The sequence below is a fragment of the Globicephala melas genome, chromosome 4 (genome assembly GCF_963455315.2).
Source record: "Globicephala melas chromosome 4, mGloMel1.2, whole genome shotgun sequence".
Taxonomy (NCBI): Eukaryota; Metazoa; Chordata; class Mammalia; order Artiodactyla; family Delphinidae; genus Globicephala; species Globicephala melas.
In genome coordinates, this window is record NC_083317.1 from 77,679,234 (window position 1) to 77,967,591 (window position 288,358).

General features: G+C 38.2%; 1 protein-coding gene across 5 annotated transcripts; it reads right to left on the bottom strand.

The window, feature by feature from the left end:
• Positions 1-19,825: 19,825 nt before the first annotated feature.
• Positions 19,826-237,771, bottom strand: TP63 (tumor protein p63). 5 transcript variants are annotated; one of them, XM_060297591.1, is made up of 14 exons: positions 237,710-237,771; positions 157,207-157,335; positions 156,310-156,442; positions 97,445-97,699; positions 47,819-48,005; positions 45,731-45,846; positions 44,581-44,690; positions 43,809-43,933; positions 41,809-41,891; positions 38,734-38,870; positions 27,192-27,349; positions 24,859-25,003; positions 23,456-23,549; positions 19,826-20,122 (listed from the first exon to the last, which is right to left on the bottom strand). In XM_060297591.1, the coding sequence occupies exons 1-14, from the start codon at positions 237,769-237,771 to the stop codon at positions 19,826-19,828; spliced, it is 2,031 nt and encodes a 676-aa protein (XP_060153574.1). The 5 variants fall into 5 exon arrangements, with proteins under 5 accessions (XP_060153574.1, XP_060153573.1, XP_060153575.1 ...); XM_060297590.1 differs by having other exon boundaries at positions 43,797-43,933; XM_060297592.1 differs by lacking the exons at positions 23,456-23,549; positions 24,859-25,003 and having other exon boundaries at positions 20,097-20,122; positions 43,797-43,933.
• Positions 237,772-288,358: the final 50,587 nt, after the last annotated feature.

Below are 288,358 nucleotides of genomic sequence, written 5' to 3' on the forward strand. Positions count from 1 at the left end.
GCCTCAGATATCTCCAACCAAAAGTGTTTCTTTTTTTGCTAGATTCTCCTAAGTAGTTCATACCACAATCTCACTCTGAAAATCCTTATAGATATTTGTTTATGCTTCTGTATCTTCCACTACTTCCTCTCCAAACTCTAGACTATATGCAACTAAAGGGCAAGGGGCAGGTCTTATTCACATCTATCCTGCTCCTAAAGACACCTCATAGAGTCTGGAACACATTTAAAATATATGTATTTCCAAGTTCAGTAGCATTGCCACATATTTTATTCAGTCATTTTAGAAGAGGCAGCAAGGTGCAGAGGAAAGAACAGAGATTTTAGAGTACAAAATGCAGTGTTTCAGTCATCGTCTTTCTACTTACTCTCTGCATGGTCTTGGTCAAATTATTTCAAATATTCAAAGCTCTGTTTCCTCGTCTGTAACATGGCAATACCATCACTGACTTTACAGGACTGTATGAGGGTAGAGAATCTGGATGTAAAAATAGACCTCAATAAGTGGTAGCAGCTGATATGATCATGTTTATGATTATTACGTGTCTATGAAATATACATATCTGTACTATGGAAAGTGACATAAAAATTAATTGGATCTAAATTTGTGATACAGAATGTTTTTAGCCCAAGGTAACGGGGGAAGTAACAGAGAAAGATATATAGACCTGCAGATGGAAGATAAAGGGGACTTTAACTTTGTTGGGATGGTTGACATGTACACACACATATACATACATATAGGTTTGTAGTAAATTTGAAAAAATGTTAACAATCATACTTTCTGGGATGTAAGTACGTGAATATGTATCACACTATTTTTTAAACCTGGCTATACAGATCTTCCTTGACTCACAAAAGGGTCACGTCCTAATAAACCCACCATAAGTTGAAAATAGCGTAAGCTGAAAATGCATTCAAAGCAACTAACCGACCTAACATCATAGCTTAGCTTCACCTGCCTTAAACATGCTCAGAACACTTAGCCTGATATGGGCAAAATCATCTAACACATAGCCTACTTTATAATAAAGTGTTGAATACCTCGTAATTTGTTGAATACTGAACTGAAAGTGAAAAGAAGAATGGTTGTGTGGGTACAGAACGGCTGTCAGTGTATGGGGTGTTTGCTCTGTTGATCATGTGGCTGATTGAGAGCTGGGGCTCATTGCTGTGGTCCAGAATCAAGAGAGAGTATTGAACCACATATCACTAGCTTGGGTCAAAGGTCACTATTCAAGTTTCGAAGTATGATTTCTACTGAATGCATATCACTTTCACACCATCAAAAAGTCAAAAAACTGTTAAGTCAAACCATCATTAAATCAGGGACCATCTGTATTTTTTAAAGCACAAATTCTGTGTATACTAAAAACCTCTGTACACATTAAAGGGCTTAAAGTATTCTTTGTTGACACTAAATCATTTTTTTCCTTAATAGGAAGCATGTCTAGCAAATGGGCAGTCAAGGAGAAGCTGGAGTACATGTTAGCGGAGCTTCAGACTCCAGGAGGAAATCCAGGTGAAGATGGAAACAGCAGGTTAGATTTCTAATCCAAGAAGTTGTTTCCCAGCCAGAAATTGAGTCACCCCATTGTCGCAGCTCTTTTCCTTCTATAATAGAAACTGAACCACAGTTAATGCCCATATAGTGTGATTGAAAAGGTAACCTTTAAGGAAAAAGTTATATATGCATATGAAGATAAATTTTAAATATCCTATCTAATATCTCCTTACCATTCTAGTTCCTTACACGGAAAGCCATTCAGAGAAAGCAAAACATATTACCTGCTTTTCTTTCTTGCACAGTGTTTATAACTTAGAAAATAATCTATCAAACTTTTATTAAACACTTCCTATGTTTTAAGCACTTTATTTAGGAGTTGGGATAGAAAATTTAATATTAAATGGCCACTATGCAGGAGGAACTTTCAAGAGATATATGATCATGAAATGGAAAACACAGAGCACACTGTGGTAACATGAATAAAAGAAGAGGATATATACAAACAATTTAATAACCCATACAGAATGAGCACAGACCACTCAGAAGGTACACACTGACCAGAATGGATGCCTATCCTAAAAATTAATGTTTAGGGTTCTAAGGCAAGAATGAGCTTTCTATCTTTCTTGTGTCAAGAAGTACCTGGAGAGGGGGGACCTTAAAGATGGCGGAGGAATAAGATGTGGAGATCACCTTCCTCCCCAGAAATACATCAGAAATACATCTACATGTGGAACAACTCATACAGAACACCTGCTGAATGCTGGCAGAGGACCTCAGACTTCCCAAAAGGCAAGAAACTACCCATGTACCCGGGTAGGGCAAAAGAAAAAACAGAGACAAAAGGATAGGGACAGGACCTGCACCTCGGGAGGGAGCTGTGAAGGAGGAAAAGTTTCCACACACTAGGAAGCCCCTTCACTGGTGGAGACAGGGGGTGGGCGGGGGGGAAGCTTCAGAGCCACGGAGGAGAGAGCAGCAACAGGGGTGCAGAGGGAAAAGCGGAGAGATTCCCACACAGAGGATCGGTGCCGACCAGCACTCACCAGCCTGAGAGGCTTGTCTGCTCACCCGCCAGGGTGGGTTGGGGCTGGGAGCTGAGGCTCGGGCTTCGGAGGTCAGATCCCGGGGAGAGGACTGGGGTTGGCTGCGTGAACATAGCCTGAAGGGGGCTAGTGCACCACAGCTAGCCGGGAGGGAGTCCGGGAAAAGGTCTGGAACTGCCTAAGGGTCAAGAGATCATGTTTTGGGGTGCGTCAGGAGAGGGGATTCAGAGCACTGCCTAAATGAGCTCCAGAGACAGGCGCGAGCCGCAGCTATCAGTGTGGACCCCAGAGATGGGCATGAGACGCTAAGGCTGCTATTGCAGCCACCAAGAAGCCTGTGTGCAAGCGCAGGTCACTATCCACTCCTCCCCTCCCGGGAGCCTGTGCAGCCCGCCACTGCCAGGGTCCCGTGATCCAGGGACAACTTCCCCGGGAGAACACAGGGTGCGCCTCAGGCTGTTGCAATGTCATGTTGGCCTCTGCCGCCGCAGGCTCGCCTCGCATTCCATACCTCTCCCTCCCCACCACACCACGGCCTGAGTGAGCCAGAACCCCCTAATCAGCTGCTGCTTTAACCCCTTCCTGTCTGGGCGACTGAGGGCTAAGTGTTGCCTGAGGGCAACCTACATGCAAAGGCGGGGCCAAAACCAAAGCTGAACCCCTGGAGCTGTGCGAACAAAGAACAGAAAGGGAAGTCTCTCCCAGCAGCCTCAGGAGCAGTGGATTAAATCCCCACAACCAGCTTGATGTATCCTGAATCTGTGGAATACCTGAATAGACAATGAATCATCCCAAAATTGAGGAGGTGGACTTTGGGAGCAACTGTAGACTTGGGGTATGTGACTGACTTGTTTCTGATTTTTTTTTTTTTTTTTTTTTTTTTTTTTGCGGTACACGGACCTCTCACTGTTGTGGCCTCTCCCGTTGCGGAGCACAGGCTCCGGACGCGCAGCTCCAGGCTCACAAGCCCAGCCGCTCCGCGGCATGTGGGATCTTCCCGGACCGGGGCACGAACCTGCATCCCCTGCATCAGCAGGCGGACTCTCAACCACTGCGCCACCAGGGAAGCCCTGTTTCTGATTTTTAAGTTTATCTTAGTATAATTTTTAGCTCTTTTTATTATTGGTGGATTTGTTTATTGGTTTGCTTGCTCTCTTCTTTTTGTTTTAAATTACTTAATTTTTTTAAATTTTAATAATTTTTTAATTTTAATAATTTTATTCTTTTTATTATTTATGTATTTCTTTTTCTCTCCCTTTTCTTCTGAGCCATGTGGCTGACAGTGTCTTGGTGCTCTGGCCTGGTGTCAGGACTGAACTTCTGAGATGGGAGACCCGAGTTCTGGACATTGGACCACCAGAGACATCCCAGCCCCACAGAATATCAGTCGGCAAGAGCTCTCTCAAAGACCTCCATCTCAACACTAAGACCCAGCTCCACTCAACGACCAGCAAGCTCCAGTGCTGGATGCCCCATGCCAAACAACTAGCAAGAGAGGAACATAACCCCACCCATTAGCAGAGAGGCTGACTAAAATAATACTAAGTTCGCAGACACCGCAAAACACACCAGACATGGCCCAGCCCACCACAAAGACAAGATCCAGCCCCACCCACCAGAACACAGGCACCAGTCCCCTCCACCAGGAAGCCTACACAAGCCACTGAACCAACTTTACTGACTGGGGCAGAAACCAAAAACAATAGGAACTACGAACCTGCAGCCTACGAAAAGAGACCCCAAACACAGTAAGTTAAGCAAAATGAGAAGACAGAGAAGTACACAGCAGATGAAGGAACAAGGTAAAAACCCACCAGACCAAGCAAATGAAGAGGAAATAGGCAGTCTACCTGAAAAAGAGTTCAGAGTAATGATAGTAAAGATGATCCAAAATCATGGAAGTAGAATGGAGTTTTCGAAGTTTTAGCCACAGCAATCAGAGAAGAAAAAGAAATAAAAGGAATCCAAAACAGAAAAGAAGAAGTAAAACTGTGACTGTTTGCAGATGACATGATACTATACATAGAGAATCCTAAAGATGCTACCAAAAAACTATTAGAGCTAATCAATGAATTTGGTAAAGTAGCAGAATACAAAATTAATGCAAAGAAATCTCTTGCATTCCTATACACTAAGGATGAAAAATCTGAAAGAGAAATTAAGGAAAAACTCCCATTTACCATTGCAATGAAAAGAATAAATAGGAATAAACCTACCTTAGGAGACCAACGACCTGTATGCAGAAAACTATAAGACCCTGATGAAAGAAGTTAAAGATGATACCAACAGATGGAGAGATATACCATGTCCTTGGATTGGAAGAATCAACATTGTGAAAATGACTCTACTACACAAAACAATCTACAGATTCAATGCAATCCCTATCAAACTACCACTGGCATTTTTCACAGAACTAGAACAAAAAATTTCATAATATTTATGCAAACACAAAAGACCCTGAATAGCCAAAGCAATCTTGAGAAAGAAAAACGGAGCTGGAGGAATCAGGCTCCCTGATGTCAGACTATACTACAAAGCAACAGTAATCAAGACAATAAGGTACTGGCCCAAAACCAGAAATATAGATCAGTGGAACAGTATAGAAAGCCCAGAGATAAACGCACGCACATGTGGTCACCTTATCTTTGACAAAGGAGGCAAGAATATACAATGGAAAAAGACAGCCTCTTCAATAAGTGGTGCTGGGAAAACTGGACAGCTACATGTAAAAGAATGAAATTAGAACACTCCCTAACACCATAGACAAAAATAAACTCAAAATGGATTAAAGACCTAAATGTAAGGCCAGACACTATCAAACTCTTAGAGGAAAACATAGGCAGAACACTCTATGACTTAAATTACAGCAAGATCCTTTTGAAACATGTCCTAGAGAAATGGAAGTAAAAATAAACAAATTGGACCTAATGAAAGTTAAAAGCTTTTGCACAGCAAAGGAAACCATAAACAAGACGAAAAGATAACCCTCAGAATGGGAAAAAATATTTGCAAATGAAGCAACTGACAAAGGATTAATCTCCAAAATTTACAAGCAGCTCATGCAGCTCAATATCAAAAATACCAAAAAATCCTATCTAAAAATGGGCAGAAGACCTAAATAGACATTTCTCCAAAGGAGATACACAGATTGCCAAGAAACACATGAAAGGATGCTTAACATCACTAATCATTAGAGAAATGCAAATCAAAACTCCAATGAGGTATCACCTCACACTGGTCAGAATGGCCATCATCAAAAAATTGATAAATGCTGGGGAGGGTGTGGAGAAAAGGGAACCCTCTTGCACTGTTGGTAGGGATGTAAATTGATACAGCCACTATGGAGAACAGCATGGAGGTTCCTTAAAAAACTAAAAATAGAACTACCATACGACCCAGCAATCCCACTATGCGGCACATACCAAGAGAAAACCATAATTCAAAAAGAGTCATGTACCACAATGTTCATTGCAGCACTATTTACAATAGCCAGGACATGGAAGCAACCTAAGTGTCCATCGACAGATGAATGGATAAAGAAGATGTGACACATATATACAATGGAATATTACTCAGCCATAAAAGGAAACGAAACTGAGTTATTTGGAGTGAAGTGGATGGACCTAGAGTCTGTCATACAGATTGAAGCAAGTCAGAAAGAGGAAAACAAATATTGTATGCTAACACATATGTATGGAATCTAACCAAAAAATGGTTCTCTTGAACCTAAGGGCAGGAAAGGAATAAAGACGCAGACATAGAGAATGGACTTGAGGACACGGGGAGGGGGAAGGGTAGTATGGGATGAAGTGAGAGAGTGGCATGGACATATATGCACTACCAAATGTAGAATAGCTAGCTAGTGGGAAACAGCCGCATAGCACAGGGAGATCAGCTTGGTGCTTTGTGACCACCTAGAGGGGTGGGATAGGTAGTGTGGGAGGGAGATCTAAGAGAGAGGAGATATGGGGATATATGTATACGTATAGCTGATTCACTTTGTTATACAGCAGAAACTAACACACCATTGTAAAGCAATTATAATCCAATAAAAATGTTAAAAAAAATAAAGACATATAAGGCTATTAAAAAAAAAAGTACCTGTTTTTTTTTAAAAGGCATTTTTGACAGATAGGTAGTGTAATTGGAAATATACTCTATTTGCTTTGTTTTCTTTTTTCTTTTCCATTTTTTCTCCCAGAGGATAAGGGAAGTATTGTTTATGTTCTACATCACAACAATTAAAATGCTGTTTTAACGTTCAGAAACAACCCCCGGCCAAAAAAGAAAAATCAAACTGAATAGCAGAAGTCCTCCATACTGTATCATGGACACAGGAATGCAACTAAGTGCTATAGAGTCATTTCCATGATGGATAATCAAGGAAACCTTGTTGGGGAGGTGATGCTTGATTTAATACTTGAAAGATAGTTAGCCCTAGATGTAGGTTGAGATGCGTGAGGGAGGGCTCAAGACATTCTGTTGGAGAGAATAGCATAGCAGTGCACAGAAGTATGAAGATTCAAGGATTGTTTGTTCATTCTACAAAGTTATTGAGTGACTGCTGTATTAGGATTCATCAGTGAACAATGCAAAGAACCCTGCCTAGTGAAGATTACATTCTAGCAGAGAATGTTGGATACTTAAGCTTGGTTGGATGACATCAGACTTAAAGCATAAACCAGTGACAGACTGTAGATGGACTTTATCTGTTGGTAATGGCCAGCAATTGAAGGGTTATCCCTCCAACTGGGGTCTGGGTTCACTGAATATAATCTGTGGATGATAGATTCCGAAACTGCCTGGCATAAGACCACAGGCTTCGGCTTCCTGGATCTGTAGGAGTTAAGCCCAAGGGGGGTGACCCACTGAAAAATTACTTGCTTATTTAGAGATATGGAAAAAAGCTTTGAACTAGGATGGAAAGACTTGGTGTGACCTCTGATTCTACCACAAACTAGCTTTGTGAACCTGGGCGTGTGTATAGCTTCTCAGAAACTCAGCTTTCTCAACCATAAACTATAGCGGATAATATTCGCTCTGCCTATTTTGCAGGACTGTGGAAGTCAAAAGAGATCATTTATATGAAATTTCTTAGAAAAGTTTGTATTAATGTATGTGAAAAATAGAAAGATTTAATACTTATTTTTGCAATGAATCTAAATCATAAGGACTTTTACCAGATTTTCTTTAGCTTTGTTTTTCTTGGTAGTATTTCTGTATGTGTATGAATAATCTAGAACACTTCTATTGCCACTTCTTTTCCCTTTGTTGACCTTGTCTCTTCTATTTCCTGAGAGATTAGAAAAGGGTGCCTCAGCTGCGAAAATCATGGTATGAGGGGTTATTGTCATGGAAAATACCTACAGCTATTGCACAAATCTTTGCTTTTATCCCAGCGATTCCCATTAGCACCTCCCACGGATTTTTCCTAAACAGTATTAATTTTTATGGTCTCTTAATTTTAGCTATGTAATGTCAGGATGTAGTCAAGTCCTCGTTATCTTTCTCAAATGGTGGGTTACCTCATGGAGAACTATATGTGTTTAGAATACTAATGATAGAAGAAAACTTAGAGCTCTCTACTTTCTTAGAGATGGGAATGACTGAGACTGCCGTGTCTTGTCCAAGGATTCCTGTGAGTTCATAGCAGAGGGAGCATCAGAACCCAGGCTCTGGACTCTCCTGTCTGTGTTGTCCCTATTCCTTGTAGTACAGCTCCTCCCATTTCTATCTCTATTATCTCTTCATCATCCCAGACTGGGATTTATGTGATGTCTCTGAACATGAATGGAGGAAAAACGTCTAGTGCTTTCCTTACAAAATGTGGAGGATCTTTCTCAGAGAAAACCCTTTGCCAAACTTAGAAATTCAGATTAGGAGCCTTAACCTGGCAGGTGCTCAGGACTCACCTATGACAGAGCTAGAGACGTTTTCTATTGAAAATATAAAATAAAATTGATACATAGAGACAATTCACCCCACTTAGGCTTTAAAAAAATACTTGGCAGGCATTAACAGAGTAATGAGGGATCACAACTACCCCATTTTACACGTAAGGAAAATCAGGCAGAGAAGTTAAATAATTTTTTCAAGGTCACCAGGTGATGAGTAGTGAAGTCAAGATGAGAATATAGGGGTCAGACTGCAGAGCCTAGCTGTCATTCACCCTTCCATTCAACACATATTCCCTGTACACACTCTTCAGTGCAGAACACTGATTTTTTTATCTATCTATTTATTTATTATTGAACAGGTAATATAGGCACATGGTACAAAATTCTAGAATACAAAGTTATATACAATGAAAAGTATATTTCTCTCCTCCCATGCTCTTTTCCGGCCACTCCACACTCCTTCTCAAAGGCAAACACCATTACCAGTTTCTTTCTTTCTTTTTTTGGCCGTGCCACTTGACCTGCAGGATCTTAGTTTCTCAACTAGGAATTGAACCCAGGTCCGGGGCCCTGGCAGAGGAAGTGCCGAATCTTAAACACTGGACCACCAGAGAATTCCATTATCAGTTTTTTATGGACTCCTTTAATAGTTGTCCGTGAACGTGGGTGTGTGTATACATATACGTGCCTACACGTATATATCTGTGTATACACATATAACATACATACATACATAATATTACACACAATCTTCTATACCTTGCTTTTTTCACATAAGTTATTCTTGTAAATTTTTACACATAGATACATATATATCTGCCTTATTCTTTATCTCCCTAACATTTCTTTTATATATATATATATATATATATATATATATATATATATATATATATAGTTGTTGTTGTTGTTGTTAGTTTCTGCTTTATAATGAAGTGAATCCAGAACACTGATTTCTTGATAGGGTGAGAGATGTTATCCAAAACTGGTCTAGGAGAACCTAGGTTTTCCATTGCTAGATAGGCAATGGAACTGGCTACATATTTTTTCCTTAAAAAGAAATTTTGTGTAAGCAGAAATGTTCATTCTTTATCCAAGCACCACAGTGTGTCTTTGCATTCAAAAACAAATTAAAAAAAAAAAAACAACCCAAAAGAGCCAACGCAGTGGCAGAGGCAGCAAGGCCTGATTTGCATAGCCCTGAGAACATCAGTCATAACTGGTTCTAATACCCCTATTATATGAATTACAGAGAGTGCTTCAGGTCAGGAGTCTTTATGGCTAAACAAAAGCATGGGGGTGGGAAAACAGTAAAGCAAATAGAGAGCTAGAGAAAGATCGACTTGTAAGCAGCATCCAAAATTATTAATTGCCATGTTCTATTGAGAGAGAGAAAAACGAAAAGAATAAGAACAAGAGCAAGGGCCTTGCTGTGGTATGGAAAAGAGACCTTTTTGAAGTAGACACTGGGTTGTGTTGCACTGAAAGTGGGAAGGGAAGGTTCTGCCTTGCTATTGGCTTGTTGGATGCAGCCCTGCTGTGAGATGCTGGACAGTCCTATTTCCTGCCTGGACATCAGTTTCCTACTCCATAAAATGAGGAACTTAGACTAGACGATTCCTAAGTTCTTTTTGGACTCCACTTCCAAGATCATAGTGCTGTGTCCTTCTCAACCATGAATTTCCCACAGTGCCTTGCACAGATCAGAAAGTATCAAGGGAAGCTGAGCAACCCCTTGGACAGGAAGCACAAAGGGAGTCTTCATAGCACCAAAGCCTACATGCTACCTCTGTGCAGATCTTTGTTGAGCTCAGCCTACCTTTTCAGATTCTCACACCTTAACAGAGTTTACTATCTCTGTTTTCTCACCAGGAATGCACCGACCCATTCAACACAAGGAGGAGAGCCTGGTATTGCATAAGAGTACCATGGAAATCATTGGAGCCGGGTTCATAAGAAAATAGTCTTTCAGCCAAGAGACAGGGGAGTGTTTTCCTCAGGGAAGGAAAGAATGCATTACAATCAGGGGAGAGAGGCAGACATTCACACTCCTGCTACCCTCATCCAGGGAGGTCAAAGTGTTACAGAGGCTGTGATGATGAGCAAAGACTGTGGTACTGTACCCCAGAACAAGAAGTAATGAGGCTAAGGAGATGAAAGGTGGAGGGGAGAGGCAGCCAAGCTATGTTCTGTACTCATGGATAGGATATTATAAGAGGGAAGAAGAAGGACAGTATCTAAGAAGACAAAACACCCATTGATTGCCAAATCCTGATTGAATACCAGCCAACCATGGGACACTATGATGCCTTCTGCTGGGCCTGGGTGAGACTACTCTTAGATGTGACTCCTTGCCCTGCATGTGACTCTTGAAGGTATCACAAGTCTGAGGGTGAGGGTCAATAGGAATGAAGTGTCAGGCCACTACCTCCAAGGAATGGCTTGGAACACCTGGCCATGTGCAAATAACCCTGGTGCCCTATCCATTGTAGAGGGAATTACCACTCGCCTAGGAACATCAGGTTTGAGTGGAGAATGGAACACGATATGGGTGTCTCCAGTAGAAAGGAAGAGAGGGGAACAGGCAGGGAAATAGGAATGTTCCAAAAACAACATTCACAGCATTTTGCTGAAAGTTTGTGCCGCTTACAAGTACATCACTTAAGGTAAAACACCTCCAGGTCTCTGAAGAAGCAAAAGGCAAGAAGGGAAAAGGACACTGAGATGCCCCTATCTTAAAAGTAGTAAAAGAAAAAACAAAAAAACATGTGCACTCAAATCCACACACCCACACACCTCTCAGTGGCCTGAGAATAGTATTGAACTTAGAAATCTTTTTCCAAGGGCTTGGTTTCTCCTGCCTAGGCGAGATTCACAAAAATGAATTTCCAAGAACATTCTTTTATAACCTTCCTGTTGGATATTTATGAATACCAAAATTTGCTATAATATACCTTGATGCCACTGTAATTCTAGAACTCTTGAGAGCAAACATTCTGAACATAACCAAAACGTATTTGGCAGGAGGCCCTGTGGAATGATACAGCAGAATTTCTATTCATTTCACAGCCCAGAATCTGGCAATGGGTTGACCTTTGTCTTCTTTCTCCTTAAACTCTCATTTAAAATTCCAGCTTTTCTGTACCCTAGACATAGTGAGTGCTTTCAAGTGCTTTCTCTAATTTTTACTCATTAATGGAGCAGAGTAGTATTATGAAGGTATTGGTAAGTTGAAAAAAAAATTGAATACAGCTAATGCGAACTTAGCTAAAATATGGTAGGGCAGAATGATCAACTTGTAAAATACAGTACCTAGAGTTTAGGAATATAAAACCAATATTCAAAATCACCATAACTTCTTTTACAGATAAAATGGTGGTACTCCCCAAATTATAGAGCAAATGCCAGATGAATTAAACTTCCATAAAATTCTTCATTTACTATATATTGTTCTGTAAGCCAAGCTCTCTTTGCTAGAAATTTCTTCTCATCTTTTGGCCCACTGTATCTAAATTTTACTCGAATTACAAAATGCTGTCCCTCCAAGATCCAAGGCCTAGAATTCTGATCAGAATCACAAAAGAGAAATTTACCTGCCAGTACTTGCCACTCACTTAGCACGTAGGTTCGGGATTAGTGTGAGGAGTTACAAATCTCATAAATTTCAAGCACACACCCAACACTGACTCTAAAGCAGCCAAAAATAAATACATTTTTAAAAAAATAATAAAAATAAAAAATAAGAGCACAACTTTAATGAACCACTATTATCTGAAAATGTATATGTATTATACATATATTATATATATATACATATATTATATATATATATAGATATAGATATATATACCTATACACACATTCGTTGAGTTTTCACACTGTAATTTGTCTTAAAACTACAACCTCATATCTATATTGGCGGAGCTGTTTTATGCCATCCTTCAGCTCTCTCCTAAAGGAAATTACTGAAATAGTTAACAAGTTAGGGGTTCACACTCCTCATTTTACAGATGCTGAAACTGTGGTGCAGAAAATTAAGCATCGGGCCGCAGTCATCAGACTTCGGTCCATTGTTCTCTCCACTCTCTTTGTATTTCCATGAAAATCTATACATGTGCATAACCATTTTTGGAATGAGTCTGAAGCACCAGAAGAAAAAAAAAAGGCTTGAATTCAGAAAAATAATAATAAACTAATAATAAATACTAAGGCCTTTATAGTTACAAAGAGGATGCTGGGAAATCTATACTCAAGGCTAGACGTATCCTATGTTCAGTTTACCTAGTAAGAGGACTGTGGAATATGAAAAGAGAAAGAATTGTTGAAGGGAGAGTGAATACTGTCTCCTGCCAGTCCACGGGTGTCCTGACTCAAGATTCCTGAGTCAGGAAGGCTCCAATGTATACCCCGCCACACACATACAATCATTTCATACTTTTATTTTGCTATCAGCAGTGTCTTGTATACCAACTATAATCCCTGGGTTAACTTCTAGAAACTTTGGACAGGGCACCAAAACACAGAAATATAGTCCCTGGATCTCAGAAGTCCTACGCAAATTTTAGATAATCCAAGCATGTTTAATCAACAGTAAGTCTTTGGTGTTCCGTATTTTTAGTTAAGTTGTTCTAATAACTAACAGTGTAACAGCAAAAAGTCATTGTCCAATATCATCTGCATCTAATTTCTTTTAAAAATATTTTAGTAACTTTATGAAATACAGAAGTGAAGAGTGAAAAACATCATCAGAAATTTTAGTAAGAATTAAACATAGTAAACCTAAAATTGTGTTCTTTGTTTTCATGATATTAGAGGTATGTATACACAAAATGAGAAACATCCTCTGAATGCAATTAACTGCTCACGAACTATCACTGCAACCTGGGAAATAACCATCCTGTATATACTGATTTCAAATACATCTCTGACATGTTCTAGCTTATCATTACTTCTGCTGGTTCATCTTGTATTTGCATCATTATTTGCAATACTTAAAAATAATTATAACATTTGATGGCTTATGGTTTTGTTGAGAGAGGATGGCCATGTTCTTTGCTCCAAAATTGCAAAATATTTTTATTTTTAAATTCATAAACACCAATTAGAATGATCAATTCAGGGAGTTAAATTTCTACATCATCTAGTTTCTTCCAATTTACCAATACCTTCAATACATACCCACCTTCAGTATTTGTCCACTCGTGAAGCATATTGGGTAAATTTTGGTGACAAGAATCATTAGAGCTAAATAATACTATCACATGTCCTTTTAGAAAAATAGAATGGTCAGGCTCTTGTCCCCAAATTTACATGATGAAATTTACCTGTTTAATAATTAACTATATAAGTGTACCATATATCCTTTTTCATCCTTAGAACTATATTGCTCAACCATTGAGCCTTTTGTTTGAGAAAGTTCATCTAAGATATCATCACACAAAGACTCAGTCTGAGATTTAACTTAGACAATTCATTTCACCATCATCGCTAGAGTCCCAGGTGGCACTCTCTATAGTCATCTTCTGATTTAACAATTTGAAACATCTTCCTCTGTCAATTTTAATCTCTTGGACATTATGAGGAGAAAATTTTTTTAAAAATCCGAATTCTTATAAAAAAACTAAAAGCAGACTACAAAGATAAATGTTTCTCATATTATTCTATACGTTCTTGAAAGATGATGCAAAAGTTTTGAGCAACACAGTAGGAAAACTGGATAATTATACAATAGTAAATTCATTTAATCACCCTCCAGTCTTTTTACTGCATCATCTTTCTAAGCCAGTTGTCCAATAAAACTATAATGAAAGCCACTTACATAAATTTAAGTTTTCCAAATTTAAGTAGGCACATACAATATAAAAAGAGGTAAAATTAATTTTAGTAATAGATTTTATTTAACCTGTAACATCTTTTAACACATATCTGCATCAAAATTGTCAGTGAACTATTTTATATTGTTTATTTTTATTCTAAATCGCTGAAATCTCACGTGCAATCTGTACTTATAGCACTTCTCAGTTTTGAATAGCCACATTTTAAGTACTTAGTAGTCCTATATGTCTAGTAGTTACCATATTAGACAGCATAGTTTTGGACAATTCCACCATTCTTCCTTTTTTAAAATTTTAGTCTTTGGGTTCTTTGATCATTGAATTAATTGATAAGTTAGGATAAAGTAATTCCTAGAGTGAGAAAAAGAGACAATGTCTCAAGATATGGGAAAACAAAATAACTAACCCTCCACACTGCACTTTAGATTTATAAAGGCCCTTTGATAATTACAATAGATACATTTTATTCTTTTTTTAAAAAGTAGTTTTGGAATTCTTAAGAACTTTTAAGTGTTCAGAGTTGAGAGAACAGACTGATGAAAAAATCAGCCAAAGACCTTAACAGACATCTCACAAAAGGGATATACGGATGAAGAATATACATATGAAAAGATACTCTACTTAGGTCATTAGGGATGTGCAAATTAAGACATCGAGATACCACTACACACCTTTTAAAATGGCCAAAATCCAGAACACTACCACCACCAAATGCTGGTGAAGATGTGGAACAGCAGGAAGTCTCATTCACTGCTGATAGGAAGGCATAGCAACTCTGGAACACAATTAGGCAGTTCCCTACAAACTTAAACATATTCTTATCATACAATCCAGCAATCACACTCTTTGGTATTTACCCAAAGGAGTAGAAAATTTATGTCCACGTGAGAACTTGCACACAGATGTTTATAGCACCTTCATTCATAATTGTCAAAACTTGGAAGCAACCAAGATGTCTTTCAATAGGAAATGAACAAATAAACTGGTTATGTCCTGAGAATAGAGTATTATTCAGTGCTAAAAAAAAATATATATATATATTAAGCCATAAAGACATAGAGGAAATTTAAATGTATGTGTACTACTAAGTGAAAGAAGTCCACCTGAAAAGACTGTATACTATGATTCTAGCTATATGACATTCTTAAAAAGGCAGAATTATGGAGACAATTTAAAAAAATTGCCAGACAGTAAAAGTTGCTGGCAGGAGTTTTTGGGAGGGAGGGATAAATAGGTGAAACACAGGATTTTTAGGGCAGTGAAACTACTCGTTATGATACCATAATGGCGGACATGTCATTATACGTTTGTCCAAACTCATAAAATGTACAACACAAGAGTGAACCCTAATGTAAACTGTGGACTTTGGGTGATAATGATGTATCAACATAGGTTCCTCAGTTGTAACAAATGTAGCACGCTGGAGGGGGAGGTTTGATAATGAGGGAAGCTAAGCATCTGTGGTCTCTGTACTTTTCTCTCAATTTTGCTATGAAGCCAAAACTTCTCTAAAAAAAAAAGCCTTAAAGTTAAAAAATTTTGTTTCCATGCACTTCAGAAGACCTCTAAGAAAGAATAAAAGTCATGAAGTACCAATCCATACAAATGGTTAGAACTGCTCAAAAAAAAAAAAGAAATGACAATTCAGTCCAAAGTGGGACTTTGAAATGACAATTCAGTCCAAAGTCCCACTTAATTGTAGGAGGGAGGGAGACGCAAGAGGGAAGAGATATGGGAACATATGTATAACTGATTCACTTTGTTATAACGCAGAAACTAACACACCATTGTAAAGCAATTATACTCCAAAAAAGATGTTTAAAAAAGAAAAAGGGCCTTAATAGTATATCAAGGATTAACCATTTTCACTGCTTTTTCTTTTTCTGGCAGCGATTTTATCAACCATGTCATTTTGATGGATCTAACACCTAAATTTTAAGGAATAAGAACTGGAATCTTTTGGTACCCCTAATTTAAGCTGAAACTGCCTTGTCAATAGGAATGCATTTTTTCATCATGTGATTACAACTATTAATAGGAAAACACATTTATATATGTAAATACTATATATATGTTATGCTGTAAAGTTATTTATAAATCTAAGTTACTAAATTGTTTTCATGCCATCTAATGTCAGTCCATAAAAGAACAAACTTACTTCTTTAAAAAAAATCATTAAACTGTTTTGATAGAAGATATTTCATTTGCTGAATCAATATATATAACTGAAAGGTGTTATTTAACACTGAGTTTAAAGGGGAACATGCCATAGCCCACCATCTGCAGTGCTGTTCCCATATAAAATCAGGGTAATCTGCATTCCAGCCTGCAGTCCTGAGGAGGTCATTGCTGAGCTCCATGGGAAGGTCACTAAATTAGACATTAGGAATATCTGCAGTCTAGTCCCTGTTCCAAAGCAAACCCATTCTGACCTCAATCAAATAACATATTAAATCTGCGAGTATCTTGTGTACCAAATGAGGTGTATATTCCTGGTCTTTAGATTGGCTAAAATGAGAAAATAATGATATTTTGTTTCAGGATTAGAAGTATCAATATTTGAATCTCTCTAATGTTTCTTTCAGTATTTTTTCCTCCACCTCAGTAAAAATAAGGCCAAAGGATAGACAGGCAGGCAGGCAGACAGACAGACAAACACACACACACACCCAACACCATTTCTCAATGCATTTTTATTGATTTTTTAATTTTATTGCATGTCCTGGCAAACATAAGTGGCTTGTGGGTTTGCCTCTGGCTCACCAAAAGCCCATTACCCAAAATACCAAAAGACAAGCAACTGAAGCTTTAAAAAAAAAAAAAAAAAAAAAAAAAGCATCACATCTATAAGAAAAACTTTTCAAAAACATTAATAAAGCATATAAAACATTTGGCATTGACTTAATTTTTTACAATTATAAAAATAATAAAAAAAATGCAACCTTTTAACATTCAACATCCTGCATACTATACTTTAGGGGAATATCAAGAAAACGAAAGGTAAATGGATTTAATGAAGTAAGTTCTAGTCTCCATTTCCATTTCTAATCAACTCCAAACAAAAATCTATCCATTCTTCAGCTAACTGTACTGAACTGAGGCCACAAGAACTCCATTAAGCCCATGCCCCCTCTGTCTGTCTTAATATTCTTTCGCCCCTCACGCTAGCTACTCATACACTCAAAAAACGTAAGTCGCCGCCAGGATGTGAGGCCAGTAGTTGTGCCTCACTTTGGCTCATGCCAAACCCATGATATACAGTGAAGGAATTTCTGAGTCCTTAGTGCCACCTGAAGAGTGCTGAAATAGCTCAGAGGATGTCCTAGGTTTATTCAAACACTCATGATAGCCCAGGAAGCCATTTGCCCTCCTAGCATTGCCAAGGCATGGCTTTCATTCTTCCTGTTAATAGGTTTTCAAACCTGCATGCTTGTTCCACGTATTAACAGTGCTTATTACCATTTATGCAAAATAAAACTTTGAAATCAAGGACTCACTCTCTTTAACATACAAAACTAAAAAATAAAAAAACAAAAACAGTTTTTCCCTTCCCCCCATCTTACAGTAATGGCATTTTAAAATTTGACATTGTAGTCTTACTAAATGGTGTTTCCAGGAAAATATAAAAACAATAATAATAACAAAAAAAGTTTCAACTCTGGTTCTGGAAAACCCGGTATCCCAAGAAGAAAAAGACAGTGAAACACAAAGTATGCACGTTCACACGCAAAACATATATACAGTTTTCAGATGAAACTCATATATATTTTTAAGCCACATTAGTCCTTTTGCACTTTAAAATAAAAATGGAAGCTTATGTGCAATGATAGCCCTTTACCAGAAGGCACGGCACGCTTTTAGAGCTCATTAGCATATATACAAAATACTTGTTTTATAGTTTGAAAAAAAGTATTTGCTACAAAGTATGTTTCTAAAAGATGTACAGCAATATCTCCGTTTACACGTTTTTTCAGAGTCTGAAGACAACTCTTTGCTTATGTGGTTAGGCAACATCTCCAATGGAAGGCTTATCCTCTGATCTGTCAGGACATTTTTATGTGTATGCACAGTCCAAAAGACAGGTGGACGGGAAACTGGGTTCTCAAAGTTACTTTCCAACAAAGTGAAACTATTATTGTTCAAAAAGAAAAGTGATATGGTGATACAACTGATGCTTTAGGAAAACTGATCTCATAATTTTATATTTTCCAAATTGCTGCTCCTATTTTAAACCTTGAAGAGAGAGAGGTCAACAAGCCTCTATATGCAGAATTTTATAGAACGTGAGGGTCATTAGAAGAAACATTTACCAAATAATACTATTTATGTTTCACAAAGTCCTCCAAGTATTTCAATTCATGGCTCACTGAGATCTCTTACTGTTTAGTGGAGATTCAATAACTCTGTATGATTCCTGTTTTTCCTGGATATTCTTAATAGACATTAAAGCTTTATTGCAAGAACTAGACAGATGGCATTCATCCCAATCAAATCAACCTTAATTCTAACAAGGGGAGCAAATGTGTAATTGAGTTAATCAATCTAGTAGTGAAATTGGGTTTACAGGCATTTGTAAATGCAGCTAATGCTTTGCCCATAAATACTGAGAGTTAAGGTGTCTGGCATTAAATTTGAGGAGATTGCTGAAATACCCAGACACGTGATACCAGGTGTCAGTTAACTGGCTTCCATGACTTTTTAAGAATTTCAGCCATGACTCACATTCCCCAATCCCAACCAAAAGCAAGACAGAATATTTCCTTTCCTATGGTGAGTGATAGTGTGAACATGAACTTTTTCTTGTACTTGAACTAAATCACCCCAAAGGCAACCACTATCAGTAGTAGGGATATCAGTAACATAAACTATATACCAACATAGAGAATCGTGTACATATGTATGCATACAGTCTCACCCATGTAATAACAAGCAGATCTAACCAAAGGTTTGATGTGGCATGTGTTTAGCATCAAAAGAACTGAAGGCACCTACATGTCACTGTCACTCACATGTCCTATCAAGATCTAGATACCTATTACCATACATGGCTGGCCTTGAGAGACGGGGTATAGATAAGCCATCCAAAAAGTAAAAAAAAAGAAAAAAAAAAGGCAATAAGTGCAACTCAATTTTTTTCCTTTAAATTACATTTTAAACAATACTCAATGCCCCCCACCCAAAAATATATACTGTATATTTATATATTTATATATATAGTCTTAGACTATAAGGGTGAAAATGCTTTATAAAAGTCAAGGAGAGACCTCTGCAGCTTAAGGAGACACCCACTGCTTTTTTGCTCACTTCTACCTAGCCACGGCAATTTCAGTCCTGCAAGCAAGAGATCTGAAGGCTTAAAGCCAGAATCAGAATCAGATGCCAGGTTGTACATTAGGTAAAATGTAGCCTCTTCCTTCTCCTTCCCTTAAGAAACCTGACTGAAAAGAGGAAGGAGAGGAGCTAGGAAGAATGCTTGGCTGGTCAAACAGTGGTGGGGTTAGCGGGTGGGAAGACAGAAAGAGCTCGAACCGCAACGCTCATCTCACTCCCCCTCCTCCTTGATGCGCTGCTGCTTGTTGCGACGAGCATCCATGTCAAAGTTGAAGTCATTCCACTCATCGCGGGGTGGGAAGGAGATGGTCTGGCGGAGGGTGAAGCGCACAGCGTCAATTACACGCTCGCCCCGGGTCTCACTGGAGCCCACACTGACTGTGGAGGTACCACTTGGGGTCCGCAGGAGGTGGGGAGGGGACGAGAAGTCGTGGAGCTGCCGGTGGTCCAGGATGCCTTTCCAGATGGCATGTCGGAATTGCTCAGGGATTTTTAGACTTGCCAAATCCTGTGCAATAGGGAAGCAAACCAGGAAGAATTAAGACAAAGAGACAAACTGACATTTAGTCCACACCATTCTGTCATTCCCCAATGCTGGGCTTTAACTGACCTGCATTTACTGAACTCTAAATTGGAAAATAAAATTAGCTCTTTATTAATCTTTGGCATATTGGTAACCAAGCACAGATATACAGGCTTGAGGTCCCATCTCTTCTTGTAGGTAGCATTTTACTTATTCTCTATTGGTCTCAGTTTCTTCAGTGGTACAACAGAGGTAATATTTAGATTAGAGAACGCAAATCCCCAAACAAAAACATCAGATAAAGGAAACTTCCAACTCTCAAATCTACCTCGCTCTAATCACTGGAAGAAAGATATTAATGGAATGCCACCACTTCTCAAATGAGGAGATGGGAACAAAAGATTACTAACAGATATTGAACACTTTCGACATGCCAGAGGTTGAACTAATTATTTTTTATTCATGATCTCATTTAATGCTAAGATTAGTGGTAGATATTATTCCACCCAGTTTATAGACAGAAAAGCTGAAGGTCAGAGAGGTTGATAATTCTAAAGTTACACAATTAAGTGAATGAACTGTGGATTCAGGACCGCCTCTGAGCCTAAAACTGCCCTAATGGCCAAAAAGGTCTCTTGGTGTTTGGATAAATCAGGGTATCAAGATACAGAGTACGTGTCCATGTTCTGTGGTTGGGGGTAGAAGGCATTACAAAGATGATTGATCTTAACTAACTGTGGTAGCATCTCTGTTTACCTGCACTAGCTCCTCATTAGCTTGTTTTAGTGTTGGCTCGCGTTTTTTATGGAGCAGTATGGTAGGTAGAAAGAACTTTGTGCTTAGAGTCAGAAGACCTCGACAGAAGTTCTTATTCTGTCACTCACTGGCTCTAGACCTTCATTAAGTCACTTATTTTCTACTGGCCTCAGTTTCCTCCTTGGTAAAATGGGAGACAATTCCTTTTTAGGTCAACACATACTGTGGACTCATAGGCAGATGTGGATATGAAAGTATTTTGCAAATTATAAAGCACACTATGTAAATCTTAATCATCTGAATTATTACTATGTTATACCACGATTAACCCATCCTTGCATCTTAGAGGGAATACTTATAACACCTCCAAAATTTAACCATATTCCTTTTCCAGGGAGGTATGTGAAGTAACTGAGACTGGTGTTGAGAGACAAGAAGAAAAGGAGGTGTCTACTTCCAGTGATGAGCAGGAAGAAGCTGAAGTGAGGATGCGGAAATTAGATAGCCTCCCAATATTTCCTCATTTGGAAACGTGTAGTGTGGGTAGTCCAATTTCATGTGCAGTGTGGGTAGTCCAGTTTGTACATACAGTACAAATGGGGCAGAAAGCCTCCCACGGCCCGATCCCTTAGCTATTGCACTTGCTCTCGGCAGGGTCTGGCAGCCAAGCCACCGGGGGCATGAATGACTAAGAAGCCAAGGAAACAAGAAATAAATGGACAATGTTTCCACACTAGTCTATATAAAATAGATAACTAACAAGAACCTACTGTATAGCACAGGGAGCTCTACTCAGTACTCTGTAGTGGGCTATATGGGAAAAGAATAAAAAAAAAAGAGTGGATATATGTATATGTAAAACTGGTTCACTTTTGTTGTATACCCAAAACTAACACAACAGTGTAAATCAACTATACTCCAATAAAAATTTTTTTAAAAAGTATACAGTATAAAGAAGTTATTCCACAAATAGATAAGTGAGCATAGCTCTTTATGCTTCTGAAACTCCCGGTAAGTCCAAAACTCTCTGTACACTAGGCTCCATTAATCTGCATTACTCTCTGGATAGATTTTAACTTATACTGACAGGTGAGAAAGCTGTGGCCCAGAGCCTGGCCCAGGACCTAGCCAACACCAGCAGAGATAGATTTGTGGAGAGCATCAGCAGATCTTAGCAGCCAAAGGGGCACCCTGACATACTCCCCAGTGGGGACAGTGAGCCAGTTGAAGGTAAAACTTTAAAAATATAGGGAAGGGACAAATTTCCTGTTCCATCATGTAAGGCTCTCAGACACAGGGCAACACACTGTCTTGTGTCAAACTGCCTTCAATGGATGGACATCATTGTGAAGTTCTCTGAAACTTGTCAGAACATACTCCTAAAGCTTTCTCTATAGCTTTTACTTATAATTTCTTCCCTCAGGGAGCAGCAGCCAGGGGTGACTGAGGGAGTGGAGAGGGGCGGGCATAGGGACAGCACAGCATATACTTGTCACCAGAGGGCAGAGGTGTTCTCACGCTTGCAGGGACATCTCTAGCATCGGTGCTCAAGGGGGGGTGGGGGGCAAAAAGAGGTCCCAACTACAGAAGCAGCAGCAGAGACAGAGAATATCTTCTTCCACCAGCCCAAAGGGCCCTCTGGAAGCTAGAAAGGAGGATAGTGAACCCCAAAGACAGCAGCATAAAGAGCAGCCTGGGAGGAAAACCAGATTGTTGTAAAACCAGAAAATGAGCTCCCACCCATGTGAACAGTAGTTCAAGAAGTGCTGTAGGAAGCAAGAAAATGTCCCCTCCTATCCAGCTTGCTTCCAGGACTATCAGAGCCAGAAGGCAATGATTTTGAACCTAATTGGATTAACTGAGGCCCAGAGAAGCAAAGTGATAACCCCAAGTTCTCATTACCACTAAGAAGCATAGTTGGGACTCGAACCCATGACCAGTGATCTTTCCCAGTGATCAGGGATGGCTGGGCCCTATTCTGGTAGAATTGACCATGAATGAACACATGGTTCTAATCGAGAGGCACAGCTCAATCCTCTGTGACATCCTATTTTAAGGAAAGGCAGAAAAGGCCAATCAATAGAGTTAAAGACTGGAAGCTTACATCTCAGGGTTCTATTCCTGGTTCTGTCATCAACCCATCATGGCAAATGACCATACTGTCGTCTCTCCATGTTTTAAAGTGAGAATAACATCACCTGATTCCTGCTATCCTCCCTGGGGTCTGACACCAATTAATGAGAATAACCAAAAAGTGCTCTGAATTCTTTAGAGATCATACATTCCTTGAAGGTGGGGATCAGATCTCACTCCCACTCTGCATACAGTATGCACACAACAGACAACTGCTGACTGATCAGAGAAGCTGAGGACCACTGATCCTGAGCTTCTCATATGTAGAGGCGGAGGCCAGGGAATCTTTCTAATATGGTTATGGGTCCCAGCAAAACTGAGGACTGGGGGTAGGACAAAAAACACAGGGGATTCAACTACAAGGTGAATGTCACCAAAGGGAGGAACTTAAGGAATAAAACTCAAGAGAAAAGTCTAACGGTTACTTACATCCATGGAGTAATGCTCAATCTGATAGATGGTAGTCAGCCCCTGGGTCGTGAAATAGTCCAGACATGATGAACAGCCCAACCTCGCTAAGAAACTGCAGAGGGAGGAGGGAAGAGGAAGGAGGAAACAGAAAAAGAAAGTTCACCCCAACTGCATTGGCAAAATAAAGGAAAACCCAACATTTTGCCCTGGGATGCCCTACATAAGAGATTAGGGGCAGATAAAATATATGTGGGGCCTTGGGTTGGAGGTCTGGGGATGATTAGGGACATGAACTTTAGGTCTCTAAAATTAAAATCAACTGTTTAAAGATGCCTGCAGAGCAGAGATTTTCAAATGGTGACTGGTGGAATTCTAGGGGTTCCGTATCAGTGTCTTAGGAGCCATTGCAGGGGGTGAAAGGAAGGAGTCCAGTGCTCAGGTTTCCAGCCCTCTTGCCTCCTAGCTCTTCACTTCAAAAAGAGCACCTCTCCTTCAATTGTTTATATCTGGGGTTTCTGAGAATGGCTTATGTGGCTAAGAAAAAACTGTAAGCCACTCTACTGTGAAGTCACTCATGCTTTTTGCTTGGTGTCCTCATCAAAATACAGACCCGCTCCTTTCCGGCTCTGGTCTCAGATCGGTGATGCCACCACCGTCCCAGAGCCAGATGCTGGATGCTGAGCCATGCACTTTGCCATCTCTCTGACACTGCTAGTACTGTTGCATCCATCACATGGGAACCAACACGTATTATTCCAGCAGCCAAATGAAAAAATCATTCTGCACACGAAGCAGGGCGCTAGGCATGAGATTTGGGCACCAATGCTTGCCTCTGCTGGAAACAGAATTTTCCAGACTTCATGCCTTTCTTTCTTCTGGCTATCTGAACTCCCTTTCCTGGAATGTCCCCAGTTCCCATACGACAAAGCAAAAGAGGCCATCAGGTTCTTGAAAGTCCCTGTCATTTTTACTAACATTCCAACTTTTTTATGGACATCCAACTCCAAAATAATGATCCCATGGTGGCTGAGAGCTGTGAGGCCTAGAGAGCAGGAAAGGGAGCGAGATAGCAAGTTGAGTGCCCATTTGGGAACCCCAGCCCTGAGCACCAATTTGAAGGCCACAGCTTACTGTAAAAATGTGATGGAGGAGGGGGGGAGTAAGTGAAGATGGGGGAAACAGGCATGAAAAATTATATGCCTATCAACTCACATTTTCACTTTTTCCCATGCTGATTGTTGTGGTTTACTTTGATTAAACGCTGCTGATGACTCCATAGATCAGAGATAACAGTGGCTGAACTTCCACCACTGGGCTGCTTTGCTTTCTTTCCAACTGTGCTATTAACTTTGACGGTGTCCACCCTCCACCACCCAGAGATGCTTAGGACAGACCCCCAGGGGCACACGCTGTGGACTCACCTGACAAGGCTGCAATCTGTGGGGTACGGAGGTGGGGGGGTGCAGTGGGAGGTGGATGGCATGGAGAGAGGGGGAGGGAGGGCCTGGGTGGGGCTGAGTCCATTCATGTCTCCAGCCATTGGCATGTGGGTGCCCATCATAGGAACTGAACAGAAGCAGGAGGAACAGAGAGGGTTACTGCCATCATCACATACCAGCATCCCAGTGGTCCACCTCGCCTGGCTTAATGTTACCAAGGGCCTAATCTACCAGCCTTCCTTTGCAGTCTTATCACTACACCCCTTTAAGTACCCTACATCTCAATGAACAGAACAGTCACCAAACTCCAAACTAATTGCCTACTTCTTGACCTTGGTACATTCTCTTAGGACGACCTCTTCCCACTTTGTTCTCTACTTCTAATGCTCTGTCCCAATTGCTTGCTGCTCCTGGTGTTAATACAGTCCTTCTTGTATTTGTCTTCATGGGTTATATTTCTGTCTCCCTCACTAGGCTAGTCTCCTAAAGCATGGAGATTAGACCGTATGCACATCTGGGTCCCCACAGACCCGAGCACAGTGCCTGGCACAGAGCAGATGCTCAGAAAACTTAAGTGAACAAACCTTTGAATGAGAGAGGGACCTTTGGAATATTGGTTTGGGAATGGGAGGATTTATTGCAATATTTGTAGGGAACCAAATGCCTCATAAGGAAAGATGCTGAAAGACCCCAGCTCTTTTTTCTGGTCCATTTCAGGATTATATTTGGGAACACCACCAACTTGGATTGGTTTCTTACTAAACCATAAACTGTAAACATTCACTTATAGAGAAGAAAAGCTCAATACCAATAATATTTATGAAACAAATTTTGTCTTCAGGTAAAAAAAAAAAGAGCGAAATAACGTATCTACAAAAAGATGAATGTAATTTGCCTCTACTTCAGTGAACAGTAGTGTGCCAAAGGGGAAAGGCCTCTGCCACCAGCTACCCAGCTAAAGAGCATAGGCCTAGCATGTCTTATCGGTTTCCCTCTGACTCTCCTGATGCCATTAGAGGAAAATTATGAAGCATAAATAAGAAAAAGTAAGTAAACTGGAACACAAATGTGAAGGATCATTACCACTACCACTGTTTTGTCATCTCAAGAAAAAGCTGAGGACTCTAAGACGTCACCAGAAAGAAAGCAAAAAATAAATGGTTCCTTTTCCTTTTACTGTCGAAGCAGCAGACCTGCCAAAGGGTCAGGTTTAGAGTTTTAGGATGTATTTGTCACGAGTGAGAGAGCAGTCTGGCTCTAATGTCTTCGTTGTCATACCAGGTAACCAAACCTCATATATCTCTTATCTCATTAAAATCTAAACATGTGCTATCAGAACCAGAAAGAGTCATAATCTTAGCCTCCCTTAACTTCTTTAAGAAAAACCCAGTCTCTTCAAGGCAACAGTGAAATGCAAGTGTAAAGCCTTGATCAAAATAATGAACGATTTCTAGGACAAGACTGAGGCACTGTTTTATGAGGGTGATTACAGGATACATGGACAGTATTTAGGCTTTTTCATCCCTTCTGCATTTTTACCATCTTTTTTTCCTTTCAAGTTTGGGTATCCACTCTGCTAGGTTAAGTTCTAGGGGACAAGCTAATTATATTTACAGCAAAGCTATGCACCAATCATCATCCGTGTCGAGGCCCGATTCTCACATTGTCTCTTATAGTTATACTTAGTTGATGTGAGGAATCTGTGTGTGAATAAATAAAAGGGAGACTCCTTTCCCTATGTCAATTCCTTAATAACTGTGTATAGGATGGAACAGATGAGTTGAGAAGCCCAAAAGTGTAGGGCCACAGACGCATAAACTTGTTAACTGTGCAGAGTGATAATTTTATGAATGGAAAACTGAGCATTAGAGCAGAGAGGTGACTCGTCCAGAGTTATGCAGCTAATGCTGCAATAGAGTCCAGACTAGGATCTATTTCTCTAGATTTTAAGTCCACCACACTATGCTACTTCCCACAAGTTGGACATATTTCCTTTTGACTATCTCAAAGAATGTAGAAGGTGGGTTCCCATCCAGGTTGGTAGGAAGTGGACTGTTCTTTTTCACAGAGATCCTTATCCCTACTACAGGAACAGCCTTCTCTGTCTCTACCAGTGTGCTTTGTAATGAACCATACATCTTAAAAGTGAGAAAAAGTTCACCGTGAGAAATTTAAGCCACTCAACTTTGATCTGTCCTGTCTACTGTGCCTCTCCCGTAGCTTCAGAGCAAGCTTTCCCCCCATCCCAGAGCAAAGTCTTCCCCTACACTAGCCCTATGGGTCCTCCAGCTGCAGCTAACGGGAGATGCTCTTACTGTTGGCTCCCATGCCATCGGGGATGGTGGTGGGAGTGAGGGTGTTGCGCTGCTGAGGGTTGATAAGCTGGCTCACGGAAGGCAGCTTGTTCATGCTGTTCATTTTGTTCAGAGGTGGGGAGCTGTTACCGTAGGAAGACTGAGACTGCATCGAGGTCCTGGGAACACAAACACGGGAAGGATGGTGAGCACAGGACGCTGAAGAGTGGGGACTGGTCATTTCCAACAGGTCTCATGTTAAAACATAGCCTTAACTGTACACTTGCCAAAATATTCCTCCAGAACAATGACAGGAACTTATTTGTGCTTCTATCTGAGAATCTCTCCTACCTTGGCAGGGATCACAAGGCTATCATCAGATCGTGTGTTTCCTACATGAGTAGAGGACAAAGCTGAATATCTTCCTAAAGCATCTCCTTTGTGAGATGGGAAATCATTGCATCTTCTTTTTCCCTCTATTGTTTTCTCCATCCCTTTCAACGTGAAAATCAATAAGGGAAAAGAACTGAGTGAAGACCCAAAGGCTTATGAAAGACATGGAGACGCCATGCTAAATTGCAGCTGAGGCGTTTCACCTCTAGCTTCCTAGGCCATTTGGGCATATACAGAAAATAACCACAAAGTCAGTCAAACAGGGCATTTGGTAGCACGACCTGCCATCATGCAGAGGCCTCAACACGGAAACACGCTTTCTCAGCTTAGCTGTTCACGGGCCATGAGGGAACCCATCGGAACGTCAACAGCCTCTCTACACAAGGGGAACCCAGGAGTCCAAACAACTGTTCTGTTAAGTTTCCACAAGTCTCTTGAGAGACAAAGGAAAAAAACAAACAGTTTTCCATTCGGCATTACTTCAGTTTGTAAATTTACTAGAATTGGTTTGTCATACTATGTATTATATTACATACAACATTCCCTATTCAACTGCCATGCCCGACTTTTCCCTTGAATATAGAACTAGTGATATCTAGAACCGGGGAAGGATACAGAGTCAGATAAACAACGTTTAAGTCTCCCTCCAGCATATGTTAGAAAGCTATAGGTCCCTGTGCAAGCCAGTAAATATCCCTCATCAGAAAACTAAAATATATAAAAACTTAAAATATATACACTTACTGCATGAGTTAGATGCTAGAGGTGGGAAAACTAATAAGAAATGGTCCCATCTCGGAGAAGCTCATAGAGTAGTGGATACCTTGGGATAACAATCCAACCTACCTTGTAGGGCTATGGTGAGAACCAAAAAGACAAGATGAGGAAGAACTGTACACACTGTCAGGCATTTACAGTGAGTCATTATTGTGACCAGAGAATGAAGGTTGGGCTGAGCATGTAAAAGGGGAAAACCTCCCCGTTTACACTCCTCAAATAAAAGGTATTATTTTGTTCCTATTTGTCTCCTCCCTGCTGCAGCCATATGTTTATTAGAGAAGAGAAGAAAAATGTTTCTTTGAGTTTTATTTGCTTGTGTGTGTGTATGTGTATCCGATTTAGGAGGCTCTGTAAATGAATCCAAGTTCCAAACAAATATATGGTATAATAATGTTTGAAAAAATAACAAGTGGCTCTAACACCTGAGTGCTACAGTCGTGCTAGGCTTGGACTTCAAAGCTCTGCATTCTCCATAATTACACAAAACAGGGAAGGCTCCATTCCGTATCACTGAAGAGCCACAGCTAGAGGAATTCAAACACTATGCTATATTTGCATAAATGAACATGACAATTAATGTGCAATTGACGATTCAGCTGCATTTTAGAATCACTGTCTTAAAGTAGGAGGGTATTGATTTCTCACTTTAGCCCTTCTCAAGAAGACAGGTTTAGAACCATGTTGTATAAATGGGTGTTTATATAATAAACTCTCCCAACTGTTAGATTCTTCAGGTTACCAAGCTCTCCTTTATCCATTTTCCAAATGAGTCTCACATCTCGTGGAGGAGGACATGGGATGGCAGGGTAGGGATGGGCAGAAATGATTATGCCTGTTGTACAGATGGGTAAATATAAGACTCTGAGAAAAAATGTGCCTAAGTCACACATTGTTACATGATGGGCTGAGAGGTCTCTTGGCTCCTAGTCCAAGAGTTTTTCCTTTCATTCTGTGACACCTTCCCAGAAGTAAGACAGTGGAGTGCAGTAGGTTACATCAAGAAGTGGGTGAAGTAGTAAGAGGAAATAGGAGACCAAGATGGAACAGGGAGCAAGGGATATAGTAAAGGGAGACCGAGCTATCCTCAAACCCACTCCATCCCTGTGTAGAAGCCTTGCATAAGAGTCAGCACATTTGAATACACCTAGGAACCTCTGTAAGTCCATATCAAAGTGCAAGAATGTTCAGGGCAAGGTGATCAAGAGAAGCTTTGCCAGGTGCTTCTTCCTCTACCTTTGCCCACCACAAAGCAACAAAGATGCCAGGTTACCCAGACTCCAGAGGCAGGTTGGTCCTCTGTAACCTAAAGAAATGTCTACATATCTCTCCCATCCTCGCAAATCAGTCAAATGTACAGCAAGAGCTAATGGAAGCGTTGCTTGAACCATTAATGCCCACCACTAGGAAAGTAAAAATGTATTTAAGAGCTATGAATTTTCCCTGGACCCTCAATTATAGTGAACGCCTTCTTCCAAGTCCTGTTACAATTCCTTTCTCCTGTTTTTGGTGGTCTTTATTTTTGACCATTTTGTTAGTTCATTTATTTTAAGCCACTTAAATTATTGTTGAGGAAGGTAGGTCACAAACCATAGAGAAACAAAGAAGGAACATAAATTTTGGAGCCAATCGAAATATTAGAGTTCACATTCTCGATCTGACACAAATCAATTAAGTGACTTTGGGTATTACATAGGTCTCTGGAGTCTCATTTACTTAATCTGTAGAACAGGCATTACACTCACTCCAGAAGACTTGCTATGAAGATTAAATGAGATTATGTAAGTGCCCTGGACATTGTCCTACAATTTGTCCTAGAATTCCACCAAAGGATTCCTTCTTTGGCCTTAAATCTTCCATTGCTAATGAAAAAGCAACTCTCTAGTGGAATTTGGCAATACATCAGGGTGAATCTATTTTACCAAACCACTTTTGCATGGCGGGATCCGAGAAGGGAAAGGGATATTGGGGGTAGAGCAAAACACCGTGGATATGGGGCAGGTCAGAAAAAGGGAAGACATGAACATGAGAAGAGGAATTGTTCCTCCTCGAAATTTTGCCCAGTACCTCCCCACACGTAACTTTTCTCTCTAGCTGAGGAATCTTGCTTCTAAAGACGAAAGGCAGCATTTATTCTCCAGCTAAGTCAACTGTAATTATAAAATATTTTCTATCAGTTCAAATGTATGCATTTATATAAACATCACTATAAACACATTAAAAACTTCCATAAAAATAGGGTGAAAGGGAAAAAAAACTTCCAGAAGAAAAAACAAACATTAAAAAATTAAACATACTAACCGTTTAAGGAATTTGTGAATTCCTTAAAAGGGATTAGAAAGTTTTTAGATTAATTGAAAACGGTGCCAATGTAACAGGATCATCTGATTTTACTATTATACTTTTATCTAAAACATAAACATGTTTTTTCTTAAGTATTTTTCTTGTTTTCCTTAAGTAGTTTTCTAAGTGACTATATTAGTTTTATTTAGAACGGTGGTTTATGAAGTTTTTAAAACTTCTTACTCAAAGATCAGAACGTATTGTAATTTTTTTTAAAACCTGTGCACAACAGGTTCCACTGGATATTTCCTAACACCAGTGTCACAGAAGCCAATTTATTTAATAAACTGGAATTTGATTTAAATTTCTTCTAGTGAACTTGGCAACTGAAGATATAACTCAAGGCTTATTCAGAGATGTGAACAAATGATGCTATAGTGCCTAGCTCTTTATGACGAAGTTAAACATGCACAGGGCTAAAATAAATTTTCAAGTTAGCATGGGCATTGAAATTTACTTTTAGGACTGATGACCTTGATACAGAGTATCTTAAATAAAAACACCAACTATGACAATAGTGTACACAGAACCAAAGTGACCTATTCTTGTTCTTTAGACTTACACATGGTACTTCAGGCACTTAAATGAAAATATTCTAGCATTTAAGGAATTTCAAAAAGCAAAAGAGACAGAAAAGAAAAACTGCGAGATAAACCAAGATGCAAAAGTTTATTGAAAATTAAAATCACACATCCATAAAGCAACAGCCTCAATAACAAGAAATCATTGCTGTGGTGACAAAGAATAAAGAGCTGGTGACCTGGTGTGGGGAGCAGATTTTTTAAGTCTTTATACTATTACTTTAAAATATGATTTAAAATGGAAATAGATTCTCTAAAGTCTTTGAACCAAAAAAGAAAAATTATCTACTCTTCCTGTCTTTAATTCTTAGGCCAGGAGTGTTGATTTAAAAATGTGTCCGCTTGGACATCACTTAAACAAAGCATAAGTGTCCTGGACACGGTAATTTGAACAGTGTCAGTGATATGGCTGATTTTATGGCACTCCAATCAAAGGAGTTAATTATAGATTTTGGTGAGAGGACTTTGAATTCCATGGTGGACACGGAAGAATGATATATGACTGCCTGAAAGAATATTACTGGGGTAGTTTTACCCTCCTCTTAAAATGACAAAAGAGGTTTACCTGCCTTGGGGTCCAAACACAAATTTTGGAGGGTTTCCAAAAGCAAGGAAGACTATCACATCAGATGCTGACATGGGGTGGCAGTGGCAGGACCTGACACAGAATTAATGAGCTTTTTACTACATATGAGGGGAGGATACTGGTAATGCAAGTTCTCAAAAAGAAGAAAAAATCATTCCCCTCAGTGGCTACTCATGGTAGTTATTACGTCTCTGCCCAGCAGTACACTTGACACCTTAGCTTGTTACTATTTGCAGTATCATTGCATGACCAGCATTAAAAGGGCCTGAGTCTCTCAGTCACCTACAGTTTACTTCTGCCTAGACAATAACAACCTTTTTTTCTCCTTTTCTTAAAAAGACATCTTAAGTTTGAGACCTGCTCAAAAGCTTCTTCATGAGTTTTAGAAACACAACAGAAGGTAACAGAAAAGGGTTCCAATAAACATCGTAATGCCCCTCTTCCCAACCTGAGCTCCTCCCTCCCAAGAAACAACACAAAAGCTCACAGACAGACACAGGGGTTCCTGATGGACCAATGCTAGATCTAAGGATACAGAATCTGCAGAAAATGTCCTTTCTTGTACAGTTTTGAGTCCCTTCAAAGATTTTCTTACTAGTGGCTGTGTGCCTTTGAGCAGTTGGGTCTCTGAGCCAAAGTGTCTTCAAGTCCTGGCTACGAGGGCTTGATACACACACACACATACACACACATACACACACACACACACACACACACACGGAAACACAACAAACACATACGCTCAAAATACAGAGATGGGGCTCTATGGGTACACTGATCGGTTTGGGGGGCTGGAATGTCTAAAGAAGACGTCAGATTGCCTCGGGCTTTCTCTCCGGGGCTCCACAAGCTCATTCCTGAAGCAGGCTGAAAGGAGACTGCAGAGAGGAACCAGAGAAAAGAAAAGATGAAGGCTTAGGACTTCATATATTCAAATCAACTGAATACAGAAACACATCCTTCTACCTTCATGATCATAGTACAGTCAGAACAGAATGCCGCACGGCTATTTTTGTTCCTTCCTCTTTACCTTCCTTTAAGATCACTCAGAGATGACTTCCCAAGACTTTTATGAAGAAGAAATGAGAGAAGGCAATGGTAGCTATCTAGAACTATTAGAATCACCTGTGGAACTTTTAAAAAATGCATTTTCCAGGATCCTTTCTGAGACCAGGCTGGGACCCAGGCATACATACACTTTCAAGAAGTTCCACAAGTTACTTAGTTGAGGACTACTGAGACAAGGTAGGTCAAGATGCTTCGCATGGTGCTTGGCATATTGGACTCAATTAATTGCAAAAAGGAATGCAGAGACAAGAAGTAACTTCAATCTTTTGTAAAATGTCATCTTCCCAATTATGATACCTCATTACTGTTCCCGTCTAGCTTAACTCTGAAGTATGAAGAAATATGATCTTATCAGTCTGGGGGCTGTGTCATCATGCCTTTGTAAAGAACTACTAATGAGCATTTTGCATGTGCCCAGATTGTGATGGATAAATATCCTAATCCTTTCAGTCACAAACTTGGCCTAGAAATGCACATATCAAACTCACGAAAGCAACTTTTGCATAATGAAGAAATCAATTATGACACAAGGATGCCAGGAACAAATCCTCTTATTTTCCTAAGGGTTGTGCAACCCCATGAACTGTTTGGGAATTACTGCCCGGATGGCTTTTGAATCACATATGGTTACTCCTTGCAAAGGAACAAAGCAATTTTCACTTGCTCAGTGCTGAGATTTAGTAAGCCATCTCACCAGCAAGAATTGGGATCATCTTAAAGAAGGTGCCAGAATACAAATTAGTAGGGAAGCAATTTATTACCAACTACAGAACAATGGTTTCGACTTCTTGTGTGGATATTACGTCTTGGGGCTTCTCTTGGACCAAGGATTGAATAAGACAACATGCAGAAATCATCCTTCACTTATGAAAAAAATGTCTGGACCAGAGAATTACACACTGAGACTAGAATTGAGACAAGTTCTGCGATGAGATGTGAGAAGTTAGAAAAGTGATTTAATCTATCTGAATTTAATTAATCTGAGGGTGTTTTTCTGCATTGCCAATTCAGAGCTAATAAATCTCTGTCCTGACAACTTCCTAACATTTTCGTGAAGTTCTAAACTAACTGTGTAAACTGTAAAGGCTTGTGCAGTGCCATGACCTATAAGGTTGAACCCCATGAAACTGCCCATATTTACCTTTTTTTTTAATCTATGAAACTGGCAATTTCAAACAAATATTCTGGAAGTGTGGAGAATTTCTAAGTCAGACTTAGAAATATGGTATTAGTCATATCTGTCAGTGAGAGAGAGAAAGATTTGTGTCTTCTGCTTTCTTCTACATTGATAATTCTGAAAATATTACTTGCTTCTTTTTCAGATACATGAATCTGAGGAATAATTATCAACATTCTTGAAGAAAATCGTAGCCAGATGAGCTTAGAGAAATAGGACATTATGCTGAAATCACAAGGGTAAATACCAACTACCTGATACAGGGACAGAAAAATGGGAATGAATGCTTGCTTTGTGTTTTCTTATTATGACTTTCTTAACTAATGAAGCAGCCCAGAATATTGTAAAGAGCTATGTCTTCCAGATCTGATTCTAGTCTCAGATTTATTATGAACTGGCTATGAAATCACAGGTGTAGTTCATTGGGCCTCAGTTTCCCCAGCTATAGCACAATGGGGCTAGAACCATAGTCTTGAAGATCCTGTTCTGCTCCAGTATTCTCTGACCTATATCATGGATACTAATAAGCTACAATCATCAAGTGATCATAAAGGAGAAGGAAACACTAAGAGCTCCTCAGGATGTCATACATTTGTATTAAAATCAAAGTACATCTATCCTGTAGAAACTTAAAAATAATTCTCCAGAAAAAAAAAAAATAATAATTCTCCAGAGTTGGGCTAAGTAAAATTTTAACGAAGTAATGCTGCTCTCAGATCAGATCTTACCCAAGAAGGAGGGTAAATTACAGAAGAAAAAAAATGAACAAGAGATAGTATTGGTCAAAAGTACACATGTCAAAAGATTGCTAAAAAGGTCTCAAGTGGCTGCTGCAAAACTGTCTTAAGAGTTAATGTCCCTTGAAAATATGATGGTAAGGAGTCCAGTGGCAAGAATGGGTCCAATTTGTCCACTCACTAGATGCTGGCTCCTATGGACGTAACTCCCTATGTTTATTCCAATGTGAGCAAATCAACTAAAATCAAATTTCCTTATAAATGGAATAAAGCCTACTTATAGCTATAACAACTTGATTCACAAAAACTCACTTACACTAAGATTTATCCTCCAGAAAGCCTATGATCATGAAGGTAATTGTGAAGGAAGTTTTGAATAAGGAAAACCATGCATAAATGAAAAGCAAGCAGCGAGAAAACATATAGTGAAGAACTAATAGAAGCAATTAAACTGAAAATATTTTATTGCTACCTCGTACAGAGTGTATTCTCTTCCCATTAATTTTCACTCTACTATAAAGAAAAGCATAAACTTGATTCCTTACCAGCATAAAATATTGGTACTAAGTTTTTGCAAAGGAAATCACAGGCTATCATAGGCATTTTCCAAGCTGATGTATTCTTTTCAAATGATTGCCAGGAATTAGATTTCCAGTTTTCTTTGTCTAATCATTCGTGCTCTTTCTTGGAGCTTTGTATAAAAATAAAAAGAGCTGAAAAAAACTGAGCTGAAGAATACAGCAACTGGAGAATTTATATAAATGTATATCAATCATTGGAGGGAGACCCATGTATATATAATGTAACAAAGACATAATTAGACCAAATGTCTATATTTTGCAAAGAGTTCATTTTGCAGTCTGTTATATTTCCATGCACAAGTTATCACAGCTGAAGTTAGCTCTTATACACTGTGAGACAAGCACTCAAAAACATGCAATTATACATATAAATGGACACCACAGGAAACTACGGGGCTACAAATTCCTCGTTATTTATCTGTGACCACCACACATGCAGAACAGTGAAAATATGTCTCTAAAATCTTTTGAGCTTCTTAAAATAATAATTTTAAGATATATTTTCTTCTTTGATGAAATAGATTGTTTTATGGAATATTAATTATAAATAAAACAATTTCCCTTTAGAGCAATGCAAGCCAATTAGGCTAGATAAGTTATAAGCCCTGGATAACTCATCATCCAGGGACATGGGACTATATATCCTCGTGTACTCCATGTAAGCAAACAAATGCACATGTCTCCAACTGAAACAGATCATCTTGCCTTGTAAAGTCTCTAAAACTATGACAAAACTATTCCTTCTACTGTATAATCTATACAAGTTGTTTAAAATTGTCCTATGAACTTACAGGATGCTGAGAATAAACTTCCAGAGATTTCTTAAGATTCAAAAGGTGTTCTGGTTAGGAATTCACCACCAAACCGTAAACTATAGGAAGGCAGGAACCTCATCTACCTCATCTCTATTTTTACTGCTTTCACGTAGCAGATCTTCAGTAAAAAGCTTATTACATGAGTCACGTCAACTATTCCAGTCTTAGCTGATGATGAACCATATTTTGTGTCTAGATGGGCATGTCTTTTTCAGCCAGAAGAAAGACAAGAGAAGCCTCTGCTAAAGACTGCTGTTGTTTTGTTAGATACTGAGATGACACCTTAAAAAACTTCCTAAAATCTTTTAATACCTCTCTACTTTAGAATATATAGATTAGCTTCCAGATACTCCTATCAAAAAATATGAACATCAAGAAGCCATGAAGGAGCCACTCTTTTATCTAGAAGGAGGATTGGCAAACTATAGTGAATGGGCCAAACCTGGCCCATAAACTAAGAATGGTTTTTACATTTTTACACGGTAGGAAAAATTCAAAAGAAGAAGAATCCTTCATGACAAGTGAAAATTATATGAAATTCAAACTTCAGTGTCCATAAAATAAAACTTTAGTGTAACAGCTGCTCTCATTTATTTACATATTGTCTGTGGTTTGCTGCTGTGCTTCTGAACTGGGGAGCTACAAGAGACCATATATATGGACCAGAAAGCCTAAGATATTTACTACTGGTGCTTTACAGAAAAAAAAGTTTGCCAACCCCTGTGCTAGAGGGTCAGACCTTTCAAACCACACCGTTTAATACTGACAGAACTTTTCCTGTTAAAAAAGAGGCAGGAAATCACGGAGCAACGAGTTCAGCATGATCTGCTATGGAGTAGTTCTTCTGAGGTCATTTTCGCTAAGCCAAACATTTCCAGAGTGAACTGGTGACGATCTGAGAGTATGTCTTAATAGCGTGACACGCGTATCTTGGAGAAGGCATTTATCCCCTTTGGGTTTGTAATTGATGCTACAAGTCTATTTCTTTGATTCCTCTTTTATGAGTTTATAAGAACTAAATCAGTTTTGCACTTGAATGTATTAATATATATTTCTATCTGATATCCTAAAGACTATATAGGATTGGCAATGGGAATTCTGTAACCTTGAATTCTAATTCTCCTTTGGAGTACCCTGTGTCCCCAAGGAACCGCCTGATTCAACTTTCCAGTCAGCCTTACTCTAAAACCTTATATTTATGATTTGCAAACTTTCGTGCCAGAAGTGAATGGTGAGATCTCTTCCAGGCAAAAAAGGTCTTAAATGCTCAAAGAGCCTGAAGTCCTTTAAAGAGAGAGCATACTTATTTTCTATTCCCCTGCTGCCCACCCCATACCTGACAGTCAGTAGGTATGGGCTCAGAGGATGCCTTCTGACTATCAGAAATGCAGTCCAACCTTCTCACCTACATTTATTTTGATTTAAAAAAGAAAAGCAATCTCTTTTTATTACACTTTCCATAGGTATCTCTCTAGAGTAGCTAATAATATATGAGAAAAGATCCACTATTTATTGCTCATTTACATTTCTATTGTAAAAGACAATCTTTGACTTCGGCAAGATGGTTTGGGTTTATTTTTTTTTGCCTGAAGAATAAAGTCAAATGCTTGAATTACTAAAATGAGCCCCAAATGTCTATATTTTACATCTATCTGCAGAGCCTCTGGCAATACTTCCAGTACAGACACAATAGTTTTTAAGCTAACAAGTGATTATTCTTAACCACAGAAGGGTAAGTATAAGTGGAGTCTCTTCCTTTTATAAGAGCTATTTTATTCAGGTTAGTCATAAAACAATGAACATAATCAAAGATCCAAGAATCTAGGTAAAAATTAACATGTAAATAGGTTGTATGTATATTCTAATATGGTTGCAAAATCTGGCCTCATTGATGTAAACACGTAACGCTGGAAGAAGACCTAGAATGGGGATGTTAAAACACGGCAATATGATGCCACTTTGCCCTCTGCATCCAGATGTTTGCTAAATGAGCATGCACTGGGACTCTGAATCCTCAACACAGCACTCAAGACACTTATAGTAAAACCTATGTGCTGTCTCTATAACAGTTTTCCCAAAAGCGGATTGTGTGCATCCCAGGAGAGGGACAAGATAGTCTATCGAGATGAGGAAGAGTACATGTTTTTAAACAGACACATTATTACTAGAATAGAGTGTGTACTCAAAGTTCTACTATTGATAGATGTGCTTGGATCAGAGGCGTAGAGAAGAGAACTAATTCTGTTAGTGTGAGTCTTTTTTGTAATTCACTTGAAATGGTTTGTATTCAACTTCAAAATATAGGTGGAACTTCTCAAAGGGAAGGTTATAAGAAACACAGAAGATTGTTGACGTGAAAAAAGGTGTCCCACACCAGCCCATCTGAACCTACCATATTCTGCTCACAACCTCATCTTTTACATCACCCAACCATCACCCTGTTGCTGACCTGAATAAACAGTCATCTTACTCACATCTCCTAAAATGACACAGGGACACACTCACTGTTTCTGAAGTAAATGCTGGTGTTGCTGTTGCTGCTGCTGCCTGTATGTTTCAATCGTGTGCTGAGGAAGGTACTGCATGAGTTCCAGGGATTCTTTGATCTTCAGCAGCATTTCGTAAGTCTCACGGCCCCTCACCTATGTCAAAGAGCAGAAGAAAAGTGAAGAAAAAATGAAGAGCTGTAGAACTATCAGAAGTACAGTCAATGCTCATTATTCGTGGATTCTGCATGGACGAATTCGCCTACTTGTTCACATTTATTTGTAACAGGAAAAACAACACTGGCAGGCTTTGCAGTCATTCACAGACATGCGCAGAGTGATGAAAAGCTGATTCAACCATTGTGCAAGTTCCCAGCTGAGGGGGAAGAAAGTGATGCTCCGCCTTTTTGTTTCAGCTCTCATGCTAGAAACAGGTGTCCTTCTCATGGTCTAGTTAGGGCCACATTTTTCACTTTTTGTGGGTGATTTTTCCATTTAAAATAGTTCCCCAGGGCAGCTGCCATGCTATCTCATGTTCCTAAGTGCAAGAAGGCTGTGATGTGCCTTATGGAGAAAATATGTGTTAGATAAGCTTAGATCAGCCATGAGTTATAGTGCTATGGGCAGTGAGTTCAATGCTAATGAATCAACAGCATATATTAAATAAGAAACACACATGAAACAAGGTAATGCATTGATCAGTTACTAAAAACATGACCAGAGGCTCACAGGAACCTAATCCTGTATTTCCTCTAGGAGCAATGATTCAGTATTTGCGAGTACAGTGTTCACAGTGACTTTATAAAGCATAAGTAACACAAATAACTAGAACTAACTGTAATTACCTCTAGAAGAACACAAGTTTTCAGTGGAGGTAAAATGTGCTTCCTTCTTTAAGAGAGTCTCTTAAAAGCTTTTAAAAGTCTGAGCAGCTATTTACAATAGCCAGGACATGGAAGCAACCTAAGTGTCCATTGACAGATGAATAAAGAAGATGTGGCACATATATACAATGGAATATCACTCAGCCATAGAAAGAAATGAAATTGAGTTATTTGTAGTGAGGTAGATGGACCTAGAGTCTGTCATAGAGTGACATAAGTCAGAAAGAGAAAAACAAATACCGTATGCTAACACATATATATGGAATCTTAAAAAAAAAAAAAGGTTCTGAAGAACCTAGGGGCAGGACAGGAATAAAGACACAGACGTAGAGAATGGACTTGAGGACATGGGGAGGGGGAAGGGTAAGCTGGGACAAAGTGAGAGAGTGGCATGCACATATATACACTACCAAATATAAAATAGATAGCCAGTGGGAAGCAGCCGCATAGCACAGGGAGATCAGCTCGGTGCTTTGTGACCGCCTGGAGGGGTGGGATAGGGAGGGTGGGAGGGAGGGAGACGCAAGAGGGAAGAGATATGGGAACATATGTATATGTATAACTGATTCACTTTGTTATAAAGCAGAAACTAACACACCATTGTAAAGCAATTAGACTCCAATAAAAATGTTTAAAAAAAAAAGTAATCCCAGTCAACAAACAAACAAACAAAAATGTCTGAGCAGGACCAGGACTAGAGACAGGCAAGTGGAGAACAAAGGGCACTTGCCTGACCCCGAGAGTGAGTGTCTGTTTACCCTGTGCACCCTAGCACATCACCTGTCTCCTCCCTGAGCATGAGAGGCAGAGTTTGTCAGAATTCAGAAATGGAAAGATTTTCTCTACCTTTTGTTGGGTTAACTCCTACTAATCCCAGCTCTGGGATCATGCTCTTTGAGAAGCTTTTCCTGACCTCAGTCTTTTAGGCTGATTCTTCCATCCTTCCTATGTGCTCCCACAGTGTCATGTCTAGCTTTGCTGAAGCACTGATTTCATTGCATTATGCCTATTTGTCTCCTCACTAGAAGGCAAGATCTTGGAAGGTAAGAATTGTACCCTACCGATCTCTAAGTGCTCAGGGTCTCGCATTACTGCCACTCAACAAATACCAACCAAATTCATGGTAAATTAAGAGGTTTTCTTTTTTCTTTACACATTTCAGTTTGGCTAATTCTTCACTAAAAGTAAGATGTAACAGAATACAGGGTATCTCCTCCATGAGTACAAACTGAAATTTCATGAGAAAAACAGCTCTTCCAGTGGTTTCTATCTCATCAGCTGAAAACATACTAGATCTTTTGGAATATCTAGTGTAGCAGGAAAATGTTTAACTTAGAGTTCACATGTCAGTTTCCATATGTAGCCTGAGAAACAAGACACTGAGAATCTTAGCTAACTCACTGTCTAATTATTCTGCCAGCAAGCAGTCTAATTCCCTTACCCGACCTTCAGGGCCCGAAGAAGGAAGGGCAGCAAGCACAGCACACCCAAACCTGTGGCTTAGTGTTAATCCCAGTCAGATCTCCTGGCCTAGCTTGTCTGTGTCGCAAGTCAGTGTAGATGGCATCAAGAGATACACTGGTTACCCAAACTCTGCTGCCACTCTAGATAGCAAAGACCTAAGGTAATAAGAATTCGATGAACTACAACCACGGCCTAAAAAGGGGCACCTTGGTGACCTTGAGAGGGCTTATATTCCTTGTAGGAATGAAAAACGCTCCTACACAATAACTGGGCCAAGTCTCTGGCCATTCCCATATAACTGAAGAGTCTGCCTGACTTGGCTTTCTTTATAGCACTCCCTAAGAGAAATCCCAGGCAATTCACCATGTATTATCGACTTTGTGAATGGCTTCTGACAAAAGTTTAGTCCTAAATTGGTATGACCATGCTGTCTAAAATCATCTTATCCCTCTTAAATAATGAAGTACAAATTAATTTTAAATATTGGCATAAGAAAAATTTTATTAGGAAGGTAGCTTTGACTGGGTGAGCCGTAAGCAGAAGAGCCCACACTGTTAATATGTTCCAGAACTGTAGAGGGAAGGAGTAATTTCCTAATTTTGTAAAAAATAAATTCTCTGTTTTATCTCACTAGTCTCCATCACCCTCTTCTCATTGTCACAGATAATCGAAAGATGACCCCAGAGTAAACGCTCATTCAAAGAAGGTGAAAATGAAGCGATCATGAATACCCAAGGGAGACTCACTGGTAAGTATAGCAGTTCATCATCTGGGGACCTTCGTTTCTTGATGGATGTCATCTGGATGCCATGTGTATTTTGACGAAAAGCTGGTGGAGGAAAAATGCAAGTTTCATCCTGGGAACATTTCTGAAGCAATAAATACATTTATTACACAGACAGTAGCATGAGCAACACTTATGAGATTAGAATTTCTAGTTCTAAGCAGCCACTAATTGGTGATGATTGCTTTTACCTTAGGTGTAAACCTAGCAATAATGAAGCGGGGAGGAGGGAAGGTGAGGGAAAACAAATGAAAGAAAACCCCGGGGGAGGTCGGGGAGGCTGGGAGATGGCCTCTGGCTTAAGTAGTGCTGCAGGAATCCTTGTGTCTTCCTGGCATGGGTCTGTGAACAGCTGTTCAGGAAAGGAAGATACATTGGTTTTGTGTTTTATTTTTCAGGTCATTTATCTTCCAAGGAGGTAAATGCATGCTATAGAGGTTGTCTTGCCAGTGCATTCAGCCTTGTGAGTTTACCCTTCCGATGTCAGTATGTACATCGCATAACTTTTGATAAGCAGTCTCTCTTTCCAGGACCTCAGTTTTCTCTTTGGTAAAATGAGTGAATTAATCTCATAAATCCCTAAGGTTTCCACAATGTAGAAACTACACCCAGGATCCAGGGTATAGAGAGGATTCTCCTACCAGAGTTCAAATAATCGTTCTTGCTGAAAATTACTGATTTGTTGGTAACTGAGGTGCTCAGGGAAGTGTATGGAGCTAGGCCAACAGACAGACCCAAGAGGAAAATAAGGGTGGAGATATAATTATGGATATTATAGGTACTATTGATATGGTATATATAATATAAATCCCATACATACGATTTTTTGAGGAATAATTAGGGAGAAAAAGAGACTAACTGGAAAAGCAAATCACACTGAACAGCCAGAAGTTAATGGAGGTCAGTTGTTATAACACTGTTGTCCTGTAAAATGTGACAAAAATGTTTATTTCTTCTGCAGAATAATCAGTAAAAAGACTAAAACCTTTTTCATGATACAATTCATAGTGTGATGTTCTTTACAATACTTGCTGTAGTGATATCAGGCTTATGCAAGACACCTTCTAGAATTATGTGTCACGCTTTAGTAGCTCGTGTGGATCAATGGTTTTCAAACGCTTGTTACCTGAAGAACCTCTGTTACCTGAAGGCCTCTGGGGACGTGTACCTCGTGGGCAAGAGGTGCTGTGAGCGGAGCATGAAACCACAGCCCACCCCGACTCCTGCTTCTTCAGCTACAGCAGCTCTGCTTTGCATTTTGCATTCTTTGAAATATTTCTTTAAGAAAAGCTTTTACTGCTTAAAGAGACCAGTTGGGAAACAACTGACCTAAATCATTAGCCTCACTATAAATGATGTAACTAAAGCCCCAAGTGGGTCCTACACATCAAGATTCAATGAAACCCAGATCTGCATATTTCCCAGACTGTGCTTTATAAAGTGTGTTCTTAAATTTCACTATTCCCCCAGACTCACGAGGAAGGCAGGTGGCATTTTCAACCCGCATGCTCAATAATAGAAAAGTAAATGGATACCAATAGGCTAAGATACTGCTTCTCAAACTTTAATTGGCAACAGAATCACCTGCAGGTCTTACACAACATAGGTTCCTGGATCTCACACCCAGAATTTCTGATTCAGCAAGTCTGGGAACTAAGAATTTGCATTTCTACCCAGTTTCCAGGTGATGCTGACGTTACTGGTTTGGCAGTCATATTTGGAGCGTTGCTGACTAAGAAATCCTCACCGTGATGATTTGCTTTTGAAAAGCTATAGTGTACACCTGGAGTCCATTTCAGCGAGAGCTGCTCCCATCAGCTCTGGGGCCCTGGGTCATACTTGCCTCTAAAGCCCTTAGGTCTTATTCTGCAGCTTCTCAAAGATCACTCCCCAGCCCCCCTCTCTGGAGAAGACTTAACCCTACCCCGTTTGGCCACTACAGCTACTTACGGCGCTTCGTACCATCACCGTTCTTTGTGCTGTCCGAGACTTGCTGCTTTCTGATACTGTCTTCATCTGCCTTCCGATCTCTCCCTGGGCAAGCACAGATCCGGGCCTCAAAACAGCGGCGGCCCAGGACTTGCCCACTAGGAATTAGAGAAGAGGAGAAGAAAGGGTTAAATGAAAAGAATTTGAAAAGACCCCTGCTGGCCATCACCAGTGCACCACCACTACCAGCTCCCTTATGGCTGCTTTGAGGATGGCCCCAAAGCATCTGGCAGAACACAAAAGTGCTTACACGCCATGAGCAATATTAGTAAATAGCATCCATTTGTTCTGCAAAGAACCTCCAAGCCATTAGCTGAACAGCTGTATTTAGCTACATATTTTGAAGGAAACTTGAGTTAAGCCAGTGGATGTCTCCAGATAAAATCCCCACAGGCAGCTCAGACTTATTCAAAGAAACTGTTAAATGCCTTTAGGGGCCACATGAAAACAAACACTGTCTAATCAGAAACTATTCCAGTCAAATGTCAAGAATTCAGGTATGAAGCGACTTGAACACCTTCCCAATTCTTTTTTTTTTTTCTCTTCTACCTTTACCCACCCCGTTCTGTCTCCACCTTCTTAGATCTTTTATGTAAGTGTTTGTAGCAAGGATTTAAAGCACAAAGGACAAAATCAAGGGTAGCTCTCTGCTGCACATGCAAAGGTAATGATAAAGCAAACACAATTTCACTTTGCCCTCTGCCCAGCGTTTCTATAGAATAACAATTCTGCAAATGCCACTTACTCTCTGGTTTCCAGAGTAACGATGATTAAAATTGGACGGCGGTTCATCCCTCCAACACAACTGCTGTTACACATGAAATTGTACAAGACTGTCGTGAATTCAGTGCCAACCTTAACACGGAGAGGGGGAAAAAACAGTCGGTGTTAACCATGGTTTGAACTGACGTTCTGTCTTCTCAGCTCTTCCTTCTTAGTTCTCACTTATTTAAACAACTCCACTTCTGAGGAAGCGATATGCTTTCTTCTACAAAGGCAAACTGTAAAATCCACAGTAGCTTCTTCTTTGCCTTGGATCTTGGGATGCTTAAAGCTAATTTCTGTAACATTGGACCCTACCCAAGATGAGATAGGCTTTTAAAAAATAACGATCTTTGACCCTACATATTCATTTGCAAGCTGATCATATCACCTAATTCAAATAGGGTTCATCACATATACGAAAAGAGAGACATGAAAAAGTTACTAACTATAGCAGTAATGCTCCAGGGATATTTCCCCGAGGTGGATAAAAAACAGTACAACATATATGTGAATGTACACTTGTATAACGTACACTCTGGAGCTTAAAACGTCCTCAGAATTAAATCATCTAGTCCAGAAAATGAATTTATGGGTGAGGCAATCTGAAGCCCAGAGATGGAGAGCTATAAGCTAAAGGTCCACAGAGTGAGTCAGCAAACGAAGAGTCTCTGTTCTCACTACCCCAGTGTTCTTTCTGCCACGCCACTCTGCTTTTCTAACCTGCGAACCTGTACATTCAAACTTCAGCTAAGAGTTCCATCTTAGGGTCTCCCATTTTCAGGCCAGTGTAAAAATACTTGTATCCAGTACTCGTGTACATCCACTACTAGCTGAATTGCCAGTTAAGATCTCTGGATAATAATGCCACGTATAAACTCAACTGTAGATTCAATTATTGTCTGCCTTTAAGATGGGAACATGGGCACAGAGCCACATTACCAAGTACAAATTTAGCACAAATTTAGGAGTTTTGAAGGGGGATAGAGAAGTGGCCTGTGGAGAAGAGGGAGAGAAGAAACACAAAAAGGTTAGTTGTTTTATAACAAGGACTAAAATAGAAATTGATGCTTGAAACACCCCCTATCACCAAAACTAATAATCTCAAGTTTGCCCAACCCTTATCTGTTTACCTGGGGTGGTTCATAAGGTACAAGCACACTCTGCCTTCCTGTGATGGGGTCTTCTACGTACTGGGCATGGCTGTTCCCTTCTACTCGAATCAAATGACTAGGAGGGGCGATCTGTCCTGCAGAACGGAGAAAGAAAAAAAAAATTCTTAGTTCTTCACTCTCAAAACAGAGAAGACAAAATGAAACTGTATGGACAGAACGTTGGTGGCCAAAGAAATGGCTTGTGTAATAGAGGCAATATACATCCTTGAAAAGAGGAATCGATCCTGTTGCCAGAGATCTAACACATGAAAGTATCACCGCCCATAGAGCCACAGAAAGGACAGGAACGTTCATCTGTATTTAAGGGAACAGTCCCATGTTTCTGGTGCTCAAGGTAAACAATTCAAGTGGGAGAGAACTCTATGACTACATCTCTGACCTGATCCATACAGGTGATTTTTCTAGCTTCTCTGGAAAATGGAAGAAAAAGGAGCAAAGTTAATTAAAAAAAAATATTAGCTTGAGAGAAAATACTGCCCCCAAATTGACCATTAAAAACACTCAATAGGAAGATATGGATGGAAAGGATATAACTTTCACTTTGCCTATTCTTTTCATCATGAAGTCTCCATCTTACTTTGGTCATAAAGATGGGAAACTTACTGTTTTTATTGCGCTGCAAGAGCCCCAGGTTAGAGGGTAAGACACGGCAAGCAAGTTTTAAAAGAGTATAGGCACAGTTTCACAAAATGTGATACCTGGTGGAACTCGAAAAGAAAGAAGCTGCTCTAAGAGTTAATGACGTGAAAGTGTTTTTTAACCTTTGGCTGAACGTCCTCATTCTACAAATTGGATATTCAATACAAGTAAAAAGCTAAGTGTATCAAGATGCTCTCTGCTCTCTGAAGCATCATCTTTTATGGCAAAAACTAAAAACAACTATTATGTCAACCAGTGAGAAAAAAATAAGAAATGGTTATGTCACCTTGAGGAATGGAGGGCAATTATGGAAACCTATAATGAAGCCTAGGGAATAACTTTTATAGCATATTGTTAAGTGAAAAGCAAGATGCAAAGGTATGGATAATGAGATCATATAAACAAGGACTAGAAATTAATGTGTAAAAAATAGTTGTATTAAGCTGGGAGGATTTTAACTTTCTCTTTTTAAATGTCTATTTTCTTTCTCCATTACTTTTTTCTCTAGCATCTATTATGTTCTCTACATATACACACTCTGGCTACCTACCAATCTTTCTATTTTTCATATAATTTCTATAAAAAGTATCCTAACTCCCAACCCTCCTGCACCCTCATCACGCTTTGATGAATCTTTTTGCTTTCTTCTGTCCTTCTTTTCTATTTTTGTCTTCTTGACTTAGCCTGCCTTCAAAGAACTTTAGAACAGCAGATGTAAGGGGACCCTTGGAAATAATGACCTCTTCTGTAAAATTGTTACTGGATCTGAGGCTCAGAGGCTGGGGCCTAACTTACCTATGGATACAGCACTTAAAGGTCGCCCCAAGATACCTGCTCTTTGACTCCCAGTCCTTCACTTTACTGTTTCCCGTCCCCAGCTTACGTTCTAGATCTTCTGTTAACTCTTCTTATCCATTATTTGTCTTCATTTCTTTTTCTTAGTTCTTACTTCCTTCTTCTATTTTTTTTTTTTAATATTTCTCATCTTTTATGCTCCTATCTCTTCCCCTTCTAGACCCTAATTGGTCTGGCCTTGACAATCACCCTGGGAGAGGCACTGAAGCCCCTAGCCAGGGCCCAACAGATCAGGGGCCACATGTTCTCCTTAAACCCTCCCATTAAAAAAAAAAAAAAAAAGAAGAAGGAAGGAAGCAGTAGTAGGGAGTAGAGAGGCAAGTCCAGGTCACTGAGCAATTACCAATATTAAAATAAACAGTTCAGTCATTGTGAAAGCCTGAAATTTACTCATCATTATTCTCAGACAGTCTTGTCAGCCAGAAAGGTAGCCTGAGCTGCCATCAGCCAGCAGAGGTTGGAACCAGGTAAGTGGGCACCAAACAAAAGTCTCCACAGGAGCTCCATTTCAAGGAACTTAGTTGAACGGCCACAGATCCCCATTCTCCTTACCCTCGTTGAATTCACGGCTCAGCTCATGGTTGGGGCACCTTTTCACCACTTCAGTGACGTGCTCGGCCTTCTTGTAGACAGGCATGGCACGGATGACGGCGCCCTGAGGGGGTGGGGTCATCACCTTGATTTGGATGGGGCATGTCTTCGCAATCTGGCAGTACAGTTTCTTCAGTTCAGTGGAATACTGCTTAGAGATGAGCCAATGGTGGAGGAAAGAAAAGAAACAATAGGAGACACTGTTCAAAATACCTGTTCAAAATCAGAACAAGGAACATGCATCTACTTTCTGTAAACACACACCTTTATAGCTGCCTGTATGAAACCGAGCAGGACCCTGTGGGGCTCCTGGGTAGAGAAGCCTTTCCAGGTCCCCCATTCCTTGTTTGTAGGGAACAGACTCTAGCCTCCATGACCCTCCCTGAGCCCCAAAGGGAAGTTTCAAACATTTGCTAATCAGGGAAGGGAGAGGATGCAGAGACAAATGAGGAACAGCCAAAAAACAATAGTGCAGCCTTGGGGCAGGTCCTGGCTCTGCCTCAAGGGATCCACAGAACAATATCTTTGAGCTCCTTACAGAACCAAAACCCCCAACAAATGGAGTTAGCATTCTTCATTCCAGAGAAGACCACCTGAGGCCAGATTAAAGCAACCAGAAAAACTCATCAGACTACCTGAGACCAGATTAAAGGAGTGCAGCCTCTGCACACACCCTAATCTTATCATCAACTCTGCCCTTGAACCATCACTATAAAACTCCTCACCAAATCCTCCAGGGTTGGGTCACACAGTTATTGAGGGCAGGAGCCCACTCTGCCCCCCTTTGCCTGGCAAAGCAATAAAGCTATTCTCTTCTACTTCACCCAAAACTCTATCTCTGAGATTAGATTCGGCACTGGGGTACAGAGGCTGAGCTTTTGGCATCACGTTCACCGTTGGCTACTATATGCATGACATCTAGCAATCTTATTCGAGGGGATTACATTCATTGATCAAATTAATCATTTCTTTCCACTTTAAATAAAATCCTATGTCTACAAACTATTTCACATTTTATCAAAACACATTTATGTCATTATTTCCTGTTATCTTCTCTTTAGGATGAAGAAAGATATTCTCAGAAATATTTCAATGATTAACACTATGAACAGCTTTACAGAGTACCAGAAACTAAATGGAAAAACAATGTCCTCATGTACTGAGTATTATTAAACAGACTATAATTAATCCCCCCCTTATAATACTCATAGGAATTAGGGTTTATGGAAAAAAATGTTTTAAGATAGAATATCTGACAGATAGCGAAGACATTTTACCTGAGGTCAACCAACTAGAAAACTGCAAAGCAAAATTTCCCGCAAATGGCTGCACTTATCTTCTAAGGTCATAGCCTAAAAGAATGAGGGATCTGGAAGGGGCCACTTGGTCATACACTCTCATGAAAGAAGGACTGCTCTACTACAACACAGCAAAAAGATTATCTTTTCACTCACAAGTGACTGAAATTTTTCCTCCCCACACTACCTTCTGTAGGGAGAGGAAGTTCAGTGGTTGGTTGACTGTAAAATTAGAAAACAGGGTGGAGAAAGCATGACACCTTGAAGAAAAAGTTCCATCCTTGATGTTTCCTCTTCCCACCTCTGAAACCGTATAGAAAGTCTACATTCTAATCCTTACACCATCTTAAATCTTATCACCCCTGTTCTCTGGGTCAATGCCTCATCACTGCATTCCTCCTCATTCTGATGTTGAGTGAAACCACCCAGGTAGTGGAATTGCTGGCCAAGAGCAGGGTACCTAGTAACACTTACCCAAACAAAGGTAAACAGACACACACAGGTTACAATCCTAAATTGGCAGCAACATCCTTCCAGGGAAAAGACACTGGGGAGCAGGAGCCAGAGTGGCAAAGGGATTCATTATTGCTATGTTCCAACCCAACTCTGAATAGAGGCAAATGTCCCATGGAAAAACACATTTAAAAGGGCTTCCCTGGTGGCGCAGTGGTTGAGAGTCCGCCTGCCGATGCAGGGGACACAGGTTCGTGCCCCGGTCGGGGAGGATCCCACATGCCGCGGAGGATCCCACATGCCGCGGAGGATCCCACATGCCGCGGAGCGGCTGGGCCCGTGAGCCATGGCCACTGAGCCTGCGCGTCCGGCGCCTGTGCTCCGCAACGGGAGAGGCCACAACAGTGAGAGGCCCGCGTACCGCAAAAAAAAAAAAAAAAAAAAAAAAAAATTGCTTTACCTCTTCCTTTTGAAATATAATATTTATTTAAATAATCTTTCTTTTTCTCCCAAGCATTTCATTATATGAAATTTTCAGTTAAAAATTTCCTAATACTAGACCTGTATTACATAATTGTTTCTCCATGCCCACAGGTCAAGGATTAAACACAGCAAAAGGGTTTTATATAGCGTGAAGAAATAGGAAGCATGCCATAAATCAACCACAGAAAAAAAATTCTACTTGGGAAACACTGAATGAAATCTAGGTAGATATTTTTCCTCTAGTGTTTTTAACCAATGACTTTACAAATAAAGACAACGTCTTAAAGCATGTTATGAACTCATTTTTATTGAGAACTCTCAGAAAATAAGCATATCTGTTTGTGTTTTAACTAAACTAGGAGATGTATAATCTGAACATGAGTTTCATAAAATGCACCTCAGGAAAGATGATTGCAAAAAAAGTTTGTCAACTGACACCTAAAGGCAAATAAGGCACCCATCCAAGCGTGTAAAGATTGCAAGAAAAGAAGGATAAGTAGGACAGTTAAGAAAAACGTTCTGTTTCAATAGCTGATATACTGTAAATCACACTTGACCGACTAAAACGTGAAAGTACTAAGAACAATCTTAGGCATCATCAGGTTAAATCTTCACTCATCCTTAAGAGGTGGGAGGGGGAATCTAATTTCTGTGTTTCAGTAATGATATTCAATAATAACTTCACCATTTTCTGAGCTCTGGAGTAAGAAATTTAACCTTCACAGAAGCCTAATAGGAAGGTACTACGGATCTACAATCTCTTATCTGAAACCCCTGGGGCCAGATGTTTCAGAATCCAGAATTGTTTAGATTTTAGAAAGGGAGTAGAGTTCATATAGCGTATGTTATAAACACCTCCAGGAGGATTTAGTGGGCCACCCTATAATCAAATCTTAATATTTCTGCAGAATCCATGAAGATTCACACGAAGTAGGAAATGACCATAAAATCTCAATGTTCAGGCCAGGTTTCACCACCACCTGAGTTTGCCACGAACTTATGAAATTAAAACAAAACCAAAGCAACTTTTGTTTTTCAGAGTTCTTTGAATTTCAGAATTTCAGATAACAGATAATGGATCAGTATTATTATCCCCATTTTATAGATAAGAAGAAGGCAGAGGACTTGCCTGAGGTCACAGAGAAGATCTGGTTAACCACCAGGATACAGGAATCACCCATAGTCCTGGAACAGCAGTTCCTCATCTCGCATTCTCTTGGCTCTGCAGTGCATATTTCTGTACTTTTACTTTTTTTCTAATTCTCAAACGTGTGGCTATTCGCCGAATCAACCTAAGAGGTACACAATCTTCTCTAACATTAAAATGGAGCTCAGAAATGATCTACTTACCATCAATAATTCCTCTTTATGTCTCAGTATAATAATGTTTGCTCATTTCAGTGCAGGGAGAAGCAGCAAGTGATAGAAGGGAAACAATCCTGGACTAGGAGGAAGCCGACCTAGAGTCTAGGACCAGCTGTCTGTCAGTAATTCTATTACGGCTCTGGGGAATTCATGAAAGAGGTCCTGCTCTTTCGCATGGTGTATGAAGGCCCTTTGTGTTCTGGCTTCATCTTTCTCTCATTCCCTCCCCCCACCCCCCAAACACACACACTTCCCACTCCCATGTTCTACCCATGCAAACCTCAACATGCCTCAAACGCACCATACATTCATCACCCACAATTCAAACATATTTTCCTTCTGTTCTCCACACCGTGCCAGGAAAATTTAGATATTACTCTTAAGCTAGGGCTGCATCTGGGGCTGTAAACCATATTTTCCAATTTTAGTGATGAGGTTTTACTACTGACTAAATCTAAATGTCTGACCAGGGCCAGGATACGTTCCAGTTGTTGCTTCCAGTTAAACCTCCAGAACTGCTGTTCAGTAATCAGAGGGGCTGAAGTGGTCTGGCATGGTTCCTTCTTGACAAAGCCAAGTTTCTGCTACTCTATTTCCTTCATTATTTGCAAATTGGTTCTGTGATGACATTTAATATTTTTCCAGTACTAAATTCAGTCTCCCTGGCCTACAGTGTATTCATAATTCCTTCGACTTGCCCACTTCCCCCACCCAATAGCCACTATCATCTTCACCAATTTTCCATGCTTCTACAAGATCACTAAAAACGGGAATCTAAAATTTATGCCAAGATTTTAAAATACCCTGGTGATTCAAGTCAGCAGAGACTACAAATTGGAATACATCTGGATTCTTTGAATGTCTCTCTTCCTCTCTGGGGCTTTGAAAATTGACCTCTAAAATGCTCCCAAACATTGACCTGAGATTCTGTAAACCTAAAGACCAATTTCTTCTTTTGGGTATGTATGCCTTGTTTTCCTTTAATCAGCTTTGAAGTGTAATCTACTATAAAATACACCAATTTTTAAGCGTTCATGTTGGTGACTTTTGACACGTGTACGCTCTAATGTAACCACTATCATGAGTAAGATACACACTATTTCCATCCCCTCCCCAGCCTTCCCTGAGTCCCCACCCCTCATCAAAATTATCTTTTTCCCCTTTGCAGTTAATCTTCACCCCAACCCATTCTCAGGCAATCTGTACCTGCTTTCTCTTGTTACACTTTTGCCTTTCTAAATTTTTATAGAAATGGAATAATACTGTCCATTATGTGCCTGGATTCTCTCACTTAGCATAACGCTTCCGAGATTCACCGATGTTTTTGCATGTATCAGCATTCTATTTTATTATTGAATGGAATTCTATTATTTATCAAGTCACCAATTATTTCCAGTTTTTATTTACTAGGAATAAAACTACAGTTGGTTTCCGTATCTGTGGGTTCCACATCCACAGATTCAACCAAGCATGGATTGAAAATATATGGAGGAAAAATTTTCCACAAAGTTCAAGAAAGCAAAACTTAGATTTGCCATGCCAGCAACTATCTACATAGCATTCCCATTGTATTAAGCATTATAAGAAATCTAGAGATGATTTAAAGTATAAAAGAGGATGTATGTGGGTTAAATGTAAATGCTACACCATTTTATATAAGGGACTTGAGCATCTGTGGATTTTGGTATTCACTGGGGGTCCTGGAACCAACCTCCCATGGATATGGAGGGACAACTGCATTATGAACATTTATATACAAATCTTAGGACATATATTTACATTATTTTGGATAAGTACTGCAAGCGTGATTGCTGATTAAGTGTATGCTTAACTTTATAAGAAACTTCCAAACTGTTTTACAAAGAAGTTGTGCCATTTTACATCACCACCAGCAGCGTATGAGGGCTTCATATCCTTGCCAGCACTTGGTATTGTCAATTTCAACGCCATCTTAGCAGGTATGTAGTGGTTCTCACTGTGGTTTAAATTAGCATCTCCCTGATGTTTAATGATCTTGAGTATCTTTTCATATACATATATACTTCATTTATATTTATATTTTATATAATGAAAAGTTTAAAATATATTTATATTCACTTTATATTATTTTTATATACTTATTTGCTATTCTTTTCTGAAGTGTGTTCAAATCTTTTATACTTTTTAAATTTTCATTTTTTAATTGGGTTGCTTGTGTTCATAATTTGAGTGAAAAGAGTTCTTTATGTATTCTGGATACAAGTCCTTTATGTAATATAAGTTAAAAAATTATATATTTTCTCCCAGGTTATAGATTGCCTTTTTTACCCCACCTTCTGTGCTTTTCCAAAACAGTTAATTTTAAGAAATTATCAGTATTTTGCCTTTAAGGCTCATGCATTTTGTGTCCTAAGGAATTTTGGTCTAATTCAATGTTAGAAGGATTTTCTATGTTTTCCTGTAGAAGTTTTATAATCTTAGCTCCTGCATTTAGTCCTATATCTACTTTCAGTCTCCTCTTTCTCTCCCTTCTCTTCCTCTTTCTCTTCTTCTTTTTAATGGATATTCAATTGTTCCAGCACAGTTTGTTGAAAAGATTATATTTTCCTCCTATTGAATACCCTTGGCAACTTTTGTGAAAATTAATTGACCGTATGTGTTCAGGTCTTTATCTGGACACTGCCTTCTTTCCTATTGATCTATTCATACATCAGTATCACATTGTCTGGATTACTCTAACTTTATAGCAAGTCTTAAAATCAGGTAATCTAATTCTTCCAATTTTGTTCTTCTCTTCCAAAATTGTTTTAGCTATTCTAGGTCCTTTGAATTTCCATATAATATTTACAAGAAATTTGTCAATTCCCACAAAAATGTCTGGTAGAATTTTGGATGAGACTGTGTTGAATATATAGGTCATCTTGAAGACAATATCTTAGCAATATTGTATCTTCTAATCCATGAACATGGTATATATTTCCATTTAATTAGAACATGTTTACTTTCTCTCAGGAATATTTTATAGTCTTCATTGTGCAAATCTTGCACAAATTTGTTAGATTACTTTTTTAATACTTTTTTTTTTGCGGTATGCGGCCCTCTCACTGCTGTGGCCTCTCCCGTCGCGGAGCACAGGCTCTGGACGCGCAGGCTCAGCGGCCATGGCTCACGGGCCCAGCCGCTCCATGGCACGCGGGATCCTCCCGGACTGGGGCACGAACCCGCGTCCCCTGCACCGGCAGGCGGACTCTCAACCACTGCGCCACCAGGGAAGCCCTCTTTAATACTTTTTAATTGTAAATAATACTTTAAAAATTTACATTTCTAATTGTATTTTTCTAGTACATAAAATATAATTGATTTTTGTATATTGACCATATATCCTGTCAATATACAAAATCTTTCTAAACTTATTAGTTCTAGTAGTTTTTTGTAGGTACAATTTTCTACATAGATGATGATGTCAACTGCAAGTAAAGCCAGTTTCATTTCTTCTTTTCTAACATGCATGACTTTTAATTTTTTATTCTTGTCTAACTACATTAATTGAACTATCATTCAATTTGCTATTGTTTTTTCTTCTTTAAATTGGTATCTTAGATCACTGATTTTAGACTTTCATATTTTCCTAATATAAGCATTTAATTCTACAAAGTTCACTTTAAGCACTCCTTTAGCTATATCTACAACATTCTGATGTATCTAATTTTTAACATTGAGGAACACATGAAGCATTTCTTTTTGGGGGGTTGGGTTCTATTATACTTCGTATCCAATGTAATAAGGGACTATACAACATTCTTGAGAGAAATAATTCTTTCTCTAGGTTTTTGGTTTGTTTCATGGATTCTACTTCTAGTTTGAACTTATTTCCCCTTTGCACATTTTCTTACCATTCTAAACAGATTTTTTTTTCATTGTTCTTCCAAGGTTATATTTATCTCTAGCTAGGTTTTTCCTACTGACAGGTATCAAATCAAGAACCCAACTGATTTTATACCTGAAAAAAGAATCTACTATAACTTAAGAATTTCTTTGGTGATCCAAGTCCACTGCATTGAATTTCCAGCAGCTTTTTGGGTGGATATTAAACATTCCAAACTTTATGTTTGAAATTATAAAGTTTCTCTCCCTGTAGTGCTGTTGCTATTAGAAGCAGTTATAGAGATTAAAAACTTATCCACTTCTTTTTTTTTTTTTATAAATATCTCTGTTTTCATAGTTATAACAGCATGTATACATAAAAAAATTATGGAAAAAAGAAAATATATGACATATTCCCCCTACCCAGAGATACATACCCCTAACATTTTAGACTTTTTCCTATACGTGCGCGCGCACACACACACACACACACACACACACGCACGCACACATATACACAAACTGGGGCATATCATAAAAATTTTGGTATCTTTTTTTATTTAACATATCATGAGCCTGTTCTAGTTTTAAAATATAATTTTATGTGGTTATGTTTATAGTTTTAAAAAGGGATATACTATGATTTATTTAAGCATGTTTTCTTTTATAGTATAAATTACTCCATTGTAAAAATATTAAAAATAACACTGAAGAGCTGAAGAGCACATTTTAGTATACAAATCTTTAGTACATAAATTAATTTTAACTGAATCTCTTGAAACTGGATAATTGAGTCAATGTATATTTTAGCATCGTAGAAGTCTGAGGTCAATTTGAATTTTTTTCCTTTAAATTAAGCAAGCTGCTTATTTCTCCCTAGATATTTTCAGGATTTTGTTTCCTTCTTTATTCTGTTTTTGTTTTTGTTTTAAGTGAGAATGTTTCTAAATATATCCTTTTTTTTCTCGAAATAACTTGGAAATTGGTGAGCTCTTTCAACTTACATGCTTGAACTCAAATCAGTAAATTTCTTAGTTTTTCCTTTTTTTTACTTGTGTTTTTGTTCCTTCTGCTCTTATTAGTTTCTAGAAACATATAAGTCTTACTCTGGATATCCCTCTCTATCCACCATACATTTTATATACTCAAACACTAATTGTTGACATCTTTTTATTTTATTTGCATTCTGGGAAAGTTTCTCAAATTTGTTTTCTCTACCATAAGTATGGCTTTCTAGAGTTAATTCTGTTCTATTCTACTACAAAGAATTGAAATTCTTCTATTGCATTTCAATTGAACTTGCTTATCTCATTTATCTCCCTTTTTACCTTATCCAGTCATCTTTTCATCAGAACTTGCTATTCTAGGTTTATTATTTTCTTCTCCAACTTTACAGTGCTTATGTTTTATTACTTTGTACTGAAGCAACATTTTAAACCTTATTTTTTCAGTTTTTTCGATACTTTTGCTTTCTTTGGTTCATTAAAATCATGTTCCCTTATGCTTATTTTTTTTTAAATACAGGCCCTTAATTTGCTTTTGTAGTTTTCCATGAATATAGCAAGCTATAGCAAGAGCTAGTATGGGCATCCTTTGACATTTTTCAATTCAGTTCCATACTTTTTAAGTAATAAATTTGCTACAGGAGACTGTCAATAGCTTGAGTGTCTAATTTAGTTAGGCATTTTTCTGGAATTCATAATATTTTAGTGGAAAATAAAATGTTGACTACCTTAGAATCTGCTAAGCAGTTGCCATTGCAAACTAGAAATCAAATCTATTTATCTCCCCTTTTGCACATCATTCAATAACTATGGAACAAACATTTACTTGAGCACATACTATATGATGCCAGGTACTCTATTCTGTACTAGGAACAGACAGAAATAAGACTTAAAAACCCTCAAATGGAGAAACTTATGTATCCTCACTGTGTAGGATAGTCTTTAAAATGTAAAATAAATTGGAAGAAAAAATTACTTAGTCCTTACCCTCAGGTTGCTCACAGTTTAGAAGTAGAGTGAAATACAAACAATGCTATAGGTATGTAAAGTGTTATGGAATTACAGAGGATAGAGCAATTAACTACTAATTAATAAATTTGATATTTATTGAGAAAGTACTATATTCAAGAGTCTGTTTTAGGTTTGGAAATTCAGAAGTGAACAAAAGCAAAGGCTCTAAAGGTGCTCACATTCTAGAATAAACAAGTGAATACTATGTCAGATAGTGGATAAAGAAAATCAGAGTAAATTTAAAGGCAGTAGAGAGTCAAGAGCCAGGAGTTAGAGACCATTATATGAGGAGGATATTATTTTATCTAGAGTTGTCAGAGAAGAATACTTTGGTAAGTTGATATTTAAAGAAAGATCTGAAGGAAGCATTGGAGTGAGCCATTCATACTCCTAGGGAAATTATGTTCCAATTACTGAAGACAGCAAGTGCTAAGGTTCTGGGGTGGGTATGTCTGTCATGAAGGCCAGTGTCACTGGAGAGCAGTGAACAAAGGATACAGTGATAGGGGATATGATCAGAATTTAGAGAGAAGTTGGGGCCCAGATCATGCAAGGTTTTTGGCCAGAGTAAGGACTTCAGTTTTCCTTGATGTGAGATAGGAAGCCACTGGAGAGGTTTGAGAAGGTGACATGATCTGATTTGCATTTTAATAAGATTCTGGCTGTTATGTGAAGAATAAACTCTGTTGACCAAAGATGGAAGTAGAGAGACCAGCAAGGAAGCTACTGCAAATAATCCAAGTGAAAAATATGAGAGTGGCTTAGACCAGCAGGGGAGCTGGTGAAGAGCATCTGGTTTCCAGATATATTTTAACCAGATTCACTGATGGATTGGTTGGAATAAGAGAGAAAGAGAAAAGTAAATATATTCCACTAAAGCAGAGAAGAAAGGTTTTATAGAGGTAGTGATATTTAAACTAGGCCTTAAAAAAGACAAGTTATTCACCAACTAGACGGTACACCAAAAAACAGGAGGAAGGAAGAGTCAAGAGGCAGAGGGCAGGCTCTCTATGAAGAAAGAACATCATGAGTACAAGCAAAGAGATGTCAATGTGGTTGAAATAGAGATGCGCTGGGGGAAGAAGGAGGAGAGGCAGAGCAGAAAGCAATGAGGCTAAGCGAAGAAGGCAGCTACCAGATTCAGAGGAGACTTGGATGTCACAAGAAACAGGTGGACTCTACCAGCAGGCAAAGGAGAGTCACTGATGATTGCAAAGCAGGGGAAAGACCTAATCAGTGTCTATGTAGTAAGTAAAACAAAGCTGATAGGAGCAAGACTGAGGCAAAGTAGGGAGAAGGGAGACTTATTAGGACCCATTCAGATAAGAAGTGAGGGGAGCCTAAACTAGAGCACTACAAATGAAGAAAAAGGTGAAGAGATGGAAGAAATGTTTTGGAATTACTAAAACTCAGTCTTCTAGCTTTCATCGTGAAAGATACGCATGGAAGTACCAAAACAGGCCAAGAACTATTATTCATTAGAATTAAAGATGCTTGCAAAAATAATATGTCATTTTCTTATCTCTTTTCTAAAGTCAAAGTAGAATGAATGAGAGTTAGTTTTAACACAGGACTCCTGACATTCAGGAGCAAAATGAGACAGGACTTAGTCATTGGACTCATCAACACATAGAGAAAAGAAAAAATAATTTGTTCTAATTCCAGACAAGGAAAATAAAATACCATGAGGTAACACTGGAATTAACAGGCCAATTTTGTTGTAGAAGAGGAAAGGGCTTAATTCTTAAAACCAAAAGCTTTGGAAAAGGACTCTTATCCAAAACCAATAATGGGAAGCAATATTTACTGGACTAGGGGTCAAAAGACAAGATTTAAACTCTGCCTCTTCTATTTATTCCCTGAGTCTTTATGCAGTTACTTCACCTCTCACAAACATAAAATAGAAAAAAATTATAATATGCAATATACATCTCTTAGAGTGGAGGAAAAAAAATCACAGATATGAGAAGCCTTAGTCAACGGCAAAGACCAACATAAAAGGCATGTATGCATTATGATTATTACTGAAGCCTCCTATTTCTAAGATCGTCCACATAAAGTGCTTAGTGTAGCTTAAGTAATCTTGGGAACACTGTGGAAACATGATTATTTCAACCTTTCAGGAACTGGTTGTTGCCAGATAATAAAAGTCTGCTAAAGTTTGAAGATTAACCATTTGCAATGAATCACACAGTTCATATTTATCTGCTAGTAATCACTGGGTTCTAAACTGGATTCAAGTTACTAGATTCATTTGTGTAAAAAACTAATGGATTTTGTTGATCTGCTTCCACACATTTGTAAAATATGCATGCATATATCCATAAGTACATGTAATATAATTTTATGTGAACTTAATATTTACTTACACTACACTGCTCAAAATTTAATCTCAGTGGTCTGGCATTTCTATTTCTCATGTTTTTAAGACTTATTCATGTTCTTACATACAGATGTATTTCCTTCATCTTAATTGTTGGAAGGAAAGAAGGGATTGAAGTGGAATGGAGGGAGATCTTTTGCTTTATCTGCCATATTTTATTTAAAGAAAAGATTTGAAGCAATATGGAAACATTTTGGTAGATATTAAGATGTCTAACTTTACTTATTGTTTTTTATATGCTTGAAATATTTCCTAATTAAAATTTTTCTTAAATGAATTTAGCATGGGCAGCACCAACCTGTAAAATCATTGCAGACTTATGATTTTAGAAGACACAGAATATAGAAATAAGATATTAGAAGCCAGAAGAAACATTACAGCACATCTTGTCTAAACCTGCTTCTCTTGATTTTCAGATACAAAAGTTAGGTTTAGAGAGGTGAAGTTAGGTCATTAATTCAACAAGTATTTATTAAGCACCTGCTTCATGACAGGCTCTGTCCTAGGTTCCAGGGAACTAGCAGTATTCCTTACCCTAAGGGAGTTGGTTTAAAGGAAGCACTGACATTAAATAAATAATTTCTAAAATTGTGACATATGTTCTGAAAAAGCAGAGGGAAACAGGATAAAACATGGGGCTCTACTTAGTCCCGAGGGTTAGGAGGGCATCCCTGAAAAAATGATTTCTACTGGTTGCTCAACTAAATCTAGGCAACATGGGAATAAACTCAGATTTTCCTACTTCTGAAAAGCGCATATTTTTTACAACTTTAACATACTCTAATGATTGAGTTTCCACACAAAAAAAAAAATTGACATTTTAAACCAAGGATTTGGTTCTATGCTTCTTTTATTGACTCACCTGTTTCAAGGAATTTTTAGTGTAAGACACATTTGCTAAGCTTTTCTTAGGTTAGATCAGGAAAAGCTTAGAAATCCTTTGGTCCAGACACTACATTTACAGAGGAGGAGCCCAAGAGGAATTGATTCCAGAGAGGAAATGAGACTTGCTTAAATCCATGCAGCAATAAGGACCGTCTTGACATAAAGACCAGTGTTCCTCGCCATGCATCATGCCGTTGGTGCTCATTGTATGGGGCCAAAAGGGAACTGGTGTATTTGGTAGCAGAGTGAATTTATATAAATGCAATATGATTAGAAAAACAGATACAAAGCTCAGAGGTCATCTAAAAAATAAAATATGACCACCAATTTCCTACAGGAGTACAATATTCCATAGTGCTTTTTCGACCCAATATCACATTCTTTTTAGTTTAGTAAACATGTTTCTCTAGAAATTGAGATCTTTCTTCCCTATTTTGTAACTATATTCTCAGAATGGGATCTTGAACAAAAGAATAACAGTTTCTTTAAGAACCAATTCTACTCCAGCTGATCCTAGGTTTGATAAGTCAGCAGCGGACTGTACTAATCTTTGTACCTAGTTAGGTAAGACTGCACGTGAGCTTGTGGCTGCTTAAATTATGCAAATCTTAATGTGAAATTAGAAGATGAAATACTGTGATGAGAAGAAACAAGAAAAGAAAGCACATGTGAAAGAATTTTCTTCCAAAGATAGAAGTATCTGATCTCTCCAAAGAAGTCATGGACTTCTGACACTCACTCACTGAGGAATTTCAGGCAAGGTATAGGATCTCCCTGAACCCTGAGCCAATAATCCACAGGGCGAGAATGAGGAAGCTCTGTTAGATGATCTATAATGTTTCTTCTATTTTGAATATTTTATGATCTGGTACAAATCTGTTACAGACACCAGTTACCAGGTTCACACTGGCAAGGTAACTCTTCATAAAGAGTGTGGAAAACAAAGTATTGATCATCTTTCTGATTCCAGATCGAAAATATATAAAAGAGTAGGAGTCAATGTATGTACTTACGTGTATGTATGCACATTCGAGAGTGTGTTTATTCCCAGGAAGTACTAGCCTACAAGCAAGAATGAAGAGGCAAATTTGGGGGTGGGCCTCAACCAAATTTCCTCTTACACAGTCTTGAACATCCGCAGGAGCAAAGTATTTCTACAGTGGTATGGAACAGAGGTGCCTCAAAACTAACACATGAAATAAACTCTTTGTTGCTATACACTATCCCTGACAAAATGCAAAAGCAAGCTTTGCCTAAGTTTTGTTTTGGAAGGGAAGGGGAGGGAAGAGGTTTGGTGTATTGAGGAGTGAGCTGCTCAAAGCCAAATATCATGTTCAAATAAAATAACTCCGGGGATTTTGGAAAACAAGAGTAAATTCAGCTCCTTTACTAATAACATGTTGCAAACAGAAGGGGGAAAAAAGCATTCCACTAACTATGTCCCACCGTCACCACCTGCCTCAGTCGACATACTATATTACATGCTCTTGGCTGCCAGACTGGTAATTCAGTATCACAATGCATAGAGATGCCAGCTAATATCAGCACACACCTGCGTAATTTTTTAACAGCTCTCTTTCCTAAAGGTGGAACAAAGACCCTTCCTCCCCACTCCATCAAACAAAACAAAAAACAACTTTACTCTTTCAACCTGTTCCAGAAGAAATGCCACACTATATGAAAATCCCAACTGTGAGGCTGCCTTGACCCACAATTCTCCAAGAATATGGATAGTATAAACAAATCAATAATTATATAATCCACCTTACTACTCAAGGGAAGCAATTGTGTAGGGTAGCATCAATTCCATCCTGATGCTACAGTGCCAGCTTCCAGATAAATCCACATCTGGCATGCTGTCATGCTAGCAGAAAATGTTTTAAATTTTTTCTCATGTAATACTATGTACATTATGACCTACTACTGGCCATTAGCCCACAGAACTAACCTTAGCATATAAAACCAGACGCAGGTGAGGTCCATTAAGACTTAGGGCCAATTACCTACTCTGAAGATGGCTGGGTCGTAAAAGGAGAGTTAAACCTAAGCTAATGCTTAAAAACATCAGTGACATTTCTGGCCTTCTGCAAGAATTTGGGTTGATTAAAATTAACAGAATAAATAATGAGACTTACAGATAATCTAAAAGACAACTACCATTCACTAACAGGAAATGCTAGGTGCACTTCTAGTTTTTAATTCTTTTTTTCAGAGAGTTCAAAGAATACAAGAGGTGAAACGTGTGGGTCTGTACTACCTTAAATAACATAAAATATTTGGCAGGGGGCAAAAAAAAAAAAGGCAAGCTCAAACGCTGTCACGACAGCGTTCATCCACGCTCAGCGATCATTAAGTACGAAGCCTGCCTTAATTTAGACAGAGCAATCCTAAAACATTCAGTGACTTAAATTTTTTTTCTTTTCTAAACTGTACTCTTGGGAAATGCCAAATTTAAAAGGCCCTTTTATAAGGGTAAGAGGGTGATGAAATCAATAATTGGAATAGTCAGGAAAGAAAATCATACAAAGCAGACGGGGTATTCAGAGAGGACACAATTAAGTTATGGCAATTGCTTTGGCAGGGGAAAGATTAATAAGGGGGAGAGATGAGATACTTGAAAATAAAAATATAAGGGTCAAAACCTAATTTTTGATCAAGAGGCTTTGGAAAATTAATGATAAATAATCAATTCACTAAAATGGAAGAAGAGTCTTAGCTAGAAAGAAATAGACACAGCTTCAGTATGAGCTGCTTGAAATATACCGAATAACCTTATATAATTGCATACATACTGTATATATATTGAATAACCTTATATAACTGTATGAGATAATTATAGGCTATATTCCGGATTTGTTCTCTACAAATAAACTCACTTGAGAAACTTTATAAACCTCACATCTAGGAAGAGAGGCTTTAAAAAAAAATTAATAATTAAAAAGTAGCCACTTCAAAGGTTTTAGTGAAGTAAATACACTCTAAACAAATATCAGTCTAATGGTCTATGATGGATGGCAAACCGAAACACCAAAAATGAAAAGAGGGAGTGAATGAGGGTATATGGTTTGGGGCTGGGTTGGGGGTGTCCTCTTGAAAAGCCAACTTTAAAAGGTTCGGTGGAAAACCAAAATAGCATTCAAGAGCCAACTAATTACCCTCCTGTGACTAGACCACAATTTTATCACCTCATTTCTGAACTGCATGTGTATACTGGGGCAGTAAATATTGCCTAGAGAGCTGTGGACAGGAAGTCAAGAGGACAGGGCTCTGGTCCTCCACCTGCACCATGATTTCCTGCAGCGTCTGAGGCAAATCATTTCCCCTCTCGGGCTTCAATTTCTTCATTAGCAACTAAGGTATTCCACTTCGGGCTACATCTACTTCAAAGGAAGGGAACTCTGCAAAGTGAGCTTGCAAACAGGACGCGGGCCACCATATCCTACTGGATTTATCCTACTGATCAGGCAGGTGGAGATCCCCAAATTGGCCCCAGAGTCGTCTGGCATGGTATTCACTTCTTCTCCACGTCTCCCTTCCTGCCACAGTCGTCTAGCTGCCAGACATGTACGATTTGTGCTCTTAATAGTTTAAGAGAAAAGAATCCTTCCTCCAAGCACTTTTCTTGATGGCCCCAGCCAAAGGGCCGCCTGTTGCCACCTGTCAGTTGTGGGGATTAATTACCTGAGCCGAGGCTGGGAGAGGCACATTCTTCCTGGGGCCGCGCCCACAGATGTTGACATCAAGCAGGTGGGCTGTCTACTACCCGCTTACCGTGAAGACCAGCCGGGAGCCCACGGGGCCTGGCAGGTGGGGCTGAGGGGGGACACTCAGACTGCACCACAAAGCAGCTATATCTTGGCAGAGAGGAACATGCCCTGGGACCTCTCCAGGAGGCCACAGGCAGCTCTGTGGCCAGCCCTGGACACCAGCCTGGCCCAAAGGAGGCAGCTGCAGCCTCCCTGCTGGAGGGCAGCATTTTGGCACCGTCCTTGGAAAGGGGTGGGGTTGGAGCCTGCCAGCCTCATCCTAGCTGCCTGAGGGTGTGACTTTGGACAGCCAGTTGAAAAAGATTTGACAGTCCTGATTGGTAATTTTGCAACTTTATCTCCCCAGGAGGGTAAACTCACCTTTCATTTAGTGTCTCTTGTCAGTGCCACCCCCTTGCCAACCCTGACTAGTAATCCCATTCACAGTGACCTTCACGAAGCAGACACTGGAAGGCATTTGTCAGAGTGACTGGTATACAGCAGGTGCTCAATAAATGTCAGCTGATCTTTAGTGTTCCCTGAAGTCACAACCACCATAAGGAGACGCCTGTAGTGAGAATGTTCTCCTTTTTCACATGTGTAGAAACTGGGGCTCAAATATTTAAAGTGACACTCCAATAAATGACAGAGCTGAGGATGAACTTCAGGGATTTTGTCCTCTTCTCAGTGCGATTAAACACCTGCAAACAAGTCTCCTGACTCCCTGTCATACTCCATGTCCCTCAATAAAACAAACCTGGACGTCCCCCAGTGATACAGGAAGATACAATTATCTGGGAAGTGAAAATGCTTCTAGCAACAACTATGGTGGGCAGAGAATTTTTACCCCTCGCCCCACTGGACAAACCTAGTTTAATTCTCCAACAGATGAGAGAACAGACTCAGAGGAAAGGTCACACCAGAAGTCAGCAATGGGACAGAATTAGAGGCTGTGACTCCTAACTTCCAACGCTGTGATCTTTTCACTGTAAACCATTCATTCCTATACCTCTTCTCTCTAAGAAGGTGTGATCCAGGCTCATTGGAGAGCCTTCTGGGCACACACACACTGTAGGCGAGAGATGATAATGCCAACCACGGCTTCCCTTCCACTGCCGCAGTGGCATGCCTGGCTGACCACGCCACCCTCCAGGGCAGAGCTCTGAGTTTCAGCCATCACTTACCCTTAAGGGAGAGAAAGTGTCTTCCTTCCCCCTCAGGGTGACTCATTGTTCCCAATAGCCTGCAAAGCCCTGGGCTTCTACATCTGTCACTCCTCTTCCCTTGGGGCACAAACCTGATGCCCCCACTCCTTCCTCAGCTCCCACCTTGGCATATCAACAAGGCAGCCTCTGGGTTGTGAAGGCACCAGTCCTGCCCAGAGCTCGGGCCACTGCCCAGCAGGAATGTGTGCCAGTCCCTGGTCCAGGACACTGCCTCACACTGTGGATCCCAAACTAGCAGGAGTTCCTCCTCAGTGGCTGTCCTTCTTCAACCCCTGGACACTAGGGTTGAAGTGTCCTGTACATCCACATGCATGGTCTGGTGTTCTCTGTTAAAAAGACTCACAGTGCACAGTTCCTAAACCTCTATTCCCTGCTGAAGGCTGTGTCTTTGCAGAGAACAGAAACACGTTTAGAACCCATTGACTGCTAGAGGCACTTAGAGTCCTACCCTACATCATGGCCCAGGCATCCTTTGCAAGATGATACCCATCATATCTGGTCTGTTGTTAGACTCATTGCTCATTTTGGAGTCTCACTTGCAAATTAACCCTAAAAGTGAGCCCTCTATTCCAATCATTTTAATGTGTTTGGATCTGTGAGAGACTCTTTTTACTGGAAGGCTAGAGGAACCAGTCTTATGAGAAGACATGGGAGAATATATCCAGAGAGTATGGAGGGTGATAGCATCTACTGATTTCCAAAAATGACACCATTGCTCACCCATTCATGGAGTCCTTCAGAGTTTATAGAACATTTTCATAAATGCTATTCATTTAATTCTCAGCTAACTCTGAGAAAATCACCTTTATCCCCTTTCTGTCGGAAGAAAGAGGCTCAAGTAGGTAAACTAGTTTGCTCACAACAAAACAAGGGTAGAAGAGAGAGTCAAGCCTCTAGTCTAGGTTTTACCGTCAAATCCAGGGCACCTACTGTACTTGTACACACATCATATGGTGCACTGAATGATGCCTCCCTGTGCATTTACAGAACCCTTGCTACGTTCAAGTCACTGTACTATATGCAAGGACAGGAGGAGGGGGGCGAGTCCCTACCCTCCAGAAACTTACCACTTGGGAAAGATATATGTATCTTTATATCTATATCTATATCTATATCTATCTATCTATATATATACATACATAGCTGGCACAAAAAGAATATAAACTTAAACATTATTTTGTGAAATAAATAATGAAACAAAAAATATGAAAATAATGAAACAACAAAATAATGAAACAACAAAAATAATGAAACAACAAAAATACCAAAGCGCTTTCTGGCTTCAAAATCCCAGGTTAGGGCTTCCCTGGTGGCACAGTGGTTGAGAGTCCGCCTGCCAGTGCAGGGGACACGGGTTCATGCCCTGGTCCCGGAAGATCCCACATGCCGCGGAGTGGCTGGGCCCGTGAGCCATGGCCGCTGAGGCTGCGCGTCCGGAGCCTTTGCTCCACAATGGGAGAGGCCACAACAGTGAGAGGCCCGCGTACCGCAAAAAAAAAAAAAAAAAAAAAAAAAAAAATCCCAGGTTATTGGGATGTAGGCTGATGAAAATTGCAACAAATACCCTCTAAACCCTTACTGTATGTGCTTACCCTCCCCCATTTCTCCCTCGCTTCTCTTTCACACACACACACACACACACACACACACACACACACACACACACACAGCTAAACTGCTTTTAGAACATCAAGAGTTTAACAGATTTTTATTTTGAGAAGAAAAGATAAACAACTCAATCCATTCCTAAAACGATGGTACAGCTTCCAATTTCAGGTTTCAATTAGTAGACTGAATTATGACTAAATATCTACAGTTTTGAGGATTACTACACGGAAAAGAAAATTTTAAGATCTGTATCTTTCAATGAACCACAACATTCGCCATCCTAATGCTAAAATGTTCTGAGTCCTGAGCACTGGTGATATAGCTGCAGGAACAGGACCCACATTTGATGTCTGTTAAAAAACAAACTAACACTTACTGACATTAAGTCTAGGCACTTCGCTAAGTTTCTTATGTCTGATATCATCTTCACGGTAACCTGTGAAGTAGATATTATTGCTCTCACTTGCCAGATAAGTGAATCGAGACTCAAAACGGTTAAATAATTTGCCCAATCTTTCAGAGCTACTAAGTGGCAGGGCCAGGTTCAATTCCAGGGCCCCCTGATGGCAGCGCCCTCGCTCTTAACCTGTACAGCGACAGCTCGGGGTACTAGGGAAGCAACAGTCTGACCCCCTGCAAACCCCTGTGTGGTCAGCCGAGTGGTGCAACCTGCCCGAGCCTCTGGCTCCTCCTCTCTAAAACAGAGATGATGCCACCACCCACCATAAGCTTGTTGTGAGGGTTAAATGGGGGAAACCCTGCAATGTCTACAGCCCAGTGCTGGGTCCCGGGCAAATGCTTGACGAATAGCAGCCCTCAGCAGTTATTTCCACTGTGCAGCTCTATTGCTAGATCAGCGACCAGCAAAATTATTTTAGTGACACAAAGACTTCAAAACATACTTCTAAAGACTAATCTTTGACTCAAGTCCTAGCTAATGTATGGGAAGATATGTTTCTGGGGTGAATCAGGAAATAAAGAAAGTAGAGGCGGAAAGACAAAAAATTGGAAGGCGGCTTTATCACTGTAACTGAAATCAATGAAACTGGATTCTTCATTCTATTTCTGAGGTTCCTAATAGTGCATCATGTTTTATTATTGCTTCTGTGTGGTGGCAGCAGCGTCTCTTCTTGTGCTTCTATCTACGATATTTAAACTGTAATCCTACTGTCCCGTCCTTCTGATAGGAACTAAGTCAGATTAGCAAAGAGTGTTAAATCACTCCATGAAACAGGACCAACAATAATTGTTGAGAATCATTGTTACTCTGATATTTTATATCCTTCATTCCTTTCATCTCAGAGAAATGGATGCCCAGGTGTAAATATAATAGGATTTAAAAATGAGGGAAATGAGTAGCAAACGGATTTCAAAACAGACACCATGCTTGCTGATCTCCTTCGACTTTCTGTATTTTTATTACAACTTTTAAGTGTGCTACAATGAACTTGAGAAAAGTTTAAGACACTTTAGGGTTCCTTCAACTACAGCTGTCCCTAAGGTTCCAACAATAAGATGAATTTCATTCAAGGCTACACCATCTTATAGACAAATTGCTGAGTTTCTTTATTCTACATAAATACAGGAAGTCAGCATTCTGAAATACTGAGATCCTAGGAGTATTGTTAAGATACTGCCAAAAAGGCAAGACGAAACTTAATAAATTAGATCAGATTTGCCCTTGAATACCTTTAGTTCAAGTCTTAAACTTTTGCTCTCCTCCCCCTTTTTAAATAAATCCATAAGAACTAAAATAATTTTGAGATGTCTATTTCCATGCTGGATAATTAGGGACTGCGGGAGCCACGAATATGTTTGTGTGTGTGTGTTTGCCCGGGGTGGGGATAGGAGGTGGTGAGTGGGGAGAGATTTAAACAAACCTTTACCTCTACTTGCAAGACCTCTTAAAAGCTTATCATGATGTTACTTCCTATTTCTTTAGAGTTCATTTGCTGAAGATGGAAACATGTATCATCTTGCTCACTTTTTCTTCATTCTTCATAAACTTAATATTCTCGTTCGCCCCAATGGGGAAAAGAATGCAACCTAACTGTCTTAGTTACGCCTTGGATTTACCGAGTGTATCTATTAAAATGTTTTAGAAATAGCAGGAAAAATAATAAAACAAACCTGTTAAGAGCAGCTGCCCTTGCCAACAAATTTGAAACATGACCAGGAAGGAAAAGAGAGGAAGGAAACAGATACGACACTTACAAAGAGAAAAGAAGGAAGAAAGGAAGGCAGGAAAGAAGGAAAAAATGGAGGGAGGATGGAGAGAGGAAAGGAGGCCCAAGAGGCTATGGAGGACAGTGTGATAGCTTAGTTTAAAACTGATGTGCAAACTTTTGTCACGCCACTAATGCTGAACTCAGTATAGTAAGAGGGATGAAAACCTCACTTCTGCTTAAAGAGTTGTCGTTTGAGCTGGGAACAGGATTGCCAGATACAATCCATCACACCCAGTTAAAATTTAATTTCAAAACCAATAAATCATTTTTTTTTTTAGCGTAAGTACATCCCAAATATGGCATGGAGTGCACTCATGCCAAAAAAAATTTTATCTGAAATTCATATTTAACTGGACATCTTGGATTTTGTTTGTTTTGTTTTTATTAAATCTGGCAACCCTAGCTGGCATTAATCTACAGAAGTTTTAAGTTTTTATTATTGAAATTTTCAAATTTATTGAACCCCATTATCCATCACCTATCTTCCACAGTTATTAACATTTTGCCAATCTTATTTTAGGATGGAGGGAATTTTGACAGGCAGGAATGAGGGAAGAAAGAGAGGAATATCTTGGACAGAAGGAACAGCAGGAGAACAGGCATGGGGGTCAGAAAACAAAACAAAAATCATCTTCTGATGCCTGACTGTGGGTCAGAGTGTAGATTTGGAATCACAGCATACTGTGGGGAACACAATCCTCACAGAGGCAGAAGGCTTGGTCTCCTGTGTACAGATTAGTGTGTAATCTCAAGAAAAGTTACATAACTCTTCGGTTGAGAAGTGAGGATAATACCTGCCAACTTGACAGGTTTGTTATAAGGATTAAATGTGATAATATATATGTGTGTGTGTTGAAAAACATAAAGCATTTTACAAACAGAAAGGGATTATTGTTATTAGTGGTAGATTGGGCCAAAAAGGAACACTTTGATCAGAGCATGACATGCTTAGAGGTCAGTGTGAAGTCACCAACAATGGGCCATCCACAATCTTTGATCTGAGCTGTGTGTTGGAAAGATCCCTCTGCTGACCCTGAAGACGAAGAGTTGGGAGGAGCAGAGTTGGGGCCAAGTGCACTAGCTGAACCAGAGGCCTACGGGCTTGCTGCAGGATAGAGACATTGTGAATAGGTATGAGAGATACTGCCAAAACCATTATCAGCAAGACGTCATTGACTCTATGACTCTAGGGGAAGTGAGATGAGAAATGGTGGCATACACTGGCTACTTGATGTCATTATTTCTACAGGTCACAGTGCAAAACATTTTGGTTTGTCCAACTCAATACTTTCCAATCACCTACTATCCCCAGTGCTAAAAGGTGTTTTCTGAACAAGTCCATCTCCCTTGGGTGAAATTGCCATTAATAAACGCTGATGACTCTTGCAAACCTCTAACACTTTGCGCACATTCAGTTTCATATTATACGCCAACTTAAATCAGAAAATCTACTCTCCAAAGAGGGGTTCCTGACATTCTAAGTTGCTCACATACATTTGATTTATCTCTTCAGGAGAACCAAATTTAAAAAAAAAATCTCTTCTTCCACAATTGACATTTTCTTGAATGTGGAATGTGGAAAGAACCAAGAGTGAAATCTGTTGAAAACAGCAAATACTCATGGAAATAAATCACTATCCAATCAATCAAAGAAGTGTGCATTCTGAGTACTTCCTTCAAAGACAGCTCTGCTGACGGTAACATCTGACGAGTAAGCCAAATCTTTCCTAACCCACTTCTATGAAACATCTTACAAGCAAATAGCTGCTAACAGAATGGGGACTAAGCATGTAGTAAGAACGTGTTGCAATGCTTTCGTTATACTCATTATATCTGAGACACCAGGTGGCTGGTATACACACACTACAGTCAATATTTCCACTCATTTTATCTTATTGGCCACCTGATTCATTTCCAGTTGGGACTTAGACAAAAAAAAAAAAAAAAAATGCTCAAGGGATTTCCAATCAGAGGACTAAGGGGAGAGAGTAGGCAAAGATTGCTTGTTTTAAGCCTTCATAACCTACAATTTATTCTTCCCTCTTTTAGTCTGTTAGCATTAGGAGTTGAAGTTTATCAAATTTAACCATCCATCTGTATTCTGTCAAACTATACAAGTCATAGCTTCCTAAACTATGCAGAATCTGAGCTCAAAGGAATTTAATTAGTAAACCCTATAACTCTATGTGTGTGGGATCCCAATCTGGGCACAAGACTGGACTCCACCAAGGTCACAGTGAATCAGGGACATATCAGACTAAGAACTCAGGTTTTCTTTGTCATGGGACTCCTTTCATGGGACCAGACCACCCATCTCTATCCCAATCAAGGTGAAAATATTTTAAAATGCGTGATTCAGTTCTCAAAGTTGAAAGCTGTGTATCCTTTAACAAGTTTAGCAAAAAAAGAAAGGAAAAGCAAATATAAGAAGTCAACATCTAATTATCATGTTTGAACAAAATATCAAAATACACATGATATTTTTTTCCAAAAAGATGACCCATCCTAAGCAGAGAATTATGTTTCCAATGAAAGAAAGGGTGTGCTTGCTCTGTCTGGTGCACCAAACCAGTTGGATTATGGTCTTAATCACTATCGTAAATGAAAGCAACCTACAAGTTCAGGAACCCGCAGCCCAAGTGCTAGGAAGAATCTCTTCTGTGGCAACAACAACGGTATAGTCGGGGAGACACATGCACGGAATGTACACAGAATGAATGGTCTTTTATTTTTGTTGCTTTTCAGTAGAAATCTCTAATGAACAACTCCTGATTTAGACTAAGGAGCCCGAGCAATCCCATGAACGTGAACGGCACAAAGCCCACTCCCCCAGCCTTCACAGGACTAAGCGGGTAAACTTAAGAATCTGTTTTCCAAATGGAATATGAATAAAGTCCCCCCAAGTCACTACTCTCCAAAACTTAAAAAAAAAAAAGGAATCTGTCAGACTATCAAAGCATTGTCAGTGCCAGTAAAACACATCATTAAGGTGAGTAATTTTCCTGTTTACTTCAAACACTTTTTTTCCCAAACTCAAACCTGGGCAGGTCTGATCAGGTAAGGCTTTGGAACGAGTAAAAGCGTCCCCAGTTTCTACATAAATGCCGCAGGCCATGGGCAAGAACAAGTCTCAACTGAGCACTCCACAGTAGTCGAGCTTCCCGGCGCCTCCGGTCTTGTCTCCCTCATTCCTTACAAGTATCGTCATGTCTCCTAACCTTCAAAATCTGTTTTATCTGCAACACACATGTACACATGCGCACACACATCCCACCTGTTTTCTCCCTTTTACCTGCATTAATATATTTGTACATTCTGAACAAAACATCTTCGGGATGATTCTTTATTTCCCGTGCATCTTTCAAAATAAAATATTTTCCACTTGAATTCATGGGTTCTTCATGTGAAGACAAACGGCAGAGTGCAAAAGGACAATTCTTTTCCAACTGCTAAAACTACTCTGATTTCGAAATCCAGTGGAGCAGAGACCTTTTTTTTTTTTTTTTTTTTGTGGTACGCGGGCCTCTCACTGTTGTGGCCTCCCCCGTTGCGGAGCACAGGTTCCGGACGCGCAGGCTCAGCGGCCATGGCTCACGGGCCCAGCCGCTCCGCGGCATGTGGGATCTTCCCGGACCGGGGCACGAACCTGTGTCCCCTGAATTGGCAGGCGGACTCTCAACCACTGCACCACCAGGGAAGCCCCAGAGACCTAATTTTCTGATTTTTTTTTTTTTTTTTTTTTTAGGAAAACAGGTACTATTATCTTAAACAAAGGTTTTCAAGATCTACCTTCTATGCAAATGTATCTACTATGTAGTTTGTGTTTTCCTTCTTAAAAAAGAAAAAGAAATTGGAGAAAATTGCTATCTTTGAGGTGAGATTAATACTCTAGATTGGTTTATATCTGAGACAGGAAGTTAGAGTTACAATTTAGTCCTAGATCTATTTTGTCGATATGGACAGATCAGTAGATCTTGAGTTGACTTCCCAGTCTATAAAATAGATCATTAAAAAAAAATGTCTCTAGATCACAGGGGTATTGTGAGTTCTACTGTTTGCAAAGCACTTTGCATTCTTTGGGTGAGAGGTGTTGGGCTTGTTATGAAGACACTGTACTTACATAATCCTAAACACGCTCACAAATTGGGGAGGTAGTTTTCAAGCCAAAGGCACAATGTTTTCTTATACTTAGAGATGAACTTATTTGCATACTGGTCTGAAGTTCTTATTCGCTCCTGTTCATTCACCCTGTTTTCTTCTGGATGTCATCACTGTCATCACTCCTGCTTTCTCCCACCATACTTTCTTTGATTTAGGTACAACAGGGAAATGGGAAGGAAATTAAATAATGATACAGGGCTTAAATTGAGTGGAAGTTCCTATTATTTCCCTACCCCAGGGGCAGGGAGATGGGAGCAAAGTAAAGGAACCAGGAATGGAGGAGGGAGGGCTTTAGCAAATCTAATCCCATTTACTGTTTACCAATAGGGAATAAGGGAAGATCCAGCCTGCCTTTGCCCTTGCTCTCTCTATCTCATTAGGAGTGTTTAAATTTGGGTAGGCAAAAGATAGCTATAAGATAGTAACAGACATAAGATAGTGAAAGCCAAGATAATAACAGGAAGGACACTTCATTCAAGGGTCATTCATTCCTTGGGACTTCCCTGGCGGTCCAGTGGTTAAGACTTTGCCTTCCAATGCAGGGGGTGTGGGCCCGATCCCTCGTCGGGGAACTAAGATCCCACATGCCTCACGGCCAGAAAAAACAAAACGCAAAACAGAAGCAATGTTGCAACAAATTCAATAGAGACTTTAAAAATGGTCCACATCAAAGAAAAAAAGAAAAGGATCATTCATCCCTGGATTGATAGGATCTCCATCGCTTTGCTATTTATTTGCTAGATGACTTTAGACATGAAAGGTATGTAACTCTGCATCTGTGAAATGTGAATATTACTCACTTACCTTGCAGAATTCTTGTATAAATTGGTTACCATAATGTTAAGTATCTCATGGAGGTCTTGGCCTGATGCTCAGTAAATGGTAACCAGCAATTTCATCTCCACCACCTACATTTTGGAGCTGGCCATCAATTGCCAACTCCTGACACCATAACACCATATTCAGGAGAACAAGCATAACTCACTATCCTGCTAGAGGTAAAATTTGAAGTCAGATAGTATGTTTTATTAGAAAAGGATAGAAGAAGCAAACAGGTTTTTATTTGACCCTCCCTTGCTAGGTCACTACTGTAACTTTTGGTTTTGGCTGGTAAGCTGTCTCTAGCTCCAGCTGTTGTATCTGAGCCACTGTATCTGAGCTATCTACTCAGGACAGTTGGTCCTGAGCAGCCTCCTTGGATTCAGGACACTGGGTCTAACAGCTGCCCATGTGCCAGTCCCTGGGGCTGACTATAAGAAGAACAGTAAGGCCCATCAAGCCCTGTGCAGAGAATACAAAGCTAACTTTCATATTTCCCATTTGCCAGTCACTTAGTAAAACCCACTGAGAAAAAGCAATTAGAATGATCACACGGTCTGAAGATTCATTTCTTCTAATGAGAACATGACAGATTTCATGGCACACCAAGTTCCACGCCAAAAATTAAAATGCAAGCCCTTGTACACACACGTACACACTGCTATATTTAAAATAAATAACCGACAAGGACCTACTGTATAGCACGAGGAACTCTGCTCAATATGCTGTAATAACCTAAATGGGAAAAGAATTTGAAAAAGAATAGGAAAAAAATAAACGTCATTTGATCATGTTGGATTTTAAAAAAGTAATTAAAAAAAATAAAACGCAAGCGCTATGGATTGTGAATTTAAAATGACTACTTATCAGCCGAATGCCCACTTCTTTAATTATAGTGCTCCTGTAACAGAGGAATAAAATTAGGAAGGGGGAGGGGGCCCAAACAGGGCAGATGAGGAACGGACTTGCACCACTTCGGTAACAGGAGCTCATGACCAGAAAACAGAGTCCTACCTCCACCATCTAGCAGCCTAGAGAACTCAGGCCCCTCACTTCACTTGTGAGCTTCTGTGTCCTCCTCCTACACAGAAAGATGAGGATAACACACTGAACGTGGAGTGCTGTTGTGAAGCTCACATCGTGGGAGTGAAAATCATCTGTACGAAGGGCTTCCCTGGTGGCGCAGTGGTTGAGAGTCTGCCTGCCGATGCAAAGGACACGGGTTCGTGTCCCGGTCCGGGAGGATCCCACATGCCGCGGAGCGGCTGGGCCCGTGAGCCATAGCCGCTGAGCCTGCGCGTCCGGAGCCTGTGCTCCGCAACGGGAGAGGCCACAACAGTGAGAGGCCCGCGTACCGCAAAAAAAAAAAAAAAAAAAGAGAACTGCAAAATTTTCTGCCTACTTAAACTATGCTCTGCAACAGATTGATAGTTAAGCCAGTCCACTGGCTGGAAAACTAATAATACAGATAACTAATCAATTCAAGTAGAAATATTGAATAGGCACAGAAAGACTAGGCTAAGAAACCTCAAGTAGATAAATAACTATCTTCCGCATCAAATTACAAGGATTTCTGTTGCTGTTGTCAGAGATAGAACACCTCACTAGACTCTGAACCCCTATCAGTTTTCCTTTCAGGGGAAGTTGGCAGCATTGGCCCTGGAAAGAGAAACCACGCAGACAACAGAAGGCCAGGCTGTTCCTCTGAGTTAGCACTTCGGGACTACCTCATCCAGAAAAAGCTGGTACAGGACCTTTGGGGTTTGTCTTTCCCATTTCCCTAGTACTGTATTACAACAATTTTACACAATAGTTTAAATCTTACAGTCTTACACAATTCTGTGTTTCAATTGCTCCAGACCTTATAAGTAATGTTCACTCCACTTTTGCACATTCATTCCTTTATTCCAATAATATTTACTGAACGTGCTCTCTTACTCCTTCAATGCCCAGAAAAACTTTATTTTTTTCTTGCGACACATATTAATTTGGTTCTTTTATTATAATTATAGATCTTCAATTGTCTTCCGAGCCAAATTCTAGATGGAGGCTTTACCTTATCCATCTTTCACTCAAGTGGCAAACATAATAAAACAAGAATAATCTTGCATGCTTTGTAAAGGGAAACGACACTGATACAAAGCAGGCAAATGAAAAATATATTTGAGATTAAGAAATATATCATTGAAGTCTGTGATACAAACTCAGCATTAGGAAAGAAAAGATGCTAATGAGTTCAACTCCTGTCACTAAACTAGAAGTTTCTCACTCCAATAAAATTAATGTTCATATACAATTTCCAGATAGTTTCAGAATTTTTTTTTAATTTGATAAAATGAACTTTATCCTTAACCTTTGCCATGAAAATGGGAGTTACAATAAATCAAATTGAAAGGTAGATTTTAAAAAAATATTTAGTTTTGTTTTTCAAACCCACGAATTATCTATCCTTTGTATCAGGAACTATGATAGACTGATAAAAGGGTAACTCGTAACTACAATTTATAAAGGTCTAGCTTTATCCACCAATTAGAGTCTCTTTGTCAGATTTAAAATCTGAACTCCAGATACGCTGAACTGTCTTTGTGTCAACAGTTTAATGCTCTCTTACCAAAGCCCTTTTCCCCCATCCTATTCTAATCCCAGCAAATGGCCACTGGCCATTCTTTCCTAAGTCCAAGAAAATGAAGACTGACAGTGTAGCTAATATTTAATCAATATTAATACTTCCCAAATTGTATAAAGAGAGATTTTTATATATCAGGTGAGATGTGCCTGTGTAGTGAGCACAAATTTACCCCAGAAAAATAGTTTATCTTGGTTGAAAAAAGTTAAGGCTACATTTTAGTTTGCTAATGAAAGAATTAAAAGGGCGAATATTTGAAGAAAACTGTCAGAAAAGTATAGAGATCATTGACACTGAATTTAGTTATGAAAGGCAATGAACTAATTTTCAAAGAAGTTGTTCCAAACACTGTCTAGTTATAATTTTAAAATAACACATGCACTCTTCTTTAGCTCTTCCATTCGCTCCCTTAATATCTGGGTCAAAAAATTAGGTAAAGGAGAAGGGGACTTGGATTCTCTAAAAACTGACAGTCAGCTTCTAACTTGTTTGCATGGATCTAGCTTTCAGAATGCTTCAAGCTCTTAATCATATTATATTTAGTACCAATTAGCACACTCCCTGTATTGTACTTCTCAGAACAGTATGTTCCAGGTACTAAAGCAGGAAGAAACATTGATTTCCTGATTCCTCTTTTCAGATGCTTGGATCTCTAGGCAGGTGATTTACAAAGTCTTCCCTCTTGGTCTAATTCCTACAGCTAGGTTTAGAAATATGGTATCTGTCAAGAAAATGTTGAATCTTTCTTTGGGTACAGGTAAAAATTAAAGTAGTTTTTGTTTGTTTGTGTTTTACCAGTTAATATCCTTTGTAACAAATTCACCTCTAACATTCAGCAAAAAGGAATGGAGAGATTTTATAATTCAATTTACTGAACTGAATTGAGGGCCAGCCCTGGGTCAAAGCGTATTTGTCCAGTTACTGATTTCTGTAAACTAGCATTGTTATTTTTTTTTCATAGCATTCCTGTTTTTCTTCTGCATTATACCCAAAACTGAAGTGAAAGACACTTCCATTTTCTGTGAGCTACTGTTAGATACATTATTTTTAATCCAGTGAAAGTCCATAAGTGTTCATTCTTATATTTAGGATAAGAAATCGGAAGAAGGATTAATGATCTCCTTCAATATGTTTTCTTCATAGATAAGGAAACTGAAGTCCAAAGCAGCAAAAGGACCTGGGCCGAAGCCATCAAACCAGTCACTGGCTCCCTGGCCAGGGCTCTTCCTTCTTCAATCAATAAAACTTCCTTTCAGACCCTTTCCATGCAAGGCAGAACCAGAAAGAACAGAAGGTGTTTCTTGATCTGGCCAACTACAGACATGTGTGTCCTCTCATAGACAAAGCAGTAGGATACACAAGCAAGACGAATCCTAAGAGAAGAAAGTAAAAGCATAACACCAGAAACTCCCCCAACACTTGAGGAATATATTCTTTGACTTGTTTATGACTGCAGTCCTGATGAGAAGGAGCTCTAAAACAACTGTGCAGGAAATGCTACAATGTTAGGAGTCAAAACAACCCCAATTATGGGAAGTGGGTTTCCATCTCTGAAATGCACACTGCAAATCCGCTCCCAACCCCACACTCACCTTCGTTTCCCCTTGCCTGATCTAGTGTCTGAATTATTGCAATAGCCTCCCTGCCTTTAGTCTCCCCACCTCCACCCTGCTGCCAGTTATTTTCCTCCGATAGAATACGATGTCGTCCCCCCTACTCAAAGCCCTTCCGTGTCTCCTCAATGCCTTCAAGACTGAAGCCAAACTCCTTAGGAGGATGCACAGGCCCTCTCCTTCTGGCTCTGTGAACTTCTCTCCAGCCTCACTTCCTGCTCCTCTCCAATTCGTCCAAACATCGCACAGTCCGGGTATGCCAGACTCTTTCCTACTCCTAGACTTACACAACATGGCTACGTCTCCATGCCTTCACTTACCTGGATCCTCAACTTGGAATGTCCTTTCTCTTCTTCCCCATTGCAAGACCCTGCTCATCTTTGGAGAGCCAACTGTAAACGTGAAGTCCTCTGTGAAGCTGAACAAATCAGTTTGTTTTCTGTGCTGCATCACGCTTTGTTCAGACAAGGATACCATCTGACAAATATTTGTTGAGACCCATTATATGTGCCAGCACTAAGACACAGAAATGAAAAGACAAAGCTACTGCCTCTGAGTTCACACGGTAATGGAGAGACAGACAGGCGGTGCACCGTGCTTCTGAATATATGTACAAAGTGTCATGAACGTAAGAAAAGGAACTCCTGAGTGAGTGGTGGCAAGGGAAGGCTTCATCTACAATTAAGGCTTTCAGTGAGTTTTAAAGGCTGAATAGGAGTCTGCCTGGCAGACAAGGAAGGTGGTGGGTAGGGGGACATTCCAGACAGATTATAGCACCTGTCACACTGAATTATGGCGAGGTTTATCAGTTTGCCCTGACGGATTGTGAGCTTTTTGAAGAAGGGCTAACTTACCTATGAACAGGATTACCCTAAAGCATCGAGCTCTAATAGTAACTAGCATGATTTAGGAAGGGACTGCTCAGTGGCCAGCATTGGACTGAAGGCTTCCACGCTGCATTCTCAACGACCTGCAAGGGAGATTCTTTACACCTTAAAGAGGAGGAAATTGAGTCTCAGAGGGGTCTGGTCCCTTGCTTACGCGTAAACTGTGGAGTTAACGTGTGTTTTTCTCCAAAGTGCACCTTCTGGTGCTCCAGAAATGCACTTTGAAACTAAAGGTGTGTTTCAGCGAAGTGTAACAACTGAGACTTAATGAACGGGGTCATCAACCTGGCTTCAACAAAGGCACCTGGGGACATGTGTGCATATGCATATGATACAAAACATATAAAGCACCAAATGGGGAAATTCTATGACAGCTATGATAAGTGTATACTTGGTCATACCTGTTTGGGTGGGTAGTAATTCTGAAGCTTCAGAGAAGGTAAAACTTTAAATATTCCAAGAAAAAAATTTAACAAAAGGGAAATTAAGCTTCTGAATGTGAAATAATGCCTTTTCTAAGAAACCGATCAAATAAAATCAACGCAGATTCACTTTAAGTGACAAAATATTTCTGAATTTTCTAAGATAGAGAACAACGCTTGTCCTTGCCACACACAATACTCACAGAAGCCTCAGAAAGTCTGAAAAGATTTGGTTTTATGGAGAAGAAAACTTTCATTATACTAACTTCACTTTTAGAAGCTCAAAGGATTCATTCTACTAAAAAGAGCCACTAAACGTTAAGTTTTGGAAGTTTCCTTCCTATTTTTCTTACCATTTCCTATCCTTTTTTTTGCTTTCTTTGCCCTTTTCACCACTGTAACTCATGTCTTTGACAGAATGAAAAAAAAGAATGGGAAGGAGAAGGGAAAACAGGAGGGGCTGCAGAAGTAGTGGGGTATTTAGCAATCCATCTTGTGGACTCTGAATATTTGTTATAAATTACAGCACATACCCTCAACCTTCTTCCCCAAAGGGTGTCAAGGATGAGATCACGGCCATAAAACCCTACTACTTCTTAAAGTACACAGATTTAAGAAGGTACACATGTAATATCTACTAAAACAACAAAACAAGTAGGCTTCTCACTATTCCACGGGATACTTTTCATTACACATAATTATATATATATATATATATATAATTATATATATGATCTACATATGATAAAGGATGGAGAGGGGTCAAGACAATTAAAAATACTGTTGTTTAATTGATATTGATAGTATTTAAGCTTATTCCCCCCATCACTGATTTCTTCCCCCTTTCTGTTATTTTCTTTTTGATCAAGTTTTGAGCAATATCTCTGAGTATTTGGGAACAAATATGCAGGTGCTCCTCTCACGCGTCTTTGCACAAAATCTCTACCACGAAGAGTAAAAAAACTGGAAACCATAATTTCTTTCTGCCTACTGGATTAATAGGTAGCTTTATGAACTATTCCTGACAGTCCTAATATGTTTTACATCTACTTCATATTGACAACTATTTTTATAACACTTAGCTCAATGTTAGCACTGTCCACATACCATGAGGGTATATATTTTAACCACCAGGCTATTAACACATATACTTGCTATATGAAGGAATAACATTTTAAGAGGAATCCTCTAAAAAGTTTATAAATCTTTGAAAAATTAGACATGTTTGAACAGGCAATAAAACACAAACAAGTCCTGGCCCTGTCGCATGCAGAATGGGTTGGTTACAGATGCTTTCCTGCAAGCTACGTCTTGCCTATTACAAGAACATTCATCTCCCAAGCACATCATTTCACCTACCTTGCCTGAAGCAAAACAAAGCGCACACACAAAATCACAGGATTTGTAAAAATATTACTGCTAACGCTTAAAGAAACTTACACTTATCTGACATCCTTACAGAGGAGAAGAACCAAACACCTGATTTCCAAAGTACCACTTTCTGACGACTGCTCAGTTTGCTTTCCCCCTATGCAAGCTAATGACGGGAGGGGAGTCTAACCTGTGTCTTCATTTTTCTTGCCTACAACACTGAGGCTGGGCCAGCACTGACTCACAAAGCTGGAGACATTAGCTCATGGCAATGATTCAGTCATGACAATTCTGACAGACAAGGGCCTCTCCCCTCACTGGTGCTTCAAGGGGGAAATCAGTCCCTGGAAGGGATGGCTTGTGACCTAGGCATGGATGTTACTGCATCTGTTATCAAGCACTGAGGGAAACGGGCAGTGCTGTCTGTGACAGCAGCCAACTTAATAGACAATAACCGTCTCCATAGGGAGGCCTCTGCAGTACACCCAGTTAGAAGAGCCTTGCAAAAAGGTCCTTATCTCCTGCAACCAGCCCTTTCGATCAGTCCAGGAGAAGAGTGTGGATTCTAGTCTATAGACTACTTGCGTTTCTGCTCAGGGAGAGAAGAAAGGCAGAAGGGCCAAGTGTTCGGGAGCTAACAGGCTTTCAGCTTTTATTACTGGGGGTGAGAGAGAACATCCAGGAAGTTTTGAAATAGGCTGGATAAGAATCATCTCATTCAGCCAATACCTTTAGCTTAGAGCTCAGGGTGAAAAAATGCGAATGTTCGTTCATTTTGCAAGACAGGAAGCTGCAAGCCTTTCCTGCCGCCTCTATCCCAAGGCAGCAGAAGCAGTTTGCATGAGGACAGACTTCTGAGTTTACAAACCACTTTCACTTCGTTATCTCCTTGGATCCTCACAACAACCCTGGAGAGCAGGTGTCATTAGCCTTGTTTCAGAGATAAGAGACACCACGGAGGTTAAGAGATTTGCAAAGGCCCCAGCTAGAAAATGGCAGCCTTTAGATCTCCGTTAGTAAGAGAGTTAATCACTTCAGCTCCTTGCCTGGCTCTCCATTCCTCCTCCCTGCCTTCCTGTGTAGCCTCTGGAAGCAACAACTTCAGCAGCTGCCTCTGGCCCTCTCTCATTTCTGTCCTCCCCACATCAGTGCACCGTGTCACTGAGGGAGCGAGCCCACCATCTTGTATCTGCAGTACAGTGGCATGTTCCAAATTGCTTCCCTTCCCCCAGGCCCCCTCCAACCAACCTCCATACATTGCTGGATTAATGGGTTTTATCTACAGTCCGGAGCATAACGATTCCTGTGCTCAAGAAGTATTCAGTGTCAGCCCACTGCCCGTGGGATATAGTCCAAATGCCTTAACCTACGTAGGCTGGCCCCATCCTACCTTTCGAGCCTTGACTTCTGCTGTTTCCTATCCGTGACCACAGCTTCAGGCAGAATAGCAGAGTCCTGTCTCCAGGCGAGCAAAGCAGGCTGGCCTCTGTGTTTTTGCTTCAGCTGTTCCCACTGCCTCTCTGGAAAGTGTACTCTTTTCCCCACTTAACCAACCGCTGGGTCAACTGCTGTCCTCTTCTTTCTTTCCGGACACAAAAGCCTTCTCTTCTGGGTGCACAGAAGTTTCCATTCAAAGGGAACTTCAGAGGCCACTTGATCCATTCTCTCCCCTAAAACTTGAGCCAAGGGTCTCATTTCTATCTTGACTTGCTCCAGGGGCTGAGCGCTCACTATCACTGGAGGTAGCGCATTCCAGCCCTGTAGAACCCTGGCCATTCTTCCTTCTGAGCTGGAATCTGCCACCCAGGGACTTCCTCCCTTTTGTGCTAATTGTGCCCTCTGGGGCCATCGCAACAAGTCTAGAATGTGGCTGGTTTCAGAAAAGCTAGCACTAAAAAAGGAGCTCTGGTCACTGATTAACAATAGCACCCTTTCGGAGCATGCGTCCTTGTTCCTTTGGGGTTGAAGCTGCAAAAATAACTAACCTCCAGGGCTCTGTCTCAGAGCAAATCAATGTGTCTCAAAATTGTGCCGCTTAAATGGTTAAGGTACTTGTACGTCAGAAATATAAATGGCAGTGTGCCTGAGTGTAACTCAAACTCACAAGATAAATATTACTCATCTTCCTGGAATTTTAATTTTAACGATGCTTTTTAAAAGAGGGAGATAAATATATTTAAATGTATATTTGTATTAAAATGCAAAATTGAAACAAGTTTTACAAAAAAATAAACAAATTATATTTTTTCTATGGAACCCTTCAGATTATAGCCTCAGGATGCCCGAGGCAGACATTCATTTTGCCCTGCTCCTAATTGGGGTAAAAGTTTTAAAGGACTGTTCTAATATATCACCTCTTCCACATCGTGGAAGGCATCAGAAGCTAGAGGTACTCCATAGATTGGATTCCCTACTGCAGTTCCTGATGCATCTGTGAGAAGGGCAGGTTTAGTCCAAATTCGAATCCTAAATTCATGATTCATCCTAATAAAAATCACCATTTACCAGGCACTGTTATGCACTGTACATTCATTATGTCTAATCCTATCAATAACTCTGCTACCTAAAGATGTATTATCCCCATTTTAGGGTTGAAGAAACTGCCCTGGAGACAGTGTCCTGCCCAAGGCAACGTAGATAGAAAGAGGTGGAATTCAACCCCAGGTCTATCTGACCACCAATCCTGAATTCTTTCCACTCACCACTCTGCCTCCTTAGGCACTTTTGCTTGTTCTTTAGTACAAGAACCACAATCCCTTCTTTCAGAAAAAGGCAAAGCTTTGTTGGATGGGTAAGCGCTAAGATAGGTCACAATATTTGTAACTTTCAGTCTTGCAAGGTAACTAAAACAGATACACTTGTAAGTATCTCTCATATTTTACAGGGTTATATATTTTATATCACATCTCATTGTAATTTAGCAGTTGAAATAATATTTTCATTTTAAATCAGGAATTTATGGAAAAAAGATCATTCCCTCTTCTGCTTAAATGTTTCAAAGTATTATTATTATTTTTGGTTTCTGCTAAATTCTAATGCCAAACAAATTAAGAAAGCAATACGTTAAGAGCTGATCTATGCCCCACAAGCATATGCCCAAGTGACAACTTCAAAACAAATTTTCTAACCAATTAAAAAAAGAAAAATCCCTTGCTTCTAATTAACTTGTCTTGAAGCGTTCTCCATGTGCTGAGCATGGCTGACGCTTTTATTGAGACCAGCGACAAAAGATATCCAAGTAGCTCTGGTCATTTCTATATATGTGGATACCTACTAGGAATCCTCAAAGGCAAACAGGATGAATGTCAGAATCCAACCTAAGTTCTTTGAAGTTAGGCTGTGTTCTGAGTTAGTTGGAAGGAAAACTTATATTCAAAAGTAACTGTAATAAAAGAATACTTCTAACAGGTAGAAAGAATGTATAAAATTTAAAAATGCTTCTACATGAAGATACGGTTTCAATTATTACATTGTGGCACCAACTAACGAGTTAAACCTCACATCTGTCAAAATAAAACCATCATTACTATCCTGGGAAAAGGGCCTTAAAATTTTATTGCTTAATTTTATTTTACTAAAACACAAGCAGATAATTACAGAGATTTTCTTTCCAGGAAATTTCAAAGCATTTTAGAAAAGTATATAGAATTATATTTACTTACCGTATATTTATTGACTAAGACCATCTAGTATTGTGTAAATTTTAAAGTAAGTGCCCAGTTCTCAAAAAGAAATAAGACTTGCTAGGTAAAAGAAAGTAAGAAGTCCCCATTCCTCTCCTTTTCTGACATAGCTTAGTCAGCGCTCCTAAAAAGACAACTAAAGTAAATAAGAGGTATTTTCTTATACGTCAAAGAAAAACATCCAGTAGACTATCGAATGCAGTAATCAATGAAGTGAAGATTTTAGACTGAATTTGAACATTCCATTTGAATTGGTTTGGCTCTTTTCCTCAAAGTAGAAGTCCATATCATGAAAATACACTATCAGGACTACAAAAGTGTCTTAGAAAACATTGAACTTACAAATTCAAAGTGTACACATTTTCCTTTAAAGAAGGATCCACTCACTACTTTCTTAGAAACCATTTCACTTCCTCTCTCTCCTGTTCTTTCTTTTGAGTATCCTCTCTCTATTCCCACTCTTAATCCCAAAGTATCTAAGAGGATAATTACACTTGGGTGAAGGCTGAGAGAAGATTCCATGAAAACTTAACAAAAAGACTGTTCCCAGCACAATTCTTACACCTTGTAACACCTATGTCTAAATTTTTTATGCAAAGAAAAGCATTATAGCTAAGAACTGTGGAGTGCTAGGCAAGAAATCAATTCTGAAATATGAATACATTATAGAAACTTATACAAATAGCTAATATTTAATTGTTTCATGAGTAGGAAACTAGACAGGAAGAAGTCTATATTTTCTTCTGGTTCTGCTGCTGAATGAGACATCTTTTCTTCCCTAGATCTCAAGTTCCTCATCACTTGTCATTCCAACTTTTGCACCAAAATGTTCATGAATGAGTTACTATTTGTTAAATTATATGATGATTCTCAGACATAAAATATAAATACCTGCAAGATATGCCTTTGTTACAATTATATACAAAAGTGTAAGCTGTAGTCTTTGAAGATAAACATAAAACATAATCCATTACCAGTGAATATTATGAAAGGACAATATAAGCCTAAAGAATGAGTTATCCATGGTAACTTTTAGAGGCTGATGATTTTCTCTTGAAAGGCTAATTAAAATAGTTATTTGCCAAGTGTCTTCCTAAACTCAAAGGGAATAAAGTTAGACTAAAGCATTTAAAAGGAGTGTGCATTTATTTATACATGCATAACTTCAACATATGCTAGGCGTGAGAATAAGTAAAGGAAAAAGAGGTTACTTATCTATGTGGATTAGTTCAGAAAAGGAATTATTAATTATCACAACAGGAGACATTTCCTATGCATCGGAAGTACAAAAAAGTTATTCCAAATTTCTATTATGAAAATGTTTTGTATTTTACATGTTGGGCAATCTGCTTTATCTAATTACCAACTAAACACCATTTCCCAAAGGCCTTCCCCACTAATTCCATTGTTTCATACAGAAAGGTTGGAAGAGTGAGGGTAGGTAATAAACTTGAATTGATAGTGTTTAGAGGGAAACACCAAACCCTGGGTCTAATACACAATTTGTGTCCTCTAACACCTCCACTATCAATCACTAATGCAAAGGAATAGAACTCTCTCCAGTAGCACTCCTAGCCTTTCTCATAACCAGCTGCTTTGGGGGAAACTTTTCCTCTCAAGACCATTCCACTCTGGAGAGTGCGGTGGCAGGCAGGGATAGTAAACACACACCAAAACTCTATTTTCAAATTCAAAAGGATCCAGTTTTTCTTTTCTTTTCTTAAGTGCAAAATTGGTAATAATATCTTTTAAAATTGATTCACTGTCTTAAAATAAATAATGGTCTATACTACAGAAATTTTTTGAATATAATTCTTAGCAAAAGGAATACATTTTGTAACTATTCATTCTAATTCCCCTATTTTGAGAAACATAGGCTTCTCAAATCGTTACCAAATGCATCAAAATTCTGGTCTGTCAAATGTTAATTTAAATGTTTATTACAATAGCATATCAGTGTTAGATAAGTCAAGTTTATAAAAAGAACTGTTAGGATTTTATAAGTAAACTTAACACACACTTAACACACATATGTCAAGGCATACAAGACATTTAAGCAAATTTTATAGAACTATGAGAATCATTTTGCTGTTTTAAACAATTACCGTAGCTTATAGAACTTTGCTTTTATGACATACAGTTAATCACATCTATGACTTACTTGATGACAATTTCTTGTTCAGAAACGTAATCTATAATTATAACATTGTTCTTATGGGAAAATGAAATTTGCTTTTCCAAGAATACAAAGTAGTAAAAAAAAAAAAAAAGAGAGAGATAGGCAATTTATAATGTTTAATGTTAGGGTTCTAGATTCATAAAATCTCAAATTAACAGATAGAGTAGAAGGAAAAAAGTAAGCAAAGGGGGAGAGAGAAAGAAGGAATAGCTTTGAAGCCCAAATTATAGTAAATTAACTCCTTTGTTACTCAACAAGCGTAAAATATTTGTATTTATATAAATACATGTACGTATTTTTGCATTTTTAATAAAAAGTAAATTTTTCTCCTAATGACCTAGTCAAAATGATCACAATTTAAAACTCTGTTACTGGTTTGCTGAAATATTACCAATAAAGCACTGAGACTCTAAGAAAAAAATTATCTGATTAACAATTACAGGATCTAATTAAACATGTTTTAAGAAGAAATTATTTTACATTAGAAAAAAAAGTACACACATATGCAAACATATATATTTACCCTACATTTATTTCTAGGGACTTATAGATCTATACTGTTTCATTTCATGTCTGCTTATAAATGGAAAACCTCGAAAAACTGCCTGAATTGTAAGCATGGATATGATGTACTATTCATGCAGGTAAATCTAAAAACAAAAATGCAGGATCCTAAGATAATAACATACTGTGTTTTTAGAGTTTCACCTCTCAGGCTCCCGAAGTACTTTGTAAATTTTAATTAAGCCTCACAGCAATCCTACCAAGTAAATATTACAATACCCATTTAACAGATGAGCACAAACAGAGTCACTTGCCCCAGATCACAGAGTTTTTTAGAGCCCACAAGTTGTCCTTCTGAGTTCTGTGCTCTACTTAATGAGCCACACTCTTCAGGAGCCTGTCAGATGACTTCTCAAATTCAAATGAGGATCCTTAAGTAAGCAATCATTATTGTTTTGAATTAATACAACTTGGAAACCACTCCAAGTAAAAGAAGAGTCTTTTGAAATGGTGTCCTCATCTTATTTGTTGTATTTTCTACAAGATTTAGTGCAGCATAAAACAGCATAAAGAGGAAAACAAAAATGCAAACTAAATGAGTAACCCACAAAAGAACACCTGTTTGATGAACTTGAAGACACAGAATTAACTCTGCATAAAACAATTAGAAATTACATTCCAATTCTTCAGACCCTTCTCATAAAATAACAAGGTGGCAAATTATACTGTTTTATTTTTTTAACCAAGAAATCATGAGTCTTCATTATTAGATTCAAAGTGAAATGAGAAGGCTGATTCTATTTATAAAGTGAGAATCCCTCCCTAATTCACCTCACAGTAAATTAGACCTAGGGTCTCTGGCTACTCTCAATTTCCTTTAAATTTCAGCTGAGGGCAGCCTGATGATGGGGTCATAATCTTTATTAAAAACCACAGGAGAGATGGCTGCTAAGATCAGTACCTTTAGGCCCCTGTGTGCCTAATTACAGGACCCCTTGTTCTAAAAACCATTCCACGTCTACAAAACATCTGCAGGGCTTCAAAGAGTCTAAGATTTTCCTTTCTGTTCTACAATAAACTTTAATTTCAAAAAATTAGAAGCTGTTGAACAGAAAGCTATGTTATCTCATGCCTCCTTCAGGCTCCAGTGACCTAACAGACATACTAATTGCTGCTGCTATAAAACCATGAGGATTTATTTCATATGTAGTTGCTTTTACCCATGACATGACAGCTGATTGCTAAATACCTCTCATGAGAAAAATACATATTCCCTTCTCCACCAGAGGGGGTGGGGACAGTTACAAGACTTGATCACACTATGGAAATGGTTAACATCAGGGAATGCAAACAGGAGAAGGTGTAAAGCTCACATATGGGAAGACACTGAGAGCAATAAATGACACCCATCATTCAGGGCTGACTTGAAGAAATCTCTGTCAAACTGAATGATATATAGTATTTTTTTAATGGCTCAAGAAAAATACAATGACATTATTCTCTGTCTATACCTCAATTTTCTGGTGATTTTTGTTCTGCCACACCCTCTACGTGCTAATTACAAATGAGCCACTGGTTAGTGAGCTGAGAAAACTGATTCGAAGCACTTTCAATCTCACTGCCTTTTCTGGGTACAGCTTTGGCCAATTTTAGTTAAGTTATGGAGTTTCATAAATTCTCTAAGTATTAATTCTCTAAGTATTAAAACAAAACAGGGTTTCCTTGGTGGCAGTGTTAGAATCCGCCTGCCAATGCAGAGGAAGCGGTTCGAGCCCTGGTCCGCGAAGATCCCACATGCGGTGGGGCAACTAAGCCCATGCGCCACGACTACTAAGCCTGTGCTCTAGAGCCCATGAGCCACAACGACTGAGCCCGTGCACCACAACTATTGAAGCCTGCGTGCCTAGACCCTGTGCTCTGCAACAAGAGAATCCACCGTAAGGAGAAGCCTGCGCATCGCAACGAAGAGTAGCCCCTGTTTGCCCCAACTAGAGAAAGCCCGCACACAGCAACGAAGACCCAATGCAGCCAAAAATAAATAAATAAGTAAATAAATAAATAAAAATTTTAAAAATAAAAAAATAAATAAAACAAAACAAAGAAGATTCTTTCCTTATGCCAAGGATCCAACGCGCAGATCGTTATATTTTATAAAATAAATTTTATAGGAATATGAAGGTAGGAAGGTCATTAACTGCATGAAAACAAACTGAGAAAGATCTACTTTGATAATGTATTGCTTAGTTTATTGCAGGGGGTGGGAGGGTGCAGTCAATCTATAGGACTTTTGAAAGGAACAGAGAATTATTATTTCCAAATGGAATATATTTATTCATAACTTTCCCCTTAGATGCTTGCTCTAGTTTCCAGTTATTTTATTTAAATTTTAAGGAACTGTCCCTTGTCACTGTTAAATATACTGCAAAGACAGCCTTCAGTCTGACTATTGTTTTGTTTGGTCTGTGGGTTTTACAACTTTTTTTTTTTTAAATGAATATATCACTTAAAGATCTGGAGATATTACATGCAAATCCAGGTTTCCAGATGCTCTTGAAAAATTCATCTTTTAACTCCAGCCCTACCTTCCCCCATGACACCAGGGTGGAGTTGCAGAGCAGATTCCCTTGCAGAGAAGGTGTGTAAGCTCATTTTGCCACTGTCCCCATCCCCACCATTTGACTCATTTACACTACCCCCTAGCGCCACAGATATTTGGGTTTGCCACCTTCAAGGCAGTCCATTATTAGTGGAAGTGATTTTTTAGGGAAATGGGCCTGATGATCAGATCCCTGCTCTTGATGGAAATTTCCATGGTAATTTATTTATACCACAATCCTCCTCATAATAATCCACCCTTCTGGGAAACCAAAGCCACAGTGGAAAAACAAAATACCAAGTGGCTGGTAATATCTACAAAATGAAACTGACTACTATGAAAAATAATATAAGTGAAAGAGAAGGAACAGAAAGGCGAGTTTAGTTAAATTTGCTATTTATTTCTTCTTAATCAGTGGTCAGTTCTCGTAACATTACATGCAATAAATAAATAAATATAAATTTTTTTTCCTTTAAATGGAAACTCTACCATGGATTCAGGAAATCACTGAGCACAGTCTGGGAGGGCCCTAAACATCGGATTAGGTGAAACCGCCTTATCACGAATACATTAACCTAGAGTTAATTTAAACAAGTTAGGGCAAACTTGCTAAGTTATTCTGCTCTGGATGTGGGGACAACACCCCTACAGCATGGCTTACAATTGAAATTCACTTTAAAGTCCAAAACCTAGAGTTAAATAAGTAACATGAACCGTCCCCAAGAATCTCCAAACCCTTTATTTAGGGCATTCTTCCTCAATACTCTCGTCAACTAAGAAATAGCTTGGATAACAGGTGACAATGCTCAATGTTATTATTTTCTTGATCATGGGAGGAGCACAAAAAGACACTTCTTTATGTATCTCTGGAGATTTAGAGGATAGCTCTGGCAAGAAGTGAAAATAACCTTATTATGATTAACAAATGTACCACTGGCAAGAGATAAGTCTACTGACTTCTGTCCCTCAGCAATGAAACCTAACAGCCACTCAGTTAAGACCAGCCCCAGTAAAGGCTCAAGCGTTGGTGAGAGAAGCGTTTCCTTTGTGCAAGGAAGCTGATAAATCATATTCACCATGGAAAAGTTTGTCTGTACATCATGTCCTTTGATGGGCTATTCTTAAGAGTCCCCAAATTCCAGAGGGCCACGCAATGGGCTGGCTTGCATTAGATTTCTGCAGAGCTGGCAGCCTTCTTCTGGAAGTCTTACATTACAGGTAACCTGATGACAGGGAGGGTGGGCCACAGGCAGGCATCTCAGCTCGCCTGTGGAAGAGCCAAGGGGAGCGAGCTTGCAAGACCCGATATGCTGGGATCAATGAAACTCTCCGGAGAACTGGCTGTTCCCCTTTCAAATGCCACCTCCCTAATCTCCACTTGCTCAAGTCAGAATCTTCAAAGCTCTGAACACGACATGAGGCTGGCATGATTAGGAAAGGCAAAGAGGGCTCTCTAAATCACGGGTGGAGGCAAATGGCATCGAATTAATGGACAGTTAACAGTCAAGGTCAGAATGGAGGGATACTGCTTGGGACTGCAATTATTTCCTTTGGCCACGAGGAGAAAAATAAGTTTTTTCATATTTACTAAGGGCCTATTATAAGCTGGACATGGCTCTGAGCACTAGGTCCAGGTGCCTGCACTACAAGACCTTGACATCTATGAAGGGAAAAAAATCACAAGAGCAAAAAGGGATGTATGTCCAAAGTCCAGGGTCATTATCTCAGACGGAGAGCACAACAGAAAAACACTAACCTGAGGATTTTCCCAGTATTTGCACACAGATTATACTGTGTGTCCTGGGTTGTGGAGAAAACAGCTCTCAAACTGTCAAAGGTGTGTGACACTGACAATCAAGACGGATTGATCTATATTCACACACAAAAAAAGCCTTGTCCCTGGAGTCCAGCAAAAGAAAGTACTTTGCCCGCAGAAGTAGTGTCCTTACCAGTCCTCTCAAAGCTCAAGTAGGTGCCGTAGAAGGCTTATCTCATCCTCAGCAGCAACTCCAAAAGCATTCCAGATCGGTACCTATGATTCTTCGGAATGGCCATCGAGTATTCTGTCATGTGGATATGCCACAATTTATGGAACCAGTTCCCAACTGGCGAGTGTGTAGGTTGCCTCCGGTACTTTTGCCACCACAAAACCACTGCTATTCTTTATTTAACACGGAGAATTAAAAAAAAAAAAAAAAAAAAGGACATCCCCATAAATGAGAAATAAATGCTGGAATTCAACAGGTTCTTAAAGCTGGAAAAGACCTTTCCTAGTGCCAGCAAGGAGAGCCTATATCTGCTTGGACAGACTTAGGAAAGCAGCCTGGCCAACCTGCAGAAGTCTGCATATGGGAGGGCCTGATATCATCCTATGCCAACTATTCACATATTTGAGTAGTGGATAATATCACAGTCCTGTGGGGCTGGAGTATGCATGCTAATAGCCCAAAAGCACTAAGAAAAAACAAAAGTAGAAGACATTTTGTTTTGCATTCTCTCAAATTATTACTTGCGGCGTAACTGAACCCTCAACAAAACTATAATAAGCTCGTGAAGCAAAGGGATTCAAATTCAGACTCAGTAAACACATGTATGCCTATGACTAGCCAGGTGCTGATACGTGCACCTACATGTGGCATGTAATCCTCACGATAAAGAAAGTATGAACATCCCTATTTGTAGGCGGAAAACGTCAAGTTCAAAGAGATTGAACTCTCTGAGCAGGTCCCAGATGCTGCTAGTAAATTTCAGGGTTGAAATCTGCACCTAAGTTTCTTGCCATTTCCAAAGTACCATACTGTCAACTAGCCTGTGGCTGATGAGTTCCAGCTATAATGCTAGACCAGCACTTTATTATAGTAAATGTTAGGCCTCTATCAGTAAGTAACAATTACACTGTGGAAATAAGAAGAAAATCTGAAACCCAAGCCCTAAATTCCGTGTTAGGTTGGGTGTGACTGTGTGTGTGTGTGTGTGTGTGTGTGTGTGTGTGTGTGTGAAAGAGAGACTATGGAAGAATGTCATTGCTCTTCACTTTATTTCATTGGAAGAATTTTAAAATAGATACCATATTTTTATGGAACTGGGAACACACATTCATTATTGGAAACAGAGAAAACAAAGGAAATATGTGTATATACTTTAAATATATTAATTATATTTTCGCAGTGACTCTTAGTAAAACCAGAAATTAAAAGAGCAAACGACACAAAAGGATGACAAGTGATAAAATGGTACTAACAAAATTTTTACTAAAGAATTACCAGAAGAATATGAGGTACATGTGACCCTTCCTAATGACAGCTGCTTTTGCTGCTTCCAGTTTGTGGGCAGTTTTTAAAATATAGTGTTTTTATTTTGAAAAATTGCTTTAAAATGCACAGATGCCTAAGAAATAGGTGTTGTATAATGTAGCATAAAAACTATCCTTTGGGGCTTCCCTGGTGGCGCAGTGGTTGAGAGTCTGCCTGCCAGTGCAGGGGACGCGGGTTCACACCCCGGTCCGGGAGGATCCCACGTGCTGCGGAGCGGCTGGGCCCGTGAGCCATGGCTGCTGAGCCTGCGCATCCGGAGCCTGTGAGGCCACAACAGTGAGAGGCCCGCGTACCGCAAAAGAAAAAAAAAACAAAAAAAATCTGTCCTTTGTCAGGTGGCTTCACTCCATACTACACAGGGCCTGCGAGTGTCTGTATCGCCTTCTGTCAATCACGAGAAAGACAGTCTAGATAAGATGGTGGAGAGACTTGACCTGGGAAGGAGGGAGGCCTGGGTTCCTCTATTTCCTTGGCTGGTAATCAGCCATGTAACCTTTACTTCTCGAAGTTTCCTCATTTCTAAAACGGGGTAACAGCCTCGGTTCTGAGGCTCCAAGTCGCACGGGAGAACACTTAAAAATGTGAGGTCTGTGTATAAGTGTGAGGATATATAATTTGCCTCGAAGAGCTAGGTGCTGCTATGTATAAGACACTGGTGTCCATGGTTAAGAATTTACATATTTTTAGGTGATCTCAGGAGTTACTCAAACAAGGGTTCAAATGTGCTGGATTTAGATGAAATGTAGCTGGGCCTAAAATAAGTCTAATTGCGAACAAGAAAGAACATGAATAAAAATATAAATACCATGTGATACGCTAGTAGGATGGAATGGACATCTAATTCAATCATTTTATTCTGTAATATCTATAGCATACACCGTAGACAACTGAACAGAAACCCAAGAAAGGCAAACCAGCTTAACCAAGGTCACTTATTAATGGCAGGCAAATGAACTGATTAGAAGCTAAGTTCTTCTAAAAACTATGTTGATTAATAATACTATCTCATCTTAAGGAAAAGAAGAAGTAGTTTTCACCCCATTCATCCTCATCAGAGGCACAGACTGAATTCTAGAAAGATGAAGTAACTTGGCTCAGGTCACGAGGATGATCACAATGAGAATCCAGATTTTCTGGCTCTCAAGAGATGCTCTTTCCCATCACCACAGTGCCCACCCCTTTTTCAGGGTCCTGATACCACTGCTGCCACGTGTAAGGAAATTTTACTAGGGTACTCTACAAAACGTTTTCTTTACTTTTTATTTTATTTTTTTTTTGTGATATGCGGGCCTCTCACTGTTGTGGCCTCTCCAGTTGAGGAGCACAGGCTCCGGACGCGCAGGCTCAGCAGCCATGGCTCACGGGTCCAGCCGCTCCGCGGCATGTGGGATCTTCCCGGACTGGGGCACGAACCCGTGTCCCCTGCATCGGCAGGCGGACTCTCAACCACTGCGCCACCAGGGAAGCCCCTCTTTACTTTTTTTTATTAATTAATTTGTTTATTTATTTATTTATTTTTGGCTGCATTGGGTCTTTGTTGCTTCGTGCTGGCTTTCTGTAGTTGTGGCAAGCGGGGGCTACTCTTCGTTGCGGTGCACGGGCTTCTCATTTCAGTGGCTTCTCTTGTTGTGGAGGATGGGCTCTAGGCGCGGGCTTCAGTAGTTGTGGCATACAGGCTCAGCAGTTGTGGCTCACAGGCTCAGTAGTTGTGGCTTGCAGGCCCTAGAGCACAGGCTCAGTAGTTGTGGCACACGGGCTCAGTTGCCCTGCGGCACGTGGGATCTTCCTGGACCAGGGCTTGAACCCGTGTCCCCTGCACTGGCAGGCGGATTCCTAACCACTGCACCACCAGGGAAGCCCCATTTTCTTTACATTTAACCTACCACTTATGTAGGTATCCCCAACCGTTTTTTTTTTTTTTTGAGACAGTGTACCTCTCTGAGAGAGGGGATTTGATGGAAGATGGTTCAGAACTGCACTAAAACTGAAAAAAAGCGTTAAGACTTCTGTATGAGGAGGTGGGGAGGGAGGGGGGAGGAAGAAAGATTGATGTTCCATCATGCTCCATCCCCAAGGTTCTTAAGCCATTTTAGGAGGGCAGTGATTCTTCATTTAGTGGCCCCAACATGCCCATTATCCCTCAGATGTGCTCACTCTTAATATAGTAGAGCTCTGCAAATGTCAGATGAAAAACTGTTAGCTTTGAAGTTCAGTGATTGTAAACATCCAGTTGGTGTGACTCCTATTCAAAAACACATCAGTGATCCATTTATAAAATGGTTATTTTAGTGCTTCTTCAGCAAGATATTACTTGGATCAATCAACCAATATATCTTTAAGTTTACTCTAAGTTTACTCACCTGGAGTGTCCACCTCCACAATTATTAATATAAAAGAGACTAAATAGTATGACACAATTGACTAAAAAAAGCACATGGAAGAGAGATCAAGTTTTAAGCTAACACTTCTACTTTATGGTTGAAATACGAACCATGACAGAACCGCTTCTCAAACTATGGAAGAAACGCGCTAAGATAAATTTTTAGACAATTATGGGACATCCTGACGTGAAATGGTGAAAAGAAAAAGAAAGGACATAAACTAGTGGGAGGAGGGTGGCAGAATCAGAAATAGGACCAGCTACACAAAAGTCTCTGTAACTTTAGGGGTGCCACCGAATCCCCATGTTTTTCAGCTTTCCTCACTAGTAAAATGGGAGTTGTGAAATGTGCCCTACCTAGCTCACAAAAAAAGTGAGGTCAAAATGAGGGGACACGTGTGAAATTATGTTGGAATTTAGTGTTACTAATGCAGATTATTTTATAAACTGTACAACTGGAGAAAAGCCTGGATACTGTAACATACAAACAGAAATGATTTCCAAAGAAACCTATTTGCCAAAGAGGGAAAAATCTGTTAAAACAATTTGAAAGCTACTTCTCAACAAGACGATGACGTTTGGAAGCATTTCTATAATCTCAGCAAACATTAAATTCTTTGACAAAATGTGTGTCACTTTGGTCTTGGGCATTCTTTGATCAACCAGTTAAAACCAGTCTTATAGGTTTCCTCCCTTATATTTAAGCTTTATTCATGTTATAATAAAATAAACTCTGAAATAGAATCAACATTCTTGTAGCTTTTTTAATTTTTAAAAGTATTTCCATGTTTTCTTAGAAAAGTTATACATAAGATTTTTTTCAACATTTTTCATCAGAATCTCTTTGAAGCTAATTTAGGCCCCTAATGTGTAGTTTAGGAGGATTTTGGGAGGGAAACTTGCTTCTACAGGTAATAGATATATATGTATCAATAAATTATGGTTCATGTTATAGAACCCACATGCACAAATTTAACCCTTCCTTAATAGATGAGATCTTAATTTCTTTTTACACTGTGTTTGTGATTTTATTCTTTTTTTTTTTTAAATCGCACCTTACTGGGTCATTTACTTTTTCAAAATAATGAGACTGGTAACGCCTACATTCTGCAGACTGCAAACACATATCCTATGATTACGGTATTTTCCATTGGCGTAATGCTTTACGTTTTTCCAAAAAAAATCCTTCACACAAAGGACCTCCCAACAGTGTGAGGCAGGCTAGAACGCATCAACTGAAATTGTTAGGAGCCAGCCAGAACGCAGTTTGGTTCCCAGATCAGGGCTGTTCCTACTAAATGGCACCTTCTCTGTCTCTGGGTCAGTGTTGAATATTTCAAACCAAAATGTCCTTAGAGGACTGGGAGAAATTTTGCACCATTCAATATGGAGCTCTAAGCTTTGATGGGGGAGAGAGCCGGGGTGGGGGAGGGGTGATGGAGAAGACCCTTGTACTTGGGGATCAGGTTCAAGGACACATGGGTGCCCGGTGCTCTTACCGTCCAGGTGGCGGACTTGGCGGTGCTGGACTGCTGGAAGGACACATCAAAGCTGTGTGGGCCCGGGTAGTCGGTGTTGGAGGGGATGGCGGGCGAAGGCGAGAGGGCGTCGAAGGTGGAGCTGGGCTGTGCGTAGGGCGAGGGCGCCGTGACGCTATTCTGGGCGTGGTCTGTGTTGTAGGGACTGGTGGACGAGGAGCCGTTCTGGATCTGCTGGTCCATGCTGTTCAGGAGCCCCAGGTTCGTGTACTGTGGCTGCGGGACACCCAGAAACCCCCCACGTTAGCCATTTAAGCTGCAGATCCTTGCTGCCAAAAAGGCATCATTTGGTGAGTGCCTTCTACAGAGTTCCACCTCACGTCTGCAACACTTCACGCTCAAGGGAAAATGACCGATTTGTCATGCATAGTTCGAAACTCCAAGAGAAACCCCAGGTGTGTGTATGTTTTGTAATGACCTGCACAGTTCACACAGCTTCACGGGCAACCTTTGGAGACTGCGGTCTCCCCGAGAGCATTTGAAAGTGGATTATGTGCTCATTCGCAAACTGGGCAAGAGTGCCAGTGCTCTGTAGCTGCTTATGAATTCTTTAAAATAAATGAATACTGACTGCTACTCTTTTTTTCTTCTTCTTCATCTGTCCTGGTATTCAGAATGAAAAAGACCACTAGATAGATACGTTCTAGAGGAGACTTAAGCATCAAATTGTTGTTTACTGAGAAAAATCAGTTGTCCTCTAAATTTCCCTTTAGTCATCATTCTAAATTCTGTCTCAGGGTACCGATTTGCCCCCAGGGACTGGGTTCATGAAGACTGGAGGGAAATGAGTAGCAGGGATAGGGAGAGGCAACTATATATTTTAAAAGGTTGCATGCTAGCAGACCATCCAAACAGCCTAATTTTTCATCTGTTTTTTCATTTTCTTTGTAGCAGTTTACTATTTTCTAAAGTAGAACATGTGTAAGAGAAATATCATCTAGTTATGATTAAGATTCTATGTTTGAAATAATTCAGAAGTACATTAATTCATATAGCTTCTCTGCCAGGTGTTTTATTTCTTCTAGGAAAACCGGCACCAAGTAGGTATTCAATAAGATGTTTATGGGAAGAATGATTTAACTTCTCATTTCATCGGCAAAAAATCTTTACTGTATTACTATCAGAGAGGGGAAGTGATTTGCTCAAGCATCGGCTAATAAGCAAAGAGTAGGGATTTTGAAACCAAATCTTCCGATTCCAAGTCCAGGGCCCTGCCAACACCATCACACCTGTCAGCCTGATAAGATAATTCAAGTCATTCCTGAGTCAAATTGGACACATTTCCAGAAGGGGCCACCAGCCTGTGTACCATTTTCCCTTTGTGAAATCTTCTGACACGTGGAAACCTCACTGTTTCTTCAAGTTAGCAACAGGAAAACAAATGAAAAGCAAAAAGAAGGCAGTCCTGTGGGTACATATTTTATAAAGGAAACGAGAAGTCTGGCTCTTCAACTGAAACATAACAGAGTCCCAGATTAAGTCAAACTACAGAGAAGAGCAAACTCACAAAGAAATGGATGCTTGAAAACAATTTTAATTCAACTTTAAGCATAAGAAAATGATTTTACTAAACTTTAAGTATTTCACATGGGGAGGAGAAAGGACTCTGCCATTCCATTCAGTCCAGAGAGCATCTGTCTAAATGTTAACGGTTGCATGCCCATTCCATTACATGTATGCATTCACATTCCACTGCCGAATGCCATGTCCCCATTTGCTCTTCAAATAACTATTAATCTCTTTACACTTATCCCCCTGCTGACAAGAGCAGCTGTTAGTCTCGCCTTCTCTCCCCTCTGACTTCCACAGCTCCTAGGCCTGTCCTCCATCTTTAGCTTCCCCTCTTGACAGGTGAGGCAAACTGCAGGTGAGACAGCTGTGAGAGACAAAACTAAAACCTGAGGCCCGGACGAAGGCGTCCACACCCCTGGCTGAATGAAAGCTCTTAGGTGTCCAAGCCTGCGGCAACAGCCTAGAAAGGGGATTGAAATTATTATTTGTGTTCAAGTTAAGGGTCAGTATACAAAGCACTCCTGAGCGTCCTGTAGGAATCAGATAATGCTCCCAGAGGCACGTGCTTCCCTAGAGCAGTACAATTAGGGAGGCAGCCGCCCCTGACAAAGGGGACAAAGAAATTCGCCAGGCACTTTCTCACAGGCAGTAAAAAGCCTGTTGGGCCAACCCTTTCCTCCTCCTTCTAGCTACACAGAATGGAACTTCAGCTAATTGTGCGCTTGGAGGAGAACAAAGAAACATGGCCCTTTGAATTTTTTTTTCCAATAAATGTAAAGAGAAAAGTTTGGGGACCCAGCTTTAAAAGCCAGTGAGTAAACACTCAGTGCTGCTCGAAGGACATAAGAGAAATGGAAACTCCATTTACCTCAGGGGTACAAAGACGACGTCCCTGGGACAGCAGTGAGACTGAACATACGGGGTGGCACCAAAGAAGCAGAAACTGTATTTCAAGCCATTAATAGGTGTTGATGGCTATGCTTTTTAATTTTTAATTAAATTTTTAAATTTTTAATCCCAAAAAGTTCGGCTGAAATATTTTCTTCCCAATAGAATTTGCTTCCAGGGCTGACGCCTCAATTTATATAATGTAAAATTAGATTTCTCAGGTTTGGGCAAAGAGCTGCTGACTATTCAAGATAAAAATGGAAAAACATATTTCATTTTAAGCTTTCCTCAAATTTTACTTTAAAGAAACAAAAGCTAAGTAGTATACTCAATTGGCTTTAAAAAAAAACGCATAAAAACAACACTAACTTTGAATTAACTAGCCTGAAACACACAGCGACAAACCCACCAAAGTAAGAATTGTATGATTAGAAATCTTCTTGCAGACTTTCCATGGCCTTATTAAAAATTTATATCATAAACCTGCCATAGGAATTCGTACATTTGAAGTTAATTTTAAAAGCATTTAGTGGACAACGACCAAAAAAGTTTCTTATTTGCTTATTTCTTTGATTTGAAGACAGTGGACGTGTTGACAAAGTACAATTAGAGGCAGAGGGCAGACCAGCATAGCCAAGAAGGACAAGTGTTAGGTAGGTAGGACCAGCAAAATAATTCACAGCGCCCATCGCAAAATGAAAACACAGGGCCTCTTGTTCATAAATTATTAAGAGTTTCATAAGGGTGGCAGCAGAACATTAAACAAAGCACAGGGCCCTTTCATGACTGCGAACTCTGCAGCCTATGAAGGTAGCTCTGTGCCAGGTTAATGTGAATAATATTTATTTCTTCTTTTCCACCAAAGTGAAGCTGGCGGGATGAAGGAAGCAGTACCTGTACCCTTTGTTTACTTCATAAACAGAGAAGGGAGAAATTTGTGTTTTGCTGGGATGCTAATGAGATGCATATTTATGACGACAAGTAAAATAGCCTCCAAAGTTAAAACATGACACTCGTATGAGTACCAAAAAGTGCCCTGAGAAGAACTCTGTGGGGTCCTCTGTGTCTCATGTGTTTCTTATGCAACAAAAGCTATTAGAACATTTGAAATGGAATAGGAAGTAGATTGTCCCTTTCCAACAATAAGGTATCTTGATGTTCGAATAACCTTAACATACTCTATAGGGACTCAGTGAATGAATGAACAGTGTTATATATCTACCCTATCATGTCTGAAAGAGGAGACAGTCTTTTCTCCACAACATATAAAAGGTGAAAATGAACACGATTTGCCTGATATCTATTATAAGCCTGATAAAGTAAAACAGTGGATTTCCTTTGAATTCGAACAGATGCTTCATTTCCTACAAAATAACTTTGAAATAGAAGACACTGCCTGGATCCTAGAAAATTACCAACATCTGTAGCTGAAATGTACTCAACTTCATCACAAACTAGCTGATCTGCCCACAGAAAAGATAAAACACACCTTGGTCACAGAAACTTCATATACTCCGGGTAATCACAGAACACTCTGGGGGGTGTTCTAAAACATGGAGCTGGTATGGTAAGTGTAGGGATACCAGGGGCTGAATGTCAAACTGCCTGCTTTCACCATTAGGAAAAAGCAAGTATAACTACCATTCCCAAATATAGAAAGAGGGTTTCCTTGTTGTTTGTTTTTCTCCCCCCGTAAGTTCTTTCGCATACCCATAGTCATCTACAGACTGATTTATTTCTTCAGTTTTGATGATTAGTATTAAAATGGCAATAAAGAATAGGGATTTCTCCTGACTGGTTGTTGTTTTAAAAGCATACTATATAAATGCAGTTCCTTTAGTTTCATTTTATTTTTCCTTCCTGGGTTACATTGTTAAATGATCTTAAATTCTGAATATATTGTGGGCCTGAATTTTCTTCTCATCAGCTCAGCAATAGTGTATATCAGTATATATCACTGTAAACAAAACTTAACATTGAATTAATATTGAATATAAACCTGGGTTTATACCTACTTAAAGTTGACTCTGTAATTACTTTCCTGTAAAATAATTTAACATCAAAAAAGAATTCCAATCAAGTCATATGACCAGTGCAATGAAACAGGAACATAGATATAATTTGCATTTCTGAAAATCTCTCTCCTCCAATGTATCTGTGTAAGAGAAATTTTATAAGTTCTTTTTCTCGCCTTTCTTAGATATTACTATCTGTAATAGCTAATTTATGGCAACGATAGTCAATAATATATGGCAAGAGATTAATAAAAAATGGGAATGCAGACCCCATCAGGCATAGGAGAGGTTACTTTGGAAACATATAATCAATTTATTTACCTCAATTCAAATGGATCCTTGTCACAGGAAACAATAACTTGCCCAAATTTCATTTGAAGAAAATTATATTTATAATCCTTGACTGACTGTTAGAGGAGGCTAGGGAATTAAACATTCTTCAGTGCTCCTTCGATTCGTGAATGGATTCTAGTAATGCAGAAGAACTCTGAACTTAGACTTGGGTAACATGGGGTTTAAGGCCCAACACTGCCACTAATTTGCCATCTACCCCTGGGCAACGTACTTAAACAACCTGGACCTTAGTTTGCTATAAAGTAAAATCTGTATAACATTGAGGAGATTGAATCTGATGATCAAACGTAAATGGTGCACCAGTTCTAACATTTTTCTAGGGATGACCATTCTCATCTACAATACTATGTAAAAATAATGCCATGAGATTGCTTTCAAAAAAATGAGATAACTGGTTTTTTTTTGGTTTTTTTTTCTTCATACAGATTTGCCAGACCAAACCTACAAATCCAAATTATTTCAGGCAGCATATATAGTTTCCTCAGCTAATATAACCTTTCACCTCAGGCTTCATGGAAGAGCTTTCTGAACGCTCTAAAGCCCCTCCTGGGAAAAGAAAACAGCTTTCTTCATGACCCTGGCTTTGCAAAGCATCCATTGGATTATGCTCCAGCAGACAGTACTACATTTTTATCCCCAAATATTGGCAGAATAGTGACTTTTAAACAAGCACTGCCTGAGGGAGAAATGCTTGTCATTTTTTAGTCTTCTACCACCTGCCTCACCTCAAAGAATGATGGTTTGTTTTATGCTAGAATTAAACACAATTGATTGAATGGGCTCCATTTGAGGTCAAGAAGATATTTGGATTCTAATGTTAAATTAAAGCACCATCTTTTCACCTTAAGAATGTATTCAGCATCACATTTTTCTCAAAACCAGGTTTTGTTAGATATAAAATAGTTCACTTCTTTTGTCTTCCAAATGATCCTAGAAAGTGAGTGGAGGTAACATATACTCATACCTTATAATGAACAAAATGTAAAAATAAAGCATTAAAACCCACAACCTAGAAAGACAGCCTGCAAAGAGTTTACTAGAATGTGTTATGCTCTGACACAAAGTGTCAAGATTCCTCTGAGGTCCAAGATTCCATAACTTAGGAGAGAGCTCCCTAAAAGCGCCAGCCAAGGCTGACAAGGGCAGGCGAGACAAATAAATACAAAGTTGGCTAATCAGGTAGACAACAGTGTCAACAAATATTAGCCACAGTACTTGAAAAGCTAGGAAGTGTGAAACGTAGAGAAGCTAGAACTCAATCCAAATTTAGCTAAATTACACTGTGTAGAGCTCAATTAAGGAAAAATAAACTTTAAATTCTATGATTTCATTAAGTACTCCCTTTGAGTAATAATGACAAATAAATAAAATTATAATCAAGAGCATCTCAATTCTAAGAAAACCTGACCTCACCATTACATACCAAGGAAGCATTGGGCTTAGCAGAAAGGTATAATTTTAATATTCAGTAATTCTTGATCCAAATAATAGGGAAAAGTATACAGAGTTTCAGTTAATTTAAAGTGAACCAGGAGTTATTTATTAAAGTTGGGTCAAAACTGTGTTTGAGGAAAGTTTCAATCTATAACAATCCCTGTCTTAATAGTTTTTTAAGCAGACATGGTAATGCTAAGAGAAGAAAGTGCCCAGTAATGGAGATCTTTAGTGATGGGTTTTACCATCTATATGGAAAGCATACCACGGTAACTTTAGAAGATTCATCAATAATGCTTTGCTGGTTTTTAAAGTGAGTTTAAAATATATAAAAATAACTTTGATAATGTATCTGTCTAAACCATATCAGAAATTACGACTTAAAACACTGAGGTGATTAAATGTGATTAATGTTTTATCACAGGAGGCAGTTTTGCTCACCGTGATATGAAACTGAAGACATATCAATTTCAATAAAATAATGGTGACCATCAAGATTAAAAAAGTCTGAACCCTATTTAGCATCCATATTTTAATCCTCTGGGAGAAGAATCTTAGCTGTTACTACTACTACTATCACTCTTCCTCCTCTGCTACTACCACTAAGTTCTCTCTGAGTCTTACTACGTTCCTCAGAGTGTTTAAGTGTTTTGCACATATTTTCTCATGAGTTAGTGGAATTATTATCCCATGTTTTACACATATTTTACAGATGAGGAAACTGAAGCTCCACAAGGTGAAGTGCTCAGGGTAGTAAGTGACAGAGCTCTCAGATGTGAAACCAGTCAATCTGTCTTGGGATTTACCCACTTTCTTAAGTATCCTTCACTCGGAGTCACTCAGATTTCTGCTTGGAATATTTATGTAAGAGTTACAGTCCCAGAGATAAACCCACGCACGTATGGTCAACTAATCTATGACAAAGGAGGCAAGGATATACAATGGAGAAAAGACAGCCTCTTCAATAACTGGTGCTGGGAAACTGGACAGCTACATGGAAAAGAATGAAATTACAACACTCCCAAACACCATACACCAAAATAAACTCAAAATGGATTAAAGACCTAAATGTAAGACGGGATGCTATAAAACTCTTAGAGGAAAACATAGGAAGAACTCTCTTTGACATAAATCACGGCAAGATCTTTTTTGACCCACCTCCTAGAGTAGTGGAAATGAAAATAAAAATAAGCAAATGGGACCTAATGAAACTTAAAAGCTTTTGCACAGCAAAGGAAACCATAAACAAGACGAAAAGACAACCCTCAGAATGGGAGAAAATATTTGCAAATGAATCAACAGACAAAGGATTAATCTCCAAAATATATAAACAGCTCATGCAGCTCAACAGCAAAGAAACAAACAACCAAATCAAAAAATGGGCAGAAGACCTCAATAGACATTTCTCCAAAGAGGACACACAGATGGCCAAGAGGCACATGAAAAGCTGCTCAACATCACTAATTATTAAAGAAATGCAAATCAAAACTACAATGAGGTATCACCTCACACCTGTCAGAATGGCCATCATCAAAAAGTCTACAAACAATAAATGCTGGAGAGAGTGTGGAGAAAAGGGAACCCTCTTGCACTGTTGGTGGGAATGTAAATCGATACAGCCACTATGGAGAACAGTATGGAGGTTCCTTAAAAGACTAAAACTAGAATCACCATATGACCCAGCAATCCCACTACTGGGCATATACCCAGAGAAAACCATAATTCAAAAAACACATGCACCCCAATGTTCATTGTGGCACTTTTACTATAGCCGGGACATGAAAGCAACCTAAGTGTCCATCGACAGACGAATGAATAAAGAAGATGTGGTACGTATATACAATGGAATATTACTTAGCCATAAAAAGGAATGAAATTGGGTCATTTGTAGAGACATGGATGGACCTAGAGACTGTCATACAGAGTGAAGTAATTCAGAAAGAGAAAAACAAATATCGTATATTAACGCGTATATGTGGAATCTAGAGAAATGGTACAGATGAACTGGTGTGCAAGGTAGAAATAGAGACATAGATGTAGAGAACAAATGTATGGACACCAAGGGGAGAAAGCGGGTGGGGGCAGTGGTGTGTGGTGGTGGTGGTGGTGTGATGAATTGGGAGTGTGGGATTGACATATATACACTAATATGTATAAAATGGATAACTAACAAGAACTTGCTGTATTAAAAAAATAAAATAAAATTCAAAAGAAAAAGATAAATAAGAGTTACACTCTATGAAAGCATACTTATTTTATATCTAAAGAAAATATTTTCCACTCATTAAAGACAGGATATAAAACTTCAGCCATTCTTTTGGAGACCTAGCTCCTTGGACCTAGCACCAGAAACTCCCTGAAGATCTGATCATGCCACCCTCATGCTTGAACACATTGAGCAGGTTTCTAATCTCTTAGAACACAAGCCTCAAATCTCTAAACTGCCCTACACCGTACTATTTGAAACCGTCCTCTTTGCTCACTAAAGAATGGCATTCCTTCAGTTTTTCAAAGGCAAACTTCTTCAGTCCTCAAGCCTTTTGCACCTGCAGGCTGTTTCCCAACTCATCTTTCAGTTTTAGCTTCAATGTCAAAGCCTTCCTGGAGGGCCCAGATAGGTATTCTTTGTTTCACATGGTCAGGGCACAGTAACTTTCCCCTTCGTATCACATAATTATAATTGAAAATTAATTATCTGTATAAGTACTTTTTTTTTTTTTTTTTTTTGCGGTACGCGGGCCTCTCACTGTTGTGGCCTCTCCCGTTGCGGAGCACAGGCTCCGGACGTGCAGGCCCAGCGGCCATGGCTCACGGGCCCAGCCGCTCCGCGGCATGTGGGATCTTCCCGGACCGGGGCACAAACCCGTGTTCCCTGCATCGGCAGGGGGACTCTCAACCACTGTGCCACCAGGGAAGCCCCTGTATAAGTACTTTTTAATGTTGCTCTTCTCTGCTAAACAATTATAAGGGATGATATCTGTTTAGTGCTGAGTATAATATCTGGAACCATGCCTGGGACATAGTAGGTGTTCAGCAAATATTAAAGAATAAATGCAAAACATTTCAAAATAAAAATCACCTTCAGAAAATATATTTTATTCTAATTCAACTACAACCCAAACAAGTATTGCTTTTTTACTCTGAAGTAAGTCTGTCTCCAAATCAGAGTCACCTCTTTACATACTACTGCCCTTGAATGTTACAGTGCATCTCCAAAGAATCTCAGTGACCTTTACTTTGTGTTTTGATTTGTTCTGGTAGGTGGGAATTGTGCTTTTAGCTTCAGCTGTTATGGGAACTAGTAGCAGAATAGCCAGTCCTGTCACTCACAAGGCCATGAGTAATACTTCGTAGTTCACACCTAGCTGGGAAGTTTATTAATGAGCTTCTACTTCCTTGAAATAAACACATACACAGTTTTGTGCCAAGGCAGTGTTTCTTACCTGATGGTCTAGATTTTGTTTCTCATGCATCTAGGTCAGCAATAAGAATAAAAATCTTTGTGGTCATATAATGATTTACTTCCTGCAGACAGAGAAACCACCCAGACACAAGCCTCGAGTAAGATGTTAGTTTCTGAGAGAGAGGCCACAAAATTGGTCCCTCCCTCTCTAATTTCCATGATTTTCTGCCCAGTTAGCTAGAATTCAGTTTAGAAGAATGCCATAATTAAGGGCTTACAAAAGTATGTTTTGAGGAACTGAGATTGTAGTTTATCAGACTTACAAAGCATTTCTTGTAAATGGTCTAAATTCATGACTTCATTTCCCAGACTATATAACACACACACACACACACACACACACACACACACACACAGCCTTTATTTGCAAATGGAAAACTAAAACATGAAATAAGGACTATACTACTCAATCTGTACATATTCAAATGAGGAACACTGTTTTTAAAGTTCTAATTTGCTTTTGCTTGTCAAGTTCTTTGCTGATTGCTACACTTTTCATTTTATTTGAGATAAAGTTTTCAGTGACTTACTATGCTTTGTAATTAGACATGGTGACTTATGTAACATTGAAGTGTTCCTTTAAGATTCACTTTTAACTGCAAAATAAAACCAAAGTTTCCAGCTATGCCAAAGACGTGCCTTACTTTGAAAAGACACTCATCTATTCATTTCATTCTATTTACCCCATTATGAAAGTAACAATCAATCAATCAGTTTAATAATTACAACAGCTCATTAGTGTCTTATTTGGACAGAAAAAAAAAAAAACCTGGGGCACCACGTTTAAGAACAAAATGACTTAAAGTTTTCTCAGACATCCTTTAGTAATAACACCATAGAAAATAAAATGTGAAAGTGTTTGCAAATCATCAAGCTTATTCACCCAGAGCAAACCACCCACATCCCTGGTGATGATTGAGAGACATCAGGAGACGAAATGAATGAAGGGAATGGTGTGGAAGCAAGTAAACACATTTAAAAAGTGAAGCTGAAACTAACACATCATTGTAAAGCAATTATACTCCAATAAAGATGTTAAAAAAAAAAAAATGAGTGCAAAGCGAGATAAAAATCTAATCGGTTCCGTTTTGTAGAAAAATCAAACACATTCCCTGCCCTCCCGAGTAATCAATGAAGTGAAAGCAGTACATTTTACACTGTTTACCTCTGTTAGAGAACAAGTCATTCCTTACTCAGGAAACTTCCCTGTGTTTCAAAAACTTTCTTGCCACTTGAAATAGAATGGAAATAAATATCTGGACTCATTAAAAAAAAAAAAAAAGTCTTACAAGATGTCAGAGAAAACCATATGACTCAGAACATCCAGGCGGAGACCAGGCTCGTACAGGGTGTGCAATTGCTTTGCTTTCTGTACAGATCAGTTACAAACAGCCATTTCTGTAGGTATTTATGCCACATTTTTATCTGAAGATAGCCCTCCGAGCAGCAGCAACAGACGCATGCTTCCGTCACATTCAGGAACATTATTTGGTGACCCCAGGGAGGATACAGAGATAAGTACCACATATCCTCTACCCTCCAACAGTTTCCAGTCCAGAGACCGGGAGAGCAATGAGGGAGGAACAGAGAAGTACAAAGAGTTCAGAGGAAGTCGGGTGATTCTGAATGGGGGTGGGGGGGGGCGGTGGAATCTGAGACATTTTTAAGAGTGAAGCAGGCCCCTAGCAAGGCTTTAAAAACTGGAAAGGATCTGACCTGAAGGTAAATATTTGAGGGGTAGAGTTGGCGTATAGAAAGAAGGCAGGAAAAGTAACTTCTCTGAATTCTCACTATTCTGATTTTCAGGCTTTCAAGCACTTTGGGATTATCTACTGAAATAATTTCCCAGGCCTAAGGCTTATTATGGGCTTTCTCCTTTATCCAGTGTTACCGTTTCTCTCTGTGTAGATCTTGTGGAGTCCTCAACGTTAGTCTGGTGACAGAGTCTCAAATGGTCTATTTAAAAGTAATCAAGCCATTCCCAAAACATCTGATGTTGCCCTTTGAGAGAGTAATGGTTTTCCTTTTAATTCTGATTCCATCAATAGAGTGACACTAATCCAGACTGATTTGAGTAAACAGGGCATATTCCCCATTGTCTCTGTGATCTGAGAAAGAATGAACTTGAGAAAGATCGCTGCCTGGATTGGAAATGGCCCCTTTGGGTGTTTTGCGCAAGCTTAAAAGGAAAAAGAAAATGCCTGTACAGAGTTCCTTCCAAGGCAAGCTCACTTTGGGGGTGGTAATGCTCATAGGGGTATTATACTAAACTGCACCTATTAGTGGCTTTAGCAGCAATAAGAAAGTCGAACTATTTCTTTTGTAGTGTTTCCAGAAGAGCTGACGAGAGTGTTTCATAAATTTCCGCCCCTGGCAACACACCACAGCTTGACTCAAAATTCCCTCTTTCAGCTTTTATAAGGAAATCTTTTTTTTTTTTTTTGGGTCCCATTTAAGAAACACAGACAAGATGCAATTCAGATCACAAGTTTTGCATAAGATATCAGTTTACACTCTACACACATCCACTGACATTCCAAAAATGTTTTATTGTTGCCAGTCATTCCCTCAGCTAGAATCAACATGTGCTTTATCTTAACACTAGTTACTGAATGTTACATTGACAGGTAAGTACTATCTGGGGAAGCTATCTCAGAATTTACAGGACGGTTCAATTTTACTATGTCTTTGGAAAAGAGACTGAAACAGAATAAAGTTAGTCATTATTTCAAACACGAGATAAATTTAGAAAGAAGAACTTTCTAAGCCTTTTTTTCCGCAGAAAATGGAAAGGAATGCTTTGGGGATAGGATAGGGGTGCTACAATGTCAGACCAAATAAAAAAGTCAAATGTGGGGAAGCACAAAGTACTGTTTCTGAAAAGACTTTACAGACATTTTAGGTAACTAATTTTTTCTGCAAAGGAGGTTGAATAGCAACAGGGTCATCTGTGGAACTTCACTGCTTCCCCTAATCTTTGCAGAGTTAAAGGCAGAACAAAACACATTTCAACAAAATTCACTTCGTGTTAGAAGAGGATTAAGCTTGGTAAGGACGAGAAAGGAATGAGATACAATCTTGGACATCCCCCCATTTTCATAGAGCATCATTCTCCCTCCTACCCATTCCCTTTGCCTTTAAATCAAGTGACTGAGTTACCTTCCCCAAGAACCTACCCTTGCCTACCCCACCATTATCTTTTAAATTGCCTACATTTTCTTCCTGGGTGAAATGGAAGTGATGAAGGAGATTGTGGGAGGCGATGATATGAAGAGAAGTAAAGACATGCCTTCCCCCCAATATTTCTGTTCAAATCTTAAATGAAAATGTATATCCTTGTCCAAAGTGAGATTTGACAAATTTATGGCAAAGATTTTGAAATTTGTGATACCAAGATCTTGATTTTGTATTGCTATTGTTTTGGGGTAAATTGGAGGGGTTGTTTCTTAAATGATACATTCATATTTAGGTCTGTTCTATTATTTCCCAATCGGGATTCTCATCTTGAACAAAAGTCATACTTGGCATATTGTGCCACACTTAGCTCCAGGATCACTATCTTCTTTTAGAGCAGTGATCAGGGAAGAGATTTTTCTCATCCTGATTCTAAGATGACTATTTAATAAGTAAAGTTAATCCTAATTAACATAGAAAATCAGTCTAGAGTTTGTTCCTAGCTTTGATTACTTTAAGTATGTAATTACCAAGTCCCTGTAAGAGTGAGACACCTTATCTATCTCTATAGAGGTCTAAGGAATGGGAACAGGAAACAATTAACTTTGCCCAGACCAAGCAATCATTTGGACTAATTTTTCTCCCTCCTTGCAGGATGACACTTGTCACTCCTAGAGCATGTAGAAAAAGTTTTGAATCTCGAATTCTGGACACTGCCCATGCTTTCAGAATATTCATGGGTTCTAGCTCTTAGTGAGATAAAAGCCCTTGCCATGTTTTCTTGCTGTTTCTTATAAAAGCTTTCCATTTTGACATACATATTACATATAGATCAGTGTTTAAATCAACATTCTCTTTTCAAGTCAATATAGCATGCTCTTTCATTTGGTCCTGTGCAGTTATTCTTTGTATTTTTATTAATTTTCTACCTTCTACCCAGAATGACCTTCCTTCCTCTCCCTGTGGCTAAATTCTAGTTCTCAAACTATGTGAAATATTACCTTCGTCATGAGCAGGTTTGACCCATTTCACTGTCTTTGAGAGCCTTTGGTGTCTCTTACCACATTCTGTTTTAAACTGGAGTCACTTATGAATACCTTACGTACACACTAGGATTGTGAATTTTCAGAGGCCAGTGGCTTGCAACTTACTTATTTCTGCTTTCCTTCCAGTGTCTGGCACAAGCACCGTGACTGCACTTAACTAGCTCTCAGTAAGTGTTGAGTTGTAAGGAAATGCTCCTTTTCGTAAGGGAAATAATCGAAATGATTTGTGGCTGGGATATCAAAGACACTGTATCTAGTTTATAACCAAATATATACTACTTTTTTTATTTTGGGGTGGGGAGTGGGGAGAAATAATAAAATAAATAGTGGATATTTACTTACAGCATGACCATACATTTTATCTTCTAAGTGGAACACTTTTGGAAAATAAAAGGGGTGCTATTAAGAATTACACTTAAATAGCAAGAGTAAATAGGGACAAACCAAGACCAATAGTTCCCAACTTCTCTATGGCAGGAACCATAGCTATTAAAGAGAGCTATGGGCAGGGAAAACACAAGTTTCATGAGACTTTAGAAACAATCCATTTCTACCCTTTCAAAAGGTTCCAGAGAAGTGATGGATATTCTTACAAAACGAGCACCCAATGTGCAATTCAGAGAAATGCATTTTTATACTTCTAGGCAGCCTTGAACAAAGCCATTTATCCCCCGCAAGTGCACCTTAGTGCAGCCCCAATTACACCATTCCTCTGTTTAAAACCTTTCCATGGTTTATCATTGCCACTATATTAAATGTGTTATGGTGCTCCGTGAGCCACTCTACCTTGCAATTCTCCCTTTACTTTCTAATTCTTTCATCCTTTCAGTTCCATCAGAACTATCTGACATTTCTGAGTACCCCAGTATTCACCCTACTTCTGTGCCTCTGCTGATGCCTGTTTCTTCACCTGAAATCCCCCTTCCCTCTTTTATTTCTAAAACTTTAGAAAGTTCTACTTGTCCTTCCAAGTGAATCTGCATCACACATAGACATGTAGACTTTTGTGATCCTCCTGCTTTGAGATACTCTCTTTCTCTTTGATCCTTTATATTCTCTCGCTCACATTTCTAATACGACACTTAAGATCTCTCCTGTATTAATTATAACTGTATGTATTCATTCCCCCTATGAACTGTAACTTATCAGTGTAGGAACTGTTTCTTACTCATTTTTGTATCCTATGTACCATCTTATACGTAACTGATGTTCAGTAAACATTTCTTTACAAACATTTCTTTACAAAGTCTATAGTCCTTTTTCTAACCTACGTTTCTCTTCCTCAATACTACTCCTCATGAATATTAACAAATTTCAACTTAATTAAAAGTTATAAGTGAGAATTATAAAATGTTTATAGAGATAACACATTAATAAGCCACAGGTCCGTATTTTCTTGTGCCTCCAAATTGTGTCCTTAAGAGAAGATCTGGAATAAGATTTAAGCTTAACTCTTGTATCAACTGTTTTACCTTGACATTTCAATCCATTCTCTTCCAGAACCAAAATCCACTACCCTACTGGATATCCTTCACAGGCAACTCATTCCCTAAACTGACACTGAACAATAACGCTGTATCAGTCGTCTGACTTTTTGCTTAGCATATATTTAAAAGAAAATTCTGAGTCCATTGGACTTGGAAAATCTTTCATTTTCAAGACAGTAAGACATTTATGGAAATAACCAAGTCATTTTTCACTGAGGTGTCTTTTGGGTATCTGTGTTTGCTCGTCCTTATTTACTGACATAAAACAATTAGAAGTTTAAAATGTATTCAACAGAGGAAAAGTTTAATTTCACACTGTTACTGTGAAGGGAGGATTTTTACCTGTTCCTCTCTATCTCACAAGCACAAGTCCCTCCCAATGCAATTACATGCACCTCAAAGAAAGCTTGGGTACACTGTGGTAACATAGTTCTCAACTGTTTGACCCATATCTTTCCTTGATAAACATAAAATCTCATGACCTCAAATATATACTCCCTCCCTTAATAGGAAGAATATAGAATCTAAATTCTGTAATTGGAGTAGTGGTGGTGGTGGTGGTGGGATGAACTGGGAGACTGGGATTGAAATATATACATGAATATGTATAAAATAGATAACTAATAAGAACCTGCTGTATAAAAAAATACAATAAATTCAAAAAAAATTTTCAAAGTGGAAAAAAAAATACATGAAACAATTGATAATATAAAAAGAAACCAAATTCTGTATATGCTTATTGTCTAAGAAAATTTTAACAAACTTTGTATTCAGAAAATATATGTGGTGTGATGAAAGAACAACCAATATTTTTTTGATTGCTATAGTTAACCAGCCATTCATTCATACTTCCTACTGTACACTCCACACCCCCGTTGAGGATCACTGCTCTTCTAGAAAACAAAACAAACCAAACATGCTTTTTCCTTATCTAGGTAAAGGATAAGTGATTTATTATCACCACTCATTTTTCCAATAGCAGTGAAGGAAAGTATGATCTATGATCTGTGATCTAAGATCTCTTTCTCCCAGTCCCCTCTGGGCTTGAGGGCAACCAATTGTAAAACAAGTAGTGCAATCTAAGACCACAGCATGGAGTGAGGAGCGTAGCCTGGCTGACACCCGAATCAAGTCTGCTGCTTCTGCTTCTTACCTACTGTGATTTTACCTATGGTGCTAAATATCTCAGAGGTGAAACTTGGGAAAGCTACAAAGAATACATTTATTAACTATAAAGAGAAAAACCACTCCCATGGGAAAAAATGTGAGTCAGCCTTTGGAAACAGTATTGGAACATGAAAGACTATTTTCCTTGCCAATGCAGGCCCAGAGGTCAATTAATTGGCAATGATCTGAACACTTAGAGTTTATACTGCTGCCTCAGCACTTTGCTTCTTACTCTCAACTAGATTTGCATACCAGTTCTTTACGGAAACTTCTTTTTGAAGCACTTACCATGAATCACAGTGGCCCTTTTTAGAGTGTATTTCTGTCTAAAGAGAAAAAGTTAAGTAAACAGGGACTCATTTTTATATCTATAGCTCTCTCAACTACAAAAAGAGAAATCATTAACCTTGATTTGTAAAATGAGGTGATTCATTATATGAGTTGAAGTCCTGAATGTTGTAACCCATTCACCAAAGTACCTTTCCATCTTCATACTGAAGCCCAGATGGGGATTTTTAATAAAATGTCATTCTTCTAAGGAGGAGTTTGAGGGCTCTCAAACACTCTCTCCCTCTCTCTCTCTCTCTCTCTCTCTCTCTCTGTCTGTCTCTTTGTCTGTCTGTCTGTCACACACACACACACACACACACACACACACACACACACACACACACACACAGAGCCCAGGTTTTCTGGCAAGAAAATGGAACTAAAATTTAATCTATGAACAATTTCCTTTCTTTAGTGCCTCGCTCTCCAAGTATGAGACCAATCCCAGAGGCTGTATCATTCCACCCTGGCGCATTGGAAAGGTGCTTGCTTGAGGCCTCCTCATTGCAACCCAAGGGTGGAAACTTAAGCCCTGCCTGTTATATCCTGCTCGCCTTCCCCTCCCTTCCGGACCCTTTCCTGTTCAGTAACAGCTTTCCCAAATCCAGCTCTGCTTGGGGGGGAAGAACTGGAAAATTGTGGAAAAGGGGAAAGGGGAGGAACAGTGTTCTTATATCGTTTTTGAGTTACCAATCCAAAGAATTTGCTAGCAAATTAAATTCAAAAATTATTTGAAGTCAGAGAACAGGTTATGGTTTTCAAGTAATTTTCACTGTTACGGGGAGTGACATGTCTTTTTATTCTTAATCTGACCATTTTTTAACAATTCTTATGTGATAATCATAAATGGCTGATTCCATATTGACAGTTATTAATAAATGTTACCAGAAGGTGAATGCTAAAGCATTATAACTTGTGTATGAAATTTCTGGATTCTCAGGGCCCTGTGGTCCCAGGCTTTTCATATACCTACATGTAGAACTGCATTTCTACAAAGGGCTAGTTATTAAAAGATAACCCTATGCAGAAAAGAAAACTGGTCTAAGCAATAGAATGGAAATGAAGCCATGAAGATAACGCATATTACACACATTAGCAGACAGATATAAAAATCATGATAGAAATACACGAAATGACACAGTAGGGTAGAGAAATGCCGCCATGTTTCTTCATCAGTAGCCTCTATGTACATTAGCAGCATTTCAAGAGAAAACAGACAGCTGCTGCCTCTTGATCACATATCCCTTAAAGTTTTGAAAAACGCAGACTCATGTAAAGGTATTTTCTTTCACTGTCAGTATGCCGTACTCTCACATACAGCATGACACTTTTACCTCCATAAAAGGCAGTCATTACTACAAATACCTTTTCATCACAGTATTCAAGCAATTTTTTTCCTTTTATGTGAAATAATCATTTCTTTCCACTTTACAACAACTTCATACTTTTCTTACAGTTACTTCTAAATCAACTTTTGCTTCTACCTTTTTTTACTTACACACACAGAGATCCCAGCCTGTTTATAAATGACTGCGCGTGAAATATCTCATGAACACAAAGTCAGATATGATATGACCGACAGATCTTTTTTTTAATGATCAAAACTGGACGACATTGGATCAAATAGAAACAAGATCATCATACAAGTTGCCTCCATTTTTTAAAAAAAAATATTGCTTAGTAACATTTTAAGCTAACTTTCAATATTAAAGCAGAAACAAGAAACTCAAGTTTCTCCACTGAGGACAAGCAAGCCTACTTGAATGTTTTAAAGGAAAATAGGCACTTCCTTTTCCTTCTTTAGATAACTCGATATTTCCCCTGCTATATTTACATAGTTCAGGTGTCTAGACAATAGTGTGGTCAATATGTGATAGCGCTGGCCTTGCTTTGTTGTCTGTTGGGGACGCTTCCTTGTGCTGTCTGTCCGAGTACTATACACTTTGTTTTGATTTTTAAGGAGCTCTATTTGAGTACTACAGTCTACTTTTCCAAGCATTCACCTGCAAGCATTTTCATCTGAAACACTGAACTAGCTCTCTCCACACTGCATTCTCCCCCTCATCTGATTAGTGTCAACACAGCTGCCCTATTCTGAGGAATGTAAACTAATATTGTTGTTAGACCTCCCTCAATCTTAGGAAACTTCCTCAAAGCCTTACAGTCTCGTTAGGATTTTTTTTCTTATCCCTTCAGAGATTTAAATCCCTGTGACAAACGTGTTGAGGAGAGATCAGGGAGGCAAACATCAATTCCATAAATAAAATCCTATATGCTATAATATACATTTACATGTATGCATGTATAAATATTTAATAATGCATTGCTCCAAAATAACTCTGTCATCATACAGTGAAAGTCGAAGTCAATCACCAGACAATAGGGACTTGAAGTCCCCTCAGGATTTAAGTGGGTCTCTGGATTGACAGAATTCAAAATGAAGATGGCTTAAAAAAATCTCACCTGATTACTTTAAAAAAAAAAAGCATCATTTGCTTTTAGGATGAAGTTTGAAGATAGAACTGAGAACTTAACTGAGTTGAGACACAATCAACTAACTTGTCTTAGTGATACATGAATACCCAACAGAGGAGTCAGTTCAGTGTATCTGGCAGAATGTGATCTGCTCTCTCAGTCTGTTCTTACACAAAGTGATTTTATAAACTCCTGAATATTGGGCTTCCTCAAATACATAACATCACCCAGAAATTTTTCTTTTCCCTTTTCTCCTACTGTTTCATCTTTTACTTAAAGAAGAATCTTACAGTCTCCACAGAAAATATTAACCAAGAAAAGAGATTCCTATACACAGTTTGCAAAAACATTACATTGGGTGACCAAGAACCACCAATATGTAAGCTCTTATTTAAAAAATAGAAATGAAATAGCATCTCTAAATGGAGTGCTAAAATCTAAAAGCCTTACCTCACTAAATTGAGCCTGGGCATTGTTTTCCAGGTACAACATGTTAGCTGTAAGATTGATCAATGCCGCTGTCCTCTCTTCTGGCTCCAGGATTTTGCCAACCCCCCACCCCCTCTGAGACCCTTACAGTAGGAATCTACTAAGAAGATAACAGACCTCAAGTCCCTCTCTGTCTTTCTCTCTCTGTACATAATTCTAGGTTCCCTAATATATACCCAACTATAGGCATGAGGGGGCGGGACTCTTCTCTTTACCTGTCCAATCCATCAACTTCCACCTGGACTCCTCCACTCCAATGGAGTGAGGCCTCTCCCATCTCATTAAGTAGTTAGAATTCCTTATCACCAATCTTTAAAAGAAAAAGAAAGAGAGGGGAGAAAAAAAAAAAAAAAACAGGAGAGAGACAGGTAAAACTTTCCCTTGTCTCTTTCATAAGAAAGTACACTCTTTCCTGAAAACAAAATCTCCCCAAACAAACCACAAACCGTACCACCACCAGGACTTACACAAGGCACTTCAGAAAGTTGTTTTACACTCTGCATCTGAAAAGTAAAACTTCAGGGAAAGCTTTTGAAAGTTTTGTTTCGCTGTTTTCGCTTTTTAAACCTAGATGTGGAGTTTCAAGAATGATTACACAGTTAGAAATTTGGGGAAACCATGCTTATATGTCCTTAATATAAAAATTAAAATCCACTGCCTGACAGGCGAAGGGTTTTCAACTTCTTCTCCCAAGAGAAACGCCAGTGGTTTCATGCAAAGCTATGCTAACATAAGCCACTTGATCGTCCAGAGCATGTTTCTCAATAACAATTTAAACCATTGGTCCCGTTAACTTGTGAAAACAAACAAACATCCACATTATGTACAGGAAATAGAAATCCTGGGGAAAGTGCCCATTTTTTTAAAGCCCTTTAAAAAAAAAACCTGTTTCTTTCTATCATATTTCTTGAAACATGGAATCAATACAATAGCTAATCTATTTGAATATTTATTTTCTCTACCATATCTAGTTTTTATTAATGCTCAAAGATAATATTTTTATAAACAGGTAATTACTAATAAAAAGAATAAATCTTAAAGTCTGAAAGACCAATTAGCTTTTGCCTTAAAAATATATTTACATAAATACACGACAACATTCATGTAGAATCTGGCCTTGCTTACCATGATTTAGTGAAGATGAAATGCACACTGATGGTTATTGTGCGATCTACTAAAATATGCTCATTGCTGTCGAGTATTCTACATAATTCAGTTAGATTTATATCTAAACGTCACTCCTCTCCCCACGCTTGGGAAGCCAAATTCCCTGTCCTGCGTGAAAGTTATAACTGGACAAGATATCTGTACAGTAAGTTAATATTTAGATTGATTCTAAAATTTAGATGAAAAGTAGAAGCCAGACTAGGTTAGTATATAAACTTTAAAAATAAAGTGTGCAAATGCATTCATGACCTTGGATTTGCCTCCTCTTTTTGCATCCATAAAATGCATGCACATAAGGGATAATATGATCATGGGGTGATATTTACTTTTTAAGCCCCTAAGTTACTGGTAAGAATGTTTCTTTTTCTGCAAAAATTTTTCAGTAATATCATCTGATCTCAAGTGTCCAAGAATATGACAACACTAACGCTACAAATTTATATCAGACAAAATGTTCATTTCTTCACTGAAATATTGGAAAGATGATCTCTTACTACCTGTAATTAACCAAATAAGCTGTAGCTACGAGGCAAAAAAAAAAAGAAGAGAGAGGGAATGAAAGTAAAAAAGAAATGACTTGAAAAATGCAATTTCATTATTTATACCATGAATTTAAATTATACACCCACTGCCAGCTTCTGGGTCAACAGTAGAAAGCAGTTAGCTATTTCCTTAAAGCTGTGCTTAGTTAAGTGGTTCAAAAACTTGGATGACCCTGAGAATCATCCAGGGTGCTTTTTAAAAACAGATTTCTTGACCTGGCCCCATATCTACTGCATAAGACTCTCCAGGTACACAACCCGTACATCTGTATCTTCGACAGCTCAGTAGGAAGTTCTGAATGAGTCAGGTTTGGAAATTAATCTGGAGTAAATACCATTAGCACAACTGCCCAGAAAGTCATTATTGAATTCTTTTTTACATGAATAGAGTAGTGTAACCACTTGAATCCCTAAATCTAAGGTCCACAGTTTCAGATGTTGATGATATTCTATCAAATGTAAACAAATTTCATCTTTCGCAGAGTCAAAAGATTCCCAGCAGAATGGGATGGATTAAAAAGATCAAATTCCTTCTATCTACCACCTTAGCCTTCAGCACATGCCAGTCAGACTATGATCTCTATCTACATAGCTACCAAAATCTAAAATGCGTGTATCTTACATGTAAGATATGATACATCTGCTGAGGCTACTTGTGTGTTTTGGGTACATGAGGGGAAGGAGTACTGGACTGGGGGTTACAGGAGTAACTAGGAGGTACAGGAACTATTACCAATTCTGTGCCCTTGGGGCAGGTTACTTAACCACTCTGGATTCAGGTTCCTCGTTTGTGAAATGAGAGGCAGAACTAAATGATTTCTAAAGACCATTATAAAGATAAGAGTCTCTGTCCAGAATTCATGGAAGTGATTTAGAGGATTATTTACATTTCTCTTATTTTGCTGGGATATTTGTACCTCAGTGTGCTCATCTTGGAACTGTACAATGAAGCAGTTGAGTTGCACAGATACTAAGATGCTTAAATGACATAAAGAAAAAGGTACAATGTACTAGGGGGAAAATCCATGCTTTTTGCTCTAGGATATCCTCATATTAAATTCATTAATAGCTACTAATCCATTTAAATTTGAATTTAGCACAAACATTTTCATAAAAGAGTGAATCAAAGTACATCTGATAACTTTTGATTTCAGAATTAGTGTGAATACCTGATGTAAACATCAGGCATTTACTTAAGCAAAAGGTTACAGAGAAGCAACCATTCTCTGTATTCGCTATGCAACAATGCTTATCTTGGATCTCAAAGGTTTATTAATATGCATTAATTTTCCTAATAACCTAACGATGTAGGTATTACTATCCCCATTTTACAGGTAAATAAACTCAAAGATTGTAAGTAGGTTTCCCAAGTCCTCAGGAGTCAGAACAACTTTATTTAACTTTACTCACAACTCATAGATTTTCATTCCCAGCCATTTCCCTCAAATTCCTCAAAGCTTCATGGCCTCAGAATCAGGCATCAGCACTATCCCTTGAATGAAAATGCCACTGCTGTAAATCTAGTGCATTGGAAGGAGAAGTCATTCAAGATGTAAGATTAACATGTATGTTTTCCTGAAATAATACTGTTAAAATTTTGTTGACTATCCTTCTTAACAGATACTCATGTAAGAGCTCTTTGTATATTAAAGATATTAACCCTTATCATAAGTGCTGCAAATATTTTTCCACTGTGTGTATTCCTGTGTGTGTGTTTCTGGTGTTTCAACTCGTATATGGATTTATGGTTTGCTTTTTGGTGTAGAAGAGTTTTATTTTTTCCATAACTGAATTTATCATATCATTTTTCTCTTATAATTTATTACTTTTCAAAAATAGTTTGAAAGGCCTTTGCCAGCCCAACATTATAAAATCCTTCAGCCGTATTATCATTTCATATTATTATCGGTTTTTGAATTGTTTCATATGCAAATCTTTTCACTCTCTAGAATTTGTATTGGTATGAGAAATAAATGAAGATACACTTCCACTCAAAATATATAACTTATCTTCATCATTTTATTGAATAATTTTCTCTCTAATTTGACATGTAATCTTTATAATATACCAAATATCAATGTCTCCATTTTATATCTCTATGTGAGAAAGTTAAGCAAGTATATAAATTCTTCAGCACACAGAAAATACTTGTCTGAAGTTCTTAATCCACACAATGTAAGTTTGGGTAGGGAAAAACAGGGTACCTATAAAATTCTAGGAAGTAAAAAGTGGAAGCAATTTTGTCTTTCAGATCTATGCCTGCCCCCTGTGGCTTGGGGTAAGTATAGAGAACAAGGAAATGTTTAGGTTTCATGAAGCCATAAAAATGGAGATAAGTGTTTTAGTGGGTTCGTCTCATGAAGACTCTAGTTCTATTGAATTGAGAGAACAGAGAAGTTAGAAGAGGCTTAGTTAGTCATTTATTAAAGTAAACAAAGACTGGTGACTTGTTTTTATATTAGCAGTTGAGATTCCAAGAAAGAATATGTGCCTGGTTCTAAATTTATCAACCCTCTATGCTTTCACCAAAAATTTACCTGAATAAGATAGGAAAATGAATATCTAGCAATATCTCTACATTCTCCCCTCCCTCTAGAGGCCCCTCACCATCACTTCATCTTTCCTAAAGAACAACTACGATCATGTTACTCCACAGGATGAGTCCATGCCATTGGGACAAAACCAATTATTTTTGTAGGCACTCAAGATCCTTCTTCACAGGCTGGTCCCAAGCTACCCTCTCAGCCTCATCATCCCTATTTTCCACTCTGCTTGCTACATGCTGGCCCCAGCTGACCATTTCTGCCCCTCTGCTCAATCTGGTCCCTCAGTTTGAAATGTCTTCATTCTCTTTACCTGATAAATTGAAACATTTTCAAATTCTTCCAATGAATCTGAGTTCTCCAATTCCCTAGTTGAAGTTCAGTCTTCTCTTATTTTATATGAATGTGTATAAAATAATAATAAAATGCTACCTTACAATGAAAAAATGTGTATAATTGTCTGTCTCCCCTATGAGGCTATGAATTTTGAGGTCAGAGTACACTTCTGGTCATCATATCACATTTCATGTCTAAAAGCCTGATGAATATAAGTCCAGTTGAACAATTTAACTCTGTAAGAAAAAACCAGAAAGTTGAAAATGGATTCTTTACCCAAAGTATTTATTATGACATGGATGCCTTTCCTATAGGAATCAATAAACAGCATCTAATTACAATAGAAGAGAGAGAAAAATGATGCTTTCAACCCAAGGATAGTATGTCAAATCTTCAATAATTATTTGTCAAGAAGGCAAATTGTCAGCATGATAAACCAGCAACAGGCAAAAAATATTGGGGTTTTATAGAGCTTGTGTGAAAGCTAAGAAATGTTGGGACTTTCCAAGCTGCCCCAGAACAAAATCAATCAGATCATTTTAATACCACCCACCATAAAGTCAAAGGATGATCAGCAAGACACAGCGAGTAACTTTCACAGCTCTAATCTTTCTCAAGTTAAGTGATTTCCTTCCTTTCCTGCTCCAGACAGGTAAGAAGAATTCGCATTTGTAGACGCTATTGAAGGCCACTAAATTAATTCACCAAATCAATTTTCTCTTAAGTCTAAAGCTAAATTCCAAAGCAAGATAAAAAATCACATCCATTTTAGGGTCCCTAGAGGCTCTGAAAGATGAGTAAGCCTCATAGGTACAGAACGGGAGATAAGTTCTGTCCTAAATCTTATAGATGTACTCAAGCTATATATATAGTTGTTGTTGTTGCTTGGTTGTTTGTTTTTTCTGTAAACCTTCAAGTAGAAGGTAACATAGCAGACAGGGTTTAGTTTCTCTCTTTGTATATTTTGTGGATCAGATACTCTTCAGAGCACTTTATATATATCAAACTCATTTAATTCTCATAGAAGTTTGTGATGTATGTACTGTTATTATTCCTGTCTTACAGATGAAAATGAAAATACTGATATGCAAATAAATACTAAATGGTGAAATCGAGATTTGAAGGGATCCAAAACAGTCCAAGTAAATAGGTGTCCATATGCAAAGAGATAAGATCATCTCTCATACTGTCTTTCATTTGCACTTAAAAGTTTTAGATTATAAAAATAATGTGATATTTAGAGCCCAAAACTGAAAACTAAAAATAAAAAATAGATGCTATCTATAAGCATAACACTCATAGAGAACTATTGCTAAAAGTTTCCTTGGTCTTTTCTCTATGTTTATATATATATTCTGTAAGCAAAATTGGATTATATTCAACATATTATTATTATTTTCTTTTTAGTTATTATGGTATTATGAGCATTTTCCCATGTTAAGTATTCCTACATCTAAAAGTACTGGGTCAAAGTTTACGAACGTAAGTCACTTGATAGGTACAGAATCAAGTTATTTTCCAAAGGGCTGAATCAAATTGCATTTGTATGAGGTTAAGAACCACAGTATTAGAATGATCTTTTCCAACTATACAAATGAAAACAAACATTTTCTTATTTTAATATGAATCCCCTTGATTGTGAGCAAAGTTAAATGTATTTCAATATGTTTCTTAGCCCTTTGCATTCCTTCTTTAGATGATCTAGTAATGTCCTTTGCTTTCCCCTCCAATCCCTACCTCACTGGTATCTTTATTAATAAAGATATTAACTCTGACATATTTGTCATATATTTTCCAAGTTTCTTTGCTGTTTAGTATTAAATATATTGAAATAGAAATTCTGATTACTTTATTACATAAAAATGACTTCTTAGCCATTTATCCCAGAACCTAGAGGTAACCATTGTTAAAATTTTGGTATTTTCTCTTCCAAAGATATATATTCCATATAATTCTGTGTGCTTTACAAACTGAACATATGATAGAACATATTAAAGATATATTTTGTTAAAAGTACATATATGTGTCTGTATAAATGTATGCATATATTTATTTTAAAAATTAACCTGTTAATATGATTGCATACTCAGGTCATTACTCAGGTATTTTAATTAAACCCTATGTTTTTAAATTGCTATATAGGGCTATTGAATTAATTTAGCCATTTCCCACTCATTGGACATTCGATTTGTTTCTATTTTTCTTTAACACTATAATCTTAAAGCAAAACTGTACTACGCGGGCTTCTCTGGTGGCGCAGTGGTTGAGAGTCCGTCTACCGATGCAGGGGATGCGGGTTCGTGCCCCGGTCCAGGAAGATCCCACATGCCGCGGAGCGGCTAGGCCCGTGAGCTATGGCCGCTGAGCCTGTGCTCCGCAACGGGAGAGGCCACAACACTGAGAGGCCCGCGTACCGCAAAAAAAAAAAAAGAAAAAAACTGTACTAAGCTATTAATTAAAATACATTATTAGAAGCTGCATTATTTGATTATAAGATATTTAAATATTTTAAAGGCCAATAGATACTACTAAATTGATTTCCGGATATTATACCAGTTTCTCTTTAAACCGTCAATATAAAACACAGCTCACCCTGCCACAACATCATTAGCAACTATAATTATTTTCTATATTTTTAATATTTTAGAGTAAAAATGAACAAACAAAATTAACTTTCTCCTACTGCTATTATACATTATTTATTAAAATGAACATACTGATCTCCATCTCCATTAGTTGGTCACCTTTGGAAAGTGCAGATCTTTAAGTTACACCGACGTGTATTTGAATATTGGTATGTTTACTTATCTTCTTTGAACTTTCATCTATAAAATCAAAATATCACCCTATAACATTTAACTTCCTAACCAACCTATAGGAGTGATTAGTTTATAATAGGTTCTAAATGGATTTCAGAACCCTTTTATCCTTTTATTTATTCATATCTGTAGTCTGGACATGCTACTAAATACCTCCAAAAATTCTTTTTTTTTTTTTGTATCTTTTTTTTTTTTTTTTTCCTGGCTGCGTTGGGTCTTCCTTGCTATAAGCGGGCTCTCTCTAGTTGCGGTGAGTGGGGGCTACCCTTCGTTGCGGTGCGCGGGCTTCTCATTGCGGTGGCTTCTCTTGTTGCGGAGCACGGCCTCTAGGCACATGGGCTTCAGTAGTTGTGGCTCGCAGGCTCTAGAGCGCAGGCTCAGTAGTTGTGGCCCACGGGCTTAGTTGTTCCACGGCATGTGGGATCTTCCCGGGCCAGGGCTCGAACCCGTGTCCCCTGCATTGGCAGGCAGATTCTAATCACTGCACCACCAGGGAAGCCCAAAAATTCTTATTTTTTAAACACTAGATTTTCTAGTATTTCAATAGATACTCTGATTAAAACTATATTTCACTCCTTTCCTTTCTGCTTACTGCCATATCCTCCAAATAGCTGCTGCTGCAGTTAAGTGGTCATAGACAATTCAGTCAATTGCCAACTTGGAGGAGCGGAAAGAGCACTGGAATCAACAGCAGAAACCTGGGGTCCAGGTCTCAACTCTCATTTAGAGTTAGTCCTTTTCATTAAGTGGATGGATAATCAACAAATATTCACTCAAGCTAAATGCATAACACATCACCTTTCCTTGTTTCCATACTGGGATATATTTCAATATGATAATAGGTTTTAAATAATTTACCCTACCTAATAACTATAGAGAAATCAACCCATCTTGTCTTTAAGGATCATGCATGAAAGGATATTGTTCCAAGAGTCATGGACTTTGGGTTAAGTTCTGGCTCTGTCAGTAAATTGATTATATTACTGGAAACAGGACATTTCCCCACCTATCTTGCAGTTTTCTAATCTGTTAATTGGATTTAGGTTTGTTACATATTTCTCATCCTATATTACTGTCATTCTAGTCTCCTTGGTGTTCACGTTTTTCTGTTTAACCATCTTCTAAATTTTACTATTGATGAAGACAGACAACTTCTCTATCAACTTTATATCTCACATCTTTTCCTTGCAGTATTTCCTTTTTAAAGAGCTGGTGAAAGCAGTTGATTTTATAGACCAGTTGATTTCTATCAAGCTTTGAATCTTTCTATCAAGCTGGAGATTTTAGGCTTCACTTTTAGTTCCTCATTTTTTCTCTCCTCAGCAGGAATATAGGTTGGGCAGGGGATGCCTCATTCTTCCTGGAGGCTGTATTTTGAGGCAACTCAGCTTTCTTTCTTACATAAGTCCTCTCCACCCTTTCCAGGAAAAAAAAAAAAAAAATCCATAGGCAAAATAAAAAGGAGGTGCATTTACTCTGGAGTCCTGGACGAACTCCAGGGAAATATTACATTTTGTCTCTTTTAATTCAGACTCTCAGAGAAAGTGAGTTCTAATGTCTTTCTTTTATTTCTGCACTCATCTTCAGTTATAGGAAATGTCTCTCACTGTTAAACACAGTATAGCACCAGGCAACAGAATGGAGAAGTCACTGGTTTGTAACTTTGGGAAAACTTCAATGATCTCATCTGTGAATCTCCCCAGTGTGCACGCTACCTTTGTATCAGGGACCATGGGGGTTGAACTGAGCCATTCTTGGAGCCCTGTTTTCACTCATCCTGTCTGCTGCACTATTCACACTTGCACTACATCTAGATCCTAAGTATGAAAAAGTGGTGTACGTGAACATGGTGTGTGTGTATAAAATATATGTAAATATATATATATTTTTTAAGTTCCACTTTATGCACCCTGTGACTTGCTATCTGACCTTGAAGTAGTTATCTAGCCTCTGTGTTTCTTAGCCCCCTACAGGTACAGCAAAGGGTTGGCCAATTCCTATGGGATTTCTAAAGTCCTATCTCAGCCTGACAGTCTCAGATTTTCCATACACTTTTTTTTAATTGAATAAAAAATTCTTTAGATTCTATAGTGCTTCACAATTTTCAAAAGTTTCACACACATGACTCCATATAATCCCATAATAACCCTTTTTCTCCCCCTACCCCTATATTGCCCCTTTCCCCTTCTGTCTCCCCACTGGTAACCACTAATTTGTATTTCTATATCTATGAGTCTGCTTCTTTTGTGTTTTATTCACTACTTTGTTGTATTTTTAAAATTCTACATAGAAGTGATATCATACATTATTTGTCTTTCTCTGACTTATTTCACTTAGCATAATGCCCTCCAAGTCCATCCATGTTGCTGCAAATGGCAAAATTTTATTATTATTTATGGCTGAGTAATATTCCACTGTATGTGTGTGTGTGTGTGTGTGTGTGTGTGTATATATATGTGTGTGTGTGTGTGTAATATATCTCACATCTTTATCCATTCTTCTGTCAATGCAATCCCTATCAAAATATCAATGGCACTTTTCACAGAACTAGAACAAATAATTTTAAAATTTGTATGGAAACACAAAAGACCCCAAATAGCCAAAGAAGAAGATCATGCGCCCTGACTTCAGACTATACTACAAAGCTATAGTAATCAAAACAGTATGGTACTGGCACAAAAACACATGCATAGCTCAATGCAACAAGATAGAGAGCCCAGAAATAAACCCACACACTTATGGTCTCCATAAGGGATACTAACTATACTCTTACCATGCAACTGTTGTGATAATGTCTGTTTGGGCAGAAAAATGCTACATAAAATAAGGAAAGTTACACTTTAAAAAGAAGTCAAAATGATCAGGAAAACAAGAAAGACTGAAGCCCTAGCTGGACCCAGTATAAATGATGTCCCTAACTACCTTCAGCAGAGGGGTAAAAGTAATTTAGGAATGACAAACTGTGGTGTTTTCTCAGAACTGGGAAAGCAGCATGCACTGGCTGCTCTTTCAGACAGAGATGTCACCAGGCTGCTGTAATCTTCACTCTGTGACAGCAGGCCATGAGAGTAAAAGTACCACTCACTCTAAGTGTGGGGTACAATAAGCCTTGGTCCAAAAAAATAATAAAAACATAAAAAAAAGTGGCTTCTTGGGGTTGTTTTTGTCCCAGAGACTCTGAACACAGAAGAAAGTAAAGCATACATGGAATTAGAAGTCTCATAGGTAAGGTTTGGAGGTAAACCCTGGGGATTGCTTATCAAAAAGGAAAACCAAATCTAACATCAAGAGTACATACATGACAATGTGGCGGTATGGATCCCATGATCAATTCTAGCTTTAAAGTAGTCTATGTTTCTGTCTAGGAGTGCCTCTATTTAAAAAGTCCTATTAATGGACAAAGAAGGATGCAGAAGTTTAGGGGATTTATAGTAAGAGCCTTAGGATGTATATCATACATTGCAGTTTAAGAGCAAATAGATCTTATATTTCCCAATGCTGCAGCTTTGTACACCCTGGCTCCTCCATCCTCTCAGACAGGCAAACCCAAATGCATTTTTCAACTCGCATATAACATGTTTCCTCTATTTTACTCAACATTTGAGTGTCTGTTATGTACCCAGCATGGTGCTAGCACCTCTGGATCATTCCCTGTCTTCTCTAAGCAGCCAGTTACTTTGGCCTCTTAATTTTTACCCAATTCTATGGATACCTATATTATTATAGATCTCATCTCATTGCTTTTTAATTCTGTTTTCATGAGTCCCACACTAAAATATGAGGACAAAGGTGATGCCAGATTTAGTTCTGCACTTCTGCAGCTTGGGAAGTGTACAGAATAGGCACTCAAATTCTGTTTACCAGATGACTATTCTGGTTTGATCCATCAGACACATCTGCAAAGCAGGCCTGGAATTATTACTCCCACTTCTCAGATAAGGAAATCAGGTTACAGAGGGGTTAAATGTTACATTCAAATTCACATATAAACTATGCTTAAGGTTGCATGTGCTCCTGTGCCGTACAAGTTGCCTCTCACAGAAGAGATTACCCTGTCACACACAGGCCTTAACAATGCGGATGAATTCAGCCTCAGAGTAAATCAATCTGTTTGCATGCTAGGCAGGAAAAATGAGCGGTCCTGTTGCCACAAATGACTCCCAAAGATATTCTTTCCCCTTTAGCAGCTTTTTCCCCTTCATTTTGATCTCCTGAGCTTCCTACTGTTACAGACACAATGAACTGACTTAATTTCAGCTTCCCAAGCTTGATTCACTGCTTGATTAAAAAGGGGTGCAACTAAGTAGGTGTGCCTCCGTGACCTGAGCGGTTAAGCCAGATCTTCTGGCCTGAGGAGGCCACTGGTTTGATTTTGTAAGAAAACATTATCTGCATTGATCATTAACTGGACAATTCTGCAACAGCTATCTCAAAGAGATTAAAGAAAAAAAAAAAAAGACTCGAGGAGAGCTGCATCTAAAAACTCTAGGTAATTTCCAACAAAGACTGACACTGACTTCAGGATTCAACTATACGTTGCTTAAAAGTAAAGAGAAACTCAGCATAATAGCTTCCTAATAATAAAGAAATCATTTCTTCAAATGGAACCCAGTGCAGTTGTTGTGTTCAAATCACAGAAAGAAACGTGCAAAGTCAGACGTCATTATACATAATCTGAAAACACACACACACACACATACACATACACACACACACACACACACACACACACACGCTATGGAGTAGATGGAGCAGCTGCCCCAATAAAATGAAAATAAAACTGAGGCATTACTTGTAATTCAGTTGCTCAGTGAATGAAATGCATATATACTACTCCCATCTTAATCAACTACTTATGCTCCTCTTTTAAAATTATTCCTTTTTATGCACTAGATTTTGTAATTCAGATAGATTCTCTGCGAGGTAAGGAGTTTAAGTAACATTGTCAAAGGGCTAAGTCAATGACAGTATAAGTGGTGTGTCCTGAATCTGTGAGTAGGATTATGACCGAACCAGGATACCGATACTTCAGTCTGAGCATCTCTTTAAAAGATAACATTCATCTTCTTCTCTCCCAACTCATTCCTCAAATGGTTCATATTCTTACAATTTTTATTCAGCAACCATAATACATTTTAGTCATGGTCAATAGCTAGAAGACTATTTAGGTAAACTAAAACTCATGCATGATCCTCAAATGGCAGATCACCTCCCCTTTTATCTCCACTGTTACTCTAGAGAGGAATAGGTCAAACATTCATGTTGGTACACCTCACTGAGAAAATGGTCAGATTTGAGTATTACTTCCTCTCCCTTTCTACATAGGCAATCTAGATAGAAAAACAAAAGTCAAGGCTAACATAGATAGTAGCTGCTTAAAAATTTGTTGATTTGTTATTATCTTAAGGTGAAATAATAGATCCATTGGGGGTACACTAATGCTAGAAGGGATATTTGAGACCATAGTTTAGAGACCATATTATTTCTTTCACACAAACACACATATACTTTTCATGTCTAATATTAACCGAATCCTTTATTGTGCATGGTCTTGCAATAAGACTCAAAAAAGAATAAGATTATCTGTCCTCAGACTTCCTGATCCAGTGGAAAAGACATATGTAAAAAAATTAATATGTTTACAAATGTATGTAAACTAGTAACTAAAATAAATACTAAAGTGATAAGTTACAAGCAGCAGTTCTATGGAAACACAGGAGGACTCATTAATTCCCCATTTGAAGATAAGGAGTTGAGTCTTTAAGGTTGAGAAGGATTTGGGAGGAAGAGAAAGGAGACATTTCTGAATGAAAACAAAAGCATGGGCCAAAAGACAAAAACATGAAATTATGTATTCAGAAGAATAAGATGGAGTTAGGTGAGCTTGGCGGGATATGGGAGATGGGAGGTAATATATGAGAGATACGTTCGAATACGATTGTGGTGGACTCCAGTTATCTTTATCTTTCTCATACTTAAGGGAACTAAGCCTTTATGATTTATGAGTTGATTTATGAGTTTATGTCCCTGAAATTACAGTTCAATTTGGCTTTTAAATTAAATTAAAAAAAAGGAACAGTTACAGAGGTGTATACATTTGTCAAGATTCATTCACATACTTGGATATCTTTTTGTACATAAATTACGTTCAATAAATTTGGCTTTTACATTTAAAAAGCAAAAACAAAGAAGCAAAAATCTTCCCTGAAGATAAAGGTTTGGGCTAGATCATCTCTTATTTCCTGTGACTCTATCTCTCTAATTCCTTGGATTAAAAATGGAAAATCTCCACATGAATTGAAAGGATATCAAAGAGACTCTAGAGTTTAAGGGACAGTCTTCTGCCACTGCTATCACCGAAGATCAACATCAATTATTCTTCCCTCTCTCATCCCCTCCAGAGAAGTGTGCCTGCCAAGTTCACCCAACTGTCACAACAGCATTTGCCCTCTGACCTTCAGCAAACAATGCACAGAATGCCATTTTAAACTACTAGATGCTGTACCTTTACTTCTTTAGAGACTGACCTGCAAGGCTAATTAGAGAGTTCAGTGCTCTGCCTATCTGGGGCTAACACTTACATTTAGAACTGTAAAGCAAAACCAGTCCTCCAACAGATCCACAGGCTTGGAGGACTCTAACCCAGCTGGGGCTGGCCTAGGAAGGATATTCGAGTTTGTTCTCAAGATGGTTTAGGGATTCAAACACAAGGACCCATTTCTTCATATGGGTCTCAGTAGTTAGCAAGCAATTAAGAATTTGCTCATAATTCCTTTTCCCATTATTTCCTAGGACTATAGGTAGACACACTTTCTCTTCTCTTGCCCCATCAAGAAGAGCAGGCAAAGGACAAAGGGTCCCGTCACTTTCTCTGGAGAGAAATGTGGTATTCTAAAGATAAGGGATGAAAGACAATGCCTGACTTTTAGTGTTGGCAACAGGAGCAGTGATTCTAAGCACTGGTAAAAAGAGAACTAAAAAATATTACATCATTAAGAAACTTTAGAAATCATATAGCCCAAAGTTTTCATTTTAGAGACAGACGATATAAAACCCAAAGATGGAAAATAAGCTTCCCAAGCTTTGCAACTACTTTGTGAATATGAAGTGGCACTCCTCATTCTTAGTATTGCATCATTTGAAAGAATTACATTACCCATTGCATTTAACTAAGAGAAATATGTGTTTACATATGTTGCCATGGCTTGCATTCTAAGGGTACCAGAATTGCATCTCATGGACTCCATTCAGCTGCCTCAAGTTCTGCTTTGAAATCTGTTAACTTTTGGTCACTATGATGGGTTTTCTAATAAACATATGAAGGTATTAGTAAATGTTAATCTCCATTAATCTCTGTTTCTCTCTGGTGAAAAGTTTTTCAGTTTTAAGTCTGAGCCTCCTAAAAGGTAAAAGAAATATGAATTAAGTGAAAAAGGCAAGTTCGATATCTGTAAAAACTGATGACATGATGCTTCAGATACTCCAAGAAGTATAATGGGTACTCATGTATATTGAAAAGTTACCTCACAAAAGCTTGGAAGAAAAGAGCACGCTCAAGCAAATAGAAAGACAAAACTAAGAGGAAACAAGGAGAGGAAAAAGTGACATCAGGGAGTTGTGTAGAAGGTAGTTTTCACTTTACACTGAAAGGACAAAACCTGGCATCTAGCAAGAGGAGCAGTATCCCCTGGGTTTGGGCTGAAAAATAAAAAAGGAAGTAAGACTGACTTGAGGGAGAAGAGAGTTTGGGGTTATGAAGAGCTTATCTACCTATTAAGCTAAAGCAAGTGAATTCAGCTCATGGCAAATGACTTATTTATACATAGGTTTAAACTCTATTTCCTTTCTGTAGAAAGACTTGCACCCAAAAGGCCAATTGAGGACATGGGTCTTGAGGATATATTTGATGACAGTATTTACTAATATTTGTACAGCCCTTCATATTAACAGACTGATGTGCTACGTCGTTGTTCCTTGGTATCTGCAGGGGATTGATTCCAGGAACCCAAGGGATACCAAAACCCCAGATGCTCAAGTCCCTTATACATAATGGCACAGCATTTGCATATAAGCTATGCACTTCGTCCCATATACATTAAATCATCTCTAGGTTACTTATAACAGCTAATACAATGTAACCACTGTGTACATAGCTGCTGCTGTGGCAAATTCAAGTTTTGCTTTTTGGAAGTTTCTGGAATTTTTTTTTCCTGAATATTTTTGATCCCTGGCTGGAAGAGCAGCAGCTCTAAGTCAAAAGGCCTGCCTTAAAGTCCTGGTCCTGATACTTGCTAAATCTGTGGGCTTGGCAGAGACCTGAAACTCCATTTTCACATTTATTAATGGGGATACCACCACATACATCACCTCAGTTACAAGGTAACAGTGAGAACTGTCAAATGAGACAATGTGTTTTACAAACTTTAAAGTGGGAGGGAAAAGGAAAAGAGATGAGAATAACCAACAGTAGATTGAGATTGCCAAATAAGTGATACATGCAATCATCTGTGGGGTCTCCTCATCACACTCTTTCCCCCAAACACCCAGATGAATACAACTGCTTTCACATTTTCTCTTTCATTGTCTCAACCCATGAGCTCACAGAAGAATTTGGCCACAATGAAAGATGTCTGTAGAGGCACTAATGAATATATAGTTATTTTTTATCTTCTGCCAAGTATGAATTTTTTTTTTTTTTCTGCGGTACGTGGGCCTCTCACTGCTGTGGCCTCTCCCGTTGCGGAGCACAGGCTCTGGACGCACAGGTTCAGCGGCCATAGCTCACGGGCCCAGCCGCTCCGCGGCACGTGGGATCCTCCCGGACCGGGGCACGAACCCGCGTCCTCTGCATCGGCAGGCGGACTCTCAATCACTGTGCCACCAGGGAAGCCCTGAAATTTGTTTTAAAGGAAATGCTGTTTGTTAAAAGAAAACAAATTTGTCTTTAGACAAAACATGAAACATCTAGCCACGAATTAAGTGGTTGTTTTTGTTTGTTTGTTTTGTTGTTTGTTTTCCATATCAAGTGATATTTTTCTGATCTTCAGGGGACACAGACTGGATGAATCTGTGTCCTCCTTTCCACCTAAAATTAGGCCAGTTACTTTCATACTGTAATTATGGAGCTAAAGTCCAGACTACTTTCGTGGTTAGATGTATGATAACTTTTGAGACATTCACTCACCCTGAGTTTTCTATAATTAAAGAAAAACAACAACAATCTCCTTTTCACACAACATAGTCAACTAGCAAACAAAACAGAAAAAAGAAGAACAAAAAAAAAATAAGATGGAGAAGATGATTCAACAGTATTTTCAATGTCTCTTAGTATATATGCATGGTGGTTTAACATCTTGAAAATTATTCTAATCTCTACTTAATAAGGAACAAAGTTACCTAACTTACAAAAAACATGTGGCAGTCAGTATTTTTCTTCAGCTCTCCTAAGGACTGGCTTCTGAATTTTGAGTCATGGTCTGCTAAAAGGAAACAATTTTGGTTGGCAGCTCACCCTCTTTGTCTGAATTAACAAGATGTGTACAAAATTAATGAAGGCATACTCAAAGAGATCTGAGTCCATCCACCTTATTAAACACAGCTTCACTTCACAATGGTTTCTTGGAGACATAATGGCTTGAAGCTGTCTGAAAGATTTATGATATAAGGACTTAGACCTAAAATAAGATTCACAAGGGAAATTTCTCAGGAGTAAAACAAATGCAAGAATGAGACTCAAAGGGGGTGTAGTCTGACATGATCAGAAGGGATTAAAAAATACAGTAAATGTCTTAGTTGATACAGTAGAAGTTTCTTTTTTCAGATACAAACATTGTAGGGGAAAGTGCATACAGAACATTGCACCAAGATCAAGATAACATTTAGAGTGATTGCTTCATATCCTGGTGACTTAGCTTCCCAGAGAAAGAAAAAAAAAATTACCACTGGTCTTCCTTTGGAAATCTTTTCACTGATTTATTGATCGTGGAGGCGCCCGCTGAGTAAACGGAGAGACCCTATTCTCTCTTTACACTGAGGGGCCTTGATGTTTGAAGATACAGCTGCCTTCAGATGCTCAGATAAAAGACACTAAGTGCAAAGTAGTAGTATTATCTACTTATTACCCCCACTTATCTGCTTATTCCTTCCTTGAAGTCCTACTTCTGTCTGCAATATCAATCACTTCTCCGGCAGCTTGTCTCACTACAAAGGGAGGATTTGATCCCCCGCTTAGCCCTCCAGAAGCAGCAGACTCGTGCAAGACGAATTCATTACACCACCAAGGCTGCAGGACGGGATTATCTGGGGACTGGGGGTGGCATGCTCTTAGAGCACAGTTCCTGACAATGAGGCAGAAATTCAATCTACCTTTCCATCAAACATGACGGTCTAGGCACTAAACTTGACACTGAGTGAACACCAAACACATGAGAGGAAAAGTCTCAATACTTTCTCCAAGTAAATATGAGTTGCAGTTAGGCAAAATTGACAATGTGAGAGCAACTGTTTAACATTATCCAAAAAAAGTTTGATAGTCTCAAGTTGGTACATATTAATTGGTGAAATACAAAGTTAGGTTCAAGATATATTATATATAATTAAAACATTAAAGGCAAGCACCATAGTGTGGTGGGAACAATCAGAAAACATGGATTCTAGGCTGGCTCCTTCACCAACTGGCTGTGTAATCCAGGGCTTGTCACTTCACTTTTCTGAGCTTCGGTTTTCTTATTGGTTAAAAAAAAAAAAAAAAAAAAAAAAGCATTAACTAATAGATGATCTCGAAAGCCAGTTCTAGCACTGACATTCTAAGTGAGTGATAGACAATCTGGTTTTCCATTAAATTCAAAATAGGTGTTCCTCTTGGGAAGAGATACATAAAAGTTTGGGCCAGGTACAAGAAGCAAATTAGCAGAGTGTGTCTGTATGAACTCCTAGATTCATTAGAAAGGTTTGTTTATTTAACTGTCTTCATTAACTGCTCTTAGTACATCAAAGGAGTGTTTCCAAACCCTTACAATTAGTCATGTAAACAAAAGCACAATTTATCACTTCACTATGCTCAACAAACAAGGTTTTCAATACACTATCAAATCTTACTGAGGAAAATATCCCGACTAAAACCATTAGGTTGGGCATACAAATACTAAACTGGGTCTTGTACAGAGAAAATTTTCAACATATTTTAAGTGAATCAATGAATTTGCTGAACGTTGATGAGAACTGACCTATTGATTGACATGAAAAGATGTTGCCCAGACGTTTTCTGAGTTAGTTGAATTACACCCAAGATCTCACTCTCTGATAACCAGCAATCAACGAAGCAAACCCTTATTCATTCTTAAGTAGTACTGATACAATTGAGTATGCCCGAATATTTAACTCAGGAGGTCTAAGAGAGAGTTTGTAATATTATCGAAAAGAAGGCAATCATGAGTAATAAAGTGATGGTTTCTTCAGGACCAATAGGTGGTCAGTGCTGAAAATATCTTTCATGGTTATATTATATATATTATAACATATAATATTATAAATGTCACCTGCAGGTAGACTATGAAACAACGTTAAAGAAAATGTGTCTTTGAGATCCTATTCTTTTTAACTTGGAGCTCCAGAACAAGAGCCATAGTTTCACTTGTTTAACAATATAAAATATTATGGATGCCTTTTATTTAGTCATACATACTAACCTGTATATTAATGAAGTTAAATGGCTTTTAATAACACTTAATTACACCCAAATCCGAAGAGTTAATGTACTTAGAATGGCACTAGATACACATTTCACGCAGTTGTGAAGATCAAGAGTGATAATGGTGTGAAATAACTTTTTTAAATTGCATAAGGTTATTCAAACATAAGATATTTTATTTATTTGTTTGTTTTTGATGAATATGTATCATTTTCTAAATCCTTACTGCAATTAGTTTTGATTCATTCAAACTAAAACCTCCGGCATAGAACATAACTTATGCAGTGGAAGTGACTGATTAATTTCAAGAGAAAACTTGCAACATTAAATGTTTTGTCCTGCCTAATAATCTTTAGCGATGACTTGGATTAGACTCTTCAAATTTGCATGAAGTCAGAGAAAAATGTTGTTCAAAGAAAAAAAGAACAGCCTTCTAGGCACAAAACTTTTTGACAATTGCCCAAATGCCCAAACTTCTGTTGCTTAAATCTATTGCGAACCATTTAATAGATGTCAAAGAAGCATTTTAAATTAATATGTACACGTTCCAGATGAACAAAAAAAGCCATAGAAAACATAGGGGGATGGCAAACTTCCAAAAAGGATAGACAAGAAATGGTTAGAGGGATTGTATCTAGTTTTCAAAAGTTACATCAAGACAATGAGAAAGCAGGACTGACCTGATTTTAAATTAACAGATTAAGGGTCACTTAGTATAGCGCCTTCATCAGGTTCTGTGTGGCACACAGAAGACTCAGATCATATAACTAACTTCCTTAAGGCGCTCACAAGTTAAAGAGGTGAGCCCGCTGCATCTCCAAACCATTCAAAAAACATTGGCCCAAAACTAAATGGTGCCAGGCTTTGTAATGTTTTTAAAGAAAAGAAAGTAATGGTTCCTGCTTTTATGGAACTTTGAGCCTGGTGAACAATCTGTTGTCATTTATGGATCAGTTTGTGACTCATTATTGGAATGTAATCAGTGGTGACAAATTTCCAGCCTTTAAAAAAGTGAACCAAAAATGGATTCAGCACTGACAAATTTAGTGTATAAAATGAGTGATCAAATTGGATAAGATGATTCTAATTCAGAAAAAATGTTAGCATTAGAATAAGGACACATTTTCTTATGCTCCTGCTAAGCTTTCATTGAAGATGAGTGACAAAGGAGATGGTCCAGGAACAGAATTGCCCAAGGTGGCCACTTTGAAGTGGAGCATGTTTGAATGTCTAAATGGGTACAGTCTTTTTAAAAAAGTTTTATTTCTCTTTTGATGCATCTCAGAGAGGGTACATCAACTATCTATAGTATATATTTATTATCATCACATTTTTACTCAGAGACCATATTATTTTATCTATTGGATTAAAACTAAACAAATGATTATGCTTCAAATGAATACCAACTAAGTGGGAGAACACCAAGGAAGGATCAAACATAGCTCTTGCATCCACTGGGCACATAATCTCTAATCCAAATAGATGGAAGAGCTGGTTTCTCAGACATGAATTGCAACAAAAATACACACATATATAACAACATCCATAACTTTGTTTTATGCCCAGTATTCTCAAAGGGACTGACTATAGATAACATTTAATGAAATAAAATTTTACTTTTCTTTTTACCCAGAATAAATTTCTATTCTGCTTTTTAACTTTATCATTACATAGAATCAAAATTTTAGAGAATGATATGGATAGATACATACCTACATATATAGATCTTTCAGGATTTTGGAGCAATTTGATGAACAGTTATCCAGAGATTGTAAAGGGAGTTTAAAATAATAATTTGCAACTACTTATTATCTTTGGGATTCAATATTTTTTTAAAAAAGAATTACACAATAATAACACCTATACCAAAATAAAAAAATGGATCTTGAGGCTGGTAAAGCACTATAATTTCTATACAAAACTACCCCTTAAATTGTGCTTATTTAAAACAATCCTTTGTGTTCCATGACTGACCTAATAAAAAGTAAATATTTTAAAAAGCCAACATTTATTGAGCAATGTTGTTGCAATGATCTCTTTATATTTACTATCTCACTGTTTTCACAGTAGTCATATTAATCCCATATTACAAAAGAAAACAAAAAATAACAACAGCAAAAACCCTAAAGCTTAGAGAGGGTTAGTTATTCACATGCCCAGGATATTTGAACCCAGAGCCCAAAGTATGTAGCCCTTGACATAAATCTCTAATAATAAAATATTACTTGATTTGTTGCATGTGATAGCATGAGAGTTCAGTTTTATGGGTTATTCTAAGAAACCCTTGATATCTAAATCTAGATATCAACTTATCTAGATTTGAATATTAGTTATCTAGATTATTTGTAAGTGAAGAAACTGAAACTAGAGAGGGTTAGTGACATGTGTCAGATCACTCAGCTAAATAGTATAGAATTCATGACCAGAATTTAGGTTTCCAAACTTCTAAGGCAGCATCCTCTTCTCTGTACAATAGTCTTTTTTTTGTATAGACTGCACAGTCTACAGGGATATTTGAACCAAGAGTCTCTTTCTTCTTATAATTCAGTCATAAGATAACGGCTTGTTTCTATTGTCTATCAGATAATTTAGCACCCTACACTCTTCATGGTAAAAACTGAGACTCGTGGTTTTCCAACCATGAGCTACTCTTTAGATGAACTTCTTGATAGACGAATAGGATAGTTTCATTACATTGTTACAGGAGAGGAACTAGAAATCAAAACTACACTTCAAATTTGCCAAACCTCAAATGATTCTGAGAATTCCTTCAAAAATAAATGCAACAAAGAAAATGCCTGTTTTATCCTTCACCCTTCAGACTTTCATCAGATACGGCAAGAAATTCAATTTCTAGGACACTATGAATAGCATCCTATTTTCACTACACAAATTGATAGATTGGCACACTTTTACTTTTTTTTTTTTTTTTTCATGAATTCAAGTTACAAACCATCCCTATTTAGTTAGGAACTGTACACAATCAGAATAAGAAAATGTTATGTGACTCCTTCCCACTCAGGGTTTTTTGGTAGAACTAGATAGGCAGTTGGATCAGGAAAAAAAAAAAAAGGAAAACAAAATTCACTGACACCTTGGTTATTGCCTAAGATGCTATTATACAAAGAAGAAAAGTTTTGCAGTACGTACTCAGTAATTATTAAATTTCTCTCCTAGATTAAGACCTTTTATATGCATATGAAGGCAAAACTTGTTATAAGGCAAGATTTGTGTTCATCCATAGTTTATAAGTTTTGCTTCAAATTTTACTGTTTGTTAATTAAAAAATGCCAGCGAAGATAACATGAGTTAATATTTTCATAAAATCACCCTTAGGCTGCAGGATGAGGGATCACGAGGCATGCATGTGATAAAGAGGAAAGACTGCATCAAAAGAGCTTAATTCCTGTCACCCCAAAGAACAAATGCAACCAAGAAAAAAGTCTTCTCTTTAAAAAGAGTAAGGTGACTATCGTCCTAAATGCTTTTGCTTTTGCTATTTCAAGGAGGGGTAGGTAGGTGGATTTGTGCATTTTTTAAAACCAAAGGAGAGATTTTGTGTGCAACATTTACCACTTTTTTTTTTAATGTGATTTATGCTTTTAGAGAGGTTCATTTTCAGAAGAAATCTGAATGAGGAGACAGTCGGCAGAAAGACATTCCAATGAACTGGTTAGGCGGGTAGTTGTTTGGAAGGAACACTGCCTCCGGGACTTGTGAGGAAGACAGAGGTAGCACATTAGAGGGAGTGAGAGAATAACAGAAGGAGTGAGTTACTTCTCCTTTCACCAGCTCCAGACAGTATTCACATTTATGACTAATCTTATGAGTGCAATCCCTCACCGCCCACCTCGCCTCCACAAAAAAACAATGATTAGGAAGTATTCATTTTCTCAGATATAAAAGTGTTGCTTTTGTGTTCTGTTTTTTACCAAATCCCCCCAACCTCCTTGCCCTTAGAGAACCAAAAGAAAAGAAAGATCGTAACAAAGTCTTTAGATTCCATGCAGCAGAGCTACTGTGTAGGACAGGTTTTGTTCCACGTTTCAAACAGAACACACTGGTTTACAGGTCCTTTCAGGAATGGTTCTGGAAAATGTGCTTGCTTGTGCTATGTAACCACATTAAGACCCAAGAGGAGTCCTAGCAAAGCTGGATTCAGAAGCAAGGGATTGATGATTTATCTATTACAGAGGATGAAAGGGTTGAGTAAGCAGTTAGCCTGGTTCCATGTTTTTACACATAAGAAAACTAAGACCCAAGAAGGGGAAGTTATTTGTCCATCAACAGAAAGCCAGTTAGGGACAGCAGTGCGAGGCAGCAGCCAAGGCTCCCGACTCTCAGGCCACTGTTTTGTCACTAAAACTCATGACTGCTATACGTCTGAGTGCCTTTCAACATACAAAGAATAGTAAATTTTTAAAGCCCCATATTTAAAACCCTAAATTTCCTTCCTATGCCGAAGGTCCTCCAGAGAGCTTAATTTTACCTGTGATGTGTTAATTCTTAAACCTCAAGAAAAAGAGACAACATTTTGGAATATATTTGTTTCCCAGTATTGATTATTCACAAAACAGATTTTGTTTTTCTCCTTCTATATCCTCCCTAGTTTTTCTTCTATCTGATCAATTTCCCACAGCTGAGCTGTCTCTTTTTCTAACAGACCCTTACTGAAAGTCAAATAAAATATCTCTGGGCCACATCTATTTAATTCAATGGCAGAGATGGTGTGTGCTGATTCCCTTCATCTAGAGAAGCTGACATCACTAAATCCGTAAGGCTCCACTATAAAGTTGAGGTTATAGAAGAATCATCTTGATACTCTACCTAACCACTGAAGAGAGGGCTATTTTTAAAAGCCATATTTTATAGAAACATCTAGCTCTCATTTGAAAGAAAGCAGATAGTAATGTCCATCAAAACAAACCATACCCTATTCCAAGACAAATCATATGGGTTTTATTTCTAAATTAGTTTCTGATTCACCACCCTGTGCTATCGAGGTGGTAAAAATACTTGCTCTTTTTCTACCTCTTTAAGAGGGTGTGGTGGGAAATGGCTTAAATAATATTCATAAGAGCTCTCAGCTTCTTGGGAGGATGATAAGTAAACACAATGAAGTAACTGTTCTTTTAATCTATAGGTGAATTATATGTCTTTCCTAAACACAAAGAATAACTTGGATAGACAAAAGGGACCAAAAGTAAGCTCACATCACTGCAGACAATATACTTCTGATAGGCACCCCACTCAGCTAACCTATATCCACAAAGGAAGTGTGAGGGTCATACTGCACAAAATAAGAGTCTCTCTCTCTCTTTTTCTCTCTCTGTCTCTGTCTCTCTCTCTCTCTCTCTCTCTCTCTCTCACACACACACACACACACACACACACACACACACACACACACACACTTCTTACATTTTACCTTTTACCACAGGAAAAGTCCGATAATCTTTCTAATTCGAAATAATTAATTCAGGTAAGGTTTTATCAGCCTTGTTTTATATCTCTAGTCCAACATTTTGTCAACATGGTTCTTGTTTTCTAATTAGTGGGATATGCACCTTTATCTCCCATTGGGCTGTAAAGTGAAGGGACTCACTATTCCTACTCCAAGAACTGGCCCTTGATATATTCTGAATAAATGTTGGGGAAGAAAAACTAGACAGTGAACAAGTCCTTATCTGAAAAGAACAGTCATCCAGAGAGACTTAATCATAGTCCCAACACACTCACTTCTCTTGACAATGAGCACACGGCATGGCAGGGTCTGACATCACGTGAGCGCGCGGGCACCTCGACGCCTCCAACCACCCATCCTCTAGTCACCCACATTCTGTACCCTATAATCAGTTCAGCAAGGCCACCAGGTTAGAATGTACTACTGTTTTCCTTGAAGTGAACCCAACTCAACTCTTTGCCTATTCCCATACTCCTCTTGCTTGTTGGGTTTTAGCCAAACCAAACTGACCCTCCTCCCATGCTACAATTTACCAAATTCATGTCTACACTTAAGTCAAGGGGGCTCAAACTGAGAGTGGATACATATGTTCTGTGGGTCCAGGAAATTTTAAAAAATAATAATTTGCATTACTCCAAGTGAGGCAAGTATTCTCTCTAAGCATCACAATTTCCTGTTTTCTTCCACTGAATGTTTCACACGCTTAAGCCTTTAACCTAACTAACTTGAATGGTTCTCTTTGCCTAGAATAATTTCTTTCCCTGCTCTTTCACATGGCCAATATATTTCCTGAGCTTTGAAATAGAAATGATCAACAGAATTCCTCCTGAAGTTTATCTATACTCTCCTCCGGTACTTATTTTCTATCTTGATAATATTTGTTTGTATGTGTCTCCTGTCCCATAATAAACTGGGAGGTTTGTGGGATAAGAATGTGCTCTTTGTTTATTTGTTAATTCCCCAGATTATCTCAAGTATAGCAAGCATCAAATGTTAACTAGATGGCAGAACTCATAAAGAGCATGATGTGAATACTGCCACTGAACTTATACAGCGCAGCAATCATTGCTGATGACTAAACTCTGGCCTGGTGTTCAATATCTTTTCTATTTATCCCTCAGTAGGTATGATCAGTTAGATCATTTATAATCTAGTTCATTAATTTCATATCTGTCTCCCCCACCAACTCTATATTATAGGTAGTGATATACTCAGCTCTTTTTTTTAGCTCTTTTATTAAACATGTACCCATAGCAGAATATCTTGAACTTAGTAAATAATCAGTAATTTCTTGTTGAATTGACAAGAATACAAACTTGACATTTTTGTCATTTCGCCAGGGAAAAGATTCTTATGAACGACCTTCACAATTAAAAAACAAACCAGGTGTGCGATCTTGTTTAACAACATCTTACTGATAAAGACATGTAGCCAACCATGTAGCCAATATGTTTAATTACTTCTTCTAAAGTGTTACAGTCTACCTTTTTATTTTTGAAATGACATAACCCAGCAGAGCTTTCTACATGTTTTAAGATGAATCACAGCTAGAAATATCTATTTTAAAGTAGACACTGACCTAGAAGTTTTTTCTCTGTCATTATGGCTGTGTCCCCTTGGGCAAGTCACTCTCCACTCAGAGCCTAACTTTCCCCACCTATTAAAATAGGTATATTAAAACAATGGATTGCACCAGTGTTTCTCAAATAGGAGAATCAACTGGAGGGCTTATTGAAAGATTGTTGCCCTCTCTCTCCTAGTTTCTGATTTAGCACATCTGGAGTGGAACCCAAGAATTTGCATTTCTTAACAAGTTCTTAAGTAATGTTGATGCTGCTGGCCCGAGACCACACTGAGAACCACTGAATTAACATGTCTGGGAACCCCTGCAGCTCTGACCTCATTATCACACTAACATTTAAACCCAGGTATACCCAAAGTGTGTGCTTTTAACTAGTAGACTGGAAAAGGTAATATTTTACCATTTTAAGATTACTGAATGACAGCCAAATAACTGAAAAACTAATAATATTTAATAATTAAAGTGAAAACGTTTTCTTTGAATTCTATGAGCAGTTTTTAAAAGAAATATGCTTCAAAATTCTACTTTAACTTGAAGAAAACTCAACTCTAGTTTCAAATGGGAAAGGATGGGCTAGACAGATTCTTACAGCATGCTAGCATATCTTCAAATATTACTTTTTTTTTATGGAAATACAAAAATACAAATCTAAGCAAATTTGATTTTTTTCCTTCATCAGGAATTGCTCTACTTAAGATGAATAATTTCTGGTTTCCAGATTATCACGTTCTAAACAGTAACAGCAACAACCATCACCATTGAAAACTGACCACATGCAATGTATTGTGCTGACTGCTGTACATGTCTTCTCTCAATTCTCTAAACAGCTTTTCTATGGTATGTCACCAACAGCATCATCTTCATTTTGCAGGTGGGGAAATCGAGGCTCAGAAACATACCAAGATCATCCAAATAGTGAATGACAGAACTGGATTCAAATGCAGGTAGCCATCTACCTCCAGAGGTTGAGCTCTTCACGTATCTCTAATAGTAGATAGAGGCAGGTTTAGAAAACCCAGAAAACTGAGTCATCCCTGACTCTCTCCCACAAACTTTACTGGAAATGTTGGAGGAGCCAGCAGTAATCAACTTGGATCTTAGTTTTCCTATCTATTAATGGAAGGCTGGACCAGGACTAGATCATGTCTATAGTTCCTCAGTCTAATATTCTAGATTGTTTCATGTTTTATAGATTAAAACTATATTAAATAAACTGGTGACCAAAGGAAGGACAGGTGACTAATAGTATGAGTATTATTTCAAACAAATCAGATTCTCTTTAAGCCAGCATGCTAGGATTTCAACCTGATTGGTTTTTAAGAGGATGCAAGGTCAGAATCAGCTCCAGTGTTTCTGCTGAAATCCCTTTTTGTTTATCTGCCCTCTTCAACTTTGTCATTCTGAATGCAGACACACTGAGCACAGTGTCTTAAGTAACATTGCTGAGGTTACACCAAAGACAGGTGTTAGGGGAACTATTTCCCCCCCGGCTATCATTTCCAACTCTCCCTCCTCCAAAACCAAGGGAGGGGATAGCAGGAAAAGGGTTTCTTTTCAGATTAAACACAGTGACTGCAAACACCTTCCCCTAGGCAATAAATTCTCTGCCAGTGCGTGCTGCAGTTTACCCAAACACCAAAGCAAAAAGCAAACAGCCCCTTTTGTAAGGGAGGAGTTGTCACCTGTCAAGTGATGTTTGTGAATTTCTAGAGAAGAGAGAAAAAGAAAACCCTTTCCCTTATTTTATTAAGCAGACTGTTTGTTCAAGGTTTGAAATGCATACTTGGGTTTAAGGTAAAGTCCCTGGCTTGGCACTCTTGAACAAAGTGGTGCCTTCCGATTGGTTACACTGTACAAAGGAGGGAACAGAAAAACAGTCTGCTCTTCTGGTGACACCTGAACTTAATCTAAATGGAGTGGATTCTGAGTCACCTCATAAGCAACATAAGTAACTGCAAACCCATCTTCCAAAAATTAGAGTGCTTTTGCTCTACAGAATATATGTTCTTGTTTGTTTCATTTGTGTCCATAGAACTAATACGTAAGAGCTTATACGGCACAAATTATGGTTGATGATTGTTTAATGGTACTAGCCAAGGGGTAAGAATGCTAGGGATACTAAAAGCAAGGGTTAAGAAGTGCTGGATGGCAAAGGAGAAAATACGCCCAGTCCCGTGTTCTGCGCTAATCCTAAGGTAAAGCTTGGAAATATACTTTGCATATCCCCCTTTTACCATCTCTTTCCTCACATGTTTTGTATTCTGATTAGGTCTCCACACCCCACTCATAGATGCTCTATTCTCTAAGATGTCTTACTCATCTCCAGGCAAAACTACCATCCCTTTTGCACTTAAAAATGTATCAAGAGGGATTATTTCATCTTCATTTGCAAATGACTGGAAACTCCTTTAGTCATGTAGACATATTTGCATTATTTAGAGAAGAGATTGTATAACCAAAATTGATTTCCACTTTATAGGCACTTTTGCACAGTTGGTGTGAGCGTAAATTGGAAAAATATAAAAACTCATGAAAAGAAATTTGATAATATGTATCCATAACACTGGTGTTCATACATTTTACTTAATAATTATACTTCTAAGCAGCTAGCACAATAGGGTTCTGTATGTACATATTCTTCTTTAGGTTTGACATAAATACACTATTATGTATAAAATAGATAGCTAGTGGGAACCTGCTGTACAGCACAGGGAGCTCAGCTCAGCACTCTGTGATGACCTAGATGGGTGGGATTGGGCGGGGCGTCCAAGAGGCAGGGAATGTATGTGGCTGGTTCCCTTTGTTGTGCAGCAGAGGCTAACACAACACTGTAGAGCAATTATACACCAAAAAAACCACTATGAGTAGAAAAACAGATAAATAAATCATTACATACCTATGTAATACCTATGTAGTGATATATAATAGTGATTAATGTTGTTTTGAAGATTAGTGAATAAGAGAAAAATGTTCACCATAGAATGAAAAGAAAAAGCAGGTTACAAAATTTATATACGACATGATCCAAATATGTCTTATAAAATCTATTTCTTTTAGGAAAACAACTGGAAAAAACCTAAAATTTTCATAATTATTATCATTAGGTAGGAATTCTATACACTTTTGATACTTCTAAAATTCTTTTTAATAAGCGTGCATTGCTTTAATAATCAGAGCTATCTTTTAATTTGTATTTTATTATAAAATGTAATGCGTATTCACCTATCTCACAAGAGTTGTTATGAAAATCAGCATAGGCAAGTAATAAAAAGATGATAATTTTCAATTGACTGTATATTTATACACCAGGAACTCTGAATGAAAACAAATCAGGTAATGAAAAAAAATTCACAGTTCTCAAGGTTGATGATAGATATTATGTCCATCCATACAAAAGAGGAAGGAGAGACTCATAGAGATTATCAAGTTCACACAGCTAAAATTGGTAAAAACAGAATTCCAACTCTAGTATGTCTGACTATAAATCTCATGCTGTAATTCTAAAGTAAGTAATAAATTGTAAAGCCCTATATTAAATAGCAGGTAGTCAGTCATCAAAGTGAAAAAAAAAGTTGATCAAATCTGCCTGCACTAAACTCTAGTGGTTTTCTGGAAGACCAGAAAAGGGGGAGGTGGAGATGGGAAGAAGCAAGACACTTGGAAAGGAGCAAGGGAATGTATAGAAGTAACAAAAGGAGGACAGTAGGGGTGGTGAGGGTGGCTCTGGAAGCCTAAAGGAGATCAAAGTAGGAAGTGAATAGAAGGAAAATGGAGAGCTTGATGTGAGCTCTTCATATTAGTGTCAGACTTAGAGTTGGGTAACATCGTGCGTTTCTGGTGCCTAAGAGACCAAGACACATAGAAAATTATTGCTACTTGTATGAAATAGCCTTTCCACTTTTTGAGCCAAGAGAAGACATGCAGGAAGGAAGATTTAGAATGTTTGCGTGACTCAGGTAGCAATGCTGTTACCCAGTCCCTTGCAACTTGACTGGAGTGACTTACTTAAAAACACTTTTTTCACAGAGTATGTGTCATATATATACATATATATACATAATTCTATAATGTTAGAAAATATCTAGATGTTCAAATTGAGTTATATGTGAGTCAATGTGTGTGCATGTGTACACGTGTGTGTGCATGTGTGTGCGTGCACATGTGTGCATGTGCATGTGTGTGTGTAGAGACAGGGAAAGAGGAAAGAATGAGGGAGGCATGGAGGGAATGTTTATAACCTTTTGATCAATAAAAATTCAGCAAATTAAAGCTTTGACGTGGTTTATGGTCCTGCTTAGAAAATACAAGCATCTCTTTTTCTTTGAAAAAAATTCATTCTGATGAACAAAAGGATATTTGGAATTCCCTATTTTTTTCTGATAATATCCAGTCAGAACTGTAACTTTGTTACAAAGGAAGAACAATATCAATGATAAATATCATGTTCAATAAAACAGACTCTTCTCTTGAGTCCTTTAAAATGCTTTTGACAGTTGAAAGTAAAAATTTTACCACTGTCTGAGGTAGCATTCAATGTACATAGATGTAATATATATGACAACTAAAACATCATGGGAAGGGTTATAATATCAATATTGTGGTAAGTTTTCTGTATTCCGTTTGAAGTGGTAAAATATTAATTCTCAATAGACTGTGAAAAATTATGAATATTTCAGTCTCTAGAGCAATCACTAAAAACTGTTTAAAGAGATATAGCCAGAACCAAAATAGAACAATTAAAATCAAATGCTAAAAATAGGTCAAATAATCTAAATGGCAGCAAAAAAAGGGAAACAGAAGAACAAAGGACAAAATAAGCTAAAAAATAAATGTTAGGTCAAAAAACTCCATATCAATAATTACATTAAATGTAGATGATGTAAATAAACCAATTGAAAGAGATTGTCAGAATGGATAAAAAATGATACAACTATCTACTGTTTAGAAGAAACTCAGTTCAAATATAATGATAAATACAGGTTAAAAGTAAAAGGATAGAGAAAAAAATTTACCACGCAAACATTAATCAAAAGAAAATTAAAATGGCTATATTAATATAAATAAACACAAAGTAGACTTCAGAGTAAAGCACACTACCAAGAATAAAGACAAATATTATACAATGATAGAAAGAAGATGTAACAAACTTAAATATGATGCACCTAAAAACAAAACTTTCAAAAACATGAAGCAATAACTGACAGATTTGAAAGGAGAGACAAATCCATAAGTAGAGTTGAAGACTTCAACACTCTTCTCTCAATAGAGAGAAGTAATTGAGTGCTAGTAATCAATAGAATTAGTAGACAGAAAATAAGCAAGAATATAGAAGAACTGCATAACATCATAAACCAACTGGGTATAATCGACATTTATAGAACATTGCACCCAGCGAAAACAGAATACACAGTCTTCTCAAGTGCCCATGGAACATTCACCAAAATAAACGATATTTTGTCTCATGAAACAAAGCATAACAAATTAAAAAAATTTGAAATTATGTTTTCTAATCATAATGAAATTAAAGTAGAAGTCAGTAATGGAGAGATAACAAAATATCTAAGCACTTGGATACTAAACAACATGCTTGTAAATACACATAGGTCAAAGAAAAAAATCTTAAGGGAAATTAGAAAATATTTTAAAGTGAACAAAAGTGAAACTGCAACATATCAAAGTTTATGGGATGCAGCTAAAGCAGTGTTTAATGGAAATTTTATAAATATAAATACTAACATTAGAAGAGAAGAAAGATCTCAACTCAGTAATATAAACACTCAATTGAAACAACTTAAAAAAGAAGAGCAAAATAAACCCAAAGAAGCAGAAGAAAGGAAATAAAATAAGACCAGAAATAATGAAGATAAAAACAGAAAGACAATACAAAATAACTGTAAAATTCAAAAGCTGAACTGCTTCTTTGAAAGATCGATGCAACTGATAAATCTCTAGCAAGACCGACCGAGAAACAGAGGACACAAGTTACCAATATTAGAAGTGAAACAGGAGGATATTACAGATCCCACAGACATTAAAAGGGTAATAAGGGACTACACCAAACAATTCGACATACATAAATTCAAAAACTTTGATAAATTTAACCAGTTCCCCAAAACCCACAATTTATGAAAACTTACCCAAGATTGAAGAGATCATCTCAATAGTCCTGTAACTATTAAAGACACTAAATTTATAATTAAAGAACTCCCCAGAAAGAAATATTCAGGCCCAGATGGTTTCACTAGCCAAAGTCGACCAAACATTTAACAAGAAATAATGTCAATTCTACATAATCTTTATCAGAATATAAAGGATGCCTCACATAAAGCACAAATACAGAAATCACACTGAGGTTCATGAACAATAGCATTGCCGAGATGAAAAAGACTACACATCATAATTACTAACACCATCTCTCAATGGTGGGCTTAACCTTCATTTGCTTTAAACTGTAGTTTCCTCTCTATCACAGTCCAGAAACTTATTTTGACCATGCTGCACAGCATGTGGGATATTAGTTCTCTGACCAGGGATTGAACTCAAGACCCCAGCAGTGGAAGTGAGGAGTCTTAACCATTGGACCACCAGAGAAGTCCCCCCAAACTTTAAAGTCTATAGAATTCTATCTGGTCATATCATTTTGGATATTATTAACAATGCTGCAATGAAGCCTTCATTTCTGTATATGTTTGTGTGTTCGTACATATACTTATTTATATATTTTGGTTTTGTGGAAAAGACTTCTAAGAAGGGCACTTATAGACCAAAGGGTAAGTACATTTAACATTAAATAAATGAGAATGGGCAAACTGCCCACCAAATATACCAATTTATACTCCTACCAGAAGTAAAAAGGTTGACCGTTTCCCAACACTCTCACCAGTACTGGATATTATCAATAATTTAAACCTTTGCTGATCAAATAGATGATAAATAATCTTATTGTTTCAATTCACAATTTTTTATTATTAGAGAAGTTGAACATTTTATATATGTTAAACATCTGTGAATTACTTATACTCTTTGCCAAAGGGGGAGATTCATCTTTCTCTTATTATTTTATTTTATTTTTTTTGGCTGGGCTGAGCAGCTTGCAGGATCTTAGTTCCCTGACGAGGAATTGAACCCACGCCCCCTGCAGTGGAAACATGGAGTCCTAACCACTGGATTGCCAGGGAATTCCCAGTTTTTAAGTGTTTAGTTTATTTGGGCAATTAAACCTTTGTCATGCGTTATAATTTTTTAAATTTATATTCTGTCTTTCTTTTCTATATACATTTCCCCTTACCCAAAATTTTCAGTCTTATCTTTTAAAACTTGTGAGCTTCACGTTATAGTTTTTTAAATAAATTACTTTCATAATGGTTACCTAAACTTGAACTACTCTTTGCTTTCCTCTTTTTGATCAATTTGACTCATATTTCAAAGCCTAAATGAAAAGCACCTCCTCTGTAACATATTGCCAGTTTTACTCAGGCACAACAAACCATTTCTTTTTTATGTGTCTTAAAAAAATACATACATTTGAGTACTTTTCAAAAGTAATTTTATACACACTTGACTTTCTGCTATATTATGGTCTTCTCAAGGCTAGAGACCATGATTTGTTCATCTGTATCACAAAGAACATAGCATACAGGAAAGTAAATTCTAAAGAAATGCCTGTGGCTAGATCTCGTCTATACAGTCTACTTCAAATCTTATATAATCTTGGGTCATAGAAGATACAGGGTATTATCCTAGATGCTGTGACCTAAGTCTTTCCAAATACAAAAACACTGTTTTTTGGTAGGTACAGGTGAAGACCCTTCATTTATAACTGGATGCTACAATAATAATTTACAAAAATGGATGGTTTTAGATAATTACCACGAAAATCCCTAGGGAAAAACCCAATTCAACTAAATAGGGTTTCCTTCAAAGTACAAAGAATAAAGAAATACAAAAGTAAGCGTTATATAGTTTCCATCCATCATTCCAGGAAAACATTTAAGTGTTAATATCATCGTCCGACCCTTAAGGACATGACAGGCATGCTTAGACAGCTTATAAATAAGGCAAAGCTGAGATATAAAGTAATACATTAGACCGCAGAATCAAGAAACAGTAAGGATCTTGGAAACATAGCCTAAATTGTAACATTTTTTGAGAAATCTTGTTCACCTCCATTTGCTAATCCAATGTAGTTTATTCTTCAGTGACACTAAAATCATCCTAATGATGGGGGCACACACATTCCTTGCAATTCATACTCCCTGTGTTCATAATCAGAGCAAAACATTAGGACTCCACTTCATGACTAGTTCTTAAGGTAAAGGTTGTTTCAAAAATCAATAAAAATGGGATGACATTCTCAATTTTAAGATTTTTGTCCTTAATAATCTGACAAGTCATTTCAAGTCCACAGATTCATATTTCTTGCATAGTGAAAGAATGCTTGGCAGGGATCCCAATTTTTTTTTATTATATGCAAGAGGAAGGTAATTTATGTGCAGAGATTTGGAACTATTTAGCTATTAACCTATACACAGAAAAGTGAAAATATGCTACCAAGTAATGGAAGAAAAGAGCCCCATACCAGTTGCAGCAGCTCTCAGTTTAGAAGGACTTAGGAATCTCAGAGGTTCCTAGTTCTTATTTTCCAAACCAGAACACCAGTTATTACACCCTGAGCTAGTCGACTGTTTTGCCATTCCTGTTGCTTAGGACTATCATTGTTATCTAGTCTCACCCATGTGGCCTCCTCACATGGACATCTATGAGGATGTTGGAATGGTCCTAAGACAAGGGAAACCCCAGGATTCATATAGAACTATACTTTAACAGCAATGTCTCAGTTTTATGGCAATGAAAACAGACCAGCCACAGACAGGCAAGTTTATTTTTTAAGTTCAGTCTCACTCCACTTGTACACTCCTTTCAATGCAGTTGTTCCCAAGTGATGTATTTTGTTTCCCCTACTGGCAAAACCCCATTTCATTTTGTTTTCCAGCTTTTCCTGAATCACTTCAATCCCTTGCTCCTTGCAAATATTTCTATCCTGCTCTTATTTCCTGATTTCTTGTTACCCTCGATCTGACATACAATTTCAAGTTCCAAGTTGCTAGTAAGTGATGGTAGAACTCTGTTCCATCATTCCTAGTTAGCAGTGGTGTCCTGTGCCTCTCCAGAGGAGGGAAAGGTGTGGTGACTCTCTCATGACGGAGGCACGGAGGTTTACCCACACAGATAAACCTCTGTGTTTTTCATAGAAAAAGAGGTACTCAAGAAGAAATAGAGGTCAAGTTCCTCTCAAATACAATACCTTAGAGAAAGATTGAGAAGAGAAAAGATTGTGCCCAGTAAGGTGGACAAAATACTGACACTGCTGCTGACTACACATGTCATCCTAGAAAAGTTTTTTAACCCCTTTTTAAATTTATTAATTTATAAAAAAAGGATAATAAGTGCTACCTCACAAAGTTCCGGGAAAGATTAAATAAAATATCAGACGCGTTAATCAACATCCAATAATGAAGCCTAAGAAAGCCGTAGCTTCGAAAATTTGTAATTCAGACATCCGAGAGGAAAATTTAGATCAATTTCAAATTGAATACTCTCAGTTTCAATCAGGCCACTGCTCTTATGAGCATAAGTAAAAATCAATTCCAAAAGAATCAACATCAAGTGTATATATTCATAGCTGATGCTCAGGAAAAATTTTGAATACCTATGAATAATCGTCTTAAATATTTCTTAAATAATAATAACCTAAAAAACCACAAGGCAGTGCATTCTTAGCTAACCAAGATACTTATCACAAGAGCAATTATATCTATGAATTTTCTTGGCTTTCTCTCCTTCATTCTTACCCTCTTCTAAGATCATTGTATAACTTAGCTGACACTTTCTCAGATACTCCACTAGGTTTTCTCCAAAGATTCCTTTAGCTATTTTGTAAAAGAACCAAAATGAACTTTAAATGACTGAAGTTTTAGAACTCAAATGGCAAATCAGGGTACTTTCAAGCAGAACCGGGGAAACAATGGAGGTAAAGAAAAAGCATAACACTTTTTATACGGACCCACTATAATCAAAAGGGAAGGAATACATGAGGAGGACAGGACAGGAAGTTTTGCTGCTGTGAATGTTGAAGCAGAGAATGGTCCCCTGATTGGTGATATCCTAGAGCTGTGCTACCCAATAAACTACCAACTAGCCACATGAAACAATGTAAATTTAAATTAACTAAAGTTACAGTTAAGTCCCTCATTTGCACTAGCCACATTTCAGATGTCCAAAGGAGCCATGTGGCTAGTGGCTACTGTGTTGAACAATAGGAATATAGGACATTTCCACTGTTGAAAAAAAAATTCTTTTGAATAGGACTGTTTTAAAGAGAACATTTTGACTTTTTAGACAAGTCTCATTCTTATGACTTCAAATTCCTGGACTTCCTTGGTGGTCCAGTGGTTAAGACTTTGCGTTCCCAATACAGGGGGTCTGGGTTCAGTCCCTGGTCAGGGAACTAAGATCCCACATACCACAACTAAGCCTGTGCGCTGCAACTACTGAGCCCATGTGTTCTAGAGCCCATGTGCCACAACTAGAAAAGCCTGTGAGCCACAATGAAGAGCCCGCAAGCTGCAACGAAGACCCAGTGCAGCCAAAATAAATAAATAAATAAATAATTAATTAATTTTAAAAAATTCCTGAGGTCCTACTATGGGCCAAACATGGTAACAAATACTGGGCATGACAAAATATGGTCCCTATCCCCTTTAGAGACAGAGAAAGAAACAACTATAATATTGTGACATAAGTAATATGATTAAAAATATACCTAGGTTTCTTCAGAGGAATAGTCTCTAATTTAGACTGGTAGAGAACAGTGATATGGAATCTTTTTCTAGAGAAGGTAAGGCAAGCTTGGTGTTGAGGGATGGATAGGGATTGGCTAGATAGGAGAAAAAAAATGAGATGTTCTCAAGGAGAAAATGTCTAATAAAACAAAGAAGAAACAACATGGAACATTAAGAAACCACATGTTTCAGTATGTGAAAAGATAATAAGAAGAACTGTAAATAAAAAGTCTTGATTCTGCATTTTAAACTAAATAACTTGGTTTGCTTTTATGAGAAACAGAAAGTCCCTGCTTGGAGAGAATATAAAAAGATAGGTAGCACCAGCCTAGGAAAACCTGTTAGCTTAGGAGGTGATATTATTAAATGAATTGGGGATATCTTAATTTCTAAGTCACTGTCAAATCAGAATTTATATATTTATAAATATTTATATTTAATTATCACACATTCCAAGGGCTTGCATTACCTGCCCCTTGGATTTATCTGTCAGTTTCCTTCTACTAGCTCAAGGATAATTGAGACTCGTATCCATATTAAGATGGAAGGGGCCAATGAAGAAATGTATTTTTCACTTATCAATTTGGTGACAAAATATCAGTGTATTTGAAAAGTTGCAATTTCTATTTTTGGTTGTGTCCTGTCCTCTTCCCCCACTTCCCCTTCTCCCAGTATTAAAAAGTACAATCTATATTAAAGAGTATATAGTGAGAATTCCAGGAAAATCTTACATCAGACCAGAGAGGCAAGGCACACCAAAACATCTTTCATCTGTACCATCTTTCAAATAATTTGGTGACCACCCCCTCCCCCCACAAAAGAAAGTCATACCACTTTATAAAGTGCTCTCTTTAATCACATCAGCAGACACTCTGACACCCCACCCTCTTTCTAGCTCCTTTCGTTTCTATTTTTCTACAAATTTTTGTATTTTTATAGAAAACGCAGGAGGGCTTGTGTGGTGAATGAATGATTAAAAAAAAGAAAAGAAAACCCACCGGTTAGCATGATGGACTGCTCAAATACAAGAAATTTCATCTAAACGCCTCAGAAAAATGTTTTACTATCCTTAACCCGTACACTCCTTAGCTGCCTGGGAGGTGTATGCATGTAAGATTTTGCCACTTTATAGAGGAAAAACTGAGGTCTAAGGTCATGAGGGACTCAGTGGTAAAGTCAGAAAAAAAGCCTATTTTATATATTAGTTAGCTTCTTTCCTCTTACTCCATTACTTGAATCTGTGTGTTTGCGTACAATTTACCTCATCCCCTGTCATTAAAGAAGGATAATTCTATGAGAGAGTCAGTTTGCCATAGTGGAAAGTACTTTGTATACAATTCAGATCTTGGCTTTGGTTCTGACTGTCTCCACCCACTGTAAAACATTGGGCTGGCACCATCTGCTCTAAGTTGGGATAGACATGAAGAGCAATTTAGATAAAGAATGCAAGGAGGGCTTCCCTGGTGGCGCAGTGGTTGAGGATCTGCCTGCCGATGCAGGGGACACGGGTTCAAGCCCTGGTCTTGGAAGATCCCACATGCCGCGGAGCAACTGGGCTCGTGAGCCACAACTACTGAGCCTGCGCGTCTGGAGCCTGTGCTCCGCAACAAGAGAGGCCACGATAGTGAGAGGCCCGTGCACCGCGATGAAGAGTGGTCCCCGCTTGCCACAACTGGAGAAAGCCCTCGCACAGAAACAAAGACCCAACACAGCCAAAAATAAATAAATAAACCAATGAACCGACGTTAAAAAAAAAAAAAAAAAGAATGCAAGGAATTATCTCCAACCCCCTTCCCCATACCAGTGGAAACGTATGCATCATGAAAAGTTGAAGCAGACCCAGATCCCACAGCTCCTAATTATTTTTCTGCTAACCACATTGACTAGCTTTCCAATGGCCTTGCCCATTCAGAGCCACCTGCCTTTTCATGTGCCATGAAAGAGACAGGTATAACAGAGATGTGGATCGCATGGCCCACAGATTTAAAGGGGAAGCCCATGCCACTCACCCACATGGGGTCACTGAGGTCTGAGTCCTGCATGCGAATACAGTCCATGCTAATCTCGATCTTGTTTGTTGCACCATTTTCTGATGGTTCATCCACAAAGTTCAAGTCAATGGGCTGAACTGAACAGATGGGCCTACCATAAAGGAAAACAAAAGTGTGTTAAGTGTGGAAAGGGACTAAAACACACTCATTCAGTCGGTAACAATGAGCTCTATTTGCTTTAAAGTTGGCAAGGCTTGTTGACTGGAGTCAAAAACCCTAGGATTGAATCCTGGCTCAACCGATTACCAGATGTAAAATCTCTGGCATTCCAAATCGAAGCCCTATTTGTAAAATGGGAGTCATGATCCTTGCCCTCATCAAAGAACTGCTAGGTGGAACACAGAATAGAAGGAAAGTATCAGGGACATACCCTAACCTTGTGGGTCCCCAATGCTCTGATATTGTTTCATCTTTCCCTTAATTTACTCACATCTCCAAACCTGATCTGAAGAAGGAGATCTTTTCCTAGCAAGGCATACAGACCAACAAAATTTAGTGTTTTATTTTCTCAGAGGGTATTTGCAACGTAACAGTAAATGAGAGTCTTTAAGCCAAAGGAACAAATTTGAGTATCAGAGAGTCATTGGGGAAGTTATTTTGGGTTAGGTAGGAGAGGCTTCTGATCCTCCACAATTATACCACCTTAGAACAATAATGATCTTTTGGTGCTGGAAATTGAATAAATCTCCACTGAATTTTGAGCACAGAGATACTATTGCAGGGAATATTTTTTTTCCCAACAACATTAACTGATTTTTATTGATTCTAGAAACATGCCCTAGTAAGCAATACTTCGACCATCCACAGTTACCTGTTTATAATAGTTCAACAGTTTTTTGCTTATCTGATACTTACTGTTCCAGAAAATCCCAGATGTGCTGGAAAACCTCTGGACTGAGGAATTCACTTGTCTGTGTGCTCTGGGACATAGTGGATCGGTAATAACTTTCTTTCCAAGAGAAATGGGCTGGGGTTTCTACGAACCTTAAAAGGACAAAAATGAAACTAGGATTATAGTTTCTGTACTTAGGATACTGGATATTAAAATTAAAGTATAGTCAATCAAAAAAATCAAGTGAATCTTCAAAATCATGCAGGGATACACAGTAAATTTTACAAGTTACACGACCAGTGTTTCTTTAGGCAGTGGCAAGGATCCCATTTTGCCATAAAATCAGGCAATCAAGTCTTCTATCAAAGCTCTTCATTCTTAAATAATAATGTTGTTGCTACACTCTGCACCTCCACTATCCATCTATGTTCTGCCGATTTCAAAAAGAAAATAAACATTCCCTCATTAAGTCTGACAGCGAGTCTGACCTATTATTAAACCCGTTTCATAAATGTCCCAACTGATTATCTGCCCATTCAGCCTCCAGCAGGTAAAAAGTAAAATCAGAAAATGAAAATGAGTTCAGAAAACTTAAATTTCACCCTCAGATACAGAAGAGATATAATGTATATAAACTTAGTTTGTAAACTGCAAAAGGGTTGTGTAGATAATGGTGTTGTTATCACTATTAACAATATTAATGTGTGAATAATAACAAAAAACAAGATAAAAAAAAAATTTCACCCTCAGCATAATCACCCCCCTCATAACTACCATCTTAGCATCAGGCCCAGGGACAATAAACTCAAACCTCTAGATCCAGTTTTTTTTAATCACCTGTTACGTATCTTAATGTGTGTGGGGGTGGTTTTTAACCGGAGTATACAGTTCAAAACTTTCACGTCAGACCAAGGGATAAGCGAACATCTGAATAGATTGCAAATGAAAGGTATTTCTGTTTGTTTCATTTTGTTGTAGGATCCTCAAGTTTGCCTTTACTTAAAATAAAAAATTAAACTTGCTCCCTGTACCTGTGAAAGAAAACACGAGCTTTCTCAGGAGACGCCTTCTCCAAATCTGCATTTTATGTGCATATCTCATCTTAGGATGTGATTCATTGTGATTATCAGTAGACTAATTTTACTCCAGGATGAAATTAGCTAAGCTCTTAATCATTACTGTTATTATTATAGAGAGTTAAATAAATAGTGTAATAGGACAGTCAATCACCTTAAATTTGCAAATGAATGATCTGGTCTAGTTACATAATAGAAGATAATAGCATTGGATTTATTGTTGATGATTTTTAAGCTATATGGAGATGCACATTCATTTACTAAAGTCAGATATATAGAGAACATCTATTATTTGCCAAGAAGATAATGGGCACTGGAGATAAAAAGTGAATAAGACTATGTCACCTTCTAGAAGGTCCTGGTAGAGAAGGTAAAGCAGGAAAACAAATCCCTAATAAATGTATTAAAAGTGTGCATAATATTATAAAAGCACAATGATGAAATATATCACCTCATCTGATGGATCATGGAAAGAGCCCTAAATGATGAGAAGAAATCAGTCAGGCCAGATAAGGACTAATGGTGCAGAGTGATCAGTCTATGGCACTGTTAGCACAGTGTAAAAATTTGGTGCAGAGAATGCCAGGAGATAAAGCTGGAGAGGGAAGTAGAAATTTATGTGATATGTTTTTTAAAAAGCTTAAATATTTCAATACGCCTAGTGAGTATTGAAGAATTTTTTGTAAGATATTTTAAATGAACTTTCTATTTAGAAATAATTGTAGATTCACATGCAGTTGTAATAAAAAATATAGAGATTATCCATGTCCCAGTTATCCAGTTTTCCCCGATGGGAAGTAACATCTTGCAAAACTACCATATAATAGCTTGCAAAACTATCATATAATATCAGAACCAGAATATTAACATTGATATAATCTATTGATCTTTTTCAGAAATTCCCAGTTTTATTGTACTTTACTATGTGTGTGTCTATGTGTGTGTGTATTTATTTGTATATAATTTTTTATCACATATGTAGGTTAGTGTATCCATCCTTACAGTATTAAAGGATTTGAAGCATTAGATTGAAATAGGATATGTCTTACATTGATAAATCCAGAAGTTGTATAGAGGAAGGATTTATAGCTTATTGGTTTATGGGCAAAGTTATTTAGGAGGTTGTTGCACAAGTCCAGGTAAGACAATAGGATGATAGAAGTGGGGATGGAAAAGATGGAGAAAATTTTAATTATTAGTGAAAAGGTTGTCAGATATTGTTTATGTTACTGACAGAAGAAGAAGGAAGAGTAGAGTCAAGGATGACTTCAAGTTTCCAGCTTTCTTAGACTGAGTGGTTGATGATTCCACTAACTAAATCAGTAAACACAGTTGGAAGATCCAGCTTGGAAAGAAAGGAGCGATGATGAGATCCATCTTAGCATGTTAAGTTTGAAGGACCAATGGGATATACAAAAAGTGAAGCAGACAGTTGAATAAACTTTAAACTCTGGGGAGAGAAATGGGCTAGAAGTTTAGAAACAGAAATCTTCATCATAGGGTGAAAATAAATCCATGAGAGTGAATACAATGACCTTTGCAGAGCAGGTGCAATGAGGAATGAGAAAGTTTGCCTTGTAGAATTGGAAACAAGAGTGGCTATCAGAGTTTATGATGTCCCTGATGGGCACATCTAGAAAATCTGTCTATAATTAGGAAAGCATCTGAAAATCCAATATCTTTAAATTGAAAGGGTAAATTAATTTTCTTTGTTTCTTTTTTTGGAGTTGGAACCCAGACTTGGTTTATACACTCCCAACTAGTGAGTAGAAAGGAAATAAAATTTAATAGATCTAATACTGACTGACAGTTAAGAAGATTTCTCCCATAGATGGTACTTTTGAATATGTTTGATTTACATTAAAATTTTTCTTCAAATAAAATAGGAGAAGGAAGTGGGGAGAATAAAAGTAAAAACAATTCCTAACCAGTGACAAAAATGGAGGTGAACAAATCTATGAATTATTCAAACTCCAAAAATAAACAAACTGTCATATGGATTGTCATGTACATGGACCCATAAGCATGTCCCTAATATCCAAAGACCTTAACACTATGACTGGTAGCCTGACAGCCAGGTGAGCACTAGAAGGTGAACTCAGCAACATGAAGTAGATTCTCAGTAACAGTGATGTTCAGTATGTGACATTCAATATAAAAAAGGAGAATTTTTTCTTAAAGTTGGCAGAAACATAGGTGTAGTTTCAAAGAGACTGACAGTTAACATAACCTAGATCTTAAGTAACAGGCAGTATGGGGCTGATTCAAAAAGAAAGAAGGATCTTAGATGGAAGTAGACACTGTCACTTTCCTCTAAAGCAAAAGAGAGAAAAATACTGTTGGCTCCATAGTCACTTAGTGTTTCTACTTCTTTCACTATTTCTACATGGAAGTTCTGGTTTCTTTTTGTGCTTACTCTGCTATTTCTTTGTTTCATATTTTCCCTCTAGTTTCTCTTTGACTTCTAAAAGACCTTCCCTGTATCTCTGATGTCACCATTAACCAGCTCCAACACCTTGGAAATGCCCCTCAGATCTGTGAGCTTCAGTTTCCTTGAATGTGACATAAGGATCATCATCTCTACTCCACTGCCTTTCAAATGCCTACCCAATCCTCAGTGCTCTCCTGCTCACAACGTATTTCCTGGTTGCTTATTTGAAATATAATCTTGTTTCTTTAAATTTTCTTGGCCTCTTGTTGGATCTAGGCAATGCTAGCTTTTTTGCTTGTGTTACAATTACTATAGAGGATTTTAAGTAATTCAGGGCTAAGCCTATATCTCCCATCTTTGCATTTCTTGCAGTTTGATAGTTCCTTGAGGTTAGAGTGGAAGGAACATGGGTTTTGGAGTGAGACAGACTTGGATTCAAATCTCAGGTTACCGTTGGCATTCTATGAGGCCATTCCCAAGTTATTTAATGTTTTTGTACCTTACTTTTTTCAACTATGCTTCCTTCACAGGGTGGTTGAAAGCCTTACTTGAAAGGTTTACTTAAAGAAAATGTATTATACATTTTCACATTTACACAATCAGTACATTGGTTCTATTAGGTCAAATACTATATAATTTGTATCCAGGCAATACTTAACTGAATTGAGCTAATTAAATAGTGTATTTGAAAAGTCTGCAAAAAAAAAGTTGCAAAAGTGTCACACAGAAGTAATTACATTAAACCAGAATTATCCCTCATTTCAATCCAGTTCAAACCTTTCATCCTGTTATCTGTGTCCTTGGACCAAAACAATGCCCCCATCACCTCTCAGTTTCTCCTAGATCACCTTTGTCTCAGGCTTGCTACATTAAACTGGGCAACTTCCTGCCCCAGAGCCTCAGGCATCAAGAGGGCTTTATAACAAAAGATAGGGGTGGGCTGTGGGATAGGTTGGTGGTTATCAAGTTGTGTTTCATGAAACCCTAGGTGCCTCAGTGTATTCACCAGATGTAAAGACATGGCCATACTGGTAGATCTCCTCTCTCCTTAACACCATGAAGTCTGTCTTTTGCCTGTCTAAGGTGTATTAGGGCTCTGAGCAAGATTTCATTTGAAGAAAGGGTTCTGTTAAAAAAAACAAATCAGTGGTCTAGGCTTGAGGATCTTCAAGGTCTCTTCTTTGCAAACCCATTATTGATTTCCATTTCTGAATAAATATGTAAATGATTTTTGAGAGAAAGGAAGGAAAGTGATCCGTTGGTGTCATAGGGCAGGAAGAATGAGGTAAAGTCCTACCTATCTTCCAACATTTTGCCTTTGGGTGAATCTCAGTATCAATTCACTCATAGACCAATCACTGTTCAAGTGGTTTCATTAAACCAGCCGCATAGCACAGGGAGATCAGCTAGGTGCTCTGTGACCACCTAGAGGGGTGGGATAGGGAGGGTGGGAGGGAGATGCAAGAGGGAGGAGATATGGGGATATATGTATATGTATAGCTGATTCACTTTGTTATAAAGCAGAAACTAACACACCATTGTAAAGCAATTATACTCCAATAAAGATGTTAAAAAAAAAAAAGTCACACCCAAAGACAGCAAGCCTTAAGTCTTTTTTTTTTCTTTTCAGCTTGTTTTTCCTGGAAAATAAAGAGGAAGGAAGGAATGAAGGAAGGAAGGAAGAAAGAAAGAAAGGTCCTACTGTGTAGAAATGACCTGAAAACACCAAGGGGTATCCGATAACAGCCTGTATTCCCTCTCACTTCTCCTGTTCTTTCCTAAAAGTCATCACTGGAGTCTGTCTAACATTTAGGTTCTTTCAGCTCTCCTGAAAAGTCTCCAAATCTCTAAAATTTCAAAGTTCAAAACAACCTTAGTGTTATAGATGGATTTTAGAATGAATAGATCTCAAAGACCATCCAGCGCAGTTTTTCATATATATATGAAAATACATATATATATAATAAATACATCATATATTATATGTATATATATAATATATGGAAAAGCTGAAATCTGAAAAGAAATCAGTTCATTCTGCTATGTTATACTCAACATCGGTCTTTATTCACAGTCCAGTAAGAATAAATTTATGTATCAGATGTTAATTCTCATCATGAATTACCCAACTCAGCTTCTTGCAGCAGTTCCCATTAGTTTTTCTGAATATTTAAAGCCTCCTTAGTTCCCTTTAGATCATCCAAACTTAAAGTTATAAAACTAGGAAATATACTGGATTCTAGACAAACATCCCCTAATTCACTTAATGAAATAAAACAGCAGTTAGTAGCGATGCAGATGAGAAGAACATGGGCTGTTCCTAGATTTCCTGACTCAAAGGTCCCCTTGACTGGGTGTCAGCTGTTCTGCTAGAGAGAGAATCTGGCACCAGAAATCTCCATGAGAACAGACCTGGAGGGGCCGCCTCACCAACTGCTCTCACAGGTGGGAAGATGGGGTCACACATGAGTTTAAATCTTCGAGGACCTCATAGAATGTCAATGTTGGCTGTGATCTCAGAGTCTGTCTAGTCTTGCTCCCTTATTTCATAAGGAAACTGAGGTCTAGACCTGAAGAACTTACCCTAGGATCCACTGTTGTGCTGGAGTACTGGCTAATGAAAGCAGACTGCTAAATTTTCTGGAATTTTCCTAGCTAGTTGTTAAACACAATTATTATTATTATTTATTATAAAATATTAAACTTAAATAATTTAGAAAAACAAAGATAACAAATACTCAAAACTGATCACTTCCTAATTATTTTACCATTATCTCTGTTCCTGAAATACATTTAAAAAAATAATGTAGTGAAATTGCTCAGATTTTTAAAAAATAATAAAATTTTCTGTAAAATTTGTTGCTGCCCTTCTTTAATACTGTATCTCAAGTAAAGGTTTATGTGCAAATGATTCAACAATATATATATTGAGTATCTATTACGTAGGGAATGAATGAGACGTTACTTTTTTGAAAGTTTTTCATAGTTTAGTGTTGGAAATAAAACACCTTCAATGTTTGTCTAATTTTTACCTTTTGTGCTCCAACTCCTAATTTCCCACTGGACTACGGCCTTCCCAAGGACAGGAAAGCCAGACTAGGTCATTCATTTTGGCTTGTGCTCTACTTGCTTGGTGACTAGCAGGAAAGAACTACCATTGGTTGTGCCAGGATTTCACTTCATAGGCCCTGCTTTTCCAGTTTACATATGACCATCTTTAGGCTCAGAGAAGATAAGGAAGTTGTTCAAGGTTTCTCAGCTAGTGATAGAGCTGGAATTTAAATTTAGGATTGTATAACTTCAAAGCTCATTCTTAAATAAATTACATATATGACTTCTAATTTTCATTCACAATATGAAGGTTTCTTCACAGTTAGAATGTTTCTTTTCTATAAGAGAACAAAATAGCCTACTAATTCTGTTTCATCACAATAATTATCCTTGGCACTCAAAATAAGTAAGAAATGGTGTGGGAAAAGTAGTACTAATCCGTGAGTGATATTAAAGAATATCCGGCCTTTCTGCAGATTTTCCATCTTGCCAGGAGTAGCTGACAAATGTAGTGTAAGAAAAGACAGCTGAGGTCTCTGTTGCCCACCATCGGGACTAGAGTACTCAGATACTCTGGGAATGTCCCCAGTTCTCAGATAAATGTTGTTAAAAACTCTGAACATGGGGAAAAGGGGAGGAGGGATACATTGGGAGATTGGGATTGACATATACACACTACTATATATAAAATAGATAACTAATAAGAACCTACTGTATAGCACAGGAAACTCTACTCCATACTCTGTAATGACCTATATGGCAAAAGAATCTAAAAAAGAGTGGAGATATATCTATGTATAACTGATTCACTCTGCTGTACAGCAGAAGCTAACACAACATTGTAAATCAACTATACTCCAATAAAAATTAATTTAAAAAAACCTCTGAACATGGCTTCTCATTCTTTCTTCCAACCTTACTTCCATCCATCCATCCAATCGATCAACCCATCAAATTATGTCTTAAGTTTGTATTACCAACCTCTCTGGATCTTTTCCAGAGCAAGTCTTCTGGTTGGCCTCAACAGCATTCTAAATCACACAATTTCTTTTATATTTTTCGTTCAGAAACATTCCCATAGTTTCAGTTTACTCTGCTATTATCATCATTATCATTATTAATTGTCATGCTTAATTTTAAGGATGCTGAAGAACACCCAGATGTCTTTTAGTAAACTGCCTCTTTATTGTACCCAGCAGTGCCCAAGAGCCCTGGAGGAGTAAATTTATTCAAATACTTGAGATGAATCCACCTTCAGGAAGTCACTCACATAATCTAAATCAGGCCCATTAAGAATTTTTTTTTGTTGGGTGGAAATCTTTTCTTTTCAGCTTCATGTTGAAAAATGATTGGTCTCTTCCTTATCTATTCACCCCAAAGTCAAACCTATATCCCAGCTTCACTTTTGGCAAACAAAATTTAAATGAGTAAGGAGAAAGTGGGGAGGGGAGTAATTTAGGAGCTTGGGATTAACATATACACACTACTAAATATAAAACAGATAACCAACAAGGACCTCCTGTATAGCACAGAGAACTCTACTCAATATCTTGGATTATTCTGTAAGTGAAAAGACTCTGAAAAAGAATATACTATATATATATCTGAATCATTTTGCAGTACACCTGAAACACAATATTGTAGATCAATTAAGAAAAAAAGGAAAAAAACCTAACAAAAAAAATTCAATGGGTAAATTGCTTTTAGAGCATATCTTATGCCTTAACATTTTTGATTTGTCACAATTTAAACAACAAAGTAACATAACCAAGGAATTCCTTTTTATATCATATTACTGAACTGATAAACTTAATTCTTAAGAAACTCTCTTTTGTATTTTTCAACATTCATTTCTTCTCCTTTCTACCATAGTTAATTAACCACCCTTTCATCTTCAGAAGACTTTTCTCTTCTCATCGCTACCTGTCTGAAGACCTGATTGCCCACAGCTCGTTTTTCTTATAATTCTTTACTGAGCACCCCAGGCCCCAAATTCTCTCATCAAAGTCTGTATATCTAGTGTCAATCACCAGTTTTTAATTCTGAGGTGAATTCTTCCTCTCTTAAGAACCATATCCTCTAAGATTCATATTTTGTGCCCCACTCTTTGTCCTACGCATTTGCAGCCTTAAAGGTAAGATTTCTCTGACTTATAGCCCCCTTCTCTCACACTCCCAATTCCCACTGAATCTTCTTCCTGCCTTCATTTCTTTTGTCAGAATTCTCTCCTAACCTATGTATGATCATCTGTCTAGACCAACAGCATTTTCATCAGGTTACATTTCCCTAACTCAGAATTTACAGTCTCTCATCTTTGTGCCCTGAACAAAACCCAATCAGACCTTGCCCCTCATATCCTTTATTCCTTTGGGCTGAACCCCTTTGGCAAATCATTCATCCAGCTGTATCCTACATGTTAGTTTTCAGCCAGGAGCCTTTTCAGATTACAACCTCTTATACTCCACTATATTCCCCCAAGCTTTATTATTTACATTTGCCAACACCCAGTACCAAACTCAGCTCAGAAGGGCTACTGAAATAGACTGAATGTCTGTGTCCATCCCAAAATTCATATGTTGAAACTTAATCCCCAATGTGATTGTATTTGGAGGTGGGGTCATTGAGAGGTGATTAGGTAATGATGGTAGAGTCATCATGAATGGGATGAGTATTCTTATAAAAGGGGCTCCAAGAGACTTCTCCTGCCCCTTTCACCATGTTAATTTTCAGAGGCATGACAGCCATCTATGATCTAGGAAGTGAGACCTCATCAGACACTGAATCTGCTGGTGCCTTGATCTTGGACTTCCCAGCTTCCAGAACTGTGAGGAATAAATTTCTGTTGTTGATAAGACACCCAGTTGGTGGTATTTTGTTATAGCAGCCCAAATGGATTCATAGAACTACAATTTTTTGTTGTTTTTTGTTTGAGTTCATTTCCTCAATTTGGCGCGCTTCAAGTATTTTTGTCCTTAGTCCATTCTATTGTAATTTACTCATGTTGAAATGGTATTGCCCCAACTAACAAGTGAGGAAGTGGAAGTCAAGAACGATATTTTTGATCTCCTGGTTCTTACAACAACAACAACAACAGAATAGGAAAGGACTTTACTTCTCAGCATGTATACTTTATAACTGAGGACTCATGGGGATTTTATTGATAGTCCCACAGGAAGTCCATAGGGCCTTAGTGCTAAGCCCCAGCCTTCCTGGATCCCACTGCAATGCTCTGCAGAAAGAAAGTGTACATTTAAAATTTTTCACCAGCTGAGCTGTCTCTCTAAATCCATGAACTTAAAAAAATGTTATTGTCACGCATCACTCTCCTATAATAAATTTATCACTTAATACTCTGATCAACTCAACCTGAAATCTGGCATCTGGTAGAAGATCATGATAAGGGAGACTTGAGTCCACCTTACTTATAATATCATTTTTAACATTATAGCATGCAAATATAGACACATGCATGCTTACACACAGGCATTTACCTATAAACCACCCCCAAATTAGAATTTAGGAGATATTTGAATAGATGCAATAACCATGACATCAGGTTTTGGATATGTTATGGTTTTGCACTAATGTGAAGTCCAGATGGGAAGTTCATGTAACATCCATGGCTCAGACATATGAGCACAGAGTTCTGGAAGGACTATGGGGAAATGGAAATCAGAGGCGTTTTCTTAGGATTGAGGAATGTACTGGATTGAATTTAGACAAATAAATGAACCCAAGAAAATGCTTCATTCTCTACACACTTCTTCTATATATTTTTTAGATCACTTATCTGCAATTGTATTATGTATTTATTGGACTATTGTCAGTCCTCCATCAGAATGCAAAGTCAGTGGGAGCAGATTGCCTTGTTCACTGCTGCATCCCAGGACCTAGCACTGTACCTGGAAATACAGGTTTCCCCTGCTTTCTGAAAGTACCTCATCCCTATGAAATCTTTCATAAGTCGAACTGGCATAAAGCAAAGAGCATCCCCTGCTTTCTGAAAGTTCCTGTTATGTCGCTTCCCTCTCACTAAAGAACTACATTAGTGTCTGTTTTCATGAACTGAAAGAAATCTGAAGAAGATTTTTGCTTTTAAGAAAAAAGCCATTACCGTACTAATATAGGTATTTTGTACCCCTCTCCTACCACACCCCCAAATTCCTGACATTTCAATATTGGCTATTGCCTTAGCTCTATTTGAGAGATGTGAGGAAATTATAGTTATAAATGGTTAAGAAACTTCCACATTATAGCCTCTCAAGAGCAAAAACTTACATGAATATATCTTTGTATCCCTATAAATAACAATTCCTGACATAATAGGGCATTTATAAACATTTGATGAATGAATGAATGGCCTTAGTTCATGCAGACAAGCATGGTTAGTATACAAATACCGGTTGGATTAACTCTGAAGTTTTATTCTTTCTGATAGATCACAATAACCTCTGTAAGGAAGGAATTGGATGTTTTGTAACAATAAAAGAGAAAAAAATTTAAAACCAAAAGCAGGAACAAAGAGACAGGTACACCCCAGAAGCCCCTGAGGACTTTGGTGTGATGATACAACCCAATGAATGAAGTTTCCAATGGTACCCTTGAGCCATCAACAGTTTTCATGGTACACACTATTCTTGGTTTAGAAGGACAGCAAAGTAAGTATGTCTTATTTTCAGAAATATCTATATTCCAGTATAAAAAGAAAAAGAAAATGCTCTTTAAAGGATTTATCTAAAAAACTCACCCACTCAGAATGACATATTTTCTAAGAGAGCCTGGTAGATAAGCTTTGGTTTTGCTAAATCATTACAGCACTTCATAGTTTCTTTCTGATCAGGGTCACATCTTTTCTTACAGTATAGTCTCTTATTTACAGTTTCTACTGAGTGGTTGGTTCTTCGAGATAGGAATCTCATTTATTTCAGTTTCTGGCTTTTGTGGCTTCACAGTCTAGCAGAGTATCTGGTACCAAGGGGGTGTCAAGCAAATGCTTATTGAAGGAAATATTTGGGAAGTTGGAGTAAAAATAACAATGCCAACATCTATAGCAGAAATAACAGTTAATATTTGATTGTTTCTATGGGCAAGGTACTCTGCAACGTGCCTGGCGTGCATTCATTTTTCACAACATCTGTGATGTAGATACCAGTATTACCTCATTTTATAGATAAGAAAACTGAAGCCTAGTGGTACTTTACTTCCTCAAGATCACATGATAACTGGGAAGATGACAATTCTGGGGTCTTAAGATCTGGCCTCAGAGTCTCTAGTCTGTTATTTACAAAGTCAGTCACTTTAGGCAAGTTATTCAGCCTCCCTGAGCCTCAATTTCCATATCTGTCACAGTGAAAAGAGAATAGCACCTATCTCTCATGGAGAGGGAAGGCCTTGGATCCTGACCATAGGAGGTTATTCCACTTCCCCAGCAAGGGGCAGTAGGTGTCACACTTTAACATTCAAAAGAATCACCTGGTCCACATTTGGAAAATACAGAGTTCCTGTCCCTGCCTCCAAGAGATTCTGTTTCAGATGGCCTGGAATGAGGCCCAGGAATCTGCACTTTAACAAAACCGCACATGAGAACACACAGCTTTGGAATTCACCTGAAATCTATCCCTTTGGAGTTGTTAACAAAAATAGAATACCTTGAGAAATCTGCATTTTCTCCAAATCTGTATCCTTGAATAGGCAAGGTATTATCACAGTCTTGTTCACTAAGATGGCTTTTTATCACTTGAGTAAAACAGTACAGTGTAACAATTATAATTACTATCATAGAACACAGACTACATGCTATGCATTGTTCTAAATGCTCTAAATTTATGGATATCAACTCTTATTATCCATCCAACAACCTATGATAAAGTAGACTCTCATAACCCTCATTTTTATAGATAAGGGAACTGAGGTACAAAGAGCACAAGTAACTTCCCCAAAGATACACACTTGGTGAGGGCAGCAAACCCAGCAGGCTGTGCTATTAACCATTACACTGTGCTGACTCTACCAGAACAGACAGAGGTCAGAGCCCCGGCTTCCTGGTGATCTTAGGCAAGTCCCTGACCCTCTCTGGGATTCCAGTGCCTCCCCTGTGAAGTGACAAGGCTGGCTCTGATGATCTCCAAGGCCCTTTGGTCCCAAGATTCTATTATTCATTTTACAGGAGACGTTTGAACTTGTTATCTGATGGACAAAGGCCTTAGAATTTCTGACAGTAAAACACACTCCCACTTCTAGAACTGCCCCATTATTATCTTTTCTTTACCTGCCAATTCAGAAAACTTCCTTCTGAGTCATCTGTCCTTTGCCGTTCCTTCTTGCTGAGGAAACCAAATATACTTCAGCTCAGAGCCGGTAGATCTGTCCTCACAGTTTCCTTGGAAGCCCTGACGTCTTTGTTTAATCAGGCTTGCAGAGTGCTTCCACCTGAGTCTATATGACCCTCATTACTCTCCCAAATAGGCCTCCCAGCCTGTTGCCCTGCTTTCCTCCTCTCCTCTTGAGCAATGGCCCTCTTCTGGTCTAATTCATCCTCAGTAACATCTCTCCAAACTGCTATTCTTACCCCTCCACTTGTGTGCTATTATCCCAACCCAGGCCAAAACGTTCAGGCTTCTTTTGGTCTCCTATTTCTCAAACCTGGCTACATATTAGGAGACATGGGATGCTTAAAATATAGATGGATGGGCACTACTGCAAAACAATTAAATAAGAGTTTTGAAGAGTAGAATCTGGGCAGGAGTATTATTGAAAAATTCAGAAGTTCCACAAGAGCTGCTAATGTGTGGCATGGTTAAGAACCAATGGCGTCTAGCTCTGGTGATTCTCAAGTGGGGAAAATAAGCAAATCAGAATCACCTGGGTTGCTGGCTGATCCCTACTCCCAGAGAGAGAAGTCTGTGCATGTGAAGCAAACATGGAGACATCTTCCAGGAGGTTTGGAGAAACCCCTTTATGAAACAAAGTTCTAGCTGAACTTCTAAAGCAAGATGGCTCACTACCCTTTCCTGTTAACCCATCTTCACAGAATAACTCAAGGATCCTATTGCATTCCACACCAAGTTAATATTTCTAATCATGAAGAGCAATCCGGAGGAAAACACACTTGATGGTAAGATCCATATTCTTTTTCTCTGTGCAGACTAACTGGGTAGGTAACTTTGGGGGAAATCCCTTTTCCTCTCAAGGCTTGATTTCCCCCTACGTGTAAAAGAAGGTTATTGGATTACTAGATGATCACTAAGCTTCCTTCCCATTTTGCTATTCTCCTATTTTAAGGCCCCAAACCTCTTGACCCTCAACTATTAACACAATCGGCCCCAGTTTTGCTGCATTCAGCTGACACCAGACAATGCATCTACACAAAGCTATTCCTGACCCCTGGGGAAGACTGCCCATTGCAAGCCAACACCACGGCTGCAAAGACTTCTTTCTTAAAATTTCCTACCTATAGAAAGAACTACCGCTGCCCCAACTTCAGTTCAGGCCTCCGCATCTCCACAAGGATCTTCCCTCTCGATGCACTCTTATAGCCACCCCATCTGATGGTAGTTGCCTCCTTCGCTTCTGGGCATCCCACCTCCTGCAGGCAGCCTCCCTTTATGAACATTGCTTGGAGAGAGCCAACTTGCCTATGGACAGGCTCTTGGCCTTACCCGCTCCAGCTGTCCAATGATGCTCAGAAGGTGGCTACAGAGTGGTGGCAGTGTGGTCCTGTGAGCCTTTTGTGTTTGTTTGCCTGCTTTGTCTTAGCGTGAGATGGCCAAGTCTTCCAGAAGGTGCTGGCCGGTGAATGTGTAGCAGAGAAGTGGTAGCTGGAGTCTCTCCCTTTCCCCTCCCTGCCAGCTTCCAGTCTTTAATGAAGAGATGCACTCTCTAAAGGGGTTGAAGGTAGAATGGCTTCTGAGGCTGCTTACCATGATACTCTTTCTGGGTACTGTGTGTAAGTGTGTGTGTTTTACAAGTAATTGAAATATATTGATACTTAAGCTAATAATGATCATGAAAATCATAAAGGTAATATTTGACAGGATAAAAAACAATCAGGAATGTTCACGGGTTTTGACCTGGCCTCCAGTAGCCTAGATTCTCCCTCTTTGCCCTAGTTCTTTGACTTCTGAATGGAGGAAGGAGAAAAAGGGAAGAACAAAGAGGTGATAGAGTAAAAAATGAAAATTTTGTGGGTTGAGCTTGGGGGTGGGGGGATTTGGGATAGGTTTTGGTGGAGAAGAGATGAATAGAGTGTAATGTATATGAAAATGGGGGAAGAGTAAAGAAGAAAGGAACTTATCACTCAAAGTTATGGATTGGGTCTTTTTTAATATCCTTCCAGAGAAAAAGAATAAATGAGAATTTTTTAAAAATGAAATGAAATGAAAGAAAATTCTTTTAAGTTCGATTTGATGGCTCTGTGCTTCTTAAATGGCAACCCACTTAGAGAACAAACCCAGGTTGGTCATAGATTCCAAGGTATATGAAAAATGATCATATTAAAGACATTTATCTACATTTCAGGAAAAGATATTTCAAAAACAGTAAGAAAAGGAGAGGCCATAATTCCATAGAAAAAGACTCTCAAAGGAAATTTTACTCAAGAAAAATAGAAGATTCTCATCTACCAGAGAGGTCTATAAACTACTATCCACAAAAACTACCATCGACTGTTTCTGTGAATGAAGGTTTTTGGAGCACAGCCCTGCTTAGGCGCCATCTATGGACAATGTCACACCACAGTGCCAGAGCTGAGAAGCTGTGACAGAGGCCATGAGGCCTGCGAGGCTGCAGATGTTTACTACCTGACCTTTTACAAGAAAAATTTGCTGACCCTGACCTACAAAATAAAATTTTAACTGCATAATCCTCAATACTTCAAGTTAGAAAGGAGAGACTGGGTAAGTGAGTCAGTCAGATGGAATGTTTATAAAAATGATATGAGGGGAATAACAGGATTTCTGATCAATTAGATGTGAAAGGGCACATATGAATGTGTGAAGTATGGACATGTAATCAAGGGAGAACAGATGAGCCTGATGGGGTCTCCACAAACAGATTAGGAAGCTGAGGACTCAGAACAAGATAAGTCCCCCCCACCCAAAAGCTACGGATTCATTTTAAATTAGAAGATGGAAGAGCACATATAAAAGAAAGTTATGGTTACCAGAGGGAGCATAGCTTCCCTAGGAACAAGTCCCCTCATTGCCACCAAACCAACTCAGAACACTGTTTTATTTTATTTACATATTTATTATTTTTAAAATTTTTTCAATAACCATTTTTTGAAATATAAATTACAATGTTATGTTAGCTTCCAGTGTAAAGCAAAGTGATTCAGTTTTATATATACATATATGTGTATATATATATACACATACATACATATATATTCTTTTTCTGATTCTTTTCCATTATAGCTTATTACAAGACATTGAATATAGTTCCCTGTGCTATACAGTAGGTCTTTGTTGTTCATCTGTTTTATACATGGTAATCTGTATATGTTAATCATCGAAACACTGTTCTCTATGGACTGTTTTCTCCCTCTTGCATCTACGGGTTTTGTCTTTGCCACTGTTTTCTCCTGACCATCCTCTTCGATTGTGGCAATTGTGTAATCTTCCTCTTCTCACTCAGTCATGTCTGTGGCCGAGAGACATCCAAGTTCCTCACATGGAACATTTAAACAAGAGACATCTGTTCATCTAAATCCTCCCTATATTCCTATTTATGTTAAATATGCCCCTTTCCCAGGGGTTTGCAACAGCTGCTTTTTTTTCCCCCTAAGGTAAGTGATTCAAGGTAAATTTCAAAAGCATTTCCACATTCAGTCTCACATTCATAGATTCTCTGTCCCCATGGAAAACCAAATCACTGTTAGTTGGCTAACTTCAAAATGTTATGTGTTTCTTTAACCATATGATTATCTTCTCTAGTAATCGTTAGATTTCTAAATAATATAGCAAGGGTCTTCATTCTTAGCCTGTTTAATGTCATTTATGCAGTATTCTCAGGTTAATTTTTCCCTGTAAACATTTTATTCCAAAATAAACATAAAATCACTCCTATTCCAGGAGTTTGTGTCTTCTTCAATCTTGGCTCTCTGGTCACTGCAAAGCTGTCTCTGGGAATTCCCTCCAGACACTTGGAAATCAATGTGGGTGTTTTTTTTGTTTTTTTGTTTTTTGTTTTGGTACGCGGGTCTCTCATTGTTGTGGCCTCTCCCGTTGCGGAGCACAGGCTCCGGACGCGCAAGCTCAGCGGCCATGGCTCACGGGCCCAGCCGCTCCGCAGCATGTGGGATCTTCCCGGACCAGGGAACGAACCCATATCCCCTGCATCGGCAGGCGGACTCTCAACCACTGCGCCACCAGGGAAGCCCCGAAATCAATGTTTTTGAAGTCCATTTCTAGACCTGCTCACGACAGATTCTTGTAGTTTATTCATTACAGATTAGCACTGTTTTTCCAACATGCGTGCCCTGTCTATCGGATGATCCCCTTGTGTTGTTATCTGCCTTTAACAATTTTTGATTTTAGCTTCCTGGAGCCTGAGGGAAACAGCAGATGACAAAGAGCTTTCTCCTTTTCCACATTAACTCATTCTTTAATTCTATCCCTTGCGTATAACCTGTTGGCTTTTGCTACTAATTCTGTCTTCCCTTTCCAAGCTTAGGGCAAAACTGACTTTTGGAGGCTGGATCCAATTTCAAGTTAACAGGAAAACAAGAACAGAAACAGAGAAAACTGCTCTAAAGGAAGGTGCTTATCCAGTGCAGAACATGTATATCCTCAGGCCTAATTCCCAGATTTTATGGAAGCAATAAACAGCTTTAGGGATTGGACAAGCATGATTACTTTAGATTAATGAGACCAACCTCATTTAAACAGGATATCTGTCACCCTAATTTCAGATATTCTCTATGACCTGTAGGCTTGTGAGGTCATGTTATTAGTGTATTGAGCTTAGGAAAATTTTAATTCAGCATATTTGTATTTAAAAAACTACAACTACAGCCGTATGAAAGCAGTGTATCTGTTTTCAATTCCCATTTCATCCAGATCCTTCTAGGAGCAGTCAACTGCTATCTGTAGTTATGTTCTCCACATCTTTGTTTTCAAAAAACTTCATTTATTTATTTTTCAAAGTTACTACCTAGTCACAAGTATTACATGACACCCTGTCTCAAATGAATACATGATTTGATCCATGTGAAAGATAATATTTAGTACATTGTTTATTATGAGATGACCTATAATTGGTCCAAATAATAGTAGGTATTTGTGTGTTAGGAAGGTTATCGAATAGTAGTAGCAACTATTTAATTTCAGAGATGCTGAAACATAGGAGCAGCTTTAGGGCAGAAAAAGCTACTGCTTTTTGTGTGTGTGTATACACATCTGTTGGTTTGTACAAGTGTGAGATCATGTTTCAGAGGTTATTGCAATCCACGGTTTGAATTACATCTAACGATACTTGGAGATTCTGGCAAATGTTTTCAGGAGGAGACAAGTGGAATGATAGGTAAAAATTTTTCAAAAAAATTAGTGCCACAATGGGAAAAGAATGTGAATGAGATAATTGTTATTTTATTTTGGGTCATTTTCAAAGGTTTCTCTGCAAAATTCAGGTTATCATAGCATTACTCAGTCTAGTCACAATAAGAGCCATAGATTTCTTGCATCTCCACTGTGTTTAGTGATGTGAAAGCTGAAAAGTTCCTTTTCTAATAGGACCATTCCAATGTTGGCATTGAATGAAAAAAAAAAAAAAGCAGTAAATTCTATCTTTTTGAAAGGGAAGTGATCAAGAGTAACATTTCCATGATCTTTCGAGTTTCAAATTCAAAACAATTTAAGGAGAACATAAAATGTGCAAATGATCACACTGTTTCCATGATGTATCCGAAGTCCAGTGACTGAGAATCTGAGAAAACTTTTACAGTGTAAACTCATGACAACAAATATTCATTGCAGCACTATTTACAATAGCCAAGACATGGAAGCAACCTAAATGTCCATCAACAGATGAATGGATCAATAAGATGTGGTATATACATACAATGGGATATTACTCAGCCATAAAAAGAATGAAATAATGTCATTTGCAGCAACATGGATGGACCTAGAGATTATCATACTAAGCAAAGCAAGTCAGACAGAGAAAGATAAATATCTAACGATATCACTTATATGTGGAATCTAAAAAATGATACAAATGAACTTACTTACAAAACAGAAACAGATCTACAGACATAGAAAAGAAACTTATGGTTACCAAAGGTGGGTGGAGGATAAATTAGGAGTTTGGGATTAACATACACACTACTATATATAAAATAGTTAACCAACAAGGACCTACTGTATAGCACAGTGAACTATACTCAATATTTTGTAATAACCTATAAGGGAAAAGAATCTGAAAAAGAATAGATATATAAACATGTATAACTGAATCACTTTGCTGTACATCTGAAACTAACACAACATTGTAAATCAATTATACTTCAAAAATAAAATAAAATAAAAGTGACAAAAAATATATTCATGAGAGGGAGCATTATATATAAAAGGGAGGTATCGAATACAATTAAAGATAATCTAAAGGTCCATAGGTCCATAACGGGAGCCTGGGCACTAGTAGAAACAGGAATTTTGGAATTCTGGTTTTGCCACACTACAGACGGTTGACCTTGAGCAAGTTCCTTATGCTCCCTAAACCTCAGTTTCCTCATTTGGGGAACAGAAATACAAACACCTAATGTGTTATGTTGCTGTAAGAGTAAAGTGTTTAGTACAGTACCTGGCAGGTACTCAATAAAAGGGAGGTAATGGTTATCCCTGTTCTATACTGTGGTCTAAAGTTAAATCCTCATCCCCTTGAGAATGATGAGTCACAGGGGTTATACTGAGGGGCATGGTTCAGTTCACAGGAGCCTCAGTATTCACGGAGACACAGAGTTATTTCTCAGACAATTTTATGGTCTCTTGATTTTTTTAACAAAAGAAAAACAAACAAACCAAATCACTGCACAGAAATTTATACAGTGATAAATCTTTACTATCCTGCATTAAGGTTCACTGTGGTTTAGGTACAGAACCCAAATTCTTCACATGGCTAACTGCTCTAATTTTAGTGCCAGATTTATATACCATGGTGGCTGGACCCCAAACCACCACAGGGATGGTGTCAGACTCAGTACTTGTGACCTTATTAAAAGTATAGAGTCATTTACCATCAATGGCAGTAGGAAATTGTAATTATCTTCTGCTGACTGTACATATTTAGCAGGTCTTCATGTTGATCAAGGCATATTCCCTAGAAGAACAAAAGTAGCACATTCATAGAAAGATCAAATATATTCTCCCGGAGAACTTCATCTTTTGGCTGACCGGAACATACTCTGCATGATCCTTGTTTTAGAGTAAAAGCTAACTACAGTGAAAATTAAATGCCATAGTCTCAAAACAAATGACACAATCAAAGTTTAGTTCTCACTACACAGTCTTAGGAGGATATTTCCTTTCAGGCTACTCTCCTGTGCAGTTTTCCTACAAGTTCTAGACAGAGATCTTGAATTCTTCCATCTAGTAGCCAGGCTATCCTCTAGGGCTCAAAAACTTCCTCTGAGTCCTACCTATCCAACCTGGAAGTGAAGAGAGGAGGAGAAGGGAGAAAAATGAAAGGGAGGGGAGGGGAGGGAAGGAGAGGGGAGGCGAGGGGAAGATAGAGAGCAAGCAAAGGCTCTTTTTTAAAAAATTTTTTTCATTTTCACCATCTATTTATTTATTTACTTATTTTTTTTAACATCTTTATTGGGGTATAATTGCTTTACAATGGTGTGTGAGTTTCTGCTTTATAACAAAGTGAATCGGTTATACATATACATATGTTCCCATATCTCTTCCCTCTTGCATCTTCCTCCCTCCCACCCTCCCTATCCCACCCCTCCAGGCGGTCACAAAGCACTGAGCTGATCTCCCTGTGCTATGCGGCTGCTTCCCACTAGCTATCTACCTTACGTTTGGTAGTGTACCAAAGCGAGAGAGAGGCATAGGCAAGCAAAGGATCTTCTTGTAACCTTAGGAAGTCTGGAAGTAGCATGCAGCACTCCTGCTCATACTGTACTGGTTAGAAACAAGTCACATGGCCACATCTAAGTTTAAGGGAAGCTGGAACATATATTTAACTATGCCCAAAAGGAAAATAAAACGGTTTGGTGAACACACACCAAAAAAATCTTTCTTGGATTTATTTTATTTTATTTTTTTGGTTTTGGTTTTTAGGCAGCACTTTATTCTTTTTTAATTTAATTTAATTTTATTTTTATACAGCAGGTTCTTATTAGTTATCTATTTTATACATATTAGTATATATATATATGTCAATATAGACAGCACTTTAAAAAATGCCTTTTATATAAATGGAAGAGTGTGTGTGTGTGTGTGTGTGTAAAATTGACTCATTAATTCTGAGAATCATATGCTGAAGGAAATCTTTGGCATCTCTTTACTCCTTTCTCTCATACTCTCTCCTAAGAAACCAGTGACCTCTCATTTTTGAGAGTACTTTGGAAAGGTGTAAGGATGATCCCCAAGCAACGGGAATCTACCAAAGACTGTGGTGTACACCAAGGAGAGAGAAAGTCTTAAAAGAGAAGTCTCTAAGACACAGAAGAAATCATTTAAACAGCATTAAAGTATATAGAATTTCCAGGCACTTGACTGTAAATGCACACTTTATCAAACCTCTGCCAAAGCAAGATGTTTTTCTATACTCATCCTTTGATTGTTGATATATCTACATTATTCTCTGATATATTCTATGGCTTGAGCAATGAGCCTACACTATTTGAAGGGACCAGAGCTGAGTCCTAATCTCTTTGCATGTCTTTGCAAGCTTTCAGGACAAGCAGAGCACCAGGGTTAGGAGAGAATGCTGGAAACATGACCATCTTTCACAGTGGCATGGCAGGGAAGAGATGAGCCCAGAAATTGAAGGGAGAACACTTAAAAATGTAATAGTGCCTCTTCCACATTCCAACTGATGAGGGTCTGGTCCTGTGTTGTCATGCATCTCTCTCTCTCTCTCCTTTTCTCTCTCTCTCTCACACACACACACGCACACACACAGACAATTTCATTTACATGGTGTCTTTAATATGCCTCTAGATAACAACAATGTATCACTGAGTATCAGGGAATGCCCCATATAAACTGGAGAGTTGGAAACCAAACTTTGCCCAAATTGCTTTTTGATTTCAGATGTGTCAAGCAAAAATGGGAAATATTAAAAACATACTTTGTAGAGAACAAAGACTAGACTTTAACCACTCTTTCCATAGTGGACAAAAACTCTTCACTGATCAAATATTTCCTAATTAGTGATTTGTAATATCTCTTAAAAGACTTAAAAATTGATTTGCACTTATTATAATATTATTGACTTGTTTATTAATATAATATACAATTATAAATGTTATGAAAAGGAGTATAAAAATTTTCCAGGTAATATATACCTAATATAATATTAAGAATTTAATAATTATCTCAGAAAATTTGTTCTAGGTAGGAAATTATAATTTATCTGTTCAACCTTGGTATTTATAAGATAGTATTTTTTTGGAAAAATTTTAGTTGTTTTATGGCAGCCTTCAAACTCTGATCCTTTCAAAATTCAAAGAGGAAATAAACTGGGGAGATGTGAAGCTTGACTTTCTGAAGCTGCAACTGGATCAGTCCATTGGGGGTAAAGCACAGTGAAGAGTGTTCCCTAATGATTTCAAACGAAGGAGACTCACCTCAGGAAATGAGTGATTTACCCAAGTACTCAAGGACAAAAGGAAAAGAATCAAAGGCTAGTCTTCTGTCCTGCTCAGTACCAGATGCTCATGTACAGATTGTTTACTCAGGCTCTGATCACCAGACTCTCCCTCACGTGTTAAAAGAAATCAGTAGTTTGTTCATTCAGCAAACATTTATTGAGTACTTATTACTTACCAGGCAGTGTGTTAAGTAATAGAAATAGGAGAGAATAAATAAAATGCTATAAGAGCCCACAGAAGCAGGTGGGGTTGGAGAAGGAGTGGCCATCAAACCCATATTAAGAGCTAAGCTTGCGCATCTCAATATATATCTGACCCTTAAGCCAAATAATCAATAATTACAGTCCAGTCCTATCTCCCTAGGCTATGGTTGTCTGGGGAACTCTCAGACAAGCCTAGCTCTTTCTTAGAGCTATAAGCTATGGCAATAATGGAGCCCCCCAACACCCCTGAGTTTATACATAGACCTGACTGCTTCACTTCACCTCTCAGATATCTTCAATGATCAAGTTTTAAGTCCAAACTCAATGGAATGGCTTTGAAGACACTTGATGATCTGACCCTAATCTCATCTCATAAGAAAATATAATTCATATCCTAGTCTTAATTCTGAAATAGTACTTGCATTTTATGGCCTACTCTTTCTTTCAATCAAAAATACCTTTCCACATTTGTTTAATAATCAACAACCCAGCTAATCTTTACATCTCACCTCAAATATAATTCTTCTTAAATGTTTCTTATCACTCCCCAGTCAAAATAAATGTCTTCCTCCATACTTTCATGGCAAACTGCTAGCACTTACTGAATTCTATCTTGTGCAATAGTTGCTTACATGTCTGTCTCTGTTTCTTGTAGTTGGAGACAGGACAATATACTACCGTATCTCAATATCCATGCTGTATCTATTGTAGTGTTTGTGTAAGTATGTGCTCAACAAATGCAATTAACTTGAATTACTCTGTTTTCGTTGTCTGGATTGGGTACTGAAATTCTCCAGATGAAGGTAGACTTAAATTCTGCCTAACAGCTAGCTACTAATTTTCTTCCAGGGACCTCCAGACCCTTCACTTTGATCCTTCACATTCCTGTTCATCCTCTGTCCATCCATCAACAACCATACAAATATCCTCCCATTACAGAAGGTCCATCAATCTGCCTATTTCTCTCATGTTCTTTATTCAAGTCCCAAGGGTCACAAATTTAAATGCCTATACGTGCAATGAACATAACATAAATACAAGAATACACCTGGTGTAAGATAAGATGCAGATGGGCCTGACTGGAGACAAAAATGCCCACATGAAGACAACTACGTTATTTTTTAATTGCCAGACAAACAATACTGATTGTACTATGATGCAGTTAAATAATGCTACTACTTAACACAAGGCAACAGACCATTCTAATAATCCACTAAACTCCACTCTCTGTACCTTTGTTTATACTTTTTTTTCCCATCTTTATCTATCCTTCAAAGTCTTGAGCCAGTGTTACCTCTCCCTTGAAATTTTCCAATCCATCCAAGTGAAATTTGCATTTTCCCCCCATATGTCCATTGTGCCTTTTTAAAAACTCCAGCATACCACTCATCAGAGCTTCCCTCACACTAGCCCTATTAGTGTATATTAGTCCATTCCTACTTACGTTGTCATCCTCTGCTTCAGTCATGACAGTGCCTTGCACACATCCACTTTCAATATACACTGTTGAATTAAGTCATATCCCTTTATCCCTCCCCTGAGCAGTAGCAACAGGGTTCTTAGCCCTAAATCCCATAAGGCAGGTTTCTGACAAGCACTACACCCAAACTGTGAATGGGAAAATCTGTTTCAAATGATTAGGTAATGGTCCCTGACTCAACTGGAAGACTAATGGCAACATCGAGGTCAAAAGTCTTATATCTGGCAATGCAAGACCCATACCATGTTGCGTTAGACGTCGGCACATTTACCAATGTATCTACGAGATGTTTCAAACTCTCCAAGAGAACAGAGAGGCACTATCGTTGGTGAATATACTCGATATTGAACCTATCTCTAGTTTTTGGAGGGGAGGGAAGCAGTTTGGTGAGTGTGCTGTTAAAACTCTAGGAACTTGGCAGCAGCCAGTGTACAGGAATTCCCCCTGCTCTGCATTTTAACCCTGCTGTGATTTGTAGGCATCTCTATTTAATGAAGCACACAGCTGTGCAAGAAGAGTAGGAGGTAGAGTTTGGTATTAAAGGGCCAGCAGGAAATCTGGCAATCCCTGTCATCTGGAATTTCCCTATCTCCGTCAAGCCTCCCCTCCTTTCATCAATCTCCAGTCCCTCTCTGAAATGACCATGTTAATTACATAAATAACCAAGCAGAGAAATTGCAGTATAAGTCCTGCCCTTTCCCTCATGTTTAGCAAGTATATTTTTGTAAGCCCAGGAACTAGAGTCGGGCAAACCAGCAAGATAAAATAAGAAATGATCCACATCTTCAGCTACAACTGTCACGGAAACATTGAGAGAAGCTAAAAAAGAAATTGCTTTGTGTAATATTATAAATTATTTCTTTTAATTAAATTAGCCCTGCCCTTTCCTATTTTAGCTGTAAACAGAAGTTTCCAGAGCAGCAATTTGAAAGTTGAGAAACCTCGTGGTGTCCTGTAGAGCTGAGTTTTATAGTTGGGTTCAAATTGTAGCTTAGGAACTCATCAATCGGGAGACATGGGCATGTTATTTGCTCTCGTTGAGCTATATGTTCCTCCTGTACAACATGGGGGTAATAGTGTATACCCAGCAGGGTTGTTAGGAGAATTACCTGAGAAAGTATATTTACAAGGTCTGGCACATAAGGACAAGTTAGTGCATTTTCTCTTTTTCTTTCCTCCTTCATCAGTTCCCCCCAACACATACACAGATCTCCATGACTTAATAGTACAGTGTAAGTCCAGTGAAAAATAGACACTTTTAAAAACATAATAGATTTAAATAAGTATTTGATATCCAGGTGTTTCACAACACATTCTTCTTGCTATTACTAAATAAATGATGTGTCCTTATTTCAAGATTTTGAAGCACTTATTGACATATATATTTATTCATTTCCAAATATTTCTATGAAGTATAAGCAAGGTCACAGGTCTCCATTATGTGGATAAAAAAGATGGGAATAAAGGTTAAGTTGTATGGCCCAACTCTTTAAAGAAGAACCACAATCCCTTTGTTTTATAATTGCTTACTATAGCTTTCCCCTTATTACATTGTCTCAAAGTATCCTCTTTTAGGTTATAAATCGAAGACAAGGCCAATGATCTACAGAAATATTTAGTAAAGATATCGTAAATAAAAAAGCCACTGTAATTCTTAAATAAAGCAACAACAACAAAAATCTGCAACTGTAATTCTTAAAAAAAGCACCACCAACAACAAAAATCAATGTTCTCTTTACTACGTTTTCCATTGAGTTAATAAAATAAAGCTATATTAAGGACTAATTTAACATAAAGACAAAGTTTTAACATTATACGTCAGTTTTAGATTTTGTCCCTATGATGGAAAAAGAACAGAAAAAAATTAAGACAAAATGATGAAATGTTTAGAGAGAAATATAATCTTGATGTTTGCTAAAGTCTTTTGAAGCAAAGCTATAACTAATTTATGAATTCAATTCTTTTGGAATAAAAAAAGGCTATTTAGTTTAAAAGTAGGAAAATATCATAACAATTTGTTATAAAAGCAAATTTAAATCCTACCAACAGGGGGCAAGTAGTATTTTATTTAATATTGTATCTTCCTTGCTTTCAATAAAGCCAGATAGTAATTACTAACTTAATCATGTGGGGAAAAAAATCTATATTTCAGCTGAATTTTAAATTTAAATGATGTACAAGATAAATAGTGTACTATATTATAATGTATTAAAAATGACATAAAGGAAAAAAGAAAAAACAGGGCTGAACACTAAATAACTACATGGGGACATGTAACTACATGGCGGAATGTAATAAGACATACTATAATAACTTACATTCTGCATACATGAGATGATTGCATTTTGTAGGAACATGGGAAAAAATTAACTGGCACTCTACAATTTCTTGAACAACGGAAAGGTTCATAACTACTCTTCTGTCCATATCTTTAAGCTACAGAGCAATTTGTGGGTAAAAAGAAGTCTATTAGCAGTAATTATATTTTTAAATATTCTAATAAGTGAATGTTATCCCTTGCATGTTATGCTACTTTCTAGCAGTTTAAGCAATGTTCATTGTAGTCTAATAAAATAGAGGATAATGAAAGAATCAATGACTAAATCTCTGAGTACCAGGTGGTCTTGGGGATTTAAGCCCCCGGCCAGCCTACTCTAAATATTCCTGCATACACTCTCTTTTATAATCTGTCCATTTGTAGTCAGCAGACACGTTTTAAAGGTCTTCTTTATGTCAGACATTACTAGCTACTTTGGCATACCGTAGCTCAGTAAGCACATGCCACTTGAGTTTTTCCTCAGATTTATTCATGCCAGAGAAGAAATTAAGCAACCAAACTGAATGCTGTTACATGCCATGAGTCAGAGTTTAGATTTTGGTATAAAATGTACAAGCAACAGAAATAAAAGTCAGATTCTAGCTAATGAATGAAAGAGGAAACAGAAAGATAGATTGTGGTTTCTTTTATACTTTTGTTCACAGAACAAGTTGGTTTCCTTTACTGAATATATTTCTTATGACTGCTACCACTGGTGAGGGATTATTTGTTGGTGCCAAATTTGAAGTTAAAAGATAGTACATATAGGGCTTCCCTGGTGGCGCAGTGGTTGAGAGTTCGCCTGCCGATGCAGGGAACACGGGTTCGTGCCCCGGTCCGGGAAGATCCCACATGCCGCAGAGTGGCTGGGCCTGTGAGCCATGGCCGCTGGGCTTGCACGTCCGGAGCCTGTGCTCCACAGCGGAAGAGGCCACAGCAGTGAGAGGCCCGCGTACCGCAAAAAAAAAAAAAAAAAAAAAAAAAAAGATAGTACATATAGATATTTGAATTCAATGTTAGTAAGTCATTTTTAAGTTCTACATATTGCATATTGGCAAAGCTGCTTCCAAAGAGTATTTATTAGTCTACTGATCAAGATCATGAAATAAATTTGGTGGGCTGCAGCTAGCTTAAGGAAAGAAATGGGGGGGAAGAGAGAGGGAGAATGAGAGCATGCAATAGATGACTCTGGAATGAAATAAATCACAATGGAACAAATGGAATGTATCAGATCCCACTGCATGTAGTATGGGTAAGTATTGTTTTATGAAATTTTGTGGTGCACCTTATAGATATTTATGTGTTTGTGTGTGTGTGCACAGTGTACATATGCTACCTAAACAGCATGTTTTTATTATGGCTACTGATCAAAAATATTGGAAAGCCACTCTAAAGAATAGTTAAGATCCATTTTTAATTAGCAATAAATTTCTTGTTATATAAGTACAGTACAATTTTTGAAAGTTTTTATTTATTTATTATTATTATTATTTTTTTTTTTTTGCAGTACACGGGCCTCTCACTGTTGTGGCCTCTCCTGTTGCAGAGCACAGGCTCCGGACATGCAGGCTCAGCGGCCATGGCTCATGGGCCTAGCCGCTCTGTGGCATGTGGGATCTTCCCGGACCGGGGCACGAACCTGTGTCCCTTGCATCGTCAGGTGGACTGTCAACCACTGTGCCACCAGGGAAGCCCTTTATTTATTTTTTAATTTTTAAAATTAAAAATATTTTTACTTTGAATTAATTATAGATTCACATGCAGTTTTAAGAAATAATACAGAAAGGATCCCATATATACTTTATCCAGTTACAGGCTTTAAATTTGCTTTACTGATTTTTTTTCAATTTAATTTTTGATTGAGATATAATTGGCATACAAGATTAATTAGTTTCAGGTGTAAAACAATACTTTGATACTTGTATATGTTGTAAAATGATCACCACAATAGTTCTAGTTATCATCCATCACCACACATAGTAATGGAATTATTTTTGCATGTGAAAAGAACTTTTAAGATGTACTCTGTCAGCAGCTTTCAAATATATGATACAATATTATTAACTATAGTTGCCAAGATATATATTACAACCCCATGACCTACTTATTTATTGTATAACTCTTTATTTTGTAACTGAAAGTTTGTACAGTTTGACTGCCTTCACCCAAATCTGTTCTATGTATCTGAGAGCTTGTTTTTATTTGTTTGTCTGTTTGCATGTTTTAGATCATACAGTATTTGTATTTCTCTGTCTGACTTATTTCACTTAGCATAATGTGCTCAAGGTCCATCCATATTGTCACAAATAGCAAGGTTCCACTCTTTTTTATGGTTGAGTAACATTCCATTTTGTGTGTGTGTGTTCTTTATACATCCATCCATCCATCCACCAATGGACACTTCAATTATTTCCGTATCTTGGCTATTTTAAATAATACTGCAATGAACATGGGAGTGATGCATCTTTGCAAGTTAGTGTCTTCATTTTCTTTGAATAAATATACAGAAGTAGAATTGTTGGATCATAGGTTAGCTCTATTTTTAGTTTTTGAGGAGTGTCCATACTGTTTTCCATACGGCTGTACCAATTTACATTTCCACCAACAGTGCACAAGGGTTCCCTTTTTTCCACAGGCTCACTAATACTTGTTGCCTGGTATCTTTCTGATAATAGCCATTCTAACAGGTGTGAGGTAATATCTCATGGTTTTGATTTGCATTTTGAATTTATAATATTAGTAATTATACTATTATGATATATTCATATTTATAATATTATTTTGTCTTTTAAAGAATAACCTTCCAGGGTAATCATCTAAATTTCAAATTAGTGGCATTCTGCCTTAATAAGGTTTTACTATGAAATATGTAAAAGAGCAAAAATTTGCATATGCTCTAACCATAAATACATCCTTACCCTCTGACACAACAAACCTACACCTGAAGCTATTTCCAAAAAATAATTTTCAGAACAAAGAAAATACATGAACGTATATAGAAGATGACTACAGAATTGTTAATAATAGCAAAACATATACAACTCACCTAAAATCAACATAACAGACTGGTTTTTAGCGTATGCTGGCAAATCTACACGGCACAATGATATGCGGTCCTTAAAATGATCACTCTGAGGCAGATTCAGAAAAATGCATACATGATACATTTAAGTAATACAATTTTGTCTGTGCTGTGATTACAGCTATTCAAATATTATGCAAGCATCTAGCTAGATATTGGAAGGGAACAGGAAAATAAAAATGTTTAATTTGCTGGAGTGATAAAACACAGAGGCGTTTTTTAAAATTCTGTTTTTAGCTGATGTTATAAAACTGTGCTATTAAAAATTATCATAGCATGGTTCTAAAATGCAATCAGTGTTGACAACAATTATCAACAAAGCTGAAATGCTTCATCCACATATATATTGCTAAAATCTAATGAAAGCAAGCTAGCAGGAGAGTGCTTTCAAGGAACCAAAAGGAAACCAAATGAAATGAGACTTATTACATACAGTTGGAAGATCTTTTTGTGGGTAGAAGAGATTATGCAGTATGTGGAGGGTTATTCCTTCTGGGTTTGGGTGGCCTATTTGGGTTTTCCATTTTAGCAGCAGGGCTCTGGGGTCAGAACTGCTACTGCTTTAGGCAATGTTTCAAGCCCTCTCTCGGGTCCTACCTTACCTATTAATCAAAGCTGGTGATAACCTATGTTCCATGGTCTTAGAGAGCTTTACCTTTCACCTGGCTGATATGTAGGATCTAGGTAATCCTGGATGTGATTTATAGGTGTTGGATGGGTGAGAAGTATACCAGCAGCAGGTGTATGGCTGGATGTCACAGAAGCTGAGGGCTCACAGGCAGAAGATAGGAGGAGTCTCTGGGGCAAAAACCAGAATTAAGGATTAAGGTCATAGTGGCAAACTGATCTATTTTCTTGCCGAGATGTTTGCCATAGTTGTCATCTTGTGTGTGAAGGGGGAGGGTGGAGATGATATTGGGGGCAATTGCGACATATTACAATGTGATAGAGAGATTTTCTCCATATTTAAAAAGCGCATTTCAGAACAAGGTGCGAGCAGTCCATGTCTGGTAGACATGGTGTCCGAATGGGCAATATGGAATTAATCACTTCTTCTTTAGCTCTGCAAGTCAGTCGATCTTGCCTTCTTTTCAGATCTCCCAGGCCCAGCAGTGTCACAGCTACTGTGAAAGGGCTGTTGGCATGGTTAATCCACCGCAGACTGATACGTTCTCCAGAATATAAGCAACTTAAAGTGGCAAATGATCTTCTTCCAGGTCTAAACCAGTGTTCCTTTACACCTTTTGACATACAAAAAATCTTTCACACACCTGGAGGATCCAGTGTACCCTCAAGAGGATCTTCCGTTACCCAACATCTTGAAAGCAATAGGTTCCTTTTCAATTTTCCAAATATGGAATTCTATATTATATTAAATCTGTTTCATGAACTCAACATGCTCTCCAGGCCCGCTAGAGGTTCTGATTTAACTTGAGGGTGGAAGGCATCATCCCTCCAGGTGAGAACGGCAGTTCTGTGCTAAGGTGAAACTCCAGTTATAATAATGATATGCGTTAGGTAACACCAACAGCAAGCTAAGAATGAAGAACAGAGCCAGAATGCTGAAGTGAAAAAATACATATATATTTATATAAATATATGTATATAAAATATGTATTTATTATAATACATATTATAAATATGTATTTATTATATATATAAATAAATAGCTGTTTCTCCACTCGCATCAAGAACAGCAGTTCAGCTTGCATTCGTTTAAGTTGTCTTTGTTTTCTAGTAAAATTTCATTTGAAAAAATATAAGTTCAGAAGTAAGGAGGAAGGAAGAGTAAAAAAAACCTAGACCAACTAACCCTCTCTTTCCATCAACAATGAAACGGAGACCCCACAGAGGGACACTTCCTTGCTCAAGTTTGCAGTGATCTAGGTAAGAGCAAATCCATAGTTTCTTTATTCCCAGGGCATAGGGTTTTTTCTACTCCCCAGCAGTGCCTTGCTGTAACTCCTCTGCCTCAGTGGAAATACGCAGAAATTCATAAATCCAATTACCTAGAAATGATGATACCACTCTTGTGGCATTGATATTCCTATTACAAATTAAGATGTCACCATATGGAATCATTTTATGGATGATTCATTTTTGATGTAATATTGATTATTTGAGGACATATATATTGTACACTTATTGAGACATGTAACTTACATGTTTTTGATTCCATGGTCCCCTCTTTTCTGGCCTCATAGTCCTAAAAACAATAGTTACTCAAATTCTTTTAAATAATAAAAATTCTATTATTGGGAGAACATTTTTTGAGAAACTGAGATAGCTAGATACCTTTTATTTTTTAGCTTAAACTTGTTCGCTGAACTTATTACTATATGTTAGACACTGTGCATTATTAACCCTTATTACCGTTTAACCCTTATACCAAACCCATGAGATGGGTGCTATCATTACCATCCCTATTTTACGTATGAGGAAACTGAGGTTCAGAGTGCTTAGACAATTTTCCTGAAGAGCACACCCAGAAAGTGGCAGAGCTGAGACCATAACGCATTGTTTTTTTTTTTTTTTTTTTTTGCGGTATGCGGGCCTCTCACTGTTGTGGCCTCTCCCGTTGCGGAGCACAGGCTCCGGACGCGCAGGCTCAGCGGCTATGGCTCACGGGCCCAGCCGCTCCGCGGCATGTGGGATCTTCCCAGACCGGGGCACAAACCCGCGTCCCCTGCATCGGCAGGCGGACTCTCAACCACTGCACCACCAGGGAAGCCCCATAACACATTCTTTACACCAAAGTCCAAGCCCTTGAGCCTTTACTATATACCCTCCCAGACAACTTGGGGATAGAAAAACCTGGGCTGTCAATCACAAAATCAGATTTTTAATGACCTTATGTTATATATAAAAGGTATACCATAAGGTATAACATATACCTTATGTTATATATAAAAACATGATACTGATGTGGACACTTGAGGGAAGTCATACAGCTGGATAAATGTAAATCTAAAAATCATAACAATTTACAAATATTTGGGACACTAGATTTCTGTGATTTTTATATTTTTCCTCTCAGAGGAAAACGTCACTCCTAGGAATTTTTGTAGCTGCCTGGATTTACCGAAATTTACAAAACTTCCATGGGGGAGGGATTTTAACCAATTTTATCCATTTTACTCTTTCAAAAATGTTTTAAAAACCTTTTTTTAGCATTTTCTAAGTGTCAACACTGTGCTAACCCTAAGGAAACAAAATTCAATGGTAGTGCCAGAAATGTGAACGTTATATACAATGCAAAGGGACACAAACTACTCATTCAGTCAAGGAATATTTATTGAGTGATTCCATGCTGAGCACTATACTAGGTCCTGAGGAATTAGAGCTCTGGACCCAAGAGACCTGTCCCTCCTTAAACTTAGAGTCTAGTGAGGGAGATAGACATCAATCAATCTAGTAACACTCATAGAACTCTGACAAGTGCATGAAGAAAGTAATAGAGGGCACAGAAAATACATGTATTAGGGGTGCATGAGCCTAATATCAAGGCATTTCCCTGAGACGGGGACAATCAAACTGGGATCTGAACACTGGGGAGATGTTATATAAATGTTGGGCTGTCTAGAAAGCCGAAAAAACTACTTTACGAATTGTGGGTAGCTTCACGTGGGAAGTAATGGGAACTGGGGTTTAAAAAGTTAATTCAATATTGCCACATAGAGAACCAGAAAATGTATATTCTGGAAAGAAAAAGAGCATGAGTCCACATGACCTCACCACTTAACCTTTTAAGTCAGAGCAGGACAGAAACCCACACACATGCATCCACACATCACATACCCTCCTGCATCCTTCCTACTTTCCTGCCCCCACTGTAGCTCTTCTCTCTTCCAGCCTATTGCACAGGACTAGCCTAACCTATAAGTAAAATCTGGGTGGTAAGTAGAAAAAGGACATGTGGCTTGGTTGCCTAAATATGAACCCAGAGAAATGTTCTCTGGGACAGGTAACAACAAGGTGCCTTTAATTCACACTAAAGTGTGAGTGATAGCTAGCAGGTTCCTATCAGTGCTGGGGATCTTGATGCTATCTCATTAATTGTGGTTCCTTCTTTAGAGGCCTGAATGAAGGCGCACAAGGTGCGGTAAACTGTTCTCCCAACTGACTTACCTCACTCTGGATAAGTCCTGATCACTTTCTGAGCCTCTGTTTCTTTTTCTTTTGAGAAAGAAATACAAGTAGCAGAGCTCTAAATTCTCCTATGGATCACTGATGACTGTGTGACCAACATAGAGAGCATTGAGGCACTTCCTGGTTCTTCTCTGCTTAGGATTTAAGGAACTGGATTTTGAAAACTACTTTTATTTAAAACCCTAAACAACCCTGCTCTCTACCACTTCTTTCAATCCCATCACATGCAAACCCTACGCAGAGAGCCACGTGCCTATTCTTTTCCTTTTCATACAGACAGAACTTTGAATTGGGCCCCATGTAAATAGAAGCAGTGAAAGGGGCTTATTAGTATGAGACAGGCTTTGGAGTCAGTCCTGGTTCCAGTTCTGGCAACATCACTCACCAGCTGGTTGGAAAAAAGTTACTGAAACTCACCAATTCTGGTGTTTCTCATCTGCCAAGTAAAAATGACAATGACACTTACTTTGCAGATTTCAAGCGGCTGAAATGTGAAAATACATATGGAGCACATAGACGGTGCCTGGCACACATTGTCTGAGTCAGTGCTCGACACCTGTTGTTAATGATTTGATTTGTTAATTTCCTACTATTCTTTATACATATGTTATTTCTAATAATATCAGTAACACTTCAAGATAGAAATTATTCAGTGCACTTTATAGAAGAGGAAAAGGAACATGAAAGTTTATTGAGTTTCCCAAAATCACATTTCCAGTGACAAAGATTCAAATTCAAGTCTGTGCTTTTTGCTCTACTCTATCCTGATTCTGTACTTAGTTAAAAACAGAGTAGCAGGCGTAGCAACCCCCAGCATCACTCAACCTCATCTTTCTCCTTTTGTTCTTTCCCTGTGGCATCTGCCCTGCTCCTTATACCCTTGGCATGGCTCAGGCTGGTTACCTTGGGATCCAGGCAGGGGAGAAAGCTTTGTGGAATGTATTGTTGGAGTCCTACTTATCTTCTGAATGAGTAAAGAATTTCAGGCCCTAGGGAAGAGGCGACTTACCAATCAAATCTCCCCCTCAACAAGTCAAGAAACAATGGAGAGATAATCTATGACAGCAGGTAAAAAGCTCCCTAATTCTCTAAAGTCCGGGAGAGGCCCCTGGAGCGTTTCAAATCTGAATCATTTTGAATAAGAAGGAAGTTGGTTTCAAATGAACTTTTGGAAAGTTGAGATTCATTGTCAATAAATCTTTCCTACAGTTTCTGTCTGATGTTTCACATTCAGTTAAAACCTTTAATTCTTCCAGGGAAGCTACTAAAACAACAAGCGGTCCATTGGCAGCTTAGTAACTAACCCACTAATGTAGCTTCAGATTCAAGGAACCCCCAAAGGCCAATTCAGCAGGACTAATTCTCAAGCACAGGTGCCCCAGGGCTAATTCGAGGAGAGTTCTGTGGCCAACCCTATACTAGGAGGGATGCCCCGTAAAATAATGCATCACAATCAGGAATTGCAAACCTGCAGAGAAGTTACCCACTTACTCAGTTTATTAAGGGTAAATCCTGAATGTGGTGTGGATCTGGGAAAAGAAGAAGAAAAAGGAAAAAAAAATACCTAGTACCAAATCAAGAGAGGTAGTTCAGACTCAAAGAATGCGTTCAACTAACATTACTGAAAATGACTCTATGCCAGGCATTATCACCCCTGCTTTGCAAAACAGGAAAATAATTGTAGACACCCTGAGCAACCCAACCAAGTTCATTATCTAGTAAGTGACAGAAAAGGGATTGGGCTCCCTATCGGCAAACTCAGGTCCAGGCTTTTTTTTCCTCTGAGCCTTGTGAACTTGTGAATCTTTTTTTTTTTTTTTCATTTTTATTCTCCATAGGAGTAATTATTATCCAAATAATTACTGTTTTGTATTTCTCCCACACTCCCTGCTCAGCTTAAAAATCATACATATCCTCATGTTACTGCAAGTCTGTTCCCATACACCCTTATCTCTGACTTCCTGAAAGATGGTTTTCCGTGATCAGTAGGACTTCCCTGATCTCTCATTCATGTTGGGTCTGCCTCACTTAAATTTCTGTTTTATCATTGATTGTGATTTTTAGAAATGTCAAGAGAGGAATTTTCATAGCTTCATCTCCTCACAGAAATAGACAAATTCTTAATTCTGTTTTGACACATATAACCCTTAGGAGCAATTACTAGAGTCATCTCCCTGTAATACAAGGGTTTTTTTGAAGTACAATACAATACTAATACTACCACTTATAAGTAATATTTACTGAGACTTATTCTGTGCTAGTCTCTAAACACTTTTATATACATTTGCTCATTGAATCTTCACACTAACCATCGAAGACAGGTACAATTTATTTTATCTTTTTTTACAATCAAAGAAACTGAGTCCTGGAGTAATACCTTACTCTAAGCAGCTAATAAGCTAACAGCAGGAGGTAGCGAGTCGTTTTAAACTAGACTTATCTCTAGAGTCTTATTTAATCCACTTTATCATAAGCCATGGAAAGATAATAACCCCATATATCATCTTCCCATTATTCGTAAACCTAGTTCCAATCTCTAATTTCAAACTCTATTGCTCTTTTTAGACACTTGGAAACCAAGATTAACTATGCTTTATGGAAGTCACGAATCACAGATTCTCTGATTTGGATGGACCTTGGTAATCTGCCTAACCACAATTTATAACATCACTTCTGTACTATATTAACTGTCAAAAAGATTTGGAATGAGTTAATATGACCCAAGCCTTCTTAGGCTCCTAGAATGGAATAATGTGATTATTATCATCACCATAATCATTATCCCTGAAAGATTTAGAGGGTGTAAAAGAACTCACTATCTTAACTTCAAGAAGTGAAGAAGTCAGTGCTACTAGAGGGTCCTGTTCTCTGTGTGTCAACTCCTTTCATTAGCACGCATCAGCCTAAAGATGAAAATGGAAGTTTTACCCTGACCACCTCAAGGCCCATAAGACATGTTATTTTGTCATAGCTGCCCAGTCAGTGATTCCTAAGAACCTCTGATCCCGAATGGTGATACCTATCTAACTATATATCCCATACTGGAGTTTCTGCATTTGCAAGTAGAAAATTGCCATGTCATTTATTGGTCTTCACCACGTGGGGCTTCCATTTTTTATCTGTCATTTGGAAATAATAATAATGCTTAAGCAGCAACACTGTAGGGAGAACCAAATGAAACAGTGTAGGGGAGCACCAAACACTGAGCCCAGCCCAGAGTAAGGTGTTCAGTAAGTGCTTATTGAAACAGAATCTGTGAATGATGGTACCATTTTTTCATGAAGACTCTATTACTTAAAATGGAGACATATCAGAAAACCATCCTGCTAGTTTTCACTCACCACAGTGCTGCTCCTACAGCTACTGTTTAACAACCTCAATTAGAAAAATCAAAAGAATCATCTTTAGAAGCCTCTGGGCAGGCATTTAACCTCAAGTTACTGCACAACCTGTTGATCCGCCTTTTATCAGGTCTCACTCCAGACACTTCAAATGTCCATGCAGATTAAGCTACTAAGTCTTCTGAAAGGTACAAGGGGATTTATCTTCTCAGCACTGCAATCAGACAAGTGTTCCCTAGTCACCAAACAGCATCAGCACACATAACTCTTCTGTATCTAAAATCAGATACTGCCTAAACTGGGATGACTTAAAACACATTCCTTTAGTAGCTAGAATCCAAATTGGTAAACATTTGTGTAAGGTATCATAACTCAAGCTTAATTAACCCACTTAACATCAAAATTTTAAATGTGAAGACTAGTTTCCTTTTCCCTTTTTCTTTCAGGCCAAGGAAAGAAATTAAAATTCTCCCTGTAATAACAGAGGCGACTTTCAACAAAATCAATGTTATTATGCATAAAGCTATGTCAAAATACCTAGATTTATATTTTTGCAAACTCTAGAATTTTTCATATATATAATAATCCTTTTTTTTAAACTCAAAGATCAAATCTATGTTGATTAAGTATAGCTGTGTTCTACTTAGCCAACATTTGGTCATTCTGGAATTTTTATATCATTGCCTTGAAAAAAACAACAGACAACTGGATAATTAACTGATGGTACTTGCATTCAAACTCAGTGTTTTAGAGTCACTGAAATGCAGCCTCCAGCTTTCTTTCCCATCCCAACACAAAATAGGAAAAATATGTCCAAACTTTCAAAAGTATTTTATATTTGTTGAAGCGAATGCCAAGTCCCTAAAGAAACAAATTAAAAAAAAACAAACTCATAGAAAAAGAGGCCAGATTCGTGGTTGTCAGAGATGAAGGGTAGGGGTGAGGAACTGGGTGAAGGTGGTCAAAAGAAACAAACATCCAGTTATAAGGTAAATAAATTCTGGGGATGTAATGTACAACATGATGACTATAGCTAACAGTACTGTTTTGCATATTTGAAAGTCGCTAAGAGAGAAGATCTTAAAATTTCTCACCACAAGGAAAAAATTTTTTCTAATTATGTGAGCTGATGAATGTTAACTTATTGTGGTAATCATTTAACAATATATACTTATATCAAATCATATTGTACACCTTGAACTAATACAACGTTATATGCCAATTATATCTTAATAAAGCTGGAAAAAAGATAATACTAGTGTAGAGATGAACTCAGTAATTTGTTAAATAGTCAGTTCAGTATCAAATTGTAGCTGGTGTTTATCAATGAAATAATAGAGATGTAAAAATAACACCCTTATGGTAAGATTAAAGATGCTTCTGAAGATGACAATCCAAAACCATAAAAAAAAAATTGAATTATGGCAGAAAGAAAGGGTAAGAAAGCTGTGTTCCAGTCCTGGCATTAACAAACTTGACCTTGAGCAGCTCACTTTCTATCCCTGGTCTTGATTTTCACACTCAAACATGAGTGTCTTGGGCAAGATGATCTACTTAAGTGGTTCTAGCTCTGTAGTTCTGCATTTCTGTTAGCCACCCAATTACAACAAAACTGGGTTGTTTATATAGTAAATAACAATAGAAACCCAAGGGATGATAGAAGGAGAACAAGAGAACATTTGGTGCTGTAGACTCCAGAGGACAGTGATATAGACTCTTAGACTCCTTGAATGGGAGGCTGCTTTCCTTTTACAGTTGGGAACCCTGAAGCTTAAACAGAGAAAGGGATCATTTAAAGCAATGGTACTTAACCAGGGGTGATTTTGTCCCACAGGGAATATTTGGAAATGTCTGGAGACATTTTTGGTTGTTACAGCTTTGGGAATAGACATACTATTGGCATCTAGTGCAAGGAGGCCAAGGATGTTGCTAAACATCCTTTAATTCACAGAAGAGGTCCCCACAATAAAGAACTATCTAGCCCCAAATGGCAATAGTGTGAAGGTTGAGAGACCCAGAGTTCCAACACACAGCTAGTTGCCTTTTTATGTGTCAGAGGTTATATTAATAAATATACTGTGAATAATTTAAATCACTTTGTATTTTGCTTGTCATGATGGACCAGAGACTGAAAATTCATGATAGTGCCAACTCCAGTTAGCTTTCTATTATATAACACACTGGGTTCAAGAGTCTGGTCAAACAAACATTATCAGGACAAACTTCAAACACGTGGAAATGTGTTTCAACTCTAGTTGAAAGTACAAGAGATCATACAGAAGAATTAAATATGCCTCTAAAAATAGTTCTGTAATTATCAGAAACTACATTAATAGAGGGATTCTATAAAAATGGATAATACAATGAGTTGGTCTAGACCTAGGCAAAGAAGAATATAATAGAACAGTTAAGGATGGCAGTAACAGTCCTAAGGCCTCATTCCTCACCTCACCCCCCCTTATTCCAGCCAGGTTTGGGTTCCTTCTTGAAGAACTTAGTTCTTGGATTCTGAGGGTATCACCCAAAATCAATTCAAAGAAAGGTGTCTGTAGGAAGTTATACGAGGTGTGGCTGTGGGGAAATCATGGAATGACAATAATTTTCACAGATCCAACGAGACTTCATTGACAGCTGGGGAGACCACAGAATGTTAGAGCTAGAAATAAAGGAGAGATTATTTGTTTTAATGACCCTAATTTTCAGACAAGGAAACAGAGGTCCTGAGATGGGGGATGGAGGAGAGTGACTGGTCCAATGATAAACAACAAGTTATGGCAGAGCTAGAATCCTGTTCTCATGGATAACCTGACCTTCATTAGATGGATGGTAGATGTGCAGATTAAGTTAATAGGTATTCTACCTACTCTACACAGTCTTCATTGGGTTTTGTATCTGTATTTCATTTTACCCACATAGTAGAAAGCATCTGACTTCATTTGACTGAAAGGTTTTCCAGGAGATTGGAAGTCTGAAAAGAAAAACAAGTTTCCCAAGGTCACAGAACTATCAAGTGGCAGAGCCTGAATTTGAAACCCATGTCGTCTCATTCCAAGTGCAAGATATTTAACTGGTTGGGTGACTCATTGTGGCAGCGGGAGTGGCAAGGTAGAGGAAAGAAGGCAAGGATTACCATTACCAGATGAAAAAACCAAGGACTTTCCCTGACAAAAATATAAAGACACAATACATGAGTTTAGAAAAGAAACCAGCCTTACCTGTTTTCGATATCCACCATATTCTCCTTCAATTCCTCGTCCCATAAAGTAGCTGATAATGTCTCAAGTGGACCTTTCAGTATAAATATCACTTTAACAAGGAGATAAACTACTGGAAAGAGTTTTCCAAAAATTCAAGACAGAAACTCTTTCTTATGTATGGCCGTAAGACATTTTTAAAAAACCTTAACTGCCACGAAAAGTGGGTAATCTAGGACATATTTATCCTTTCTGGGGTCATGACCCTTTTGAAAATCTGATGAAATTTATCAGTGTTCTCAGAAAAACACATACATTTGCACACAGTTGTGACACACTTTCACATACGAACAGTCCATGGAATCCCTAGAAGCCCATCAATGGACTTAAAATTTTTAGGTAAAGAATTTTTAAGAACAAGCTCTGCCATTTGGTAGATGTATGACCTTGAACAAGTTAAATGTACTTCAGTGTCTCAGTTTCTCCACCTATAAGAAGGAAGATATACATGTTGGCCAATCTGTCATTCTATGTCGCTGACGGATGCAGCAGAGTACAGTGGAAGGTATTCTAGGAGTCAGGAAACCCCATTTGCCATGGCAGATGTGTGATTCAAGGAGGTTTATTTTCCCTCTCTGGGGCTTAGTCTCTGCCAATTTTAGAGTGAGGAATTAATACATGATGACCTGGAAGGTACTTTTCAGCTCTAATGTTTTGAGATTCTTAATTCGAGACGGAGAAATGTGGGGCTGGAAACAGCTTTATCTCTCTAATAAGCATTTAGAGCTAGATTCACCTGCTCTAAACAGAAACCCTGCTGGACCTCTCAAGTCACCACTTACATAGACAACACATCGTGTTTGCTCCTGGCTAGGTCCTAGGGTGTGACAGTTGAGTAGGGTTGCTAGTAGTGGATATCAGTTTTTTGATCACCTCCCTTGCCAAGCTTTGGGGCCATAAACCCCTAGAGGATTGAACCCTGTCAGCAGTCATATCTTCATTTGTTAAAGAGCACAGTGATAAGGACTCAGTTGGGTTTAGGGAGAGAATGGGTCAGGAAATAACTTCAGAACAAGAGGAAACCAAACAGCTGTTTCTTGGACGTAGGGGTGCTATAGTCGATCCTTTCAGTGTCGGAAACGAATGTAAACTCCATCTTCTTAAGCAACTGAGTGTTTGCAATCAAGGAGCCTTCCCCAGGCACAAAAGCTTCAGAATAAATCTTTCTTATCTTGGGAAAGATCACACCCTATACTCACATTCACTGGTAACATTTCGAAATATTTGAGACCTGGAGATCTGAAGACTTGAGTTAAATTACATCTCTTTCTAGTTCTCAAGTTACTCATCTCTACAATGGCAGGGGGCAGGAGGGTGGGGGACATGGGGAGGATAGACAAGACTACCTCTAAGGCACTTTACAGTGTATTTCTCTCAAAATGAAAATATTTCTTTAAACTTAATACCCCCAACCCCCAATTCCTTGTAAGGAACCAGACACTGGATCATATTTTTGGACTTTTTGATCTAATCATTGCTTCATTTTGCCTCTAATAAAATTGCAGAGACCACAGAGCATTGAAAGTTTCTCTGAAATGAAAAGAAAATAAAGAGCAATAACATACTCTAATACTGATAGATATCCTTCCAAAGAGATCTCCAATCGTCTGCTCCACAGTTTACGTGTTCACTCAATTATTTAACAGACATTTTTTTGGACACCTGCTACATTCCAGAGCATTGTGAATAAGACACCATTTCTACATTCAACATACTCATGGTAGCGAAGCATCCCATACGCATGGGATAATGGAAATACAATGCTCACAGTCCCTCTAATACAGAGTTTAAGAATTTGAAGGCACCTTAAAGGGCATCTAGTAAACCACACATGTAAAGTTTAATATTTCTTTATAGTGACCCTGCCATTGTTTTGTTATCCCGTGGGCAACTCAGATCACTGACAGTCTCACTATTTCTTGTAGTAGCCCACTTCATTTTCATGCCTAATTCCAAATTCCTTTGAAATTATAAAAGAAGAGCACAAACGAGGTTCCCAGTTTTCAAAGGAAGTAAAGACGTCAATGAAGAAAGAGCTGGGAAGGGGCCTTCAAAATTCTGCAGCAGGCTGCCATTCAGGGTAAAAGACAAAGGGACTCCTGACACAGAGATAAGCCCCTTCAAACCCGGCAAGTGCTTCCCCATCTCTTGTCTTGGTTTTCCCAACTCTAGACTGAAGGGGTTGGATTTTGTAAAAGGAAAGCTTTGCATTTACATGAACATTAGTTTAGGAAGTATCAAAACAGTTCTATTTCATCACAACTAATTCAAACCCAGTGAGCCAGTAAGGGACCATGGACTTTGAGTGATCCTGCTTCTCCAGACTCTATTAAACCTGACTGAAGACTCTTTCCTGACCAATGAATGATGAGGCTTATTTCGCCCAACCGTGTACAGACCTATAGACTACTTCTCCCTTACCCAGAGAGCAAATTTTCACTCTTTCAGTAGCCCAATCACCATGAAACTTCTCTTTCTAGCACTTAAAAATCATGAATTCCCCTTTAATAACTTTTCAGTGATGTTTTTTCAGTAGCAGTATGCTCCCTTGCCTGGAAAGTTAGTGAAATTTGTAATTATTTTTCAGTTCTTTAGTGTTTTTTTGATTTATTTTCAATCAGGTGGACTCTAAAATCCTACTTAGCTCTAGTGGTCCATGAATCTATTCCGGAGGGAGCCACAGTGAAAGCCATCTGCCAATCACTCTCTGAAAGCTGAGATGTGAGGGTCTATGGTCCCAAAGAGTCGAGAACATTCTGCTACACCTCGTCTCAGTTTCTTTGCCAAGCATTACCACCCTGCCTCTGAGAGAGTTCCCTTTCCAGTCAGTCTTGTTTAGATTACTTCTTACTCACTCACTCTCTTCCATTCCCAGCCTATGTTGAGGAGAAGAAGCTGCAAATACTGCTTCAAGGGGAAAACTCAGAAATCAGTGCCTGGAGTGGACCTGGACCTGGACACTCAAGCACACATTCCTACTTGACTTATTTTCCTCTCCTGGAAGGACTAGTCACAGCTTTGCACCCTCCCTCCCTGTCCTTCTACCACAAAGATCAAACAGTTTAGAGCCTCAATAGTCAAACTCATTTTACAGGGGAAAAATTGTGACTCAGAAATGTGAAGTGCAATATTCTAGGCTGCAGAGCTATTTGGTACAAGGTCAAGGCTAAAATATGGAGTTCCCAATTCCCAAAACAAGACTCTTCTCACTGCTCCCTTCTCCTTCTCCCTGTTCATTTGTTTTTTAGCTACTCTCATCTTTTTTGAGATCATATTGTCTCACGGTGGTTGTTCTTTGAAGAAGAAATATATGACTTCTCATTCACCCCTCAACCCTTTCAAGGTAAGACCACTAGGAAGAGAAAAATGCATTCAATAAGCATTGTTATCACAATTCTAATTCTATAGAAAAAGCAGCTGAGAGAGGAAGAGCTTTCTTTCCTCTTTCCTATCCTTCTCTCTTTCTTCCACTGAACACAAACTTACTGAAGATCAACTATGAACCAGTCCTAGAAATAAGCTCCATGTTGGTTGTTATCTAAGACTTTTATGCTTTTATGAAGCATATAGGAAGCCATGTACTACCAGAGAAGTTCAACAAAGGTGCTACAGTTATTCAGAGGAAGAAGACCTAAAAGAAGTGGGCTCTAGAAAACTTCACCTGCTTGGGCCTTAGAGCATAGAAGAAGCCAGGTGAGAAGAACAAAGGCAGGAGAAGTGAAAAGGGAGTAGCACTGAAGACCAAGAAAGAAACTGCTGGAAGTATTCAAAACCAAGGGAGCCAGAGGAAGGAACACATGCAGGGGACAAAAGCAGGGAAGTAAGTGAAAGAAGGGACAAAAACACAACATCTCCAGTCCATTTGGTGTTTGGTCTTTACAAACATACTCATGCAAGTCCCTAAACACCCTCTTCATGCCCTTTTCTCCTTCCCCACTACCCAGCCCCCCACCACGCAATCTCCTGCCCTTGCTGAGGTCTCTTCTGTGCTGTGGCAACCTATTCACTGGTTCCTGTCTTTGGCTATATTGAAAATAATCTCATAGATTTTTAGGAAAGTCTTATTTTCTCCACGTTCTGTTCGGCTCTCCTTATTTCTAGGTTCCTTAGGGCCTATCATACTTATGGTCTTCTTTGTTCTCTTCCTTTTTTTCTCTGTATTTATTTGTTTTATTGACTTCATTACAGACATAATACATTAGTACATGCTTACCATGGAAGTTAAAAAAATATAGATTATAGAATAAGACATGAGAGACTCCCATTAACTCACTACCATTCCTCTCCTCACAGCACATTATTAACTAACAGCTTTCCATTTTTACTTCTACTCTGCATTTCTTTATACTTCCATTTCTTGAGAGTAAATAATTACGTAATGCCCTATGGATACACAGATTAAGTCTAAGCTCGTTAATATTACCCAGAAGATGGCATATTTCCTTTCTCCCCTATTCCCATTTCCTGCCATCAGCCTTGGACACAATAAACTACCCACAATCTTCAAAATACAGCCATATTCTCACTTTTATGTCGACTTACATGCAGTTCCCGCTTTCTGAAATTCCCTTTTCCACAATTCTGACTTTCTAAAGGAGAATTGTTCACTCTGTCCGTATTACCTTCAAAGCCTCTTGTCTAGCTGTCCACCACAGCATTTATAATGTGTAGGGCAATTGTTTGATTAACTCTCTCTCTTCCCTATAGGATGTTAGGTTTTTGAAGACACCGTGTATCTTTCTCAGCTTTGTATTCCTGACACCTAGCAAAGTACCTGGCACATCATAGGTACAAAATAAATGTTGAATTCCTAAATGGAAGATAATGAAAGAATTTGGGGGGGGGCAATATCGCTGTATTGTCTTGAGGTTGTCACATTTCTAGAGGAAGACCACGTCGTTCTATGGGTTCTCTTTCACCCATTCACACCGCGTACTGCAGTCAGAATATTTCACCAACTGCTGTCCTGCAGTTGTTGAAACTGCAGATGTCTAGGATGTAATCAAATCTTGTTAGTCCCTAAAACTTTGAATGTAAAACCTTAGTGAACCTATTTTTTATCCTAGGTGACATGTCTGAATTCTGCAGATTTCCTTCTGATGAGAACATTGGGCACTTTAACACTTTGAGAGCAGGTGCTGAGATGTTGCTATTCCAGGTCATGCAAAACAGAGATTCTACAAATTCAGAAGTAGTGAGATGGGGGTACGACTGGCGGGCTACTGCGATGACTTCATGTTCAAGTATAAAGAGGAGACCATGTTCCCAGTGAAGGAACAGAAGATGAAGTCATCATTTTTGGCTGTGTTTGGGAACTGAAGTTGTCCGACTATATGGTGGGATATTCAATATGCTAAATATGATAGGGAATGGAACTGATTCACCAGATGCTAAGGAAGAAATATAGCCCTTCATGTTTCAGAAGTGGCATTTCTCATGGTTCCTACTGTGTTTGCTGCCCTGACATTTTATATTTCAGCAACTGGGTCTTCAAAGAAAGATTTGTCTCTAAAGGAAGCGAATGAGTTGACCATGTGCTATAAATTGTTATCAAAGCATCATACAAATGGTAAGAACTTTACAAGACAGCAAAGGGTAATGGATGCCGCTTCATTCTAGCTCTGTCACTCATTAGCTCGGGCCTTGGGCAACTTATATAATTGTTCTATGCCCCATTTCTCATCTGTGAAATGGGTATAATGGTAATACCTATCCCGTGAAGTTGTTAAGCTTAAATGAATAGATACATATAAAGCACTTAATATATGGAACGTGGTTATCTATTATAAGTTAGATACTATTATTCTTTTAGGTAATGTCTTTATAATCATTAAGATTTAGAGCTGTGGATTACGATCAACCTAGGCTTGTATCTCAACTTTACCACTTAATAGCTACATGGACTTGGTAAATTAATTAATTGATAATCCTGAATGTTCTCATCTGTACAATGGAAATGATAAAAGCACCTAAAGGATAAGATTTTTATGAAAATTAAATGAAATAGCATATGGAAGTGCCTGGCATGATTCCCAGTGCTCATTAGTAACATTTATAATACTCTCTATGTATCATTCAGTAACTGAGCCTCCATGGATAAAAAGACCCATCGTCTCTAAGAATCCCAGTCTAGTGTGGGAAGTGGGAGGATGGTTTTGGTGCAGCAGGGTAAGTGGAACCCTCGCAGTATGTAAGGAACACCATAAGTTCACAGAGGCAGGACTGATGCCTGTGTTACTTCTGAGTAGGAATTTTCAGAGAAGAACAAGGGCGAAAGGCTTCCTAGGCAAAATCAATTAGCTAAAGCCATAGAGGACATTTCGGTATTGATTTTCTTTGGGTTGTTTTCTGCTATTATAAATAATACTTCAATTAACAACCTTGTACACAGTCTATATCTGTTTTTTTCCCCTTATGAGCAATTCCCAGAAATGAAACTCGTAGGTCAAACGGTGAACATTCTTAAGGCTTTGGCAAATATTATCGTATTTTCCCCCATGATGTTGTAACATCTTTAGCAATATAGGAAGGTACCCACTTCCTAAGAACCTCTATGACAGTATTAAATTTAGAAAAGAAAAGAAAAGGGCCAACTTATTCAGCAAAAATGGCAGCTCATCCTTAATTTGCCATTCTTCCCATAGTCTCTTCCTGAGCTTGGTAAGCTCAGCTCTTAGCCAGAGAATTGACAGAAGCACCCATACAATTTCTGGGATCCCCACTCAGCTCAACTCCTCCCTCCCTGGTGCCCTCTCCTACAGATTCCAACTGCTGCAGCAACTCTTAATTCTGATTTCTGCTCTAACTTCAGTTGGACCCCTGAAGTCTGCTTAGGCTTCAGCTCCCTCTGTCACAGTTAAGGAAATCGTTCCCTGGTAGAGAGCCAGGACAGTCATGGAACACACTTCATAAGTTTTCCTTCTTTCAAGAATTGCAGGCTTGCACTATTTGTTGTCCAATATCTAAAAAGAGTTTTCTCATGTTTTGTCCAATGTTAAAGTGTTGTATATGGCCACAAGCATAAGTTCCTCTACTGTCACTTTAAAATACCAAATATATTGTTTTTGCAAAAGCATATGACTGAATAAACACATGAAAACATTTTATCTTTTAATAGACCTGGAGCCAGTTAGAAGATTATACTCAAGCTATGTTATTAGAGAACTACCCATATAGGATAAACCTGAATTTAGGGTATTACATCATTCTACTCTTCTCCTTAGAAGCTGCAAAGAATTTCTTCAGCTGCCCTCCAGATCCTTGACATCCCACAGGGTAAATCAAATAGTATATTAACCTATATTGTATCATCTATTATTACTTTACTCTGTTTACCTGTTCCAAATCATTTATTAATATTCATCTCTCTCTCTCTTCCTCTAGTTCCCTCTTTTTCTCCCTTCACTGCAGTATTGGAATTCAGACTGCAGGTTTACTTTGAACATTTCCAATTTTAATTGTTTTTGGTAGAATATGCAGCATCATGCTTATCATAGAAATTTATTTCTCTATACTCTGTCTCTCCACTGCATAGAAAGAATGACCTCCTGTAATCAGTCTTTTCATACTAGTTGGTTTTACTTTTGTGTAACACTCCTCTGGGGTTTTTGGGTTATAGTAAAGTGCTTACTTCTTCTTTATTCAACCAAAATGGACTTTATCTGTTATAGGGTCACATTTTTCATAGTATAAAATTGGATCACTAGATGTTGTTTCTATAACTATTAGAATTTCCAAGGAACTGAAAAAATGATGTTTAATTAGGTGCTACTCATCAGTTTATAACTGGATTCATGCTTACTGATAACTTTTTCAATAAGTATATTACAGCTATAAACAACCTCCAAAAATGAGAAAGGCTTAGTAAATCTTGGAATAACTGGCTTCTGCTGTTACTTTCTTTGCTAAGGAAAATTAGTTTAAGTTGGATATCAGATACTCATCATAGTCATTAGTTGACTACTACTAATTATATAAACATATATATATACATATATAAACATATATAAGCATATATTTGGAGTGTTCATACTTTTAAAGGTTTCCTTCTGGTTACATTTCACATAAAGAACCTAGGTTCAAACAACACTTTCATATACTGGAGGCTATAATTAAGTCAAGGTTGTACTTAAAATTAAAAAACCAAGCCTTTAAAATAGAAGTGCTAATAAGACCTTAAGTGAACTTTCCTAACTGTTTCGTCTGTAGAAATTAGCTGACTTTTATCTATAAAAAGGGTAATTGGTACATCAGTTAGATTACACTCTGCTACAAGTAATAGACACCCCAATCAACAGTGGCTTTAAAATAATATATTTTTCACATAACAAGATGTCTGAAGTGTGATTCTAGAATTAATTGATTCAGTGAGTCAATAACATTATCAAGGACTGGAGTTCTTCCCTTCTTCCTGCTTTGCTGCCCTCAACGCATTGGCTTATGCCCTTAGACATGTCCCCTCACAGTTTGAAGATGCAATGGCAGCAAGTATCACATTTACCTCATCCTCAAGTTGCTTAGACTCCAACCTATTTGGGATTTTTACACAGAACATACCAAACTGGGACCTGATCCAGTACCAAAACAGTTTAATAGGTATAAACGCAAGATTATAATACCAGACTAGGCTTGACTTTGTGGCTAGCAGTCGTTGATCAGCATTTGTGATATTCCCCTATTCCCAGTGGCATGCTGATACATGGCTATCAACTGAATCTCTGGGGAAAAATACCCCTGAACTGTAGCATATGTCAATTTCCATAGTGTAAGTACTCCCATTGTGGCCAGTTTTAAGCTATAAAAATGATGCCATTGAATGCAGAGTTGAGAAGAGATGGGTAGTAACACACTCTTAAAAGGGAGTAGTTTCACCACACAAATGCAATTAATATAAACATAAAAAACATAGATAATAGTAAAATGTAGTAAAATAATTTAAAAATAATGAGTTTTGATTATTAATTGCCTTTATTTTTAATATTATTTACAAAATTCATTACTTCTTAATTATTTTACTACATTTTACTATTATCTATGTTCTTGCAGTAAAATAATTAAAAAGTAATGAGTTTTGATTATTAATTGCCTTTATTTTTAATATTATTTACTTAGTTATAAGTTAATAGGCTTTATTTTTAAATAATGGCTGTGTTTAACAACTGATTTACAAAATTCCTGAAAATTTAATAACCAGCTCTTCTGAACAGGTATGAGCTAGCTCCAGCATGCCACTGTCTCCCCATCAGCCATCTCCTTTCTGCCTTTGTTAAAATTATAGCCTTCTACCACATGCACACATAAAAGGGTAAGGATTTTATTAAAATTATACAGAAAGAAATATTACTATTTCATTCATTATGAAAGTAGATGAAACTTTATTATATTTACTATCCAAGGCAGAAAAATGCATTGACAGGGGACCCCGGTTCAATCCCTGGTCCGGGAAGATCCCACATGCCACAGAGCAACTAAGCCCATGCACCACAACTACTGAGCCTGTGCTCTAGAGCCCACGAGCCACAACTACTGAGCCCGTGTGCCATAACTACTGAAGCCCGCACACCACGACTACTGAAGCCTGCACGCCTAGAGCCCATGCTCCACAACAAGAGAAGCCACCGCAGTGAGAAGCCCGCGCACCTCAATGAAGAGTAGCCCCTGCTTGCCGCAACTAGAGAAAGTCCGCGTGCAGCAACGAAGACCCAATGCAACCAAAAATAAATTAATTAATTTAAAAAAAGAAAAGAAAAGAAAAGAAAACTGAAAAATGACATCTTGAATAAACTTTAGAGCTAGAAATCTTGAATTCTGAGTCAATATTCCTCAAACTACCTCTGATTCTTGTGTGTTCTGGTCAAGACATATTTCACTGCAGGAACAGGTTTTTCTCAGAAAATAGGGAAGCGACAACAGGTAAAGTGGAAGGTCTCACCTAGTTTTAAACTTTGCCACTGCGATTTAAAAAAAAAAAATCTTTCTGTATGCCTTTGAGTATAGCTCTTTTGAACTTCCTATTTCTAGCTTACAAAAAAGATGTGAGTAATGAGATAGGCCCTCAATAAATGATTTGTTGAATTTATGTTAAGGAATTTTGCTAGATAGTATGCTACTGTTGTTGCTGACATGTATATTATTGTTTTATGTGTCTATTTCCTCCCACCCAAAACTTTAAGTTTGTTAAGTGCAGATTTTAAGAGAGAGAGACAGGAAAGGTGAAAGAATATACTCTTAGAGGGGCAGTCAGATCTGAGTTTGAAGGCCAAATCTGTAACATACCATCTCTTTAGCCTTGGACAACTAATGTGCAAGTAATGTCTCTTAGTCTCCATGATGTTAGGTCTTTAAAATGTTTTGAGAATTAAGTGAGCTAAAGCATTTTAGTAGGTATTCAAGAAATGGTATATATATACACCAAATGGTATAATACACACACACACACATATATATATATATATATATATATTTTTTTTTCCCCCTGTATCCAAAGCATGTAAAATTGTGCTTGGCCCATATTAGAAACTTGCTGTTTGCTAAATGCATAAGTGAATGAAACAATGAATGAAATGAAATATTCAAACTATGAATTAGATAGTTCATCTTGCCTAGAACTGGCCCTTACATCCTTTTAGATCTGTAGCTGCTCATCTCTGTGGACTGTGAAGAATAGGGTAGAAGCTTTAAGGTGAGATCCTTTGGTATTTCTGTAAATCCATTCTTCTGAATCTAAACTTCCTCCACTGATGTAACAGGACTTAAAAGACCTGGATTCTATGGTGCTTGCCAACTCTGAAGTCCTTCCATACTCTATTCTATACTTTTAACTATAGTCACTATTGTAAAGAACTCAAATTGTATTTTAAAAATCATTTTGGTACCTACTGACATTTGTAAACATTAGTCAAGAATACCATCTTCCAGGTTTCCACAGAATGAATGTTCAAGCTACAGAAATCAGCAGGGTCAGAGAGCTTTAGCCATTTTATGAGTAACAGACACATAGTGATTTGGTCAAAACCATAAATTTACACCCTAGAAAAATGTCCATTTTATGATAGCTCAATCTGCAATTTCAGAGGACATACAGAAGCCACAGATTAGGGTAAAATCACTCAATTTCACATGGGAAAAAAATGAGTCCCAGAAATCCCTTGGTAGTCAAATTTAGATTCCAACTATGTTTCCTCATTTTCAGTACTATTCTCTTTAAACTATATCCTAAATCCACATATGTTTAAAAAACTGAAGTAAAGAACCATCCTAACCTCCCCCCAAAAAAAGACAAGTTGAAATGGAAAGTAAGACATTTGCTTAAAAATAATTCTTTCCTTTTTCTTTCAATGTCAGAATAAGATAACTTATCTAACAAGTTTGTTTTGTTTCTTTAGATTCTACATATAAGTAAAAACATACAGTATTTGTCTTTATCTTAATATAATACCCTCCTAGATCCATCCATGTTGTTGCAAATGGCAACATTTCATTCTTTTTTATGGCTGGGTAATATTCCATTGTCTAAGCACACTACATCTTCATCCATTCACTTCTTCATCCGTTTGATGTATACTTAGATTGCTTTCATATTTTGTCTATAGTAAATAATGTTATAATGAACACTGGGGTGCATATATCTTTTCAAACAAGTGTTTTTATTTTCTTCAGATAAATACTCAATATTGGGATTACTGGATCATATGGTAGTTCTATTTTTAATTTCTTTAGGAAACTCTATACTTTTTTTTATGTAGTAGTTGTATCAATTTACATTGCCAGCAACAGTGTACCCTCTACATCCTCGCCAACACTTGTTATTTCTTGTCTTTTTGATAACAGTCATTCTGACTGTCATAAGGTGATATCGCTTTGTGGTTTTGATTTGCATTTTCCTGCTGGTTATTGATGAGCGTCTTTTCATTGCCCATTGGCCATCTGTATGTCTTCTTTAGAAAAATGTCAATTCAGGCTCTTCTGCCCGTTTTTTTTTTTTTTTTTGCGGTACATGGGCCTTTCACTGTCGTGGCCTCTCCCATTGCGGAGCACAGGCTCCGGATGCGCAGGCTCAGCGGCCATGGCTCACGGGCCCAGCCGCTCCGCGGCATGTGGGATCTTCCCGGACCGGGGCATGAACCCGTGTCCTCTGAATCAGCAGGCGGACTCACAACCACGGCGCCACCAGGGAAGCCCCTTCTGCCCATTTTTTAATTGGATTGTTTTTGGATATTAACCCCTTATCAGACATATCAATTGCAAATATCTGCTCCCATTCAGTAGATTGCCTTTTCATTTTGCTCTTGGTTTCTTTCCCTGTGCAAAAGCTTTTTAGTATGATGTAGTCCTATTTGTGTATTTTTGGTTTTATTTCCCTTGCTTAAGGAAACAAACCCAAAAATATATTGCTAAAACCTTTGTCAAACATCTTACTGCCTATGTTTTCTTTTGGGTTTTATGGTTTCAGGTCTTACATTTAAGTCTTTAATTCATTTGGGGTTTATTTGTGTATACAGTATAAGAAAAATGCACTAGTTTCATTCTTTTGTATGTCATTGTCCAGTTTTCCCAACATCATTTATTGAAGAGATTGTCTTTTCCCCATTGTATATTTTTCCTTCTTAGTCATACATTGATAGAGCATATGCATGTGGATTTATTTCTGGGTTCTCTATTCTGTCCCACTGATCTATTTGTCTGTTTTTGCACCAATACCATACTGTCTTGATTACTATAGCTTTGCAGTATAACTTGAAGTCAGGTAGCATGATACCTCCAGCTTTGTTCTTCTTTGTCAAGATTGCTTTCGATTTCCCACATCTTGTGTTACTCAAATTGTTCCAGCTTTGGACATTGGAAGCTTCTCAGTTAGTGCTTTTGTCCCTTTGGAAAAGCCCATCCCTATGTTCTGTGGTTCATTTTGTTTTTATTTTAAGCAAATCTTTACTTTCTAGAACTACAAAATGCTCCAGGTTTATCTTGTATATTTTTTGCCCCAGTTCAAGAATCAGCCATTTTTCCAAGAAACATTAGTATTAGAATTAGGTATTAGAAACAAAGTCCTGAGTACTAGGTGTGCTCATTGCTACTGCAGTGCTCTTGCTTCTATGCCCAGTCCTAGAATTAAGGAGTGTGTCCATTGCTACTGAGATATTATTGCTTCTTGTTTCTCAGCTGATAGAGCAAGGAGATGTATAGGTTTGTGCTAACCCTTGAATATACACATGTCCATAAATATTTCTATATGTGACCATCTGTGTCTATATTGACCTGAATATACATGAATTCATACCAATGTCTCCAACTTGAATGATTACATGGATAATTTTAGTTTCCTCCCACTGCTATCCATAACCTCCACTACATTGTTGGGAAATCTGTTTCTACTATCCACCATCCATTAATTTGATTATTCAATTCCAGTATACATATATAGTGATTTCAGAATTGTTAACCTATATCTTCACAGGAAACAACTTTGTCAACTAGAGCACAGTTTTTATGTTCAGTTCATTTTCCTTTCATCTTACAGACTCATTTCTAAAGTTACTTAGATCAGCACCTTTCCTCTATCCTCTTCAAAGAGAAGTTCTATACAAGTCTAATATGGGTTTGTCACATTCCACATTCCATTGGAAGATTCTTGATCTCCTAAATGATTTTTTTTAATTTGTATATATTAAGGTTAATTCTTTGTCCTATAAAGTTCTGCAGCTTTTGACAAATGCATCATTATCATGTATCCACCATTTCAGTAGCACGGGGAATAGTTTCTACTGCCCAAAAGAATCCTCTATGCTTCACCTATTCAGTAATCTCCTCCTTAACCCAAATCCCTGGCAACCACTAATCCTTTTTTTTGTTTCTATAGTTTTGCCTTTGCCAGAATGTTGTTTAATTGCAATCATACACTATATAGCCTTTTCAGATTGGCTTCTTCAACCTAGCAATATGAATTTAAGATTAATCTATGTCATTTTTTCATGCTTCCACAATTCTTTTTTTTTTGTTTGTTTGGCTGACTAGCATTCCATTATATAGATATACTGCAGTTTATTTATTTAACCATTCACCTATTGAATAAAATCTTGGTTGCTTCAAGTTTCTGGTATTGAAGTTTACAACTATAATAGTGGATTCATCTATTTCACCTTTTAATTCTATTACTTTTTGCCACTTGCATTTTGATGATCTATTATCAAGTATATACACATTTAGTAATATTATGTCTTCTTGGAGAACTGAATCTATTATTACTATGTAACACCTGTCAGACTTCCTTGGCTTTGTCTCTTATGAATATAAATGTACCAGCTTCTTTTCCTTCCTTCCTTTTTTTATTTTTTATTTTTTTGATTAGTGTTAGCATGGTATATTATTTCCATCCCCTTACCTTTAACCTATCTGAGTCTTTATATTTAAAGTGGGTTACTTGGGACTTCCCTGGCAGTCCAGTGGTTAAGATTCCACCTTCCAATGCTGGGGGGGGTGTAGGTTCCATCCCTGGTCGGGAGCTAAGATCCCACACGCCTCGTGGCCAAAAGGCCAAAATATAAAACAGAAGCAATATTGTAACAAATTCAATAAAGACTTTAAAAATGGTCCACATCAAACAAAAAAAATCTTTAAGAAAAATAAAGTGGGTTGGGTTTCTTGTAGATGACATACATTTGGATATTGGTTTTTGTCATTCCACGCTGACAATCTCTGTCTTTTAAATGGTATGTTTAGACCATTCACATTAACATGATTATTGGTTTAGGTGGGTTAATAGTGACCATGTTTGTAACTGTTTTTATTTATTGTGTTTGTTATTTGACCCTCCCAACCACCCCTATTTTATCTCCTCTATTTGTGTATCAATTATAATTTAACATTCTTTTAGTGGTTACCCTGGAGTTCACATTACGTTTTTTCAACTAATCTAAATCTGCCTTCAAATAACAATATACTACTTCATGTAGTAGGTGCCTTACAACCAAAAATTCTCAATTCCCTTTTTCTCATCTCTTGGGATACTGCTATCACTCATTTTACTTAGCTATATGTTTTAATCACACAGTACATTGTAGCTATAACTGTTTTAAACTATCTTCCCTAGACCAATAAAGAATAAGAAAAATATTTTATTTTACCTTCCTTTATTCTTTCCCCAACCCTCTTCCTTTCTTCATATAAGAAAGATACTTTTACTTAAGCATCTTACCTATATTATTTTTCTTCTGCTTTGAGAACTTCTTTTAACATTTCTTATAGGCAGGCTGATGGCAATGAATTCCCTTAGTTTTTATATGTCTGAAAAAGCCTTTTCTTTCACTTTTGAAGGATAATTTCACTAGATGTAGAATTCTAGGTTTGTATTTTTTTCAACACTTTCAGTATTTCACTCTACTTCTTGCTTGAACGATTTCTGAGAAGTGTACTGCAATTCTTATCCTTGCTCTTTACAGGTAAGAGTCCCTCTGTGCCCCCTGCCCCCTCAGCTTCTTTCAAGATTTTCTATCTTTGGTTTTCTACAATTTAAATATGATATTCCTGCGGAGGCGGTGTGTGTTGTGTGTGTGTTCGGTTTTGGGCATTTATCCTGCTTCTTGTTCACTGAACTTCCGAGATCTGCAGTTCTTTGTTCCATTGATTTGGGAATGTTCTCAGCCATTATTGCTTTAAATATTTTTTTCTGCTCAGTTCTCTCTTCTTCTGGTGTTCTAATTACAAATACGTTACATGTTTTGACATTGTCTCACAGTTCTTGGATGATGTTATTTTTTTTTCCTTTGTTTTTTTTCTCTCCATGAATTTCAGTTTGAGAAGATTCTACTGACATCTTCCAGTTCACTGCTTCTTCCCCTGGCTGTGGGCTGCTGATGAGTCTTCGGATGAACCCATAAAAGGTAATCTTCATTCTTGTTATACTGTTTTTTTGTTTGTTTTCAAGACTTTATTTTTTAAAGCAGTTTTGGATACACAGCAAATGTAAGCAGAAAGTACAGAAGTTTTCCATATATTACCTATTCCTATATATGCCTAGTCTCCCCCATCATCAACCAGAGTGGAACATTTGTGACACGATGAACTTAACTTGGCAAATTATCACTCAAAGTCCATAGTTTATATTAGGGTTCACTTTTGGTGTTGTACATCCTATAGCTTTGAGCAAATATATAATGATAAGTATCCACAATTATAGAACCATACAGAATACTCTCATTCCTCTAAAAATCCTCTGTGCTCTGCCTCTTCAACCCTCGGTCTTCAAAAATCCTGGTCACCACTGATCCTTTTCATATTTCCATAGTTTCGCCATTTCCAGAATGTCCTATAGTTGAAATCATACATTATGCCACCTTTTCAGATTGGCTAATTTCACTTGGTAATATACATTTAAGGTTTTTTCATGTCTTTTAATGTCTTGATAGCTCATTTCTCTTTAGCATTTAATAATATTCCATTGCCTGGATGTACCACAGTTTATCAATTCACTTACTGAAGGACATCTTGGTTGTTTTCAGCTTTTGACAATTATGAATAAGACTGATATAAAACTGCTATAAACATCCATATGCAGGTTTTTGTGTGCATATACATTTTCAACTCATTTGGGAAAATATAAATGAGCACAATTGCTGGATTGCGTTTTAAGAGTATGTTTAGTTTTGTAAGAAACTGACAAACTGTCTTCCAAAGAGGCTGTGCCGTTTTTTATTTCCATCAGCAATGAAGGAGAGTTCATGCTGCTCCACATTTTTGCCAGCATTTGGTGTTGTGTTTTGCTTTTTGGCCATTCTAGTACATGTGCAGTGGTATCTCATTGTTTTAATTTGCAACTCCATAGACATATAATGCTGAGCAACTTCTCATACGTTTATTTGCCATCTGTATATCTTCTTTGGTAAGGTGTCTGTTCAGGTTTTTCACCCACTTTTTAATCAGGTTATTCATTTTATTATTGAGCTTTAAGAGTCATTCGTACATATTAGGTAACAGTCCTTTATCAGATGTGTCTTCTGCAAATATTTTCTCCCAGTCTGTGGCATGTCTTCTCATTTTTTTTGACATTGTCTTTCACAGAGTGGAAGTTATAATTTTAATGGAGTCCAGCTTATCAATTATTTCATGGATCACACCTTTGGTGTTATATCTAAGAATTCATTGCCATACCAAGGTCATCTAGATTTTCTCCTGTTTTTTTTAGGAGTTTTACAGTTTTAAGTTTTACATTTAGGTCTATGATGCATTTTGAGTTAATTTTTATGAAGGGTATAAGGTCTGTGTCTAGAATTTTTTTTTTCTTGTGTATGTGGATGTCTGCTTATTTTAGCACCATTTGTTGAAAGACTATCTTTACTCCATTGTAGATACCTTGCTCCTTTGTCAAAGATCAGTTGACTATATTTAGGTGGGTCTATTTCTGGGCTATTTTGTTCCACTGATTTATCTATTGTTTCACCAAATACCACAGTGTCTTGATTACTTTAAGTCTTAAGCTTGGGTAATGTAAGTTCTCCAACTTTGTTCTTCAATAATATGTTTACTCTTCTGGGTCTTTTGCCTCTCCATATAATATTTAGAATCAGTTTGTCAATACCAACAAGGTAACTTCCTGGGAATTTGATATGGATTGCATTGAATATACAGTTGACTCTTGAACAACAAAGGTTTGAACTGCTTGGGTCCACTTATGTGCAGATTTTTTTTCAATAAATAAGTAGTATGATACATGATCCATAGTTTGTTTAATTAATCTACAGATGCAGAACCACTGATATGGAGGACCAACTGTAAAGTTACACACGGATTTTTGACTGTGTGGAGGGTTGGAGTCCCTAACCCTTGCATTGTTCAAGGATCAAATGTATAGATCAGGTTGGGAAGGACACAATATTAAATATTTCTGTGAACATGGGTTATCTCTCCATTTATAAAAATTTCTTTCATCCATGTTTTATAGATTTTCTTATATAGATATTGTACTTATTTTGATGGATTTATACCTAAGTATTTTTTTTTTATGTCCTAATGTCAATAGCATTGTTTTTCATTTCAAATTCCACTTGTTCACTGCTGGTATACAGGAAAGCAATTTACTTTTGTATATTAAACTTATATCCTGCAACCTTCCTTATAACTGCCTAGGAGTTCCAAGAGGGATTTTTGGGTTTTTTTTTTTTGTTTTTGGTTGATTCTTTTGGATTTCCTACATAGATAATTATATCATCTGCACACAAAGTGTTTTATTTCTTCCTTCCCAATTTGTATGCTTTTATTTCCTTTTTTTCTTTTTTTTGACTTACTGTATTAGTTAGGACTTCAAATATTATATTGAAAGCAATGGTGAAAGGGAACATCCTTGCCTGTTCCTGATCTTAGCAGGAAGGCTTTTAGTTTCTCACCATTGAGTATGATGTTAGCTGTAGGTTGTTTGCATAGATACATACAAAAAATATCTATAAAATATATTTTTTATCAACTTGAGGAAGTTCCATTAATTCACTGTTTGCTGAGAGTTTTAAATCATGAATACATGTTGGATTTCATCAAATATTTTTTCTGCATCTATTGATATAATCATGTGATTTTTCTTGTTTAGCCTGTTAATGTGACTGATTACATAAACTGATTTTTTTTTTTTTTTTTTTTTTTTTTGCAGTACGCAGGCCTCTCACTGTTGTGGCCTCTCCCGTTGCGGACCACAGGCTCCAGACGCGCAGGCTCAGCGGCCATGGCTCACGGGCCCAGCCGCTCCGCGGCATGTGGGATCTTCCCGGACTAGGGCACGAACCCGTGTCTCCTGCATCGGCAGGCAGACTCTCAGCCACTGCACCACCAGTGAAGCCCCATAAACTGATTTTTGAATGTTGAACCAGACTCGTATACCTGGAATAAATCATAATGTTACATTATTTTGATTTCTATCATTTCCTTTTGATTCTTAAATTTTCCATTTCCCTTATATTATTCATCTGCTCTTGCATGTTTTTGACTTTTTCCCTTAGAGCCCTTAACACATTAATCTCCTCTTGGATAATTTCAACACCTGTGACATATCTGAGGTTATGATTGTTTTGTTCTTCAAACTGTGACTTTCCTACCTTTTACATGCTTTGAAATTTTTGTCAAAAGCTGGACATGTAAAAGTAAATTTTCCTTTACTTTAATGATTTATGTTAATATTGCTAGAAGTCAGACCGTGATTAAACTTTCCGTAGGTATAGGTGTCAGAGGCTTCAAATTTCTCCAGCGTCCCTATTTTTAGCTCTTGCTTCGATTTGGGGCATTCCTTTGTGAAAGTCTCTTACTCACAGATCTTTCAGGTGTAATCTACTGATGTTATACTGGAGTCCATTTGGTATAGTGATAAGGTGTTGGGGAGGAAAAAGGTTCTATTCGATTCTAATTAAACCTCAGTCTTTTAGTGGATCTGTACCACAGGGATGTGATCTTCACAAGTGTTTCTCCACTAGAATAGCTTTATTACTCCTGACCTCTATTCCCTTTTCTGACTCCAGTATTCCCAATCTATTTTCTTGAAAGCCTGGCCCCTCTCAATGATGTTATTTTTCCTCCTTACGAAGATATTAAAGGTGGATGGGACCTGAGAGGGAAGATTACCAACTGATGAGCCTCTGGTAGTCTTTCCCTCTAGATAATAGTCCTTTTGTGAAGTTATAGAGAACACTTTATTTCACATTGGCTTCTCTTTCCTTTCCCTTCCATGGGGGATCTTACTCAGATCCTCATAGTAAGAACCTGGTGGGGTTCCCAGTAGACGCCCAGGAAAGTGTGGGTCTCTTCCAAGACTGCAGTTCAAAGGGTCTCTTGCTTTAAGCTAGTGGACACAACCTCCAGCAATTAATCAGTTAAATGATCCCACCACTTTATGGCTTCTGCTGCAGCTAGCCAGATCTCTACTGTCTTTCTCTCTGCATGAACCTATCTCTTCAGATTTTATGGTGGCTATTTGTCTTGCAACCTCACTTTTCTAATAGGTACAAGAAAAGTTGTTGATTTTTCAGTCCAGCTTTTTCTTGTTGTAAGAGAAGTTACAGTCTGTGAGATCCTTGCATATTGGAGTTAAATTAAACCATAAGTCTCTCTAATTTTTAAAGATTTTACAGAAGCAGATATCTCAACTTCCATTTAATTTTGTTCCAGTAGACTAAAGAGAGCTTTAAAAATTATGACAAATGTTCCTTTCACTTCCACAAATTCTGTGAGTCTATGAGAAGGTTAGCTATGGCATTTCTTGCTAACTGATGATCAAGGCTTGATATTACTATAAAATTCATTGCAGGGTGCTACATTTCAAGAACTGTCCCATGACCTTCCCATTCAGGTGTTCTCAGTGGAATGCAAAAGCAAAAATTTGGCTTCTCTCCACTAACTCAATTAAGATCCCTTCTAGCTCATCAAGCTGAACAAAAAAGTACGTTGAGGGCATGTGACCGTGGAAAATAAGAGGACATGACACAAAAGACTTGGGCCAGGAAATTTTATGTTGAAATCTGCGTGTGAGGTATCTCAGTACATGAAATTTCTAAATACGCAGGTCATTAATGCAAATATGAAAGGGCTTTATGATTTCTAGATTTTCCAACTTATGCTATTGATCGTTTCTTTAGGATTTTTTTTTTTAGATAGATGTTTTTGGAAAAAAGCCATTACAACATTGGCATATCTGAGAACTCTAGTCTCTTTCAAGGTAAGCATTAGTAATATATCTCTCCCACAAAGATTCAGCTGAAAAATACTTCTTAAAATTACTTTATTCAAAAATAATTATATATATACCAACAATTTGTACACGTTTTACCCTTTAGTAAATGTCGTAAAGGATATGAGTATCAAGTAACCTCAGATACTTTTATGTTCTAATATTAAAGCCAGTAAACAAAATAATCATGTTTTGATTTTAAGATTAAAATGATTTTGTCCTATAGCATGTAAAGGAAAATATAACTCATCTTCTTTAATATACATTTCCATTTTAATAATCTATATTTTCACGTTGTCATGAACAATCCCTTGTCATTTGCTTCTTTAGAATGGTTATAAATTTAAAAATTCAAAACCTTCATGTTAACAACACTCTTTTACTTAAGTAACTATTTCATATGTTTAGTGGGATACTTCAACTGGTTTTTTACTGTAAGACACACTGCTAGCAAATGGGTCTTACCTTGCCCAGGTTTAAGTAATAAGCACAAATATGTCTCACAAATAAATGGGAGATTAGGTATATAGAATGTTCTATGAATAACAAACACGCATAAAGAGAGGATCTAATCATCATTTGATTATTTAATCTCTTCAGCCCTAAGGGAGGGTGGGCTGAAATTTAACCATTTCTCCCCCAAGTACAAAGAACCACATGAAAGACTTGAGATGCTTCTAACATACTCTTTTGGGTTTAAAATAACAAAGATTAGGGCTTCCCTGGTGGCGCAGTGGTTGAGAGTCCGCCTGCCGATGCAGGGGACACAGGTTCGTGTCCTGGTCCGAGAAGATCCCACATGCCGCGAAGCGGCTGGGCCCGTGAGCCATGGCCGCTGAGCCTGCACGTCCGGAGCCTGTGCTCCGCAATGGGAGAGGCCACAACAGTGAGAGGCCCGCGTACCGCAAAAAAAAAAAAATAAAAAAATAACAAAGACTAAGAATCTGTTTATATTTAATCATTAAATATATAAAGGTTATAGACAAGCATCTTATTATAAATAAAACATGGTTTAGGGCAAAAGCTTTAAGAAAATTAAAGGAATTTTTGCTTAATAATTACATCTCATAAAAACTATCATACCATAGATCCAAAAAGGTCTAGTTTTAGGTAGACTGAACTGAGACATCTGGAAATTAGGTTATTTTACTATTATAATAGGAACACCACCACCACAACAACCAGCAGGTACCATGATTTGAAAAGAAAACTGTATTTGTTTTGATTCAATTGGTCTAAATTTAGCAGATAATTATTGAGCAGAGTTTTAGGAGAATTATATAAGATAGTTTATAATAGTAACCAATAATGGGGACAACTCAGAAACTGAGAAATAAGATTAATTGCCTTTTGTGAGCAAAACAAAAATATACTGGATCTCATTGGCAAAGTCAAGAGACAGAAATGATCTTAGGCCAAAAATAGAGTGAAATCTGATCAAATATACTAACATATCTAAAGGAAAAATGTGTAGTCAAGGATAGAGGATTTGTTGGTTATTGTCAGGGCTGAGGAACAAGAAGAGAGGTACATTTTCTTGGGTCTCCAGCTTTGTCCTGACACATGTATATTCTGGCTCAAGAACATGAGTACCTACATGGCTCTCTCAGTGTGTATATCTTTATGGAGTTAGCTGTATGGAGATGGATTTATCAGGCTATGAAGTTATCCATTGACCTCCATTTTTCTGCCATGTCATATTCATCTAGCAACATCCTGAATCTAATTTGCTGTCCCCTACAATATGTCTACAAGAAAAGAATATGCTTATCAGCCGAAGGAAGCTTATTCAAGATGGCCATATTTCCCATTGTAAGAGATGATACACTGGCTTTCTCATTTTCATATATCAGTCTGAGTGTTAACAAAGAAGTGATCTTGTGCTGAAGCATCAGACCTCTAAGCTTTCAAGTTTTGAGAGTTAGCTTTGCATTGACGCATTCACTGAGGTAATACCATGCTGTGGAAACTAGATGCTCTCTACGGATGACACCCAAGCCCCAAATAAGGTCCTTCTCTATAAGCTTCAACAATTCTATTGGTCAGCTTTTGAAATGTATCCTTGATACTACCACTCTGTATCACCTTAGTACAAAGAATCATCAATTCTCATCTAGAGCAATAGCCCCTAGATCTGGTCTCTACAGTCTGTTTCCCACATAGCACACAGCCAAAGTAATTCTTTAAAATGTAAGACAATAAAATTCTTATGAGAGAAAAGTCAACCCCTTTTTACATCTAGACGCTGCAGCCCTGCTCCCTAACAACTGATCTCATCTCATCTCTCCATTCTTGCCCACGCTGTTTCAGCCACTCCAATCTCCTCGCATCCTGGAATTCTCTCTTCCCCAGATTTCTTCCTTATTCTCTTCAGATCTCTATTCAAAGGTCGCCTCATCTGAGAGGACTTATTAGATGACATCCCATTTCATATAGGATTCCTTCCAAACCTGTCATTCTCTCTACATAGCCCTTATCCTGCCTCGCTTTTATGCAGAGACTTAGCACTACCCAGCACATCATGTGTTTATTTGTGAACTGAAGGTATCAGTTCCATGACAGCGGGGATGAGTTTTCGCTCACTAGTGCCTGGAATAGGGCTTGATGCATAGATGGTACCCAGTACATTTGTTAAATCAACAGTGCAAGAGAAATGTGTAATAACAAAGGCTATTAGATTAGCTTCCAGGAATCTAGTCCTGCCTTTGCCCTCAATTAGACTTCTGTGTGATATTTGACAAGTCACTGGCTCCCTATCTTCAGCTTCTTTATCTATAAAATGCAACTAATAATAGCTCTGTGGGTCAAATACTACATGTGAAAGGGTTTTACATAATAAAACCCTGAAAAATTATGAGAGATTTGGACAAACAAGATATCCAGGCTTACAAACAGGATAAGCGGCAAAGTTTAGTGAGAAGCACACTGAATCCTGAGTGTGAAATGCTGACTAAGTCCCAGCTCTCCCACTGACCAGCTCTGTGACTTTGGGTCGCCACCCTTTTAAACCTCATATCCCTGATGAAAGAAAAAACTCCTTTTCTCAATCAGATTTTTTCAGTCATTTTAAAGAAGTTGTACCTTAGTCATCAGGGAAAGCATCAGTGACTAAGGATTTTTTAATTAACTGCTTCTCCGTAATTTTTCAATCAACAAGTTATTCACTGAGCATCCACACGTGCCAGGCTCTTTCCTAGGCATTTGGGATAAATCAGGGTATAAATCAGACACATATCCTCATGGAGCTTACCTTCCACTGTGGAGAGACAGGTAAGAAACAATAAACATAAGTAAATGAAGTAGTATTTTGGAAGGTGATGTGTATTATACGGACAAAATAGCATAGTAAGGAACTGGGGATTGGAAATGTGGAAGGGGAAGGGGATGAGTTTGCAATTAAATAAGAGGCCATGACATCTGAGCACGCACTGCCATTGAAAGACTTTCTCTCCTCCTCCTTCCGCTTTTATTTTTTTTGCTCAAAAATTTGATACTATAAATATATTTTGCTTAAAATTATAGAAAATATGTACTCCCACTGAAGTAGCAGGTTATAATAATAAACCTTTGAAGAAATATTATTGTAAAAACCTTTGAAATTAATCTTTCCATGCAGAAATCTGTAAGCTTCTTACAAAATGCAGTTGATCTCATAAGGTTTCTTAATACTGATTTCTTTAAAAGAAGCAAAATTCTCATTGCAAATGAAATAAATAGTAATATCTTTAAAACTCATACATATTCTTTAGTCCACTTATTTTGAAACTCATGAATTTTAGTGTTAACTTTTCTATTCTGGAAACTGCTAAAGCAAGGTGGTGAGTGGAGGAAAGGTAGAAAGGCAGAGCCTTTTTTTATGTATGTAAGACAATGTCCCATCATTTGGCTTTTGCCTTCCTAGGAAGGCTGCGTGCACAATGACCAGGCAACCATGCCTCGTAGGATCAGGAAAATGGCAAAAGGGATGTTAGGCTTCCAGAGAACAACCATGTAGAGTCTGAAATGGCTTTCTAGGCAAACGCAATCAATTGATCCCCTCCATCAGCCCTCTGGATTGTAGTGTGTGACTAGAAAAGCCACCAGAGGAAGACCTGTTGAAGTGGGTACTCTAAGAGGGAGAGAGTTGGAATTAGTTTATGGGTTATATTTAATGACCTTGGTGAACTGCTCATCACAGAACTGAGACATACGAAGCAGTCATTGTTTTAGCACAGATACTCACTATGTTAGAAATTTTTAATGCCCCAATAAAGACCTAAATTTTAGGGCATGACTAATAAAGAAAAAGTCCAAAATGACAGAATAGTCATTTTTAGCCTAAAATCTTAAACTGAAGAACCACATCATTATTTGGGTTCCTATCTGGTTACAGCAGCTCTCCTCCCTGAGTATAAAAAACCTGTATATCCACCTGCAACCTGGCATAGAACATTGGTGTCTATTTGTCAGTGCTTCTGGAGTTCTTGGAAGTGACAAAATGTGACACAAATGCTATTATTTATAGTCTGTCCCTGTTCAATGAAAAGAATCCATGGGCTGCTGTTGCCAAGAGCAGCATTAGTTACCCAGCCTGACAATTTCATTTCAGGGTTCTCATTGGTTGAGACTGAACAGAGTTCTTTAGGCAATGAAAATCATAGACCTCTCTTATGACTAGCGAAGCTTCTTTCAGACCCAAGTTGCCTCTGGTTTCTAGTAGTGTTTGCACTGCACACATTCTCACAGGGTTTGACATGACAACCAAAGCCATTCTGTCAGGGAATAGATTATAGGTGTGGCCAGCCACCACCTCTAGTCTCAAACCCAATTCATTTGCCTTTTTCATTTCTATCAACTTTTTTTTCCCCTAAGATTTATTTCTGTTGTTATATGGATATGAATTCCAATAGGTCAGGTCCCTGCCTGCCTTGTGTCTCCTATTTGGTCCTTTACTTGATCTGAAACAATGTATCAAGTAAGGGAAAGGTAGATAAGGAGTGAGGGAGAGAGAACAAAAATATAAAAATGTAGAACAAAAACATTCTAACTGAATTAAACAATTATTGAATACCTACTATGTTCAGGACTCAATATTAGACATGGTATATATTCATAAATAATTAAGAGCTTAGTTTTTTTAAGTAAATACATATAAATACCTTTACAGAAATATAAATAAAGTTCTATGGCATATGAGAAAAGAAATATAACACATTATTTGCAATGATAAGCAAAAGCATTATTCACTCAGCCATTCACTTCTTCGTTTATTTTGCATTTGTAAAGCACCTTCTATATACACTCAAGGAATATCAAAATAAACAAGACAGTCCCACCACTTGAAAGTTGTATAAGTAGCTTCTCAAAATTCAGTGTGATCAGAATCCCCTAAAGAGTGTGTTAAAATACAGATTGCTGGGTCACAGCTCCAGGTATTTTTTTGATTCAGTAGGGCTCAGATTGGGCCTGAGAGTCAGCATTTCTACCTTGTTCTTGGGTGCTGCTATTACTGTGATCTCAGGATTATACCTGGAGAACTACGAGGCTAGAGCAGTGCTTCTCAAATTTAGTGTCCATGAATCCCCTTGAGTTCTTGTTAAGAACATTTAGTAGGACTGATGCAGGGCCCCAGATTCTGTAATATTCCATGTACTTCACTTTGAGTAGTGAGGGTTTAGTAGGTGGACAGAAACTTGTAAGGAAATACGCACAGAAGACATTATGAAATAAACAGTAATTAAGACAAACCTTGAAGAAGGGATGGGGTTTTTGCAGGGGGCCTGTGAGAGTGTGCAGACAGAACAGGTTCAGGGCAGGCTGGGGGTGTGAGAGAGGGAAAGGGACAATAGATTTTGATCAGAAATGGAAGTGTGAGGTGGTATGATTTGGGACTGGAATAACTTCCAGTAATGAGGAAGTCCAGGACATGGTTATATGGGTCAGTAACTGGAACAGAGCAGAAATGGGAGCTCCTTGAGTTAAGGAAGCCAAGGAAATGTGAGACTACATTATAGGAAGGACATCAAAAGGATACTGAAGTTCCCAAAGAGTTGGCAGAAGTAAAGAAGAAAATGGAGCCAAGTTACCGAGGAGAAGCTCCTAAAGTCAGTGCATTGTCATGAAGTTCAGTAAATCACTTTGATGGAAGAGGTTTCAGAAGACATGAAATTAATGAGTGATGGTGGGTAAACAATGATCTGAAAACAGCAGTGTTGAACGTGAAATATGTTAGGTCCATCCCTTGGCCCTCTGAATAAAAAGACTTTGCTTCTACTGAAGAACAATGGGTAATATGGGTATTTGCAGAGAAAGAACAGCTTTCAGTTGAGACGAGCTAGCAGAGGAGTACAAGGAACAAAAGGTCAAGGTGGTGGCAAGTCAAAATACCACACTGGAAAAAATGTCACATGGGTAGTGGAAATGGGAAAAAAGGCTGAATTAATTTGGATAGAGTTGAGAGAATGTGGAAGAGGATTCTATTTATGTCACCAAATTTCATAACAGAAATTAGGGAATGAGGGATTTGTGAATTATTAACAGCAATGGGGGAGCAAAAGTAGTGATTCAAAATAAACAACAACAGTTAGAAAACAATTAAACTAAGGACAAAAGTCATCCCTACATAGAATCTACTGAGAGTTAATTAAGGTATGACCATAAAAAAATAATGTTATAGAAATCAAGATCCTACTCATCTCCACCAGTGTCCAGCTATTTTAACCTGGGCAGATTACACAGCCTCTCTGTGCCTCAATGTCTTCATCTGTAGAATAAGGATAAGAGCTATCGCCTATACAACACTTACTATGTGCCAGTTGCTGTCTTTAAGTCCTTTGTACAACTAACTCATTTAATTCTCAAAGCCACTCACTCAGGTAGGTGGTCTATCAATCATGCATGAGAAAACAGACACAGAGATTAAGTTAGGAGATCTAACAACTGGCAGAGAATTTGAACCAAGGCACCCTGGTCACAAAAACCAGTCTCTTAAACATTATACTACTGTCTCTTGGTTAGTAATAGATAATACTAGTAAATACCTCTTAAAGTGATTTGAGAATTAAATGTGTAAAGTGCCTAGAACAGTTTCTGACACATAATAAGAATTCAAAAAATACTAGATATTTAGTGGCTTATGTCTCATCCTCATTTTCTAAAAATACAGGATCAGAAGTTGAGATCCTAGAAAATTAGTAATCGTGGTTTCTGTAGTTATCCTAGTTAATAATAAAAAAGTGCTAATTAAAACCATATGTCATCTACTAAATTAGCAAAATTTAAAAATAATATCTAAAACTGGAACTCTTAGGCAAAATTTATTGGCATACCCTTTTAATGAACAATGTTTTCCAGAAACTTGAAAAAGTATATACACTTTTATTTGCTAACCCTCTTACTTCTTAGCTGGCAGCATATTCTGGGGGAAACAGAAAAGACTTTAGATCAGGTCGTCCTGGTTTCAAATTCTGACTCAGGTAAAAATGAAAATACAGAGTTCCTTCCACATACTAGTTAAGTCATCTTGGTTCAGCTAGTCATTTCTCTGAGCATCATTTTCTCATCTGCAAACTGGGCATATTACATAGCTAAGAAAAAACAGATTACATGAGATAACAAGGGTAAATTACAGAGCAATTTGTATAGATTGAACATGTATTAGTTGCTTTCCTTAAATATTTGGTTCATGAAATGAACCCAAGAAAATAACTCAAAAAAAGTGGCTATATACTATTTTTAACTTATAATAACCAATCTAAATATTCAATAAGGGAAATAAATGTATTAATTTGCATTGATATGATGAAATCCTTATGCAGTTATCATAAATACAAAATATATGACAAATGGAAAGGTCTTATGTAATTTATGTAATAGAATATTGAAATTATTTTATGATTACAATTTATATATAAAAATTATGGAGCCAGAAGATGACATGGAAAACAACTGTTTTACTAGATTTGTTTTTTTGGCTTCTACTATTGTTGAGAACACGTCATTTCTCTAATAATTTTTGATATCATTAATATCAAGTCACAAATGCTTTTATCTGAATATTTCATCTGAGAATGAATATTTCATCTAAAGTGCTCTGACATTTATGTTTCGACCTGAGCTTCAAAGATCTTTCTTTAACTTGCACTTAATTCATATGGTGCTAGAAGATCTGATATAGCAAAAACCAGTACTTAAAAACTTTGAATTTTTAAACTTCTTATCATATATTCATTTAATAAATATTTACTGAACATTATTGAATAATTTTGTAGTTTCCAATAAGCTTGGACTATTTAAGCCTTTGTCATTTCCTTTTTTCTATTCCTCCTTGTCACCCCAACAAACAATATCTATCAGTTTATTTAAATATTTGCTAACTTACAAAACTCCTTTAAAATCTGCTTAGCAACTCAGATAAACTAGATAGCAATACTAAGACGTATTTTTAAATAAAATCCAGAAGTTATATATTTTGTCAGTTCTTAATTTTTGATATGTGGCTGTCATAATTTCTCTCACAAAATGCCCCAATTTTACTTTTGCAGAGCAAAGCTTGAACTAGTTTTTAAAAAACTGTTTTGTGACATTTTTAGCTTTTTCAGGAATATTCTATATTCCCAAGAAGCAAAGATACACAGAGCTTCTATGAAAGACAGAAGGAAGAAAGGGGGGAGAAAAGTAGACAGGGAAAATATTCAAGATTTAGAGGTAAAACTGTATATACATTTTATGTAGGAAGATAAGGTGGGTCCTCAGATGTCAGATAGAAGGGCAAGTAGTGCTTTCATAGACAAGCCTTTCACTCAGTGAAGACATGATTCAACATAAGAATCTATAAAGTGTGCCACGTTCACACCAGTGCTAATGTGAAGAGAAGTCATCCAGTGAGATCTCTTCACTAAGCTTGAAATATTCATTAAAACCACATCAGCCTCTACAGGATACTAAAAAATAGCTTATGCAGGTGCATAGATATATCACATTAGATTGAGATGCTGACTTTTGATTGCTCATAATTTAGTTGGAAAATCCTGTCAAGAAGAAAGTTTTCCATTCATTGCCTGAGATAAAATTGTTCACAAGAAAAATAAAATGGAAACATACATCTTATTAGCACTTTTTACTTAGGGGAGGTTGCAATGAAAAAAGTTGGAAGAAAGTGAGTTTTCCCATGGAAATCTTCAATAAATTATTTAGGTAGTTAAGAAGTAAATGACACTACTAAGTTCAAGCACAGAAATGGAAACACTGAGTCAGAAAAGGAAAAGAAAAGCTAATGCTGAATTTCAAATAAAATATCTAAAGCCTGATATTTTTAAGGAAGCTCTAAAAATTGACCACCTTGATGAAATGTCAGGATATGACTGGGGGATAAGTTAAATACAATCAACATGGGGGATAAGTTAAATACAATCAACAATCTTAAGACATGACACACTTAACTTTAGAGGCAAAAGTCTCTATTGCAGTGTTACCCCTATCATAAATTTGTACGTATTCTATTATTTATTTCAATCTATATCACCATCTGTAAAAAAAGCTTACATTAAAAATCTACTCTAGGGCTTCCCTGGTGGCGCAGTGGTTGAGAGTCCACCTGCCAACGCAGGAGACACGGGTTCAAGCCCTGGTCCGGGAAGATGCCATATGCCGCCGAGCAACTAAGCCCGTGTGCCACAACTACTGAGCCTGTGCTCTAGAGCCCGCAAGCCACAACTACTGAGCCCGCATGCCACAACTACTGAAGTCCGTGCGCCTAGGGCCTATGCTCTTCAGCAAGAGAAGCCACCGCAATGAGAAGCCCGTGAACCACAACGAAGAGTAGCCCCCACTCGCCACAACTAGAGAAAGCCCGTGTGCAGCAATGAAGACCCAATGCAGCCGAAAGTATATAAATTTTTTAAAAAAATCTACTCTAGGTAACCATGTGGCTGATTAAATTATCACACTAGCTTCCAATTTCGTACTTCTTTTTCTTTTTAAATTTATATATTTATTTATTTTTGACTGTGTTGGGTCTTCATTGTTGTGTGCGGGCTTTCTCTAGTTGTGGCGAGTGGGGGGCTACTCTTCGTTGGTGTGCGCAGGCTTCTCATTGTGGTGGCTTCTCCTGTTGCGGAGCATGGGTTCCAGGCATGCGGGCACCAGTAGTTGTGGCTCACGGGCTCAGCAGCCGTGGCTAGCGGGCTCCAGCGTGCAGCCTCAGCAGCTGTGGCACGCAAGCCTAGCTGCTCCGTGGCATGTGGGATCCTCCCGGACCAGGGCTTGAATCCGTGTCCCCTGCATTGGCAGGCGGACTCCCAGTCAATGTGCCACCAAGGAAGTCCCCAATTTTGTACTTCTTGACTCAAAATGCTTTATCAGTCCTATTATTATAATGCTGGTATTGTCCTCAATTATGAGACAGCTGCACGAGTTCATGGAAAGTGCGAATGGGTGCTGTTCAACTTGAGAAATTAAGTTTGCTCATTTGAAACAAAAGAAAAAGATGCGAGAAGTTTAAAAGTGGCAAGGAGATTTTCAGCCCTCATAATTCTTCTTCTAAGCTTAATTATTTCACTCTGAACTTGAAAGAGTCTAATTCATAATAAAAAGAGTCAAATGTAAGTGAAGATTGGAAGGCAAACGATAAGAATAGAGTGACAACTCTCTCCGTCTAAATTATCCCCCAAATATTATGGCTTAAGGTAAAACAGAAATGTTAATAACTGTCATTTCCCAAAACCTGACAAACCAAAAAGTACACACCACCCCATGTCCATGTCTCATCCTATTTTAAATGGAACAAAGTGACTTTCAGAGGCTGGGAAGTGCATAATTACATAGGCTGGAGTCTTTGGACTTTGATCATAATTATAGTGCTTTATCCATCCATCACTTGTTGCTTGAGGAGTATTCCTTGGTGAGTTCTTTAAAGGAGATAGAAACCCTGTCAGGACAAATTTGAGCTACAAAACAGCTAATCAAAAACTTGGCTCTCTTGACTTGAAACAGATTGAAAATTGCCACTTTAATCTCACAATCCACTTGGCTTTTAAGTAAAGTGAGAACATGAAGTCTGTCTTTGGAAAGGCATGTGGTCTCTGCTGTTCATACCACTGGGGGTACCTTTTTACGAGCTTCAACTGGGACATTGGGTCCAAGTTTGTCTCACTCTCTCAAAATTGGGTGTGCATACAAACCAATCATCTGGTGTGCTTGATAAAAATGCTGCTTTTGCATTCCTTGCCCTCACCCTCAATTTCTCAGAGGGAGGCATCAGTGTAATTTAAACCTAAAATTAACTGGGAAACTTATACCACCAGAAGGCCTGCAGCTGTTTTTTCCCAGGAGTGGTCTGAGACGTTCATGAATCAAAATTGTTTGTTTTTGTTAACAATGCAATTCCGAAGCTCCACCTGGACTTACCAAGTCATAGTCTCAGGGTATCGATGTAACAGCTCTCTGAATTCCTGACAGCATCAGAAGTGAACGTGTATACTACTATATTTTCCTGAATCTGAATTTGGGCATCACAGTTTCAGTTACCTCCTAAGAGTCAAATGTATTTCACTATGAAGCATTTTGAGAAACCTTAACAGATGCTACTAACCAAAGTCACCCTTCAAACTTGCTGCCTTCAGAGGGGTGCTTTGTACTTGCAGTCCCCAGCCTGCACGGCCAGGGACTTCTACCCTTCCTTGCACCTCACTGTAGTATTTCTTCTTTTTTTTTTTTAACATCTTTATTGGAGTATAATTGCTTTACAATGGTGTGTTAGTTTCTGCTTTATAACAAAGCGAATCAGTTATACATATACATATATCCCCATATCTCTTCCCTCTTGCGTCCCCCTCCCACCCTCCCTATCCCACCCCTCTAGGTGGTCACAAAGCACCTAGCTGATCTCCCTGTGCTATGCAGCTGCTTCCCACTAGCTATCTAGTTTACATTTGGTAGTGTATATATGTCCATGCCACTCTCTCACGTTGTCCCAGCTTACCCTTCCCCCTCCCCGTGTCCTCAAGTGCATTCTATAGTAGGACTGCATCTTTATTCCCGTCTTGCCTCTAGGTCCTGCATGACCATTTTTTTTTTTGATTCCATATATATGTTTTAGCATATGATATTTGTTTCTCTCTTTCTGACTTACTTCACTCTGTATGACAGACTCTAGGTCCATCCACTTCACTACAAATTACTCAGTTTCATTTCTTTTTATGGCTAAGTAATATTCCATTGTATATATGTGTCACATCTTCTTTACCCATTCATCTGTCGATGGACACTTAGGTTGCTTCCATGTCCTGGCTCTTGTAAATAGACTTGCAATGAACATCGTGGTACATGACTCTTTTTGAATTATGGTTTTCTCAGGGTATATGCCCAGTAGTGGGATTACTGGGTCATATGGTGCTTCTATTTTTAGTTTTTTAAGGAACCTCCATCATGTTCTCCACAGCGGCTGTATCAATTTACATTCCCACCAACAGTGCAAGAGGGTTCCTTTTTCTCCACACCCTCTCCAGCATTTATTGTTTGTAGACTTTTTGATGATGGCCATTCTGACTGGTGTGAGGAGATATCTCATTGTAGTTTTTGTTTGTTTGTTTGTTTGTTCTTTTGCGGTACGCAGGCCTCTCACTGTTGTGGCCTCTCCCGTTGCAGAGCACACGCTCCGGATGCACAGGCTCAGCGGCCATGGCTCACAGGCCCAGCCACTCCACAGCATGTGGGATCTTCCCGGACTGGGGCACGAACCCACGTCCCCTGCACTGGCAGGTGGATTCCCAACCACTGTGCCACCAGGGAAGCCCCCTCATTGTAGTTTTGATTTGCATTTTTCTAATAATTATTTTTCTTTAACATCTTTATTGGAGTATAATTGCAGGTGGATTCCCAACCACTGTGCCACCAAGGAAGCCCCCTCATTGTAGTTTTGATTTGCATTTTTCTAATAATTATTATTTCTAATAATTATTTTTCTAATAATTAATGTGTTTGTTGGCAATCTATACCTAGGAATAAGCTAAGGAGACAAAAGACCTGTATGCAGAAAATTATAAGACACTGATGAAAGAAGTTAAAGATGATACAAATAGATGGAGAGATATACCATGTTCTTGGATTGGAAGGATCAACATTGCGAAAATGACTCTACTACCCAAAGCAATCTACAGATTCAATGCAATCCCTATCAAACTACCACTGGCATTTTTCACAGAACTAGAACAAAAAATTTCACAGTGTGTATGGAAACACAAAAGACCCCGAATAGCCAAAGCCATCTTGAGAAAGAAAAAGGGAGCTGGAGGAATCAGGCTCCCTGACTTCAGACCATACTACAAAGCTACAGTAATCAAGAAAGTATGGTACTGGCACAAAAACAGAAATATAGATCAATGGAACAGGATAGAAAGCCCAGAGATAAACCCACGCACATATGGTCACATTTTCTTTGATAAAGGAGGCAAGAATGTACAATGGAGAAAAGACAGCCTCTTTAATAAGTGGTGCTGGGAAAACTGGACAGCTACATGTAAAAGAATGAAATTAGAACACTCTCTAACACCACACACAAAAATAAACTCAAAATGGATTAAAGACCTAAATGTAAGGCCAGACACTATCAAACTCTTAGAGGAAAACATAGAACACTCTATGACATAAATTATAGCAAGATCCTTTTTGACCCACTTCCTAGAGAAATGAAAATAAAAACAAAAATAAACAAATGGGACCTAATGAAACTTAAAAGCTTTTGCACAGCAAAGGAAACCATAAACAAGATGAAAAGACAACCCTCAGAATGGGAGAAAATATTTGCAAATGAAGCTACTGACAAAGGATTAATCTCCAAAATTTACAAACAGCTGGTGCAGCTCCATAACAAAAAAAACAAACAACCCAATCCAAAAATGTGCAGAAGACCTAAATAGACATTTCACTGTAGTATTTCTATGTGTGAAGTTCTTCTTTGGATTCCCTAAGGTCTAGGATGGTATCTTACTCATACCTTCTATCTTCCCCACTCAGCACCAAGAAAATAAATAAGCTCCTGGAATACTTTAGTTAAACAAACAAATCAAAACAAAGTTTTAGTTTCCATACCTACAATTTGAGGATAAAAATCCGTTACGTGGTGAATTCATTTCCTATTGCTGCTGTAACGAGTTACCACAAACTTGTGGCTTAGACCAACCCAGATGTATCATCTCACAGTTCTATAGGTTGGAAGCCTGATACAGATCTCACCGGGCTGAAATCAGGGTGTTGGCAGGACTGTGTTCCTCCTGGTGGCTGTAAAGGAAAATGTGCTTCCTTGCCTTTTCCACCTTCGAGAGACAGCCAGCCTTCCTTGGATCCTGATTCTCTTCTATGTTCAAAATCTGTTGAATCTTTTCTCACCTCACATCACTTTTATTCTTTCTCTACCTCCCACTTCCACTTGAGGACTCTTGCGATTACATTGGGCTCCACATGGACAGTCCAAGATAATCTACCTATTTTAAGGTTGGGTGATTAGCAGCTTTAATTCCATCTGCAACCTAATACCCCTTTGCTGTGTAAGTTAACATATTCACAGGTTTTGAGCATTAGGACGTGGCTATCTCTGGAGGCCATTATTTTGCTTACCATACCTGCCACAGTGGATCAGCTACGTAATGTGTTGAATAGCACTTTGTTAATCATAAAGTTCTATACAGATCTAATAAAATGTTATGTTCTATGGTAGAAATAGCACTGAACAGGGAAGAGACTTGAATTCTAGACTTGGTTCTGCTACTATTTTTGTGTGTGTGATTTTGGGCTAATCACTTAACCTCTCTAAGGTTTTAGATTTCTCAATTCTAAAGCAGAAGAATTGGGACAAGTCAAGATCATGTCAAGACTCATAATCATCTTTGTGCTTAATTGAAAGATGATATAGAGCAAAATGGAACTTCAGGTTTGCCTCCATGAGGACACAATTGTCGCTGGGAAGGAATCTCCAGTTCACTGTTGTGCCATACCCACAAGAGTAGAGCTGAGCAATACCCTAAGGGGATGCATTTCAGACTCTGGTTGGGTTAATATTTAATTCTCAATGTCTTAGCTGTGAACAGTTGGCCAGAAGTTGTTATCCCTACTTATCTCATGAAGAAACTTTGATTTAGATAGCTTAAGTGATTTTATGAAGGTCACATAATCAATGAGTGGTGGAGTTAAGACTATTGGATAATAGTCTTTTGACAAGTCCTATGTGCCCTCAGCTGACACACTTCCCTGCCTCTCTGCCATTTAAATGCACTCACAGCTCAGGGGCAGCATACAGAATTATAATACGTCATACTTTTGGCTAACTACAGTGGGTCATGAAGGTCTTTTGACATGTATTCTTGTGGAAATTATAAGGGTTGGAGGCAGATTTTTCGTGGCTACATTAGTCCCTGCTGATAAACTGTACCTTTGTATTTCTTTATGAACCAGCTCTTCCTGTCCTCTGCCTTGCTTCATTTCAAGTACTGACATAACAACCTACACAGACTGCAGCATGTCAGCTCATTCCTTTCAGTCAGACAAAGAAACTTAGTGATTCTGGAGCTAGCTAAAATTAATGGATTAGCCTTATTAAAAACTGGCCTGCTCACTGAAATGGATGGATACATCCTTAATTGGCATCAGCAATTATATTATTAAATGTTATATCAATTTTTGAAGTTTCCGTGTGCACATAAACAACACTATGGGCACATTTTTCATGTGTTTTTCTACTGGGTATGACCTTGGGAGGAAAAAGAGCATTTGAAAAAAAAGCAGTTGGAGATAGTTTAATAAAGGAACTATTGATCAAGGGAGAAGAGATATGGTATGGCTTTTTGGAGTTAGCAGTGGCTAGAAATGCTCGAAGGAAGCACCACTCCTATGCTCGAAGGAAAAGGAGAGAGCAGTTACTCAAACTCAAGACGTCCGGAACTGTGGTTGAGAGCCCCTACAGGACCTGCAGCCTTTAGTAGAAAACGTAGCAGAACAGCAGGGAAACATATACCCCAAATTCACTCTCCTCCTGCCCTTCGATCTCCTACTAGAGGTGCCCACTGGTTGAACCCAAGAGGAAACCAGAGGAGAAAGGAACTGTCAATGCAATCTTCATAAGTCAGCTTCCTGGGATTCAGAACAAGAAGGATGTAGGGTGGATGTGGAGAAGCAAGTGGAAGACACTCAACACAGGACTACATCTGTCTTTATGCGATTGCATTTGACAAACAAAATGATCCATTGTAAGTTCGCTGTCACCCACTCCCCTCCTCCTCCTTTTGGGATATATTTAGAAAATACAGTTAATAAAGTTGACCTTTAAGCTAGTAAAGCATAAAATTCACAATCAATATGTAATTTACACAGGAAATACTTCTTACTCATCCATACAGTACTTTAACAGTTCAAGCTTCTTTTGAGTAGAGGGTGACTGAAAAAAATAACTCAAAATCATTTTACAAGTGGTTCAAATAGTAATATGTTTTACTTTCTCTTATTTTTAGTCCTCAGCTATCACAGTGTTTCAAAATTTAATCTGGATTCCTTTTTATCATTTTAGCTGGTTTATTTTCAAAATGATATCTGGAGGAATTTAATCTGTCTTTTAGAATTACTTGGTTAAAGAGATTTATGTTAAAAACTAGGTGGCAATTCTAAAAACTAAAGGGTGCAAGAAGACCCAAATTATAACCCAAACCATAAATTAACAAAAGTTTAACTTGTAAAATGCTAAATTTTAGATTCATTTTGAATATTTACTAATAAAAAGTAAACAGAACTCACTGTATATGGTTTTAATTTATAAGGAAACTGTATCTTACCCTTTGGCTCTTATTTATTGATTTTGCATAATTTCATCTATTTTTGTTAAAATTAAGTTAGCAATAAAATGACAAAACTTGTGATTTGTCCACCTTCTCTTCTTCTTGTAATGGTCAATAGCATCGAAGGGGAAATCTAAGCTCTATAGCTTAAGTACTGTTTTGATTTTCAGAAAAGTTTTTGTAAAGACTAGAGTAAATTAGCATCCACATCAGAGCACAACTAAATACATAATGTGTCAATATGTTCAGGTGCAAAGGAAAAAGTAACAGAGGGTGAAATCTCAATTTTAACTGAGAGAATGATTACCATCATACTTTGAAATGTATATTAAAATTGGCTTTTGAGGAATGGCATTAACATTTAGCAGTAAATGATAATAACAGCTCTCATTTATTCTATTTTCTGATAAAAAGAAATTTATGCATTAAGGTAGCTTAGAGTTAAAAATAACAAGAAATCCTGTTCTTTCCTTTTTTGAAAATTCTCTTTTATAATTTCTTTCTAAAGACAAGGTCAGGAAAAAGACAAATTTAACTATGTAGATGACTATGATTATGGAATGATTAAATTTGGTCTTACTTAAAATAGATTTTGTAAACTGAGAACTGCAAGGGTTGTCTGCTTAGAAAAAACAGCTCAAACTCATTCACTCCTTAGGTATCAAAGAGAATATTGTTTGATTCTTGCTTCGACAATATATATTATTATAGATTTCTTATAGTGATATCCCACTTATTCATTCATTCATTCACTAAGTAGTCTAGAAATATCTGACAAAGCAGTTAAAATATATGAGGCAAATATATGTTATTAAATATATAAGTACTATAAAGTTAAATAAATAAGCATTACAGCTATATCTTACTCATTTTTGTATTTCCAGTGCCTTGCACAGAGTAGATGCTCGGCAGCAAATATTTTTCTTTCGTTTACTTGCGGATTAAGTTTTTATTACAAATGGAAAGTACATAATCTTGCCTAAAACAATTTACTTGGCAAATAAATATTCCCTGACCACCCTGCAACACCATCTCACAGCTCCCCAACATGCCCCCCCTTCCCCCAAAGTGACACTCACCATGATTAAAGTTCAGGGATTCAGCAACATTTAAAATATTTTTAAAGTACTATTATTATTTTAAATTTTACAATCTGACAAAAACTGAGGTGATATTTGCTCCATGAATTAGCCGGTTTCCGGGACACTCCGAAAAGCAATTTCCTCATGTATCTATATTTACAGGCTTCCCTCATCAATCACTAGAAATACCTCTGGACAGAGGTGTACATGATTGACATGTGGGTTGCTAGTCAATAGAAAAAAACTTCTGCCAGAGCTGAGATAGATCCACGTACCTACTTTAAAAAAGATGCCATCAAGGGAAGCGTTATACAGCAAATGTTTCACCACAATTACCCTCTTAGAAATAGTATTTCAAAGATTTTATTGAAGTAGGAAATTTTGAGGCTGGAAAAAATTTCGAGAACTAGAAAATCTTTAGTGTTTTGCTTTTTATCCACCCACTCCCCAACACCAATGAAATCTTATGTAAGAACGTGAACTCCAGAGCCATTCATTTTTGCTACTATTGTTCATGGCACACAGCAAGGCAGGAATCAAATCACCATTCACATTTCCCGTTTCAACCTGGAGGACCACAAACTTGCTTCCTCTCTCTCTTTCCTTTTTCTTCCTTTCTTTTCTTACTCTGTCAACCATTCCATTTACATTTCTCTCTTACTTTTCCTCTTCTGCTGTCTCACACAGCCCACCAAAAATCTCCCAGGAAAAGAAGCTACGTCTACATAGTCCACATTCATGTTTACAAGGTAACAAATCTTATTAATGAAAAAAGATCACACAGTTTCCTTAACTGCCTGAGCAATGTGACCGTGAGTCCTGGCCAGAGAGCCCACTGGACTGCTGGGATGAGGCTCTAATAGGCACCATGGTGAATGACAAGTTAACCCCTTTGGAACCACACCATTTTCAGCAATCAGAGGACCTCCCTCATTAGTCTCAGAAAGTAAAGTATGAAATTCCAACATCAAATCTCATACTGTTAAATTAACAACATCACACTGCTACATACGACTTGAATATCTCCCATAACTTTATGACTGGAAAAACACTGTTCAGATTTCATTTACCAGTTTAAAAATAGCAAACTCTAATTTGAAACACACACACACACACACACACACACACACACACACACATCATGCATGCTCACTAATATTCCCTCTTAGTGCTAGGCAAACGTTCCTTCCGATAAACAGAAATAAAATTGAGTATAATTGTTAAGTTTTAAAAGTCAGATTTGTCAAAAGATGCTGTTTGTTATGAAACAAATCAAGAAGAAAATATGCCACAGAGCCAAAATGACAAGCCACAATCTGTTTGGTATAACAATGGCTATTTATCTGTTTTTAAGGTATAAATCAAAATTATTCTGTGTTTCTTTTGACTTGAAGATCACCCACAGACTATTCTATTCCTGTCCAATGAAATGTCTTCTTCTTGGGTTGGTGAGCGCTGATCCAGACAAATAACAGATTTTAAACATCTTAAAATGGTGTGACCATTTTTTAAGAAACCATGGGAAGATGGTCTACAAACTTTGTTACTTTGTACATCCAGATAGGAACTAAAAAAGAAAACCAGAAGAGATGCCCACAGACCACTTTAAGTCCACAGAAAGTGCAAAATAATATCACTGTGCTCATAAACAAAGAGAGGCTGCTCTTTGTACACAGCAGAAACACTCATCATACACAAGGCACTCCAATTAAGTTTTGATAGAAGTTACGTCACGTTTAAACTCACCGCTGGATGTAAGGGTCGGGACAGTACTGTAGGGTGGCACACCGTGAAGTTTCAAAATTCATTTCCTTCAACTCTCTTTGATATCAACAAATGGAGAACAGTATTATAACATATACACATATACCTGTGTATACATAGATATAAAGCCAGAAGGCTAAAAGCAATAGGGTCAAATGCTATCAGACATAGAAGTGTAGACACTTCCCCCCTTCACACACATTTGCAAAGAGGCGGAGCGTTTCTTGATTTGAGCCAATGAGATTCATCAAGGGACTAAAACATCAGAAACAGTCGAATCTTACCAGCTGGGCATCCTCTCTAAAGTTGTTCTTCCCCCTCTACCACGGCTTTAGAGTCCTTGTCGTATAGTGGCCACACTTGTTGGCAACTTGGAGTCATCTCTGAACTTCTGGTCTCTCTGGTGATTGGATGCTGGCATGAATGGCATCAGAGTTTAATTTCAGCAGCCTGGACTTTCACAACAGAACAAGAGCTAATGAGTGTCCACCCTGCTCCAGCTAATTAATGTTTCCTTGTCTCTGCATACTGATTTGATTTGAGGGCTTCTGTAACTGCTTCTAGAACTAAATATTTCACAGAGCTGCTTAGGAAGTTGTTTTGTTTTTTTTCTTCATCTCCACCTCCACCCCCCCCTTCCCCCCACCCTTCATTCTCCCTTTCAGCCAACCGCCTGTTGTGGTCACAATCTCAAATAGCAAAGACAGGGAAATTCCTTGATTATATTTAACCTAGAACTCACTCTTCGTCTCAACTAAAAGAGATACCCATTCACATCCCCTTAGCTTTGCTTTCCCTAATTAAAAAATAATAATAACCTTTACTGAGTTTTTCAAATATCCTACCTCAAACACACACACATAATTTTCTTAAAGTAATATTAAAATGGAAAATAATGCACTATTTTCAACTATTTTAAAGCTTACAAAATTATTTCAAATTGCCTGTTACTGAAAACATTCGAGTTCTTTCCATCTCTCTCAGTCTCTCCCACTCTCTTATTTATGTCATTGTTTTTGCTGGTTTTGGTTTTGCTTTGGCTCGAGCTACTTTGGAGTAAAACCGTTAACTTGTTCATATACAGAATAATTCGCTTCCTTTCTGAATACAGGCTGTAAACCTATCATGGTTTTGTGGATTTGGATATTGAATGAAATATGTTTCAGAAGCTAAATTAAAATAGACTCCAACAGAAAAAAAAAAAAAAAACACAACAGCGTGCCCAAGTGTCACTAACATGGCAAGTTCATAACCTCGCTTTCACCCCCAACCATAGGTTACCTGTAAATTGGTGACATCAGAAGTTATCAAAGTTGTAAGATAATCTAAGGTCATTTCCAGAGCGATTTGACATCTCCTTTTGAGAAATTTTGGTTCAAAATATGTTTCATAAAAATATTTTATTTGTTGCTTCAGCCAGGATAGAAGGGAGAAGCTATTTAAAACTCGACATTCTCTTCCTTACTTAGCCTGAGAGTGTCTAACATCTGTGAATTGTGAAATTCACAAATATGCCAGCCTGAGCCCCAGCCAATTCAAACAGCTTGTTCTACAAAATGGGAAATTTGAGGGAAGGTCATTTTACTAATTAATTATAGATTTGTTAATTGGAGTTAAAGTGTTTGGCTTTATTCCCTGCTATTAGCAAATACAGATGACCGGAGTATATAGAGTTCTTAAATTAAAAATACTCAATTTCCTTTGAGCATGGCCAAGTTCCATCAAGTGCCTGGCCTTTCCCATTTATAAAATGAGAGGTGAAATAATGGTCCCTAACGCAGTGCTTCTCAAATGTTGATGCACCTGCGAGTCACCTGGAAACTTTGCTAATGCAGATTCTAGTTCAGTAGGTCTGGGGTGAGGCCTGAGACTCTGCATTTCTCACAAGCTCCCAGCTGCTGCTGGTGCTGCTGGTCCTTGCATCACACTTTGAGTAGCAAGACCTAGTGCTCTTTTCAGGCTTTTTATATACTTTTATATACTTCTAGGAAATAAGCAGCGTTCTTCCAAATATTTTAACTTACCAACAGAGGCTCTAGGCTCCCACAGAAATTATTAATTTGCAAATATTCTTAGTACGCTTTTTCTTTAATTTTTTTATTCCTGCAGCACGCGGGCCTCTCACAGTCGTGGCCTCTCCCGTTGCGGAGCACAGGCTCCTGACGCGCAGCCTCAGCGGCCATGGCTCACGGGCCCAGCCGTTCCTAGGCATGTGGGATCTTCCCGGACCGGGCCACGAACCCGTGTCCCCTGCATCAGCAGGTGGACTCTCAACCACTGTGCCACTAGGGAAGCCCTAGTATGCTTTTAATTTCAAAAGTTTTATAGCCTAATTTATAAAAAAGACCATTTAAAATGTGTGCCCTGACATCAATAGCTGTTATTTTTAAAAGTCCTAAAATTATTAGGTAAGAGGGACAGACACTAAATGGTAAAAAATTATGTAAATAATTATGAAACATATTGGTTCCTACTGCATTGTGAAAATAAATGCAGAGAGCTACCCTGACCAAGGGCAAAAGGCAAACTCTCCAGAATTCAAAAGCACACCCATGGCACACAACCATCCAGAACCTGGGAAAATAAGTGACAATTATACTATAATTACCATAATTGCCACTTACATTTATATTACAACCCTCTTCACCCAGGGGGGCTCAGGTCACTATACAAATGCATAAATTATTTCTTTGCTGTGCAAGTTAGATGCTTTTCCAACACCTTAAGTCTTTTAGGTAGAGATTGTAATAGAATAAGTTACGCATTAGGCTGGGAGAAGGTGATTGCCTTTCTGACCATGACCTACATCTTTGAATTATGTTGTTTGTGAAGATTTTTGATTTGTAGGAAGAGGAGGAGAAAGTAAAGAGCTTAGGGAAACAGTAACATTGAGGGCCTGGAACTCTGGACACAATGTAAGATAAAAGTACACTTTTTCCTTTCAGCGCCTAGCAGCCAAGTATGTGCACTTTGCTAAACTCAGGTATTCAAAACACAAACCCTTCTCATTTATATCCATGTGAATTACTTCTTAACTGCTCTCCTTTATGCACTCTATCCACTGGGTGACATACTTTTCTGTTTTGTCCCCCATCTTGGACCATATTTTGTCTTCCATCCAGAATGCTTTTAAACCCCATGTGCATATATCTCACAAATACTTCAAAGAACAGGAAGCCTTTCTCATCCCTCTAGGTAAAAGGGAGCTACGCTACCTCTAATGTCTTAAATCATGATATTTTCACTTGTGAAAGGGCACCTGCTACTTTCTTCCTGGATTTGAGCTATTTTTGCATAAGACCCATCTCCTGTACTGGACCGTGAACAACTTGAGGGTGGGTTTGCTATGATTCATCTCTGTATCTCCAGGGACTAGCAAAATACGGTCTAGTGGACAAATAACATGTTTATATCTTTGCAAAAACACATCTAGGGGCTTCCCTGGTGGCGCAGTGGTTGAGAGTCCGCCTGCCGGTGCAGGCGATGAGGGTTCGTGCCCCGGTCTGGGAAGATCCCACATGCCGTGGAGCGGCTGGGCCCGTGAGCCATGGCCGCTGAGCCTGCGCGTCCGGAGCCTGTGCTCCACAATGGGAGAGGCCACGGCGGTGAGAGGCCCGCGTACCGCAAAACAAACAAACAAACAAAAAAAACAACAACACACATCTAATAATTATTATAAGTGGTTAAAAAAGTACTTCCTAGATAGCTAGTGGGAAGCAGCCGCATGGCACAGGGATATTGGCTCCGTGCTTTGTGACCGCCTGGAGGGGTGGGATAGGGAGGGTGGGAGGGAGGGAGACGCAAGAGGGAAGAGATATGGGAACATATGTATATGTATAACGGATTCACTTTGTTATAAAGCAGAAACTAACACGCCATTGTAAAGCAATTATACCCCAATAAAGTTGTTAAAAAAAAAAAAGTACTTCCATGAAACACCTGACTTTTTAGAATCAACTTTATTGAGGTATAATTTACATACAATAAAATTCACTAATTCTACCGTTCCATTTGAGGAATTTTGACATAGTATATACCATATAGTCTTTACCACAAACAAGACATAGAATATTTCATTATCCCCCAAATCCCCTCATTTCCATTACCTTAAAAACTCCCCTTTGTGGTTAATCCTTCTTCACCACTGACCCTAAACAGTCACTCTCCTGTTTTTTTTGTCATTATGTATCAGACGTATGTTTTCTAGAACAGCATTATCCAATCGACCTTTCTGTGATGAAGGGAACAGTCGACATTTGCACTGTCTGACATGGTAGCCACTAATCATATATGGCTAATGTGACTGAGAAACTGCATTTTAATTTTTATTTAATTTTAATCAACTTGTATTTAAAAAGCCACATGTGGCTAGTGGCTACCATGCTGGACTTCACAATGCTAGAATGTCACATAAACGGAGGCACATGGCATGCATTCTGTGTCTAGTAGGTTCTTTCATTCAACATATTGTTTTTGAGATACATCCATATAGTTACGTATGTCAGTAACTGGTTCTTTTTTATGGCTGTTGAACATGTGGATTGCTCCTTTTTTTTTTTTTTTCATTATTAAGAACAAATTCTGGTCTCATATCCTCAATTATGGCCCAAAGCAGCAGTCCAATAGACTTTTTAAGAGCTCAATAATGACTCATTCCATTGAGTCCCTTAATGATGTGGAATAGTTCATTCCTTCCAAGGCTGCTGTAGCTCTAGAGAAGGCAGCAGATGTAGAGAGAAACTGACTAACCTGGGTTTGGTTTGGGCTCTGGTCCCAACTTCCTCCCTGACTTTAGGCAAGCAGCCTACTGTCTTTGGGCCTTACATTCTTGATCTTTAAGAGGAAGGATGTACCAGTGAGGATTCTTTTGTTATTAGCAATGGAAACTAACTCCTGCTAAGTAAAACTAAAAATATAAAAATAGATTAAAATATGAAAATTCACAGACTGGAAGAGAAAGTTGAAAAACAAGATTTGGGAAAAGGCTGGAACCAGAATAGCTTCAGAGATCTAAGTAACAGGAACGAATAGAGTCATTTCATAGTGCCACCATAGCAATAAGTCAGACCCAACAGGTTTCTGTTTTTTGTTTTTTAAACTTGAGTCACTTACCTTAAGATTCAAATTCTCAGAAGGAAGATGCCATGTTAGGCCAGGAGAAATCCGAATGCCTTGATTGATAGCCCTACCAAGACTGGAGCAAAGAGAGTTTCTGAAAGAAAATAGAGGTTCTATTAAGCGAGGACAGGGCAATAGGTTCAGGGCAACAGAAAACAACAGATGCCACCACGAGGGGCTTAAAGTGGATGATCTCTCACATTCCTTAGAGCTCTGGCTGTCTGTGGCTGTGTGACTGGAGAAGCTGAATTTCTTGTCAGGGTAACTGGACCTCAGGTCCTCTCTTCTCCAAGTCATCCTGACCTGCCCTTCTTTTATAATATGGGGATGAGGAGAGAACTTTCTAGCATAAGAGGTGGCCGAGTAAATTCATCGAGTGTCACCCAAATCAAAGGGACTGAAGAGTTTGATGGTTTTTAGTTTTAAAACACTTTTCTGGACATAACTTCAGTTCAACTCCACAATCTCTGTTTCATAGAAGTAGAAACCAGGCTCTGTTTTGGGGGGGATCCTACCAACCCTCCCAGCTTTATGCTCTATTAATCTAATATTTGCTGAAGTAGGACATCTAGTAGGAGTAAAGCTGGGCCAAGAATTCAAGTGTCCTGGATTAGGGTCAAATGCTTTTTGATATCAATGAAAAAGCAAGTGCATTGCAAGCTTAGCCATGTACTTCTTCTAATTTGACCTCCACCTTCTTACAGGTCACCGGAATTCATCAAATAGAATGAAAGTGCATAAAGCTTATGTCTCAGAGTCTACTGAGAAGAAAGAAGATGCTTTAGAGAAGTGTCTGAGGAAAGGGACACTTCTCTAATCAGAGGGCATGCAAGGAAACACAGAGGCCAATTGGGGAAGGAGGAGGTTGGCAGTGTCCCTAACAGACAAACCCGATACCCTCCAAGTCACACCCAGTGTTCCAGAGCAATGTGGGTGGGCTTCTTTTCCAGACATCCCTGAACAGCTGTATGGGGGCTGCTCCTGACTCCCACCCCTCCTTTGCTCAGTGCCCACGTGAGAGAGAGAGAAATAAGGAGACACAGGAAGTCCTTATTTGGCATTTGGCTTTTTTTTTTCCTGAACCATTTGTCAGATGCAGATACGGTGCACCTTGACTCTAAGTGTCTTGGTGCGTATTTTCTAAAATGAGACAATCTCTTATATGATCACAGTTCAGTTAGAAAATGAAGAAATTAACATTGATAAAATGCGATTACTTTCTCTACATAACTTATTCAGATTTTGCCAATTGTCCCAATGACGTTTTTTTATAGCAACAGAAAATTCTGGATCCTACATTGCATTCCATTGTTCTGTTTCTTCAGTCTTTAGTAATCGGGAACAGTTCCTCAGTCATTGTGCTTCATGACAGATTTTTTTTTTAATTGAAGTATAATTGATTTACAATGTTGTGTATAGCAAAGTGTATAGCAAAGTGATTCAGTTATATATATATATATACATATATATGAAGAAGAATATATATGTATATTTTCATATTCTTTTCCATTGTAGTTTATTACAGGAGATTGAATATAGTTCCCTGTGCTACACAGTAGGACCTTATTCTTTTTTTTAAAATAAATGTATTTATTTTTTCATTTATTTGTTTGTTTACTTATTTATTTATTTTAGGCTGCATTGCATCTTCGTTGATGCGCACGGACTTTCTCTAGTTGCTGGGAGCAGGGAATACTCTTTGTTGTGGTGCGTGGGCTTCTCATTGCAGTGGCTTCCCTTGTTGGGGAGCACGGGCTCTAGGCACACGGACTTCAGTAGTTGTGGCACGCGGGCTCAGTAGTTGTGGCGCACGGGCTTAGCTGCTCCGCAGTATGTAGGATCTTCCTGAACCGGAGATTGAAACCGTGTCCCCTGCTTTGGCAGGTAGATTCTTAACCACTGCACCACCAGGGAAGTCCCAGGACCTTGTTCTTTATCCATCCTATATAGAATAATTTGCATCTGCTAATCCCAAACCCCCAATCCAACCCTCTCTTGCCTCCCACCCTTCCCTGGAAAACGCAAGTCTTTACGGCGTGACAGATATTTTTGAAGCATGCAAACCAGTTAGTTTGTAGAATGTAACTTAGTTTTGGTTTGACTGATGTTTCCTCATGATTAGATTGAGTTCTCTACTTTTGGCAGAAACATCTGTGATACTGTGATATTGTGTACATCTCAGTGCATCATATCAGGAATTGCTCAGTTTTTAAAGTCCATTGAAGGGTTTTCTCCAAGCCTCATTTCAGGCACAGATGTACTGTGAACCTAAGAAAGTTTGAATGTCAAGACCTCTTACTTACATAGATAGTCCCCTCTAAGGTTCTAGGAAATATCTTAGTAATATGTATACATGGCCATTATGTTTCTGTAAAATAGACAAATGTGAGATATTTTAATTACAGTCTTCTAATATTACCATCTCTTTCTACTCCAATTTCCCCTTCATCACCATTCGTCTCACACAGAGTGGTGATAGAGAGGCCGTGGGATTTCTAAGATCCAGGAAAGGGCAAGTTGAATAGAGGATACTTTTAGTTTGGGTTGGGGGAATACATTAATGTGGTCTGTAGCTGGGTTTGTGTAGAGTTAAAGTATTGCTACTCATCCTGGTATAGGAATGGCTTCCAAGTATATACTCCTCCTGCCCATGACACTAGGCATGGCATCACTGAAGACCCAGGCTGGAGGACACATCACAATATGCGTGTCCCCAACAATGGCTGCCACGGAAAATGTGTGACTAGTGGAGGAGAGTTGGAACTGCACAGAGACTAAAACTTCTCTGTGGAAAGTTTTTCTCCTTTTATCAGGCATACAAACTTGTAAGCAGAGGAATCAATATCAAAACCAGGTTTTCCCTGTCTATTGTTCAGCATATACAATTATAAATGCCCCATACATTATTTGGTCTTTTATGATGAGAGTTGCATTAAATAGTATTTATCCTTATACTGTGTGTGTTTGTAGGAACACAAATGTCTGCCAGTGCTGTAAACAGCAAGTGTGTCTGTTAATTCTTATATTGGGGCTGCAGAAGATAAGGCTGAATATATGATGTTAAGATTCTGTCCAACCCTGAGAGTCCATGACTATAAACTTGTAGCCTCAGGAGTTCCCTGGTGGTCCAGTGGTCAGGACTTGGTGCTTTCACTGCCCTGCAGTGGCCCAGGTTTAATCCTTGGTCGAGGAACTAAACTCCCACAAGCCTCGTGGCTTGTAGGCTACATTTACAGAGAGTTCATCTATCTATCGTCTATCTATCTATCTATCTATCTATCTATCTACCTATCTATCTATCTATCCATCTACACGAAATCACTTTGTTCCACAGTGATTTGAGGTGGCTTATAAAATACACAGAAGGAGATTTAAAAATACATATGCAGGGCTTCCCTGGTGGCGCAGTGGTTGAGAGTCTGCCTGCCGATGCAGGGGACACGGGTTCGTGCCCTGGTCCGGGAAGATCCCGCATGCCGCGGAGCGGCTGGGCCCGTGAGCCATGGCCGCTGAGCCTGCGCGTCTGGAGCCTGTGCTCCGCAACGGGAGATGGCACCACAGTGAGAGGCCCGCGTACTGCAAAAAAAAATTAAAAATTTAAAAAATTAAAAAAAAATACGTATGCAGGGTAACCAGGGGCTGAGAGGAGGAAATGAGTTGTTGTTTAATGGGTACAGTTTCAGTTTTGCAAGATGAAAAAGTTCAGGAGAGTCATTGCACAACAATGTGAACTGTACACTTAAAAATGGCTTTGCTGGTAAATTTTATGTTATGTGGTTTTCACCACAATGAAAAAGTTTAAAAAATTAAATACGTAGGTAAATGATAAAATCAATAACCAGTATAAACATCAAGAGAAAGAAAAATAGGAGGAAACCAAGGACAATATTTGCCCACAAAATGCATTACATGATGTTCTACACTTGTGCTAAAGGGCCATTTATTTTTCTGTGAACTTCTAAGCAACCAATTACTTATATGAATTTTTTTTTATCCACAATAATTGCTTAGGCTCTTGTTACACACAGCACATCATAGGTACAAAATATATATTTGTTAAAAGAATGAGGGGAAAAGATAATATGTAAAATAAATTGACCTTCAGCTTCTAGACTCTGAATCTAATGCATTTGTTTGATTGCTTATTACAAATAAATGAGAAGGGATGATATTGTAATGAGACCTGAATTTCTAGTGGTTTCCAGTATAATTCTCTCGCAAGACTCTATGGTACTTACTCACTGATTTGATGTTTGATTAATAGCTTCAACGTGCATATTCTTTAAAGTCTTCCTCTGTGTGCCTGTCAGCGTCCTGGGAGCTGTGGGCATAAAGTAGATCAATAAGATCCAGTCTCTGGCCTCCAGTAGAGTTGAGAAAGATCTTCTTTGCCTTTTTGCATCTTAAGCTTCACAGATGAAAAAACAAAAGACTTTTGCAGAGCTGTGTCCCTGAGTTGCCGATGACCAACTTGCTCGCTGAGGTATGTGGTGCCTGATTAAATTGATGAGCTAAGAATATATTTACTAGAATTCATGAAACGTGTGTAGGTGGGAGAGGATAGAATGTAGCATTCTTATTTACTTTCCTGAGGTTTGAGCCCAAGGGAGACAGCTGTGGCTGAACCTTCCCTCAGACACGCATTCAAAAATGTGTGCCTTATTTTTTGAATCCTGATTATCAGGAAGCCACAAAAGCCATCCTTTGTGGAAGGAAGAGGAGTGGGTGTGGGCCAAGAAAAAAGAGATCCGATCTGTATATACTAGTGACAACCAAAAACTATGGTGTGATGATTTCCTAAACGACCGGCTGCTTTTCTGGTACATAGCTTTGTGAGATATACTGTTTTCCAATGGAGCACAGCTCCCAACAGAGGAACTAGGAGACATTTAATAAATGCCTTTTTAAAAAAATAAGCTATAATCAAAGTTAAAAAGGAATTTAGTGATCATCTGCTTCGAAAAACACCCCAGCAAATGACTTAAAAATAACAAGCATGTGTATAGTGATTTAAATTTTACAGAACACTTTCACAGAAGTTATCCATCAGTCTCCCACAAGTCATGTAGATGTATTAATACTAGGACAAGAGGTGTCATTTCCTCCATTGTATGCATGAGGAAGCTAAGACTCAGGCAGCTTAAGAAACAAACTCATAGTCACACAATCACATAAACATCAGTGGCAGTGGACCCAGCTTCACTTACTCCCAGACATTAGTCCATTTACTCAATAAAATAATATGAATTAAATGCCTATGGTGTGCCTTGTATTGTGCAGGACTCTGGGAAAATAAAGGTAAATATAAACTGTATCTTCTTTCCTTACAGCACCTCTACAAACCCAAAATTTTTATAGTGTTTGGCATTTATTAAATATCTCATGTCCATTATCTATCTATTAATAGATAACCAATACAAACTCTAGGAATTAGTCAAGTTAGGTCTTATTACCTCTAGATAGTTAGTGACTCTGCATTCATCACTCAGCCAGGTAGTGGTAGAATCATGATTGAAACTCAGGTAAACCTGTTTGCCTGAAAATATCACCAAACTTTTGATAGCCCGCTCCCCTGCTGAAAGATCCAGAATGCATTGTGTATATTTTTATGTCTTGGAGGGCTATGCACGGTCTCCAGCACATGTCTTTTGGTGACTTTTTCCTGGGCCAGTCAGCCTGTGATAACATAAGCACCACAAATGCCAGCTCCTAAAGGAAGGCTTGAGTTCATGACGAGCACCCACATTTGGGCTGGGAGTCAAGAATGTTAACACTGCTTATTTTGAAATCTGGGTTGTACACACTGTTTAAGCATGTGGGAGTGGATGCACTGATCAGATGCTTCTGTGGGATGGAAGTGATTCTCAGGGTATCCTTACAGGGGAATCCACATGGGATGACCCTTGAATGGGTCTTGTTTACAGAAACATCTCTGTGCCAAGTTTCTTAGGAGTAAATTTAAAGCACAACCTTGCAGGAATAACATCAGTCTGAAAACACAACTACTCTTGGCTGCCTTTGGGTAGGTAACATATTGTTCTGCTACTCAGCCACTGATCCATTTAGACCATCTGGATCCCTACTCAGTATCACTTATGTTATACTTCTGAAGAGAGTAAATAATTTTCCCCATGGGCCTGAATGATCATTTTTGTTAGAATAATGATTGTGAGACATATATTTTCAAAGGAAAAATCATCTTTCTTTTTCAGATTGTGAGATCCTCATAAAGAGAAATATGTGGAGAGAGGAAAGAGAGAGCCACAAGATATAGTGATGATATTTATACAGAGACATATGTATGTCTATATGTATAATATACAGATATATGTGTATGTGTATATTTACAAATATATATGTTTACAAATATTACCTATAATATGTGTGTGTATATATATATATATATATGTTTACATATATATATACAGGAAAGAGAGAGAGAGGAAAGAGGGAGAGAGCCACAAGATATAGTGATGATATTTATACAGAGATATATGTATGTCCATATGTATAATATACAGATATATGTGTATGTGTATATTTACAAATATATGTTTACAAATATTACCTATAATATGTGTATATACTTATATATACACACATATACTTATATATATATCTAATATATTTCTAATAAATATATATTAATATATATACACAATAATTATAGACAGAGAGAGTATTTATTAGACTACATTCTCCTCTAATTTGCTTATTTTCCTCCTAATAATCAAGACAAAATATCAAGGCAAAATTATTTAAAAAGTAAATTTTAAAAGCCCTTTAATAGAAGAAATAAAACAATGTAGGCAATGTATTCTCATGGTGTGGAAAGATTTATATGGACCCTATCACAAAGGCAAAACAAGGAAAGGAAGTTAATAAACTCTTAGCAGTTATTATTTCTGAGTGGATGGGGTTATGGAGTGAAGAAAATATTTTCTTGCTGATACCTTTTTGTAGTTTTCAAATTTTGTACAGTGAAAATACTACATTTTGATACTCAAAAAAATAAAATAAAACCCCATCATTAATAACCATTAAAAATACCCTCCTGTAGAATTTGTCTCTGGAAGGTGTGCACAATAAGAGGGTGACACAAATTATGCCAGGATGAATGGGTGTCAAAGAACGAGTCTCAATTTCCTGATGGATTTGTTTCTATGTGGAGAATTTCTACTAAGAAATGGGAAATAAATGCTCACCCTGATTTGAAATATGCTTAGAAGTGTGGCATTCGAGGTTGAACGGAACTCAGAGAGTTTACGTGGGTTGGCGGATGAGGGTGGAATGGTGTGGCCCAGGGTCACCAAGTCAGGGTGCAGTGTTTCGCAATGAGTTCTGTCCATTGCCAACCATTGGCTCAAGAGGGGAAAAAAAAGGATTTTATGAGACATTTGTGATGCGAATGTGGCGGCCAAGGAAATACACAGCTCAGCTCTTCTAATGTGGAACACATCACTGACTGACAGCCACAGCTGGTGCCCCTTCCATCCTTATTGCTTTCTCACTGAGGCCATTGTACATCCAGGCTCCTCCCAGCCAAGCACTGAACCTAGTGGGGCTACCAAACCAGGACCATTCTGGCAACACATGGGACACCTCCAATGTGATTTTGAGTCAATAATACCTCATTGGCCTGACTAAACTTTGGTCTGAAACTCTTTCTGCTGAATTCTCCTAATTTTCTCCTCTTCTTGGTTTTTCAGAGAGAGTTTTTATCACCCTCTGACATAACCCCCCTTATTCTGATTTCTTCTTCTTTATCCTCCAAAGACATTCTTCCTAGTACATCTTTTGCACATCTGATTCCATCTTGGGGTCTGTTTCTCAGAGAACACAAAGTGATACAAGCGGTCCTGAGAGTGGTCCAAGAATGCAGATAGAAGTTGAATATTTAGGACTGACTCATTCTGTACATGTCAAGCAAACAGAATGGCATCCAGAGCTATGTGGAGTCTGGATTGTTTCTGCTCCAAGATGGAGGCCCAATTGCTATAGATTTCACCAATGTTGACCTGGGAAAATACCCACTGTAGGGGCAGACTTGCAGCTTCTAAGACTCAGGCTTTTAGGAAGACACAGGGAAAACAGTTCCTACAAGGAAGTAGAGTTGTATGGTTACTGCTCGGTTGTATTGACACTCTGCAGAGGGATATTGAGAAACAAAGGGCTCTTAACAGGCAGTTAAAGGCTAAGTAAGAGAGTCAGATTGCCTCTTTGATAGCTTACAAAGACCTGAGGGCCTCTTTGCAAAAATAAACAAGCTAAGCAACAGACTGAGCTCCTGATCAAGTCACAGAGCTCGAGAGACATTTGAATGGTCAGCCAAGGCTGGTTGGAAATACCTGAGACCCTGAAATATGGACTGGGGACATTAAGTGGATACCTCTGATAAGCTGGTTCTGTAGGCTTTTTGGTCTTAGTTGAGGCTGTTATAACAAAGTACCACCGACTGGATGGTTTATAAACAACATAAATTTACTTCTCACAATTCTAGAGGCTGGAAGTTTGAGATCAGGGTCCCAGCATGGTCGTGGAAGGGCCCTCTTCTGGATTACAGACTTCTTGTTGTGTCCTCACATGGTGGAAGGGACTACGGAGCTCAGTGGGGTCTTTTTTATAAGCGCGTTAATTGCATTCATGAGTATTCCAGGCACATGACCTAATCACCTCCCAAAGGCCCCACTTCCTAATACTATCACACTGGGCAGTAGGATTTCAACATATGAATTTTGAGGGGACAGAAATATTCTGACCGTAGCATTCCCCTAAACCCTCAGAGCTTGTAGAATGGACTACCCTTTCCTAGTAAGAACTTCCTTCATATTGGAAGTTGCTATAGAGGTGTTTCCTATAAAAGCAGTAAATATTCCACATCAGGAATGCTTTTACCTTCTCTCTTGGCTGCAAGGACCCTAAATACAGTTAAAGCACAGCACAGCATAACCCAGCTGGTCATAATAAGGGAAAAAATTAATTATATACCAAAGGAGTTACCAGAATTATCTAGCTTGTACCAACAAAAGTCAGGGAAACATCCCTGGGATTGGGTTTTGAGAATTCTTGATTGAGGGGGCTGGAATATAAGACTACATAGAAAGAGTTCATTGACCTAGGTGTACTTTCTCATGACATGGGATTTAAAACCTTGGTAAGAACCATCGTGGATGGGGCAAGATCACTGCTGGAGTCGTTCTTATAACTCTGGAAAAAGTGATGAACAATGATGAGTAAAGAGGCATTGCTTGAGTTTTTCTGGCAGATGGTAGGAAGGAATAAAGAGTCTAAGGGAGGTAGACATGCTAGAAGGATATATTGTGAGGAGCCAGAAGATTCCCAGGGGAAATATCTTAGATGGGCCAAGAAGACACACAATCCTCCAAGGCCATGAGAAATGTGCTAGGGAAAAGAGGAGCCACATCACTAAGAAGTTCAGTGCTGGCTCTCCTCTGCAACCCAAGGCTGCTTGTGGGAGAGATGCTCACAGGGCTGGGCTCAATGATATTCATGGCAATGATGTCCATTTACCACCAGGTAATAGAGCCCAGATAGTAGCACGTAGCTGCCAGATTCCAGGAGATCATAAGTACCATAATGACCAGAAATGTTGGAGGTGCGGCCAAGGGGGTTTGGCCTGCAGGAAGTTTGTGGAGATGGTCATGGCCAACCTAGGGGAAAAATAAATGGACGGGAAAAATAAATGTAAGCCAACCAGGGTTCTGCTTAAATCTACAGCCAGAGAAAAGCAAGATGGGGGAGTGGGAGGCTAAAGGTGGTCATCCAACACAAAGTCACAGTGTCTTGCTTGATTTGTGGACCTGAGTCAATTTTTAGATATAGAATCCTTTGACTGAAGAGTTGGATGGATTCCTGGGAAAAAGTAACCTCTCATGCTATGGCAAGTATATGCCATGGCAATGCCTTTAGGTTCCCCTTAAGAAACCTAGAGCCAGGGCCGGCCTCAAGGGTGTGCTCTGTATTTAGAAGGGTTCCTAACTTGGTTTAATGCTGTATTGTCACCCTCTTGAAATTTTTAATAATTTTAAACAAGTGGCCCCACATTTTCATTAGTAGTGGACCTTGCAAATTATATAGCCAGTCTTGCTTACAGCTATTGACCTGAGTACAAGAAATCTGAGTTGACATTGATACCCAGAGACCTTAAGTTAGTCATGGTACCCTGTTGAAGTGGGAGCTCACGTGATCAGGTCATATATGGAATTCTGGTTCCAATCCACCAGACAATGAGTCCACTGTGTCTGGAGACCCACCCAGTGGTCATTTATCCAGTCATCAAGTAATTGGAATTAATATACTTGACTGAGTAATGCCCACATTGGGTTTTTGGCCTGCGGGGTAAGAGCTATCAGAGTGGGAAAGTTCAAGTGAACACCTCTGAAACTGCCCTCTACTTCACTTGGCCAAAGAGTATATAAAAAGTAATATCACATTCCAGGAAGGATGGTGACTAATGATCTCATTAAATAGTGTGAGGAATGGAACAGGGGTGGAGGGAGTATCCTGATCATATCTCTGTTTAGGTTCTCAATGTGTGCAGAACTCAGATGGGTCCTGCAGACTAAGCCTAGACTCTTGAAAGCTCAATCAAGTAATAGCTCTGATTGCAAAGCTATGCCAGAGGTGATATCTCTGCTAGAGCAGGTTAACAAGCTCTCGGGTATAGGAGCTGTAGCTATTGATTTGGTAAATGCATTCTTGCCTATTCTGGTTATAAAGGAAGAAAATAAACAGGTCATATTCACATGGGACATGCAACAATATTCATCTATAGTTTTGCCTCAGGGCTATGTTAACTCTCCTGCTCTTTGTCGTATTGTAGAATGAAGGTATCTGGACTGCCTGGTCAACCCACAGAACATCACACTGATGCTTTATATCAATAACATCATGCTGCTCAGGCAGGACGAATAAGAGATAGCCTTGCTGGAAGCCTTGATAAGGCACATGCTCCAGGGCATGGGGGAGAAACCCTACAAAGATTCAGAATCCTGATAATTCGGTGAAGTCTTTAGGGATCCAGTGGTCAGGAGTTTGTCAAAATATGCCTTCTAAAAAAAAACAAAATGCTGCACGTTGCATCCCCTACCATAAAGAAGGAAGCAAGGGAGGCTGATAGCACTTTCTGGGTTCTGGAGGAAACATATCCCATGCCTAGGAATAGTGCTCAGGCCCATGTATTGGGTGACACTGAAGACTTCAGGTGTCTGGTGGAAAAATATGCAGCATGAAACTTATGGCAAGCCCCGAAGAGAGAATCACAATGCAAACCCTAATATTCTGGAGTAAGTTTACACGACCCACGGTAGATAAAATAATACGCCTTTTGGTAAAAGAGCTCCTGGTTTTTACCAGGTCTCGAGAGCCATAGAATACTTGACCGTGGGGTACTAAATGGCCATGTATCTATAACTTCGCATCATCAGCTGGGTGATTTCCATTCTTCTAAATCATAAAGTCAGCCTGGAATCAGTCAAACAAAAGATGAAAATGGTAGACCCATATTGGGCCTGAGCAGGACCAGAACTAGGTCAGAGCCATGAGAAGGTACCTAAGATACACCTGTCAGCTATAGCAGTTGCACCAGAAAGCCTCCTCAACTTTGCACCTAAGACCAGCTGAAGGAGGTGGAAGAGCCTGTCGATGCCCTCTAGCCACAGACCACACAGTTCTGTAGCTGAACACGTAGGACTTATTGTTATAGCAAGGAAGAAGTTACACCATGGGGTTCATTGGACATCTCAGTAAGAGTGTTAGAAAGAAATGACTCTAGAATTTGGGTTTGTGTTAGCCTATTTGGGGGAGTGTTCAAGGGATTGGGACTTTGCTATTTACTGGATGCTGTCAGGAGGTGGGACAATCCTATGAATGGGCATCTTGATAAATCTTATCTATAAGACAGGATGAATGAAGTGAAGCTGCAGCTATACTTGGGCAAAGAAGCCACACAATCATATCGGCTGTGATAAGGGGCTGTGTGGTCATTTTTGTGGTTTGACCAATGTTCATCTTTTTTACAGTGTTTATAAGTGATTACAGACTGGTCTTACTTTTGTCTTGACCCATCATAGTCATGGGGAGGCCTTGTCTAACACTGATACTTTGTGACATTGTGTTGGTGTTTAATAGGAGGACAGCAAGGCGTAGATATGAGTTCCAGGCCGGCTTCTAGCAATACCGAGGTTTGGCTGATGGTGCCCAACCAGTTCCTGGCAGGAACTGCTTTCCTCTTCCTCAAGATAAAACATGATTTATGAACTGGGTAAGTGGATGAAGGCCAAAAATGGACAAGTGGCTGCTTCCAGCACATTTGAAGTTGGCTTTGAAAGCCACTAGGGAGGAGAAATGTTACCAAAGAGTGGAGTTGTGACTAGTAAACCTGGTCACCCACTTTGTGAGGAAGAAAGAAGAAATGACCTGAAGTAATAAAATAAATAGATGTAAAAAAATGTCTGGGCAGTGAGCAATGGCCTGACTCTCTTGTTAGGGGACTGGAAAGAAAAGAGCAGGAAGATAGGAGGCAAGGAGGTCTAGCAAAGGGGCACGGACATATGGATTTGGGCACAACATGTGAAGGTTTTTGTGTCACGTGCTAACTTCCATCAGAACTCAGGAAAGGAGACCAAACAAGTAAACAAATAAAATTATGTAAATGTGACAAGTACCATTAAAGGAACCAGTGAAGAGACTGAATTATGAATAATGGGAGGGAGAGGCAGTAGCAGTGATAAGAACTCCTTTGGATTAGATAGGTGGGAATGGTCTTTCTGAAGAACCGGTGTTTAAGCTGAGATCTGGGGAGCAAGGAGTGAGTCATGTGAAGTGGAAGGAAGAGCACGCCAGGTGGAGGGAAGAGCATACATAGGACTTTGAGGTGGGAAAGAGGTTGGACTATTTAAGCGATTGAAAGAAGACAGTGAAACCAGACCAGGGCGAACAACGGGCAGATGGCACAAGAGGAGAGTGAGATATACAGAAGCCAAATCATACCAAGCCAGGAAAGGAGTCTGGGTCTTATTCTAAGAAGTAACGAAAGAGTTTTGAAAGGTTTCACATAGAGATGTGATCTGATCCAGTGAAAGTTTTTAAAAAGATGACTCTTTCCTGCCTGTGGATAATGGACTGGAGGTGGGGAAAGAGGGGGATGGGAAGATTAGTTAGGAAGGTATTGCAATCATGTGAATTAATACCAATCCAAATCAAGACAGGCTTTCACCTACCTTGTGAATGGGTTACATGGGTTACATTGTCTATCCTGGAGTGGAAAGTAGCTGTGTAGGTGGATGACACAGCCTCCCTCTTACAGCTGACAGTGCAGTGTCTGATGTTCTGACCAACTCCGTTCCCAGTTTACATGTGATATGTTATTTTATACATATGGTTCAGCAGAATCAGTACAGATTTAATGTTAAGAGCTTACCTGCTGCTAGATGACGGAAGAGTAAGACGCGGAGATCACCTTCCTCCCCACAGATACACCAGAAATACATCTACACGTGGAACAACTCCTACAGAACAACTACTGAACGCTGGCAGAAGACCTCAGACCTCCCAAAAGGCAAGAAATCCCCCACGTACCTGGGTAGGGCAAAAGAAAAAACAGAGACAAAAGAATAGGGATGGGACCTGCACCAGTGGCAGGGAGCTGTGAAGGAGGAAAAGTTTCCAGACAATAGGAAGCCCCTTCGCGGGCAAAGACTGCGGGTGGCGGAGGGGGAAAGCTTCGGGGCCGCAGAGGAGAGCGCAGCCACAGGGCTGCGGGGGGCAAAGCGGAGAGATTCCCGCACAGAGGATCAGGGCCGACCGGCACGCACCAGCCTGAGAGGCTTGTCTGCACACCCGCCAGGGCGGGCGGGGCTGGGAGTTGAGGCTCGGGCTTCGGTCGGAGCGCCGGGAGAGGACTGGGGTTGGCGGCGTGAGCACAGCCTGCAGGGGGTTAGTGCGCCACGGCTAGCCGGGAGGGAGTCCGGGAAAAGTCTGGACCTGCCGAAGAGGCAAGAGACTTTTTCTTACCTCTTTGTTTCCTGGTGCGCAAGGAGAGGGGATTAAGAGCGCTGCTTAAAGGAGCTCCAGAGACGGGCGCGAGCCGCGGCTAAAAGCGCGGACCCCAGAGACAGGCATGAGATGCTAAGGCTGCTGCTGCCGCCACCAAGAAGCCTGTGTGCGAGCACAGGTCACTCTCCACAGCCCCCTTCCGGGGAGCCTGTGCAGCCCGCCACTGCCAGGGTCCCGGGATCCGGAAACAACTTCCCCAGGAAAACGTACGGCGCGCCTCAGGCTGGTGCAACGTCATGCCGGCCTCTGCCGCCGCAGGCCCGCCCCGCACTCCGTGCCCCTCCCTCCCCCGCCCCGGCCTGAGTGAGCCAGAGCCCCCGAATCAGCGGCTCCTTTAACCCCGTCCTGTCTGAGCAAAGAACAGACGCCCTCCGGTGACCTACACGCAGAGGCGGGGCCAAATCCAAAGCTGAGCCCCTGGGAGCTGTGAGAACAAAGAAGAGAAAGGGAAATCTCTCGCAGCAGCCTCAGAAGCAGCGGATTAAAGCTCCACAATCAACTTGATGTACCCTGCATCTGTGGAATACATGAATAGACAATGAATCATCCCAAATTAAGGAGGTGGATTTTGAGAGCAAGATTTATGATTTTTTCCCCTTTTCCTCTTTTTGTGAGTGTGTATGTGTATGCTTCTGTGTGAGATTTTGTCTGTATAGCTTTGCTTCCACCATTTGTCCTAGGGTCCTATCCATCCTTTTATTTGTTTTGTTTTTTAAATTTTTTTCTTTTTTTTCTCTTAATATTTTTTTTATTTTAATAACTTTATTATATTTTATCTTACTTTATTTTATTTTACTTTATCTCCTTTTTTTTTCCTTCTGTCCCTGCTTCCTTCCTCCCTCCCTCCCTCCTTTCTTTCTTTCTTTCTTTCTTTCTTTCTCTCTTTCTACTTCTACTAATTCTTTCTTTCTACTTTTTCTCCCTTTTATTCTGAGCCGTGTGGATGAAAGGCTCTTGGTGCAGCAGCGAGGAGTCAGTGCTGTGCCTCTGAGGAGGGAGAGCCAACTTCAGGACACTGGTCCACAAGAGACCTCTCAGCTCCACATAATATCAAATGGCGAAAATCTCCCAGAGATCTCCATCTCAACACCAGTACCCAGCTTCACTCAACGACCAGCAAGCTACAGTGCTGGACATCCTATGCCAAACAACTAGCAAGACAGGAACACAACCCCACCCATTAGCAGAGAGGCTGCCTAAAATCATAATAAGTCCACAGTCACCCCAAAACACACCACCAGACGTGGACCTGCCCACCAGAAAGACAAGATCCAGCCCCATCCACCAGAACACAGGCACTAGTCCCCTCCACCAGGAAGCCTACACAACCCACTGAACCAACCTTAGCCACTGGGGACAGACACCAAAAACAACGGGAACTATGAGCCTGCAGCCTGCAAAAAGGAGACCCCAAACACAGTAAGATAAGCAAAATGAGAAGACAGAAAAACACACAGCAGATGAAGGAGCAAGATAAAAACCCACCAGACCTAACAAATGAAGAGGAAATAGGCAGTCTACCCGAAAAAGAATTCAGAATAATGATAGTAAAGATGATCCAAAATCTTGGAAATAGAATAGACAAAATGCAAGAAACATTTAACAAGGACCTAGAAGAACTAAAGATGAAACAAACAACGATGAACAACACAATAAATGAAATTAAAAATACTCTAGATGGGATCAATAGCAGAATAACTGAGGCAGAAGAACGGATAAGTGACCTGGAAGATAAAACAGTGGAAATAACTACTGCAGAGCAGAATAAAGGAAAAAGAATGAAAAGAACTGAGTACAGTCTCAGAGACCTCTGGGACAACATCAAACGCACCAACATTTGAATTATAGGGATTCCAGAAGAAGAAGAGAAAAAGAAAGGGACTGAGAAAATACTTGAAGAGATTATAGTTGAAAACTTCCCTAATATGGGAAAGGAAATAGTTAATCAAGTCCAGGAAGCACAGAGAATCCCATACAGGATAAATCCAAGGAGAAATAGGCCAAGACACATATTAATCAAACTGTCAAAAATTAAAAACAAAGAAAACATATTAAAAGTAGCAAGGGAAAAACAACAAATAACACACAAGGGAATCCCCCTAAGGTTAACAGCTGATCTTTCAGCAGAAACTCTGCAAGCCAGAAGGGACTGGCAGGACATATTTAAAGTGATGAAGGAGAAAAACCTGCAACCAAGAGTACTCTACCCAGCAAGGATCTCATTCAGATTTGATGGAGAAATTAAAACCTTTACAGACAAGCAAAAGCTGAGAGAGTTCAGCACCACCAAACCAGCTTTACAACAACTGCTAAAGGAAATTCTCTAGGCAAGAAACACAAGAGAAGGAAAAGACCTACAATAACCAACCCAAAACAATTAAAATGGGAATAGGAACATACATATCAATAATTACCTTAAGTGTAAATAGACTAAATGCTCCCACCAAAAGACAAAGATTGGCTGAATGGATACAAAAACAAGACCCATATATTTGCTGTCTAAAAGAGACCCACTTCAGACCTAGAGACACATACAGACTGAAAGTGAGGGGATGGAAAAAGATATTTCATGCAAATGGAAACCAAAAGAAAGCTGGAGTAGCAATTCTCATATCAGACAAAATAGACTTTAAAATAAAGACTATTAGAAGAGACAAAGAAGGACACTGCATAATGATCAAGGGATCAATCCAAGAAGATATAACAATTGTAAATATTTATGCACCCAACATAGGAGCACCTCAATACATAAGGCAAATGCTAACAGCCATAAAAGTGGAAATCGACAGTAACACATTCGTATTAGGGGACTTTAACACCCCACTTTCACCAATGGACAGATCATCCAAAATGAAAATAAATAAGGAAACACAAGCTTGAAATGATACATTAAACAAGATGGACTTAATTGATATTTATAGGACACTCCATCCAAAAACAAGAGATTACACATTTTTCTCAAGTGCTCATGGAACATTCTCCAGGATAGATCATATATTGGGTAAAAATCAAGCCTTGGTAAATTTAAGAAAATTGAAATTGTATCAAGTATCTTTTCCGACCGCAATGCTATGAGACTAGATATCAATTACAGGAAAAGATCTGTAAAAAATACAAACACATGGAGGCTAAACAATACACTAGTTAATAATGAAGTGATCACTGAAGAAATCAAAGAGGAAATAAAAAAATACCTAGAAACAAATGACAATGGAGACATGACAACCCAAAATCTATGGGATGCAGCAAAAGCAGTTCTAAGAGGGAAGTTTATAGCAATACAGTCCTACCTTAAGAAACAGGAAACATCTTGAATAAACAACCTAACCTTGCACCTAAAGCAATTAGAGAAAGAAAAAAAAATCCCCAAATATAGCAGAAGGAAAGAAATCATAAAAATCAGATCAGAAATAAATGAAAAAGAAATGAAAGAAACGATAGCAAAGATCAATAAAACTAAAAGCTGGTTCTTTGAGAAGATAAACAAAATTGATAAACCGTTAGCCAGACTCATCAAGAAAAAAAGGGAGAAGACTCAAATCAATAGAATTAGAAATGAAAAAGGAGGAGTAACAACTGACACTGCAGAAATACAAAAGATCATGAGAGATTACTACAAGCAACTCTATGCCAATAAAATGGACAACGTGGAAGAAATAGACAAATTCTTAGAAATGCACAACCTGCCAAGACTGAATCAGGAAGAAATAGAAAATATGAACAGATCAATCACAAGCACTGAAATTGAAACTGTGATTAAAAATCTTCCAACAAACAAAAGCCCAGGACCAGATGGCTTCACAGAAGAATTCTATCAAACATTTAGAGAAGAGCTAACACCTATCCTTCTCAAACTCTTCCAAAATATAGCAGAGGGAGGAACACTCCCAAACTCCTTCTACGAGGCCACCATCACCCTGATACCAAAACCAGACAAGGATGTGACAAAGAAAGAAAACTACAGGCCAATATCACTGATGAACATAGATGCAAAAATCCTCAAAAAAATACTAGCAAACAGAATCCAAAAGCACATTAAAAGGATCATACACCATGATCAAGTGGGGTTTATTCCAGGAATGCAAGGATTCTTCAATATATGCAAATCAATCAATGTGATACACCGTATTAACAAATTGAAGGAGAAAAACCATACGATCATCTCAGTAGATGCAGAGAAAGCTTTTGACAAAATTCAACACCCATTTATGATAAAAACTCTGCAGAAAGTAGGCATAGAGGGAACTTTCCTCAACATAATGAAGGCCATATATGACAAACCCACAGCCAACATCGTCCTCAAGGGTGAAAAACTGAAAGCATTTCCACTTAGATCAGGAACAAGACAAGGTTGACCACTCTCACCACTCTTATTCAACATACTTTTGGAAGTTTTAGCCACAGCAATCAGAGAAGAAAAGGAAATAAAAGGAATCCAAATCAGAAAAGAAGAAGTAAAACTGTCACTGTTTGCAGATGACATGATACTATACATAGAGAATCCTAAAGATGCCACCAGAAAACTACTAGAGCTAATCAATGAATCTGGTAAAGTAGCAGGATACAAAATTAATGCACAGAAATCTCTGGCATTCCTATACACTAATGATGAAAAATCTGAAAGTGAAATCAAGAAAACACTCCCATTTACCATTGCAACAAAAAGAATAAAAAATCTAGGAATAAACCTACCTAAGGAGACAAAAGACCTGTATGCAGAAAATTATAAGACACTGATGAAAGAAATTAAAGTTGATACAAATAGATGGAGAGATATACCATGTTCTTGGATTGGAAGAATCAACATTGTGAAAATGACTCTACTACCCAAAGCAATCTACAGATTCAATGCAATCCCTATGAAACTAGCACTGGCATTTTTCACAGAACTAGAACAAAAAATTTCACAATTTGTATGGAAACACAAAAGACCCCGAATAGCCAAAGCAATCTTGCGAACGAAAAACGGAGCTGGAGGAATCAGGCTCCCTGACTTCAGACTATACTACAAAGCTACAGTAATCAAGGCAGTATGGTACTGGCACAAAAACAGAAATATAGATCAATGGAACAGGATAGAAAGCCCAGAGGTAAACCTACGCACATTATCTTTGATAAAGGAGGCAGGAATGTACAGTGGAGAAAGGACAGCCTCTTCAATAAGTGGTACTGGGAACACTGGACAGCTACATGTAAAAGTACGAGATTAGATCACTCCCTAACACCATACACAAAAATAAGCTCAAAATGGATTAAAGACCTAAATGTAAGGCCAGAAACTATCAAACTCTTAGAGGAAAACATAGGCAGAACACTCTATGACGTAAATCACAGCAAGATCCTTTTTGACCCGCCTCCTACAGAAATGGAAATAAAAACAAAAATAAACAAATGGAACCTAATGAAACTTAAAAGCGTTTGCACAGCAAAGGAAACCATAAACAAGACCAAAAGACAACCCTCAGAATGGGAGAAAATATTTGCAAATGAAGCAACTGACAAAGGATTAATCTCCAAAATTTATAAGCAGCTCATGCATCTCAATAACAAAAAACCAAACAACCCAATCCAAAAATTGGCAGAAGACCTAAATAGCTATTTCTCCAAAGAAGATATACAGACTGCCAACAAACACATGAAAGAATGCTCAACATCATTAAAACTACTATGAGATATCATCTCACACCAGTCAGAATGGCCATCATCAAAAAATCTAGAAACAATAAATGCTGGAGAGGGTGTGGAGAAAAGGGAAGCCTCTTGCACTGCTGGTGGGAATGTAAATTGATACAGCCACTGTGGAGAACAGTATGGAGGTTCCTTAAAAAACTACAAATAGAACTACCATATGACCCAGCAATCCCACTACTGGGCATACACCCTGAGAAAACCATAATTCAAAAACAGTCATGTACCAAAATGTTCATTGCAGCTCTATTTACAATAGCCCAGAGATGGAAACAACCTAAGTTTCCATCATCGGATGAATGGATAAAGAAGATGTGGCACATATATACAATGGAATATTACTCAGCAATAAAAAGAAACGAAATTGAGCTATTTGTAATGAGGTGGATAGGCCTAGAGTCTGTCATACAGAATGAAAAGTCAGAAAGAGAAAAAAAATACTGTATGCTAACACATATATATGGAATTTAAGGGGAAAAAATGTCATGAAGAACCTAGGGGTAAGACAGGAATAAAGACACAGACCTACTAGAGAATGGACTTGAGGATATGGGGAGGGGAAAGGGTAAGCTGTGACAAAGCAAGAGAGAGGCATGGACATATACTACCATACTACCATACACTACCAAACATAAGGTAGATAGCTAGTGGGAAGCAGCCGCATAGCACAGGGAGATCAGCTCGGTGCTTTGTGACTGCCTGGAGGGGTGGGATAGGGAGGGTGGGAGGGAGGGAGACGCAAGAGGGAAGAGATATGGGAACATATGTATATGTATAACTGATTCACTTTGTTATAAAGCAGAAACTAACACACCATTGTAAAGCAATTATACTCTAATAAAGATGTAAAAAATAATAATAATAATTCCTCAGGTATCTTGTCTGAACTCTGAAAGGATAGTATAGCTCTCAAAATCTCAGCAGAGGGGAAAAAAATTACCTCACAGCTGCAGTTATTATGCCTTTATAAAAATACTTTCTGAAAAAAAAAGTGTAGTGAGAATACTCATTGATGTTTAAAGCCAATTACTATTGAGAACTTACAAGATCTTTTTCATGGAGCACATTCACTTCATAAATTGATATTGAAACCTAAAAAAGAAGTCTTCAATATATAAATATTTCTCTCATGAATATATGCAAATAAGAAAGTTTGTCAAAATTGCTAATATTAAACATGCTTCAACTACTGACTTACTTTAAACAAGAATCTTATAAATTATTCACATGCATTAAATGGAAAGAATGACACAACAATGAGAAGATATTCCTCCGTGGGTTCCTCATAACTTCTTGGAAATTAGCAAAATGCAAGCTTCATTTATTTATCCCAATTTTTCCACATCTGTATGCTCACGAAGGACACTATTCTGTGAGGCATTTACCCTGCCCACAAAGAAACCTCTTGTATCATGGTGTTTGGCCACAGCTTCAGAAAGAATGAAAATATGTAAATGGAAAAAGAAAGAAAGAAAGAAAGAGCTTACCTGCTGTACCTTTCAAACATCCCCCGGCCCCATATCTTGTCTTTTGAAAGCCGACTCCTATAGTCAATTGCAGATTAAATGTCCTACACATGAGCTTCTACCCCTAGACCCATACTGAAATAAATAAGAAAACCAAAATCATGAAGGAATTAAATCTCTGTGTGTACATATATCTGTATACAAAGAATTGTTTACAAGGGTCTGGATGCAGTTAAAAAGAAAAGGAGTAAGTTCCCACTTAGCTCTGTTGAGTCTGCGAGGTTGCCTGGGTGCTAGCCATACAGGGCAACACTTTCCCAAAGAACACAGAATCTTCAAGAACATCTGCCAACCTTGAGCTTAGTCAATTTGATTGCTCTTTGAAAAAAACATCAATGAGAGATAACATAACCACTTCATTGAAAGCATTGTAATTCAATTCTTATTTACTCTCTGTTAATGGTGTCAACTCATTGAATATTACTGTTTTCCAATAGAAAAAAGGAGAAGCATTCACTTAGATAAACTGGGCTCACAAATCTGTTCTATGCTTCATGAAACTCACTTGTCATTCAAATATAGAAAGAATTTTAAAAAGAGTTTTAAAAAGAGAATTAAGATTTATACTAAAATGATTTCTCATTTGTAGTTTATGAGTATTTTTCATCAGAAATCTGCCCTTAATGATTACTAATTCAGAAAATATAAAAATGCAATGATACAATCAGGCTGGTGGTATCTCAACTAGATGATATGAGAAGGACAAAGAAAAAAAATCATCATATGAAACTACAGCATTTTTTCCCTGAGTCCTAAGATTGAAACCAGTTGTACCCATTCATAAAGTCCATAACTGATGTTTCAAATGTTGGGGGAAAGACTATTGTATATTACTGAGAGGCTGGAAGTTTGTGACGTTTTTAAAATGTACCCTTTTGATTTTAATACTGAAGTGCTGTGAATGCGGGTTTCTTTGGAAAGATATTAAAATAATTATAATCCTGACAGAATAATCAGGGCTTAGTGTTTGGGTAACAAATTATGGCATTGCTGATTGGAGCTCTAGCTTCAAGGTGAAAAAAGATAGGATAAATACCTTCAGGGACAATTTATGTAAATAACTGATAATATATATAAACCACATTCTGCCTTAAATTTGTTTGAAAATGAGGTACAAAATGAACCAAGGCAAGCTGAATAAACAGCCCAAGAAAGTAAAATATATAAAATTTTTTACATCACCTGCACTCTGGAATTTTGACCTGTCATGATCTCACACCTTAATCATTGCCTGTCTCCTTGTGTTTCTGACTATGAAAGACATATGGCCTCAGTAACCCTGGCTTATCACGTGCCCAAGAATTTAGCCCATGAGCTGAAGGATGAATCACAAGGAAATTCATTTCTAGAAATCTGATCACAGATGAGCTGGTAAGATGAGAATTAATGAACTGAACTTATTACAATGGACTCTGCCCACTGCTCTAATTCCTTACAAAACTTTCATTTGGCCTGATGTTATACTTAATAAATGTCTTTCCTCAGGACTTTTCAGGGATTTTCAAGAGTATCCACATCTTCTACCTCAACACAAACACACATACCTCCTTCTTTCTTGCTTTACTTAGAAATAGGAACTTGATTAGTTCCATAATCATTTTATTTTAAAAAGCCAGGTTATAGTAGTTAATTAACTCATAACGTATGAATTTGTTGTGATCAAATATCTTTATATCTTAAGCAATTTAAAACTTTTTCCCTCCTTTCATAAGGACTAAACCTCCCAAATTCACTGTTCGTTCTCCAAGTCAAATGAAGTTTTGAGTTATGTTTGCTAGCCTTTCATTAAATTTACCACCAATGATAGAATACTAGGATCATTAGTTTTGAGAGACTGTATTTTGTATTCAAAAACATTTTATACTTATCTTAAAAACTACATAAATACATTAAAGTGAAAAACATAATTATCCTGCTATCCACTATTTTATGTTTTGGTACTTCCTTCTAGACTTTGTTTAAAAGCATACAAATTTATGTATGTAAATGACTTTTGGAGATATATATATATATGTATATGTATATTTATAATGACATGTACACTATTATTATAAATATTCTGCTTTTCAACTTAACCTTATAATAGAAGAAATTTTTATATACTCATAATAGTCATAATTATCAGTTTAAACTATTTCATGTCTATTGGCTTAAAATGCTCCCACTTACTTAGCAATTTTACTATAATAAAAATTTCAACTTTTCTTCAATTTTTTACAATTGAGAAAAATTATATGTAATAAGAGATAAGGCTGCAATAAATACCTTCTCACAAATGACTCTACTGAGTTGACTTTTTTGAAATAATTTTGATTTACAGAAAAGTTACAAAGAGAGTAGACATGTTCCCATGTATCATGCTACCCAGCTTCCCTATGTGTTAATATCTTGCATAACCATGATACATTTGTCAAGATTAAAAATATTAACGTTAACTAAACTACAGACTCTAGACAAATTCACCAGTTTTTACATTAATGACCATCTTGAAACTTTTGGTTGATATCTTTTATTAGTTCTGGAAAATTATCAGCCTGCGTATTTTAAAATATTGACTGTACTCTGCTATCCCTTTCTTTTAACTTCTTTTTTGCTATTTCTTATGTCTGTCCCTCTATGTTGCATTTTGGGCTATTTCTTCAAGTTTATCTTCTAATTTTTTAATTCTCTCATCTGCTGTGTCAGTCTGCTGCAAAGCCCCTCCTCCAAGCTTTTGTTATATTTTTTTTGTATCTTTTTAATCTCTAGAAAGATTTATTTGGTACTTTTTCAAAAATATTTAGTTCCTCTTTACCTTTTTTAAATTTCCACATGCAATTTTCATGCTTGCTTTCATTTCCTTAAATATAGTAATATATTAATTATCTACTGCATAACAAATTGCCTGAAGACATAGCAGCTTGAAACAACACACATTTATTAGTTCCCATTTTCTATGGGTCAGAAATCCAGGCACAACCCAGCTGGGTCCCCTGCTTCAGGGATTCTCACAGCGTTGCACTCCTGGTATCCGTCAGGGCTGTATCTACCTCTCGAGGCTTGACTCATGGTTGTTTGCTGGACTCTGTTCCTTGCAGGCTGTTGGGTTACGGGCTTCAGCTTCTCACTGGCAGTAGGCTGGAGGTCACCCTCAGCTGCTCTTTAACATTACAGCTAGCTTCATTAAAGCAAGCAAGTCAAGGAGACAGAGAGTGCTGGTAAGACCGAAGTCACAGTCACACACAATCATGGAAGCGACATTCCATCACATTTGATATCTTCTGTTCCTCAGAGTAAGTCACCACATCTGGCTCTCTCACTCAAGGGGAGAAAATTATATAAGAAAGTGAATACTAAGAGGTGGGAATAATTGAAGACCATTTCAGAAACCTGTCTAACACAATTAAGCAGTTATTTTATAGACTCTACCTAATAATTTCCCTATTATCAGGCCTAGCTCTGCTCTGTTGTTTTTACCGCTTCTCACTCCTGGTGCCTTGTCTCCTTGTGTGTTTTGTTATTTTTAACTGCAAACAGTTTGTTTTAATCAGTTTTATTTGTGGCAAAACAATTGTTTTGAGATCTGGAATGAAGGTGAATTTCTCTAGAGCATTTGCATTTGCTTCTATCAGGTACCTATGGGAATTACCAGTCAATGTGCAATTAAGTTTTCATCTCTACACCTTGGGATCAATAACATACTGTGAATTTAGGCTGAAACTGGCACAAGAATTTGCTTAAGATTCTAAATTATGAGTAGTGATGTTTTCTTCTTTTACTCTTATTTAGGTTTGTGGCTGTTGATTTCCCCTAACGTCATCCTGGTGAGAGGGGATACATGCTTAGTTTTGTTTCAATATTTTGTACTGTGTGTAGTGTTTGATACCCCAGTTTAATGGCAGGTTGATATCTTTGTAGACTCTTTATATTGGGTAGACATTTTATTTTTTGTTCTTTATGCTCTTTGAAACTTTGAACACTAAAGCTCAAGTGCACAATGGTCAATTAACACCCTCAGAGTGAAATTTACCTTTGGTACTCCATCATATTCCTGTGTTCCTACCTTCACTTAGTGCTTTATCAAGAGGATATTTTACTACTTCTCTAGCTCACTGATGCATATAAGATGAAGAAATTTTTTTCTATGATACTTAGTTATTTTCAGTGAGATAGTATCCAGTTTCCTAACCATCATACTACCAGAAAAAGAAAACTTGAGGGTTTCTCATGGTTCTTCATTTTATTGAACAAATATTTATAGATCTGATATTAGGTCCCAGGATCCATACTGGGCTTTGGAAGATCAGACATTGCTCTACCTTCAAAGAGCTCACTGTTTAGCAGGGAGACAATTTTGCAAATTGTGACATAATACAGTGTAAATTCATCGTTGAAGCAAAGATATTACTATGAGGGCACAGAGGCAGGTACAAATAACTCAGCCACAATGGGACTTTCAAGGTAGGTATCTGGCTTTTGTATTTTGAAGGATAACTCAGATACTCTTGTATTTTCTCCAAATGACAGTGAGAGACCTTTGACAAAAACATACTTCTGAGAAAATGTTTACTAATTATATGAAACTTCTTGTCAAATTTAAATGAAATAGTATATTGACTTGTGAGGAGCAGTGGCCTCACATTAGGAGCCAGAGTTTCCTTCTTGGCTTTGGTGTCAGTAGACTAGGCAGGCATCTTTGTTTTCATTTTGTTTGTAGGAAATTGAGCCCTCAGGAGGTCATATGCCTTTCTCTTTCAATTCTGTGTGTTGTTTCAGTGAGGACAAGTGATACCCCTAGAAGAGAACCAAACTGCTAGAAAGCTCTGAGATACTGCATGGTAGTCACTGGGGAAAAAATACATCAGAGCCTGGTCACTGGTATGATTTGTGTCTCTGTATCACATTTTGGTAATTCTCACAATAGTTCAAACTTTTCATTGTTGTTTTATTTGTCATTATATTGTGTTTGAAAAATAAATAGGATGTTTGGAGGTGTGCATCTAAGGAAAGTCCTTCTGCTTACTTGTTCAAAGGCTTGGAAAGATGACATATTCTCTTTTCTTCCCAGGTAAATAAGACATGTAAAGTGAACTTCTCATCTACCTGTATCCCAGGATTTTTAGAGGATCAAATAAGATAATTAATGTGAAGGCTTTACAAACTTTACAAACTGTAATGGTGGTTTTCTCAGTTTTGTTTCATATTTTGCCTAGGGAGTAACATAATAAAATATAGTTTAATTAAATGGTCCATTTCCCAAACTCAATCCCAACTTTCCTTCCCCCCACCTTACAAGAAATCTAAACCTTCCTAACACATGGTTAAATTTTGGGTTCTTGTTAGCCTAGAGATCCTGTTTCACCATGCTTTTAGCCAAGACCTTGTTTGCATCTCCCTAGAGGTTATCTTCAGCTAAATATCCAAGAAAGGAAATTAGCAGAGGCCTAGGTTTCTCCTTAACCCATCTGAATTCATGTGGAAAATTTCAGTCCTCTTTCTACTTCTTAATTTTTACCAAAAAAATCTCCCAATTTGGCTAGATGGGTAAGGATTTGGGTGGGGGTGGGGGTGAAGAAGAGTGAAAGCATATTTTTAAAAATCTATCAGATAGATGAGAGGTAAATAATATAATTTAATGAGTGCCAGTTTACCAAACACATTATATTTACTAGATCTAATCCTTTCACTTACCTTGCAATCTAGGTTTCATTTTTTTCTGTTTTACAGATGGGGAAGATGAAACTCAGAGAAGTGAAAAAGGTCACACCCCATTGTAGTGCTGTATCTAAAATCCAGACACAGGACTCTCATTCCAAAGACCATGTCCTTTGCACAATGCTTCCCTGCGATAGTAAAATAATTTTGTCTTTTCTACTCATTCTTTGTTAAGGAAAGTAAATTTATGATTTTCAAGTGCTCCATTAACCTATTCATTTAGTAGCTGACCATTTAGTTTAAGATAAATTGTCGGTAGGAACTTGGCTGGAAAATTAACTGTTGGGGCTGATCTTAGAAAGAGTAAGAGGGGCTTTTGATTGTTTTGTCTCTGGTTTGTTTTTGTTTAGTTTTTCTGATGGGAGAATAAAAACAAAACCATCTTTTCCAGGTGAGGGCTGAAGTTCTTCAACATTGAGTGATGCTGCATTTTGTTTTATTTGCACTTTACAATTGAAGGTTTGTGGCAGCCCGGCATGGAGCAAGTCTACTGGTGTCATTTTTTCAACAGCATTTGCTCACTTTGTGTCTCTGTGTCACATTTTGGTAATTCTCACAATAGTTCAAACTTCTCATTGTTATTGTGTTTGTTATGGTGATCTGTGATCAGTGATCTTTGATGTTACTATTGTAATTGTTTGGGGCGCCCGTATAAGACGGTGAACTTAAACGATAAATGTGTGTGTTCTGACTGCTCCATCTACCGGCCATTCCCCCCATCTTTCTCCTCCTTGGGCCTCCCTATTCCCTGAAATACAACGATATTGAAATTAGGCCAATTAATAATCCCACAGTTGCCTCTAAATTTCAAGTAAAAGGAAGAGTCACATGTCTCCCACTTTAAATCAAAAGCTAGAAATGATTAAGCTTAGTGAGGAAGGCATGTTGAAAGCCAGAATAGGCTGAAAGCTATGACTCTTGGTGCCAGTTAGCCAGGTTATGAATGCAGAGGAAAACTTCTTGAAGGAAATTGAAGTGCTACTCGAATGAGCACAAGAACGATAAGAAAGTGAAGCAGCCTTATTGCTGATTTGGAAAAAGTTTTCGTAGGTAGATGATCAAACCAGCTACAACGTTCCCTTAAGCCAAAGCCTAATCCATAAGAAAGCCCTAACTCTCTTCAATTCTATGAAGGGTGAGAGAGGTAAGGAAGATAAAGAAGAAAAGTTTGAAGCTATCAGAGGTTCATTCATGAAGTTTAAAGAAAGAAACCATTTCTGGGCTTCCCTGGTGGCGCAGTGGTTGAGATTCCGCCTGCCGATGCAGGGGACACGGGTTCGTGCCCCGGTCCGGGAAGATCCCACATGCCGCGGAGTGGCTGGGCCCGTGAGCCATGGCCGCTGGACCTGCGCATCCGGAGCCTGTGCTCCGCAACGGGAGAAGCCACAACAGTGAGAGGCCCGCGTACCGCAAAAAGAAAAATAAATACGTAAAAAATAAAAATAAAGAAAGAAACCATTTCTATAACATAAAAGTACAAGCTGAAACAGCAAGTGCTGATGTATAAGCTTCAAGTTATCCAGACGACCTAGCTAGGATCATTAGTGAAAGTGGCTGCACTAAACAACAGATTGTTAATGTAAACAAACAGCCTTCTACTGGAAGAAGATGTCATTTAGGACTTTCATAGTTAGAGAATAGAACTCAATGCCTGGTTGCAGAGCGTCAAAGGACAGGCTGACTCACTTCTTAGGGGCTAATGCAGTTGGTGACTTTTAAGCTGAAGCCAATGCTCATTTACCATTCCAAAAGTGCTAGGGCCATTAAGAATTATACTAACTCTACTCTGCCTGTGCTCTATAAATGGAAGAACGAAGCCTGGATGACAGCACATCTGTTTACAACATGGTTTATTGAATATTTTAAACCCACTGTTGAGAATTACTGCTCAGAAAAAGAGATTCCTTTCAAAATATTACTGCTTACTGACAATGCACCTGGTCATCCAAGAGCTCTGATGGAGATGTACGATGAGATTCAATTGTTTTCACACCAGTTAACACAACACCTATTCTGTACCTCATGGATCAAGGAGCAATTTAGCCTTTTAAGTCTTATCACTTAAGAAATATCCTTTGTATGGTTATTGTTGCCATAGATAGTGATTCCTCCAATCAGTCTGGGAAAAATCAATGGAAAACCTTCTGGAAAAAAGTCACCATTCTAGATGCCATTAAGAACATCTGTGATTCATGGGAAAAGTTCAAAATATTAACATTCACAGGTGTTTGGAAGAAACTGATTTTAACCCATATGGATGACTTTGAAAGATTGAAGACTTCAGTGAAGGAAGTAATGGCAGATGTGGTAGAAATAGCAAGAGAACTAGAATTAGAAATGGATCCTGAAGATGTGACTAAATTTCTGCAATCTCTTAATAAAACTTGAACAGATGAGGAGTTGTTTCTTATGGATGATCAAAGAAAGTGGTTTCTTGAGATGAAAATTATTCCTGGTGAAGATACTGTGACGATTGTTGAAATGACAACAAAGGATTTAGTATATTACATAAACTTAGGTGATAAAGCAACGGCAGGGTTTGAGAGGATTGACTCCAACTTTGAAAGAAATTCCACTGTAAGTAAAATGCTATCAAATAGCATTGCATGCTACAGAAATTGTTCATGAAAAGAAGAGTTAATTGACGCAGCAAACTTCACTGTTGTCTTATCTTAAGAAATTGTCACAGCCAGCAGCAAAAAGATTATAACTTGCTGAAGGCTCAGATGATGATTAGCATTTTTGGCAATAAAGTATTTTGAAATTAAGATACGTACATTGTTTTTTAGACATAATGTTATTGCACATTTAATAGACTATAGTGTAAACATAACTTCTATATGCACTGGGAAACCAAAATATTTGTGTGATTTGCCTTATTGAGACTTGGGCTTTATTGCAGTGGCCTGGAACTGAACCCTCAGTATCTCCAAGGTATGCCTTATACACTTTTGTTATAATAGTAAAAAGTAGTTTAATATTTAAAGAAAAAATATGTAGGTGAAATGTCTAAATAAGTCAGAGAATAGAGGGAAAAAAAATTGGGACTTCAGAACTGTGCTTCTTTTCCTTCTTTTTTCTTAGAAGCAATAAAAACTAGGGTGGAATAAAACCTCCAAAAGTGACTACCTGTTGCTTACATGGGGTGTCCAACGGCTCCTGGCAAAAGAAAAGCAGAAATCAGTTTGAGCCACTGACATCTCACCTCCTTTGGCAAGCTAAACAAAATAAAATAAACCCTCAAAGGAAGAAACCCTTCTGCCTCGCCATGCTTCTCTCAAGAAAAGTTAGAATTAGTAATAGTATATTTACTATAGATGAAACAGGTCATACGGTAAACTCAGAGTGGGGAAAGAAGAAAACAGAACCTGAAAGGCCCGCATTGATATGTAGTCCAACTTCTTCACTTTATAGGTGAGAAAAGAGGCCCAAAGAGGGTCAGTGACTTGCCTGGGAATACACAGGGAGTTAGAAACCAGTTGAGATTAACATCACAGCCATCTGCTTCCAGCCCAGTGATGCTTCCACCACTGCATTATTGCTTATGTAGAAGGGAGGAGAAACACACACAGCATTTCAGGAATTTTCATGTGTGCCTCTACTCTTACATAACTGGTTTTCAACCTTCTTATATTCCTAGCAACTGAGCTCCAGGAAAAAAGAGACTCTATCCTTTTGCATTAGATGTTTATCCTTCAGAGCTAACGTACTAGTGCATCTGAGAAGCGTATAAATGAATTCTTAACCCAGGAGCCTATATCTATGGCAGCACATTAGCTCTGTGCTATTAAAAAGAAACATGTGCCTCTATTTTAACAATAGAGCGTTCATTATGAAACAGCAGACTCTATGAGCTATATAACTGAATACAGGGCCATCCAGAATTTGCAAACAGAGCTTCTGGTACAAAAAGAGTGTGTGAAATCCATGTCATGATGTAAGAACCATTCCCTGCAGCCCAAAGAAGAGGCTGAAAACACAGTCGAAGAGAATTAATATTTTCTGGTGTGAATGCATCACTGGCTGCACAAGGTGATTTTACTGTGCATTATACTTTAATTATAACTGAGCTGTAGCTATCTATTCCACTTCATTCCCTAACTATATATGCAAAAACATTTCACAACTTCCACACGTAAAAAAGATCTGAGGGATTTCGTGGCAGGCTGGCTCTGAGTTCCTCCTTCCTTTCTTGGCTTGTGGACTCTCCCTTCAATGGTACATTTGAATAGACCAAGACAATGTTTGTGACACTCTGATCATCTCAGAAGGTCTGGAGTGTCTGAGCTTGTTCCATTCGTGAATAATTTTCTTCTGCTGTTATTATAAACACTCTGGCCAGCTAACTCTTCCAATGCCATGGTCATATGTAACTTCCTGTTCACAAATCTTTTCCTTTCTTTTTATAAAAATTTTAATCATTTCAAAAAATTGAGCTATAATTGACATACAGCATTATATTAATTTCAGATGTACAACATAATGATTCAGTTTCAAAATGATCACGTAAGTCTAGTTAACATCCAACATATCTTCTTTCTATATCTACTCTCCTCCCCGCCAAAGACAATCTTTAATTAGTCATTTTACTTTATTTTCTTTATCTTCAGTGCTGTCACTTCAAGCTACTATTGAACTCCTTCTGAGAACCTACAAGAAAGCTGTTTTTGTCCTCATTTTTCACTGGAGAGGAGAGAGAGAGTTTAAATGGTTTCCTTAAGGTGACACAATCAGTGGCAGAATAAGGCTTGAAGTCACATTTTTGATTTTGATTCCCACTCTTTCACACTCATTACTGTCATGCATCATTTGAAAGCAGTATTTAACTTCTCATTGGGCTAGTACGGGTGTGCCAGATCCAGCTTGCAGTGCCTCACAGGAGCAAATTGTAGGCAACTCTTTACAGTCTCATGTTCAGTGACTCCTATCAGTAGCTTGAAGTTGGCCATGGCGAGTAGGAAATTGACACACACTGCAAATCAGAGCTCCACCTGCTTTCTCCGAGAACCAGGTATTCATCACCCACTAGACTGCCCCGAATGTGGGAAATAGATCTACGAATTCCCCGAGAAATACCATAATTTGTAACACAATGCCATCTTCATTTCTGAACTTGAATAATGTGTGTATGAACACTACTCATGACTGAGGAAAAGTTTAGCTATTTATCTAGACTTCCTCTCATTACTCTTTCAATATTCTAAAGACAGGAGAGTCACCTGATAGAATAAGGGCTTCTACTCAAGGTGGTAAATTCAGAATTTTTGAATGAATCCTTTGGCTTTCAGAGTATTTATGGTTTTAAAAGCAGTCAGCAAATGAAGAGCTTAGGTGCCCAGGAAGGCTCAAAGACGATACACAGCACTCCCAAAGCAGGAGGCTCCAGGAAAACAAGCGGTTCTTGACATCCAAATATACTCCAACCAGACATGTGAGGCATGTGAGGGAATGATTTCTGGAAGCTAGATCTGGGCATTTCTGAAAAAAAGTAAATGAGTGCATGTGGCTTTTTCAAGGGTGCTAAAAGGAAAACCATTTAGAAATTCCCTACTTCCTTCTCATCAAAGATTCCTGGACTTTCACAAAAGCGCAGATTTTAGCTACTCACGAGATTGAAGTTTAAATCCAAGAGCAAAGTCTAAAAAAACTCACGTTAAGCCTGAACTGAAGAAGGGTTTGAAACATCAACGCTGGGACCAAAAACAAGCACCGACTTTCTAGATAGAAAACGAAGTGTAAGCTTTTTACCAAACATCTAGTGCAAATCTCAAATCACAAAGTAATAGGAACACAACACTAAAATTCAGCACATGTTATACTGATTAGAGATTCAATTAGGTTCTCTATATAGCATAGACAGCTGCATCAGATGGTATGTGCACTTCCTAATGGACATTTGAATTTATATATGTGCTGATCTTAAAAAATTTATTTGTGGTGACCTCAAAAGCTGATAGGGAGGGCTTCCCTGGGGGCGCAGTGGTTGAGAATCTGCCTGCCAATGCAGGGGACACGGGTCCGAGCCCTGGTCTGGGAAGATCCCACATGTCGCGGAGCAACTGTGCCCGTGAGCCACAACTACTGAGCCTGCGTGTCTGGAGCTTGTGCTCCGCAACAAGAGAGGCCGCGACAGTGAGAGGCCCGTGCACCGCGATGAAGAGTGGCCCCTGCTTGCCACAACTAGAGAAAGCTCACGCACAGAAACGAAGACCCAGCACAGCCAAAAATAAATAAATAAAAAAATTTTTTTAAAAAGCTGATAGGGAGATTAAATACTAATATGTAATTGCCAGATTCTGCAGATGTGTTTTTGCCACCTTTATTGGAACTACCTTTGGAGAAACTCTAAAAGGCAAATTTCTTCAGTTAATAGAGAACAGTCCTGACAGGAGTTTTAGTAGTCTTATATCCAACATTAATTAGAATAAAGGCTTTAGAGAATATCTAAAATAGTGGGGGACAGTATAAAGAGGCAGAAGAGGGTAATAACTAAGAGAATGGATTTGAGAGCTAGACTATCTAAACTCTCCCCCCCACTCCCACCCCTATCTCTGCTTCTTACGAGTTGTTAGACTTTGGGCAAGTTGCTTAAACTTTATGTCCTTTGGTGTGCTCATCTGTTAAATGGGTGCAACAACAAAACTGCATTCCTCTTAGGGTTATTTTAAATAATTTCAATATAAAGGGCTTAGAATAATAACTGACATGTAGTAAGTGTCTAATAAATGTTAACTTTTAACTCAGTCAGCTTTCTCATTTCACAAGAAAAAACACTGAAGCCTATAGAGGTTAAATGCATTATTCAAAGTCATGCAACAAATTTAAGGTAGAATTGGAGTTAGAACCCATGCCCTCCTTTCCCTTGTTCCACCACCCTCCCCAATAGTACTGCATAAGTTATTTGTATTTATTCAATTAAACAAGTATTATCAAACTCTTCTCAGGATTGGAGTTCTCTCAGCACTTCCTCCTATACAAAAGTAAAAGACAAATTTAATTCTCAAACATAAGGTCTTATGATTCCAAATGAATTGTTTTCACCTCTTCAACATGCTACTACTTCTCAGTTATGTGTTTTGGAATGAGATCTTACCCATTTGTTTGTGAAATAGGAAAAATTCCTGTTTCAACAATAGTCCCAGGAAGCTTATGTAAATGAATTACATAAAGGTTTTTCAATCGTTGCTGAGAGAAATAAATACATTCAAAAGAGAGGAAAGAACAAATGAAGTACAAAGTTGGGTAAACAATTTTCAAATTCGATATTTTACCCAGACAATGATAAAACCACCTACCAAACAGGTTGAGATGGAGCCTTGCTCTGTGTTCCTGGAGACAGGAAACTCTTCTGAAAGAACTATAAAATATGGATTAGCACCACAGAACCTATTAATGACTTGGCTTTGGTAAACTCTTTAATCTGCAACCCTAGAAACAGCTCATAAGGAAGAAGCTGCCAGGCCTCACTGAACATTACTGCCACTACTGCTGTTACTGCTGCTGTTGCTGTTACTGTTCTGGTCTCTCATTATTATTCACTTTGGATATTCTTCTGCCTCTGAAAAAAAGATGATTAATTCATGATTTTCTCAGAGTACTCCAGCTTCAAAATGAAGATGATGGTTGAAAAGAACAGAGAGAGCCTCTGAGAAAGCAGGCCATGGTTGTAAGTCCAATGTCCTTGTAAATTATGGAAATTGATGGGTCCAGAGAGTTCACAGAATCTGAAATCCAAGACTATTGATTACATTTAGGCCAAGTTGGATACAGGTATGAGGCTGAGGCAGTGAAGTGGCTGGTAGCAGCAGGAAATTGGTCAAAGTTTCAACATGAGGCAAATTCTAAGTGCAAAGACTAGGAAAACAGAAACCAGTTAACAAGATAATTATGCATGCAAAAATTGAAGTAAAGGTAGGGAGAGAGAGACTGAGATCTGAAGAGGTGAATATAATGTTGAAGCAAGCTCCAAATTTGAAGACTGAAAGGGGGCCAAGGAGCTGGAGGGACTCAGAGGTACGTTTGGGCATTATTTAAACCAGTATGAGCTCTTCAGTTTCTGCTTTGCTGTGGTCTAGGTCATGATACCCCATACAGATTCTTAGCAGTTAGGCCTCCGAACCTTGGGAAATGTTTCCAGGACCTGCCTTCTGTTGGTTTCTCCCAAGAGCTGACTCAGTCTGAGACATGCAAATTCTATCCCATACATGCATGGATTTCTGTGAGTCTGATTTCTGCCCCTGTCCAGACTATTCGGGTGAATGCCTTACCCCTGAATATGTTTTTTTTTAGGTTCCTTTGACTTTATACACCTCAGACAACAGGCCAGGTTGGATTAATACTCTCCACAGGCTCTGGAGTTCTAGTTTAAGTCCAGCCCTACGGTTCGCACTAGACAAGATTTTGTTGGACATGGTGGTTTACTAGTGGTATTGTTGCAGCTTTTTAATGGCCAGGTTCAGGTGTTATGCAATGCTTCATAGTGTTGAAATAAGCTTATGTACTATGAACCCTGTGCTTCCTTCTATGTACATTAGATATTCTTTTTGATTTTATCTGGTTTGAGGTTCATAGAGCTTACTGTGGTTTCATGCCTTTCACTTGTGTTGAAAAACAACTAGAATCTTATTACTTCTGTTTCTCTCTCTCTCTCTCTCTCTCGTCCTCTCCCTCTTTCCCTCTCTTATCAGTTCTCCTTCTGTATTCCATTTATTTGTTATATTAAAAAAAAATGTCTCATATGTTTCTTAGATGCTTTTCTTTATCTTTCATCTTTCTCCTTTTGGTGCTTAGGTTGGATATTTTCTACTGATCTGTCATTTAGTTCACTATCTTCCATCATTTTGCTTCTAATCTGCTACCAATCTTATCTATTGAATTTGTAAGTTTACTTTAGTATCTTATAGGTCTACAATTTCCATTTGACCTTTTCATAAATTTTAAGTTACTGGTGAAATTATTTCTCTTTTCCTCTATTTTCTTACATAGTAATCCTAGTTATAAGTCCCCATCTGATAACTATGTTATGGCTTTGTTTCAATTATCTACATTTTTCTCTGAGGTTTTGGTCATTTGATTCTGCTTTTACCATGTTTTATAATTCCTAATTTGATTTCAGATATTTTGAGTAAAGCACTTTAGACATTCTGAATAATGTTATTTTTCTCCAAAGAGGAATAAGATTTCCTCAGGCAGGCAGATAGAATACCTGCACATCACTTTGGTCTTACTAGGACTGGTTTTTGACTTTGTTAGGTCAGCTCTATTTCAGCTTTGCTCATACTTTGAAGACACAGCCCTCAGTCCTATCTCCTAGTCATGGTCCTTTCTGGGTTCTCAACTGAAAGCCTGAGTATTTATCAAGGCTCTTCCACCTTGGTGGGGTTTGAGCCCCAATCTCTGTGTTCCCAACACTTCATGGTTGTTTACATTTCTGACCATGTCTGTAGTCTCCAAACTACTGTTCTGCATTTTTTCCTTCTGGATTTCTATTCCTGCCCATGTCCAGCATTGGAGTTAGCCAAAACTCCAATGAAATATTTATATCATATGTTGGAGTTCACTTGTAGGGTTTCCACTTCTCTGTGATTTCTTACCTTAAATCCTTGCCACTTTGGTAGCCACAAACTTCAACCTCTGGCTCCTGTTCCTGGTAAGACTGCTGCTTTCTGCTCAGGCGCCGCACCACCCACCCCTAGCTGCCCTACAGTGCAAATGAGAAAATCTTTCCGGGGGAACTGGCAGGTGAATTTGAAGCTGAATACTTGTGCATTTATTCTTTCGGGGTTCATTGCCCTCAGATCATGCCTATATTATTTGTTCTTAAATGCCTTCGAATACTTGTTTTATACGTAAACATAAAATATACATATTTTAACACAACAATGTAAAGCAATTATACTCCAATAAAGATGTGAAAAAGAAATACATATTTTAATAGTTATATTTGTCTTCAGTATAATAAAAACTATTCTATCATGACTGAAATCCAAAGTTTATTAGACAATTTAAAATATGTAAACACATGTTTATTTTATGATCCTTATACATTTTAATTTATTTTCAGTTTTAGCTAGAGTTTAAGATGGCTTAGGGAAAAAAGCCTATTTGTGAAATTTGTTTACTAAATACAAATAAAAAATTCAGTACAAAGTAAAAATGAAATAAATAAACATATAAAACTGAAGGGTTGATATGTTTCTATGAATAAGCATAGTATCACATCTGAATCTGTTTCCAGGCGGCCAAGGCAAAAAAGGAAACATTATCCAATACATAAATCTCATTATCAAAAAGAAAAAGCATATATGCTACTTAGAAAATATAATTTTTCATAGTATGAAATTTTTAAATAAAACATTTTAGTAAGATTATCTATAAAGGCTTTATCTAAAATGCCAAAGTGGTTTCTTGCAACCTACATTAAAAGCCAAGGTGATGGCATTACATAACAACAGAATAAATATATATTTGTTTGCATTGACAACAGATGACAATAGCCAAATATTTACTAAAACTTGAAGGATATTATAAGCTTCTGCTACCTTTTTCTTTTGTTATATTTTTCTTATACCTTTGGAAATATCAATGAAATAAAAAATAGTGAATGGAAATCCATATTTACTTCATTATGCATTTAATTTTTAACTGTAATATCTAAAGGCATTGAACATTGAGGAAGTGTCATCACATATGTGTGAACACTAAGCTGATAAACTTAGAAACAAGTACGTGGGTAGACTGGAATCAAGATATCAATATATTGGTAACAGATAGATTACATAGAAGGGGTCTGGTCAAACTTATTAACAAGCCAGTGTCAGACTATCCTCCCTGTTGGTGGATGCAGCTGAGTTTCCAACATAAGTAGGTGTACTTGTTGAATAAATGGATGGAAAAATGAATGGATAAATACACAAAAAAAGTGAATGGATTTTGGCCCCAGACATTAGGACAATGCTCACCTCACAGTCAGAGTTAAAGACCCCAGCTGTGGGATTTGGAGAGCTTGGTGGGTGATGAACCAGGCATCTCGAAACTAACTTTCCAATTTCATCGGCATCTTTTATAAGCCATCTGTAACATTACAGTGTTGCTTCAATTAACAAAGCCTTTGGAACAAAGCTCCTTTATAATCAAGTTGGCAGCATTAACAATAGCTCATAAACATGCAAAGTATGCTACCATGTGTCATTCAGCTCAATGACAATGTTCCAATTAGGCTGCATGTGTGCACATGGCAAAATACTGTTGTGCGTGGCTCTCATTGGCACGCACAGTCAAAAGAACAGATCCCAGTGTCCCTGTGGAATTTTTTAGCTTGCTCTTTCCCTTGGCTTTTTTTTTTTTCTGATTTTTGTTCCACATTTAATGGTAATATTCCCACTCAGTTGTCTGATGTCCTTTTGTTCTTTAGTTACTTATCTTGACCTTGCCAAAAAAACTGAAAAAACAGGTCCCATGGGTAGCTCTCTACACTTGTGGCTTACCCTACTGATCTCAGTTACTTCTTATGTTTATGCAGTAAGTAGTATGCATTTTATAACCACATCTGCCAATAGCGCTGAGCATGGATAACAAATGTTTTAGAATGAGCGCTGGGAAAAGCATCACATGATCTATGGCATAAAGGCTCCACTGTTGACTCCCACGCTCCTCAACAGTCTTTCTTGCTGAGCTCCAGTTTCTATACTTACCAAGTGAGAAGATCAAAGACCTCTAAGGATCCTTCCAGATCTAAACTTTCTAGGATTCAAAAGTCAAAATTGAAAATGTATGGAGAAAATGTACTATCTCTCTCCCATTTCTAAGAGTTGGGAGAGTTGAACATGTAAATTCTGGCTGATGCTGTTTTACGGGGCTGAGTCACAAAAAAAAAAACAGATGTATTTGATAATATTTCTCTTGAAATGTGAAAGATATTGTGTCTGGGATGCTTAGTAATCCCTTAGGGGAAAAAACACAGAGAATTACAAAACTAAGTGGCATGATACCACTGCTATCACCTCAGAATCTGGGTAGAAGTTTCAAGAGTCAGGACATGATTCACCATGTTCTTTTTTCTTTGTGTCTGCAATCATGGAAGTGTGTACCAAAATGTAGCCTCCATCAGCCTCTGTCCCTGAGTGTCTGTGATGAGCGTATCTCTCTTGTCCACTCACTTCATGCACATAATGAGTGAGAGAAAATCTTGGTAGCAGTAAGCTATTGGAAAACAAACCAACCAACCTGAAGTGCTGTGCACTGTCAAACCCAGCTTTCTTCCACTGCAGTTCTCCTGCCCCTCCGCTAGCACAAGGCATTAGGGAAGGTGGAAAGGAGAAGTCTGCTATTTGGGGTTACTGGAATAGTCCTGCTGGCACAGCAATGCTGGGCATTTTGCCTGTAACTCTTCAGAGAGGATATACCAGGGTCTGTTCTTGAGCTTAGAATTTTGCTACTGTGAAGGTGAGGGGTTTAAAAGGTAGGAAGTATATCTTCACTGATGCAAAAGTATGCAAAACATTCTTTCTTCTCCTTTCGTTTTATTCTATCCCTCCAGAGTTCTGGAATGTCACATTGATAAGGACCTTATAAGAAATGCTATCATTGTTCACAAAGGTGAAAAACTGAAATCATTTCCACTAAGATCAGTAACAGGACAAGGTTGCCCACTCTCACCACTATTATGCAACATAGTTTTGGAAGTTTTAGCCACAGCAATCAGAGAAGAAAAAGAAATAAAAGGAATACAAATTGGAAAAGAAGAAGTAAAACTGTAATTGTTTGCAGATGGCATGATACTATACATAAAGAATCCTAAAGATACTACCAGAAAACTAGTAGAGCTAATCAATGAATTTGATAAAATAGTAGGATACAAAATTAATGCACAGAAATCTCTTGCATTCCTATACAGTAAGGATGAAAATTCTGAAAGAGAAATTAAGGAAACACTTCCATTTACCACTGCAACAAAAAGAATAAACCTACCTAGAGAGACAAAAGACTTGTATGCAGAAAACTATAAGACACTGATGAAAGAAATTAAAGTTGATACAAACAGATGGAGAGATATACCATGTTCTTGGATTGGAAGAATCAACATTATGAAAATGACTATACTACCCAAAGCAATCTACATATTCAATGCAGTTCAATGCAATCCCTTTCAAACTAGCAATTTTTCACAGAACTACAACAAAAAATTTTACAATTTGTATGGAAACACAAAAACCTTGAATAGCCAAAGCAATCTTGAGAAAGAAAAACGGAGCTGGAGGAATCAGGCTCCCTGACTTCAGACTATACTACAAAGCTACAGTAACCAAGACAGTATGATACTGGCACAAAAACAGAAAGATAGATCAAGAGAACAGGATAGAAAGCCCAGAGATAAACCCATGCACATGTGGTTACCTTATCTTTGATAAAGGAGGCAAGAATGTACAATGGAGAAAAGACAGCCTCTTCAATAAGTGGTGCTGGTAAAACTGGACAGCTACATGTAAAAGAAAAAAATTAGAACATTTCCTAACACCATACACAAAAATAAACTCAAAATGGATTAAAGACATAAATGTAAGTCCAGACTCTATCAAACTCTTAGAGGAAATCATAGGCAGAACACTCTATGACATAAATCACAGAAAGATCCTTTTTGACCCACCTCCTAGAGGAATGGAAATTAAAAAAAAAAAATAAACAAATGGGACTTAATGAAACTTAAAAGCTTTTGAACAGCAAAGGAAACCATAAACAAGATGAAAAGACAACTCTCAGAATGGGAGAAAATATTTGCAAATGAAGGAACTGACAAAGGATTAATCTCCAAAATATACAAGCAGCTCATACAGCTCGATATCAAGAAAACAAACAACCCAATCCAAAAGTGGGCAGAAGACCTAAACAGACATTTCTCCAAAGAAGATATACAGATTGCCAACAAACAAACACATGAAAGGATGCTCAACATCTCTAATCATTAGAGAAATGCAAATCAAAACTACAATGAGGTATCACTTCACATTGGTCAGAATGGCCATCACCAACAAATCTACAAACAATAAATGCTGGAGCGGATGTGGAGAAAAGGGAACCCTCTTGCACTGTTGGTGGGAATGTAAATTGATACAGCCACTATGGAAATACTATGGAAGTTCCTTAAAAACCTATAAATAGAACCACCATATGACCCAGGAATCCCATTACTGGGCATATACCCTGAGAAAACCATAATTCAAAAAGAGTCATGTACCACAATGTTCATTGCAACACTATTTACAATAGCCAGGACATGGAAGCAACCTAAGTGTCCATCAACAGATGAATGGATAAAGAAGATGTGGCACATATATACAATGGAATATTACTGAGCCATAGAAAAGAAACAAAATGGAGTTATCTGTAGTGAGGTGGATGGACCTAGAGTCTGTCATACAGAGTGACATAAGTCAGAAAGAGAAAAACAAATTCCGTATGCTAACACATATATATGGAATCTAAGAAAAAAAAACAGAAAGATTCTGAAGAACCTAGGGCCAGGACAAGAATAAAGATGCAGACGTAGAGAATGGACTTAAGGACACGGGGAGGGGGAAGGGTAAGCTGGGACGAAGTGAGAGAGTGGCATTGACATATATATACTACTAAATGTAAAATAGGGGATATATGTATACGTATAGCTGATTCACTTTGTTATACAGCAGAAACCAACACAACAATGTAAAACAATTATACTCCAATAAAGATGTTAAAAAAAAAAAAGAATTGTTATCAAATGTTCTTTCTAATGCAGAATCTTCCACATAACCTTTGAGGTGAAATCCAGCTGCTGCCTCAGCGCGTTCTTTGATAAGAAACTCACCTTTTCACAGGCAAACAGCAACATTTACACATAGCATGGACTCTAATAGAGTTCTTTTCTCTATGCTAAAGTGAAATATGCATCACTGTAATTTCTACCCAGTAAAATCCTTAATCCTACCTCTTGAAGCCACATTTTAATCCTTACCCTTGATAGCCCTTAAAATATTTTAAGACAGCAAGCAAATTCCCTTCAATGAAGTTCCTTGAAATTTTCTCCCAAAGAAGGAACTTGAGTCACATAATTGGTTTACAGAAGAAATGATAATTATGGGGATGTGAAGTGATTTCCAGGTAGTCACAACATTATTATTATTATCATTAGTGCAGATGGAGTGAAAATTAGATAGCAGGAGAGAAGTGAAACTGTCAGGTCCTCATATCTTAAATGAGTTGATGAATCAGTTTGATTCATCAAAAACAGCAAGAACCATAAGCAGTTGGCAAGAGCTCTATCGTGGCAGGAGGAAATCTCTATTTCACATTCCCCTTGTTTACTCCCACCTCGCTGATTCTCTTGTTGCTAATTGTCTAAAATCAAAGTTTTGATGCAAGCTTACTGATGATGAGAAAGAGAAGAGAGGGATAAATCAGTGAAGTTACAAAGTTACTAAGGATAAGCTCAGAGATAAACAAAGGATGTGTAGAGAATGACACATTCTGAGCAGAAAGAAGCATCTCCCAAGTAGATAAACAAGCCACATCGAATATTTCAAAACTTAAAAAGGACAGCTAAACAACTCTGCATTTGGATCATACATAGAAATGCAAAAGTACAAAGGGAGGGTAATGTGATTAGCAAAAGCACAGGTGAACGATGTAGGGCTTTTTTTTTTTTTTTAAACCTCAATGGTGTGGTCACTTAAAGAAAAAAAAAAAAAGTACAAATGTAAGCTACATTCATGGCAGGGTGTTTCCAAACAGAGGAAGTATGGCATATTGTGGTCAGACCATAACAAGGGTACAGTTTTAGCCACCACAGCTTTCAAGAAAAGCAAACATCCTGGAAAGTTTTAGGAGGAATTTGGTTAGGTAGGTAAGGTGACAAAATCATGCCTTAAGAAAGAGGAATGAAGCCTTTTGAGGATGTTCAAGTTGGATCAGAAAGAGTTCATGGAGAAATGTAAATGGCCTCTGGCAAAGAGGAATTGGAACTAATATTAAGGAGAGAAAGTTTCAGGAAGGGAAAATAAGGCTTAATGTAAAGAAACAGTTTATAAAGAATAGAAACCATCTAACAGTATAATAGGACATCTCAGACAGTAGAAAAACTGAGTCCATTGCTAATAATGCTTTAGGAGCAATTCAGGCATCTGATGAATATTCCAACTCAGTAGGTTCTTAAATTTAAAAATTTACCACCAAACAAGATGGTACCTTGAGATTTGGATTTGCTGCAGTCCCAAGAAGAGTCTCATCTAAGTAGGAGAAAGGATCCTGGACTAGAGTTCTAGTTTGTGCTTTCCATGAAACAGTTTTGTGAATTTCAGCAAATTATTTTCCCTCTCTGGGTTTGTTCTTCCTTCTACAAAAGCCTGGGGTTTGTTCTTAGATCAGCAGTTTTCAAACTTAAGATATTACTCAGACATTTAAATAATTAATTTAAATTTTTTTGAAATGTTCTTGAATTGTAGTAAGGATGGGATCTCTTCTCTCCCCAAGACTCACCAAGGCAGCCTCTGTAGGGACTTCTCATAATTCCTTAGGTTATTTAGGCAACAAGGATTGTAAACCATCACCCCACTGATCTCTGAAAGCCTAGGGTTTCTTGTTCTAAGTGTGATCTAGTATTTCCTACCTCTGAGCCAGGAAAAGGATTCAGGGCTTTGAAAACCATTAGGAAACTTCCTTCAGGAATCAAGATATTTAGCACACATTCAGACACAGTGCCCTGAACATCGTCTGCATCTTACTGAGTCCTTGTCTATTCTTTTTCCCAGGCCTGGAATATATTCCTACTTTCCTGCTCTGGCCCAAATTTTATATACTCTTCAAAATCCACCTCAAATTTCCTGCAGGAAGACTTCTTAAATCAGCGCCCCAACCCTTTGCAATTTCTTGGAATTTCTTTATGTTTGCTTTGTCATCCCAAAGGATCTGTGAATTGCTTAAGACAGCAGAGTGAAAAGTGCTTGGGGTTAGGAGTCATAGATTCTCTACTTGCTAATTGTGCAAACTTGGGTAAGTAACTGGACTTGGAGGTTCAGTTTCCTCACCTGTAAAATAGAAATGGATATACCCACTCAAAAGGGTTTTTGTAAGAATCAAATGAAATAGAGCATGTAAAACACCTTTCCCCCCAAAATACAAATGTGATGTTATTAATTCCATACATTTCCTTTACCCCAGAGGAAAGGAAATTTAAGCTTTTTTTGGAGGAGGGTCTTTTCATTTCTTGTTACTTAGATATCACTACTTCCTGCCTTCCTTTGACTCGGTCATCATTCAGTATTTATCAACACTGGAAAAAAAGAAAAAGTGAAAAAAGAAATTGGCTAAGTAAGGAGGAGAGAGTAATATCTCTTTCATTAGCAATGCTTTACAGAGTGTGTGCTTACATATCTGATCTAATTTGATGTTCATATCAACACTCTGTGGTTGACATTCTCTTTCCTTTACGGCTGAGAAAATGGAGGCTAAGGATTAAGTGATTTGCCCTAAGTCACTTACTAGTTAGAGAGGAATTGAAATTTAAAACTGATTTTTTCCTTATTCCAAATTTCATGATTTTTCTGCTTTGTTTTGCTGCTTAAGGGAATCCTTCTTTGTTCCTGCCCTTGGGAAAGCCTTGATGCTTCCTCTTAGTGTGGGTGATGGAGAAGAGGAGGTGAGCTCTTGCTCTAGATCAGATTGGACAAAGAGAAGCTAGGTCTTCTTCACCCTTCCAGGAAATAGTCTGATCCAGCCTTGCCTCATCTGTGGGAACCCTTCCTGGTAGAGCCACTCTGGGACATCAAGATTTACAGCCTTATCCCATGGGAATAACCCTCGCTCTCAAAGCCTGTGTCTGAGGAGTTAAACTCTTCTACAGAGTCCTTTATTTGTTCCAGCCTTGCCCTTGCTTGTCTGTAGATCTGATCCACAGCTCACTTTCCATCTCCCATACCCTGGATTTTGCAATCTCCCTCAGGCTTTTTGAGGAAGACTCCACTTTCCTCGTAGGGTTGTCCCTGAAGTTCATTAAGGGCTGTTTTCCCTTTTACAGCAGTTATGATGTCCCCTAACCCTTGGCCGAGACTTGCAGATCCAGACTGATCATTGAAATAAGCCCAAGCAATTCAGCAACCCCAAATTTGGGAGGTCTGGGTATAGGAAAACCCATAACACTCCTGATGCAACAGTTGCTGGCAGATCTCACTGACCTCCCTTCATCACACAGCCAGCCACCCACATCTTAGCCTGATCTGTAGTCTGGAAGAGTCACACATGTGCTCTTGAAGGGAGGACTTGGCAACAACCCTTCCTTCCCCAGGGCACGGCTGGGGATTATGAATAACCAATAACTCACCGCTAAGGGTGAATGCATGAAGACAACCATTTCAGGCAGGGCAGGTTTCTTCACTTCAGCTGAATTTGTGACATAAGAACAGACTGCGGCTCCACCCTGACCTTAACAGGAGCACACTGACCTTCCTCCCTCTGTGTGAAATATAGAAACATGCCCAGGAGCTTTTGACAGCGGCTCACC

Bases quoted from the DNA above. Each gene is read 5' to 3' on its own strand.
- TP63 (XM_060297590.1), bottom strand. From the start codon at position 237,771: ATGAATTTTGAAACTTCACGGTGTGCCACCCTACAGTACTGTCCCGAC. The intron at 156,443-157,206 runs GTAAGTATCAGA...CCTTTATGGTAG, and splicing joins ATCTGGGATTTTCTGGAACA to GCCCATCTGTTCAGTTCAGC. The intron at 43,934-44,580 runs GTAAGTGGCATT...TCTAATTCCTAG, and splicing joins GTTACTCTGGAAACCAGAGA to TGGGCAAGTCCTGGGCCGCC.